General features: G+C 46.6%; 4 protein-coding genes and 1 non-coding gene across 11 annotated transcripts; 3 read left to right on the top strand and 2 right to left on the bottom strand.

Annotated features, from left to right (window-relative positions):
• Positions 1-30,487: 30,487 nt before the first annotated feature.
• Positions 30,488-44,087, top strand: MORN3 (MORN repeat containing 3). Its single transcript, XM_055322975.1, has 5 exons — positions 30,488-30,739; positions 36,028-36,185; positions 37,979-38,138; positions 41,205-41,389; positions 41,655-44,087. The coding sequence occupies exons 1-5, from the start codon at positions 30,595-30,597 to the stop codon at positions 41,730-41,732; spliced, it is 726 nt and encodes a 241-aa protein (XP_055178950.1). The 5' UTR covers positions 30,488-30,594; the 3' UTR covers positions 41,733-44,087.
• A 2,560-nt stretch (positions 44,088-46,647) lies between these two features.
• ORAI1 (ORAI calcium release-activated calcium modulator 1) lies at positions 46,648-62,174 on the bottom strand. The gene is made up of 2 exons (XM_055322973.1): positions 61,570-62,174; positions 46,648-47,688 (listed from the first exon to the last, which is right to left on the bottom strand). Exons 1-2 carry the CDS (start codon positions 62,146-62,148, stop codon positions 47,077-47,079), a joined length of 1,191 nt encoding a protein of 396 aa, XP_055178948.1. The 5' UTR covers positions 62,149-62,174; the 3' UTR covers positions 46,648-47,076.
• A 14,902-nt stretch (positions 62,175-77,076) lies between these two features.
• Positions 77,077-77,180, top strand: LOC129508439 (U6 spliceosomal RNA). Its single transcript, XR_008664177.1, has one exon. It is a non-coding gene; the product is annotated as a U6 spliceosomal RNA (small nuclear RNA).
• A 14,119-nt stretch (positions 77,181-91,299) lies between these two features.
• On the top strand, positions 91,300-211,364 carry KDM2B (lysine demethylase 2B). Of its 5 annotated transcripts, none has more exons than XM_055323416.1 (23): positions 91,301-91,577; positions 92,637-92,781; positions 95,731-95,809; positions 97,091-97,137; positions 116,159-116,337; positions 116,535-116,641; positions 128,806-128,899; positions 129,878-130,031; positions 138,416-138,531; positions 144,209-144,335; positions 146,944-147,431; positions 164,285-164,371; positions 193,434-193,658; positions 199,922-200,065; positions 201,252-201,338; positions 201,511-201,771; positions 201,964-202,077; positions 202,697-202,735; positions 202,865-203,544; positions 204,230-204,393; positions 204,479-204,640; positions 205,317-205,535; positions 210,651-211,364. In XM_055323416.1, the coding sequence occupies exons 1-23, from the start codon at positions 91,545-91,547 to the stop codon at positions 210,830-210,832; spliced, it is 3,933 nt and encodes a 1,310-aa protein (XP_055179391.1). In that variant the 5' UTR covers positions 91,301-91,544; the 3' UTR covers positions 210,833-211,364. The 5 variants fall into 5 exon arrangements, with proteins under 5 accessions (XP_055179394.1, XP_055179391.1, XP_055179393.1 ...); XM_055323418.1 differs by lacking the exon at positions 91,301-91,577 and adding an exon at positions 91,926-91,974; XM_055323419.1 differs by lacking the exon at positions 201,964-202,077 and having other exon boundaries at positions 91,300-91,577.
• Positions 210,925-234,191, bottom strand: RNF34 (ring finger protein 34). Of its 3 annotated transcripts, XM_055323422.1 has the most exons (8): positions 234,069-234,191; positions 222,583-222,801; positions 221,080-221,487; positions 219,492-219,593; positions 218,838-219,039; positions 216,576-216,707; positions 212,417-212,631; positions 210,925-211,107 (listed from the first exon to the last, which is right to left on the bottom strand). In XM_055323422.1, exons 1-8 carry the CDS (start codon positions 234,072-234,074, stop codon positions 210,925-210,927), a joined length of 1,467 nt encoding a protein of 488 aa, XP_055179397.1. In that variant the 5' UTR covers positions 234,075-234,191. The 3 variants fall into 3 exon arrangements, with proteins under 3 accessions (XP_055179397.1, XP_055179398.1, XP_055179399.1); XM_055323423.1 differs by lacking the exon at positions 234,069-234,191 and having other exon boundaries at positions 222,705-222,801; XM_055323424.1 differs by lacking the exons at positions 210,925-211,107; positions 212,417-212,631 and having other exon boundaries at positions 215,562-216,707.
• Positions 234,192-236,457: the final 2,266 nt, after the last annotated feature.

Raw genomic sequence — 236,457 nt, 5'->3', positions numbered from 1 at the left:
GCTGCTGGGGGCAGCTGGCTGGCTCAGTGGATAGAGCATGGAACTTTTGATCTCAGAGTCCTGAGTTCAAGCTCTACATTGGACATGGAGCCTACTTACCAAAAAAGAAAGAGAAAAGAAGTCCTAGGGGGCAGCCCAGGTGGCTCAGCAGTTTAGCACCGCCTTCTGTCCAGGACTTGATCCTGGAGACCCGGGATGGAGTCCCACTCCGGCTTCCTGCATGGAGCCTGCTTCTCCCTCTGCCTGTGTCTCTGCCTCTCTCTCTGTGTGTGTGTATCTCTCATGAATAAATAAATAAAGTCTTCAAAAAAAAAAAAGTTCTGTACTTTTGGGCAGCCTGGGTGGCTCAGCAGTGTAGCAGCATCTTCAATCCAGGGCCTGATCCTGGAGACTGGGATCGAGTCCCACGTCAGGCTCCCTGTATGGAGCCTGCTTCTCCCTCTGCCTGTGTCTCTGCCTCTCTCTCTCTCTTCTGTGTGTGTGTGTGTGTGTGTGTGTGTGTCTCAATAAATAAATAAAATCTTAAAAAAAAAATCCTAGAGCTGCCTTAACCACAAACTGGACTGCTTAAATACCATAAACTGAGTGGTTTAAACAATAGAAATATATTCTTTCACAGTTTTGGAGGCTGGAAGTGTGAAATCAAGGTGTCAGCAAAGACAAGCTCCAAACTGGGTAAAGTCTTTCCTAACTTCTTCCTATCTTGTGGTGGCCCTCAATCTTTAGCATTCCTTGCCTTGCAGCTTCATCCCTCCAGCACTGCCTCTGTTGTTATATGGCTTTCTTCCCTGTGTGCTTGTCTCTGTATCCTCTCCTCTTATAAGGACACCAGTCTTACTGGATTTAAGGGTCCACCACACTTCAGCATGACCTCATCTAAATTTAACTAATTACATCTTCAAAGACCCTGTTTCCTTTTTTTTTTTTTTTAAAGACCCTATTTCCAAATAAGATCGTGTTCTGACATAGTGGGTATTAGACCTTCAACATATCTTTCTGGGGGACACAATTCAAAGTGTAACATCTCTGAAAAAAAAAAAAAAAGACCTTTCCTGAATACCCAGAGCTTCAAGCCTCATCCCAATCACTTATATGTTACCTGTCTTATTTCCTTTGTATAAGTTACCATTATGTGAAAGTACTTGTCTCCATGTTGGTTGTATGAATCCCTCCCTGAGTATATAATCTGCATGAGATCTCAGGGATCTTGTGTCTCTCTCCGGCATCACTGTATCCCCAGAGTGTGGCACATAGTAAGGCCTTAATATCTACTGGAGGAATACACATGAAAGATCATCTACTGCAGAGGTTCTCAACTTTTGGGGTTCACAAACCACTCCAAAAACTGCATAGGGAATATACACATAAGCACACAGAAATATATGGAATTCTTAAATGAGGCCTGAAGAAAAGCATGACTTACTCAAGATTCCCAACAAATTAATGACGAACTTTGAGTTTTGATTCTCATCCCTGGGGGTTGGAGCTTCAGCATATCTTTGGGAGACACAATTCAATTCATAACAATATCTCCCAATAAACGTGAAAAGGCTTTGTTTGCATGCCCGGATGCATGATTGGATGCATTGCTGATTGGATGTCAGGCATTGTGAATTTTACCTTGTTGATTGGTTCCCTTCCTCAACCACTTTTTCTTCTCTTCCTCCCTATCTCTCCCCTCCCCCTCCTTCTTTTGTATTTCAGTTTTCCTAAAAATATTCTTGAGCTTTAAATTAGACGTAGTTACTTGGAAACAATTTTATCCTTTCAAATCTTGCTTTTAACATTTATCTGAGACTAAAACTGCTCAGTCTAGAGCTAATTTTTCCCCACTATGTGAGGTAGGACCAATGAGTCATGAAGTTTTTCAGGGTGGCTAGTGGAACAAGGCACTGTTCCTGGGCCAGTGTGAGTGCTATACATGCTTACTTCTAATTATTTTAGGTGGTTCTTTCCCTGGCTTCAGGTGGTTGTCCTTGCATACATGTTGACCAGTACTCAGCTGACTGCTGGGGGTAGGGGCAGGGTTTGGCAGGCCTCTGGATTCTCTGTGTGCAGCTGTTTCCTCTCTACAATTCTAACCTCCCCAGTCCCCCTGGGCTCTCAGCTCTATCTTGTCAACTCTGGGGATCTGCCAGCCTTCACGTGAGACCCCCCTCTCCCTGCACCAGTGCCTAGAAACTCTCTCAAGACATTAAGTGGGGGGGGGGCAGCCCTGGTGGCTCAGCGGTTTAGTGCCACCTTCAGCCCGGGGTGTGATCCTGGAGTCCCAGGATCAAGTCCCACATCGGGCTCCCGGTGCATGGAGCCTGCTTCTCCCTCTGCCTGTGTCTCTGCCTCTCTCTCTCTCTCTGTCTCTCATGAATGAATAAATAAATAAACAAAATCTTAAAAAAAAAAACATCATTTTGTATATAGCTTCCCCATTTTGTGGTTGTTTCAGATGAAAAGATAAATCTGGTCCATACTACTGTAACTTCACCAGCACCAAAAGATTTGGGATCTCAAATGCATTATGCTGCATTACGCAACTATGCATCAATAGTTCATTTTTTTTCCTCTGCTGAGTATATTTCATCGTATGATCAATTTGCTTTTCCTTTCCATTCACCAGTTGAGGGACCTTTGGATTGTTTCCAGTTTGGGCTGATTATGAATAAAGCCACTATAAGCATTTATGTAATTTTTTTTTATTAAGAAAAGGACAGGGCAGCCCCAGTGGCGCAGCGGTTTGGTGCCGCCTGCAGCCCGGGGTGTGATCCTGGAGATCCCGGATCGAGTCCTACGTCGGGTTCCCTGCGTGGAGCCTGCTTCTCCCTCTGCCTGTGTCTCTGCCTCTCTCTCTCTCTCTCTCTGTGTCTCAATAAATAAAATATTAAAAAAAAGAGAAAAGGACAATTTTATGTTAAAATCCAAGCTTTTTTTAAAAAAAAAAAGATTTTGTTTATTCATGAGAGACACAGAGACAGAGGCATAGGCAGAGGGAGAAGCAGGCTCCCTGTGGGGAGCCTGATGCAGGACTCGATCTCAGGATGCTGGAATCATGACCCGAGCCAAAGGCAGACACTCAACCACTGAGCCACCAGGTGCCCCAAAATCCAAGGGTTTTAACTTAATTTTTTAGAGTGATCTCTACACCCAACTTGGGGCTCAGACTTACAACCCTAAGATCAAAACCTGCCCGCTCTACCAACTGAGCCAACCAAGCACCCCTAAAATCCAAACTCTTACTTTCTTTTGAAAAATGGAAATATCGGGGCACATGCATTATTCATGAACCCTTTTGTAGATGGCAGGGGCTGGCCACCTCAATCAGCATCGCCGCTCAGCGGCCAGAAGTATCAGATCTTCCCTGGCTGCCACCCTGACCCAGTTCCTACCCAAAGTGCTCTCAGATTCACTTGTCAGCTCCCTGGCACTGGATCTGGCTCTGCTAAAGGACTTTGATCATGAGGAGTGGGAAAGTGTATTATCCTCCTCACCCCCTGCCCACACCACCAGAGGGAAATCCCTTTTCAAGGCACTCTATTTAGGAAACCTGTCAGTCTGAGACTTTGTATGACCAGCTGAAAAGAGTCATAAAAGTAGCAAACACATAGCACCCACTATGTGCCTGGTGCTCTTGTATATACTTTATGTATATGCATTAATGCATTAAGCCTTCGCAACAGCCTTGAGGAAGGACCTCTATTCTCCCTGTTTGACAGGTGAATATTAAGGCATAGTTTCCCCAACTTTTAATGTGATCAACTACTTTCTAGGGACGCCTCGGTGGCTCAGTAGTTCAGCATCTGCCTTTGGCTTGGGGTGTGATCCCGCAGTCCCATAATCAAGTCCCCGCATCGGATTCCCTGCATGGAGCCTGCTTCTCCCTCTGCCTCTGTCTCTGTGTTTGTCTCTCATGAATAAACAAATAAAACCTTAAAAAAAAAAAAAAGAACTACCTTCTAAGATCTCATTAACTGATTCAGTAGGTTCTAGAAAGGGCCAAGGATCCTATAATTCTACAAGCTTGCAGACAATAACATTGGTCTGAGGACCGCATTTTAAATAGCCAGAGTCCAAGTTGCAGACAGGTGAAGTGACATATCCAAGATCATTAAGCTACTGGTAGCTGTGTTACACATTACAGGATGCCAAGAGCTAATTCCAAAAAAAAAGAGCATCTGTCCAAGGAGAACTGAAGATTCCAGGGACTTTTCTTTCATCTGCTTCCCACAAATGCCCTTGCTGAAAATAGTCCCCAAAGATTTTAACAAGCAGTTTGTGCAAAGATGTTTATAGCTGCACTTTTTAGATCAACCATGCACTGGAAACATCCCAAATGCCCCACAACAGAGAAACAGTGAAGTAAGCTGTAGTCTATTTCATATAATACTAGATGGCTGTTAAAATGATCACTATGGGAACTAAATGGATGCCTGTAAACAGGTATATTCAATCATGTTAAGTAAAAAAGTAGAGCCCAAAATGACATGCATATACTAATTAAAGATACATGGTCACTCCCACACCCTGAAAAAGATTGCATGAACTTAGTATAACAGAAACAGTTCATCATGTAAATTGATGGAATATTTTTTCCTGAAATGTTCTTCAGATGTGTGTTGTTGTTTTTTTTTTTTTAAGATTTTATTCATTCATTCGTGAGAGACACATAGAGAGAGGCAGAGACATAGGCAGAGGGAGAAGCAGGCTCTGTATGGGGAGCCTGATGTGGGACTCAAACCCAAATGGATTCCCCAATAGGACCCCAGGATCATGACCTGAGCCAAAGGCAGACACTGAACCAATGAGCCACCCAGGCGCCTGTTTTTCAGATGTTTGATAGAAATTTTAAGTCCCTCTCTTTCTGCTCATGGGATTATTATTTTTTAAAGATTTATTTATTTATTTATTTATTTATTTATTTATTTATTTATTCATGAGAGATACAGAGAGAGGCAAAGACACAGGCAGAGAGAGAAGCTCCATGCAGGGAGCCTGATGTGGGACTTGTTCCCAGGGCTCCACGATCACACCCTGGGCCAAAGGCAGGCACTCAACAGCTGAGCCACCCAGGCGTCCCAAAAGCTTTATTTATTTAAATAATTTCTTTTTTCTTTTTTTTTAAATGTTTTTTTTAAAGATTTTATTTATTTATTCCTGAGAGACACACAGAGAGAGAGAGAGAGGCAGAGACACAGGCAGAGGGAGAAGCAGGCTCCATGCAGGGAGCCCGATGTGGGACTCCATCCTAGGTCTCCAGGGATTACACCCTGGGCTGCAGGCGGCGCTAAACCGCTGCGCCACCAGGACTAACCTCTTTTAAAAAAAAAAATAATTTCTACACCCAGCCTGGGGCTCAAACCCATGACCCTAAGATCAGGAGTCACGTGCTCTTCCAACTTAGCCACACACCCGTGTTCACAGGTTTATAATGTAAACAGCAAGCATGGTCATTAAATGTCATTTATTTAATATTTATACTTCGGGCATAAAAATGTCCTTTCTGTCCTTATTTAGTTAATTGCATTACTGAACCTACCTGGGGCTGAAAGTCCTGGCTGGAAAGCATATGATTTATTTGGCCTAGCCAGACAAACCCAAGTTAAAATCCCAGCTCTCCCATTTGTCAGATGCCTGATCCTGAGTCCATAATTCACCTTCTCTATTAAATTGGGAGTTGCGGGCAGCCCAGGTGGCTCAGCGGTTTAGCGCCGCCTTCAGCCCAGGGCGTGATCCTGGAGACCTGGGATCAAGTCCCACATCGGACTCCCTGCATGGAGCCTGTTTCTCCCTCTGCCTGTGTCTCTGCCTTTCTCTCTGTGTGTGTCTCTCATGAATAAATAAATAAAATCTTTAAAAAATAATAATAAATAAGTTGGGAGTTGCTCTCTTAGGATTGTCGCGAGAATTAATGCATTGATATAGATAAAGTGCCCAACACTATGGAAGTACTGGAAAGCACTGACAGTATATTTAGGTTTAAAAAAAAATAAACATTTTATTTTGGGATACTTTTAGATTTACAAAGCTGCAAAGAGAGTACAGAGAGTTCCCACTTACTCTACATTCAGTTTCCCCTCATGCTGACAATTTACATAACCATGACACCTTTATCAAAACCAAGACATTAACATAGGCATATTACTATAAATGAAACTTCAGACTTTATTCAGTTTTTTCCAGTTTTTCCCAGTTTTTCCATTGACGTCCTTTTTCTGTTCCAGAATTCAACCTGACATGGCATTAGGCTTCATGTCTTTAATAGATTCCTCTGGTCTGTGATAGTATCTCAGTGTTTCCTTGGTTTTCATGACCTTGACAGTTTCGAAGGTTACTATATATATTTGTTGTTGCTACTGTTTAGGTAAACTGTATACCCAACATGGGGCTCAAACTTAACACCCTGAGATCAAGAGTCACATGCTGTCTGCCAACTAAGCCAGCCAGGTGCCCCAAATAATAGCTTTATTGAGATATTGTGATGGCCAATTTCACATCAACTAGCCCACACAATGCCGAGATGTCTGGTGAAATGTTACTCTTGGTGTGTCTCTGAGGGTTTTTCTGGAAAAGATCTTTTGAACTGGTAGACTGAGTAAAGCAGATTGTCTTCTCCAATGTTAGGGGGCAGCTTATCCAATCAGTTGAGGGTCTGAAGAGTACCCAAAGGTGGAGAATTCTCTCTCTCTCTGCCTGACCACTTTGGGACATCGGTCTTCTCCTGCCCTCAGATGAGGATTTATAGCATCAACTCTCCAAGTTTCTCAGACGTTTGGACTTGGGCTAGAACTTACAGTGTCACCTTTCCTGTCCTCAGGCCTTCAGATTCAGACTGGAAATATACATTTTGCTTATCCCTTCATTGGTTGATGGCAGTTCAGGTTGTTTCCACTTTTTGACTATTATGAATAATACTGCTATGACATTTGTGTACAAGTTTTTGTGTGGATATGTGTTTTCTTTTCTCTTGGCATTAAACCTACGAGTAGGATTGCTGAGTCAAAAAAAAAGGATTGCTGAGTCAGATAGTAACTGTGCTTAACATATTTTTAAAAATATTTTATTTATCTGCTTGAGAAAGAGAGCATGGGGGCCAGGGGACAGAGAGAGGGGCACAAGCAGACTCCCCACTGAGCTCAGAGCCCCATGTGAGGCTCGATCCCAGGACCCTGAGATCACAATCTAAGCCAAAGTCAGGTGCTTAACTGTGAGCCACCCAGGTACCCCTGTGTTTAACATTTTGAGGCACTGCCAAACTATTTTCCAAAGTGGCTGCACCATTTCACACCCTCACTAGCAACGCATGAAGACTCCAATATCTCCACATCCATGTCAACACTTGTTATTGTCTGTGTTTTTCATTTTAGCCATGCTTGCAGTTTTGCATGGAGTGTATCTCATTGGGCTTTAATTTATGTTTTCCTAATCTCTAAAAATATTGAATGTCTTTTCATGCATTTCTTGACTGTTTGTATATCTTCTTTGGGAAAAAATGTCTATTTTAATCCTTTGCTCATTTTTAAATGGGATTATTTTCCTTTTTATTGTGTGTGTGTGGTTTTTTTTTTTTTAAGACTTTATTTCTTTATTCATGAGAGACACAGGCAGAGGGAGAAGCAGGCTCTATGCAGGGAGCCCAGCGTGGGACTCAATACCGGGTCTCTAGAATCAGGCCCTGGGCTGAGGGCGGCGCTAAACTGCTGAGCTACCTGGGCTGCCCTCCTTTTCATTGTTAAGTTGTAAGGGTTCCTTACATATTCTGGATACAAGTCCTTTATCATATACACAATCACAAATATTTTCCCCTTTTTTAAGATTTTATTTATTTATTCATTCATGAGAGACACACAGAGAGAGAGGCAGAGACACAGGCAGAGGAAGAAGCAGACTCCCCATGGGGTGCCCGATGGCAGGACCCCCAGGATCACGACCCAAGCTGAAGAGCCACCCAGGTGCCCCATTTTCTCCCTTTCTGTGATTTTATTATACATACATATAAAAATTTTTAACTTTTTCAACAATCTCAAACTTAAGGAAAAGCTGCAAGTACAATACAAAGAACTGGCTTTTCAAACCCGTTTGGATGTAGATTGCTGATCTGCTTTGCCCCATCACTCCTGAATACTTTGGTGAGCATTTCCTACAATAAAGAACATTCTCCTAATCAGTCAAAGTGCAACCAATGAAATCGAGAAACTAAGACTGATATATCACTGCCCTCTAAACCTCAGACCCCATTCAAGTTTCCCACTGTGTTTGGCTGCTATGCCTCTGGAAACTCCTCTCACTTTTTTTTTTTAAGATTTTATTTATTTATTCATGAGAGACACACAGAGAGGCAGAGACATAGGCAGAGGGAGAAGCAAGCTCAGTGCGGGGAGCCTGATGCGGGATGCAATCTCAGGACCCCAGGATCAGCATCTGAGCCAAAGGCAGACGCTCAACCACTACGCCACCCAGACGTCCTGGAAACTCCTTTCATATGGGATACTTCCTCAATATTTCTTTGTCTTCCTTATCTTGGTATTTCTGAAGAGGACAGGATGGTTATTTTGTAGACATTTCCTCAGTTAGGTTTGACTAATACATCCGCATGCTTAGACTAAGGTTAGGGTTAGGTATCGTTCTTTTTTTTTTTTTAGGTCCACCTCAGAAGTGATACTATGTTCTCATTACAGTTCATCAGGTAGTTTAGAACCTCAATGTGTTCCACTAGAGATGATGTTCATTTTGCTTGGTTAAGGTAGTGTTTTCCTGGGATACCTGGGTGGCTCAGCAGTTGAGCGTCTGCCTTTGGCTCCGGGTATGATCCCGGAGTTCTGGGATCAGAGTCCCACATCAGGCTCCCTGCAGGGAACCTGCTTCTCCCTCTGCCTATGTCTCTGCCTCTGTGTCTCTCATGAATAAATAAATAAAATCTTAAAAACACCCAAAGGTAGTGTTTTCCCAGCTTCTCCATTGTAAAGTTACTCTCATTCCTTAGCTGACTTTTGTGCCCTCGTAATAGGTCCCCACTTCCTTAGTTTTTTGTTTTTGTTTTTTTTTTTTTTGACACAAAAAGATGTTCCAGGGGCACCTGGCTGGCTCAGTCAGTAGAACATGAAATTCTTGATCTAGGGGTTGTGAGTTCAATTCCCATGTTGGGTGCAGAGATTTCTTAAAAATAAAATCTTAAAAAAAAAAGATATTCCAAACACATCTTATATTTTCCCTGCTCCAACTCTGGAATCAGCCATCTCTCCCATCATTGTTGGTTCCTTTTAGTGGAAAATGAAATCTAAAAACCAAGTTTCAGGTACTGGATGTATGTTCTTCACTATGGGATATCACTACTGCCAGCTCTCTCCAAGGACAGATCTAGGGACCACATGTATGTTTCTACATATATATTTGTACCTATTTGCACCTTTATTTAGAACTCTATTCTTAATATGGAAAATTAACAAGAGAGGGACACCTGGGCCAATTCTACTCCACAGGGTTCATTCTAGCTTTCTCTCTTTTCCATATTCCCAACTCCCTTTCCAAGAGTGAGAAACCTGTCTCCCATTGTCCTTAGTATAGTTACTTATCTGATCATTCCCCCTCATCGTAACCAATCTCCCATTGCCACCACCATCCTCTCCCAGTCCTGATGCCCACCTTGCCCCAAAGAAATATATCTTGATAAAAGAGATGATGAGCATGGTGATTCCTATTTTGGCTTTGTCTCCAGATTAAAAATATATATATCCCTTATTTTATTAATTTTCTTTTTTTTTAAGATTTTATTTATTTATTCACGAGAGACACAGAGAGAAAGAGGCAGAGACACAGGCAGAGGGAGAAGCAGGCTCCATGCAGGGAGCCCGATGTGGGACTCGATCCCAGGACTCTGGGGTCACGCCCTGAGCCGAAGGCAGACCCACAACCACTGAGCCACCCAGGTGTCTCTCTCATTAATTCTCTAGTGAAAAATTTTCCAACCTCCAATGGCTGTTATCAACCAGAGATGAGTGGAAGGTCTTGATAAAGGTTTAGAAACTGCACACTTCCTAATTCACCTCAAAAGCCAAATGCCATCTCAGAATATATGAGGAATGTATTAGTAGACACCTTTGCCATTCTCATTTGTTGCAGACACAAAAGGCCCTATATCACGAGTCCCAGCCATTCCTACTATTTTGAATTCCTGGTGTGAAACAAAAGGGAGAAAACATCGTATGTTTTTCTCTTTGTTCGATGCATTTGAAGAATAAAGTCTGACAGTTCCCCAGTGAAGCCCTATGTACCAGATTCTTTTGTATGATGGAAAATATTGGAGGAAGATTATAAATAATAGGAAATTCACAAAAATGTTTTCCAATGACTAGGCGGACCGCTGGCTGCTTTTTATGTTTTTGTTTTGGTTTGCTTTTTAGGCTACAAGATTAAGTCTTGTTTCATTGCACCACCTGCTGGTGACTTCTCAGAATTTCTGTTTCTTCCAACAAAAGGCAGAAGGTTTGTTCAACAAAGATTTATTAACAAATTTTCTTTTTTCTCTCACCTAAAAAATTGCCATTCACAGAGCTTGGATGGTAGAAATATTTCAATGCTGTTCATCTTTAATAAAACAAAACACTTTATTTCCAAATTTCCAACAATTATAACCTTTTTATTGTGACATATATATAGAAAAGTACATATTGCCAGGACTCCTGGGTGACTCAGCTGTTGAGTGCCTGTCTTCGGCCCAGGGGGTGATCCTGCAGTTCCAGGATCGAGTCCCGCATCAGGCTCCCTGGATGGAGCCTGCTTCTCCCTCTGCCTGTGCCTCTGCCTCTCTCTCTCTCTCTCTCTCTCTGTCTCTCTCTCAATGTGTCTCTCATGAATAAATGAATGGAATCTTTAAAAAAAATAAATAAGTTGAAAGCAAACCAAAACGGAACTAAGTACTAATACATGCTACCACATGGAATAACCTTGAAAGCAATATGCGGGGGATCCCTGAGTGGCTTAGTGGTTTAGAGCCTGCCTTAGACTCAGGGTGTGATCCTGGAGTCTCGGGATCGAGTCCCACATCAGGCTCCCTGCATGGAGCCTGCTTCTCCCTCTGCCTATGTCTCTGCCTCTCTCTCTCTCTATGTCTCTTGTGAATAAATAAATAAAATCTTAAAAAAAGAAAGAGAAAGAAAGAAAGAAAGAAAGAAAGAAAGAAAGAAAGAAAGCAATATGCTAAGTGAAAGGAGTCAGTCACAAAAGACCACATAACTTGTGATTCCATGTATATTAAATGTCCAGAATAGGCCAATCCATAGAGATGGAAAATAGATTAGTGGTTATCAAAGAATGGGAATGAGCGGGAAGAGACATGGAGAGCCTGGGTGGCTCAGTGGTTTAAGCATCCAACTCTTGATTTTGGCTCAAGTCATGATCTCACAATCATGAGATCGAGCCCTGTGTTGGGCTCTGTGCTGTGTGTGGAAACTGCTTACAATTTTCTCTCTCTCTCTCTCTCTCGAAAAAAAAATGAATAAGTCATGGGAATATAACATATGGTATAGGGAATATAGTCAATAAGATTGCAATAACTTTGTAGGGTAACGCATGGTAGTTAGACTTATCATGGGGATCATTTTGTAATGTATAAATATATCAAATCACTATAAGATACACCTAAATAGGATTTTGTATGTCAATTATACTTCAGTTTAAAAAAAAAAAAAGAACATTGCCAGTCCCCATAAGGCTCACCCATGCTGATTCATAATCCCCTTCTTTTCCCCCGATGTAACCACAATTCTAATTCCTTTGCTTTTCCTTGTAGTTTTTACCACTTATCTTTGCATCCCTAGATAATACAGATTTGTTTTTCCTACTTTTGAAATTTTCTAAATGAATTTATACTCCATTTTCTTTTTGTTGTTTATTTTTATGCCTATCTTCTTGTATGTGGTATTATGTTTAAGACTCATCTATGTTGTATGTGACTGTAATCCATTTTCACTGTTATGATAGTCTATTGTATGAATAATACGCAAGTGTTTTACCTCGTTATTGCTGATAAACATTCAAGTCACTTCCTGTTTGGGATTTGCAGAACAATACTAGAGTGGGCTTTGTGTATATTTAGCTTAGGAGTTCATCACCAGAGGCAAGGATACTCTTACCTTTCACTTCACCACATCATACCAAAGTGTCTTCCGAAGTGGTTCACACTCCCTGAGAAAGTTCAAACATTCTGTCTTTTTGAAGTACCTTTGGAAAGTGTATTTCATTTGGTTGACAGCTTATAAAAAATCTAAGTGTTTGCATGAAAGCCGCTATTGGGCTAATTTGAAACAGAGAGATAAGTGCCACCTGCTAGAAAAAGCACTTTAAAGAATTTACCAACTGCTCATCACCTCCCAGCTCTCCACTCTGGTTGACAACAGGGCAAATATCACTGTACATTTTCCACACACCTTCAATGTGAACAATTGTTAACTGTTTACAATGTACTTTCACAAACGTTTCATTTAATCCTCATAACAATCTTGAGAGGTAAATATTATTATTGTGTATTTTAGGGATGAGGAAACAGATTCAGAATGATAGCTGTCCAGATTATCCAGTAAATTACAATGCAGGGGCTTGTACCTCAGATTCTTCTTTTCATCACACCGTAGTTAGGAACCTGACATAGTATCTTGTTGAATAGAAAATTTTGTTGCGGGAGCTCCCAGGGGCTCAGTTGGTTAAGTGTCTACCTTCTGCTCAGGTCATGCTCTCGGGGTCCTGAGATTGAGCCCCACGTTGGGCTCTCTGCTCAGTGGGAAGCTTGCTTCTCCCACTCCCTCTCTGCTTTCTCTCTCTCAAATAAATAAATAAAATCTTAAAAAAAAAAAAAAGGAAATTTTGTTGTGAAAGACTGACTCATTGTAACCAGATCAACAAGGCACTGAATACTCCCTAGGTAGAGTGAACTGTCTGGTTCTTTTAGGATTTGATAGTGTAGCTTGTTTTGTTTAATGTTACCAAAGATCTAAAAAGCACTTGAATAAGTAGATTTGCTCTCTTAGACTCCTGCCATTGCAGTATTCTTTCCTTCCTTCCTTCCTTCCTTCCTTCCTTCCTTCCTTCCTTCCTTCCTTCCTTCTTTCTTTTTCTTTCTTTCTTTCTTTCTTTCTTTCTTTCTTTCTTTCTTTCTTTCTTTCTTTTCTTTCCCTTCCTTTCTTTCTTTCTTTCTTTCTTTCTTTCTTTCTTTCTTTCTTTTTTAGGATTTTGTTTATTTTTTCATGAGAGACATAGAAAGAGAGGCAGAGACTTAGGCAGAGGAAGGAGAAGCAGGCTCCATGCAAGAAGCCCAATGTGGGACTCAATCCCAGGAATCTGGGATCTCACCCTGAGCCAAAAGCAGATGCTCAACCACTGAGCCACCCAGGGATCCTTGTAATTAGGGATCTGAGTTACACATTGATCCCAGGGGGAGGATGAGAGACACTTGGCTGTCTTAACCAAGGCCAGTCTAGATCAGCCACCAAAAATCACAGAAATGTTTATTGCTGTATGCCATTCAGAATAGGTTGCTGTTTGTTTTACTACAAAAGCTAACTGATACAATCTGGGATACAGGGATGGATTTGTGATATAGAACTCTTCTTTGGAATGGTATCAACATCATGAGATATTCTTTTTTTTTTAAGATTTTATTTATTTATTCATGAGAGACACACACAGAGAGAGAGGCAGAGACACAGGCAGAGGGAGAAGCTGGCTCCATGCAGGGAGCCCAATGCGGGATTCGATCCTGGGACTGCGGGATCACGCCCTGGGCCGAAGGCAGATGCTCAATCGCTGAGCCACCCAGTTGTCCCCATCATGAGACTTCTAATTAATGATTTATACTTAGGGCCTGCTATGGTCTAAATGCTTGTGTCCCCCCAAATTCACATGTTGAAACCTCAATGTCTAGTGTGGTGATATTAGGAGGTAGGGCCTTTGGGAGGCAATTAGGCCATGAGAATTAAGCCTTCATAAATGAAGTGTCCTTATAAAAGAGACCCCACAGAACTCCCTGGCCCCTTCCACCATGTGAGGATACAAGAAGTCTACAGCCCCAAGGAAGCCACTTACCTGACCATGCTGACACTCTTATTTGGGATGTTCAGCCTCCAGATCGTGAGAAATAAAATTCTGTTATTTATAAGCCACCCAGCCTGCAGTATTTTGTTACAGCTGCCTGAAGGAACTAAGGCAGAGCCTAACATTTTGAGTCATGAATGAGGTCCATATTATTTGCAACACAATTTCAATTTCATTCATCAACATTTTAGAAGTATACCTATATATTGTTGCCATATATATCCATCCATTTGGCCTTCAAAGTCAAAAGTATTTATTATCTTTTTTTAAAGATGTAATTATTTATTTATTCAGTCATGAGAGACACAGAGAGAGAGAGAGAGAGGCAGAGACACAGGCAGAGGGAGAAGCAGGCTCCATGCAGGGAGACTGACGTGGAACTCGATCCCGGGACTCCAGGATCACACCCTGGGCTGAAGGCGGCGCTAAACCGCTGAGCCACTGGGGCTGCCCAATGTTTATTATCTTTACAGAAGAGACTTGCCCAATGATAATTTGCCCTCTGTCTCCGGGAAGTGGGGATCACTTTCCCTGGACCAAAGGTAAACTCATACATTTATAGATCTGCCATCAAGAAGAAAAGGGCAGGGCAACCCAGGTGGCTCAGTGGTTTACTACGTTTGGCCCAGGGAGTGATCCTGGAGACCTGGGATCCAGTCCCACGTTGGGCTCCCTGCATGAAGCCTGCTTCTCCCTCTGCCTGTGTCTCCGCCTCTCTATTTCTCTGTCTCTAATAAATAAATAAAATCTTCAAAAAAAGAAAGAAAGAAAGAAAGAAAGAAAGAAAGAAAGAAAGAAAGAAAGAAAGAAAGAAAAAGGCATTGAATTTCAGTAGCAACCAAATGTCCATCTCAGCCACCCACCCACTCTACCTGCCCATATTATCATGGCCCGGGACATGTGTGAGACACAAGACAAGGTTAGTATCAAATACAGTGATTATATAATGGGAGAAAATGAAGTAGTTTAGGTAAAGGGACAGTTTTTCAGCCATTCACTATAGTTGTAAGGACTGACAATTGGGGCACCTGGCTGTCTCATAGGACTGTCTCAGTCCATAGGGCATATGATTTTTGATCTCAGGGTCACAAGTTCAAGCCCTATGTTTGGTGTGGAGCCTGCTTTAAAAAAAGAAAAGAGGGGATCCCTGGGTGGCTCAGTGGTTTGGTGCCTGCCTTCAGCCCAGGGTGTGATCCTGGGGGGCCCAGGGTGTGGTCCTGGGGTCCCAGGGTCCAGTCCCATGAAGGGCTCCCTGCAGGGGCCCTGCTTCTTCTTCTGCCTGTGTCTCTGCCTCTCTCTCTCTCTCTCTCTCTCTCTCTCTCTCTATGTCTATCATGAATGAATAAATAAAATCTTTAAAAAAAAAAGAAAGAAAGAAAAGAAAAGAAGGGCCAGTTATTATCTTGTTAGGCCCTTTGTCATCTTTTAAAGAGCCAGAAACAAAACAATTATACTTTATTCATCCATTCATTTATTCATCAAGTATTTATTAAGGACCGATGGGGAACTGTATTCATTTGTGTCTGTCTCTGTCCATATTTCCTCTTTGTATAAGGATACCAGTTAAATCGTATTAGGACCTACCCTAATGATCTCATCTTAACTTGATCATCCTCAAAGACCCTCTTTCCAAGTAAGAACACATTCATAGGAACTGGGGGTTAGGATTTCCATGTCTTTGGAAGGAACACAATTCAATCCATGACAGGAACATGCTTTGAGGCTTACAAGGCCAAAGCATCTTTAATCCTTAAAGGAGTGAGAAGAAGCCAAAGAAGGAAAGTAGGAAGAGGGAAAAACAGGAGAGGGAAGAGAAGAGAAAGAATTACAAAAGAGAGAAAAACAACTACAAAAAAAAAATTAGAGTGAGGCAGGACCAAGTAGATAATTTGTGGGGCCCAGTACAAAATGACAATGTGGGATTCCTTGTCTAAATATTAAGAATTGGGCAGCCCCGGTGGCTCAGCTGTTTAGTGCCACCTTCAGTCCAGGGCATGATCCCGGAGACCTGGGATGGAGTCCCATGTCAGGCTCCCTGCATGGAGGCTGCTTCTCCCTCTGCCTGTGTCTCTGCCTCTCTCTCTCCGTGTCTCTCATGAATAAATAAATAAAATCTTTTTACAAAATTAAAAAATAAATAAAAATAAACATTAAGAATTTCTTGGGATGCCTGGGTGGTTCAGTAGTTGAGCATCTGCCTTTGGCTTAGAATGTGATCCTGGAGCCCCGGGATGGAGTCCCACATCCGGCTCTCCCCATGGAGCCTGCTTCTCCTCTCTCTGCCTGTGTCTCTGCCTCTCTCTCATGGTGTCTCTTGTGAATAAATAAATAAATAAAATCTCTTTTAAATTTTTTAAAAATTAAAATTTGGAATTTCCAAATGGTGACAGCAGAGCCTTAAGCCATGCCAAGGTCCTTAGCGTGAGGCCTTTGTGACTCCTCTATGGGAAAATCGTACTAACAGGTGTATTGTGAGTTCATTTAAAGGTTTCCTTATTTGGTTTTTCACTACTTTTCTGTGTTCCTTGCAAGGCATCTATGAAGTGGTTCATTCTTTCTACAACAGGTACATTCTTGGATTAGGACCCTTCTAAGAGGCAATCTCTCAAGGAGAAAATAGTTTAGGGAGATGGTGGCTATCCAAAAGGGAAAATCTTGGGGCATCTGGTTGTCTCAGTCAGTTGATGCCCAACTCTTGATTTCGGGTCAGGTCATGACCTCAGGGTCCTGTGATGGAGCCTAGCCCTCAGATCCTTGCTCAGTGGTGAGTCTGCTTTAGGTTTCTTTCTCTCTCCCTCTGTTTTGTTTTTTTTTTTTAATATTTTATTTATTCATGAGAGACAGAGAGAGAGAGAGCAAGAGGCAGAGACACAGGCAGAGGGAGAAGCAGGCTCCATGCAGGGAGCCCGATGCGGGACTCGATCCCGGGTCTCCAGGATCAGGCCCTGGGCCAAAGGCAGGCGCTAATTACACTGAGCCACCCAGGGATCCCCTCTCTCCCTCTGTTGTATCCCCTGCCCATCGCCTGGTTGCACCAGCCACACACACACTCTCTCCTTCTTTCTCAAATGAATAAATAAATCTTTAAAACAAACGACAAAACCAAAAGGGGAAATCTTTTCTCCCTTGCCCCGAAGAATGTCTGAGTAACTTCCTCAAAATACCGAAGAATCACTTTTCTGTTCCTTTCAGTTGTTCAGCTACTTGACTAGGATTTATAACTCTTGGCATGGAGGTTTCTCTGTCCATCAGCTTGAAACTTTCAGAGACAGTTTTCCAGCTTGTCTCTGTTTAACCAGGTCACTGTGGTTAAAAAAAAAAAAAAAAAAAAAAAAAAGTCACCTTCTACCTTGTCCCCTGTATCAAAGCAAATTCAAGAAACACACAGTTTCCTGACTACCTGATTTGGCCCCAAAATCCTCAGCATGTCATCTACACTCCTCTCTCCCTGCCTACCCCACTATGTTCATAGGACACCATCTCCCCCACCCTTTTTTAAAGATTTTATTTATTTATTCATGAGAGACACACAGAGAGAGAGAGACACAGGCAGAGGGAGAAGCAGGCTTCCCGTGGGGAGCCCTATGTGGGACTCCATCACAGGACCCCAGGACCACGACCTGAGCCAAAGGCAGACACTGAGTCACTGAGCCACCCAGGCGCCCTCTTTGAGGTCACCCTCCCATTCAGTCTAAACAGTCTCCAGAGACACTTTACACTATCATTCCTAGCCCAAGACCTCACCCAGGATTGTCCTACCCCTGAGCCCCATAGTGTGAACTTTTCAAGAGCAAGCGCTGAATTATATTCATCTTTGAATCTCCAGTATCCAGTAAGGTGAACAAGTATAAAACATAACATGCTTTCCACAAATGTTTATGGAATAAAGTTGATGAACTGACACAAGTGACTTCCAAAGCATTTACAATTTTATTATTTTATTTATTTTTATTATTTTATTTTATTTATTTTATTTATTTTATATTTTATTTTATATTTTATTTTATTTATTATTTTATTTTATTTTTATTTTATTTTTTTATTTTATTTTATTTTTATTTTATTTTTTTATTTTATTTTATTTTATTTTATTTTTATTTTATTTTATTTTATTTATTTTATATTTTATTTTATATTTTATTTTATTTATTTTTTTATTTTATTTTATTTTATTATTATTTTATTTTATTTTATGATAGGCACACAGAGAGAGAGAGAGAGAGAGAGAGAGGCAGAGACATAGGCAGAGGGAGAAGCAGGCTCCACGCAGGGAGCCCCATGCGGGGAGACCCCAAGATCACGCCCTCGGCTGAAGGCAGGCGCTAAACCGCTGAGCCACCCAGGGATCCCCTAAAACCTCCTTTTGAATAGACAAATAAGTTCCCTGTGACTGTTGTGCCCAAGATTGCGAATCCGAGAAACCACCAAGGAGCCGACACGGATGCAAGCACCCGAGGCTCAAGCTTGGGTCCGGGTGTACCCCACACAGCGGAGCAGGCACTTGGACCCGAGGTGGGTTTCAGCTGGGTTGTACCGGCTGGTCTAGGGGATTTCCAGGAAGGGCGGGGGAGTTTCTCAAGCTCTTAGTTCCTCATTCCGATACGGATCTTTCGTTAAGGTCGTGCTCTGCGGTTTTTCTTGGAACTGACTTGGGCTAGAGGCCGCAGTTGTTACCCGTCTGGGGCCAGAGGTGGGGGACATTTTCTGAATTTCTTGGGTCCCCCAGTGACCACATGCGGGTCTTTTCATCTCTAGGATCAGGAGTTCCGCAGCAGGGCACCCGACACAGGCCCCCACTTAGCCTCCCATCCAGCGGCAGGCGCCTTTTCCGCGCTTTCTGCCTCCGCCCTTTAGGCTTTAGAATACGACCCGCCCACTTCCGGCAGGGGCGTCACCAGCGCAGGCGCAACTCCAGGAGCCACGCAAGCCCCGGGTCCAGGCTGATGAAGGCGCATGTGCAAAAAGGGGCGGGCTGGCTAATAGCGCGCGAGAATATAGGCCCGCGGACTCGCGCGACTGTCTCCGCCCACCTGAGTAAGCGGGCGGAGCCGACTCCCCCTTCGGGTTCGGGCAGCTCACGCGGACTTGAGTACAGGAACGAGGCCAGGGAACGAGGGCAAGCTTTTACGCATGCTCATTTAAGTGAGGCGTGAAGCTTTTCACGTCAGCCTCGTCCGCCGCCGTTCCGTCTTAACCCGCCTCTGACTTTTAAAGGGGCAGAGCTCTTTTCCACCTGATCGCTTTGTAAAAAATGAGGCCTTTATGTATAGAGAGCTTTGTAGGTGCCCGGCCCAGCTTACACGTCTCCTGCATGCATTTTCCAGGTTTTCCTTTTGTAATAATTACACTAGTATTTATATTTTTCATACGTGTCTTCCCTTGCCCCAAGAGTAGTATTTTCCCTTGGAGGCAATTCTCTGAAATGAGAGATAATGTGACGTTCTGGTCGGGTCTTCCTAGGTTAAGAGGTCAGAGGTTGAATCCTGGCTATGCCACTTCCTTGGTCTTTTACTCTGGATAGCTTATCTAACTTTTTTTTTTTTTTTAAGATTTTATTTATTTATTCATGCCAGACAGAGAGGCAGAGACCCTGCGGGAAGCCCGGTATGGGACTCAATCCCAGGATCCCGGGATCACACCTGAGCCAAAGGCAGATGCTCCACCACTGAGCCACCCAGGTGCCCCTTACCTAAATTCTGTGAACCTGAGTTTACTGACTTTTTAAAAGGAGTATAAGGATGCCGACCTATCTTACAGGATTGTTGTGAAAAGTATTTTTTTCAAAGACTGTAAAGTACCAAGTACTATGCCTCACACCAGCTACCTGTTAAATAAATAAATAGTAGTTAAGTGGAATTCCTCAGTCAGAAAATAGTTTTAGAGTTTCTGTAACATAGTTCCAGATGGTTTTTCAAGATCTACCTAATTGCCTGGGTGGCTAGCAGCATGTTATGGTGCCTCTTTCCCCACAGTGCTGCCAATATCACAGACCATCATTTGTACACATTTTTCCTAGTCTAGACAGTATGTAATGGTATGTAATGGTATGGCGGGGTTATTCTAGCGTTCATTTCTTTAATTGCTAGTGAGGCCGTGCATTTTTCTCTGGGATGATTTATTAGCTGTGTTTGTTTGCCAAACAACTATTTTCAAACCCTGTAATTTCCACCGGCTTATCCCTGCAGACATTATGTTAGGTTCTGACAGAAAATTTTGCTGATCAATTAAAAGAAGAAAAGAAAAAGGGAAAAATGATTTGATAGAAAGAAATAAAAGGAAATTTTCCAAGGAAGGGATAGTGTCAAGAGATAAGAGCTCATCCCAAAAGCAGCGCTGTCTGGAGAACTTTCTATGGTAAAGGAAATGTTCTCTATTTGCAATGTCCCATGTGGCAACCAGTTGCCACAAGTGCCTACTAAATACTTGGGATATGACTAGTGTGACTAAGGAATTTAATTTTTATTTGTATCAAGTGTAAATTTCCATCTAAAGAACCCCCTCCTGGATAGAGTAACCCTAGAGATTAGGAAAGGAGAGATAGGGAGGAAAAAGGCACCCTACAGAGTGACTCTCAGAAGTGGCCTCATTTATGTGAAGGGACCCAGGATGCTTGGCTAGCTCAGCTGATAAAGCATGTGACTCTTGATCTCAGCTGGAAAGTTCTAGAGGCCGTGTTGGGTATAGAGACAATCAATCAATCAATCTCTTTAAAAAAAAAATATGAAGGGACTCAAATTGGACTTCTGGCTCTGTTCCTGAGAAAGTCCCAGAGACTGCCAGTCTGACAAGAAGGGTGTGTTCAGTGTGCAATAATCTATCAAGCAATTTACACTTTTCTATACATTTCAATAAAACGTTAAATAACATTTGCTGCACTTTGTGTTACCCTCTTTAGGCATTTCTTTGATTTTTAATTTACCAGAATGAAAAATGAAAGACAATGGCAAGTCGCCTGTGATTTACTCTGGACATGTGAGAGCCCCTAGAGGGCGCTCATCCTGCATCAGACACTTAAAAAAAAAAAAAAAAACCCTATTGAGAGAACACTTTACTGAGGGAATCCCAACTAAAGGATATGATTCCATGGTTTTGGAGTTTTGTATTAATTAATTTATTTATTCATAAGAAAGGCAAAGATATAGGCAGAGGGAGAAGCAGGCTCCCTGTGGGGAGCCCAGTGTGGGACTCGATCCCAGCACCCCAGAATCACAACCTGAGTTGAAGGTAGACACTCAACCAGTGAGCTACCCAGGTGCCCTGCATGGTTTTTAGTGCGTTCACAGAGTTGTGCAGCCATCATCACAATCAGTTATAGTATATTTTCATCACCCCTGAAAGAAAGCCCCTACCCTTAACTGTCACCCTCCTAACTCCTCATCTTCCCTCCCAAGTAACTCATCTACTTTCTTTCTCTATAGATTTGCTTATTCTGGATATTTCTGTTCTTATGACTATTTGTGGCTGGCTTCTTTCACTTAGCATAATGTTTTCAACGTTCATCCAGGCCACAGGATGTCTCAGTGCTCCACTCTTTTTTATGGCTGAATAATATTCCATTATATGGCTAGATGACATTTCATTTACCCATTCATCTTTTGATGGACATCTGAGTTGTCTCAAACTTTCGTCTATTATGTGCACTGAAGACATTTGCCGGTCCTGACATGTGGTTCCTTCCTGCCACTTCTGGGAAAATTGAAACCCACAGGTTACTCAACTCCAAAGACCCTGTCTCATTTTATTTAGACGGTGCACTCAAGAGTGGACTGCCATGTGAATGCCCCCTCCCCCAGAGTTGACAATTCAGTCACTGTTGAATGAAATCTGCAAGGATTTCTTGAGAGGGCAGAGCCTCTAGGCTTTTAGTCAAAGCTTTGTGCCCAGGAAAGGGTAAATAGAACCATGCCTCCCCAAGAGGAGTGTTCAAAGGAGTCTCTCTCACTTCAGACCATGCAGGAGAGCTCTCTTCACCCCATGCTTTACAAAAGATCCTTGAGAAGAGCCCAGCTAAGTTCCAGCCATTCAAGTCTGGCAAGTAATTATCAGAAGGGTGTTTAGAACAGGAGCCCTCAAGCTTGATGCTTTTGGCACTTAGGTAATGGGGAGTGGCCAGTCCATAGCACCTACTCAGGAGTTTGAGAATAATGCTATGGGATTCTGACCCCATAGAGAGAATAATCTCATTGATTTGTAACCTGCCCATCCAGCTGGCCTCGGATGCAGATAAATCTTAACCTGCTTCACATTCTTCTCCAGGAAGTTCTAGCTTCCCCGAGCCAGGATCTGATTAGAGGCTGTGAAAGTGCTCCTTGCAGTGGTGGGACTGGGGCTCAGGCTGTTTCTTAGCCTGAACCAGGGAGAGGGGAGATTCTAGACCATGAACTGCCGCTCAGCAGGTAGCAGGGTGGTTCTGGATAAAGCCATAAGCCAAGGGACAGTTTGTGCTAGGATATAGCCTGCTGAGACTGCTGGCCACACATCTGAGCCGGAGAGGAGAATATTGTGAGAAGAACCACAGCATCAGTAGAGTAACTGGCCAGGGGCAGACTCCAAACCATAGCTGGGCCACTCATGAGTTTGGGATTGAAATTCAGAAAGAGCCAGTTAATTTCGGAGTGGTTATATAACCAAGGTGATATAAGGAGCAGCCATTTGCCATCATGAGCAGGAGAAAGCTGAACGAAGGAGACACACAAGGAGATGGAGGGACCAAGAGAGAGGAAAAGGATGGCCTTGCTTTTGACAGTTTTCCAACTATCTTGTATCCTTAATAAATTTCCATTACTAGGTAGTACAAGATGGTGTACTACTTGCAACCAAAAGAACCTTGGATGAGGCAAGAATTTACACAGGCAAGTTCTGTGTCCGTCAGTTACTCTCTGCTAAGAGAGATACATACACCCAACAAATTAACTATAAACGATACAGTGCATGTGGAAAAATCCCATTCCAAAAACAAAACAAAACAAAACAAAAAACAAACAAAAAGTCCCATTCTGATGGGAATGAAGAGCAAAGCAATGAAGGAGAACCCACTGGTGATCAAAGAAAAGCCCACCAAAACATTTTCTTCTGAGATTGCTAAGGAGACTTAAAACAGTAATACTTGGAGCACCTGAGTGGCAAAGTCAGTTAGGAGTCTGACTCTTGGTTTTGGCTCAGATGATGATCTTGGGGATTTGAGATCGAGCCCTGCATCAGGCTCTCTGCTCAGCGTGGAATCTCCTTGGGATTCTCTCTCCCTCTGCTCCTCCAACTCATGCTCTCTCTCTCAAATAAATAAATAAATCTTAAAAAAAAAACCAGTAATACTCAATGTGAGCAAAGGGCAAAAGTGGGAGAAAAAACAGACACTCCTATTCTGTGGATGGAATTAATACAATCATTTTGGAGGGGAATTTGATGTTATATATTAAGAACTGAAAGTGCTCAGGGCACCCGGGGGGCTCAGTATTTGAGCATCTGCCTTTGGCTCAGATCCTGGGATCAAGTTCCACATCGGGTTCCTCAAGGAGAGCCTGCTTCTGCCTCTGCCTAAGTCCTTACCTCTATCTGTGTCTCTCATAAGTAAATAAATAAAATCTTTAAAAAAGAAAGAAAGAAAAAGAACTCAAGGGACGCCTGGGTGGCTCAGTGGTTTAGCGTCTGCCTTTGGCTCGGGGTGTGATCCTGCACTCCTGGGATCGAGTCCCACATCAGGCTCCATGCAGGGAGCCTGCTTCTCCCTCTGCTTGTGTCTCTGCCTCTCTCTGTCTCTCTCATGAATAAATAAATAGAATATTAAAAAAAAAAAAGAAAAGAAAAAGAACTCAAAGTGCTCATATATTTGACCCATAATTCTGCCTCTAGAAATCTGTCCTAAGAAAATAAGCAGCAACATGCTCTCACCTTTATGTGGAAGAACAGTAATCAGATCAACATTTATAATGGAGAACATTGCAATACATTTAATGCCCATCAATAGGAGTTTGGTGAACAAAGTACTATTCAGATGTTAAAATTGTGTTCCTAAATGTGTTTCAACATGGAAAAAATTCTGCCATTCTTTGGGTCAGAGGTGTTTCTTCTGTGGTCACAAGTTGACCCCAGTTTTGTAAAAAGAAAAAAATAATAGTAATATTTAAATGATTTGTTAAGGAAGTGTTCCCAGGAGAAATTGATTAATTTGGATTAATACTTGGGGGAGCTTGGGTAGGGAAGAAGCCAAGTAAATGCAGCCTGATCCCATGAGGAAGTCTAAAGCAAAGATCATTTCAACAAATATTTTATGAATCCATTTCCATGGGGTACCCAGAATAGAAAAATTCATAGAGGCAGAAAATAGAATAGAGGTTATGAGGGGCTGGAGAGGAGGGAGTGGGGAGTTCCCATGTAATGGCCTAGAATTTTAGTTCGGGATGATGAAAAAGTTCTAGAAACAGATAGATGGCTGGTCAATAGGTGGTGGTTGCCCAATATTGTGAATGTACTAATGCCACTGAACTGTACACTTAGAAATGGTTAAATGGTAACTTTTATGTCATGTATGTATTACCACAATAAACACAAAATCATACACACACAAAAAGAAAAAAAATTACACCTACTTTTGTTCAGTCTTGAAGCCAGGGGTCTTCCCACTCCTGTATCCTTATCTACAGGCTACCCTGGATGGGGCATCGATCCCTGGATATTTCCAGTTCTCTGCCCAGCGAAGTGGCTCCAGTAGGTCGAGGACAGTCCTCAGAAGAGCCAGAGCTGGAAGAAGCTGACCATGTAGACCTTAGGGGCTGTGCACACACACCTAGAAAGAGAGCTCTAAAAGGCTCAGAGTATTGTCTCACCAGTACTGTCTGTCAGGTCATCTGCATCAGGTCAGCTGGTCAGCAGGTTACCTATTTTCAGTATTATCGGTCACCTGACTGTAATACTGTATTAATCCATCAGAGTCTAGGTGGAAAACCAAACTCCATGCCAGGTAGTTGGACAAAGGGAATTTGAGGGGAGGGAATTTGTTCCAAAGTTGTTCAATGCAGTAAAAAAGTACTATGGACAAAGGAGACAGTCCCAATACGAGCAGTGGAGGAAAGCCACTACTGTCCCTAAGATGGAAGGGACAAAGGGAGGAGGTGGTGACAGAGCCCAGGCGCTGGACCTGTGTGGACAGGAGATGGAACCAGATGCACTCTCTGCTACAGAGACACCACCTGAGGCAGAGAGAAAAGGGAAGAAATACCCCAACTTCTCCCTCCCTCCTGTTCACCACACAGTCTCCTGCAAGTGTCTACTGTTTGGCTGAAGGCAGCCAGATGTGAACTGACTAGAGGCAGAGAGAAAGATGAAGCTGCCAGGATGTAGCTCTCTGCTAAACAGAGGACAAAACAGTCAATGACCAGCACATCTACCATTCTTTTCTTCAATAAATACATACTAAGTACATGCTATGTGCCAGGACTGCACTAGGTATTGGGGGTAAAGCCTAGAATAAATAGCCCAGAGAGAGAGCACAATTTGGGGCAAGATAGAAGTACTTCTGTACAGCAGGAGGAAGCTTCCACCCCAAGAAGTCTGCCTCTAGCCCATACTGTACCTTTGTGCAAATCAGAAAAATGTGTCCCTTCAGGAGAACACAGCCCCTTGGGCATATAGCTTGGCAAGCAACAAGGGCAAGCTGTGTAGTCCTGGGCAGGATACTATTTCCACAAACAGCCCTAGAGATTCTTCTTTGTCTCTATCTAGCAGGAATTCTTAACCTGAAGACTCCTGAGCAAGAGTCTCTAAAAGTATGTCATTCAATTATTCATTTGACAAATACTTGTTGAGCAACTACTAGGTGCCAGGCATTTCATCTGGGTCCAAGGGAGACAGCAGTGAAAAAACACAAGAATTTCTCTGACTTCAAATATGGCTACATGCCAATAATTGTCAAATCTAGGCAGAGGTTATAACAGGTATTCATTGTACTATTATCATGCTTTCTGTGTGTTTGAAATTTTTCAATTGAAAGTTAGAAGAAAAGGGGCACCTGGGTGATTCAGTGGTTAAATGCCTACCTTTGGCTCGAGTCATGTTGCTGGGGTCCTGGGATTGAGCCCCATGTTGGGCTTCCTGCTCAGCAGCAGGAAGAATGCTTCTCTCTTCCTTCTGTGCTCTCTATATATTTCAAATAAGTAAAATATTTTAAAATTTCTTTTAAAAAAGATTATATATAGGGACACTTGGGTGGCTCAGTGTTTGGGCATCTGCCTTTGGCTCAGGGTGTGATCTTGGAGTCCCAGGATTGAGTCCCATGTCGGGCTCCCTGCATGGAGCCTGCTTCTCTTTGCCTGTGTCTCTGCCTCTCTCCTGTGTCTCTCATGAATGAATAAATAAATAAAATCTTTAAAAAAAGATTATATATATTATATATACATATATATAATATGTGTGTGTGTGTGTGTGTAGCAGTGCTATACCACATGAAACAGGAATAAGGCTGGGAAAACAGGAAACAGGAAAATGGGTTGTAAAGTGTATATGGAGACACGAGTTTTAAACAGGATGGTCCAGAGGCTCCTGGCTGGCTCAACTGGTAAAGCATGTGACTCCTGATAGCAGTGTCCAGTTCAGGCCCCACCGTTGTGTGTAGAGATTACTTAAAAGTGGTGGGAGGGAAAGGTGGTCCAGAAACTCCTCTTACTGAGATGACGTTTGAATAAAACCTTGAAGAGGAAGGGATGATCTAGACTGCTATCTGTAGGAAGAGATGAAGATGTCCTGCCAGCAGGCCCAGAAAAGACAAAGGCCCTGAGGCAGGAACGTGCCCAGCATTTTCCAGGAACAGCGAGGAAGCAGATGGTGGCTGGAGCAGACTGAGACTGGTTGCCACAAGTAGGGGACAGGGTCACAGAGGAACGGGGAGGGGGAGGGTGGCCCGATGAAGGGGAACTTTGAAGGCCACCGCAGGGACGGTAGCTTTTACTCAGAGTGACCAGGGGAGCCGATGTAAAGATGTGACTCTTGAAGAGCGAGGAAAGACCTAGGCTGACTTGTGTCTATGTAAAATACACGCATCCCCAAGGGGTGGCGGGTCTGCGCCGCTTCTCTGATTCTTAAAGGTGTCTAGCACACCCCCCCAAGACTAAGGACTAGTGTGATGCTGGTTTGCCTCTCCGATTTTACCGCTTTGTCTTGAAACATGGCAGAAAAGCCTTTAATCCTGCCCTGTCCGCTAGGGCGCTGTATTGGCCCCGGGGAGCCCCAGATGCGGGGCGCAGCAGCCTCCTCGGGCACACAGGGGCCACGCTCCGCGGAAATCGGCTCTTCGGGCTCGCCCAGCAGCCTTCCGGCCCTGGGCCCATGTGCCAAGCGGCACTGCAGCTCCACGAGCCCTACGACGTCTCCCCGCCTCCGCGGATCAGCGCCCCGCCGGCCGCAAGCGCGCGCTCTCCGCGGGAAGGGGCGGGGCTTCGCCTGGGCCCCGCGTTGCCATAGCGACCCCAGCCGGCCGCGGACGCCGGAGCCCGCGCTGCGCTCTGTTACCGAGGTTGGAGGCTGTGACCCCCTCGCTCCCGCCCGAGGGGCTGCAGATCCAGGCTTCGCCCCACAGGTGAGCGGACGCAGGTGAGCTGGCACAAGTGGTAGTGGTGGGGCTCGGGATGGCCCCCCAGCCCCTGGACCCCGCCCCTCCAACTTCCATTGTGGTTAATTTATTGTTACTTAGAATCAAAACTAATGAAAAAAAAAAAAAACTAATGCCCCCCCCCACACACACACACAAAACTTTCTTTTCCCTTCGGTAGCTCACGTATTAAGACTGCAACCTCCTCTTGAGCAGAATCCCTGTTCCCAAGAAAGAGTGGGACAGAGGATTTTATATGACACTGATGGGGCATTAAGTAACACCTAGCGACATCGTAAAAAAAGTTATTAGGTTCTAGGTTCTCACAGTACTGAGTAAACCAAGGAGAAAGTGTCAGTTTGGGGCTAATATGGCCTTAACATCCTTCTGAATATTTGCTAATCTCAACTGTAAGCCACGATATCTAGCTAGGACTTAAGGTGGTTTCTTTATAGTATTTTTATTTTAACAGTGCCTTCCCCTTAGGGTATTTGATACTGGTTTTCAATTTATAGTAAGACAGGTAGTCTCTTTCTCGGATAAATATATTGATTTTTTAAAAAAGTGAATTAATGTAAACATGAAGATTCATCACTGAAAAAAAAGAAAAATGTTAAGTTTAGGGCCTGAAAGTGTTTCCTCCCTTCCAACTTTTGTCCCTACTGTTTTCTTTGCCAGGAGAAACTTACACTGTTCCTTTTTTTTTTTTTTTAAAGATTTTATTTATTTATTCATGAGAGACAGACAGAGAGAGAGAGAGAGAGGCAGAGACATACACAGAGGGAGAAGCAGATGGAGCCCATTGTGGGATTTGATCCGGGACTCCAGGATCACTCCCTGGGCCTAAGGCAGGTGCCAAACCACTGAGACACCCAGGGATCCCTGCTTACCCTGTTCCTAGGCATGATTGTCAAAATATGGGCCAGCCAGTGTGGTTGGTCAGCTTGGTCAGACTCCTGGAGACCCTGCTATATAGCCCAACAGAAGGAACTCCTTGAGGTTCGGGCCCAGTGCAAAATGAAAAAGGCAGCCCTCATTCATGAAGTATTAAGAATTTAAAAACAGGGACACCTGGGTGGCTCAGCAGTTGAGCGGTGCCTGCAGCTCAGGGCTACCTTCAGCTCCGAGGTGTGATCCTGGGATCAGGGATCAAGTCCTGCATCTACCTCTGTGTGTCTCTTATGAATAAATAAATATATCTTTTGGGGATCCCTGGGTGGCTCAGTAGTTTAGTGCCTGACTTAGGCCCGGGGCACAATCCTGGAACCCTGGATTCCCACATCAGGAGTCCCACATCAGGCTCCAGGCATGGAGCCTGCTTCTCCCTCTGCCTGTGTCTCTGCCTCTCTCTCTCTCTCTCTCTGTGTCTATCATGAATAAATAAATAAAATCTTTTAAAAAAAAAAAGAATTTAGGGACGCCTGGGTGGCTCAGCAGTTAAGCATCTGTCTTCGGCTCAGGACATGATCCTGGAGTCCTGGGATCAAGTCCCACATCGGGCTCCCTGCATGGAGCCTGCTTTTCCCTCTGCCTGTTTCTGCCTCTCTCTCTGTCTCTCATGAATACATAAATAAAAATCCTTTAAAAAATTAAAAATAAAAAAAAAGAATTTAAAAACAGGCACAGCAAAGAAATAAACAAAGCACAGGCCCTTCTAAGGGTGGGCCCTGTTCAACTGTACAAGTTGCACACCCATAATGCTGACCCTGCATGGGTGGATGCCTGGGACACCATGATCTGAAAGTTGCTCAGCCCAGAGGTCATTCTAATAGGTTAGCACCTCTCTTGCTAGTGGTAAAATATTTCACTCCAGCCCCTACTGCTAGCTCTGCTGGCGTGTGTGTGTGTGTGTGTGTGTGCGCGCGCGCGTGTGTGTATTCCCCAAACCAATGGAGCAGGATAGATGATGGTATTTGCTGAGGGGAAACAGATCCCCTTGATATGAAGGAGACCATTTATCACCTTGCACCAGCCCCATGGAGATAGACAGGTAGACATGACCGTTTGCACTGGAGATCTTAGGGACATGAGAGCACAGGTCAGGGGGCTCCCAGAATAAGGAGAGACCCTAGACCACCTAAAGTTTCTCAACAACCCCATCAGGCACGATTAGGAAGAGAGCCCTGGTCTGATGGAAAGATCTAACCATGTAATAAGACAAACAAGTAGAGTATCTGGGCAGAGGTAGAAGGATGATTCTGGTGTGCCTGGGACCCAGTTTTAGCACTAAAGTCTAAGTTCCTAGGAAACCCCTCAGTTCCTAGGCAAATCCAGATAGTTGGTCACCCTAGAAGCAGTGTCTTTAGTTGGTGGGCTCCCCTGACAGCCTCTAAAGCCAGGCCCTGGACATTTCCAGCACCTTCTAACAGATAAGGCAGGACCAAAGGGGCTCCAGTATTGCATACTGGGTGTGGGGAAGGTGTCCCTGCAGGCTGTGCTGTAGCAACTGTCTGCCAGCCCGGAGTGGCCTGGCTATTCCTCACTTCCACAACTCTCCTGGAATGGATTCCAATGCTCACCACTGGGCCTCCAGGCCAAGCTCTAGCCTTAGGACCAGCATCCACTTTGATTGGTCATGCTGGTTATTAAATATGTAACTATCAACCACTAGTTGGGGGCAACCTCTTCCTGATGCCATCACAAATCCCCCTCCTATACTGGTTTCCCTGGGTTCCCAAGCAATTGTGTCATCAGACACACCTCAGGGAGGTCCTAGAAATGCAAAGGAGGTGACAGGCAAGGGTCAGTCCAGCACAGAAGGGTGCCCCACGAAGGGCTGCTCATCTGCCTGGGGACTCAGAACACCTAGGACTCATGTCATTTGGGTCCAAACAAGTGCCTCCCCAGGAAGCCCCAGGATCCTGGCACTACTATGGGCACACTGAGCCCCTGATGTCCCTAACCCTTTGCTAGCACCCGCTGGCCCCACAGAAGCAGCCAACATGCCTATCTCCAAGGGCTTGCAAAAGTCGGAGCCCCCATGGAAGGAGTGGGACAAGAAGGCTCAAAAGAATGGACTGAGGCACCAGGTGTACGCTGTCAATGGTGACTGCTATGTGGGCGAGTGGAAGGACAACATGAAACATGGTGAGTGGGGGACTTCCAGGGGCCCCAGGGAGTGGGGGCAATGCAGAGTGGTGGGTGACTAGGGCCAGCCTGGGGCCATGGAAGCAGCTAGCAGAGCTTGCTGGGGACAGGAGATGTGTCCCCAAGGCTCCCCCTAGGAGTGAAGGCTGCAGACCTGGGCCAGCTAGGGGTCTCCACATGCTGGGGCTCTGGAACCAGATTCACCCTAGACGTCAGGTGAGCCAAGACAAAGGATCGGCAGGGGACAAAATGGTCTTGACATACCAAGCAAAACCATGACCAGGGTTCTAGGGACTCCAGCGTGGTCCCTAAGCTCTGTGACCTGGGCTAAACTTGGGGCTGGCTAGCAGGAAGACAAGGTACCTCCCCAAACCAGCTTGCAGTGGGGACTCAAACAACTCTGACATGGGAGTCTGACCAGCAGTGGGTTAATGAGGATGCACACACACACACAGACACACACACACACACACACACACAACTAGTTGGGGCTTTAACTGCAACTTTAACAAGCAAATGGCATGGGGGTCCTTGTGATATAAACTAAGCCCAAGGGCGACTGGGTGGCTCAGATGGTTAAGTGGCTGCCTTTGGCTCAGGTCCTGATCCCAGGGTCCTAGGATTGAGTCCCACATTGGGCTCCCTGTTCGTTGGAGAGTCTGTTTCTCCCTTTACCTCTGCCTCTCCCCTACTGATGCTCTCTATCGGAAAAAACAAAACAAAACAAAACCAAAAAAACCAGGGATGCCTGGGTGGCTCAGTGGTTGAGCGTCTGCCTTTGGCTCAGGGCTCAGGGCCCAGGATTGAGTCCCACATCAGGCTCCCTGTGGGGAACCTGCTTTTCCTTCTGTCTGTATCTCTTATGAATAAATTAATAAATCTTTTTAAAAATTACATATATTTTTAAATTTAAACTAAGCCCTAAAAAAAATGTTTTTTTTTTTAAGTTTTATTTATTTAGGGGCACCTGACTGGCTCAGTCAATACAATATATGACTCTTGATCTCAGGATTATAAAATCGAGCCCCACATTGAGTGTAGAGATTACTTAATAATAAAATATTTAAATTAATTTATTTATTTCAGAGAGAGAGCACAGCAAGAGGTGCAGAGGGAGAGGGAGAGAGAATCTCAGAGCAGACTTGGAGCTGAGCATGGAGGCTGATCTCACAGTCCTGAGATCAATCTAGAGTTGGCCACTTAAGTAGCTGTCCCAGCCACGCACCCCTTAAAAATAAAATCTGAAAAAAAGTTTTATTTATTTAAGTAATCTCTACACCCAACATGGAGTTCGAACTCATGATCCTGAGATCAAGAGTCACATACTCTTGCAACTGAGCCAGCCAAAAGCCCCAAGAAAAACAAGTTTTTATTCAAAAAAGGTGGTATGGCCTCTCACTCAGGGCTTGCGATTCCAGACTCTCTGCTCTTCACCACTTTTCTCTCTTGCCTTCCTGAGTTAAGTACTTTAGAGTTCATAAACCTGGGTCAGAATCTTAGCTCCACCAACCATGATCTTGAGTGATTAATTACCCCCTCTGAGCCTCAGTGTCCCATTCTGTAAAGTGGGGAAATTCCTATTGGTAAAGATAAGAAATGACATCTTCCATGTATGTAACGCAGGGTCTCTGCAGAAAGGTCTATGAGTGTTCTTTGAGGGCTGAGCATGGCAGGGATCACCACTACTCAGAATTTTCTTCATTCAGAAGCACTCGAAAGCTGACTCTTTCCAGTGTATGACACAGCACTGACTTAAAGGCCAGGCTTTATGCAGCTACTGGGAGCTCTGTGTGTGGTTAAAGATGTCCATGTGTGCTTTAGTCCTCATGGGTAGCAGTAGGGTAGACAGGAACTAGGAATTAGGAATTAGGAATTAGGATCCTGAAGTTCTGAGTCTGCCTCCACCACTGAACAGCTGTGTGACTCTGGATCTCGCTGCCCCACCGGTGATATGAACTTGAGGGTTGACAATGGCCATCTAAGCCCTCCTTCAGTGTGAGTCCTGCCTTCCCTAGGACCTTGGAGGGATAGAGCTGATTGGGCTGGGGCTACAGAAAATGGACCTGTGGGAGAATCCAGACCCAGCCTCCCCTCTCTTTAAGGCACATGCCTTTGACCTAGCCCATGGAGGTTGCTAGGGTATAAGCATCCTGGAAGTAGTTAAGAGAGTCATCATCATGTGGGACAGGGATTGGGTGCCCAGTGGTTCCCTGGACTGCTCATTCATGCACTCTGCTAACCCCTACAGCACTCCTAGTCCATGTCAGGCCCTGAACCGAGCATCTGGCATAATGCCAACCCCCAGGGAGCTCCAGTCTCAGAGAGAACCTGCATAATAAGTAAAATCCCATTTTACAGATGAGGAGACTGGGGCTCAAAGAGAGGAAATGACTTATTGAGGGTCACATGGCTAAAAGTGGGGGCATCAGCCTATGTGATGAATGACCTGAAGGCAGAAGCCAGCCTCCTAGAAAACAAAGCAAACATGTTGTCTCAGACACTTCATTGACTATGTACACTACATGGTGGAGAACCACAGAGGACTATAAAGCTATGGCCCAGAATGAGAAGAATTAGTCAAGATACTCTGAAAGAGATTCAGAATAAGACCAATCTCCTCAGTGTTATTACCAGCAGAGTGGCAAGCCTTCCTTGATTCTTTGCCGAGGAATGAGATGGAGGTTGAGTGACTGGCTTATGCCTCCTTCTGGACCAGAGGAGCTGGAGACAGGGTTTAAGATTTTAGGCAAGGAGGAGCATGTGGCTAGATGTCACACACACACACACACCGCTCTCTAAGGAAAGGAACTGTCTCCCAGAGGTTTCTGAGGACTCTGGGAAAAGCCAGAACCTGCTGTTTTCAGAGTGGGTGGTTTATTTATATATATAGTCTGCACATAATAAAACGAGGCTATTTTACTTCAAAAAATAAAAAGTAAAAATAAAAGGGGTGACACCCGGATATGAAGCGACCAGAGAAGAGACATGTAAGTGGCCATGAGAACACGGACAGATGATGTTTGAGTTGAGTGCACAAAGATAAGAAGGATTAGCCCGGCAGAAGGGCATGTCTTCCAGATAGTGGAATCAGAATGGAAGCATTTTGGGGGGGTATCAAGTCTTGTTCAAGGAACAGACTGAAACACAGTGTGCCCAGAGCAGAGACAGCGAAGGGAGAGTGGCCAGGTCAGGGTGTCTGGCCATACAGAACCTTTTAAGAGATGGTAAATTTGTCTTTATCCCAGAAGCAAGAGGTCTCATTGAACCAACTTGGATCACATGCCCGGCACTGAACCAATCTCAGTGGCCCACGCTGATTGGCTAGACTTGCCAGAGGGAGGAGTCAGACCCGCGCAAACCTTTGGGATGGAGACTCAGGAGGGGCTGGTTCCCCCAAACCAGACGAAGTACAAGTGGAAATAATCGGATAGGGACACCTGGGTGGCTCATCGGTTGAGCATCTGCCTTTGGCTCAGGGCTTTGGTCCCCTGGTCCCAGGATCCAGCCCTGTATCGGGCTACCCACGGGGAGCCTGCTTCTCCCTCTGCCTGTGTCTCTGCCTCTCTCTTTCTCTGTGACTCTCATGAATAAATAAATAATAAATAAAATCTTAAAAAAAAAAAAAAGAAAACGGATGAGGGCTCTATCTCAAGGGCAAAATTGGTAACATCTTTCGTATTTGCAGGCACTGCTCTAAGTGTTTTCCTTATTTTAATGAAGTTAGTGATCAGAGTAACCGCATGAGATATTTTCATCCCCGTTTTACAGGTGAGGAGCCTGAGGCCCAGGGAGTTAAGTTACTTGCCTGAGATTATTAAAAAGCTTACAGGGGCGATGTTGGATTTTTTTCCTGAGCCAGTAAGGACCAAGACATGTATTAGCCCACAAATATTTTATTTGTCCCTTTGTTCAACAAATGTATTTTTTTCATCATGTATTGTTTACCTGCAACTTGCCAGGCACTGAATTTGGTGCTGGGAATATAGCAGTGAATAAAACAGACTGAAGTTTGTGTCCTCGGGGAGTGCACATTCTCGTGGAGAGCTAGACAATAGACGATAATGATAAGTGAATTGTCTGATATTTTAGGAGTTGACAAGTGATATGAAAAGAAAGAGAGGGATGCCTGAGTGGCTCAGCGGTTGAACGCCTGCCTTTGGCTCAGGGTGTGATCCCAGGTTCCCGGGTTTGAGTCCCACATCAGGCTCCTTGCATGGAGCCTGCTTCTCCCTCTGCCTCTGTCTCTGCCTCTCTTTCTCTGTGTCTCTCATGAATAAGTAAATAAAATCTTTAAAAAAGGAAGAAAGAAAGAAAGAAAGAAAGAAAGAAAGAAAGAAAGAAAGAAAGAAAGAAGAAAGAAAAAAGAAAGAAAAGAAAGAAAAGCAGAGCAGGTAAGAGGTAGGATAGGCTTCTAATTTTATTTTATTTTCAAACATTTTTGAAAGAGATTGTATTTATTTATTTATTTATTTGAGAGAGAGAGAGAGTATAAGCAAGAGGAGGGGCAGAGGGAGAAGCAGACTCCCCACTGAGCAGGGAGCTCCATGTAGTGCCTGATGCAGGACTCCATGCTGGGCTCAATCTCAGGACCCTGGGATAAGGACCTGAGCCAAGACAGACCCTTAACCAACTGAGCCACCCAGGCACCCCGAGGCTTGTGATTTTATATGGGATGAGCAGGGCATCCTCACTGAGCAAAAAGATTTGAACAAAGACTTGCAGGAGGTAGGAAGTGACTAAATATTTGGAGAAGAGCATTCCAGGCCAAAGGACAAGCAGGTACAAAGGCCCTGAGGCCGAGGCATATCTGGTGGGTTCCAGGAACAGTATGAAGGCCATAGTGGTTGGAGGGGAGTCTGGAAGTTGGGGGCAGAAGACACAGATGAGGCTGGAGTGGTAGGACATAGGTTCCCATGTGTGTTTCTGAAGAGAAACTGAAGAAATATTCAGGACATTTTCTAGAAACTCTGGCCTTCTGGTGCAACCTTCAGTATTATTAAGAAATGAAGCTCATTATTATTAAGAGAAGAGGCAGGTTTTTTCTTGGGGGTTGCTGTTATCAATCTGGCTTCAGGGAAAAGGGCTGGAGAGCTGCTATTTGTAGAAATGGAACAATCTTGGGGTTTTTGCTGGTGCTGGGGGTCTAGAGATGAGGCATAGACCCTGGCCCAGCCCTGGAGAATCACCAAGTCCTCTAGGGGCCCCTGAGGCCAAGGCAGACGTAGCGCCTGCCCCTCCAGCCCCATGGCTGTCATGTCTGCAGTGTCCACCCCTCTGTGTGTCATCAGGAAAAGGAACACAGATCTGGAAGAAGAAAGGAGCCATGTATGAGGGAGACTGGAAGTTTGGGAAGCGAGATGGCTATGGCACCCTCAGCTTTTCTGACCAAGAGATGGGAAAGCACAGGAAAGTATACTCTGGCTGGTGGAAAGGCGATAAAAAATCGGTGAGTGTTTCCCATCAAGCCCTGGGGTGTGAGCCAGGCTGAAAGCAGACTCTGTTTGTGTGTGCATGGGGGGAGCAGCCAGAGAGACCTGGGAGAAAGGGGAGGAGGGCTGACAAAAGGAGGAAAAGAGTACTGTGTGCGTGGGAGAAGGAAGGGGTGGGAAATCATCAAGGCTTCTCAGAACAAAACCCAGGAAACAGGAAGCAAAAGGAGAGGGCCCAGGGAGGAGCCCATGTAACCTGCAGCTACAAGAAGCCAGCCAAGCTGTGTGGGGGCCAAGTCTCCTCCCCATCTGCCCCACTCATTTCCTGGCTTTCTTTTCCCTGGGCGTTCCTTTCTGAGAACCTGCCTTCTGTTGGACTTGTACAGGAAGGGGGTAGGAAAAGTGGGATCAAGAGAGCAGAGGCCACCCTCTTGGCCACAGGACAAGAGAGGACGGTCCTGGTGGTAGAAGCCAGCCAGAGGCATGTATGTCCTTATCCCCATAAATGCCTGGATCCTAACCATATCCCAGAATGTGGCATATGGTGCTTCAACCAACTCACAAAGTCATCATCATCATCGTCCATCTCATTTTATTGATAAGGAAACAAACTCAGAGGGACACCTGGGTGGCTCAGCGCTTGAGCAGCTGCCTTCCACTCAGGGCATGATCCCTCTGCCTATGTCTATGCCTCCCTCTGTGTGTCTCTTGTGAATAAATAAATAAATCTTAAAAAAAAAAAAAAAAAAAGGAAACAAGCCCAGAGAGGTGAAGTGCCTTGCTTGAGGTCACACACTGTTGGAAGTGGTAGAGCAAAGGATTTCGCGATCTCTGCGCTTAAATCATTTATTGACCAGTGGGGAGAAAGATCCCCAAATAAACAATTCACATACAATATGGTGCTAGGGGGCAGCCCCGGTGGCGCAGCGGTTTAGCGCTGCCTGCAGCCCAGAGTTTGATCCTGGGGACCCTGAATCGAGTCCCACATCGGGCTCCCTGCGTGGAACCTGCTTCTCCCTCTGCCTGTGTCTCTGCCCCCCCTCCCCGTGTCTCTATGAATAAATAAATAAAATCTTAAAAAAATAAAAACAACAATATGGTGTTAGGATAGACGTTTTCACAGGGAGCCCACGGGAATCGAGAGTTCAGGGCAGGCTTCCTGAAGGAGGTAATACCAAAAGGTACAAAGAGTTAACCAGGGAGGAAAAAAAGGAGAAGGGGAAGTAGCAAAGTAGTCAGAAGTAGCAAGGTATATGTCAAACAGCAAGGTTGGTGTGCCCACAGGGATGGGAGGGGCAGATGGGGGCCTTAAAAGTTATGCAGAGAATCAGGATTTTGAGGGGTAGGCTTGGGCTGCATCACCCAACTTCCTTAGGTATGATATACAGGGAGTGCATGATTCTCTGTGGTTGGTCGCTAAGTGTGGCCTTCATTTTTCGGGGGACAAAAGTCTGTAACTTTGGTCTGATTCCCGGAGGCATCTGGGACTTTTAATAGGATCAAATCAGAGCTGAGGAGAAAAGACAACCGAGATCAGATGAGCAATGTAACGATGCATCTTGCTGCTTCATGGAGGATGCGAGTGGAGGGCAGAAATGATGATGGGCGGAGGGAAGGTGGTAGGAGAGGGGTGTAGGGGAAAGGACAGCCTGGGGAGCTTTTTCAATGTGCGACCATCAGCTTGGGATGTAGGGTTGAGGAAGGAAGCAGGGAAGTAGTCCAAGTGTGTGGCTGGGATGCCAGGCAAAATAAGGGTGGCTTTCCTAGTGATGGGGGCGTGCTGTGAACAGGGACACTTTCCTGTTTTCAGGGCTATGGGATGCAGTTTTTTGGACCCAAGGAGTATTACGAGGGTGAGTGGTGTGGCAACCAGCGCAGCGGATGGGGCCGCATGTACTACAGCAACGGTGACCTCTACGAAGGCCAGTGGTTGAAAGACAAGCCGCATGGGGAGGGCATGTTGCGCCAGAGTAAGTGTCCAGCCGCGTCCCAGCCAGCCCCGCCCCAATGACCTGCTGGCCACACTCTCAGGGCAGCCCTCCGGTTGGCCACGCCCCTCTGGTACCCTGCCTCGCCCCAGAAAGCCCCACTCTAGCTTGGTTAAGATGAATGACCAGACCAGATCCCTGCGTTCGGGGAGTTTATATTCTGAAGGGGGAGCCTAACAATGCACATCAACAATTAAGACATTTTTTTAAAATACTTTATTTATTTATTCAGGAGAGACACAGAGAGAGGCAGAAAACATAGGCAGAGGGAGAAGCAAGCTCCCCGTGGGGAGCCTGATATGGGACTCGATCCCAGGACCCTGGGATTACAACCTGAGCAGAAGGCAGCCGCTCAACCCAGGCGTCCCTAAGACATTTTCTCATGGTCATAAATAATCATAGCCTGCATTTACACAGCCCTGAGCTCATTTAATCCACCTTAAAGTTCTGTAAGATGGTACTCTTACCATCCACACTTTGCAAGTGAACTGAGGCAGAGAGGTTAAGTCACTCGCTCAAGGTCAACGTAGTCTGTTGGTTCTGAGGTCAAAAATGCTAAGGAACATCCCTTTAAATTGGGAGGTATATTGGACAATGACAGAGGAGTTGGGGACAGGGGCTGTTTGGACTGATTTAGGGTCAGAGACTATCTCTCTGAAGAGGTGACATTTGGACAGATCTGAAGGAAGAGAAGGAGCCTGATTAGCACTGGGCCAGAGAAAAACATTCCTAGATAGGGACGCCTGGGTGGCTCAGTGGTTGAGTGTCTGCCTTCGGCTCAGGGTGTGATCCTGGAGTCCTGGGATCGAGTCCCGTGTCGGGCTTCCTGCATGGATCCTGCTTCTCCCTCTGCCTGTGTCTCTGCCTCTCTGTGTCTTTCATGAATAAATAAAATCTTAAAAAAAAAATTCCTAGATGGAGGAAAGAGTAATGAGTAAACTGTCTCAGTGTCAGAACTTAGTCCATTCTCTACATAGCAACCAGCATGAGCTTTTTAGAGATTGGACCTTGTCGCTGCCCTGTTTTCAACCTTACCATAGCTCCCTCTTCCCTCTGGACAGAGTTCAGAGCCCTTACTGTCTGTGGTCCACAGGGTCTGCAGGCCTATAGGAGTGCCTCCCACCCCTGTTCCCCTGAGGATCCCTGTTTCAAACTTACTCATTTTCTTTCAGTTCCTCCCACACTTTTCCCTCAGGGTCCTTGTATTGCTGTTCTCTCTTCCTGCAAGAGAAAGAAGATCCTCTGGATCTTTGCACTGTCTCCTCACAGAGGCCTTCCCTGTTCATCCCACTAATACACATTTTCCTCAGCGGCTTCTTCCTTTCCTTTTTAATACTAGATGTGTCATCTTGGGCAAGTTTCCACCTCTCTGGGCCTCAGTGACCTCACCAGTAAAATGGGAATAATAGTAGTACACACATTGTAGGTACTAGGACTGGGGCCTGACACATAGTATGCTATCTATAAAGCTAGTGTCATTGTCTCTCCGGACTGTGAGTTGCATAAGGACCTGGACTGCATATCTGTTTTGTTCCCTTTTCCTCAGTGCCTGGCACATAGTAGGTGCTTAGTGAAACACAAACCAGAGCCCAGTCTCCTGAAAACTCAAGACTCCAACTTCCAATGAGATCTGGCCAAACTGAGACATCAGGGCAGCTGAGGAGGGTTTAAGCCAGCTACTTCTGGCTTCTCAATCCCCCATGCACTCAGCTCTGTGCCTTTCAGTGAGTGCCTACTAGTAATAGCCTGCACTTAGTGAGCACCTGTTGTGGCCACAAATACTGTAAGGGCTCTAAGTGCATCATTTCTAGTGGCCTGGACTCTGGAGCCAGCTTGCCTGGGTTCAAATCCTGGATCAAGTTCTGACTAGTTATGTGACCTTGGCAAATTGCTTAAACTCTCTGTGCTTTGGTTTTCTCATCTGAAAAGGAAGGATAAAAATACAACTTAAGGAGGGTTAGTGAGAAGGTTAAATGAGGTTTGTAAAGTGCTGAGCATGGTGCCTGACACATAATAGTGGGTGCTCAACAATATTATTAGCTCATACTTGTATGTAGCAGGTGTCAGCAAACTACGATCCTTGGACCAAATCTGAATCCAGCTCAACATGTTTTTGTAAGTAAAGTTTTATTGGCACACCAGACTCACTCATTCTTTGACATATTGTCCATGGCTGCTTTCACGCTGCAATGGCAGAGTTGAGTAGCTATGACAGAGACCCTGTGCCCCACAAATACTGTCTGCCCCTTTACAGAAAAAATTTGCTGACCTCTCATCTAGAGTTTATCCATACTCTTCTAAATCCTTTCCGTGTTATCGACTTATTTAATCTCCACAACAATTCTATGAGGTAGGTGCTATGTTATCCCCATTTTACAAAGGAGGAAATAAGACAAAATGGTTAAGTGATTTGCCCAAGATCACATGGTTGTGTCTGAGCTAAGGTGTTAGCTTTATTAGTATTACTTTTACACTACCACCACCATCAGCGGAGCAGAAGAATGAATTTGTGCTTGAAGGCATGGGCTCCTGGGATGAACAGGCCTTGGCTTCAAATCTTGGCTCAGCCACTTCTTAGCTCTGTGACCTTGAGCAAGTCAATCAGACTCCCTGAGCTTTGCAAGCTCCATCTGTAAAAATGGAGTCCGTTATCCTTCATAGAACTGTTTTCGTGAGGAGTGAGGTCAGAAACATAGCAAAGAACCAGGTGCAGAATGAGTGCTGGAAAAACACTGCCTATTCATGTTCTTAGCTTTATTTTTTACAAATAGGAAATGATGTTGTTCATCCAAGTTCAGGTAAGTAGTAGAGGTGAGCGGTGGACAAGGTCTGATTATGGAAGTCACTGACACTCCCCCGGGCTCTGATGTTGATAGGTTAGTCCTTCCAGACCCCAGGCAGCCCAGCCCAGGGTACTCTAGTCGGCTTGGTTTCCTTCCGGCTTTCCCTGTGGGTGCAGTGTCTGGCCTGGGTGTGTGGAGGAGCCATCCTCGTAGTCTGGTCTGGTGAGGTATGCCCAGCACCCATGTGACCCTGTCCTTTCCCCAGAGAACGGGAACCGCTACGAGGGCTACTGGCAGAGAGGCATGAAGAATGGGTCGGGCCGTTTTTTCCACCTGGACCATGGTCAACTGTTTGAAGGCTTCTGGGTGGACGACGTGGCCAAGTGTGGCACAATGATTGACTTTGGTCGCGATGAGGCCCCTGAGCCCACCCAGTTCCCCATTCCTGAGGTGGGCAGCACATACCAGGGCCCTGTGGCCACACCCAGAGAGTCAGGAAACAGCACCCCTCGCAGCCACATTCAGCCTGGTCAGGCCTAGCCCAGCCCAGCCCAGCCAAGGAACAGACAAGGTTTTGTTTTCAGCCAGGGCATTCCCCTAGAGACTGGCAGCAGCCCACAAGGCAGACAGCACCTCCAAAGTGCACAGCACCCCAAAGTCTGGCAGCCCGGGCCTTCCATGTTCCCCAATCCAACTCCTTATTGCTTCCCTCCAGATCAAAATTCTAGACCCTGATGGTGTGCTGGAGGAAGCCTTGGCCATGTTCAAGAAGCCTGAGGAAGAAGAAGATTGATGCCAGGTGAGGGGCGGGCATACTTTCCAGCCTCTGATATGGTCGAGGAAGCTCCTGGGTTCTCTTTTGGCCATGGAACTCAAGCGCAGGACCAGAGGGCAGGTCTCTTGCCTCCCGCAATCCAGCTGGTTCTTTTGGGTTCCTCCCCTTCAAAACTCATTTCCTGCAGACCAGTTCACCCCAAAACACCCATGAGTAGGGTGGTTTGCCCCAGGCCTGCACCTGCACATCTGTCCTAGCCCCTCCTAGTGCAGGTATAGGTGCGGTTTGAGGAGAGGGTGTTGGTATAGCATCTATGAGTCGCTAGCTCCCACCAGCCCCTTGCTCCCACAGGGAGCACACCAGAGCTTCAGGAGAAACTCCAGGCCATCACCCAACTGCTCAAACCGGTGTGGCTTCTGCAAGCAGAGAGGGGTGACTCTGGGCACACCTTTGGCACCCTCGAAGGGCACCTTACTCCTCCCAGCACTGGATTATCCTCTCCCCAGCTGGCTTTGGGGAGCCTCTTGGTACAGCCTTCATTCTAGGTTACAATTCCTGAGGGCAAGAGTATAAAAGAGAACATGGTGGCATCAGCCCAGGGCTTGTGGTGTGTGACTGGGAGGGACAGGGTGCAACTCTGAGAGAGGCTTTAGGTAGAGGGAAGACATCCCCACGGGATGCATGGATTTACCCTGGGGGAGAAAGAGGAGGTGTGTTTAGGTTTCTAACCTCTCCCATACTCCAGGGAGGAGAGCCTATGTCTGGTCACATTGGCCACTGAGATTTGGGGTTGAGACCTGATCTGGCTTCTTAACCCAACACAGAAGCGCTCAACCTCGGTATCCTGTGGTAACTTTAAAAGCTCAGACACCCAGAACTCAAGCCCAGATTTTTCTCTGGGGTGAAGCCTGGGCCTTCAGAAAGTTCCTCAGATGATTCTAATGTGCACCTGGAGCTAGAACCCCTGACTTACTGGCTTTGTGACCCTAAGCAAGTGACCAGAGTGGCCCCTTGTGTAAAATGGCACTTGGGAGATTTCACAGGTTTTTTTTTTTTTGGAGAATTTGCTAACAGATGTAATGATAACAAGTAACATGTATTGAGGTTAATTGTGAAGCAGAGGTCTGGGAAGAGCTTTGCATAATTCTAGACAACATTCCGCAAGATAAAAGGCACTCTTACATAATGGGTAGGAACAGGAGCTCAGCAGACTGCCTGGGTGTGAATCCCAGCAGTGATGTAGAAGCTGTGTTCTCAGATATGGCACCTAACCCCTCTGTTCCCCAGGCTTCCTCCTCTCAAATACAGGACAATAACCTTTCTTGCCACTCAGGTTACTGTGGTTAACATGAAGATGAAATAAGGCGTGTTTCTAATCCAAGAGTGATTTTACCTCCTCTCCCTCCCCGGGAACATTTGGCGACATCTGGAGACGTCTCTGGTTGTCACAACTGGCAGGGGGAAATATTACCAACAACTAGTGGGTAGCAGTTGACGATCTCACTGAACACACTCTAATGTGGACACTCTCCAATAGAATTTTTCAGCCCAGTGTCTGAAGCATAACCCTGTAATACCATGATGTTCACTAAGCCCTCAGCAAGTGCCTGGCACACAGTAAAAGCTCAATAAACACTACTTCCTTTCTGCTCTCTAAATCATAAGTGACGTGGCCTGACCCCAAGGCATGGTTCTGTCTGTACTTCTCACATCAGAAAGCTGAGTCTGGCCCACGTGGGACACAGGACGTTCACTTGGGGCCAGGCCCTGTGCTGACAGCTTCATATGTTCTCTCCCATGTCCCCTCAACAACTGCTGAGGGTGTCCTCTATTATTGGCGCTATTTTAAATTTTTTTATTATTATTTTTTTATTTATGATAGTCACACAGAGAGAGAGAGAGGCAGAGACACAGGCAGAGGGAGAAGCAGGCTCCATGCACCGGGAGCCCGATGCGGGATTCGATCCCGGGTCTCCAGGATCGCGCCCTGGGCCAAAGGCAGACGCCAAACCGCTGCGCCACCAGGGATCCCAATTGGCGCTATTTTAGAGGAGGAAACAGGTTTCAGGGAGGCTCACAAGTCACAGAGCTAGAGAGTAACTGGACTTAAACTAGATCTAACTGCTCTTCAGGCACAGGACAGTGGCAGAGCGTACAGGTTACCTTCCCCTCCTCCCCCAGAAAAAGTAGGAGGTGTTCTTGTTTATGTATGAAATCTCTCTAGATGGCAACACAATACTCTGGCAACAAGGAATACTTCTGGAGCAAACTGGGAACCTGGGAACAGGGGAGGGAGGGTGACTTTTCATTGTTGTATTTGGAACCTGTGAATGTATTGTGTCTGAAATATAAATAAAACTGAAATTAAAGAAAGACTGTCCATTAACTACCAGCTTTTCCCTGAGCTGCCTGGGTTTGAGCACCCAGAGGTGTTCGTTAAAAACAGATTCTTCTTGGAGTGCCTGGGTGGCTCAGTGAAGCATTCCGACTCTTGATTTTGGCTCGTCATGGTCTCAGGATCGTGAGATCAAGCCCCACTTTGGGCTCTGGGCTGGGCGTGGAGTCTACTTACAATTCTCTGCCTCTCCCTCTGCCCCTTCACCCTATCCCAAATAAAGGTTCTAGATCTACCTGGACCAACTTTCCAGGGGAAAGATTTAGATATCTAAATTTTGCAAGCTAATCTGGTGATTGTTGACTTCAGGCAAATTTAGGAAGGAACACTTAAGACTAGAGTCGCAGGCCAGAAATCATTGCAGCCAGCTCCCAGGTCTCTGCAGAAGCAGGGAGGGGTTGGGGTGGGGAACACATGGAAGATGGCTAGGTCTTCTCTGGGGAGAGTGGAGAGTTCCACACAGGGGCTCCTGCTCCCCAATACTCAGTCCCAGTCAGGGAGGCTGTCCTGGGACTTGGGGGTGGAGGTGGGTCCTGGTGCATATGATGCATGACAGAAGCAAAAAGCTACAATAGGAAAAAAGAGGATCCTCTGCCCCACTTAGCCCACAAAGCTATTAGCACATTTGAGTTTGCACAAAACAAGAACTTAAGGCCACACTTCCCTCCCCGCCCCCCCCAACCAACCTCCACTTGGATCAAAGGACTTTGTTTTTATAAAACCATGTTCTGTATTGGGTTTCTGGGACCATGGGGGCCAGGCAAGTAACATAAACGAAGCTGGCCTGGTGTGAGACAAGGGAATGGTGGGGACCGTGGCAATCATATCTGGGAAAGAGGGCGCTGCAACCCTGTTCCTTCTCACTGTTACTCTGTGAGGTGGGACCAGGGACGCGTCTGCCTTTGGTTCAGGTCTGTGATCCTGGGATGTCTCTGCCTCTCTCTCTCTCTCTCTCTGTCTCTCATGAATAAATACATAAAATCTCAAAAAAAAAAGGGGGGGGTGGGTGGGACCAGTGCTGCTGCTGCTGGGGATCTCCCAATTTCTTAAGCAAAGACAGAATCAGTATGTAAGATTTTTGTGACAGCCTAGGGTCTGAGCCAGACTTTCTAGGCTTGAAGTCTAGCCAATTACTTAACCTCTTTGGGCGTCAATTTTTGCCATCTGCAAAAGAGACAAATATTCCTGCCAAGATACACATCTTGATTATAATAATAACGGGAAATTATCGGGGAAATGAGACTGAGGTGGCATTCTACAAAAACCATAGGCCTGGACTCCAGAAATGTCCATGTTAAAAAGACAAAAAAAGCTGCTCCACATTCAAAGCAACTAAAGAGACGTGACAACTGAATGCAATACATGACCCTGAAGGGAAAAATCATGGCCAGAAAGGACATGCTCAGGACTTGTGGAGAACTGAACACAAATGTCCTATTAAATAGTACTGCATCAATGTCAAATTCCCTGAATCCAATCACTTGAATTGAGTTTAGATAGGAGAATGTCCTTGGCTTTAGGAGGAAGTACTTAGGCATGAAGGATGGTATTGGCAACCAATGCATGGGACCTCACAGAGAAAAATATCACTTTTTCTCCTCATTCACAGCTTCAGTTATCTGTGAATCTCCTGCTTGCTGAGGTCAAACAAGCACCATTCTGTCTCAGCCTTCTTAAACAAGTGTCCTTTTCACAGTCGATTTAGGCCACATTTTTCACATTTGGTGCTTTCTGTTGGTTTTGCTATTTTTTATTTTTTAATTTTAATTTTATTTATTTATTTTTTTTTTACGGGAGGCTCCATGCCCAAACATGGGGCTTGAACTCACCACTCTTGAGATCAAGAGTGTCACGCTCCACTGACTGAGCTGGCCAGGTGCCCCGGTGATTTTGCTATTTAAAAAGAAGGCAGTGGAGCGTGCCACTCTTGATCTCAGGGTTGTGAGTTCGAGCCTCACACTGGGTGTAGAGATTACTTTAAAAAAAAAAAGGCAGCCATGATATGTCTTACAAAGAAATACCTTTGGGAAAAGCTTCATTTAGGTACAAGTTATCGTGCTGTGAGCCATGAGTGAGTTCATTGTTCACAAATCAACAATTAAATTAAATAAGGTGTCTTTAAACAGAAACACACATAGGGGCGCCTGGCTGGCTCAGTTGGTGAAACACACCGTTTGATCTTGGTGATTTTTCGTCTGAGTGCTGTGTGTAGAGATTACTTAAAAATAAAAAAACAAAAACAAACACATAACACAAGGTCACCTACTGAACAGCTAACAAAATATGGTGACCAGAGGCTCGTCGGAACCTAACCACACAGGAACAATGGTTCAACATCCACTAATTCATAGGACACAACTGCTGTCGAGTAACAAGAACGGACTATATTTCAGTCACTATTCATGCAACTTCTTTGCAGGTTTGAAATTTTTCAAAAATGTCAAGAATTTTTTTTTCTGCTTAGGGGCTCACCTGATTGGGGCACCAGGAGAAATTAATACCAGGTGGTCCAGACCCAACAAATACAAACACAAGAAGTATCCATTATGAGTATATTTATGTGTGTGTACACACACACACACACACACACACACACACACACACGAGACACTGAATGGGGAAGGTGGCCAAGACAGAAAAGACAAGAAGCATCCAAGTGGCACTGGCACTCACGATGGAGAGAGACAAAGGGAGGCTTAGCCCCCCTCTGGCTCCCACAGTGGCCTCCTAAGGGAGGTGAACCTGAAGCTGGAAGAACAGGAAGTGCTTACTCTCTCAGAAGAAAGTTTCAAAGTGCAGTCCTTTCTCTTAAAAAAAAAAAAAAAAAAAAAAAAAAGCCTCTTCCCTTCACTCTCTGCCCCCTGACAAAAGCCCAGTCCCCTGAGCTGGCTGTCCCTATGGCTGGAGCAGGAGGTTGTGGGGAGCAGCGTAAGGCCAAAGATCTGAAGTGTGCAAGCCCAAAAGGGCTTATGCATAGTGACTGCTGGGCGTCAGGGGGTGATCCCCTCTGTGGTCCAGCTGGTCCTGCAGGCGAGCAAACTCGGCCAGCTCGTTGAGCTCCTGGAACTGCCGGTCCGTTTTATGGCTGACCAGTGAGCGGTAGAAGTGGACGGCAAAGACGATAAAGACCAGGCCGAAGGGGACCATGATGGTGGTGGAGGCAATGGCAGCAGCCTGGCCCGGGGTGATGCCGCCTGTGCTGCTGCCGTTGACGCTGGCAACAGCGCTGCCAGCTGGGGACTTGCTGGTGGGCCGGGGCTGCCCTGGCTGCTTCTTGAGGGGCAAAAACTTGACCCAGCAGAGCAGCACTACCTCAGCCAGAAAGAGGAGTGTGCCAATGACAGTGGAGAAGGCCCAGGCTAGCTCGATGTGGCGGTGCATGCGCTCATGGGGCGACTCTTTGACCGAGTTGAGGTTATGCACGTTGCTCACCGCCTCGATGTTGGGCAGGATGCAGGTGCTGATCATGAGCGCAAACAGGTGTACGGCCACTAACACTGTAGTGCAGGCGCTGAAGGCGATCAGCAGCCCTGGCGGGTAGTCGTGGTCGGCATCCAGCTGTACCTCCACCATCGCCACCTAGGGGGAAGGGAAGAGGCGGGCTGAGTGCCAGGACCCTAACGGCCCACAGAGCCACACTCAAATCCTGGCTTCCCTCCCGCCAAGCTTGTGGACCCTGCACAAGTCACCTGGCCTCTCTGAGCCGCAGTTTCCTTATCTATATAATGGGGATGAATAGGATCCACTCACTTAGGGTTGAGAAAGTACTAGTGAGGATAGTGGGTTTGGATTCCAGGCTGCCTGGATTTGAATCCCCATTCTGCTACCTGCTAGCCACATGGGAAAGTCACTGAACCTCTCTGAGCCTCCACTTCTTTATTTGCAAACCCGAGATATCATAGTTCATAGGATGATTTTAACAAATGATAATCCCTGGTACATGCTAAACATTTCCCAAAGAGTAACCACTGCTCCTACCATCCAGCCAGGTATTAAAAACCAACCACCGCAAACAGTTAAGATGGTTACGTTTGATGTACATTTTACTATGATACAGTTTTATTACAAAAAAAAAAAAAAAGGGCAACCACTAACCACTCTCTCTGTTGGCCCCACATCTGTTCCCAAGCACAGGCTTCTCCCTCAAGTCCTGCTCCAGGGCCAAGGAGAGGGTGGGGTAGAGGGACAAAGGCCCACCCACGTCAGGCCCAGGCCCTTTCTGAGAACATAGCGCACCAACCAACAAGGAATGCAGAAGCTTCCTAGAAGACAGAACCTGGTGCTGCTGCAGTGTGGCTGGCAAGCCCTGGAGCCATCTCCTCCCCCAGCCCCTGCTCCACCAGGCCCCACAGCTGACGCACTAGTTGCTTCCCAGTTCCTGGAGACCCGTGGACCCAGGATCACCAGGGGCATGTTCTGGACCTGCCTGCCACTGGCTGCTTCTCACCTAGGCCTTGCAAATCATCCCCATGTGAAGGAGCTAGCTCATCAGACATGGGCTGGAACAGGGGGCAGTGGGCTCACTGCCAGGGTCTGCCTGCCCAGGCTAGAGGGACAAGGGCAGCAAGCACCAATGGCAATGCCATTAAGGATAGTGATCCTTCCTAAAGTGCTTGCTATGTATGTACCAGGCTCAGAGAGGGGCAGGTCCAATGCTGAGATGTACCCACTAACGCCATATCAGCCTACCCTGGGGAAGGGGTGGGCTCTATTTTCCCACTAGCTCTCCTCCTGTCTGAATGCCTGGCCATGTTTGCCTTCATTTCTTGTACCTCTCTGTACCCTTCCTTTGGCCTGGAAAGGCAGTGTGGAGCAGTGGTTGGGAGCATGGGCTCTAGACCCATGCTGCCTGGCTTTGAACCTTGACTGCTCTGCACTTTATTCAGCTATATGACTCTGGCAAGCTCCTTCAACTTTCTGGGCCTCAGTTTCCTTATCTGTAAAATGGAAATAAAGGTACATGATCAGAGGACAATTATGAGGACTAAGTTGCTTTTCAGATACTTAGATCCATGTAAAATATTTGGTGCCTAGCACAGAGTAAACACTCAATAAAAATGAGCTTTATTATTATTTCTCAGTTCCTCATCCCCAAACCCACTATCTCTATATGTAATTCTTTGGGGTTTTTACTCTCCTGATGGAGAGGTATACTCTGGATGACAGAACAGCAAGGCCAAATTAGGGGGTCTGAGTCCTGATTCCAGAACCACCCCCTGCTTCCTTGTCTGATCTTGGTCAAAACCCTCCCCTCTTGGGATGCCTGGGTGGCTCATCGGTTGAGTGTCTGCCTTTGGCTCAGGGCATGATCCTGGGGTCTTGGGATCGAGACTGAGTCCTGCATCGGGCTCCTTGTGGGGAGCTTGGTTGTCCCTCTGCTGTGTCTCTGCCTCTGTCTCTCATGAATAAATAAATTAAATCTTTATTAAAAAAAAAACCAAACCTCCCCTCTTATCTATAAAAGGAGGGGGCATGATGAGATGAAGGTCACAGGCCAAAGCTGATTTGGGGCCTGTACCTTTGACAATCTGGTGAAAATAACAGATACCCTCCTTAGAAAATCTAGATTTATATATAATTCACTTTTCAGACTTTTCAGACAATTTCAACGAGATTCACATCACAGACTTTTGCCCTACACTTGCCACAACTGATGACCTTATGAACTGTTCAGCCCAGGAGTTTACAAAATTTTTTTTTTTAAGATTTATTTGTTTATGACAGAGAGAGAGAGAGAGAGAGAGAGAGAGAGAGAGAGAGAGAGGCAGAGACACAGGAGGATGGAGAAGCAGGCTCCATGCTGGGAGCCTGACGTGGGACTCGATCCCGGGACTCCAGAATCGCGCCCTGGGCCAAAGGCAGGCACTAAACCGCTGAGCCACCCAGGGATTCCCTACAACATGTTTCAAACTCATATAAATCTGGGGAAGTGCCAGCAGGATTTCAACTTTTTTTAAGATCACTGGTGGCCTAGAGCCAATCCTGAGACTTCCTAATACACATGGGTGAGGGCAGGCCACCAGGGCATAAGGAGTTAAGGGACACATCCCAAGGCCCTCTGGTCTCTGTCACCAGGCCTGCCCACACTGTAAAAGGGGGACACCCTCACCACTGCGGGCCTCCTGCCACCACCTCCCCACCCCCAGCACTTCCTCTTCCTGTTTTGGCTTGCTGCCCCGGAACATGAAACCAGAGAAGGGACGATCAGGAAAGCCTGCTGCCCAGGGCCACTGGCTATTTATTCAGTCACTGGAAATGTCCAGACCCATTAGGTACATCAGGCCTTGGGCAGACTACTGGGGTATGTGCACAGATAACTATGGTCTGCTCTATACAGCCATTAAGAATGAATGGGTTCCTCCACTTACAAAGCTCATGGGTGACCTTGGACAAGTATTTCAACTTCTCTGTGCTACATTTATACAACAGGAGCCCACTCAGGTTGTTATAAGCGTTCAATGAGCTAAGATCAGGACCAGAGATGAAGGCATCAGCTTAGCTGCTTAACTGACTGAGCCCATTATTCTTTTACAAATGAGGAAACAGCCTCAGAGAGTTGAGGTCAGGTGCCCCAGGGGTTAGAAGTACTGCTAAGTGGAAGCTCTGAACTCAAGTCCACTTGGCGCTAAAGCCTGTGTGCAAAGGAGGGAATAGGAGCTCTGTTCTCACATGAGTGCTACTATGTTATGCTCCTTCTAAATTCACCCCCAAAGGTGATGGTGCTAGGAGGTGGGACCTTTGGGAGGTGATTAGGACATGAGGATTAGTGCCTTAAAAAAAAATTTTTTTTTTATTTGAGAGAGCGCGCGTACAAGCAGGGGGAGCAGCAGATGGAGAGGGAGAGAAGCACATTCTCTGCTGAGCAGGGAGCCCGATGCAGAACTCAATCCCAAGATGCTCAGATCATGACCTAAGCCGAAGGCAGATGCTTACTCGACTTAGTCACCCTGGTGCCCCCCTTTATTAGTGCCTTTATTTTTTTTTTAAGATTTTATTTATTTATTTATGAGACACAGAGAGAGGCAGAGACATAAGAAGAGGGAGAGGCAGGCTCCCTGCAAGGAACCTGATGCAGGACTGGATCCCAGGACCCCGGGATCATGACCTGAGCCAAAGGTAGCTGCTCAACCGCTGAGCCACCCAGGTGCCCAGATTAGTGCCTTTAAAAAAGAGAGCCCAGGGATGCCTGAGTGGCTCAGCAGTTAAGCGTCTGCCTTCGGCTCAGGTTGTGATCCTAGAGTCCTGGGATGGAGTCCCACACTGGGCTCCTTGCATGGAGCCTGCTTCTCTCTCTGCCTATGTCTCTGCCTTTCTCTCTGTGTGTCTCTCATGAATAAATAAATAAAATCTTAATAAATAAACAAACAAATAAGAGAGCCCAGAGAATGCCTTGCCCCTCCTGGGATGGGAGGGCACAGTGAGTAGATGGCAGCTGTGAATTAGGAAGCCAGCCCCTCAATCTTGGACTTTTAGCCTCCAGAAATGTGAGGAAATAAACATCTGTTGTTTATAAGTCACACAGTCTGCTATTTTGTTACAGCAGCCCAGATGGACTAAGATGGTCGCTGAGGAAACAAGAGATGAGGTCCTGATATGTAAGCATTTGACACCTGGCCAGACCACAGGAGGTGCTCAAGAAATTTTAGTTAAAAAGGGGATGCCTGGGTGGCTCAGATGATTAAGTGTCTGCCTTCAGCTTAAGTCATGATCCCAGGGTCCTGGGATCAAGCCCCATGTAGGGCTCTCTGCTCAGGGAGAGCCTGGTTCTCTCCCACTCTCCCTGCTAGTGCTCGCTCTCTGTTAAATAAACAAGAGGGAGGGAGGGAGGGAGGGAGGGAGGAGGGAAGGAAGGAAGGAAGGAAGGAAGGAAGGAAGGAAGGAAGGAAGGAAGGAAGGAAGGAAGGAAGGAAGAAGAAAGAAAATTAATTTTAGTTAAAAAAAAAAAAAAAAAAAAAAGCAGGGATGCCCGGGTGGCTCAGCGGTTGAGAGTCTGCCTTCAGCTCAGGGCATGATCCCAGGGTTCCGGGATCCAGTCCCACATCGGGCTCCTTGCATGGAGCCTGCTTCTCCTCCCTCTGCCTATGTCTCTGACTCTGTCTCTCATGAATAAATAAATATTTAAAAAAAGAAAAAGAAAAGCAGGGGGGAACCTGGGCAGCTTGGTCAGTGAAGCATCTACCTTCAGCTCAGGTCATGATCCTGGGATCATGCTCCCTCTCCCTGCTCCCTGCTCAGTGGGGAGTCTACTTCTCCCTCTCCCTTTCTTGCTCATCCATTCTCTCTCTTTCAAATGAATAAATAAAACAGAAAAGAAAGAAAGAAAGAAAGAAAGAAAGAAAGAAAGAAAGAAAGAAAGAAAGAAAGAAAAGAAAAGAAGAAAAGAAAAGAAAAAAGAAGGAAGGAAGGAAGGAAGGAAAAAGAGAAAGAAAGAAAGAAAGAAAGAAAGAAAGAAAGAAAGAAAGAAAGAAAGAAGAAAGAAGAAGAGAGAGAAAGAAAGAAAGAAAGAAAGAAGAAAGAAAGAAAGAAAGAAAGAAAGAAAGAAAGAAAGAAAGAAAGAAAGAAAGAAAGAAGGAAGGAAGGAAAAGCAGGGGTCTTGAAGCAGAAGAGAAATAGCCCAGGGCATCTGCCTGGCTCAGAAAATGTAGCTCTTGGTGTCCTGAGTTTGAGGCTCACACTGTACAAATTGCTTAAATAAGTAAAATATAAAAAAAGAAAAAGAAAAGCTCGGGGACACTGTCAGCTCAGGCTGGAGAGAACAGGCCCCGTGAGCCACGGTTCTGCCCTCTGGGGTAAGTGAGGAAGTCGGATCCCCACTCTGGGCCTCGTCTGCCCCAGCTCCAAACGTAGGCCATAAGGAGAAAGTGTGTTCCAAATCACACTGGGCCAGATGGCTACCTTGGCGGGACAGAGACCACCCTTTCTGTATCATTTGTCACACTCAGAGGATCTAGGACCAGAAATCACAGCTACCAGGACATACCCGGCCTGGAGACACCAGAACTAGCCAGCCTTCCCTGAGGTTTTGAGGTGGGGAGAGGCTGGCCACTCCAAGGAAGAGGAAAGACCCTGCTGCCAAGCTCTGGAAGAAACCCCATCACCCTCACCAGCCCCTACAATTGCTGGGACTTTGACCATACAGGCTGGCGGTATGTACCTTTCCCACACTGGGAACCAAGTTCAGTGCCATGGGGCTGCAGAAAGGTATATTGTGGAAAAGGAATAGATGGCACACATCTTGGATCCTGATGAAAAGCATTCCCAGGAATATGAGCCACTGTTCTTTCCAGAATGCTTCCCTCTTGGGGAAATCTCCCCACAGACTGGGACAATGAATTCAAGGGGGCCTTGCTAAAGCTGGCAGGCGACACCCAGGGCCCCAGCTGAGTCCCAGAGAGATCAGATCATATCAGATTGCAAGCAGCTTCACAAGGTAAATATAGCCAGAGTGCTGGGCCTGTTAACCCAAAATAAACAGCTCCAGCCAGCCAAGGGCCTGCTTGAACCTGGCCACAAAGGGGCCTAGAGGGATAGGAAGGAAGGAAGAATGCCAACTCCACCGCACACTGGTCCATGAATCCCGCACAGGGGCCACTGGGATGCCAAATTTCAAGCATGAGCCAAGAAGAGGACCACATGACTCTGCAAGGAGTGGTGCCTGCCTGGCTTTGCCAGGCATTTGCCTGCTCCGCCCAAATGCCAACCACCTCTCCTCACTCCTGCTGAGCTCCATGGAGACCCCCACCACCTGGCACCTGGACTTCTAGGCCCTTCCAAGGCAGCCCTCCTATGCCTGGCCTGATCCCAGCATCCACAGTTGGGAAATCCAACTGTCCTTTTCCAAGCCTAGGGTTCACTGGTCACTCTTTTAGGCTGCAGCCTGGAACACAAGGGCTGCCAAGCACAGTCACCCAGGGTCAACCAGAGCTGTCTGGGCCTGCCAGTCCTACCTCAACTGCAAACCATCTATTAAGACAGGATCGAGGCCTAGTCTAGCAGTTTACAAACTCTTTTGACCACTATAGTCCAGTACTCCAAATGTTTCTATAAATAGACACACATTTATGGCAGAAACAAAAGTTTCCCCAAACAATACTTCCCCTTAAAGGACGCTGATATATCCTATCCTTACAACAACCAGTGCACACTACTATTTTGTTCCATTCTTATTTCATTAAAAAAAAAAAATGCTGGTTGCAATTCACTAAACTTATGTCATAAGCCAAATAGTCTGAACCTGCAGGTTCCGAGGAGGACAGGCCTAGGCTTTCTGTACATCTAATTCCAACTTCCCCAGGTTTTACCTCCCAAGTCACCCCTGCTCTGTGGCCTCCCAGGTGAGGACGGGATCATTGACCCATTGGCGGAAATATGTATTGAGAGCTTACTATGTGCCTGGAGGATCTTGAGGCTCCGCTGGGGAGAGTGCAGGAAGTAGGACAGCAAAATCCCCACCCCAGGGAGGATGGCAGGCACCAAACATTTAGGGAAATAAGACTGTAATATGTATCCTTCCATACATGCTTCCCCAACATCACTTAACCAAACATGTCCTAAAGTCATAATTACACGACTTGTTTCCTCCACTCTACTCTTACTCCCCACGGTTTCTCCAGCATCCAACACTAGGGTTTATCCCTCTAGTAAAATATTGTTGAAGAAATAAATGAGGGGGAATCCCTGGGTAGCTCAGCGGTTTGGCACCTGCCTTTGGCCCAGGGTGTGATCCTGGAGTCTCGGGATCGAGTCCCACATGGGGCTCCCTGCATGGAGTCTGCTTCTCCCTCTGCCTGTGTCTCTGCACCTCTCTCTCTCTCTCTCTCTCTCTCTCTCTGTGTCTCTCATGAATAAATAAAATCTTAAAAAAAAAAAAAAGAAAAAGAAGAAATAAATGAATGTAAGACCCAATCTTCGGGTATTTCAGCTCCATGTTTCTCTAACATATCTGATGGACAATCCTCAGTGATCCGTCGGGAAGATCATATTAGAACTTCCAATGATATTCATTTATTATTTAGCTCCTCCTTTCAACTTTTTAATTTTGTCTTTTTATGCATTTATAATATACACATTGTATTAAAACAGATCTCATTTATAAGGATACAGACACCTCAGGTAGCACTAACATTTTTTTGAGGGGTAGGTGCTTAATTTTTGTAAATAAAGTTTTATTGGCATACACCCAAATCTATTCATTTCCCCATTCTCTGTGGCTGTTTTTGAGCCTAAATGACAGAATTGAGTAGTTTACCACCAAGACTGTGTACCCTATAAAGCTGAAAATATTCACTATCTGGCCCTTTAAAGAAAAAGCTGGCTGATTTCTGAACAGACCAATGCTCAAAACCCAAAGTGGGCTGGCTGTCAAATCACAGTCCCACAAGATTCTCCTCTGAAGAAAGGAGTCTGTGGTCCTACTAGTCTGTGACATCCCTTCGGGGAGTAATAGTAAAGGCTACCCAAGGGGTGCCTGGCTGGCTCCATCAGTGGAATGTATGACTTTTGATGTTAGGATTGTGGGTTCAAGCCCCAAGTTGGATGTAAAGATTACTTAAAAATAAAATAAAATAAGATTTATGAAAGGCTATCCAGAAGTCCTGTTATAGAGAAACCTGCTGGCTCTTGCTTAAACCTGGATTTTACTTCTCCAAGGGACCCTACCTTAACCCCAAACACTGATTACCATCATGCCACCTTGAGAAATCCTAGAGTTCTCCTTCACCAGCCCTGAACCCAACAACCAGCAGAACTCAACATGGTTCCCAGTGAAAATTCCAGAAATGCATGACAGGCACTTGTGAAATTTCACAAAAGGCTCCTCAGCTAGGCAAAGAGTGCCCTCCCCTTGGGGCATTCGACAAATTTCCATTTATAAACAGCCCAGAGTACAGAACTGCACATCTGGAAGGATTCAAAGGCCCAGCTATCAACCAGCTCACAGCAGCCAAAGAGCAGTTAAGTAGAAATGGATCCAAGTCAGACCAGGCCTTGAATTCTACTAGCTGGATATCTTAATCTCTATGTTCTTATGAGCCTTAGGGTTTTTTTTGTTTTGTTTTGTTTTGTTTTAAAATATTTTATTTACTTGAGAGAGATACAGAGAGAGCACAAGCCAAGGAAGGGGCAGAGGGAGAAGCAGACTTTTGCTGAGCTCAATCCTAGGACCTTGAGATCATGACCTGAGCTGAAGCCCGATGCTTAACCAACAGAGCCACCCAGGCGCCCCAAGCCCTAGTTTATCTATGTATGTACCTTTAAGAGTTGATCTGAGGACTAAATTAGAAGGAAAGAAATGGGTCTAGTCCTCCTACCTGGAAGTTAGTAAATAGTAACATCATGAAGATTACTCTAGAATTCATCATGTAACTCCCTCCAAAACCTTGCATGGCTCCCTATTGCCTACATAAAGAGTTTATACTTCTTAAACAGCTGGCCAAGGTCCTGTAACATCTTCCCTAACTAGATTCACCATTTTTTTAAAAAAGATTTTATTTATTTATTCATGAGAGACACAGGCAGAAGGAGAAGCAGGATCCATGCAGGGAGCCCAATGTGGGACTCCATCCCGGGTCTCTAGGGTCACACCCTGGGCTGAAGGTGGGGCTAAACTGCTCAGCCACCCAGGCATCCCTAAGTTAACCCTTTTATTTTTTTTAAAGATTTTATTTATTTATTCATGAGAATACACAGAGAGGAGAGAGAGAGAGAGAGAGAGAGACAGACAGACAAGCAGAGGGAGAAGCAGGCTCCATGCAGGGAGCCTCACGTGGGACTGGATCCTGGATCTCCAGGATCAGGCCCTGGGCTGTAGGCGGCGCTAACTGCTGAGCCACCCGGGCTGCCCTAAGTTAACCCTTTTAAAGCAGTCCCATGAGAACAAGGGTGAGGGAGATTCCCCAAAACCTGGGCCAGGTACATTCTAAGTGCTATGCAAATACTAATTCAATGAATGCTCACACCAACCCTATGAGGTAGGTACTACTATAGTAGGCCCAGAGACATTAAAAATTTTTTCCAGGATCTCATGGTTGTAAGGGGTGGAGCCAGAACTGGAACCCAAGTTGTCTGGTTCAAGTCCTTGTTCTTACTTTGCTCTGTCATACTGGTGCCTCCCAGCACTGTCCTCCTACCACTCTAAGTCCTCTTCCACAATGGGGCTACACCAGGGTAACAGGGCTTTGCAGCTTACCAGCCAAGTAAACTTGGGCAAGTTATTCACCAGGGACAAGCACTTATCCTTCCAGGTTGTGTGAAGATCCCAAGAGATAGTACGAGTAAAATACTTAGCACAATGTCCAGCCTATCACAAAAGCTCAATCAACAAAAGCAGTAATTACTATTAGTAATTAGCACTGTGAATAATAATAGTAATTTCTCACTCATCTCCATGCCCCCTGAATTCTGAACATATCCCAGAGGCTCAATGTCTTATGATTTCAGCTCTTCCCTCCAACTAATTTTCATAGAAATTCCAAGCAACTTTTGAACCCGCTCTGGAACCTAGGAACAAAAGGGTTCTGGCGGGCAGAGAACTTGAGGAGGCAGATAATCCAAAAATAATTGATCCCAGGTTGTGGAAAGCATTTTGTTTACGGCAGCAGGCTGACATTCCCAATTATCTTCTGCTTAGGCTAACATTACAGCCTGCCCTCCCCAGCAAACCAAGACTGCCAGTCTGCTTACCATAGTCCTGCAGGATGCAAGGTCAGGCTGCCCCTCACAGAGATAAACTGAGGCACAGATGCCCTGAGTCATGGCCCATGAGGGTACCCTCGGCTCAAGCAGCACCTACAGGATGCTGATCATGTGCTACATCCAGGGACCCTGGTTTTGAAGTCTGGATGCTGAGCCCCGCAAAAGCCTATTGTTTCTAGAAATGCTGTCAGGAGTGGGACTCTTGTGTGCAGACTACAGAGGGTCCACCTAAGATGTCTACGATCAGATCCTGAAAATTTCTGGGACACCTGGGTGACTAGTGGTTGAGCACCTCCCTTCGGCGCAAGGTGTAATCCTGGGGTTCCAGGATCGAATCCCACATCGGGCTTCCTGTATGAAGCTTGCTTCTCTCTCTGCCTCTCTCTGTCTCTCATGAATGAATAAATAAAATCTTAAAAAAAAAAAAAAAAAAGGATCCCTGGATGGCTCAACGGTTTAGCGCCTGCCTTTGGCCCAGGGCATGATCCTGGAGTCCCGGGATCGAGTTCCGCATCAGGCTCCCTGCATGGAGCCTGCTTCTCCCTCTGCCTGTGTCTTTGCCTCTCTTTCTGTGTCTCTCATGAATAAATAAATAAAATCTCAAAAAAAAAATTCCTGAAAATTTCTAAACCTTTTGTGGGCTCAATTGGGACTCATAATGAATCCTCACACAATCCATGGCACAGCAGGATATGTATCCCCCCTTGTCCACATGAAAAAACTGGCTCCAGAGAATATAGCTTGTCTGAGATCCCACAGCCTTATCTCTCCACCACACCCGGGCACCTGGCCAGGCCTTTTCACCTATGACGGGGAGTCTCTCAATCCCCTCCAGGCTCTTGGGAGACCCTCCCTCAATCTCATTTGCTGAACAGTGATACTGGCAGCCTTGCCAACTCTCCTACCCTCGGAGATTAGAGGTCACATCAGTGCCTCTGGTTTTCCAGGTCTCTAGGAAGGAAGCCTTCTGGGGGCAGGAAGTTGGTTGTGCTGACTCACAGGCCAAGGGAGAGTAGTCCAGGAAACTTCCTCACTCTGTTTCCATGGTGCTGGGCTGTGTGGCACCCCATCCTCTCAGAGGCTCACTTACAAGGCTGGGAGTCTGTAGCGGGGTTGTGGGGCACAGGCAGACTTGCCTGCCTCTCGGGTCTGTCTGTCCACCCCCACTCCATTTCTCCCACAGATTTATAGACTCACAGCAAACAGTTACCCCTCTTATAACTGCGTCCCCAGAATGGATGCTGTGATGGGGTTCAGCCCCTCCCTGCCAGAACTTTGGGGAGTTCATCTGCAGAGCCAGGAAGCGTTCTTCACCCTGACCAGGGTAAATAAAGGCCCCCAAGATACATTCTGGGTGAGCTGAAGCCCACCCAATGCCACTGGCTGCCCCTGCCTCCTGACTTCCTGCACTGTTTTTAACAGAAAATGTGCCATTTGATTAGGAAGCTATCTTCTCGAGGACAAACAGGATGCCAGAAGGCAAGAAAGCACCACCCAGCAGATCCTCACTTCTCTTGGAGTGGGAAGGAGCCTGAAGAGCTATGCATTTATGACCCCAAGAAAAAGGGGAACAGGTGTGCTACCATCTTAAACACAGATCACAGCTCTAAAAGCTAATGGTGTCATTCCCTGTCCTCCCAACTGTAACATTTTATTTCGCTTAAAAGAAACTTTCCTGAGGAAAAAACAAACAAACAAACAAACAAACAAACTTTCCTGGGGATCCCTGGGTGGCCCAGCGGTTTAGCGCTGCCTTCAGCCCGGGGCGTGACCCTGGGGACCCGGGATCGAGTCCCACGTCGGGCTCCCTGCATGAGCCTGCTTCTCCCTCTGCCTATGTCTCTGCCTCTCTCTCTCTGTGTCTCTCATGAATAAATAAATTAAAAAAAAAAAAAAAAACTTTCCTGCTCTATTTCTCATTTCCTAGGAGACTGGGTCCGAACACCTCACCTGGCTGGACAATGATCAGAACATGGGATCCCTGGGTGGCTCAATGGTTTGGCACCTGCCTTCGGCCCAGGGCATGATCCTGGAGACCCAGGGATCAAATCCTGCATCGGGGGATCCCTGGGTGGCTCAGCGGTTTGGCGCCTGCCTTTGGCCCAGGGTGTGATCCTGGAGACTGGGATCAAGTCCCATGTCAGGCTCCCTGCATGGGGCCTGCTTCTCCCTCTGCCTGTGTCTCTGCCTCTGTGTGTGTGTGTCTCTCATGAGTAAATAAATAAAATCTAAAAAAAAAAAAAAAAAAAAAAAAAGACTCTATACACCACAAAAGGCGTAAGTGCCCAAGACGGTTCTGGATGCCAGAAGACTCAGGATCCCGCTCAGGCAGACTAGCTGTATGGCCAAGGTCCTGTGACATAACCATCTCAAAGGGCAGCTGAGGAGTTAGTGTGGAAGTTTAGGGAGCCTCAACAATGCCTACTACCTAGGTAAATGATAAATGTCGGCTAGTCTTAGAGATTCTTTAGGCAAAGGCAGAGACTAGTCTCTAAGGATTTGGGACAGATTAGAAATCCATCATATGACCTAAACTAAAAACTAGTGTGCCACTCCCTTACACAAACACGCAGATTCTCTCATCCCCTCTCAGAAATCCAAATCCAGAGAGAAAAAAAAAAAAATCCAGAGAGAAATGTGCCTGAGGTCTCACTGGCAGCACGTGGCAGAGCGAGCGGAGCTGTTCCTCACCCTCAATCACCTGGCTTTTTCACTGAGGCCCAGTGTACGCTGGGCCTGCTCAGGGCTTCTAAAAGTTCAGGCTCCATCGGTGGGCCCACTTGTTTGTAGAACACAGGGAGAGTGCCAGACACACTCCCAAGAAAACACAAGGGTGCAGCCACTCCCTCCCTCAAGGCCAGGGCTTAGCTCACTCACTGAGGTGGCAGGAGTGCTTCGGGCTAGAAACCTTGGGAGAGGAGGGCAGACCCCACTCACACAGGCTGATGTCACGCAGTGATAATTGTAAATTGTTCTGCAGGCCCTGATGTGGAAGACTCCGGGCCTGAAGGCGCCCTTAGGACCACTTCTCAGCCCAACCTGCAGCCTCACCTGCCCCACCCCTCACTCCAGCTCAGCTGGGCGGGGGAAGAGGAAACTACTGCCTGACCCTCCACCCAAATCACTTGAAAGCCCATTCAAGGGGAACACGTCCCACCCTCCTCCCCCACATCTAATGACTCAATGGCAAGTTTCTGGGGAAGAAACTGAGGGTGGAGAGTAGTTGTCAAAACCCTAGGCTCGGGCTCTCGGAAAATGCAGTGGGAGAAAGCGTGTCAGGAAATCCCCTCTACTAGTTGAAAGAAGGAGGTGGCTAATATTTTCTGGCCTCAAGTGTGGGGTCACAAGAAAGCTCAGGGGTCCGACTCCTCCCCACTTCCTGACACCTGCTCCCACGGAGCTCAGACCCCTTACGTCCTTCCTTTGCCCCTGAACACATGTGGGATTGTCTCCATACAGATCTACTTCACAGATTCTGCTTTCTCCCCACTTGCTGCATCAAACTCGCCCATCTGGAGGCACCTGAGCCCCCACCCCTGGACATGTGTCCGACATCCAATCTCCCACACCGATGTCACCTGTCGCCCGCCTCTCCTCAGGTCCAGTACCTCTGGACCCTCCAGCATCCAGGACACCTTTCTCCCCGATCTTCCTCGAACCCCCCCGTCCGCCCGGCCAGCCCAGCCGGCCCCCGGTGGGCCCCGTCGGGGCTGCGGGAGTGAGCGGCCAGGACAGGAGCGGGGGCAGGGCAGGGCGGCCCGAGCTCACCATGGCGAAGCCGGAGAGCAGAGCAGAGGTCCGGCTGGAGGCTTTGAGCTTGGCGCGGCTCAAGTAGAGCTTGCGCCAGGACAGCGCCTGCATCGAGTGCTCGTTGAGGCTCATCACCTCGGAGTAAGTCTGGCCGATCCAGTCCGGGTAGGTGACGGCGGCTGGCGGGGGCGGCGACCCCGGGGGCTCCCCGTCCCCGCTGCGGCGGCGGCTCCGGCGGCTGCCGCTGGTGGTGCTGCCTCCGCTGAGGGGAACCTCGGGGCTGTTGCTGTTCGGGGGCGGGGCGGGCTCCGGATGCATGGAGCACGGTGCAAAGGCGCGGGCCGGCTGGGGCTCCTGCGAAGGCAGCGGCCCCTGCCCGCCGCCGCACCCCCGCCTCCGCCTCCGCCTCCGCCTCCGCCTGAGGCGGCAGCCGCCTGCCCCCCGCGCGGGCCGGGCCTGACTCGGCGGGTCGCCGAGGACGAGGAGGCGGTCGAGGAAGCTGTTGCAGCCCCACCTCGCAGGCCCGCCGCGCCGCTTGCAAGAAGCCTGGGGCCGCCCCGACGCGAGCTTGCGCGCAAGCCAGCGTCCGCGATCCATGGCCCGGGCCCTCGGCGCGCGCCGCGATTGGCCGCAGCCTCGGGGTGATTAGCATGCGCCCCGGCCCGTTCCGGAGACCCCGCCCCGAGGAGGTGGGCGGGGCAGGAGCGGGTCATGTGACTCGCGTCCTCCGGCGGCCCCGCCCACCGCCTCCGGCGAGGCTCCGAGCGCTCCGCGGGGCCTCCCACCTCCTCAGCTGCTGCGAGGGCCCTTCGCCCGGAGCTCGGACTCCCGGGTCGGGCCGCCTGAGGTCACCTCTCGCCGCCGCCTAAGGCCCATTCCCCCTTGGAACCACGTGGCTGAAGGTCTGCCGCGTGCCGGGGGGTAAGCAGGCGGGACGCAGGCCGAGGTCTAGAGTCCGCTCAGTCTGCTCTTACTGAGCAACTACTTGGTGCCAACACTGTTCTGAGCGCTGAGGGAGGCGTGGACAGGATGGACACAGTCCCCTGCCTTGGTGGAGCTTACATTCCGGAGGGGAGACGCCTAAACACCAGGGAGGATATTATAATAGTCGACGTGATAAATGTATGGAAAAAACAAAGCAGGGTAAACGCGGTGAATAGTGCAGATCTGCACTAAGACTGCAAATCTTTACAGTTAGTACAACTTATTAGAGCGAGAGCGCAGGCGCGCGCAGGGGGGAGGGGCAGAGGGAGAGCGAGTCCCCAAGTGGACTCTCCATGATGAGCCTGGAGGCGGGCAGGGGCCTCCATCACACGACCCTGAGTTCTCCCTATGGAAACCGAGAGTCAGATGCGAAACCGACTGGGCCACCAAGGCGCCCCGTGGGGGGTTGTAATTTTAATTTTAGAATGCTCTGGGCAGGGATTTTTTTTCATCTGTTTTGTTCAATTTGTTCACATAATGGTTCACCGGTGTCTGCTGTGTAATATGCAGGCTGACACCTGCTAGATATTTTTTATTTTTATTTAAAAATAAATAAAGATTTCTAAAGATTTTATATATGAGAGGCAGAGACGCAGGCAGAGGAAGCAGGCTCCCTATAGGGAGCCTGATGCAGGACTTGATCCCTGGACAGGGGATCATGCCCTGAGCCGAAGGCAGACACTCAACAACTGAGCCATCTAGGTGTCCCAATGAATATTTTTTAAATGAGTGAATGTTCAAACCCACTCAGCAAGCGTTTACTGAGCATTTATTAAGTGTGAAGCTGAGGGATCCGAGAGGAACCTTCATGGACTCTTATATTTTAGTGGGGACAATAGGTAATACGAAAATAAGTTTACAGTTTTGTGATTTGGTCACATTTGAGATGAGACCTGAACCCAGGGATGCAAAGAGCCAAGAGCCTGCTTTCCAAGGAAAGGGCACAGCAAGTGCAGAGATCCTGAAGCAGCAAATCTGGCTAATGGAGCATTAGGATGGGCAGTTTAGCTGGGGAATAGTGGAGGGCAGAGGTGAGGTGGTATTCTAGGCTTAGGACTATCCCTTAGGATGTGAGCTCCAGAAGGGCAGGGACATTTACTGTTGGTTTCACAACTCTACCTGTAGTATCTAGAATAGCACTTGGCGCTTTAGTATCTGTTGAATGAATAAGTGTGGGAGAGAGGAATGAGTGAAACTCATAATTAGCCCAGTCAAATCACAAGCATGAGGCATTCCAGGTCAGTGATGGTGAAATTTAACTCTTGTCACCACTAGAGAGCGTCCTTCCACTCCCCCACATTTTGGGATAAACCTGAAAGCCCCCACTCATTCCTCCCCAGTTTCTGGGATTCCTCAGAGGCCTTTCTTTTCTTTTCTTTTTCTTTCTTTTTTTTTTTTTAAGATTTTATTTATTTATTCATAGAGACAGAGAGAGAGAGAGGCAGAGGCACAGGCAGAGGGAGAAGCAGGTTCCATGCAGGGAGCCTGACATGGGACTCGATCCAGGGTCCCCAGGATCAAACACCGGGCTGCAGGCAGCGCTAAACTGCTGTGCCACCAGGGCTGCCCCTCAGAGGCCTTTCTGAGAGTTTTCATGAATACTAGGAAAGTTGGAATTTGAAGCCTCACTGGGCGTGTTTCTTTGATGGCCTTTCTTTGTTCTTCTACTTACCTACTTACCCTGTGTTCACATACCACCACCAAAGAGAGACCGTCCCTTTCTGTCTAAAGTATCCCCCATTTCACGTTCTATCACCTCACCCTGTTTTATTTTTTATAGTTCTAATTACTATCTGAAATCACCTACTTAATGTGTTGACCTGTTTGTCCATGTGCCCACCCCCAGCCTGATGAGCACCCAGACAGCAGTTTGTGTCATTTTATGTTTTATTTATTTATTTATTTATTTATTTATTTATTTATTTATTTATTTATTTATTTTTAAAGATTTTATTTATTTACTCATGAGGGACAGACAGAGAGAAGCAGAGACACAGGCAGAGAGAGAAGCAGGCTCCATGCAAAGAGCCCAACGTGGGACTCAATCCCGGGTCTCCAGGATCAGGCCCTGGGCTGAAAGCAGGCACTAAACTGCTGAGCCACCCGGACTGCCCAGTTTGTGTCATTTTAAATCACTCCTCTAGCACTCCCCTGGGACTCTCGCAGGGTTAGGCACACCCAAAACTCCCAATAGAAGCATGTTCAATGAATAAGATAATGAAAGGTATTTGGGTCTAAGGAATCCCTGCTCAGACAGAACTGGGTACACACAACATTTGGAGGCTGATGGGGCCTGGGGTAGGCCAGGCCTGAAAGGGGAAGAGGCTGGAAGCTGCTAGGAGAGATTTGCAGATTTAGAAGGAACAATGGGATCTGGGAATGGCAGCTCAGCAGGGGACTTTGGGGCTGGAATGAAGCCAATTTTCCTTTCTCCAACTCCTCCGTCATGCTCCTCCCCCTCTCCTTCTAATTCTCTAGGGTTTGAATCCTACCATATGCACAGAGCAGAAAAAATTAAAATACTGTCCAGACTTGGAGGGGAGGCATCTGGGCATTCCTGCTTCCGGCCCTAGGTCCTAGAGCCCAGAAGGGCCCGTGGTAACTTTTCCATACCCATGGTAGAACCAGCTGGGACCTGAGATGCACCAGCTTCATCCCCCACTAACCAGTGGAGAAGCAGGTTTGGAACCCCAGCTCCAAACACCCATGTACGACTCCCCCTAGTGGCCAGGGAGGTGTGTTCTCAACCTTTGGGGGTTTATGCCCAAAAAGGGCAAACAATTTTTCAGTCAACTTTGTGGATGAGCAGATAGAGATCCAACTGAAAGGGTTGCTGCAAGCTGCCCCATCACTGTGGCTAATGGGTACAGCCTAGGGCTGACCAAAGATGCCCTGAGCTGCCTTTGGAGATTCAAGCTCCACATAACATAGGGTGAAAAAAAGTTAACATTTAAGTCATACTTACCAATGACAGGCACTATGTTAAGCCCTTTGTTATTAAATTATTTATTTATTTATGATAAGTATGTAATATACAAATGTAACATATATAATGTAATATATAATATTAAATATAATTAATATGTTATTAAAATATATAGTCTTTACACATATTTTTAAATTTTTTATTTGTTTTTTAAAAGATTTAGGGATCACTGGGTGGCTCAGCAGTTTAGCGCCTGCCTTCGGCCCAGGGCGTGATCCTGGAGTCCCTGGATCGAGTCCCACGTCGGGCTCCCTGCATGGAGCCTGCTTCTCCCTCTGCCTGTGTCTCTGCCTCTCTCTCTGTGTCTCTTATGAATAAATAAATAAAATCTTAAAAAAAAAGATTTTATTTTTGGGGTGTCTGGGTGGCTTAGTCAGTTAAGTGACCGACTTCTGGTTTGGGCTCAGTTCACTATCTCAGGGCCCTGAGATCCAGCCCCCGTATTGGGCTCCACACTGGGTGCCCCTCCCAGTGCTTTCTCTCTCTCTCAAAGAAAAATTTTTTTATTTTTTAAAGATTTTATTTATTTATTCAGAGAGAGAGAGAGAGACAGGCAGAGGGAGAAGCAGGCTCCATGCAGGGAGCCCGATGTGGGACTTGATTCTGGGTCTCCAGGATCACACCCCAGGCTGCAGGCGGCGCGCTAAACCGCTGCCCGAAAATTTTTTTAAAATTTTCATGTGACCTCTATGTCCAACATGGGGCTCGAACCCATAAACCCTAGATCAAGAGTCACATGTTGGGATCCCTGGGTGGCGCAGCGGTTTGGCGCCTGCCTTTGGCCAGGGCGCGATCCTGGAGACCTGGGATCGAATCCCACGTCGGGCTCCCGGTGCATGGAGCCTGCTTCTCCCTCTGCCTGTATCTCTGCTTCTCTCTCTCTCTCTCTGTGTGACTATCATAAATAAATTAAAAAAAAAAAATCCTGTCTAAAAAAAAAAAAAAGAGTCACACGTTCCACTGACTGAGCCAGCCAGGTAGGTGCCCACATAGTATATATTAAGTTTATTAAGTTATTTCACTCTATTATATTGAATATATTATATTTAACTCTGGAATTTTTTACAACCCATGGTATTAATATCACCATTTTACAGATGGAAACGTGCAGAAAACCAATAAGTAGTACTACAGTACATTAAACCCAGCTGGTGAGTTTCCAGAACCTGGGATTTAACCACCACCAAAGTCACACTGCCCCTGCATCCCTGGAGGTATTTTGTTCAAATGCAAGTTACTAAAACCCATCCAAGCAGTTTAGTTCTAGCAAGTTCTTCAGGCAAATTTTGAGAATCACTGAACTAGATGAGCCTTTGTATTTAAGTACTTTTAATCTTTTACAATTGGTTTACCAATGTTCTCTTGGGCACGCAGTTGGAGTGTGACCTTGGGCAACTTACTTAACCTATCTGAACCCCCAATCCTCTTAGCAAAAATGGAGATATTACGAATATCATACACCCTGAAAATGGACACTTAATCACTTCCTTTTTTTTTTTTTTAAGATTTTATTTATTGGGACGCCTGGATGGCTCAGCGGTTGAGCATCTGCCTTCAGCTCAGCGGGATTCTGGGATGAGTCCCCCATCAGGTTCCTGGGTTCCCCGTGGGGAGCCTGCTTCCCTCTCTGCCTATGTCTCTGCCTCTCTTTCTGTCTCTCATGAATAAATGAATAAAATCTTAAAAAATAAAAAGAGAATACTGTATTGGAGCCCATCATGGTCGCTTGCTTCTGTTTATTTCCTTCTCTCATCTACACCTCCCCCTCTGACTGCTCTAAGGTTTAAGACCCCTAGATTAGGGACATCTGGCTGGCTCAGAAGAGGATGTCTCTCAATCTAGCGTTCATGAGTTTGAGCCCCACAGTGGGTGTAGAAATTACCAAAAATAAAAAAAACCACCCTAAATTGATAATAATAAAAACAGCCACCATTTCTTGAGCTCAAGCTTGTATACCTGATAATGGGAAGCTCACTCTTTGCAGAAACCATGCATTTCTGTACTGGTTATTTTATTTCATTTTATTTATTTTATTTTTAAGATTTATTTACTCATGAGAGACACAGAGAGGCAGAGACATAGGCAGAGGAAGAAGCAGGCTCCATGCAGGGAGCCTGATGTGGGACTCGATCCTGGGACTCAGGGATCACGCCCTGAGCTGAAGGCAGATGCTCAACCGCTCAGCCACCCAGGCATCCCTGTACTGGTTATTTTTAACAGTTCAAAAGTTTTCCTTGTATGGAGTTGGAGCTGGTATAGGCCTGCCTGATTCCCACTATGTTCCACATAGAATTGTGTGAAATCCCTCTACTGCCCAGCCCTGATGCCAACACCACAAGAAAATCTGTTTTTGTTTTTTTTTTTAAGATTTTATTTATTTATTCATGAGAGACACAGAGAGAGGCAGAGACACAGGCGGAGGAAGAAGCAGGCTCCCCAAGAGGAGCCCGATGCGGAACTCGATCCCAGGACCCCAGGATCATGACCTGAGCTGAAGGCAGATACTCAGCCGCTGAGCCACCCAGGCGTCCCTCCACAAGACATCTGGAAGGTATTTTATTTAGTAAGTGATCCAGAAGGCTCTCAGAAACCAAGAACTGGGTGTAGAAAGCTGAAAACAAAGTGCAGTAACTGTCAAGGGACAGGTTGCACAATTCAAAATTAAGATATATGGACTCCAGGGCAGCCCCGGTGGCCCAGTGGTTTGGTGCCGCCTTCAGCCCAGAGTGTGATCCTGGAGACCCGGGATCGCCTCCCACGTCAGGCTTCCTGCATGGAGCTTGCTTCTCCCTCTGCCTGTGTCTCTGCCTCTCTCTCTCTCTCTCTCTCTGTCATGAATAAATAAAATCTTAAAATAAATATATATATATATGGACTCCAGTGTTGATTTTTTTTTTTTTTTTTAATGAGAGACACCGAGAGAGGCAGAGACACGGGCAGAGGGAGAAGCAGGCTCCATGCAGGGAGCCTGATGTGGGACTCGATCCCTGGTCTCCAGGATCACACCCTGGGCTAAAGGCAGCACTAAACTGCAGAGCCACCTGGGCTGCCCTCCAGTGTTGATTTCCAAATAATTCTCTGGGCCTGGAGCTCAGAGACTTTATCAAGGAATCCCTGCTCTGTCTCCCTAGTCCTTCCTGGGCTTGTGGGGCTCACTCTTCCACCTGGTCAGGAGCCATTACTAGGTTCTGTTTATGTTTGTGCCTGTACCTTTTATGGGTGGTGCTTTTTATGTTCTGGCTAGAAATCATTGCCAACCCCAAGGTCATGAAGATATTCACTTATGTTTTAAAACTTTAGGGGATCCCTGGGTGGCCCAGCGGTTTGGCGCCTGCCTTTGGCCCGGGGCGCGATCCTGGAGACCCGGGATCGAATCCCACGTCGGGCTTCCAGTGCATGGAGCCTGCTTCTCCCTCTGCCTGTGTCTCTGCCTCTCTCTCTGTCTCTCTGTGACTATCATAAATAAATAAATAAATAAATAAATAAATAAATAAATAAATAAATAAATAATTAAAAAAAATAAAACTTTAAAACGAAAAAAAAAAAACTTTAAAACGTAACTAAATAATTTTTTTTTTTTTAAGTTTTAAAAAGATTTAGGGATCCCTGGGTGGCGCAGCGGTTTGGCGCCTGCCTTTGGCCCAGGGCACGATCCTGGAGACCCGGGATCGCCTCCCACATCAGGCTCCCGGTGCATGGAGCCTGCTTCTCCCTCTGCCTGTGTCTCTGCCTCTCTCTCTCCCTCTGTGACCATCATAAATAAAAAAAAATTAAAAAAAAAGTTTTAAAAAGATTTAAATTTGGGAACCTGGGTGGCTTAGTGGGTGAGTGTCTGCCTTCGACAGGGAGGGTCCTGGGATGGAGTTCCACATCAGGCTCCCCTCAGGGAGCCTGCTTCTCCCTCTGCCTATGTCTCTACCTCTCTCTTTGTGTGTCTCTCATAAATTAAAAATAAAATAAAATAAAATATTTTAAAAATAATAAAAAATAAATCTTACTTTCTAAAAAAAAAAATTAAACGTTTTCTTGGATGATCTAGCATCCTCTGTTAGCAAAACAAGACCAATCAGGCCACGGTCTAGAGACTGAGCACCTGAGATCAGGGAGGACTATTATGAATTGAATTACATCCCTGCAAAAAGATACGTTGGGGGAAAAAAAAAAAAGATATGCTGCAGTCCTAACTCCCAGTACCACAGAATGTGATCTTATTTGGAGATAGGGTCTTTACAGAGGTAATCAAGTTAAAATGAGGTCCTAATCCAATATGATTGGTGTCCTTATAAAATGGGGAAATTAGGACACACACAGGCATACCCAGGGGGCAGATGATGTGGAGAGATGCAGGGAGAAAAATGGCCATCCATAAGTTGAGGAATGCATGAGGTTACCAGAAGCCAGGAAAGAGGCCTGGAACTGGTCCTTTTATAGAGCAGAGGTAACATGCTATCGACACCTTGATTTCTGGTTTCTGGCCCTCAGAAGTGTGAGACAACACATTTCAGTTATTCTCTGTCATTCAGGATGTAGTACTTTGTTACAGCAGCCCTAAGAACTGAATACAAGTACCCTAGAGTTAACTGAGGTGGGGTCTCTAGTCAACCAAGGGAGAAGAGTTCTGATGGGTTTGTCAGGGGGCTGCAAGTATATTCAACATGTCAACAGAGATTAGGAAAGGACACAGACTTTGGAGCTAGGTAAACCTGGATCTGAATCCCAGCTTTGTAAGTTTATAACTGTGCAATTTGGGGCAAGCAACCCAACCTCTCTAAGTCCCATCTGCCAAATGGGAATAGCAGTGAGACTTAACAGAAAGGGTTGCGCCATGAACAAACATTTGTCAGGTAGTTAGCACAATGCCCAGTAAACTGTGGTTACTATTTTCCCCTCTTGTGGGATCATGCTGTTCTTGATGAAAGGGGATTGTCTCATTGCAAATGTAATGAATTGGCTAATTCGTGAGTATTTATGAAAGGCAGACTATCAGTGAGAATCCAGCTGGAAAACCAGAGTAGGGGAATCTATACATGGAATGGCTTCATAGGCAGTGGAAGAGGCAAACGGGAGGGGCAGGCACCCACAGGCTAGCAACAGTAGGAGCACCTTGATCACCTCTGGCCTTTCTGATATGTGGGAGGGTCTGGAGTCCCCAGAAAGAAGCTGCACCCAGAAAGAAGCTGCCTGGTGGGAGGTGGAGACACAGGAAATGCAGCTGCTGCTGGAGATGTTACCTGAGGCCCTTGGAGAGGGAGAAATACCCTGGCTTCTCCTTTCTTCCCACCCACCTGGCTTCTCTCGCTGCCTCCCACTGGCCAGTCTGTGCAGGAAGCCGGTTGAATTGGCAGCTTGCTGGTGTTGGCAAAGCAGAGAAAGGGCAAGGAATGGAGTTGAGGGCAGACAGGCCCAGGCTCAGCACCAGGGATTGGAATTTACATTTCATCTCTGTGAGCCTGATTCTCCATCTGGAAAGTGAGGATAATAGGAGTATCTATGCAGAAACTAGTTGAGTGCATACAATAAGATAACACGTGTTAACAGTTGAGCCCAGTGCCTGGCACATAGTAGGGAGTACCCTATAAATGTGAATAACAAGCTCATTAGCCATTTTCTGCTAATAGCCTCTGGAAGAGGACAGAGGCCTGGGAGTAAATTCAAGGTACAGGAACAGTCCTGGTGCTGCTGATATTTTTATCTCAGACACGTGCCCATCTGTCCCCTCTCCATTCTAAGCTGGTGACTCTGTCAGTCTCCTTTTAGAAACCCTGAGTCAGGGCTGACCATACAGAGTTCAGGGGAGCTGGGAGTTTGGTCTCCATGCTCCTTCAAAAGGATTTCAAATCCCCTAGACTCTAAGCTGATGTCTCTGCCTCCAACTGCTGCCAACCCTTCCTGGCCTCCCCCAGTCCAGGGCTAAGCCATCTCCAGGATCTCTCTTTGTATAATTAAAAAGAAAAATAGAACAGCCAATGTTGCCAAACATGTATTTAAAGGGACACCGGGGTTCAGGGAGTGAAAAATAAAAATGTTTGAGGTTTAAATTAAAAGTCTCCATGCTCAGAGGTCTCCTGACCCTGGGATTTCTCCTCTGCTGGACTGCCTTTAATCCCCTGTCCTGACTTGTAAAAGCTTTTTAGACTGAAGGCATTTATTTCTCAGAGAAGTGTTCCAGCCTAATCATGTAAAAATGCCCAGCATCCCAGGAACAGCCTGTCGAGTATGATGTGGTTGTGTGGGGCCCCAGGGAGAGTGGGGAAGTTTTTTTTTTGTTTTGGTTTGGTTTTTTTTGTGGGGGGAGAATGAGTCCTTGCTTTCCTTCGCTATGCCCTTCCCCCACCACATCTAATCCATCAGAAAACCCAGTGGACTGTAGCCCTTAACATCTTAAAACCTGAGCACTTCTGTCCAGGGGCATCCCTTTTATGTTACCCAGGCCCCCACCATCACTCGCTCAGAAGTCTGCAGCGACCTGCTCCCTGGTGCCTCTGCTTCTACTCTTGATCCTCCTAAAGCCATTCTGTAACAGCACCTAGAAAAATCTTTCTAAAACAAATCTGATCCTGTCCCTTGCCTGGTTGATTAGTTTCCTATTGCTGCTGCAACAAATTACCACAAATTTCGTGGCTTAAAATGATACAAATTTATTTTCTCACAGTTTAGAAGCTGTGAGATGAATCATGAGGGGTTAAGACTAAGGCACTAGCAGGCTGGTTCCTTCTGGAAGCTCTAAGGACAAATGCATTTCCCTGCCTTTTCCAGCATCTAGTGGCTGCCTGGATTCCTTGGCTTGTGGCCTCTTCCTCCTTCTTCAAAGCACATTTGTCCAATCTCCTCTGTTGCCACATCTCCTTTTCCCTCTGACCCTCCTGTCTGCCTCTGATAAGATCTCCTGTGTTTATATTGGGTCCATCTGGATAATCTGGGATAATCTCCCCATCTCAAAATCTCAGTCTTGATCACATCTGCAAAGCCTCTTCTGCAGTAACTATGCAGTAACATAGTTACAAGTTCCAGGGGTTAGAATGTGGACATCTTTTGAGGTTCCTTATTCAGACTTCCACACTGCTTAAAGCCCTCCAGTAAAACCCAAGCTCCTTACCCTTAATGGGATCACCTTATCTGATCTAGCCCCTTCCTATTTTTCTCAGGCTCTCCCCTAACTAACTTGCTTTTCACTGTTCTTTCCAGAGGTCAACTCCATTCTTGCCAGAAGGCCTCTGCACATGCTGTTCCTTCTGCCTAAATGCTCTTCCCCCAGATCTTCACAGGGCTGGCTACTTCTTCCCTTTCAGATGTCAGCTCCAATGTTGCCCTCTCAGAGAGGTCTTTCCCTGTCTTACCCACTTCTCCCTGCAGTCTCTCAAGTCACCTGCATTTACTTACAACCTGGTGTTTTGTTGTTTTTTTTTTTAGCTTATTAACTGTCTTTCTCCCCCATTAGAAAGTGAGCAAATGAGAGAAGAACCCTTCCTTCCTTGTTCACTGCTACCTCCTCAGTGACTGGTAAGCAGTAGATCCTTGATAAATGCTTGTTCAATGGTTGCATGGATGGATGATGATCTGGACAACCAATCTGGTCTCTGAGCTTCAATGTCCAGGATTCAGGCTCAGGATGGAGGTAGGTCAGACAGGCAGGACGGTGCAACGTTTAATGAGTACTTCCTGTGTGCCAGGCCCTGTGCTAGTCCTTCCTTCACGCGATTCAACATTTATTGAAACACCTGCAGTGTGCCAGGCCTGGTGCAAGTTATTTATTAATGCATTATTTATTCAATTCAAAGAGCATTTACTAAAAACAAAAAACAAAAACAAACAAACAAACAACAAAAACAAAGAGCATTTACTGGGTGTCTACTGAATGCTAGGCCACGTACATTTATCAAACCTCTATTGTATACCAGCTGTCTCAAATCAGTGCCTAGGTACAGAGTAGTTCAATAAATGCCTGAATCAATGAATGTCCTCAAGGAGCGCCTAGTCTTCCTGCTAAAATGGTCTGTGAATAAATTACTCTAACACACAAAGATAAGGCAATAATGTGGGTGTGTTCAGAGGGCAGAGGGGCCCCTTATCACCTTGTACTGGCAGGTACCTTGCTCAGAGTCTTATCTTCTAACCTGGGAACCAGCTCTTTGAAGGTCAGGTAGACTTGCCCCTCACTCACCTGCCTCTCCATACCCTGGGCAACTGGGAAGGACCTGAGCACATGCTCAGTCACTGCCTGTTATCTGATTCCTGCTGCTTCTCCTGCCAATGGTTGTTCCTTCACTCATATGCCAGGCAAGAGGGTAACAGCCAGGTCCCACCCCTGGTGCTGCTGGATGGGAGCTGGAGGCTCTGACAAGCTGCCTACCCTCCATTTGGCCCGACTTCCAGCTTAAATGAAGACTTTGGTCCTATTCCCTTTGTATAACCCTTTGACTGGACTTCTTCTTCTTTTTTTTTTTTTAGATTTTATTAATTTATTCATGAGAGACAGAGGGAGAGAGAGAGAGAGAGAAAGAGAGAGAGAGAGGCAGAGACACAGGCAGAGGGAGAAGCAGGCTCCATGCAGGGAGCCCGACACGGGACTTGATCCCAGGACCCCGGGATCACAACTGGAGCCAAAGGCAGACGCTCACCCACTGAGCCACCTGGGCTGCCCTGTAGTCTATTCTTATAAAAAAATCAGGTGATGTGTAGAAATTCTTAGACTCCAAAGCTCACCACAGTCTGGAGGTTTTGCCTGATCTGATATTTTCCTTCCCTCCTTCCTTCCCTTCTTTTTAAATTGTTTTAAAGTACATACAACATAAAATGACAATTTTAACTATTTTTTAATTGTATTTATCTTTTTTTAAAAAAAAGAGGGTAAGATAGAGAATCCCAAGCAGAATCCATGCCCAGTGCAGAGCTGGACATGGGGCTTGATCTCACAACCCTGAGATCATGACCTGAGCCAAAATCAGAAGCTGGATGGTTAACCCACTGAACCACCCAGGTGTCCCTTTATTATTTTAATTTTTAAGTAGACTACATGTCAAAAGTGGGGATTAAACTGAGGACCCTGAGATCAAGAGTTGCATGCTCTAATGCCTGAGCCAGTGAGGCACTCCACCCCCCATTTTAACTATTTTAAAGTGTATGGTTCAGGCAGCCCGGGTGGCTCAGTGGTTTAGTGCCACCTTCAGCCCAGGGCATGATCCTGGAGACCTGGGATCAAGTCCCATGTCAGGCTCCCTGCATGGAGCCTGCTTCTCCCTCTGCCTGTGTCTCTGAGCCTGTGTGTGTGTATGTCTCTCATGAATAAATTAATAAAATCTTTAAAAAAAAAGTGTACAGTTCTATGGCATTAAGTACATTGAACTGTTATGCAACAACCATCACCACCATCCTTCTCTCTCTCCTTAAGTAATCTTTACCCCAACATGGGACTTGATCTCATGACCCTGAGATGAAGAGTCACATGCTCTATGTACGACTGAGCTAGCCAAGTGCAATCCTTTACTTTTAATTAATAAAAAAATTCACTTCTTAATTATCTTTTATTTAGGTCTGAAAGCAGATGTTCAACCACTGAGCCACCCAGGTGCCCCAGCAATTTTAATAATAAAGATTATTATGCAGTTCTAAGCTTTAAAAATAGGAAATAAACATATGTATATATGTTTAAAAATAATTACATATTATTATCATAATCAACTTAAGAGACAGAAATTCACCACTTTTATAGCAACTTTATTCACAATAGCCAAAAGGTAGAAACAACCCAAATGTCAATCAGCAGAGGAATGGAATACCAAATGTACTATGTACATACTATGAATCATTTTTTTTTTTAAGATTTTGGTTATTTATTCATGAGAGACACAGAGAGAGGCAGAGACATAGGTAGAGGGAGAAGCAGGCTCCATGCGGTGAGCCTGATGCAGGACTCTATCACAACCTGAGCCAAAGGCAGACTCTCAACCACTGAGCCACTCAGATGTCCCCATACTAAGAATTATTTAGCCTTAAAAAGGAAGGAAACTCTGATCCACACTATACTATGAATGAACACTAGAGACATTATGTGAAGTGAGAGAGGCCAGACACAAAAGGACAAATATGATCTATTCCACTTATATGCAGTCCCTAGAGTAGCATATTCATGGAAACAGAAAATAGAAGAATAGAGGCAGGAGGCAGCTGTAGAGGGAATTTGGGGGAACTATTTACTCATTAGGTGTGGAGTTTCTGTCTGGTATTGTCATAGGCTGGATATGGTTTTCCAAAACTCAAACTTCGTAAGTTGAAGCCCTAACCCCCAGCGTAATGGTATTTGGAGGTGGAGCCTCTGGGAGGTGATTAGGTTTATATTGAAGTCAGGAGAGTGAGGCCCTCATGATGGGTTTAGTGCCTTTATAAAACAGACCCTACAGAGCTCCCTTCCCTCATGTGAGGTTACAGTGAGGACATGACCACCTATGAGGAAGAGGGCCCTCACCGGACACCAAATCTGTCATCACCTTGACCTTGAACTTCCTAGCCTCCAGAAGTGTAATAAGCACCTGTTGTTTAAGCCACCCTGTGTACATATTTTGTTACAGTAGCTCGAGCTAACTAAGATCAGGATGATAGAAAGGTTCTGGAGTTGGATAGTAGTCATGGTTGCACAACATGAAAATGAATGCACTTAATGCCACTGCACTGTACCCTTAAAAATGATTTACATTGGGGAGCCTGGGGGCATCTGGGTGGCTCAATGGTTAAGCATCTGCCTTTGGCTCTGGTCATGATCCTGGGGTCCTGGAATTGAGTCCTGCATCAGGCTCCCCACAGGAAGCCTGCTTCTCCTTCTTCCTATGTCGCTGCCTTTCTCTCTGTGTCTCTCATGAATAAATAAATAACATCTTTAAAAAAAAATTGGGAAGCCTGGCTGGCCTGGTTGGTAGAGTGTGAGACTCTTGATCTCAGTGTGGGTTCAAGCCCCATGCTGGGTGTAGAGACTACTTAAAAATAAAATCTTTAGGGACGAATGGGTGGCTCAGTGGTTGAGTTTCTGCCTTTGGCTCAGGTCATGATCTCAGGGTCCTGGGATCGAGTCCCACATCAGGCTCCTCCCAGGGAGCCTGGTTCTCCCTCTGCCTATATCTCTGACTCTCTCTCTGTCTCTCATGAATAAATAAATAAAATCTAAAAATAAATAAAATAAAATAAAAATATGATATAATATAATATAATATAATATAATATAATATAATATAATATAATCTTTAGGGGCTCCTGGGTGGCTTGGTCAGTCAAGTGTCCAATTCTTGATTTCAGCTCAGGTCATGATTTCAGGGTGCTGAGATAGAGCCCTGTGCTGAGCATATAGCCTGCTTAAGATTCTCTCTCTCAGGACGCCTAGGTGGCTCAGTGGTTGAGCATCTGCCTTTGGCTCAGGACATGAACCCAGATTCCTGAGACCAAGTCCCACATCAGGCTCCTTGTGTGGAGCCTGCTTCTCCCTCTGCCTATGTTTCTCCCTCTCTCTCTGTGTCTCTCATGAATAAAAAATAAAATCTTAAAAAAAACCCAAAAAACAAAAAACAACCCTGCTCATTTCAGCAGTACATATACTAAAATTGGGACAATTCAGAGATTAGCATGGTCCCTGCATAAAGATGATATGCAAATTTATGAAGAGTTTCATATTTATTTATTTATTTTAAATAAATAAAAAAGATTTCATTTTTATTTATTTGAGAGAGAGAGAATGAGCATGTGTGCCCACAAGCAGGAGGAGAGGTAGAAGCAGACACCTCTGCTGAGCAGGGAGCCTGACACAGAGCTTGATCCCAGGACCTTGAGATCAGGACCTGAATTGAGGGCAGACACTTAACTGACTGAGCGACCCAGGAGTCCTAAGACTTCCATATTTAAAAAACAACAAAAACACAGTAGCAGTGCAGCCCAGATGGCTCAGTGGTTTAGCGCCGCCTTCAGCCCTGGGGTCCCGGGATCGAGTCCCACATCGGGCTCCCTGCGTGGAGCCTGCTTCTCCCTCTGCCTCTCTCTCTCTGTGTCTCTCATGAATGAATAAATAAAATCTTTAAAAACAAAAACAAAAACACAGTAGCAGCTACAAAGCCCCCAACATTACCAGCATTTTCCTATGGAATTCCCAGTGACCCATTAACAATCTCCTCCTCCTAACTCCCCAGAAGCAACTACCTGCCTCAACTTTCGATTTATTTATTATTATTCCACTGCTTTTTTATATATATTGTTAATCTGGCTTCTTATTTTTTTATTTTTTATTTTAGTTTTTTTATTTTTTAAAGATTTTATTTATTTATTCATGAGAGACACACACAGAGAGAAAGAGAGACAGAGAGACAGAGAGACAGAGAGAGGCAGAGACACAGGCAGAGGGAGAAGCAGGCTCCATGCAAGGAGCCCGATGTGGGACTTGATCCTGGGACTCCAAGATCACGCCCTGGGCCAAAGGCAGGTGCTAAACCACTAAGCCACCCAGGGATCCCCCCCTGAAGAACTATTCCTAAGATGCTATAGGAATATATGGACTTTCCTCGGTATTGTGGTACTGACTCACCCTCTTTCCCTGACTCACTCCCTCTTTTATCATTCTTGCTTCCTTGGGATGCACTCCCCAATAAAGCAGTACTACGCTAACCTTTGATTCAAACTGTTTTCTGAGGAACTCAGGGAAAATATATTCTGCAATTTTTCCATTCTCCTCTTGATGAACAGTTGGATTGTTTCAGGTTTTTTGAGAGTTCATATGAGGCAACTAGGGCTAACATCCTTGTTCATGCTCTCCTGTGCACTGTGGCTGTTTCTCTAGAATGTTTCTAGAACTCGGACTGCTGGATCATAAGGCTGCACAGTCCTTCAGCTTTACCATATATTGCCCAATTAATTTCCAAAGTGCCAACTTAATTTTCTAGTTTATTTCTCCCCTGACCCCTGCCCTCAGCACACTACATTGGGGTCATCCAGGTCTTCTTTCAGTTCCTTTAGCACATGTGCTCTCCCATCATGAGACCTTTGCATCTGCTATTCTTTTCTGCTGAGAACACTTCCCCTACCCTCAGCCTAGCTAAGACCTCTTCTTTCCACCAAGCTCAGCTCTAAGCTGAGAGCCACTCCCTTGACTTCCTCCTCAAGCCCACATCAGGTCAACCCCATCCTCTCCATGCCCACATTATAGGTCTCAGAGCCTCTTATCCCTTTCTGTTATGATACACTTTTTAGGTGCAATGGTCCATCTATCTGTGCAACTGTTGGCACAAAGTCTGTCAACTCTGCTAAGTTTCACTGGCCTCAAACTGGTAGCCACCATGTTTGTGTAAGCTTATTGCCATATCTCCAGCATCCAACTCTATGGCTGGCACATAGTAGGCTACTGGCATTATTTTTCCAGTAGCTATTCTGTGTTCTCACTCATATTTGAGTCCAGCATGTGGGTTTTCCAGTACATCTCAGTATGTCTACTGCAGGCCAAAACCATGACAACATAAACACAATCTCTTTCCCTGAGGAGCTCACAGATGGAAGTCAATAAACATTTATTGAGCCTGCTGGAACTGGTCATATTTAGTGCTTAGCAATGGTTTAATGGACTGAGATGTCACATCTAGTGTGAGTACTCCTATAATGAGTAGTGATGAGCATTGTTTATGGAGCATTTATTATGTGCTAGGCACTCTACAAACGTTTTGCAGTTACCATCTTATCCTATCTTCATGTCCTCCTAGGGAGGCACAATTATCACCTCCATTTTACAGATGAGGAAACAGCCTTAGGAAAGTGAAGTCACTTGTTACACAGCTAGTAAATGGTGCAGACAGAATTTTTCAGCCAGAGTGCCAACATCCTACCATGATGCTAAAGTTCTCCTGCCTCAATTACCTTGCTTTCTGTTAGATACCAGAGACTGAGCACTTAATCATCATAATAAATTGGCAATATCTACTTTTACAGGGCACTTATTGGGCGCTAATCACTTTACATCCATCCATCTTTTTTTTTTAATTTTTTTTTAATTTTTTAAATTTATGATAGTCATACAGAGAGAGAGAGAGAGAGGCAGAGACACAGGCAGAGGGAGAAGCAGGCTCCATGCACCGGGAGCCTGACGTGGGACTCGATCCCGGGTCTCCAGGATCGCGCCCTGGGCCAAAGGCAGGCGCCAAACCGCTGCGCCACCCAGGGATCCCCTACATCCATCCATCTTTATTCAACAAATATTTATTGAGAACCTCATGGGCTGGGGCACCTGGGAGACTTAGTGGTTGAACCTCTGCCTTTGGCTCAGGTTGTGATCCTGGGTCCTGAGCTGGAGTATCATAAGGGGCTCCCCGAAGGGAGCCTGCTTCTCCCTCTGCCTATGTCTCTGCCTCTCTCTGTATCTCTCATGAATAAAATCTTTTTTTAAAAGATTTATGTATTTATTTATTCATGATAGACACACACACACACAGAGAGAGAGAGAGAGAGAGAGAGAGGCAAAGACACAGGAGGAGGGAGAAGCAGGCTCCACGCCGGGAGCCTGACATGGGACTCGATCCCGGGACTCCAGGATTGCGCCCTGGGCCAAAGACAGGTGCCAAACCGCTGAGCCACCCAGGGATCCCGAATAATTAAAATCTTAAAAAAAAAAAAAAAAAAAAAGATCTCATGGGCCCAGCGCTATTTGACATGTGTGTGAAGTGACAGGGGTGGACAAAAATAATTAAAATTGTTGCTTGGTGGGGTTGTCACCCTAGTGGGAGGAGAAGAACAACCAATAAATAAAATATATGATAGATGGTGACCAGTGCCACAGAGAAAGTGAAAGCAGAGGTTACTATGGAGCATGATGACTGGGGTTTCTGTGGTCTCATTTAATCCTTCCAAACATCTATTATTTTCCCATAATGGAAATGATAATGAAATTCAGAAAGGTGAAGTCACTGACCACAGGCACAAGGTCCTCAGGCTTTGAAGTCAGGACTCCGGAAGGGCTGAGGATCCTACCCTTTGCTGTGTGCCTAGGATTGTAGTAAACAAAACGAGCACCAAACTTTCTTTCCTGAGTTTAAGATCAGGCAGGCAGGTAAATTGACCTAGGTGAGTGGAGGACTCACTAAAAGAGGCTGAAGTGTCCTGGCCTTGCCCAGGGCAAACATTAAGTATAATTCCTGGGAGATGTGGATGCAAAGGCTGAAGTCAAGGCTCAGGCTGATGAGTGGATTCCAGAGTTCAGGAGCAGAAGGCTTTTTTTTTTTTTTTTTTTTTGATTTCTTTTTTTTTTTTTTAAGATTTATTTATTCAGAGAGAGAGACAGAGAGGCAGAGAGAGACACAGGCAGAGGGAGAAGCAGGCTCCATGCAGGGAGCCTGACGTGGGACTCGTCATGGGTCTCCAGGATCACACCCTGGGCTGCTGCAGGCGGCACTAAACCGCTGCGCCACCGGGGCTGCCCAGGAGCAGAAGGCTTAGGCAGGCTGGGGCATTCTGGTGCTTCTGTGGACTCAGAGGCCCAACAGTCCCCGCCCTACCCCCACAGCCAGCTCTGGGCCCGGTGCCCTTCCTCCCTGGGTCTCTCCGACTCCAGGCAGTCAAGCTGGGATACCCAGTGGCTAGTGACCAGTGATAAACCCCAGTCTCGCCTGGGGAAGCCAAGCTCACATGCAAATAGCAGCCTCCCAAACAAGGTAGAGGTCTGGGATTGCAGGCCTCAGCTGCGGCAATGACAGCTGGCTCCCTCCCCCAAGATGGCACCCCCACGACTCAATTTCTGTCCAGCAGAGCAGATGCACGGGTGATGCAGTCTGGAAAAGAGCCTGGGCTTTGGAGCCGAAAGGTGTAGAGCACCACCTCCTCCAGACACATCACCTTGTCTGTTGCACTTTTAAGAGGGCCTCATAGATACCTTGCATCTTCTTCGAAGAGGTACACTTTAAAATTTAATCAAGGTACACGTTTTGGAGTTTGAGGAATTCATTCATTCGACAAATGCTTGTTGAGTGTATTTTATGAGCTAGGCCTCTGGGGCTGAGAAAAAGCAGTGAGCAAGACCAAGGTTAGTCTTCTCAGGGACTTTTCCTTTTATTTCTTTAATTAAACAAAATTTTTTAAAAATCTCTAAGCTCAGACAGCCTGCGTGGCTCAGCCGTTTAGCGCCACCTTCAGCCCAGGGCGTGATCCTGGAGACCCCGATCGCGTCCCACATCAGGTTCTCTGCATGGAGCCTGCTTCTCCCTCTGCCTGTGTCTCTGCCCCTCTCTCTCATTCTCTCATGAATAAATAAATAAAATCTTAAAAGAAAAAAAAAATCTCTAAGCCCAAAGTGGGGCTTGAACGCAGGACCTGAGATCGAGTCCCAAGCACTACTGACTGAACCAGCCAGGTGCCCCAAGGACTCTTTTCTTTTTCTTTCTTTCTTTCTTTCTTTCTTTCTTTCTTCTTTCTTTCTTTCTTTCTTTCTTTCTTTCTTTCTTTCTTTCTTCTTTCTTTCTTTCTTTCTTTCTTTTTCTTTCTTTCTTTCTTTCTTTCTTTCTTTCTTTCTTTCTTTCTTTCTTCTTTTTTCTTTCTTCTTCTTCCTTTCATCTTTTTTTTTTTTTTTTTTGGACTTTTCCTTTTAAAGAGAGGACCAGGGGATCCCTGGGTGGCGCAGCGGTTTGGCGCCTGCCTTTGGCCCAGGGCGCGATCCTGGAGACCCGGGATCGAGTCCCACATCGGGCTCCTGGTGCATGGAGCCTGCTTCTCCCTCTGCCTGTGTCTCTGCCTCTCTCTCTCTCTCTGTGTGACTATCATAAATAAATAAAAATTTAAAAAAAGTTTAAAAAAATAAAGAGAGGGCCAGACAATAGACTATTAATACTTGAGTATTTTATTATAATTGTGATTAGTATTCTGAATGAGAAAGAGTTTTGTGCTGGGGCAAAGTGGGCTAACTCACCTGCTCTCAATTTGCAAGGGATGGTGTCAGATTTCTCTCCTTGGGCTCCAGATAGGAGCCAACTGTCTATCCTATTTCAGAATGTTTTATACCTCACCAGGGTTTAAAAGGCCTGCTCTTTGCCATGAATAGATGCTATGGAGTGAAGAGGAGGCTTTCCTTCAAAGGCTGCACCGTGTATGCATCTAGGAGGCACTCAGTAAGTAACTGGTGAGTTAATGAAGGTCATTTCAAGGAGGGTGAAAAAGCCACTGACTCCATCTGCAAAGGATGTTATAATGGCTAGCTAGGAAAAGAGAAAATCTCAGTACTATTACTCCTAGATTTCTGGAAGGGTGAGGAATTTGGGGACTAAGGGAGGCAGAGTAGCGATGTTGGACTTTCATTAGACAGTTCCTTTTTTAAAAAAAGGTAGGCTCCAAACCCAATGTAGGGCTTGAACTCACCACCCTGGGATCAAGAGTGGCATGCTCTACTGACTGAGCCAGCCAGGTACCCTTAGACATAGGTGCTGGCACTGTGCTAGGAAGCAGAGCCATCCATGAGGCAGACAGAGTCCCACCACTCCCGGGGCTTCCGGTCTGCTGAGAGCATAGGCAACAATAATGTGATAAGTATTATGAGGGGGGCAGGAAAGAGAAGATATCAAAGCTAATTCCAAAAGGGTGAGAGCTCCGAGAGGAGCGCCGGCAGGAGAGACTCCTCCCCCTGGAAGGATCAGCATATGCAAAGGTCTGGAGGATAGAAAGCAGGTTTATTCAAAGAACTCAAAAGAGTTGAGTGCGTTCCGATTTTGAAGGCTTGTTGAGCGAGAGAAGCAATTGGAAAGAAAAGTGGGGACATTCCATGCATTAGGCAGCCTTGCCCTTGGAGGAAAACATTTCCCCAATCTAGAACTATTTAGGGTTATGAAATCCAGAAGGTCGACCTCATTTTTTTTAAGATTTTTTTATTCATTGATTAGAGACACACACACACACAGAGAGAGAGAGAGGGAGAGAGGCAGAGACACAGGCAGAGGGAGAAGCAGGCTCCATGCAGGGAGCCCGATGTGGGACTCGATCCCAGGACTCCAGGATCTCACCCTGGGCCCAAGGCAGGCGCTAAACCACTACGCCACCCAGGGATCCCCCCGGTCGACCTCATTTTAAGGAAGACACAGCATTTACCGACTACCTTGATATATAATAGAACACTGGTTCATTCAATCCTCATAGAACTCTGTTGTTTGACATTATGACCCCTATTTTACAGATGGGATAACTGAGGCTCAGTTTGAGCACCTTGTCCAAGGTCCTACAGCTCACCCGGTTTGGGAATTTAGATTGTTCTTTTATGCAGATGCTTTTGTTCTAGCAGTTCTTTTTACCTGAGGTAATGCATGTAAAAGCTTTTTTGTAATAGAGTCTCATCCACATGAGGCATTATTAACTCTGGCAGGGCTTCTGGCTCCATCCAGGTCAGCCTGCAGCACTCAGGGAGCCCAGGAAGGGGCAGTAATGAAAGCCAAAAGGCCCAAAAGCCTCTCTTAAAATTCCGTCTCATCTATTCTGGTTCCCTCTCTGGGGGTACTTCCAGATACTATCTTCTGCTAAATAGAGTTTGATTCTCAGAAGTTGCAAGACGTGGGAGGTTTTTTTTAAAAAAAAAAAAAAAAAATCGGCAGCATCAAGGACAAAAAGCCCTGCAGCAGCCAGAACACAAAGAGTTTGAATTTTGAACAAAGGGCAGGGTGAGACCCGAAAGTAAATGCTGACACATCCTCTCTCCAGCTGTGAACGGGGGTCTGAGGGCTGCTGCAAAGGTCACCGATCTCCACATCTTTGGGGCAGGAAATGCAATTCAATCTTCTCAGTCACTGATCGCTCCGCAAGATTAATGGAATCGTCTCCAACACTGGTCTCTGTTCTGATGGCACAAAAAGTGAATCAAACTTCTCGCCTCCCCGCCCTCCTCTGACTAAGCAAGGTCAGCTGATTCCCCATTTTAAAAGTTCAACACTTTTCTCCAGGAAATTTGTCTCGGGGTGTTCCTTTGTGGGGCGAAACTCTACCTGCTGGGGTGAGACCAAAGGTGACACCTTAAGATGTGAGGACCTTTCTAGGCTTTTCATCTCTTCCTACTTCATCTTTCAAAATAAAATTAAGGGCAGAGTCGTCCCTGAAATGGTTAACTGCCAGCCCTGCTGTCCGGCCCGCAGGGATTGGCGGCCAATGACAATCTAGCGTGATGAAGTAATGCCTGGGCTTTGATTTTCATTGGTTAATGCACTTGTCCATCAATCGAAAGATGGGAGTTTTGAAAGTAGCTTTGAACTTTTATGACTCGCCTCCTGGAGTTAACCCCTTAATTAACTCACCTGTTATTTCCAAGTTCCCTTCGGATCCTAGCACGGGAAGACACAGAACTCTAGACACAAAGTCTTTCCCAAATGTCAAGAGCCAGACACTCAGCTTATATGTAAGCGGCTCTTTCTAACTTCCATCGACACAGGACTGGTGAAAAAAATTAAAAAAAAAAATAAATAAAAGAAGGAGAAGAAAAGAAAAAAGAAGTCTTTGGGAACTCCAAAGACTTAGAAAAAGTATGGTTTGTTGTTCCCCAAAGTACTTTTTAAATTTGCAAACGTAATGCAAAATATGACAAAAATCTAGGATTTGGCAAAGCTAGGAGGTGAATGTACATCTTTAGTATATTTGGTATATTTACTTTTGATGCCCTTTTTATGCTTGAAATATTTGATACAATTTAAAAGGACAAATTGTACATGAGATGATCTTTATATAACCCTCTCAAAATTTTCTCCCTCCTCAGCAGTGATCAAACATAATGGTTTGCGGGTCCACTGAAGCTCTTCTTTCTTCTTTTTTCTTAAACGTAAATGGGATCACAATATATGCGGTATTCTGATTTTTTTTGTTTCTTAACCACTCTTGAACTTTTTGAATCATGGCATTCAGATTTATCTCATCCTTACCTAATATTTTAGAATAATGCAGTTCTACAGATAGTATATGGAGAATCTCCAAGATCATATAAAGTGAAAAAGGAAAGGACAGTGGGTATATTTGTGTGACATAATCATAACAGAAAATATATATGTGTGTAAATGCATAAAGTATTTCTGATATGATACCCAAGAGAGTGTGAACGGGAGAAACTGGGTGGGTGGGGAGAGATGGAGGAGAAAGATCTGAAGCAATTTCTTTTAAAAAATATTTTATTTTTAAGTAATCTCTACCCCTAATGTAGGGCTCGAACTAATAATCCCAAGATCAAGAGTCACATACTCTACCAACCGAGATATCCAGGAGCCCCTAGACCTGAAGTATTTATTTATTTATTTATTTATTTTATTTATTATTATTTATTTATTTATTCCTGAGAGACACAGAGGCAGAGACATAGGTAGAGAGAGAAGTAGGCTCCCTGAGGGGAGCTCCATGTGGGACTTGATCCTGGGACTCCGGGATCTCGACCTGAGCGAGAGTCAGATGCTCAACCATTGAGCCACCCAGGCGTCCCCAGAAGCAATTTTAAAACCATTTTTAAGTTGTAGAATATTTAAAAAATACAACAGAATTTGTAAAGTTTTAAAGTACATTTTAAAGACTTACACGCAGGTGCCCACTATCTAGGTTAAGAAACAGAAAATCACCAGCACCTTTCTCTGTTCACATTTCTTTCTTTCTTTCTTTTTTAAAGATTTTATTTATTTATTTATTCTTGAGAGACACACAGAGAGAGGTAGAGACACAGGCAGAGGGAGAAGCAGGCTCCCTGAGTGGAGCCCGATGTGGGGACTGATCCCAGAACCCCGGGATCATGACCTGAGCTGAAGGCAGAAGCTCAACCCCTGAGCAACTCAGGTGCCCCTCTGTTCGCATTTCTTACCCTAGACTGGAGTCTCTTCCTGCCCTTTGTGTTAATCAATTCTTTGCTTTTTTTAAATGCCTTACAGCTTATGTATCAATACCTAAACAATATTTAGTTGGTTTGGATTTGCCTGATTTTGAACTTTATAGCCTTAAAAAGGATGAATAAAATGAAATTCTTGTTTGAGTAGGGTGATAACAGGTACAGAGTACAAAATTTGAAAGGTACTACACTTTAGAAAGTGAAATTAAATCTATAAGGTCCCAAGTCAGGCAATTCTAATGCATAGTGTGGTAAAAATGTTACACTGTACCAAAGAATACATTTGCCCCCCCCCATTCTTCTTCTTTTTTTTTTAAGATTTTATTTATTTATTCATGAGACACACACACAGAGAGGCAGGGGGAAACCCAATGGGGGACTCAATCCCAGGACCCCAGGATCATGCCCTGAGCTAAAGGCAGATGCTCAACCACTGACCCACCCAGGCATCCCCTTTTCTCAGTTCATTTCCCCCCTTTTGGATTCTATTTCTTTCCAAAGAAAATCCTGTACGTATAAAAGAATAAATGTAGATATAAATGTGTCCCCTTTGGTTGATGTAACTGGTCAGCACAATTTATTTATTTTTTTAAAAGATTTTATTTATTTATTCATGATAGACACACACAGAGAGAGAGAGGGAGGCAGAGACACAGGCAGAGGGAGAAGCGGGCTCCATGCAGGGAGCCCGACGTGGGACTCGATCCAGTGACTCCAGGATCACGCCCTGAGTGCTTAAACCACTGAGCCACCCAGGCTTCCCTGGTCAGCACAATTTAGTATAAATATTCTACACCTTGTTCTGTTTTGTGTTAATTTAAGGATATCATGAAATCATCCTGCTTCATTATTTATACAATTACTATATTCTTCTTGATGATTTAATAACATTTCAATGAGCAAATGGTCCAAAAATTATTTTTAATCAGTTCTCCAACTTTTAGATAGTTTCAGTCTTTTTCTGTTGCAAACAGGGCTACCATGGATTGCATGTTTGTTTTTGTATCTATCAGCAGGATATATATCAGGAAGTGGTTACCCATTTCTAAGGCTTCCTGCCCCTTCACCAATTATCTGTCCTTGAGAAGTGTATTTGTCAGGTCTGGGCAGGTGGGACAATCTTATTTTGGACTGGACGTCCCAACTGGCGTTCCAAGGTGCCTACAGTGCCATGCTATTGGCAGACACTCAGAGTGAGTGGTCTAAGGGCTAATTCCAAATGTTCACATTGTATCAGATGGCCCCTTCTAGGAAACCTTTGCAGCCATCCCTGGTCCCCTTCCCCTGGTTCATCATTCCAATACTTCATTTTCTCAGGTTCCTTCATTCATTTCACAGATATTTCCAGAAGGTTGATTGTAGAGACACAGTGCCAATCAGACTCTGAGTTATATATAGTCTGGTAGGTGAGTTAAGACAAGTTCTGAAAAACAAGGTAAGGTCGCACCATCCAATAACATAGACACTAGCTACTAAATACAGCTATTTAAATTTAATTAAAATTAAATAAAATTTAACATTCACTTCCTTAATCTCACTACCCATATTTCAAGTGCTCGATAGCCACATGTGGCTAGAGGCTGCTGTGTCATACAGTGCAGACGTAAGAATATTCTATGATCATGTCCTGGGGGACAGCTCTGCAGGGAGGCATAGTGAGGGGTAAAGCCTGTGAGCTCTGGATTCCTACAAGCCCTGGGTGCAAATCCTGTCTCTGTAATTTTATAGCTGTATAATTTGGGCAAGTAACTTGAGCTCTTTTGAGTCTCAGCCATAGACGTAGGGAATTACAGACCCACCCTCATTAGGGCTTAGGGGAAGATCCAAGGAAATAAATGTTAAGTGGCTTTGCTTAAACACATAGCACTCAAAAATCAGGAGCTCTTATAATCATGTATGAGAATGGCTTCAGTTTCCAACAGTTTTTAAAATCTTGTGGATTCCTAACTCTCTTGGGAGCCATCTGTCCACTCCCTGTCCAGGCTGGAGTATGTCTACAATCAGAGCTGGTTCTTATATATTCCCTCTGTCTTAAAGCACAGAGCTGCTCAATCACTCTTTGATGAATGAAGAAATGAATGAATGGGGCCAACACAGCCAGGATTTGACTGGGTCTTTTGTAAGAATGAGAAGGAGAGTCTGGGAAGTCATTATTACTAAGTTTCAAAAACAACTGGCCTGGTCTTTTTTTTTTTTTTCTACAAGAAAAAGTACATCTCTTGGAGGAGCACCTTAATTTGCCCTCTCCTCTCACCTACTGCCCACTCCTCTGGGACAATTAGCTAACTCTAGGAGCTCAAGGGTCTTGGCCCTCCCCTCTTTGGCCCAAAATAACCTCCTCCCCCACTTTGAGCAAATGCCTGGAATTCTTTCAACGGGAGGACAAAGCCTTTCATCTGCCAATTACTGATAAAGGGAAAATGCAAATATCGCTGGGGAAGGTGATCCATCAAAGGCCCAACATTTATTGAGTGACCACTTAGGACCAGGCGGTAGGGTAGGCATTCTGGGGGAGTCCAAGGGGAACACACCCCCCCCCTGGCCCATTCTTCTCTCTGGTCTGTAGTTTCCTCATGGTTTGTAAAGAGAAGGGGTTAAATTAGGTGACTACTCCACTCCTTCCCACTCTGACAAGCCAGAAAGTCCCCATTAGGGTGATATATGGACTTAACTGTTTTTGCACTGAGGTGCTGGCCATTGGATCTGAGGCCACATCGGGAGGGAGAGACGGATCTCTGGGAGGAAAGGTGAATTAGGATCAAGCATTCTATTTTGGTTTTGTCTGATTGTACTTAGCTTCCTATTCATGACCCTCCAGCCTGGAAGCCCTCCTTTGCACATGTTCATTTCATTATGTGGGAGCAAAGGAAGGTGGTCAATATCCAAAAAGGCCTGTGATGGCAGAACCAGGCTCCAGTTTGGGCTGGCAACTACACTTACAAGCTTGTGACCCTGGGTGAGTGGCTTTGCCTGAGACCCAGTTTCCTCATTTGTAACATGAGGAATAACAAGACTATTACCCTTCAAGGGGTCTTCTGTGAGAAAGAAGCAAATAAGATGGTCCCTGATTCTTGACAGAGGCTAAGGGCAAAACCCTTCTCAATCCTACTAAGCTAACCTGGGCTATTTCAGTTTGGAAACAAATTTTGACATTTGCCATCTAGTGGACTGGAATTAAGACAAAATTCAAAGAACAGTTTTTAGGGGTGGGTGGAAAAGAATATACAAAGACAGGACAGGAAATTTTAAGGTGAGTATAGGGGAAGCTGTCTCAGGGTGACCAACACAGAGCTGATGGTTCACATCCGATGTCTAATGGGGAAGCCACTTCCTCTCCACACATCTGTCTGAGTGGAGTGTTGACTAGGGATGATATTGGGGCAGAGGAATCACCTTGATTGATCATTTCTCTGAGCCTCAGTTTCTCTATCTGTGAAATGACCCGTTCCAACCAACCCACAGGGTTAATGATAGAACTAAAAATGTGTGTGGGGTTATTTTTATTTTTATTTTTTGCTTGTGGGTTTTTTGTTTGTTTGTTTGTTTGTTTGTTTTGGCAAAGCCTGCTATAAGCATCTATACTGTTCCTTTATTGTAGCCTTGGTGCCCTGTCCTCATGTCCTCCTGATCGTTACCCCAAAGATCAGGCCTAGTTGGTCTGGAGGAATGTTTAGGGCCTGCTTTTCTCATAATCAAAGTTGATTTCACTGTTGTTCATAATAGAATTACAGGATGGCACCTTTAGGATTCCAGTTTTGGGGGTGGACACAGCCAACCAGGTATATTGAGGGAAAGCAAGAGAGAGCCAATACCTCCTGCCAAGAATTTCTACAGGATTCATTAAGGGGCGCCCCAAAGTTTCCCGTACCCCATCCCAGAGCGCCTTGCACCTTTCCACCAACTTTTCTCCAATGAACGGCCAATAAGGGCTTACCCTTCGCCTGCTTGCCAGCTGCGTTAGGAGGCGCCAGATCCGATTCTCTCGGTATTTCACTCCTGAGCATCTATTTCCTTCTCTTGGCGAGCGCAGGGACCTTTAAAAACTGTCCAACTTCTGTTCCAGGGCTTGTCGCCTAGTAAAGGACTCCACAGACGCGGGCAGGATGAATGAATGAAAGGCAACATCTTCCGGTCAGCTTGGGTCCGAAAAGGCTCTAGTCTGGCCGTATTTCCTGTACCTGCGTGTGTGTGTGTGTGTGTGTGTGTGTGTGTGTGTGTGTGTGTGTGTGTGTATCCATATCTTTGAGTCCGGGAGTTTAAAAGTTATGCAGTCCGTACAGGTATGGAACTGCGCTAATTTCTTCCTGAGCCCCCAAATGTCTCCTCCATATGGCAGGTCCGCATATGGGGGTCTGGAGAGGGTCGCCCCCCCCCTAAAAAAAACCCCAAGACATGCAGCAGAAAAGAAAAAAAAAATCAATTATATATACAAAGCGCTTTGAATTTGGGTCGGCCACGTAGGTAATGGGGTGGGGTGGATGAAGGAAGAGGAAGAGGGGTGGCCCGCGGGGGCCGTGGGCAATGGGGGCAGGGATTGAGGTGGGGGGTCGTTTTTGGGGGTGCCAGGCCTTGGGGCTTTCTAGCCAGCAAGCTCGGCTTGCATTTCCGCGCCTCCTGCTGAGGCCAGCCGTGCAAATCTGCACCTCCCTCCCCACCCCCTCCTCCTTCCCTCCCTCCCTGCCCCGCCATCTCCGGGATGCGCCCGCCGCCTGCAACTCAGCCCTCCAAAAGTCAGCTCTGCACACAACTCCCGGGCGGCGGCGGCGCCTGCGTGCAAGGCGCACTCGTGACCCAACAACAAAACAGCGATGCCAGGGCGCTAACGGCGCCCGGTGCCTCCCGGGCGCCCTCCCCGCCCCACATCTCCTCCGGCAGCCGCCCCCGCCCCCCCCATCCCGGGCCGAGTGCCCCCTCCACTAGCCCGGCCGCAGGCTCAGAGCGCGATCGGCAACAATGTTTACGTTCCGGGGATTATGACGTCGACGCCTCCCCCCCCACAACTGCTGAAAATGGTTTCCTAGGACTTTGCAAACGGATCTGCTTAAGTGTTGGTGCAAAACTTTGTAGATCTCGGCTCTGGCTTGCTTTATTTATTTATTTTTTGGTTTGTTTTCTTTGGTCTTCCCTCCTTCCCCCCTCCGCCAAAATGCAGGGGGCAGGAGTGTTGACAATTAATTGGTGAACTCTCCTAAAAAAATGGAGGCAGAGAAAGACTCTGGAAGAAGATTGGTGTGTAGCTTTTTTTTTTTTTTCCCCAAATCTGTATCTGGTAATGATAGATCTATTTTTTTGTTGTTGTTGTTTCTTGCTGCCTTTTCTCTCCTTTTTCTGTATTTTGCAAGAGGACCGGAAAAAATATAATAAATTGCATGCAAAAGGAAGCAAGCAGCTTACTCCTCCAGTCCCTTGTGAGGCTCAGAGTCTCAGACACTTAAGTGGGGAGGTGGTAGCGGGGAAAGGCGTGGAGAGAGGCTGAGCGGGCTCGGGGTTCGCCCGGAATCTGGGGGGCTGCAGGGCCCGGCGCTGGGCGGTCGAGGGAGGAGGCAGGGGATGCGGGGAGTGGTGGGGGAGTCTCCTTAGGAAGTGAGTGTGCGCGCGCGCTTGTGGGGAGATGAGGCAGCTGCTGGTGCGTTTTGGGGTCTCCGATGGGAGCTTTGTGGCGGGCCGTCTGCCTCTCCCCCTCCCAAGCCCCGACCTCCCCCTCCACCTCTTCTTTTAGCATTGGCGGTCGGTCGGCGGGGGCGGCTGGGGTCTCAGCCCTTCCATTTCAGCTTTCCAGCTTCCCGAGTAGCTCGGGGGCGGCTCCAGTCTTAGAAATGCCGCCGGCCCCCGGTTCCGGCTTCCCGGCTCTGCCGCCGCGGCCGCCCGGGCTGCTATTAGCGCCGAGCGGGGCGCTGCGGCGGCTCCTCCCGGGGCCTACAAATACCCCGCCAGCCCGTGCGCCGAGCCCCCTTAGCGGGTTACATAACCGGGCTCCCGGCCGAGTGGGCAAAACTCAACATCTATCGGGGATGGGGGCAAGGGAGAGCCCCCCCATGTCCTTTACGTTGCCTCCAAAGATGCAGGAGGGGAGTGCCCTGCCTAGGGGACAGCCGGCCCCCGGGGGCGCGGGCCCCCCTCGTTATCTTGATTTTCAGCATCTTTGGCATTTGCGCAAAGTTGCTCGGGTCGCAGTGGTGGGGTGCAAGGGGTGCGCAACTCCTGCACCTGCTTGAGCCGGGCCTAGGGTAAGAGGCGACCCCCAGTTCCCCAATAATGCCTCGGGCTCTCTGGTTTGGGTCCCCGCAGCGCCCGATTGACCGCCAGAGATACGACGAGAACGAGGACTTGTCGGACGTGGAGGAGATCGTCAGCGTTCGCGGCTTCAGCCTGGAGGAGAAGCTGCGCAGTCAGCTGTACCAGGGGGACTTCGTGCACGCCATGGAGGGCAAAGGTGAGGCGCCCCCTCTTCGGGCTGCTCTCCGCGCCGCGGGCCGAGCGCACGTGGGGAGGGAGCTGCCGGTGGCTGGGTTCGTATTTCGCGCCCGCGTCCCCCATTCCAGGGGATCCGGTGACGAAACGAGGCCGAGCACTGGGGGGGTGGGGTGGGGTGGCGAAGGAGGAGGGCAGGCGGGAACGGGGGCCGGGCGTGGGCCTAGACCCGGCCCGCGCCCACAGCTGGCCCCAGGGTGGGCAGAGCTAGGGGACCGGCGGTCGGAGGGACCTGGGGACCGACGGGTGGACGGAGGGAAGACATGTGCGCGGCATTCACCCCTCCCAGAGCCAGCCCAGCTCCCTGTGCTGCTTGAGGTGCGGCTGCTTGGCCGGGAGAGGGGCTGGGGTGCCCCTGGGTCATTGGGATGAGGTCCCCCCCCCAGGCCTGAAGCCTCCCAAAACCCCGTCCCGCTTCCGGCCTTGCCAGTTAGGAGCTGGTGCTGAGGATGCTCGGGTCACTGAATGATGCCCTGTCAGCCCCTCGGGTCTATGGAACCCCATAACCTTCTGGTCTCTGCCAGATTGGAGCAAGGGCTGGAACCGGCATGTATACCTGAGGCCTCTGGCCCTTCAGCCTTGACAATTTGAAGTAAGGACTCAAAAGAGAGTTTTACCCCCTCAGCCTTCAGGCTGAGATTCCTGACCCCTGTAGTTTGAAGCGAAAACTTGGGGTACCCCTTTGGGGAACAGTACCTCTTCTCAGCGTGAGACCTTGAGGGCTCTGTCCCTTGTAGGCCCTGCCAGTTTAAGAGGAGAAGTTGAGGAAACCTCTGGGGTTTTGGGGTGCCACCCCAGCCTGATACCTTCAGGGCCTGAGTTTCTCCTTGACCCTAGTATTAGAATGCTGTCTGGTGGTATCCTGCCAACATTGGGGTGATGTTCTGGCTTGGGTCTGAGGCCTCCAGAGGCCCTGAGTGACCTGTGGTTCTGCCTGTGGGGTTGGAGTTTTGGAGATGCCCCTGCCTACCTAGGTATTTCCCTAAGCTCTCTGGGGTTTCTAAGTTCTTTTTTTTTCCTCTCAGATATTCAAGTTTCCTTTATGATACACCATTTCCATTTTGTTGACACCTCCTCCCTCCATCCCCCTTGGAAATCCCTTCCATCCCTCAGTGAGCTGCTAACAGAGGAAGTGCCTTCCCCTCCAGGTTCTGCTTGAGTGGCTGGGACTGGGTTAGCCCCCCGAAGAGACAGTCCTGGCTTTGCATTTTTGAAGTTTGTCTTTTGTCCCCAACTGCTTCCTGGGGTGCTGGGCTTCAGTGGTAGGAGGTAGTGGTTGGGGGAGGGAAGAAGAAATTTCTTCCAGCCAGCCCGGTCTTAAGAACATCGAATATTCAGGCAGACAGTCTAGGGAGAGGGGGGCTAGTCTCAAATACATTTAAATTTCCTTAGCACAAGTGGGCTTTTAATTCCTTTCATTTCTTTCCCATTTTACTGAGTTTGGTGGATCCTATGAGAAAACTACATGCAGACACTTCCTAGTCATTTGTGAGGAATTCTCAGCCCAAGATCTGAGTGTTTTCTCAAGCTCATTTGTGGAAGTTGAAGCTGAGGAGAGTTGGGGGGAGTGGGGTGGTCTGCTTTGGGTGTGGGTGTGTAGGGGGTGAATTCCAGCTAGGGAGAGACCTTAAATCTGCTGTCTGGGCTCTTTTCAAAGGAGAGAGCCCTAGCGTTTTGGTAGTTAATTCAGATCCGGCCCCAAAACTTCAAGGGAGGAGCTGAGAAACAGAAGGATCCCTTAGCCTGGATTCAAAATAGAAGCTTCTTAAACTCTGCCTTTAAATCCTTAGGAATCCCCATTCACTGTGAGCCCCTGGGGATCTGAGCTGCTAAGGTCAGGGCTTTCCCCAGCTCCGGTTTTGTTCTCTTCCTCTGCTCTGAGCTGAGTTGCCTTGGCCTCCTCCCCCACCAAGCTGCCCTGGTGAACTGTTTCCATGGGGCAGGGGCTTCAGGGGCCTGTGATCTCTCCCGTTTCTCCTCTGGCTGACCAGGGAGGGCTTGTGGCCTTGTGGATTGCTTGAGTTCACCTGAGGATTTGAGGCTGTGATGGTTTATCTCTGCTTTCCTCAACTCCATATTTAGGAATGAGGTTGGGTCAGATCCCCTGGTTTTGGAACTCAAGGAACATAGAAATGAAGGCCTCCTTCATTCTCCAGGGCTTTCAATAAGGGATTTGGGGGTCTACGCTAGACAAACCCGAGACAGAGAGCTGCCTGGTGGATTTGCTTTGGGCCTCGCTGTGCCCCCTTCACGCTACCTTCACCTGAGGGGAGCGCCCTGGTCAGTTACCCAGGGGAAGCAAGGATGGCAGTAACCGGAGCAGAATTACACTATTAAGACAACAAAGCTGTGCCCAGTTCTCTAGTTATTTTGGCACCAAATACACAGTTTCCAGGGAAACCAGCTTTCCCCCCCTCCCCTTCACTATGCAGGATATTACAATAAGATCTTCCCTGATGCTCAGCTACAATGAGAACCCTCCTCCCAACCTCCTCTCTGGGGCTTCAGATCCTCCCAGGTGGTATTCTTCAATTTTGCTCTGCCTTTACTTTCTGAACTCAGCTTGGGGTGCATTTCTCTTTCCCTCTTTCTCAGTGATTGCTGGGGCTTTTTCTGTGAGGGGCTCTTTCATGAGTCTCCCTCCTCAACCTCCCTGGCCTTGGGCTGCTCATTGACAAGTTCTGACCCGTGGGGCATGCAGGGAATGACGGAGTAGGCAGAGGAGCGGATAGTTGGCATGGCTTCTCTTGGGCTTTGCCTGCTCCATTTTCCTGTCATTTTACAGGAGAGCTGGTGCCCTAGACTGGTGCTCGCATCTAGTATCACCATGTTCCTTCCTCCGGCCTGCTGATCGTGGTTCATCTCTCTTCTGTGACTTAACTAACCTGTTTTAATTCCGATATCCAAACAGATTTCAACTACGAGTATGTGCAGAGAGAAGCGCTCAGGGTTCCCCTGATATTTCGAGAAAAGGATGGCCTGGGGATTAAGTAAGTTGCTGAAATGAATTGTTTCTTCCCACATCTTTCTCCTTGATGTAGTTTATAGTTCAGGATAGATTTCTTCTATCCTTTTCCCCACCTCTCATCACAGAGAAGGCTCTTTCTTCATTATCTGGGGATAGTATCTCTTTGTTCAAGGCCTGGCAAAGGGGAAAAACCCTCCAAAGATTGGTCTCTTCCAGAGAATTTGGGCAGAGAGGACAGAGGGTACATAAACCGCGTGTTGACGTCTTTCCCTGACCTAGCCCAGTTATGTGTGGTGACTTCCTAAAGAGAATTGTGCCTCTCTCCCAAGTTAGGAAACTGAGGCAGCGCCTGAGCTGTGAAGGGATTGGCCAGTCTCTAAGCCCAGAAGAAAGGGCACCTAGATACATATTTTTCTTCTCAGACTCCCATTATGTGGGAAAGTGGTGCTCTTCTGTGCAGGGCATGTTCTCTAGGATGCTAGGCTCCAAGTCTTCTCTTTTTCTGCCTGCCCCAGCACCTGCCTCCACTGTGTCTTGTTTGGTTTACATTCTCTTAGAGATCTGTCAGAGCTCCAGGTGGGGTTGGGGAGAGATCCAGGAGGAAGGCTGGAAGAACAGGTTTCCGCCCAGGGCGGAGGTGGAAAGGAGGCTGCTGGTGTCATCCCAGCTTGCCTCTTTCTCCAACATCTAGCTACTGCCAGGCTTGCTCAAGAGTCTCGTTCCAAGGGTAGAAATCAAACCTTTGACATCACTGTTAATTAATAGTGAAGGTCACCATAGTCATTATGACCGGTGTTACGGAATCCCTGGAATTGGAATGATGTGTGTCTTTTTTTTTCCCCCTTTCAACTTAAAGAGATCCCTGCAACCCTCCATACAACTCCTTTTATGGAGAGTGTTTGCTAGTGGAAGAGACAGAGAGAGCTGCCCACCCTAAAAGAAAGCAGGTGTTTGAGTGCCCAGCTCAGGACTTACCCTGGACACATGATGATTCAGTCTTCCTCTCAAAAGTGGCATGGATACTGGATTTCCTGTCTTTTCTGTGGCAGTGCTGAGCTCATATTGGGGAGAGTGAGGGGGTTGGTTTGCCTACCGGGGTGAGGAAAGGGCTCAGTGGTTGGAGATTGACCCTTTCTGGGGGGCACTGATTGGTCTATCACTTTCTCTCTAGATGATCTCATTTTGGGTTCCCAAACTGAGACAAGGGAATGCTCTTGGAAACATGGCCTTCCCCTGCCCCCAGAGTTGGGTCTAACTCTTGTTCTTGGCTACCCGGCAAATGACTGTACTTCTCTTTTTCCAGGATGCCCGACCCAGATTTCACAGTCCGAGATGTCAAACTCCTAGTGGGTAAGTTGCCTGCTGTGTGTGCAGCTCAGAGATGCCCAAAGTAGGGAGTACAAGGGGCAGGAGCTCTTTACCACCCACCTATTTAGACCTTTAACTGCCCCTGAAAAGAAAGTCCCTGTGGGAGGAGGCAGGAGCAGGTGTGAGCTGCAACCGTCTGGTTCTGGAGAACAGGTCAGATTGCAAAGTCATAAGAAGCTGTATGAAAGAGTGTTTGCCAGCACACAGTTTTATGAGGCCGATTTGGACCCTAGCCTCCATCAGCAATACAATCTTAGATCTTTCCTTTGCGTTTGTTTGTGGGTTGCTGAGTAAACACTGGGTGCTTTGTGACCCCTGAAAGACTTTCAGACTTTCAGAGGGGAGGGATCATTCTTCCTGCTTCCTCAGGGTTCCAGACAGGTCTAGGGTGGGGTTTAACACCCAGTACCCAGCAAATGCTTGTTAACTCCCTGAGCACCTGCAGAGTGTAGCTGATCACTTAGTGCTTCTGGACACCAGACCAGGTAGCCAGTGGCATTTCAGATATTATGGAAATCCTTTAATAAATCCATTCTTTTCCTAAGTGTTTATCAATTAGCTCCTACATGGTAGCAAGATCAGAGGTATGAACATGACAGACAAGATCCCTTTCCTCTTGGCTGGAGTGACAAGCAACAAATAAGTAAACAGGTTTTAAAAATCTGTATCATTTTGGAAGGTGATAAAGCCTATGAAGAAATAAAGCAGGGTATTGGGATAGAATGTGATGGGAGCTGTATTTTATTTTATTTTTTAGTTTTTATTTATTTACTTTTTTTAGAGAGAGAGTATGTGTACACACACACACCCAATGGTGGGAGAAGGAGAGAGAGAATTTTAAAAAAAATAGATTTTATTTATTCATAAGAGACACAGACAGGGAGAGAGAGGCAGAGACACAGGCAGAGGGAGAAGCAGGCTCCATGCAGGGAGCCCGATGTGGACTCGATCCTGGGACTCCAGGATCATGCCCTGAGCCAAAGGTAGGCGCTAAACCACTGAGCCACCCAGGGATCCCCCAGATAATCTTAAGCAGGTTCCATGCCCAGTGTGGAGCCTTATGCTGGGCTAGATCTCATTACCCTGAGATCATGATGTGAGCCAAAATCAAGAGTCAATGCTTAACAGCATACTGATTGAGGCACCCAGGAAGCTGTATTTTAGATTGGGTGGTCAGAGAGGGCCTGGGGTGTTGTGTACATTTGAACAGAGGCCTGACTGATGAGAAGCCAGCTGTGGGAAAGCACTTGCCAGATTGAGGGACAGGCTAGGAGAGGAGTAGAGTGAGTAAGGGGGAAAGTAGAAGGGAGAGGTCACAGGGCTGGGGCCATGTTGGGCCTTATAGGCCCTGGCAGGGAATTTGGGTTTGACTGCTGGTGTGATGGGAAGCCACTGGATAGTTTTAAAGTAGGGCAACGGTGGTAGCTGTGCTATCTGATCTCTTTCTTTCTTTCTTCTTCTTCTTCTTTTTTTTTTTTTTTTAAGATTTTAATTTTATTTATTCATGAGAGACATGCAGAGAGAGGCAGAGACATAGGCAGAGGGAGAAGCAGGCTCCCTTTAGGGAGCCTGATTCAAGACTCAATCCTAGAACCCTGGGATCATGACCTGAGCCAAAAGGCAGACACTCAACCACTTAGCCACCTAGGCGTCCGTGGTCATTTTCTTTTTTTAATTTATTTTAATTTTAAAATAATTAAAAAAATATTTATTTATTTGAGAGAGAGAGAGAAAGAGAGAGCAGAAGCAGGGAGAGTGGCAGAGGAAGAAGCAGACTCCTTGTTGAGCAAGGGGCCAAACACGAGGCTCGATCCCAGGACCCTGTAATCATGACCTGAGCCGAAGCTGGATGCTTAACCAACTGAACCATCTAGGCGCCCCTATCTGATCATTTTTTTTGGGAGAGGGTTAAAAACATTTTTAAAATAATGTAAAATTCATACACTGTAAAATTCACTAACTATTTCAGAATGTACAGTTCAGCACTTTTGGTACATCCACAGTGTTGTGCAGTTATTTCATAACATAGATCACCTATAAAGTCAACCCTGTACCTTCCAGTTCCTCTCAGCTTCTGACCCCCAACAACCAGTGACAACCATGTGTTTTTTGCCTCTGTGGGTTTGTCTATTCTGGATGTTTCATGTAAGTGGAATCATAGACTAAGTGGCTTTTGTGACTGGCTTCTTTTATTCAGCATCATGTTTTTGAGGTTCATCCATGCTTCATTCTCTTTTATGGGTGAATGAGATTCCATTGGACACATGTGCATAGACCACATCTTGTTGATCTACTTATCAGTTGATGGATGTTTTTGGTTATTTCTATTTCTTGTCTGTTATAAATAATGTTCGTGGGGCAGCCCTGGTGGCTCAGCAGTTTGGCGCCTCCTTCCGCCCGGGGCGTGATCCTGGGGTCCTGGGATCGAGTCCCACGTCGGGCTCCCTGCAGTGGAGCCTGCTTCTCCCTCTGCCTGTGTCTCTGCCTCTCTCTCTCTCTGTCTCTAATAAATAAATAAAATCTTAAAAAAAAATAATGTTCATGGACAAGTTTTTGGGTGAACATACCTTTTCATTTCTCTTGGTCTATACCTAGGTAACTGGGTCATATGGTAACTATGTTTAACTTGAGGAACTGCCAGACTTTTTCAAAGCAGCTGGCCATTTTGTATTCGCATTAGCAACATACGAGTGCTCCAATTTCTTTACATCCTCTCCAAGCTTGTTATTGCCTGTCTTTTTGATGATCACCATCCCAGGGGGCATGAGTGGTGTGATATGATTTGAGTTTCATAAAAGCTGATGTTGGTGGCTGTGTGGATGAAGACAGCTGACCAGTAGTTCTGTCAGATATTCCAGCCAGAATGATTAAGTCCAAAGTGTTTAAACAGATACTCAGAAGGGGGGTTGATTGGTAGAAGAATCTCAGTTAATTGGAGAGGACTTGGCTGAGGAGATACATTTTCTTTCTTTCTTTTCTTTTTTTTTTTTTTTAAGATTTATTTATTTATGATAGACACAGATATAGAGAGAGAGATGTAGAGATCCAGGCAGAGGGAGAAGCAGGCTCCATGCCGGGAGCCTGATGTGGGACTCGATCCCGGGACTCCAGGATCGCGCCCTGGGCCAAAGCCAGGCACCGAACCGCTGAGCCACCCAGGGATCCCCCATTTTCTTTTTTTTTTTTTTAAGATTTTATTTATTTACTCACGAGAGACACACAGAGAGAGGCAGAGTCATAGGCAGAGGGAGAAGCAGGCTCCATGCAGGGAGCCTGATGCAGGACTCGATCCCAGGACCCCAGTATCATGACCTGAGCTGAAGGCAGACGCTCAACCATTGAGCCAACCACACGTTCCTTCCTCTATAAGGATTCTCTAAGAGAATGAATGAAGCCTTAGCATTATGTTGGCTGACGGGTGCTTGGTGAATAGTCCTCAGTATTATTTATTATGATGGCAGGATATGGATCTGTTGAGATTTTCTTTATGAGTAAGGTTGAAAGCCAGATTCTCATGTCTGAGGTTTAGGCAATATCAGAGTCTTCACAGTGTTGCTCTTGGTCCTTTTGAGGAACTTAAAAACCCTTTGCAGTTTTATTATGCTCTAGTCATATGCAGGCTACTCTTTCTTTCTCTGTGCTCCATTCTTCTGGTTGTTGAAGCAAGAGGACTCAGTTAGATGGTCCTGACATCCTTGCCAGCTCTCAAGTCTGGGATGGCAAAGAAAGAGGGAAGGGTAATATTTGTACCCCATCTCTCTTGGCATTTCTGTGATAATCAAATGGATTGATGGGTATTGAAGTGGTTTGTGAAGGTATAGGGTGTTCTTACATTGGGAGGGGTACAGTTAGCGTGGAGCATTATTATGACCATTTTAGTCTCTGAGAGCACACACAGGCTTCTTGAGAGCGCAAAAGGGCACATACTTCGTAGTGACATAAACGGCAAATTAACTCAAGCTGGCCTAAGCAAAACAATTCACTGGCTTACGTAATAAGTTTGGGGTGTGGCCTTTAGATACATCTAGATCTAGGTGTTCCAAGAAGATCTCCAGAGGCTGTTCCAAGAGATCTCTTGTTTTTCCTTTCTGGTTCCCTCTTTTGCTTCCTCTTCCTGTTTCATTCTTGGGCAAGCTTCTCCCCTTGTGGTGGCAAAGATGAGGAGCCAGCAGCTCCTGGCTTTTATCCTTCCCTCTCAGCCCACCAGTATTTCCATCAGATATTTCTGGATTGGCTCTGGCAGGCTTAGCGCAACCCTGGTCAGTTTCAGCAGAAGCAAGTGATCTGGGAGTGGGGAAGGAGTGACGCTCCAGGGTTGCTGGGTGACATAAACATGCCCCTAATGGAAATGGGGGTTCTGCCTTGGAAGGCAGTGTCTGGGGAAGGCTGGGCCAACACTCAGTGTGGGATCTTAGCCTCTGTCTTCCAGACTCTTGCCACCTTCCCAGGCCTCGAATCTTGGGAGGCAGCTGTTTGAGAAGGGATCAGCCATTGAGGCAAGTTGGAGCTACAGATTCTTCTCTAATGCCCCAAAACGGACTTTTCTCTCTTGGCCCTATTTGTATGCCGTCTAGGAATTGAGGCATCTGGTCTCTGTTCTTAGCTCCTCACCTTTAAAAACAAAACAAAACAAAACAAAACAAAACACAAAAAAAGGGCACTTTCCATTTTTAGGACCCTGTACACTTAAAATAAAAGCTTTTTATTGAAGTATAATTTACATATAGAAAAGTCCATGTATGGTAGCCATACAGCTTGATTAAGTTTAACAAATTGAACACACTACATATGGTACCCGGCACCCCAGGTGCCACCCCTTGTGTTTTCACGCAGTCGCTGCCATCCATTGTCACCTGGACTTCTAACAGCATGGATGCATTCTGCCTGTGTTCCTACTTTATGACAATGGAATCAGGCAGGTGTCCTCTTTTTTTTTTTTTTTTCAGGTGTCCTCTTTTGGTTTCTGCTTCTTTTGCTCAACTTGGTGTTTATAAGGCATCCAGATTGTTGTGTGTAGTTGTGGATGGTTTATTTTCATTGTTGTGGTTTTCCATTATGCGACTGTATCACAACATGTTTATTCATTCTATTATTTATTTATTTATTTATTTATTTTTTATTTACGATAGTCATACAGAGAGAGAGAGAGGCAGAGACACAGGCAGAGGGAGAAGCAGACTCCACGCACCGGGAGCCCGACATGGGATTCGATCCCGGGTCCCCAGGATCGCACCCTGGGCCAAAGGCAGGCGCCAAACCGCTGTGCCACCCAGGGATCCCTATTCATTCTATTATTAATGGGTTCCAGGTAGCTGCCGGTTTAAGGCTGTGTCTAGTGCTTCTATGAACCCTCTAATCATGACCTGTGAACAGATGGATGCGTTTTTGTTGGGCATATACCTCAGAGCGGAATTGCTTGGGTCATGGGGGGTGTGTATACATTCGGTTTTAGTAGATATGGTCAAGTAATTGTCCACAGGGGTTGTTGGTCTGGTTCTGATTGCTCCACATCCTCACCAAGAGTTCGTGTTTCATTTTGGTTGCTATGTTGGTGGGAGCGTAGTTTAATCACATGGTGGTGTTAGTTTGCCTCTCTTTCATGACTAATGAAATTGAGCTTCGTTGTTCATATGTTTATTTGCTAGTTGGGTATACTCTTTTGTGAACTGTCTGATCAAGTCTTTTTATCCGTTATTTTGAAGGCTCATCTCCTGTTGGTTGTAAGATGCCTTATTTGCTAGGGCCACCACAACAAAGTACTACAGACTGGATGATGTGAACAACAGAAATTTATTTGTTCACAATTCTGTAGTCAGAAGTCTAAGATCAAAGTGTTGTAGGGTTGGTTTCTCCAAAGGCCTCTTTCCTTGGCTTTGTAGATGGCTGTCTTCTCCCTGTGTCTTCATGTGGCCTTCCTTCTCTGTTTCTGTGACCTAATCTCTTCTTGTAAGGATGTCAGTCTTGTGGGATTAGGGCCTTATTTTATTTTAGATCTTATTTTAACTTAATTAGCTCTTTAAAGACTGTTCTCAAATATAATTACATTTTGAGGTCCTGAGGGTTAGGACCTCAACACATAAATTTTAGGGGACACAATTCAGCCCATAACGTAGTTTCTTGAAATATTCTGGATATGATTATGTATTCCAAAATCACCTCTGACTTTGTGGGTTGGTTGCCTTTTCATACTCCTCTCATACTCCTGTATCTTTGAATGAACAGACATTCTTTATTTTCACATAGACCACTTAGGTCTTTTTGGTCTATTACTTCTTTTGTATCTCGTTCAAGAAACGTTTGCACATGCCAGGGTTGGAAGACTTTCATGTTTTTCTGAAAAAAGCTTTATGGTTCAAACTTTCACACTGAGATCTGTAGTTTTTCTGGAATTGATTTTTGTGTTTGGGACAAGATAGGGGTCGAGATTCCTTTTTCCCTGTATGGATATCCAGTTGATCCCAGTACCATTATTGAAAAAACACCCTCTCCTCAGTAGCACTGACGTATTGTCATTGTCATAAATCAGGTGATTGCATTTGTGTGGGTCTGTTTCTAGATGCTCTATTGTGCATGTCCCCTGAGCAGCTCCCCCATCCCACAACCAATATTCTCAACCCCAGATAGTTCATTTAAGAAGACTGAGATATTTTCACATCTGTGGCCTGGGAGTTGGGGGGATAGGGAGACTGAGAAAGAATTCTAGTTGCCTCTGAAGATGCTTTAAACTTTCCGAGAAAACATATCCATAAAGTGCTGGGTCCCCACTCACTCTCCACAATTATGTCATTGAGGGATGGCTCCCAGCCATGGGGTCCTGCATATTATGTCTTTATTGTCTTTCTCTCTAATGAGGATACCCAAGCTAAGTGATGTTTTCTTTAGCCCCCTTTCTTGAAAAATCTTCATGACAAATCACCTCATTCACTATTCATTTATTTACCCAATTATGGTAATAATCACCTTTATCTTTTACTGTATGTTTATCATATGACCTCATTTTGTCCTCACCAATAATCATATAAATTAAGTGTTACTGTTACCTTTCCCAGTCGGGGATCCCAGGCTTAGAAGGAACAACCCATGTGGCCCATAGATGGGACCATTGAGTTCGGATCTGAACCTAGCTCTGGGCGTTTCCCATGCTTGTGCTTCATGACTTTCTCCTCCTCCGTGTCGTGTTGTGTCCGGTGAAGGGGACTCACCAGACATGCATGTGCCCTTAACAGGCTGTTCTTGGTAAATTCTCACTCCTTAGAAATCAGCGATAGCTGACTTGCTTCCAGACCTTTTTTTTTTTCATTTGGTTTAATCATAGACATTTTACATCGTAAACCCTGGAAGAGTTCTTAGAATCCTTGTAGTCTTGCTTTCCCCTTTTACAAGTGGGAAAAACTGAGGCCTGGAGAGAAGTGACTTGCAAGTTGCCCAGACAGCAGATGGCACATCAGATTCAAACGTGGGTTTGAATTTCAGTGGTTGGGAGACGGTGATGCTTGTAACGCAAACCCTGAGGAAAAGTAGACTTGTGTGGGGGATGTGGATGGGCTTAGTTCTGGCCATGCTGGATGGAGCTCTGGAGGAAAACCCAGGTTGGACAGACGGGACAGGAGGCATCCACCTGGCGGAACAGACAGAAATGCAAGCAGGGGGAGGTGCGTGAAGTCAGGAGGGCTGAGGCCCCTGAGCCCCAAAGGAAGAAGGGTTTCAGAGGGGTTCAGTTATGTTTCCTTTTTTACTCTTTAATAAGATGAACACCTAGCTCACTGGGTTTTTTGTCCTATTTCCCTTTTCCTGGAAAGCTACTGTTCTGAAATCAAATTTTTAAATTTTTTTTAAAATTTATTTATGATAGCTACAGAGAGAGAGAGAGAGAGGCAGAGACACAGGCAGAGGGAGAAGCAGGCTCCATGCACCGGGAGCCCGACGTGGGATTCGATCCCGGGTCTCCAGGATCGTGCCCTGGGCCAAAGGCAGGCACCAAACCGCTGCGCCACCCAGGGATCCCTCAAATTTTTTTTTTTAAGATTTTATTTATTAATTAGAGTGAAAGAGGGAGAAAGCGAGCATAAGTAGGCAGGGCGGCAGGCAGAGGGAGAGGGAAGAGGTAAACTGTCTGCTGAGCAGGGAGTACCATATGGGGCTTGATCTCAGAACCCTGAAATGATGACTTGAGCTGAAGGCAGACGCTTAACTGATTGAGCCACGCAGGTGCCCCTGAAATCAAAATCTTGACTGCATTTGGGCCTTGGGGAACTAAACTTGCTTCTGCCCTCTGTTTACCTAATAGGAATCACTCCCCTGTGGAGTGGCTCCTTAGACTGGAACTACTAGCGTTAACTACTGCTTACTGAGATCTTATCACAGGCCAGGGACCACTCCCATATTATTTTGTCTGATCACGTAAAACTAGGGCAGCCCTGGTGGCACAGCGGTTTAGCACCGCCTGTAGCCCAGGATGTGATCCTGGGGTCCCGGGATCGAGTCCTACGTCGGGCTCCCTGTGTGGGGCCTACTTCTCCCTCTGCCTGTGTCTCTGCCTCTCTTTTCCTCTCTCTCTCTCATGAATAAATAAATAAAATCTTAAAGAAAAAAACTAAATAAAAAACCCAAACTGTATTTACCACTATCCCCATTCCATAGATGTCAAATTGAGGCTCAGAGTGACTTATCCACAGTCAAATAGCTAATGTGTGGAATTGCTGAGATTTATGCCCATATCCATTTGACCAAGGAGCTGTTCTTTTAACTTCTGTGCAGAGCTGTGGCTGGTTCTCAGTGTCCTGTAATCCATAGCTCTTTATTGTTTTTGGCTCAGGTGTCTTTTGAGTTTTCTTGGCTGATTGGGTTTAACTTTGATTTGTTAATCTGGGTTTGTATCTTCTTACGCTCATCTGTCTGGGAGGGTCAGGCAAGGTCTTGAACCCAGGGCACAACAGAGACCCAGAGAGCCTCAGGACTACGTGCCCAAGGCCTCACTGCTAGGAGATAGCTGAGTGAGATTTGAACCAGGGCTGGTGCTTTCTAGAATAAACAGTAGTACCTCTGTGCAATGGATGAGGAGATCCTGTCAAGATGCAGAAACAAAAACCAATCCAGAAAATGGAGGAAGATAGGGTTTCCAGAACGATGATGCAGGACAGTTGTGGGCACTCTGCGAAGAGTGGGCTCAGGAGGAGTGTGGGGTCAGTGCCTGAGTGTGCTTTATATTAGTGTTCAAAGTGACTTTCAGCAGCCTCTTTCCGGCTCTGAGCCCACGGCTCTTGGAGCTGACTGATGGGGCCTTCAAAGCAAGGGCCATGGGGCCACGGATTAATTTCTGCTGCTGGAATTTGTTGGATGTGTGTGTAGCCTGGGAGCCCAGAGAACCAATGAGATGTGGGGAGGAGTGGAGAAGGGGGGTGGGCTGAGTTGCTGGCCTACTTAGGAATGCCAGGCTCTGCTCAATGTGAAAAGTTTCTCCTATAACCCATTGATTTCAGGAGCCTGAGAGTTCCAGGGCTCCGGGTCCCTTGCAGGATCCAAAGGGCAGTCTGTCCCTGTTACTTGCTCCAAGGATGGCTGCTTCCCAAAGCGTGGAGGGCCACATTCCATTCTTAGTGCTGACCTGCCCCTCCTGTCCCCTGGGGGCACATGCCTCCTCCCTTGTGCTCAGCTTCCTGCTCAGACACCTGGCACTTATGCCCAGCTCTCCTTTGCCATCCGTGGCAGACTAGACTGGGAACCTGAGAAGATGGAGAGCTAATTCTTAATCTCCCAGCTCAGACTGAAGAGGACTGGCAGGTCCCAGTGTCCCCAGTGACCCCTGGGGCAAGCCTCTAGGTCTCCTCCCCTACCTACTTCTCCCCAGTTCACATTTAAGGGATCTGTTCTGATCTGAGTATTTGAGAACTAGGCTAAAAATCAGTGTGTTGGTCCTGCTTGAGGACTGATAAAAGACCTAACCCAGCGGTTTTCAAAGGGAGATCCCTGGAATCCAGGTCTGAGTTCTGAGCGCCAAACCCTACCCCCCGCCCCCCTCCTGTTTCAACCGGAGCTACTTGTTTTTATTTACGCCTTTGGCTCTTGTGGAAGCTTCTGTTTGAAGAAGGAGTTCTATGGCGATGAAAACAGAAGTATAAAGGTCAGTTTTTCCTGTCTTTGCACACGAGGCATCTGAGGCTTGGAGCTGGGTCAGTGAGGGTTGCTGGGACTGGAACCCAGTCCAGGGCTCTTGGCACTGTCCCAGGTGCCCCACAGGCTGCCACTGCTCATTGTGTGGCCTCCTGTGGGCCGTTGCTGACCAAGGAATGAACAATCCAGGCACCCATTCCTCCAGCTTGGTTCTTCCAGTGAGAATAAAAGACCCTGTTATGGGGCTGTTTCTTCAGGTTAAACTCGCGGTGCCTGAGAAGTCCGTCTACAGGCAGGAGAAAGAGCTTCCTTACCCTTTCTGCCCAGTTGGGGCACCTCCTTATTTCATATTCAGAGCCTCATGACCCGGATCAGCACAGTGGGCTAGTGGCTAAGTGTGTTGCAGACCCTCCCACGTGCCAGACATTGTGTTGGGCTCTTTTAAGTCTATGGGCCACTTTTACAAATAAACACCTTCCAAGTCTAGAAAGGGTGAATGAGTCTCTGGAAGCCACAGAGGCAGTAGTAGAGCTGGGATTTATAAAAACACTTTTTGCTGGAGAGAATTTTAAAAAGTGATGAGCTGGCAGAAAGTGTAATGAACGTCCATGGATCCATCAGCCAGACTCAACACCTGCCCTTGCCTTACCTCTATCTACTTCCTGTTCTCCTGCAATGTTTCAGGCAGATCTACGCATCATACTATCTCATCCATAAAGTTTTCAGTGTATAGTTCTAAATAAGAAGGGATTTTTAAAACCATAGTCACAGTTGTGATTTCACACCTAATCTCTGATTTTTTAATTTTATTTTTGAAGATTTTTATTTATTCATGAGAGACACAGAGAAAGAGACAGAGACATAGGCAGAAGAAGCAGGTTCCCTGTGGGGAGCCCAATGTGGGACTCAATCCCTGAGTCCCAGGATCATGCCTTGAGCTGAAGGCAGATGCTCAACCACTGAGCCACCCAGGTGTCCCTTTTTTCTAAAATTTTTAAAAAAGCTTTATTTGAGAGAGAGTGAGAGACACCTGAGAGGGTGAACATGAGCAGGGTGAGGGGCAGAGGGAAAAGCAGATTCCCTGCCCAGCAGAAAGTCTGATGCAGGGCTTGATCCCTGAGATCATGACCTGAGCTGAAGGCAGACACTTAACCTACTGAGCCAATCAGGTGCCCCTCTAAGAATATTTTTTTTTAGGTAATCTATACTCAATGTGAGATTGAAACTTAGAACCCCAATATCAAGAGTTGTACACTCTACCGGCTAAGCCAGCCACGCACCCCTCCTAAGACTAGTTTTATTATTTATTTATATTTATTTATTATTTTATTTTTAAAGGATTTTATTTATTTATTCATGAGAGATACATACAGAGAGAGGCAGAGACATAGGCAGAGAGAGAAGTAGGCTCCATGTAGGGAGCCCGATGTGGGACTCAATCCTAGGACTTCAGGATCACACTCAACCACTGAGACACCCAGGTGTCCCTTATTATTTATTTTTAAATACCTTGACATTTTCAGGCTGTTAAGGTACAGTTTTGGAAATTATCGCATCCTAGTAACTAAATGATACTATTGAAATAGATTATTTTAAAGTTGCATTTCTTTTTCACAGAATATGTTTTGTTATTTATTTTTCATTTACTAAATGATAATGAATCTTAGAGCATCTTAGCTGCTCTTTATTTTGTCCTCATTTATTTATTTTTATTTTTTATTTTTTAAAGGTTTTATTTAGGGATCCCTGGGTGGCGCAGCGGTTTAGTGCCGCCTTTGGCCCAGGGCGCGATCCTGGAGACCCGGGATCGAATCCCACGTTGGGCTCCCGGTGCATGGAGCCTGCTTCTCCCTCTGCCTATGTCTCTGCCTCTCTCTCTCTCTCTCTCTCTGTGTGACTATCATAAATAAATAAAAATTAAAAAAAATAAATAAAGGTTTTATTTATTTGAGAGAGTGATTGAGAGAGATAGCATAAGCAGGGGCAGAGGAAGAGGGAAAAGCAGACTTCCCCCTGAGCAGGGAGCCTGGTGCGGGGCTTGATCACAGGACCCTGGAGATCATGACCCGAGCTGAAGGCAGATGTTAACCAACTGAGCCACCCAGGTGCTCCTATTTTGTCCTCATTTAGACTAAGAATAAAGTCATAGTTTACAGATTAATATATGTGTGCTTGTGTGGGAGGGATCTATATATAGGAGTAAACAGGAGTGATGAGTGTTGCATAAAATATTTTACAAAATGCAAGTATCAAGATATATACATATTTGAAAACATATTTGTGCCCAAAGTTTATTCAAAATTACATGTGGGTATATATGTACTGTATGGAAGGTGTTATGTGTTTTAAAAATACCACTAATTTCAAGGGGGGAAGGGAGTAGGAGATATAGTCTTCTATTTATGGAATTAATAAGTCATGGGGATGAAAAGTACAGCATAGGGAGTATAGTCTGTGGTATTGTAAAAGCATTGTATGGTGGTGACAGGTGGTAGCTACACTGTGCTGAGCATAACACTACATATAGACTTGTTGAATCACTGTATTGTACACCTGAAACTAATGTAACATTGTGTGTCCAATATATTTCAATAAAAAAAAAACATTTATCAGCAGTTTGTAAATTGGGATATACTGACTGTGAATAACTGAATATATGACATCTAATATTTAGAGTTTTTCCTAATGTACATATACATGTATTTTATATATCCATATTAATGTTTACACATGTGACATTTATACACACATGCATATTATATGCATTATATGTATATCACACACATATATAATGTATGTTAAAAAATGGAGAAATTTACCCAGTTTAAGGGGATTTTTTTTCAAAGATTTATTTATTTATTTATTTATTATTCATGATAGACCACAGAGAGAGAGAGAGAGAGAGAGAGAGAGAGAGAGAGAGAGGCAGAAACACAGGAGGAGGTAGAAGCAGGCTCCATGCTGGGAGCCCGACGCGGCCCGGGACTCCAGGATCATGCCCTGGGCCAAAGGCAGGCGCCAAACCGCTGAGCCACCAGGGATCCCCAAGGGGATATTTTTAGAACTAGATTTGGGCTGTTATATATATATTTTTTCTTTTCCTTTTTTTTTTTTTTTAATTTACTCATGAGAGAGAGAGAGAGGGAGAGGCAGGCTCCATGCAGGGAGCCTGATGTGGGACTCGATCCCAGGTTTCCAGGATCATGCCCTGGGCTGAAGGCGGCACTAAACGGTTGAGCCACGGGGGCTTCCATATATATATATATATATATATATATATATATATATATATATATATTTGAAATCTTTTTATTATAGTGTTTGATTTGCATTGTATATAGGCTGGCATCATACATAAGACCAACTTTATAGAATAGTATTGATGTGATGACCTATTATTTTTAGGGTCATCAAAACTGTATGTTTATTGTGCATTAGTTTTATTGTGCAAGTTTGGGAATCAGGTTAACGAGTTGGAAGTATTCTGAAAGAGAAGTTCCTGTATACAATCTTGCCTATGTTAGATTGGGAGGGATGGGAAGCTGTGACTTGCGTGTAAATCTCTAACTTCGGGGACGCCTGGGTGGCTCAGCTGTTGAGCATCTGCCTTTGGCCCAGGGTATGATCCTGGAGTCACAGGATTGAGTCCCACGTCGGGCTCTCTGCATGGAGCCTGCTTCTCCCTCTGCCTGTGTCTCTGCCTCTCTCTCTGTCTCTCATGAATAAGTAAATAAAATCTTTAAAAAAAAAATCTCTAACTTCTGTGCCGTGAGATGCCATGGCAGATTTGGTATTCTTAAAAGCCTTTCAGTTGTATCCAGCATTAATTGTCTGAATATTTAAAACCATTTTTTAAATTGAAAGAAATTATTTTTTTCACAACTGGTTTTTGAAGTAGGTGGTCCAAGTGTCCCTTTATTATTTATTAGAGAGAGAGAGAGTGGGGGGGGGGAGGACAGAGGGAAAGAGAATCTCCAGTAGAATCCCCTCTGAGCTCGGAGCCTGACCACAGGGCTTGATCTCACCACCTTGAGATCATGACCTGAGTGAAATGAAGAGTTAGATGCTTAATCAACTGAGCCACCCCATACAGGCACCGCAGAAAAATAATAATTCATTGAGGTGAAATTCATGTAACATAAAATTAATCATTTGGAAGTATATAATCCAGTGGGGTTTAGTGCATTCACAGTGTTGTGCAACCATTACTTCTCTGTGGTTCCAAAACATTTTCATCACCCCAGAAGGAAACTCCTACCCATTAGCACTCCTCATTCCTATCCCCCAGCCCTTGGCACCTACTTCTTACCTAATCTGGACATGGTAAATAAATGGCTTCATGCAACATGTGACCATTGGTGATGGGCTTCTTTCATTCACCATCATGTTTTTGAGGTTCATCTGTATTGTAGCATGGATCAGGTAACTACATTCATTTTTATGGCTGAATAATTTACATTTTAAAAAAGTTTTATCTTAGTTCCAGTTAGTTAACAATACAGTTAACTAACTGCATTGGGTATACAATATAGAAATTCAATATAATTTACATTTCTTAGTATTTATTTAAGTTGATAGGGGGCTTTTTTCTTTTCTTTCTTTCTTTTTTTTTTTTTTTTTGAGTAAACTTTACACCCAAGGTGGGGCTTGAACTCATGACACTGAGATCGAGTCACATTTTCTACTAACTGAGCCAGCCAGGCATCCCCAGTTGATAGGAGACTTTTTTTTTAAGGTTTTATTTATTTATTCATGAGAGACACAGAGAGAGGCAGAGAGACATAGGCAGAGGGAGAAGCAGGCTCCCTGCAGGGATCCCAGTGTGGGACTCTATCCTGGGACTCTGGGATCATGCCCTGAGCCAAATGCATATGCTCAACTGCTGAGCCACACAGGCCTCCCAATAGGAGACTTTCGAAAGAGAGAGTTACATTTAGGAAAACCAACTTTGTTGGTCATTTAGTACCTGATTTTTGTGTTTGTTTCTGTATTTATTTATTAAATGTATATGGGTTTATTAAGCAGAGTTTCTACATTTAATGTTGCAGTGTGAGTGTTACAGGATTTCTTCTCTTTAAGTGCCTGTGGTTCTTGGTCATGCCACTTCAAAGGATGACAAGTAGACCAGGCAGAGTGGTGGACAGCAAAGTGAGGTTTATTGAGTATTGTACAAAGCCCCCAAAGAGGGAGGGGACCCAAGAAGGTTGCCCTGAGTTTTTGTGTTTAATGACATCTTCATCGAGATATAATTCATATACCATGTAATTCAACTGTTTAAAATGTCTGATTCAGTGGTTTTTCATCTGTCCACAGAGTTGTGCAAACATTGCCACAATCAATTTTAGGACATTTTTATTACCCCCCTGCCATAAGACACTCCCCCCCGCCCCCCATTAGCCATCCTTATTATGTTTTAGGATCTGAAGTAGTCAGTCCATTGGACTTGCCGGCAGAGATTTAAGTGGCTCTGACTTTCTATGACTTCACTTTCTCCACCTGTAATTGTAGATGAAATTGGCCAATTCGGTAACATGACCTACCTGCTGGCAATTTATGGAAGTGTTTCATGTGCATGATCTCATTTAAGGCTCAGATCAACCCCATGGGCTAATAACTACCATTTTTGTCTCCATGTCACAGATGGGGAAACTGATACTCAGAGAAACTAAGCAGCCTGAGACCCAGCTGGCATTTGAACCATAAAGTCTTAGCTTAGTTGTGCAGTTGTCAGAGCTGAGTTGCTGAGCTTCTGACGCTGTGATTCCCATCTACCTGCCCAGCAGTCCTTCTGCTGGCAGCTTTGCAGATGTGACCTTGTGCAAGGTTAGGGAGGAGAGGCAGAGGGAGGCGGGAGGCGGGAGGCTGGCCGGAGAGGGGCAAGGGTTTGGGGGCTTGTTCTCTTTGACCTCCCCCTCTCACCTCCCCCATCTCATAGCAGGTTCTCTGCCAATTAGGCTTCCCAGAAAAGCTGAGCAGAGCCCACCTGTTCCAGAAGCCCTGTTTAGGAAGGAGCCAGCACTGTCCAGAGCAGGCCAAAATTTCCAGCAAAGTTCAGGGATGCCCCCTGGTGGATCTGCACTCCTGACTCAAAAACAGCTGTTTTCTGCATCTTCCCAGGATCTAGGCGGTCACTGAAGGAAGAATCCTTTTTCACGTGTGATCTAGATTCAGTATTACATTGGGCAGGGGCAGGAGTGCGAGGATAGGAACCTGGGCTGTGGATTATATTGAAGTGGCTTCAAGTTCTAGTTCTACTACTCATGCACTGGACATTTTAGGTCCAAGCCTCAAGTTTCTCATCCATCAAATGGGTATAAGTGAAGTTCTACCTCACAGAACCACAATTAACTTAAGATAACCTGTGTAGAGAGCTTGCCTGTGCTCTGTAAATGTTAACGATTCTTATTGGTAGAGTATATTCTGGAGGACTTGAGCTGATCTTGTCACCTCTAGGCACTGGATTCTTCATTTATAAGACAGGGACAGTCCTACCTCACTTCTGGGGTGGTTGTAAAGATTAGATAATGAATCTAAAAGATAGTAACGCCCAAGTTCTCCTACGTGCACAAAGGGTTACTTTTATTATTCAGTTCCTGCTACATGAAAGGCACTGTGTATTTATTCAACAAATATTGACCATGGGCCTATAATAGGGCAGGCTTTATGCACAGAGCTGGGTATATAGCACTGAACCAGATGGGAATATTACTCACATCAGCATGTAAGTTCCATGAGGATTTTGTCAGTTTCAAGGGTCGGCAAATTTTTTCCGTAAAGATTAGAGAGTAAGTATTTTGGGCTTTGCCGGCCATTTACTCTCTGCCAGCTACTCAGCTTAGTTGGTGTAGCATGGAAGCAGCCAGAGACCTATGAACCAGAGTGTGGCTGGTGCTAATACAATTTTTATATATGGGTCCAGAAATTTGAGCTTTGTATCATTTTCATATCATTTTTCCCCATCCTCTACCACTTAAAAACATAAAAATCATCTGTAGCTCATGGGCCAGACAAAACCCGGTGGTGGGCCAGATTTGCCCATGGGCCATCATTTGCTGGCCCCTGCTTGCTTAGTTTGCTCTTTGTTCTTGGAGTAGCTTTGAACAAGGTGATCACCTGCTCTGGTTATTTTCTTTCTTTCTTCTGGTTTGTCCATTTCTTTTTCTTTTTTTTTTTTAAAAGTATGCTTCATGCCCAGTATGGAGCCCAACTTGGGGCTTTTACTCACGACCCTGAGATTAAGACCTGAGTTAAGAACAAGAGTTGGATGCTTAACCGACTGAGCCAGCCAGGCGCCCTTGGTTTCCACATTTTTAAGTTTCCATGGACCAAATATTTGTCATTGAACTAATGGGGAATTGAGGTATTTCCTTACCAGATGGCAGGCTTCTCATTCCAGTCATGATGCTTATTTTATGTCCTGACAGACAGGAGGTGCCAGCTTTCATCATAAAGCACCATGAATGTGGCAATCTGCTCTGTGTCTGTCTTCTCCCCTGTCATAGCACTTCCATTGAACCTTGGTTGTTCCTTCTACAGTGTCTGAAGTTCTGGGGCCTTGATTATTCCCATCTTAGGGATGGGGAAGCAGAGTCCCCTTGAAGGGTTGTGAATTCCTTAAAACCTTGTTTGTTTTTTTTGGAGAGAGAGAAAGAGAGTGAGGTGAGAAGGAAGGGGCAAAGGAAGAGGGAGAGAGAGAATCTTAAGCAGGCTCCATGCCCAGCATAGAGTCTGAAGTGGGGCTTGATCTCACGACCCTGAGATCATAATCTGAGCCGAAATCAAGAGTCAGACACCCAACTGACTGAGCCACGCAGGTGCCCCACCCTGAAGCTTTGTTACTTGCTGGTAGTCGCAGGACTAGCACTAAACACTCCTGTCTCCCAGTCTTGAGCTTGTCTCCTTCTCTCTGGGAAGCAGGGGGTGCCAGGCAGCTCACTCCTTTTAGTAAAAAGCGAAAGATTTATGCGATCTGAAGAGAAACCAGAGTATTGCAGCTCACTCCTTTTAGTTCAGTGGTTGTTCATATGAGAAGTCATATGTCACATATTGTACAGGACAGCCAACATTCATCATTTATTTGTTCCATCTATATGTTACTGAGCTCCCACTTTATGCTCAGCTCTGTGTAGATACTTGGGATAAAGTAGTGAACAAGACAGACAGGACTTATGCCCTGGAGACAATTACAGAATAGTAGGGAAGAAAGACTGCAAAAGAGACAAACTTTGTGAATTGTGATTAGTGCCAGGGAGTAATGGGGGATCCATGCATTTAAGCACCAGACGCTGTGCCAAGGAGTTCTTGAGCATCATCTGATTTGATCTGTGACCTTTGTCTGATTTAATCCTCACAACTAGCCTATGAAAGGAGATGGCAGGATGAAGACACAGAGGTTCAGAGAAGCCCAAGTAATTTTCTCTGGCCTCACAGATTAGGGAGGGAGACTACCAAACAGCTAATTTTCTGTGGAAATAAGCACTGTTCTATTACTTCATATAAACAGACAGCCTTGAGTGCCATGCCAAGAGAATTTTTGGTCGGCAGTGGGGAGCATTGAAGGTTTGAAGCAGAGAGAGGAGTGCCCATGGTCAGGTCTCTGTTTTAGAAATCTCATGCTGGCAGCATGGAGGATGTATAGGAGGGGGTAGTCTGGGGATCCCTTAGGAAGTTCTGGAGGTCGTCTTGGAGAGTAGTAAGGCTGGACTGGACCAGCGTAGAGGCTGTGGTGGTGGAGGGGAGCAGATGGAGAGAGATTCAGTAAAGGAAAACCAATGAGACGAGGTAATAGAGCAGATGCGGCATACGGGTGAGGCAGGTTTTGTTTATGGGGATCCCAAGTGGGATCAGGATCCTGGGTCACCAGGAGCCATCAGTGTGTGGATTCTGCCCCTAGGTAGCCGGCGGCTGGTGGATGTGATGGATGTGAATACCCAGAAGGGCACGGAGATGAGCATGTCCCAGTTTGTGCGGTACTACGAGACCCCGGAGGCTCAGCGGGACAAGCTGTACAACGTCATCAGCCTTGAGTTCAGCCACACCAAGCTGGAGCACCTGGTCAAGCGTCCGACTGTGGTAGGCCCCTGGTCTCGGTCTCCTCCCTGATACTTTCTACCTCCTCTCCTCACCCTTCTCCTGCGCCTAGGCTCCAGGCCAGCCTGTGCCAGCCCCAGCAAAGGGCAGGAAGAGTGTGGGGAGAATGAGGGATGGTGAGAGAACCCAATGGAAGGGCACCCCAAGACAGCAAGTGCTGACGATGGGCTGGCTTTCAGGTAGACCTGGTGGACTGGGTGGACAACATGTGGCCACAGCATCTGAAGGAGAAACAGACAGAAGCCACGAATGCCATTGCGGAGATGAAATACCCGAAAGTGAAGAAGTAAGACTGCCTGGCTAGTGGTGGGAGCTGGGTGGGCAGGGGTCGGGGTGGGAGGGTGTCTCACAGCCCTGTGGGGTGCTGCTGGGACTCAAAGGATGGGGGTCCTTGGCATGAGCAGGCTGGCATCTTGCTTTCTTGGATCCCAGGGGCTCTGCTCTGCATTCCCCATCCAGATGGTCCTTTGGCCTCCCTGCCAGCTCTTCCTAGGGGCATGTGATTGAGGAGGGAGGAAGAATAATGGGGACCATCTCTGTGTGCATGTGTGTGCTTGTTATAACTGTATCTACTCCCACCAAGTGACAGAAAGTCCTGGGAGTGAGCATCTTCCGAGAAACTCGCTCATCATGGACGTTTTGCTTTTGCCAAGGGCTGGGGAGGGGTCTGGTGTTCTTTTGCTCCTTGCTGTTGAGACCCGGGACTTTTCCCAAATAAGCCCAAGGGCTGCTTACTCATCAAACACTCCTTAGATGATGTCTCCACGCGGCAGGTTGGCTCTGGGCTGGGAAGGTGGCTGCATCTAATTGCAGGGACTTCACTACACATGGACCAGTAAGTCCTGAGACCGGTTGTTTAATGTGAACAGAGGCACCTATGATCCCCTTCACTTTCTAGAATTTTAATAACGGACCCTGGGGACCCTTGGGGCTACCTTCGGGCTCTCACCATCTCAGGCCGTCTGTGTTTCCATCTACAAAACGGGAAGGAGATGCTGCCTGTCCCAGGCAGGACTGCTGCTCTGGGCTTCCTAGAAGAGTTGGCCCTGGCAGCTCCAAATCCATTAGCATCTCTCCGCTGCTCAGCCCTGCTGCCAGGAGTGCCCCCAGGAGCTTGAAGGCTGTGAGCTTTTCATTCAATCCACCCTTCATTCAGGGCAGAGTGAATGCAGACTCAGTGCCAGGCTTTGTAAGGGAGGCCAGCATGCTGGCCCTGGGTTTCTCAACGCTGTGCTTTCAAGCTCTCTCTTTCTTTAATTATTTCTCAGGCATTTTTCCTCCCCTTGAAGCTGAAGCTCCTTACATCCCTTGGATCAGGGCTACATCAAACACAAGGAATGGGCTCAAAGTGGGGAGGGTGGGAGGGTTTTCAGTTTCTTTCCCATTGGATTGCAACAAAATTTCTGAAGCCCCTGAGTTGGGGAAGGAAAAGATGAACAAGACCAAGAACTTTAACCCTCTGGAAAACGTGTCCTAAAACACTGGGGACAAGGTGTAAGTCTCAGCCTAGGTAGAGGGAAACAGACCCCCAGGAGGGGAACAGGGAGAGGAGGAATCCTTTTTGGCTGGTGGCATTGGGAATTCTTCTTGGAGGGGACACTGGACTTAGGCTTTATTTTATTTTTAAAGATTTTATTTATTTATTCATGAGAGACCCAGAGAGAGAGAGGCAGAGACATAGGCAGAGGGAGAAGCAGGTTCCCACAGGGATACGGGACTTGATCCCAGGTCTCCAGGATCATATCCTGGGCTGAAGGTGGCGCTAAACTGCTGAGCCACCTGGGCTGCCCCTGGACTTAGGCTTTAAAGGATAGAGGAGATGGGAGGGATGAAGGAAGGGATAGGGAAGGATGGGGGAGAGGTGAGGGGAGTGAAGTGCCAAGGGCTTTTAAGGAATCATGAGGGGAGAGCTGGGGAAAAGAGTGTGGGACTCAGACATTAGGGGCAGATCACAGCTTTCATTGATTGATTGGGTGATTGATTGATTGATTCAGCATATGTATTAAACATCTGATTGGTGCTGAGCACTGGACATATAGTGAGGAGGAAACCAGATGAGTTCCCTGCCCTGACGACAGAGCTTTCAGTCTCTCTGGAGACAGACATTCATCCACCAATCAGATAAACAAATGGCAACTTTGCAGCTGTGTTGAAGCAACAGAGCAGATATCCAGGGTGCTACAGGAGCCCGTACCAGGGTACTTAAGGTTGTAGGGTAGGTGTCCCCAAGATGAGGTCTGAAGAGAAAGGGGTTACTTAGGAGAAGAGGCCTGGGAAGAGCTTTCCTGGCTGCGTGCAGAGAGCCAGGTGGCATGGTTCAGAAGGGCGGGGAGAAGGGGATAGATAGACCTAAGGAAGGAATGCAAGTGAGGCTAGAGCAGAGCAGGGGGTGGGCAGTGGATGCAGGGTGGTGGGTGGGCTGGGCTGGGCTGGTCAGGGACCGACATGCCATAGTGAGGGGGCTGTGTTTCTCCTAAGAGCAGTCAGAAACCTCTATGAGATTTATTTATTTTTTAAAGATTTTATTCATGTATTCATGACACACACACACACACACACACACACACACAGGCGCAGAGACACAGGCAGAGGGCTCCATGCAGGGACCCTGACGTGGGACTCGATCCTGGGTCTCCAGGATCGGACCCTGACGTGGGACTCCATCCTGGGTCTCCAGGATCAGACCCTGGGCTGAAAGCGACACTAAACCGCTGAGCCACCCGGGCTGCCCTATGAGATTTTTTTTTTTTAAAGCTTTATTTATTTCAGAGAGAGAGAATGTGATGGGAGGAAGGGCAGAAGGAGAAAGAGGAAGAGAATCTCTAGCAGACTTCCTGCTGAGTACGGAGCTTGACACAGGACTCAATCCCGGGACCCTGAGATCACACGATCAGAGCTGAAATCAAGAGTCGGTTGCTCAAGTGACTGAGCCACCCAGGCCTCCCTCTCTGAGAGATTTTAAGCAGAGAGGGATGTGTTCAGATTTGCTTTCTGCAAGTTCTGCTGCTGTGTGGATTGAAGGAGCTGGGAGTAGAGTGATGGGAGAAACCAGTGGATAATCTCTATGAGAGCAAATGATGGAGCAGGAGGGAGCAGAGGACAAATGGTACATGCATCTAGGAACGTAAAATAGATCACACTGGGGGACACAGATTTCAATTACTTTGCCTCCTTTAGATATATTTGGTATATTCTTCACTTTATTTTTTATTTTTAAAGATTTTATTTATTTATTCATGAGAGACACAGACACACAGACACACACACACACACACACACACACACACACACACACACACACAGAGGCGCAGAGACACAGGCAGAGGGAGAAGCAGGCTCCATGCAGGGAGCCTGACGTGGGACTCGATCCCGGATCTCCAGGATCAGACCCTGGGCTGAAAGCGACACTAAACCGCTGAGCCACCCGGGCTGCCCTATTCTTCACTTTATTGAAAGTTACAAAAAAAAAAAAAAAAAAAGAAAAGAAAGAAAGAAAGAAAGAAAGAAAGAAAGAAAGGTATTCCTCTAAATAGTTTAATTCTATTAATACATCAAGAATCCTATCTAATTACCAAAAAAAAGGCTTACATACAATTTTCTACAATGACATGTCTTCAAAACATTAGTTGGATTGTATGGCAGATATATTTACAAACCCTGTCAGTGGCTGTGGGAACTTGTTATAGGATTTGAACCTTGTTAGGAAGGAAGTTGTCACCTTGGAAGTAGTCCGTTGGTTTGGCTGAAAAGAATGCCAGTTAATCAGCAAGGTAAAAATCCTGCAATGATGAAGTCCTCTGGGACCATAGAATGGTTCTGTGGAATTTAATTAAAATGACACTGTTTCTAGAAGTCAGAGCTTCCACGCTGACAGGCCACCTGCATTCAGGTTTGCAGGAAGAGAGGAGTGTTACAGGCCCATTACTGCCTTTGCCCTGGCTCCAGGATTTGTGTAGTTTGATCATGTCGAGGGAGTTCGGAATTTTAGTGGGTTTTGGCTGAGATACTTAAGGTGAAGAGTGCTAGCATTTGTCAGTGAGTAGATGTAACTTTGTAGGAGAGAAAAGGTATAAAGGTTGTATTAGTGTATTCATTATCTGTTGCTGCCTTTACTGAGTGCCCACAAATGTAAGACCCTATTCTAAGTAGTTGGTAGGCTACAATGAATAAAGCGAACTCCCCATGTTCAGAGGGCTTATGTTCACGTGGGGAAAAATGGGCAAGCAAACACGTGAATCATATAATTATGGAGATGATAAGTGTCAAGGAGGAAATATAAAGCAAGATAAAGAGGGGCGCTGGCTGACTCAGTTGGTGGAACGTGTGACAAACAGTGACAGCTATTTAGGAGTACCCCTGTACTCATTGTTTATTGACACATAACATTACCCTAAAACTTTGTAGCTTAAAAAAGAAATCTTAGCAGCTTAAAGCGTCAAACAGTTTCTGTAGGTCAGGAATCTGGAAGTGGGTTACCTGGCTCAGAGTTGCTCATGAGCTTGTCTCAAGACTTAAGCCTCGGCTGTAGTCACCCGGAGGCTTAACTGGGGCTGGAGGGCCCACTTCCAAGTTGGTGCGCTCACATGGCTGTTGGCAAGAGGGCTTAGTTCTTCACCATTTGGGCCTCTCCATAGGGCTGCTTGAATGTCCTTGTGACATGGCAGCCGGTATTCCCATCTCTTTCTAACCCCACAAATGGAGAGCAAAGAAGAAGCCACAGTGCCTATTATGACCCATATTTGAAAGTCGCATGCTGTTTGCTTCTGCCATAGTCTTTTTTTTTTTTTAAAGATTTCATTTACTTATTCATGAGAGAGGGGAGAGAGAGGGAGAGAGAGAGAGAGAGAGAGAGAGAGAGAGAGAGGCAGAGGGAGAAGCAGGCTCTATGCAGGGAGCCCGACGTGGGACTCAATCCCAGGACTCTAGGATCAGGCCCTGGGACAAAGGCAGGCGCTAAACCGCTGAGCCACCGGGGCTGCCCAACCATATTCTTTTAATTAAAAGTGAGGTCCTATGTGTAGCCCACACTCAAGGGGAGGGGAATTTGGCTCTATTTCTGAAAGGGGGGAGTTTCAAAGACTTTGGACATTTTTTTTTTAAGACGGTGGCGCAGCGGTTTGGCGCCTGCCTTTGGCCCGGGGCGCGATCCTGGAGACCCAGGATCGAATCCCACATCGGGCTTCTGGTGCATGGAGCCTGCTTCTCCCTCTGCCTGTGTCTCTGCCTCTCTCTCTCTCTGTGACTATCATAAATAAATAAAAATTTAAAAAAAAAAGATTTTATTTATTCATGAGAGACAGAGAGAGAGAGAGAGGCAGAAACACAGGCAGAGGGGAAAAGCAGGTTCCATGCAAGGAGCCCGACATGGGACTCAATCCCGGGTCTCCAGGATCACGCTCTGGGCTGAAGATGGTGCTAAACTGCTGAGCCACCCGGGCTGCTCTGAACATGTTTTAAAGCCTTCATAATCTCCTAGGTCTGTGACAGGGGCATACCTCTCTCACTTAGGTGTTATAATGCATTCCAGAAGGAAATTAGCAAGTCTTTTCTGTCCTTAACATGCTGCTAAGGAAGGGTACCCCGTATATACCATACCTTTGGCCCCAAAATAATTGGGAATCAACTGCATTTTTCTCCCTGTACTTTCTGAGGGTGGCAGGAAGAACTGAGAAAAAATTGGAGGGTGTGAAGTGAGGCTGAAACCCAGACAGGATGAAAATAGGTGCTGGGATGAGCAAGTTTCAAGGCTGCCCCAGGCAGCCTCTGGTGGCCATGGGAAATCTTTCATCTCAAGGACTCAGTTTCCCCTTCTACAAAGTGGGGATCCTGTCATCCTTGCCTCACCTCCCAACCACGCTGTAGGGAAATGGAGCCTATAGTGATGTGAGATGTGGGTAGGACAAGATGTTTGTCTGTGTGGTCTCGTGTAGACACAAGGTCTCCAACTATCATCAGAATCCTTGGCTTTTCAATCTATTTTCCCTCATATTTGCATTGGGCTTTTTTTTTTTTTAAGATTTTTATTTTTATTTTTTTTTGAGAAAGTGAGAGGGAGCAAGCATGAGCAGGAGGGGGGGAGGCAAAGGGAGAGGGAGAAGCAGGCTCCCTGCTGAGCAAGGACGCCCCCTCACCCACGTGGAGCTCAATCCCAGGACCCTGAGATCATGACTTGAGCTGAAGGCAGACACTTAACTGACTGCCTCCCGGGTGCTCCTGCATTGGGCTTTTATCTCGACAACCCTCATTTACTTTCAACTCTCCTCAACCATGTTTGCTGGTACTAGAGATGATCATCCCTGTGTAATATCACACTTGGACACAGACCTAGAGAGGCTGTGGCAGTCACACAGGGATGGAGCTGTGGGCCAGGCATCACACCCCAGGCCTCTGGATTCCTGGCTTTTCCTCTCTACCTCTCTAGCTTTACAAGAGGAACAAAGAAATCCAGCCTTTTCTGTGCTGCCATGTATAGACACAGACACTGTGTTAGACACTTAGCGCGTATATCTCAACGGTACTGGAAGTGGGTGTTAACTACCTTCATCTTATAGACACGAAACTGAAGTTCATGCAGTAGTGCTTCAATGCAGGGAACAGGTGTAGCCATTGAGTATAAGATGGGGGCTGGTATGGCTGTGGATAACTTAAAAAATTCTTCTTTTGGGGAAAAAAAAAAATCCAGTGCTGGCCAAACCATGCACATTTAGGGTCTAGTTTGACCCATGAGGGCCACCAGTTTGAGGCCCCTGACTAACTCAACAAATGGGGATGCTGAGTTCGAGGAGAGGGAAAGATTTAGTCTAATGTCAAACAGTTGATCAGAATAAATATAGGGCTGTATTGCTGGGTGCTATACCTAACACAGATTAATCTGATGTGATCCCTGCTGGGGCTTGAGCTGAGGCACTTGTGTCCAAAAAAGTAATAATTTTCCCATGGGGATGACTCAGTCCAGCTGTCAGGGCCTTCTCTTAGCTCATTTAACTCTGACTATGTTTTGTGTCAAATACTTTGCTCAAGGAGCTCCTAGATGGCTCAGTGGGTTAAGCACTCGACTCTTCATTTTGGCTTAGGTTGTAAGATGGAGCCAGGGTTTAGGCTCTATGCTGAGCGTGGAACCTGCTTAAGATTCTCTTTTTCCCCTCTTCCTCTCCTCTTCTCCTCCTTTCTTAAGAAAAAAAAAAAAAAAAGCTTTGAAAAGCTTGCTTAAGGGATCCCTGGGTGGCGCAGCGGTTTGGCGCCTGCCTTTGGCCCAGGGCGCGATCCTGGAGACCCGGGATCGAATCCCACGTCGGGCTCCCGGTGCATGGAGCCTGCTTCTCCCTCTGCCTGTGTCTCTGCTTCTCTCTCTCTCTCTCTGTGTGTGACTATCATAAATAAATAAAAAAAGAGTCTATCTTTAAAAAAAAAATATTAAAAAAAAAAAAAAAAAAAGAAAAGCTTGCTTAAGAACACCCATCGAATGGCTGGTGCTCGAATCCAAGATGGGAGATGTTTCTTGTAATTACACTTTTTTTCTTGTAAATAGGGAGAATATACTATGGTGAAAAAAATCAACCAGTTCCAAAAAGTTCACAGTGCAATCTCATAGCAGGCCATTGGCCATCCTGTAATGACCCTGGAAAGCAGCGCCCTGGCCCAGGGCATTGACCACCTTGAAATGACATCAACGTTCACTTCCCTAAAATGGGGATTATAGGGTTGTTTTAAAGGTGAAACTAGATATTATGCATTTAATGGCTTTTATTATTAGCACTTGATAATCCGAGCCCATTAGTTAATATTCGTGGATAGCCCCAGTGGATGGGTTTTGGTAAAGAATGAAGAAGCTGGATTTCAGAGTCTATACCACTGTCTTCTGCTCCCTTGGGGCTTAGGGGAATGGTGTGGGGACAGAATGGGAGGAGGGCTATGGCCCTGGGGAGCCCGCCCTGGAGGGTGGGACTACTGATTTGAGCTGAACCATCTCCTGCAGCGGGAAGTCAGTGGTTGAGTTTGACTGCAACCTGCAGAACTTGCTTCTCTAAAAGAGTCTTGGGATCTGCCTGGTAGACCTGGCAGAAGGGCTGATAACCTCTGGGCCAGGCTGCTTGGGTAAGCACCATCACTAAGGTAGTGACCTTGGTGAGTCATGACCTCCGAGCCTCTGCTTTCTCATCTGTAAAACGCGGACAATCCTGGGAGTGAACTGAGGGGGTCGAGAAAATTGTCTTAAATAATTGCAGTATCACAGTGCCAGGTACTGTGTTAATACGTGTGTATCTCAGTGAATTCCCACAGTAACTCTATGACGTAGGGCTACACAGCTGCTGGAGGGCCAGGCAGGGGAAGGGGCCGCAAAGGAGCATCTTAGAACGCAGAGTTGAACTTAAGTCACCTCCCTGCCATTAGGATGAGAAAACCCGCTCAGGGACGGGAAGTAAGTTGCCCAAGGTCACACAGATGATCGTCTTTTTAGGGCTGGAGCAGCGTCCCTGGTCTCTGGACTGCCATACCTCGGATCTGACACTCCCTTCAGACCCTAGCCTTGCCCCGATGGACACATCAAGGTGGCTTTTTGCTGGGTCGTCCTCTCCAATGGCAGGACGGCGCCCACACTCTCTGAAAACGGGGGCGCCGGTGTTCCGGAGCGCCTGCGGGCAGAGCTGCCCCGGGCCCCCACCCAGCCCGGGCGAGGGGGCGGCCGTGGGCGGCGGCGGCGTCCCCTGGCGCTGGCCGGCGAGCTTCCCTGTCGCCGCCGCGGCCTCCCTCCTCCTTCCTGGCGGCCGCCGCGCCGCGCGGGTGTTCAGTTTCAGCGCGGGGATGAGCGCAGGCTGCGCCCTGCTCCCCGAGGAAGGAAGGAAGAGAGAGAGGACTGCACGGTCCTCGGCCGGCCGGGGCCTGGCAGCGCCGTGGAGGGGGATCGGCCCCGGTCGCCTGCGCTGGGCGCGCGTCGGTCCTGCGCTGCCGAAGGGGACGCCCGGGGGCCGCGCTGCCGCCGCCGCCGCCGCCGCCGAGGGTAACCGCGGGCGCGCCGGGCGGGGCCGGGCGGGCGTCCCTGCGCTGCGCCCCGCGGGGCCCGGGCTGCCCGGGAGCCCCCGCTCCTCCGGGGCGCGCCGGGGCGGGGTGTGGGTCACCTCCCGCCCGCGGGCTGCGCAGCCCGCGTCGCGGAGCGGCTCTTTGTGTCCTCCCGGGGCTGCGTGTGAGTGTGTAGTGTGCGCGCGCGCCTTCAGCCCCGTCACCCGGTGCCAGCTTGCCCCAGGTCCCCCCACCCCCCGCCAAGACCTTTGCCCCAGGGGATGCTGCCTGAGGCGCGGGGGGAGTTCTCGCTAAGTTGGAGGGAAAAGGGCGAGGTGGGGTCGCCCCGCTTCCCGGGATCCCAGGCAGCGCCCCAAAGTTGGTGCTGCAGGTGCAGCGCCCCCTCCTACCCCGCTCCTCCCCAGCCGGCGCGGGCCTCGGGAGGCAGGAACCCCCCCAGAGGCTTAGTTCGGGGGCGCCTGGTTCTCATCCCCCAACTTGGAGGGTGCACTTCTGCACGGAAGCCGCCGGGGCGGTGGGTGGGGGGTTGTGGAGGGGCGCGGCTTTCCGGGCAAGGGGCGGCCAGGCGGAAGCCAGGCTGGCTGGCCGGTGGGGCGAGCTTAGCGGCCGTGGCACGGAGCCACGGAGCCGGGGCGCCCATGTGACTGCGGTGTGCTTTGGAAGAGGAAGCTGTAGAGGTCAGTGCAAAGGCGTCACGCCAGAGCGAGCGGGAGCAGGAGTGAGGGGGGAGACCCGGAATGAGCGCGGGGCGGGTGGCGGCTGCAGGGGCCCCGGACAAAGCCGCCCTGTCACAGCCACCCTGGCCGCGGACGCCTGCATTGGCCCCGCGGGAGGGGCGGCGGAGCCCGGCGGCCAGGAAGTGAGGGACACGGGGGAGGGGCCTCCCTAGGAGGGGCGGGGCTGGAAGCGGCACCCCCACGCTCCGGAGGGCCTCGCAGGATGCTGGAGGGCGACTTGGGAGGGCAGATCAGAAGCAAACACAACTTGGAGAACTTTCCTTGCACATAGCTGCCGCCGCTCCTAGTGATTACGTCCATGCGTGTGTGTGTGTGGGGGGGGGGGGGCGGGAATTGGGGCTGGGGGCAGGAGGTTGGGGGTTGGTGAATACGTGGGGCCGGGTCGCCCTTGGGCCCAAGAGCCACGCTCCGCTCCCCGCCTCTCCGCTGCGGGCGCCGGGGTGGTTATCCAGCTGCAGACTGAGGGAGGCACATCTCGCTCCACCCCACAAACACTTAAATTGTTTTCCCTAGGTTGTTTTCTGCTGAGGCCTGAAGGGGGTGGAAACCAAGGTTAGATTAAAAAAAGAAAAGAAAAAAGAATCCAGACGAAGAGGTGGTTTTAGGAAAAATGAGGACTAATATTTTGAAGTGGTGCTTGGAGAGGAGGCCGGTTGGTCCGTGGGGGTGGGGTGGGTTAGGGTTTCACCCCCTACTCCCCACTCCCAGTTCCTTGGAGAGAAGAGGGTCATTCTGGTCTTCAGAGTAGGGACCCGCGCGCGCGTGGAGGCGCGCGGTGGAGGCGGGAGGGTGCAGAGCGGGAGCCCAAGCTGGGACTCTAACAACCCCAGCGCCAGCCCCGCAGCCCCGCAGCCCGCGCCTGTCTTCGTGACAGGGCTGCGTCCTGTGCTGTCAACTACACCCCTCCGATGGGGTTGCTAGGCAGCGGGGCTCTGATGTGGGGGAAGGCCTTCTGATTTGTCAGCCTCCTGCAGACACATGGTTAAGGCTCCTTCCAGCCTATCCGGAGGAGGGACGCTGGGCACGCTGCCTGCATACTGCCGAGCCCCGGGTCCACCTGAATGTGAGGTGCAAAAGGCAGCTAAGAGGGAGGGGGCACCTGGAGCCCACCAGCCTCCTAACCAGCTCAGCCCCACCACCCCCATTATCTCCACTGGGGCTTGCTGCTGGCTCCTCCCTGTCTGTCCCTGCCCCGTTCTGTTCCTCCCCTCTTCCCCAAACCATGGAAAAGCAAAGTGCAGCGGGGAAAAGAGGTCAGTGGGGTAAGCATGTGTGTGTGGGCCTCCGGAGGTGCGAAGGTGCATGAGCATGAGCCGTGGGGTTGCTGCCCCCTCCGTGCTGCTGGTGGCTCTTGTGGGAAGGGGTGGGAGGGAAAGAGGGGGCCCCCCCGGCATTGCTGGCTGCCGGGCCTGGACTTGGAAGCCTGCCCTCTCCACCCCCACTGCCCCACCTCCCCTTAAGCTCTGCCCACCCCTAGGAGGGCAGAATGTCAGGGGAGGGGGGACCAGACTGGTGAGTTCCTGTAAGGAGGGGTGGGTTATCTGGCTGTTGCTAGAGCTCAGAAGGGGGGCTGCTGGCAGGTTCTGTCTCCTGAATTCACCTCCTCCACCCAAGCCTCTGAGGGTTGGGTTCTCCCCTCTGCCTGTCCACCACCCACCCCCAAGTGTCTCCTCTTAATCCCTTCACTTTTTTCTTAGCAGCTATATGGAGATAGAATTCCCATACCGTTCATTCATTTAAAGTGTACAATTCAGTGGTTCAGTGTGTTCATAGAGTTGTGCATTCACAGTCAAATTCAGAACATTTTTATCTCCCCAAAATGAAACCCTGTACCCACTAGCAGTCATTCCCCATCCTCACCCTCCACCCCCAGCCTCAGGCTTTGGCCACCTTGAATCTACCTTCTGTCTCTGTAGGTTTGCTTACTCTGGACAATTCATATCCAGGGAATTGTATACTATGATCTTTTGTGGCTGGTACCCCTGTCCTTTTGAGCTGCACTGCTCACTTCTCAGGCAGTTGCAGTTTGTCTTGCCGATTAACTTTTCCTGTGCGGTGCTCTATTAAGAATGTCCCATCCTCAAGGGCAGGGGTCTGATGCATTCTTAGGCATTTCTCTAGGTGCCGTACCTAGCTCTGGGCTGGACCATTGGTTGGCTCTCAGTAAATACTTATTGAATGAATGAAGAGATGGATGAGGACTGGTGATTGGAAAGCTATGCAGGTGGTTTACAGTGGAATTCCAGGGGCCCAGCTGCTGCACAGGGACGGGGGGGAGGGTGGCATCTTGGGAAAAATGGCAGGTACAGGAGCTGGGAAGGAGCAGAAAGGAAGCCTCTCTGGCTGGGGTGGGAGTGGGGGTGGGGGAAGAGTAGAAGCTGCCTGTGAGGGATAAACCCAGTGGCCTGTGGGTTGCCAGCTCTCTCCTGGGAACCTGAAAACCAAAATGCCTCCCCCAGCCTTGGGGGCAGGTGGCCAGTGCTTGAGATTCGTCATCTGATCACAGGGGCTTCCCCTGAGGGGAACTCCGATTAGAATTGGGTTTAAAAAGAAAAGAAAAGGAAAGGAAATTCCCCAGTGTTAGCATTTATAAAAAGGCAGCTGGTCAAGCATCTCTGAAGCTTTTGGCTCACCTCCTGTGATTCAGGCACTGAATTGTTTTTTTTTTTTCTGCTCCCCTGCTTCTGTGCCACAGGTACTGTCTGATGAGCGTGAAAGGCTGTTTCACTGACTTCCACATCGACTTTGGAGGCACTTCTGTTTGGTACCATGTTTTCCGGGGTGGGAAGGTGAGTTGAGCTGAGTCTCTTAGACTTTTGTCCAACCCTGGCTATTTCTTCATGGAGGGGCTCGCTCCATGCCCCTCTTTTCCCTGCCCCACGCCCAACCAGCTCCTACCCTGTGAGCAGTTTCAGGGCTACCTCCTCACTCTCTGTCTTCTGGAGAGAAGGATCAAGGTCAACTCCTTTGCATCACATCCAGTTACCCTTCACACATCTGCTTAGCCAGTCTAGTGTTCTAAGCACCTTAGGCCAGATTACAACTCTAGTTCTGGTTCCCAAGAACTCCCAGTATTCATTTTGCCTGCCCAGAGTCTCAGCCCAGAGACTGCTTAACTGAAAAGTCTAGTTGCTGGCACTACCTGCCTCCAGGAACATTTTATATGAGGCACAGACGTCTCCTGGAGAGAGGAGGTGGTGTGTGCATCCAGGATGCTCCTGCTGTGTTTGCTTCTGCGTGCACTCCATACGGCTGTTGGGATGCTCCTTGAGTATACGCTTGCCTCCTTCCTTGCCTGGGTCTATGTGTATGTTTGTTTTAACCAAACGTGTTGGAAGAAATTCTGGGTAGGAAGTCATTCTGCTTGGTTCCAGATGTTTTTCCTCCTTCTCCAGAGTGAGCACAGTCTGGGTTTATTTATTGGACCATTTTATCATATAATTTAGGAAATTCCCTTCTTTTCCTTCCCTTACCTCTCCAACAAGCCTGTGGCTCAGGAGAAAGAATGTTCCACACAGTCCAGGAACTCTACCCACCCTGGTGTTTCAGCGGGAATGGAGATTCCTTAAAGGCAGGCAGGTGTGACCCAGAAGGGCGGCACCCCCTCCTCACCATCCCAGAGACCCGTTGGGCCCAGTCCTGGAGGTGGTCCCCTATCCTCCCTGCTCCTAGGCTTGTGGGGCTGTCTCCTTGGGTTGTGCACAGCCTGAAAGAAATCCAGGACTTTGACCCAGATCTTCAGCTCATTGCCTCCTTTTCCTCCCAAGATCTTTTGGCTGATTCCTCCAACCCTGCACAATTTGGCACTGTACGAGGAGTGGGTGCTGTCAGGCAAACAGAGTGACATCTTCCTGGGAGACCGTGTGGAGCGATGCCAAAGAATTGAGCTGAAACAGGGCTACACGTTTTTCATCCCTTCCGGTAGGTTTCAGCAAGACTCGTGCTGGGCTCTCCCTCGGCCCTTGGCTCTCCCAGACACCAGGTGAAGGCTCCTGCATCCCTGTGGCCTCAGCCACGGTGTTGGGCCAAGTGATGGGGTTCTGTGGGCCTGGTGGCCATTGGCAGTCCCTGAGAGGAGACGGCCTCTGTCCCTTTCACATCTCACCTGTGTCTCCCTGCCTGTTGGCTAGAATTCACTCCTGGGAAAAAGCCCAGGGCCTCCCTCAGGGAAGCATGAATGGCTTTCCCAGGACTTCCTGTGGAGATTTCTGTGTGAGGGGATGACAGTGGTACTGTGGGGAGGGGTCTGGGTTCACCCCCTTGAAGGAGGAATTGGGTTGTTTTACCCAAGGAAGCGCAGTGTATGGTAATGGCAGTCCCAGGCAGGTTCTGGGGGGGAAGGGTAGATAGACCCCAGGGTGGGGGGTTTTACAGGCGTGCCTGAAAGCCTAGGAAATGGGCAGAAGGGAATATACCTTTTGGAAAGGGCCCAACATGGCAGCCTCCCTTCTGCGGATCAAGGTGAAATGTAGTTGGAGGTCAATGTCAGCTCTTACATTTGGACTCCCTCCTTCCCCTACCCCCAAAAAAATTAAGAAGAAAAGGGAAAAAGAAATCAAGGCTACAAGTATAGTAGAGGGCAGTTATTAAGAGCGCCAGCCCTGGAGCCAGACTACATGGCCTTAGTTTGAATTTTAGCTCTGGTGCTTACAAGCTGTGACTTCCTAGAAATGACTTTACCTCTCTGTGCCTCAGTTTTCATGTCTGTAAAATGGGAGTGAGACTTCCCAGGGTGGTAGTGAGGACTGAGTGAATGAAGAACTACATGCCTACAGCTATTTGGTGATGGACTGAGGACTTCTGGGCAATTGCAAGCTAAGGCACCAGTGAGCATGACATGCCCTAGGGGTTAGGGAGTGCAGTCCTTGGCTATATTAACAGTAACATTTTCCCCAAGATGAGGAAGGTGACAGTCCCACTGTTGAGAGGAAGGGGGTCAGGTCACATAGAGCAGGTTGTGTTCCTTTTGGTTACTATACTTTGGAGAGTAAGTTGACCTGGAGATAGGAGTCTGGATGTCACATCAGGTGAGATGAATTTGAAGGAGGAATTGAGTGGATTTTACCCAGAGAAGCAAAGCAGGTGTATGAGAACAGCAGTCAGCTAGTTGAAAGGTTGTCTCTTAGAAGAAGAGGTCCAGCCACGCGGTGTTGGAATGACTCTGGTCTGCTAGGTAGTGAGCTCCCTGTCACTGGGTATATATAAGTAGAGGCTATATATAAGGCTGTGCCAAGGAGCCTGCAGGGAATTTGCCACTGAGTGTGGGCTTGAACCTTACGAGTATCCTTTGAAGCAACTAAGATCTATTGGATGGAGAAGCTGGTCACACTTAGGTTTCTGAGAGTTGAGTTGGAAGCTGGCCTTGGGTCTGGACATGAAGCACTATGGTAGCATCTTCCACTGAGGGGATGAGGCCTGCACACTTGTACTCTTCTAGAAAGTTGGGCAGAAAGTAGAGATTTCAATATTAGGGAAATTGGGGATTTGGAAGTGGCAGGGTGTAGTGGGGGTGACTTTGTTGGCATGGCTCCAGGTCCATCCTCAGACTTGAGGAGAGGAAGGACTCCTATGTAGGACAGAATGGGTTGTAGTTGGTGGGCAGCATTTATGGTACGTACCCTGGCAGATGTGGCACAGAAGCTCGGGAAGGTAGTGGTACCCTTCTCGAGTGTGTTCAAGCCACTCATTAGGTGTTGGAAGATTGGCCATGGTAGATGCAAGGGAACTCGATAATGCTCTTGGCTTTGCTGCTGATGCTCATTGTGACCTTGGGCTGGTCTCTTCCCCTGTCTGTGCCTCAACTATCCTATCTCTACAATGAGTGGGGTGGGGCTGAACTGTGGAACCCTTAGAACCCTCCCAACCTGGCCCCCCTGAGTGCAGGCCTCCTAACCTCCCTGGGAGGACAGACCTCCTTTTTTCAGGGCCTTTTTGCAGAGCGGGGAGGTGGCTCATTGCTTTCCTTTAGTCTGGGATGGGAGGGGTGTTCATTTTGGTGACTTAGCAAGTTGGAAAGGGTCTTGCGAAGCGACATTGGAGCTCCAGCAGGGGTGTGACTATCTGCTGAAGGCAAGAGGAGGATTTGAACTGCAGCTACTGGGCTGAGTGAGACCCCAGCAAAGACTCCTGGCCCCGAGGGTTGTGAGTGAGATGCCAGCCTGTTCAGGAAGTGGAAAAGTGGACAGTTAAAATTTGTCACCTTCTCAGGGGGAGGGGGTACGTATGGTACCCAGGCATTGATTTCTGCAGGGACCAATGAAATTAAAAAAAAGAAAAATGGGAGCTTGTAGTTATAAACTTGTAGTTTTGCTAAAGACGGGTGTTAATTAAAAACAAAGCAAAACAAAAACACCCTGGCATCTACTATTGCTGATTTTCACAAATGGAAGATGACGCTAAAAAAGTTGGAAGTACATGATTTCAGAATAAAGGACAGTTCTTTAAATCTGACAGTTTTGAGTCTATGAAAAATCTGTGCCATCTTCATTTTTCCCATTTTGTTGCCAACCAGTGAAAACTGAGGGGCCGGAGTTATGTAGTCACAGAAGTCATTGGGCACCTGGGGATTCTTTCCAGCCCCAGCGCCCCCTGCGCTGTGGACAGACACATATCTGGGGGTTGGGAGAGTTGGAGTGTGGCTTTGGGTGAACAGTGGAGAGCTAACCTTGGAGAAGCCGGCGTCTCTCCATGTGGGTTCTTTTTTTTTTTTTTTAATAGTTTATTTATTTATTTATTCATTCATGAGAGACACAGAGAAAGAGAGAGGCAGAGACACAGGCAGAGGGAGAAGCAGGCTCCATGCAAGGAGCCCGATGTGGGACTTGATCCCGGGTCTCCAGGATCACGCCCTGGGCTGCAGGCGGCGCTAAACCACTGCGCCACCAGGGCTGCCCCATGTGGGTTCTTCTGTATCAGGAGTAGAGAAGCTAATTCTGGCATTTCTCACCTCTGACCTCCCACCATGGGTCTTTGTCACTACAATGCAACCTTGGACCTGTGTCCTCGTACCTCATGCTGGCCTCACATCTCCCTGTGGGTCATTTAGCAGGTCTTCAAAGCTCTAAGTTAACCAGGAAGTTGCTAGGTTGGGATGGTTTTAAATGTTACAGTGTCTTTATGAGATGTGGTTTAACTCTTTTTTCTTGTGTGTGGCCTGGGTACTGGCTGTGCTGCAGGGGTGACAGTTCTCAGGCCCCATTCCTGGGTGGTCTGGAAAAGCTGCCTGGAAGAGGAAGACTTGAAGGTGGCTGGGGAATGTTATCTGGAGAAAGAGGTGCGGGTTTGTCCTGTTGATGAGGCAGAGGCAGTGGGAATACAGAGGCCTCACCAGGGTGCACACAGCCAGGGGCAGGAGTGGCTGGCAAATTACCCAGACTTAGCCTGATCATTAGGTGGAAGGAAAACTTGAGGTGGAAATCATCCCCAAGAAGTGGGAAGTCAGATGGACCCAGTGACATCTTTTTCCTTCATGTGATGTGACCTGTGGCCAATGCCCTGACCATGCTGATGCGCTCAGCCTCCCCCTCTGGCTGCACCAGCTTCAGTGAACTATGGCTAATGGTAATAATAACTCATATTACTGAGCGACAAATATTTTACATACGTTACTTACTTTCTTCATAAGCAATGGGAAGAAACTTATTTCTTTATTTTTATTTATTTTATTGTTTTTTAAAGATTTTATTCATTTATTCAAGAGAGACACAGAGAGAGAGAGGCGGAGACACAGGTGCAGAGGGAGAAGCAGGTTCCTCACAGGGAGCCTGATGTGGATTCCATCCCAGACCGGGATCACGCCCTGAGCTGAAGGTAGATGCTCAACTACTGAGCCACCCAGGCATCCTGAAACTTATTTCTTTAAACAAAGAAGATTCATGGGGGTGCCTGGCTCAGCGGTGGTAGAGCAGGCAACTCTTAATCTCGGGGTTGTGAGTTTGAGCCCCACATTGAGTGTAGAGATTAGTTAAAAAAAAATCTTTTTTTAAAAAAGTTTTTATTTATTTATTCATTCATGAGAGACACAGAGAGAGAGGGAGAGAGAGGCAGAGACACAGGCAGAGGGAGGAGCAGGCTCCATGCAGGGAGCCCGATGTGGGACTTGATCCCAGGTCTCCAGGATCATGCCCTGGACTGAAGGTGGCACTAAATCACTGAGCCACTGGGGCTGCCCTAAAAAAATCTTTTTAAAAAATCTTTTTTTAAAAAAATATTTTATTTATTTATTCATGAAAGACACAAAGAGAGAGAGGCGGAGACACAGGCAGAGGGAGAAGCAGGCTCCCCACAAGGAGCCCAACACGGGACTCGATCCCAGATCTCGGGATCAAGCCCTGAGCCAAAGGCAGATGCCCAACCACTGAGCCAGGCGTCCCTTAAAAAATCTTAAATAAGTTTCCTGAGGCCCAGAGAGGTGAATGAACTAGTCCAAGGTCACACAGTTAATAAGCAACAGAGCAGGGCAAGAGCCCAGATGTGCCTAGTTTCAGAGTTGACCTGGTTCTCGTTCTCCATTAGCCTGGGAGTCAGCAGACTTATGATCTGGTCTCCCTTCTCAGCTATGTGACTTTGGGAGAATTTTTTGCTCATTTAACAAACTTCCTTAAGGGCCCACTTGGCAGTGTGGAAAGTGATAGGGGGGGACTATAAGACAGATTCTCTCTGTTTTGAATTCATGTCCAGCCAGGGAGCAGCCAGGATGGTGGAGGCCAGTATGGGGACCTGGGAAGGACCCTGAGGTCAGTGGCTTGATCTGGCCTGAAAGTGTTTCCCATCTTTGCCTTGTATTAAGAATCACCCATGACCTAGGGGCGCCTGGGTGGCTCGGTTGAGCATATGACTCTTGATTTTGGCTCAGGTCATGATATCTAAGTGATGGGATCAAACCCCACATTGAGCCTATGTTGGGCTCCAGGCTTGGTGAAGAGTCTGCTTAGAATTGTTTTCTCTCTCCCTCATCTTTTCCCTCTGCTCCCCCTGTATTCTCTCTCTCTCTCCCTCTAAAATAAATAAATAAATAAATAAATAAATAAATAAATAAATAAATAAATAAATAAATAAATATTAAAAAAAGAAAGAAAGAAAGAAAGAATCGCTCATGACCCCAAATTCAGGGGTAGCCCTAGGTGTTTTTCGTAGTCTTGGGACATTCTGAGAAAAAGTAACCTGAAGCTACTCAATAGGGTAATGTGGCTTGGGCCTCAGATGATCTGCCTGTAAAATGGGTAGAGAGTAGAGAGATGGTAGCAGTGAAGCAGGCTAGATGTGAAGCGGAGGAGTTGGGGCTCCAGGAAACCAAATGTTTGCTGCTCATCTCTAGCCAGTTAAAGTTGGATGAAAATGGCCTAGTGGGCCCACCTTCCTGTTTTTCTAGAGAAGGAAATAATTTAGATTATCTTGTGAAATTTCCCCATTTTTGTAACACAGGTGAATCAAACTAAACATACTCCTGAGTCTACCGCAGTCTGTGACCTGCCAGTTTGGATCATTGGTACCAGCTGTGAGGTCCTAGAGAGGAGAGGCTGCACCTTGGCAGCTGGCCTGCCCAGCCTGGGGCCTGGCCCAGCTCAGGGAGTCCATGAAGGAAGCAGGTCTTGGCCCTTTGTGAGGTGCATGACTTTTGGGTTTACCCTTACAGCAGCCACAAAGACAGACAAAGGTGGATGGGGGCGGAGGGGGCTTTGGTATCTGAATCCTGAGTGTCTGGGTTGTGGGTGAGAGAGGCTCCCTGTGCTCCACTGGCCCTCAGGTCCCAGAGAACACCTGTCAGTAGGTTTTGTGGGTCGCCTGCTTTCCTTCCACGATTGGATCTGTACCCTGTCTCTTGGCCTGAATTGCCTCTGTTATTGCCTTCGTATTGCTGGTGACTCTGGCCTGAAAGCATGCACAAGGCAGATACCAGCCCCCCCAGCCCAGTCACCAGCATGGGACACCTGCTCTCTCATGCTTACTGGGTGCAGCTAAGGAGACATCACCAGGAGGGTGGGGATGGATGGAGTCTATGAACGCTGTTGTTTCCCCTCCCTGGTTCTTCTGGAGGGGAATGTTTAAGTCATGGAGCAATCTGAGGAAGGCTCGGGGGAGGAACTTGGCAGTGACTGATCCATTTGAGGCTGCCTGACCCACCTGTGAGGTCCTGGCTTGGGGGATAGAGGGGAGTGGGTAGAAGTTTCTAGAACCCCTTGAAATGCCTGGGGGCATAGATTTCCTGTCACTCCACTTGAAACAGAATCTCTCTTCTATTTCCTGCTTTGCTCACACAGCAGGGTAACAGGTTGGGTGTGTCTGCATTTTCTACCTGACAGGACAGAAGGGAGAGTCCAGGGCTGATAAATGCAGATTTACGTGGGTATCACTCTTTGCAAACCTTCAGGGAGGAATGAGATGACCACAAATATCAGTGGCAGTTGCTTACATGGACTGAGTTCTTGCTCACCAGGTCCCCCACAGGGGAGGCAATGATCTCCCTCATTTCACGTGGGCAGATGGAGGCCAGGAGAGGGGATAGTCTAGTGCCCCCTATTGCATAGTGAGTCAGCCATGGAACACTTTTCCCCGGAGGTCTGGGGAGCTTGGGCTTTCTCTAGGGCTCTGCGTCAGCATGTGAGGAGCATAGGAACAGGACCCAGGAATCTTTGCCCCATTCAGGCTTTACCCCACCATATGCATCTGCTTGACCTCGGCGGTCCTAGGTCTCAGTTTAGGAAATGTTGCTTAAGTAACATTGATGGTGGTAACAAGAACAGTAATAGTGTAGCTCTGCTCAGCAAAAATATTAAAAAAAATGTACAGCTGAGAAAATCAGGTGCTCCACAGCTGAGGTGGAGAGGCAGAAGCAGATGTGGAAGCCAAGTCGGCAGCCGTACTTGTCCTGCACAGAGGTGCGAAGGTATCGGGAAGGTGCCCAGGTGTTGGCAGGAGCGCACCTGCCCAGTGGAGCCAGCAGTCTGGGGAGCTGACAGCAGAACCAGGTTACACAGAGTCTTAGTTCTTGTGCTCTGGGCTGGTGGTTCCCCTGGCCTCCCCCATGACTGCCTGCTCATCCCACTCCCTGATGGCTCAGCACCCTGAGTGTCCCACAGATGGTGTCCATGGCCACCTGTGGCTGCCTGTGACCCGGGGTTGGCATCTTTTCGGTGGAGGTATAGGGGCTCTGCAATTGTCCTTCAAGCAAACAAATGATTCACATGAGTTGGAGAAGAGGGGCCAGGAAAGAGAAGACGTGGGTGCCAGGGCTCAGGATCCTGGGGCTTGGGTTGTCCTGTCTGTCACCTTTGTCCTGTGCTGACCCTGTCTTTCACCATGAGTCTCTCCGCCTCTGTCTATCCTTGTCTCAGCTCTATCTCTCTTGTTTCTCTCTGTGTGTCTCTTTGCCTCCCTGGCATGTTTGCAGTCCCTTTTCCTGGGACCTGTAGGCCTGGTGCACTAACCAGTGCAGAACGGGTTAGGCCTGGTGCACTAACCCGTGTAGAACACCAGTACAGCATAGCCATCAAAAACGGAGGCACTGTGTGCTCGCTTCGGCAGCACATATACTAAAAACGGAGGCGCTGTCACTTAGTAGTTGTGGCTTCATTCAGCAAGTCACTAACCTTCTCCTAGCCTTCGTTTCGGCATCTGTAAATGGGAGTGGATTATAATCCTGCCTGTCCCCTAGCTCTGCACTATTACTATAGGCGGGGGTGCATGTGGGTCTGTTGAGCTCTTGAAACATTCCTTTGCCAAAGGAATCAGGTGGCTTGATTTGTCTGGCCTTCACAGACCGAACAAGGCGACACCCTGGGTTCCAATCATTATAACTTCACTTTTCGGTGTGTCGGGCAGGCATGTGTCTGGATCTTGTAGTTCTGGCAAGATGTCACTCCTGAGTTGTGGCCTCAAGCAATCCTTCGTGACTCCTCCTGAGACTGGTGGTCTCTGGGATTCTGAGGGGCGGGTGAGCACCCTGAATGAGAGGGGTCCAGCTCCCTGGCCAACAAGGGAGGGAGACAGGGCCTGCCTCTGTTGGCTGCTGCGGCCAGGCCTGCAACAATATGAGGAAGCCTTATCAAGGCCATCCAGCCGCCTACCACCGTCTTGAGCCAGCTAAGGGTCCGTGCCTGCAGCGGTCCATCAAGGCTGTGTGTCTGAGACCTGTCAGCCAGCCAGGAACCCTGCCTTCTGCATCAGGCAGCCCGAGTATCCTCAGTTCTGGCCCTGGTTGCTCACTGAACCTCCTGTGCCCTTCTGCATGCTCCATAGGTGACCCTCCCACCCCAGTGGTCCAGGAACCAGTGGCTGATCCTCTCTCTATGCCCTCCCCACCCCAGGTTGGATTCATGCAGTCTACACTCCCGTAGACTCTCTGGTATTTGGTGGAAACATCCTGCACAGCTTTAACGTGCCCATGCAGCTGCGGATCTATGAGATCGAGGACAGAACACGGGTAAGGCCGCTTCCTTCTCTCCTCGTGGGGTTGCCCGGCCCCTGAGCTCTGTCTGGCGCTCAGGGTATGTGGGACAAGTGGTTCCAGAGTCCTCCTTGGTCCCCCCTCCCTCCTGTTCCCTGCCTCAAGCAGGGTCTTGGTCCTTGCAGGGGCTGTTGGCAGGAGTCCCACCCAGAGCCCCTGGAGTTTCTGTTCAGCTCCAGGCTAGTGGCGGCCAAAACCCCCTTCTCAAAGAGGAAGTATCTTTTGAGAAAGCACTGTGAAATATCAGGAACCCTGCCTCTTTCTTCTCCTGTGTTGGGAGGGATGCAAAGGAGTTGGGCAGGGGATTTTGTGGTTATTACTGCTGTGGTTCAGAGGGGGGCCTTGGAAAGGTCAGCTCTTGGGCGTGTGTCCCCTCCATCCAGGGACCCCAAATGTGAAGTAGTGCCCTGAGGAAGGCAGTACCTGTGAGTCCCTCAGGATTGGCTCTGAGCTCTGTCTCAGTGTCTTGCTTGCAGGGTGGGGTGGGGTGGGGGTGTGGAGGCTTTTCCTCTTGACGGTGACAGTAACATGTAGGGTCTCCCTGACCTCCACCACCCAGGACTGGGCGGGGGGATGCTGAGGCTTAGACACCTGACCCGGTGCTCCTCTCCACTCCGCTCCATGAGCTTCCTCTGGAAAGTACTGGCTGCTTGCATCTGCACCCTCTTCCCATTGTGGAGTTTGGCCAAGTGTCCCTAGACATTTGAGACAGATTTGAGGGAGGGAACGGGCCAAGACAGTGCCCATTCTTTCTTCTTTTTTCTTATAGTTATTCAAATATTCATTTCTTTTTTTTATTGAGATAGAAACCGCATATCATAAAATTGACAGTTACAATGCCCAGGTCAGTGGCATTTGGCGTATATTCACATAGTTGTGTAACCACCACTCTAATGCAAGGATATCTTCATGCCCCAGAAAGAAACCTTCTACTCATCAGCAGTTACCTTCTGTACCACACCTCCCTCCCCACCGACCTCCCAAGCCTTTGGCAACCAACACTCTGCTTTCTGACTCTACGGATTTGCCTCTTACTGGACGTTCTATAAACCGAATCATATATTGTGTTCTTTTGTGATTAGTTGCTTTTACTTCTCATGATGTTTTTAGGGTTCATCCATGTTGTACCATGGATCAGTGCTTTGTTCCTTTCTGTGGCTGAATCAGAGTCCATTGTATGGATAGACCATACCACGTCTTCTTGGATTTTGCCCCAGATGACTTTTTTTTACCCTGGGGAGGTACTGTCATGCCTGGACTCTGAAGAAGCATCTCATTGAGGCAGATGCCTTGGGCCCAGGGTCCCCACCTTTCTTGGTCTTGTTTATAGGCCCTGATCTGCACAAAATCACATACATGAACCAAAATCTTAGCTGCTGTGTATCTGACTTCTCTAACAGTCTCGACGTTGAGGGACCTTGTCTGAGGGTTTCCTGGGAACAACCTTGAGCTGTATTCAGTGGTCAGGTGTGCTGACAAGGGCAACTGCACATCTTCAGATTGATGGGTTTGCTGCTGGGATGCCTGGATCTGCAGAGACAGTCTTGTTTTGTGGATTTTCTCTGTTGCCTGCCTACCATCCCTTTTCCGGTCTGGGGGAGGCCAGCCGCAGCCAGCCCTGGTCTGGTGGATGCTTCTCTGTGGCTTTCTGGGTGTGAGTGGTCATCTCAGTCTGGGTCAAGTGCTGTCTGGGGCTTCAGCCAACTGTTCTTTGGCCAGCCCTGAAGAATGGGCCAGTTTGCGTGTGAGCAGACTTGGGGGGGGGGGGGTGTATGGGATAGAAAAGAAGAAATCTAGAAGAAGTGAGGCCCACGACTTTCTAGCCAATTCCTGAAAGCCAGAATCAGACTGGGATTTCTAAAGGCTTTGGCAACTTGCTTGACAGCTGTCCCCCTCCCCTGGGGAATCCGAATTGTATATCTCCGTGGATTTGGGCCCCATGATTCCATCAGGAGCCCAGCTCCCCTCCCCTGCTTGGTGGGAGGTGGAAGGGAGGGTAACAGTGTGGAACCCCCAGCATCACACTGAGTGCCTGTAGGATATCATGCCCATGTTGAGATAAGCACGGCAGGGTTCCCCCCCCCCCAACCAAGGCCCACCGTCCCTGTTGTCTGAGTAGGCGCCCCACCTGGTTTCCCTGAGGCACGTTGATGGGTGGGGGGCTGGTGGGCAGGCTGGCGGGCAGGCTGGGTTGGAAGCAGCGGCAGGCTGTTTAATCTGCTTTGATTTCTGGTCTTTGGAGAGGGCTTGGCTACAAGGCCCAATTGTTTATGTCTTAGGAGCCAAGGCAGACAAAAGATGCTGGGGAGAGAGCACTGGAAGCCAGATAAAATGCCAGGGCTCCTTGTCAGCTTGCTACAGCTTAATTCCTTACATCCCTGCGAGCTTTCTTAAGAAGGTTATGGCCATTTAAAAATAGTTTTTCAAGAGTCCCTAAAACAGGGCTTTGCTTGGAAACCAAAGGCAGGGGCTGGGACACAAAACTGTCAATCTTTAAGCCTCATGGTGTGGATTTGTCTTAGAAAAAGAATTTGCCTTTGCGGCCCAAAGTGAGGACCCTTTCCATCCAGACCAGGGGAAACCCAGCAGTCTCCTATGTTTAGGAAGCCATGTCTTAAGCATAAGGATTTTAATATTGGGGGGGGGGGGTTGGATGATAGATGACTTCACCCTGCTGCCCCTGTGGCTCTGTCCTGCCAGGGCCTGGTGGTTTCTCTGTGAAGAAACCCACATGCGTACTGCCCTGTGCAGATTAAATCCTCTCATTGTAAAGACACAGGGGGCAGAAGGAACGACACCAAGGAATGGATGTGTTGCATGTTTATTATTTGAAGATAACGTCTCAACAACTATCACGACATATTTTTTAACTCCAGTTAGCTTGATGAGGAACAGGGATGGTCCAGTCGATCATTCATTAAACTGCCGTCTCTCTTATGTTTATCTTTTTTTTTTTTTTCCTAATGGCTCTAGTGAAAGCAGCTTTCTCAGGAAAGGTAACGCCGCACGCTCCATTCCCCCTCAGCCAGTGAATATCTATTTGGAAATCGCAAATAATTTTCCCTTCCTTTCCTCTTTTCCTCTACCATTGGATTTTTTTTTCCATTGACTTTTTTTTTTTTCCAGGAGAAAAACAAATTTTAAGACTCTTCCACCCACCCTCATATTTTAGTTTTTCAAGTCCCTTGAGACCTAGGAGATTTAGATGCACCAAAATACCTTTGGTTCTGATCTCCTAAAGTCACTCAGCTGTTAGAGGAGGGGCTAAGGCCAAGTGCTACTCTCAAGGGCCTTTGGGAACTCACAGCTACTCCTTGAGATCTGCAGATATAGACTGATTCCCCCCGACCCCCCAGGCTGGGAGCGCTGCATGCTTTCTGAATGCCTTGCCTTTCGGTGAACAGCTCAATTTGGTGAGGCTCCGAATTTGTCAACAAATAATGTTGAGCAATCGTGTGTTTAATGTTCCCAGGCATGTGGCTGAAACCTTTTGGAGGCGAAGGGTGGAAGGCGACAACCCGTTTGTAAGTCAATTCTTTGCAAATTTTTGTTTCCTGCGGTGCTCTCTTGGAAAAAAAAAAAATAAATAAAATGAAAAATTTTGAATTCCTTCATCAGCATTTGTTTTCACTCAGCTGGTTTCCCTTGGGTTCAGCAACAAGGAGGGGAGACTTCTCTTCCTCCTCTCCTGACGTAGAGCCAAAAAAAAAATATTTTTTTTTCCTGATCTAGAAAGATTCTTGGGCGCTGGTTGTGCCCATCAGTGCAGAGCGGCTTGCATGGTTTCCCAAAATTTGAAAGGACAAAAGCAACTTCAGAGATTTGCCAATCGAATCTGAAGTCAGGAGATGTGAATGAGGGTGGGAGAAGAGGTGGGCCTGCCCGCCCTCATCCTGCTCTGTTGGTATTGGCAATTGGTTTCAAAATCGTCGCTTGGTCCTTGCTCTGGAGCGGGGGTAGGGCTGAGGCTCCCAGACCCTTCTTCACAGGAGGTCAGGCTCTGTCTCAGTCTGAAGTGCCCCTCTCCTTATAAACTCAGAAGGGCATTGATCCAGTGACGGTGAAAAAGGATGAATGCTATCTCAACATTAAAGCCAGGGTTCTCAGGAATGTAGCTGGAGCCAAGGAAACCGCTAGATGTTCCCAACTCCATGCATTCCCCCGGAGGAGCTCAAAAGCATGCGGCGGCCAGGATCTCATTCCAGCACACCCCATCCACCAGAGGTGGGGAGGTCAAATGGATCCAATAAGCAGATGGGAGAAGCAAGACCCCCAACGTGGGCAACCGTGGGCCTCACGGTTGAAAACTAAGTCAGTGGGGCCTGGGGTGGCTGGGGGGACTGAGCTGGGACTCTCAGGGCAGAGTTGGGGATTTTTCCAGGTGGTCATTGTGAGAGGGTCAGGAAAATGCTATTTTAGGGCACATGGAGGTCTTAGGTCTGCTTGTCTTTGCCTTTATCCCACATGTAGAAAGTTGCCTGTAGGCTGTCGCAGGGAAAGGTAGGAGGGTGTCTTGGCTTGACATCCAACTCCCTGGGTTTCTGGAAGTTAGGAGAGGTGAAGAGGGGTCTCTTGCACAAGCAGAAGTTCCTGGAGGCAGACACACCCTTGGCGAGAGGGCAAGAGAGCGGGCCCGGAGTGCATGTGGATGTGCAAGATCTATGGGTTCAGGATGAAGTTTCCAGAATGTTCATCAGTGCAAGGCCATCAGTGGAATTGCTTCTTTGCCATCTTTCTTTGTCATCTTGTCCATTTAGACCCCGTGCTTCCACCCATCAGAATCCTCCTGGAGCCCAGGGCTTTTCATAGTTCTGATACACAAAGCTATCTGCACCTACACTTCCTCCCCTCAAAGAAATGGCCCAAAGGGGAGCTCCCTCTGGGCTCCTGCTCCAGACCCAAGCGTGTGTCTCCTGGTGTTAGAGCCGTCTGGGTCACCCTGGGGACCTGTGTCCAAGGGAATCTTCTGGGAGTACAGGTGGGGCAGTGCCAGGTGGTTGTCCGGGTGGAGCAGGGGTGGGACCGTCTGAAGCCCCTCCCCCTGGGGTAGGAGAGGCCACATCCCCTCCCTCCTCATTGGCCGCCCCCTGTGCCTCCCTACCCAGAGTGCAGGAGATGCTTGGTAGCCGGTTTGCAAATGGGTAAGGTTTGGGGGTGTGTGTGTCAATTTCTGTCTTTCAAGGGGCAGGGAGCATAGCAGAGTCTGTGCAAGAATTTTTGAGAACGAGGAGGAGCCTGTGTTTGTTGTAGCTGGAATCAGGCTCAGATCTGCAGGTACCCGCACCCTCTGTCAGCAGGTCAGGGAACAATTCTTGTTTCTCTGCATCTCACAGAAGCACAAAGTGGACCCCAGTCCGCCTTCCCCTGGTGCCCTGTAGCTCAGGGGGCTTTGAAATGATGCTCTCACCTAGGCCTCTTTTTCCCCTCTTCCTCTTCATTTATGCATGCTACTGGTATCTTGCCCCTTTCAGCGCCTCTCTCCTGCCTTCCAGCTCCCACCTCCCCCATTTTTCCTCCTCACACCATTTGTGCTCTTGTTAAGATGGTGAAAATAACTCCTACCCGCAGAACCCCGCCCCCACCTCCCCATTTTCTCCCTTGGTTCTCCTTTGCCTTACAGAAGTTGACTTCCAACCTGGGTCTTTGCTTTCAGGTGCAGTCCAAATTTCGTTACCCCTTCTACTATGAGATGTGCTGGTATGTCTTGGAAAGATACGTGTACTGTGTGACCCAGCGGTCCTACCTCACTCAGGAATACCAGAGAGAATCCATGCTTATTGGTGAGTGCAATGTGGGCCCAGCCGCTTCCACTGCTCAGCTGGGCAGGAAGAATTTTTTCAGTGTGGCCCTTGAGAGTCTCTGGGTTCTTGGAATTCTTTTGAACCAAAGTGTTGGGCAGATTCGTAGAGACCCCTTAGGAGGGGAAGCCATCTTTGTCACTGTCCCATTTGGAATACAGAGTCCAAGAAATTGAAAGTGTGATCCTAACAGAGTCACCTTGGTGGCCTCCAGGTCATGCTGAGGAGTCATTCCCAGGCATGGTTGCTGAAACAGGATCCCTACAGAGCAAAGAATCCTGGTTGTTTTATTCCTCCGTGGCCACCAGCTGATCCCCTATTCTCAGCCCTCCGCTGCACCTAGGGGTTGGATTTTTGTCTATATAGGAACAGGCCCATGGGATGCAGCCAATCCCCCAAAATCTGAGGCCAGCTTGGAACCAGCGGGGAGGGGTGACCAGAGCTGGAGACACAAGCATGGCAGAGCTTTGGGTGGTTCTGACAGAGGCAGGGGAATAGCCTTTAGAGCCATGGCTGCTGCAGGGAGCCCTGCCTTAATGCCTTTACTTAAAGGGACATCACCCCCCAAATGGCTTGATCCTGGAATCTAGACTTCTAGATGCCTGCCTGAACTTGCCTGTAACTGTGCCAGTGAGCCCTGAGGAGCAATCTGGAAGAACATGGGTCTTCCCCCGCTGCCTCTGAGCTGAGGGGTTTTCTGGATCCAGAGTTGCTGAGACTCATTTACTGCTTCTTTCTCTTTTTTTTTTATTTTTTTAAATATTTTTTAAATTTTTATTTATTTATGATAGTCACAGAGAGAGAGAGAGGCAGAGACACAGGCAGAGGGAGAAGCAGGCTCCATGCGCCGGGAGCCCGACGTGGGATTCGATCCCGAGTATCCAGGATCGTGCCCTGGGCCAAAGGCAGGCGCCAAACCGCTGCGCCACCCAGGGATCCCTACTGCTTCTTTCTCATCACAGGATAGAAAAATAGGATCGATCTGTCTCCTGTAGGGTCTACACAGTTTCTCCTGCAATCTCCATGATTTTTAGATTCCTTATTATTTTTTTTTTTCTCATTGTAGAAAGCCTCTACCCTCCTTCCCTTGACTCTCATCCTTAGTGACTTTTTTTAGAGCTTTCAGATTGGGCATATGATGGAGAACAAATAGTTCTCTCCTGAACTATTTGTAATAGAACTCAGCAAAATAGTTCTGCTGAGGTCTGTATCGGGAAGTGGTTATTTACTTCCTAGAAATTCAGTTTTGCCTGGGGAGTCTCTTATGGGTCTCGTACATGTCAGATGATGCAATATTCAGGTGTTGAAAAGTCCTGAAACCCCACAACCTGCTCTTTGGAAGCTCCCAGCCTGGTAGGAAATGGGAAGTTAGTCTGAAATAATGAGGGTGACCCCTGTGGTTGTAGTAGCTTACACATTCCTGTGAGGACCAGAAGTTTGATTTTTGTGGCAGTCCTCAGGACCAGGAAACGGAGGGTCACTTCTCTCATTTGGATATTTTAGAGCTGTAGAACATTCCCAATTCCATTCATAGGCACCAGAGGAAAGCTTGAGGCAGCTTTTGCATTGTTGATGCCTGCTTTTTTCTTGAAATTTCTTGCCTCTGATTCCTCTGAAGCCTCACTGCTTCTCCTACCAAAGTAAAGGGGAGACATCAGGGAGATGCCTCATTTATCAAATGCTGGTTGTGTGCTAGGACCCGATCTCAGCAAAGCCTTATTGGATCCTCACCTCGAGCGTTCAGAGAAGCATTTTTTTGTCTTGTATTTTTATTTATTTATTTATTTATTTATTTTTAATTTTTTTTTAAAATTTTTATTTATTTATGATAGTCACAGAGAGAGAGAGAGAGAGGCAGAGACACAGGCAGAGGGAGAAGCAGGCTTCCAAGCACCGGGAGCCTGACGTGGGATTTGATCCCGGGTCTCCAGGATCGCGCCCTGGGCCAAAGGCAGGCGCCAAACCGCTGCGCCACCCAGGGATCCCCTGTCTTGTATTTTTTAAAAAAGCATTATTGGGATATAGTCCCCATACAATTAATATACAATTTAATGTGTACAACTCAGTGGTTGTTTTTCATATATTCCCAGAGCTGTGCAACTATCACCAGGCAATTTGGGGTTGTTTTCTTTACCCCAGAAACATGTACCCTTGTGTTATCTCCTTATCTCCCCCACCCCCAGTTTAGGTACCCATTAATCTACTTTTTCTGTCTCTATAGATTTCCCCTTGTTCCGGACATTTCATAAAAATGGAGTTGTTATAGAATATATGCATTTTTGGCCTTATACTATATACTCACCTATACTCACCTGATGTTGACAAATAAAATGCCAGGTGCATTCAGAGAGGTGAAACAACCTGTCTGGGTATACATAGCTGGAAAGAAACAGAGCTGGAATTTGATCCTATATCTGATTGACCACAACCTTTCTAGAGGCTAAGGCACAGACAATGTATTAGAATTGTCAAAAGGAGCTTGATGTCCAGAGTAAAAGGGAGGCATAGTGAGTGGAGTTTCCAGGGACTTCCAGTAGGGAGTTTAGGGCATTAATCTCAGTGTTTCTTGTGACCCTCCTGCTTCTTGTAGATGCCCCAAGAAAGCCCAGCATAGACGGCTTCTCATCTGATTCCTGGTTGGAGATGGAGGAAGAGTCTTGTGAGCAGCACCCTCAAGAGGAGGAGAAGGAGGAGGAAGAAGAGGAGGAGGAGGAGGAGGAGGGTGCAGATAAGGTGCCCAAGCCTCCCGCCGATGGCCCTCCGTCACCCACCAGCACCCCTTCAGAGGACCAGGAGGCCCCTGGGAAGAAGCTCAAAGCACCTGCCATGCGGTTCCTCCAAAGGACTTTGTCTAACGAGTCAGAAGAAAGTGTGAAGTCCACGACGGTGCCCACAGACTACCCTAAGACACCCACTGGCTCTCCTGCCACGGGGGTCTCCGCCAAGTGGACCCACCTCACTGAGTTTGAGCTGAAGGGCCTGAAAGCGCTGGTGGAGAAACTGGAATCCCTCCCAGAGAACAAGAAGTGTGTCCCTGAGGGCATCGAGGACCCCCAGGCACTCCTGGAGGGTGTGAAGGTGGGCAGGGGTTCCATCTGGGCCTGGGCAGCTGAGAAGGGCTGGGTAGGCTCCCAGGGGCAGCTCACTGCAAACTGTCGTGAAGTCTCTCTGTGTGGAAGAGGGACTTCTGGTCCAAGCAAGCCTGTCTAGGGCTTCTGAGCTGAAGCCATCATTGAGAGCTAAAGGGGAAGCTGCCTCTGTAGTTGACAAGGACTTCTTTCTTAGCACTTGTTGAAAATCTGAGGCTTTACTGGCAGTAGGCATTATAGCTATACCCATAGTGAGTGCTCTTATTAGGTCTGGGGACAGACCCTTCCACCCGGGGCTGGAAGACTTGCTGTTCTGGGCTGGCTTCCCCTGGAGCATGAGTCTGTGACCAGGTTGCATATGAGCATGTTGCACATCTGGGCAGTCCTCCAGGTGCCCAGCTAAGGTGGGCCATGTAACCACCTGGGGTTCAGGGGTCTCTAAGTAGAGCCTAATTATTGAGCGTATGTTCATTGAGCACCATCTGGGCTGGCCACTGAGAGAACAGAAAGCAGAAGGCATAGTCACTGCCCTCAGGTAGCTCACCAATTAGCAGGAAAGCAAGTAGGAGAAGAAGCCAGGAGATAGGGAAAATTAAGAAGCACGTAGCATGCTGTGTGTACCCAGGGCATGGAAGTAGGGTGAAGGATACTCATCAGCCACACCAGGTGCCAAGGGCTCTGGAACAGTTACGCAGAGGGCATTTGGCTTGGCCTTTAGAGGCTGCATAGGCGTTCTCCAGATGGGGAAGGCTGTTACAGGCAGAGTGCAGATATGCAGGGTGTGCATATCCCAGGAAATAGACTGAGAGGTCTTCTGGAGTAATCATCATCATAACGTATTTGTTGAAAACTCCCTACCTGTCTGGGACCAGTGCTAGGCAAGGTACTTGAGTTGTCTGTACTTATCTGACATGGAAGTAGGTTCAGAGAGGGTAAAGGATATGCCTGAGGTGACAGAGCAAGTATTTGCCCAGGGCCCCCCATCAGGCAGTCTAACAGGGACCACCAAAAGAGGGAGCCAGCATACAAAATCATCAGTCCAGATCTATTTCACTTTATGTAGAAGGTGTTCCCTTTCAGGTGCTGGGAAAGGAAAATCTTATAACTGGGGGAAATTGCCAGCTAAAAGAACTCTGTGGTGATCGTCCCTGTAAGGCAAATCTTTACTTGCTTTGGGTCTTTTTCATTGACTCTTGACTTTTTTGGAGGTTGTTGACCTCTGTTGAGGGTTTTATGAAAATTATGAAACGGGCAAAATTTTGCATGCTGTGTCAAGGGGCCTTGGACTCCTGAGCCTGTTCCTGGACCCCAGGTTAAGAATCCCTAATCTCGTGGCATGGAGTTTTATATGTTATGTTTCCTAAAGGAGACCTTAGAATTCTGTTATGAGGCTCCTTTTTCCTTCTGAGGTCCTTTAAAGTAAAAACAAGGAATTTTCATCAATAATAAAACCATAAACAGCATTGGGGCCCCCACAATGTTGTAAATGAGTTACAAACACATTCATCTTCTGAGGAAGTATTGTTCTGTGCTTGTGGAAAGCTCTTTTTTTTTCCTTTAGAAGTATCTTTGTGTCTGTGATCTGTTTGTGTGCAGTGTTTCTGATTGGTCGGATTTCTTTCTAGATTTGGGACTTGGCCCCTCCTGTCTCTCACCTATACTCACCTGATGTGATGAGACTGGAGTCAGCTGTTGATGGTGTGGAGGAGGCCTGGGATAGGGGTTTAGATGCATTTTCAAGGAGCCCGGCCTCCTCCCTCCTCCTGTCCTCACCATGGGGTGAGTTCACTGGCAGGTTGTGATAATACTTTTCAGTGGCCATGTGCTGTTACAGGTGTTTTCCATATATAAACCTCCAGCAACCCTTGATAGTGCTTTTATTATCCTCATGTTGCAGATGAGAAAATCAAGGCACAGTTAGGTTAAGTGATTTGCCTAAGGCCACACATGCTCAGTTGGGGAGTCCTTGCACTCACTCCCTACACTGCACTGCTTTGTTTGGCTGCTGTAGAGAAATTTTTTTCCCTTCTCAGAAGCCATCCTACACTTAGGGAGAAGGTAGTAAGGGGATTGCTTTGGTGTCTTTTACAGAACAAGCAATGGTTCTGGCCATGGAACAGAGTTTGTAAATTGGCAGTCCCTGGCCAAATCAAGCCTCTAGGCATTGTTTTTGGCCTGCACAGTTTTAAACATATTTTTATAATTACTTGCCAACATTAAAATATCAGAAGAGTCATAAAAAATATCCTAGCTATCCTGGCCCATGTTCTTGACTGGCTGCAAACCACAGGAAGTGAGTAGCAGCTGACCTCATATACCCCAGTCCCCACCACTCCCTACTGCTTCCTTGAGCATGTATTTATTATTAGGTTCACACATCATATAATATAGCCACTTAGTTCATTTATTGAATTTATCTATATTTTTTAAAGACTTTATTCATTTGAGAGAGAGAGCACACGAGAGACAGCACAAGTGGGAGGGAGGAGCAAGCTCCCCACTGATCACGGAGCCTGATGTGGGGCTAGATCCCAGCCAGGACCCTGGGATCATGACCTGAGCTGAAGACAGATGCTTAACTGACTGAGCCACCCAGGCTTGAACTTACCTGTCTTTCTTTTCTTTTTATTTTTCTTTTCTTTTTCTTTTTCTTTTCTTTTCTTTTTCTTTTTCTTTTTCTTTCTTTTTCCCTAAGACACCAGAAGAGATGATTTCTCATGTACATGTTAAATTCAGCCACAAAAGAAAACAGAATTAGTCTCAAAAGTCACAGGTCCAGGGCAAAGGGCCAAAAGGGACTATTTTTTGGTATGAACAAGGTGGTTCTCTCAGAGGTGGTAGTCGTAATCAGATGGCGGTGGGTGTTGTAGATCCATTAAATCAAGTTCTAGAAAGTAGGCATGCAGTCCAACAATTTGTACCAGCGTCACTGGCCTCTGGCTTTCCTTATTTCTTCTTCCGTGGCTTTTGTCGGTACATAGGCTAATGCTTTACTTGGACCTCTGCCTCATCTTTTTTGCTTCAGTGTGCACATTGGCTTCTTCCTCCACTTGGCTGTCATGGTGCGGAGGTTTCCAGAAGATGGCGCTAAGGCCAAGAGAGCTGCAACTTGCCTTATTTTTAGAGATAAATTTATGTTCTTGAGTTTTGTCTGGGGAGGCCTTTTGCAGCTTAAAGAGCTTGTAAATTGGGTAGACAGGTCTCTTTAGAGCCCCAAGAGAACTGGAGCATCTGCTTGTGTCTCTAAATGCTGTGTGGCCAGGAGTCTGTATGGGGGAAGTGGGCCAAACATCTCTTCTGGAACAGGAGGGTTCTTGGCTGTCCAGCCTGGCCATCGGCCTTCTCAATCCCTGGATGCCCAGAAAAGAGGTGGAACCTCAGACTGACCTTCAGAGTGAGAGTGTTGTCACAGAGGATGAGCAGCTTCTTGGCTGTACTTGATGCCTTGGTTTTCTCTCTCCTCAGGTTTTGGGGTTATGTTTGCACTGGCTGAGAAATAAAACACAGGAAATGTGCAGAAATCTTAGCTAGTGCCTACTGCTGTCATTACTGTTGAGTGATTTGTGTGTCTGGCAAGTGGAGGTTCCCCTTTGGTAACTGACCAGTTTTGATCTTTGGTCCACTGCTTAATGGGATGGTTCATGGTAATGGGAACCCCTGAGACTGGAGACAGTCCCCTAAACAACTCAGTCTCCGGAGAGGTAGGTTTGGGCTTTTATCAGAAACCCATTTTTGGGGCACCTGGGTGGCTCAATTGGTTAAGTATCTGCCTTTGGCTCAGGTCATGATCCTGAGGTCCTTGGATTGAGTTCCACATCGGGCTCCCTACTCAGCAGGGAGCTTGCTGCTCCCTCTCTCTCTGCCTGCTGCTCCCCCTGCTTGTGCTCTCTCGCTCTCTGACAAATAAATAAACTCCATTAAAAAATACACTAGGGATGCCTGGGTGGCTCAGTCGGTTGGACATCTGCCTTTGGCTAGGTCATGATCCAGGGGTCCTGGGATCGAGCCCCACATTGGGCTCCCTGCTCTGTGGGGAGCTGGCTTCTCCCTTCCCTCTGCTGCTGCTCCCCCTGCATTTGTGCTCTCTCTCTCTCTCAAATAAATAAATAAAATGAAAAAAATATACTAGAATTAAAAAAACAAACCATTTTTTCTTCCATTTGTAATATATTTTTAAAAATTGTGCTAAAATGCACATAACACCATTTTGTCTTAAATTTTTTTTTGTAATATTTATTTATTTATTCATGAGAGACACACACACACACAGAGAGAGAGAGAGAGAGAGAGAGAGAGAGAGGCAGAGACAGAGGCAGAGAGAGAAGCAGGCTCCATGCAGGGAGCCCGATGTGGGACTCAATCCCAGGTCTCCAGATTCACGCCCTGGGCCGAAGGCAGGCACCCAACCACTGAGCCACCCGGGCGTCCCCCCAAAATTCTTTTTTTAAATTTACTAGATCACCACTTTAGAATCTTCAAGAGTCTTCAAGAATGTGCCATCTCAACCATTTTATTTAATTAAAAAATGTTTTTTTAAAGGGTTTTTCTTTTTTTTTTTTAATTTTTATTTATTTATGTATGATAGTCACAGAGAGAGAGAGAGGCAGAGACACAGGCAGAGGGAGAAGCAGGCTGCATGCACCGGGAGCCCGATGTGGGATTCGATCCCGGGTCTCCAGGATTGCGCCCTGGGCCAAAGGCAGGCGCCAAACCCCTGCGCAACCCAGGGATCCCTAAAAAATGTTTTTAACATTTTTTTTTATTTTTAGGTAATCTCTACATCCAGTATGGGGCTCAAATTCACAACCCTGAGATCAAGAGTCATGCACTTTCCTGACTGAGCCAGCCAGGCACCCCAACCTTAAAGTACCCAGTTTAGTGACTTAAGTACATTCACGATATTGTACAGCCCCCACCTCTGTGTGGTTCAGAACATTTTCATCACCCTGGACAGAACCCTGTCTCCACTAGTGGTCACCCCCCATTCCCGTCCTCCTTACCTCCCTCCTCCCACCCCCGTCTGCTTTCTATCTTTTTTTTTTAAGATTTTATTTATTCATGAGAGACGCAGAGAGAGAAAGAGAGAGAGAGAGAGAGAGAGAGGGAGGCAGAGATACAGGCAGAGGGAGAAGCAGGCTCCATGCAGGGAGCCGATGTGGGACTTGATCCCTGGTCTCCAGGATCATGCTCTGGGCTGAAGGCGGCGCTAAACTGCTGAGCCACCCGGGCTGCCCTGCTTTCTATCTTTATAGGTTTACTCACTCTGGATATTTCTTTTCTGTAAAAGTTTCAAGTATTACAGTGTTACATGATCTATGTAAGCAAAATTAAGCGTTAGAGGCTAGAGGCTAGAAAATGTCCCCCTCCCCACTTTCCCAGCCCTGGAGGTAACCCTGTTACTCATCTGCTGAACATACTTTTGGAGCTTTCCTCTCATCCCCAGGTATACATAATTTGTTAAAAATTAGAGCATACTGTTTTACAACTTGCTTCTGTCCCTTCAAGCTTTCTTTTTTGTGTCTTCCTGTAAGTCTAGCCTCCTCTTTTTGTGGGCAGAACTTTTGAAAGTTGAGTTTGTCCTTCCTATGACCCTGTGGTTTTGGCAGGTCTGAGAGAGCTCATTTGTACCTTGAGAACTTGCCTTGAGGGGTCTGGTCTTAGATTCAAACTAAAATGACCACCCTACTTAATTTATTTTGTAAAGAGAAACAAGATTCCAGGATCTTGTAAAAATCTAAGAAAATTATTTCTGGGGCACCTGGGTGGCTCAGTCAGTTAGGTGTCTGACTCTGGATTTTTGGCTCAGCTTATGATCTCAGGGTCGAGAGGTGGAGGCCCACATCCAGCTCCATGCTCAGCATGGAGTCTGCTTCGGATTCTCTCTCTCTCTCTCTCTCTGTCCCTCCCCCCTCAAATAAATAAATAAAATCTTTAAAGATAAAGATTTTATTTACTTTATCGGCGGGGGGGAGGGAGAGATCACGAACAGGGGGAGGGCAGAGGGAGATTCAGACTTCCTGCTGAGCAGGGAGTCCAATTCAGGGCTTGATCTCAGGATCCTGGGATCATGAGCCGAGCCAAGGGAGGATGCATAACTGACTGAGCCACCCAGGCTTCCAGAAATAAAATCTTTAAAAAAAGAAAGCCATTTCCTTTCCCTGCCTTTATGAAACCCTGTGGGATTTGGCACTGAGATACCTCCAGTGACTTCCTTCTTTCGAGACACCTGTGTTAGAGATGCAGGATATTGGCCTATACCTAATGGGAAGAATAAGAAATCAGGACATGAGACCCTTGAGTTTAATTTCAGCTTCTGTTCTTTGCTGCTTGCTGTGTACTCAAGCACTCCACCTTTCTGTTTATCTGCAGGTAAAACAAGGGTATTGGACTGGCTGTGCTTTATCTTTCTGGGGACCAGATTCGACAGTCCCTTGGCCATTCTGAAGTGATTAACCAATCGACACCTGAGTGTCTTCACTGTAAAATGGGGAAAATAATGGGGATCTGTGTCGTCAGATTATTTTGAGGGGCAGTGAGGTAATGAACACCTAGCACTCCTGGTAAACTCTTGGAGAAAAGTTAGGTATTCTTAGGTACACAGTCAAAGGAGAGCCAGACTGGCTTCGGCCACTCCCCCATACCTCTTACAGGTTAATGATCACCATCCATATAAGTTTCTCAGGGCTACCATAATAGAGCCACAGACTGGCCTAAAACATCAGAAAATTATTTTCTCACGGTTCTGGAGACAGGGAGTCTGAAATCAAGGCTATGCTTGCTTTGAAGGCTCTAGGGGAGGAAGGATCCTTTCTTGTCTTTTCCAGCTTCTCATTGTTGCCAGCAGTCTTTGGCATTTCTTGGCTTGTAGCTACATCAATTCCATCTCTGAGTTCATGCAAGTGTTCATCTTTGCTGTGTGTCTTCTCTTACAAGGACACTATCATTGCATTAGGGCCCACCCTAATCAACTATGACCTGTTCTTAACATGATTATATCTGCAAAGACCCCATTTCCCAAAAAGGTCATATGAGGTTTTGCAGATGGATTTTAACAAAGGGGCACCCTGTTCAACCCAATGCATCATCGTCTTTTTTCTCTTCCATCTTGGGTTGGCAACAGTAAGATGGGAGTTGCTCTGCATACTATTCCTTCTAGAAGAATCTGTACTTTCTACTAGAACTCAGGGAGAGAGCTGTGATTTCCCAATGGAAGAAAAGGAAGGTGTGCGGCTATTGGGGAGCAGATCTACCCCTCAAATCGATTGTAGATGACTTAAAATGCATGGCATGGTTGTGAGGGTTTGGGTCTAAGTGGGTAGTCACCACTAAGGTTGGCTGTAGAAGAGTGTTTGTCAGATACCTGCAAGGTGATTCTGTAGGGGTCATTGTTAATCAAAATAATGCCAGGCTCTCTTCCCACAATGCCTTGCCCCACTAGCTGCCAGAGTGTAAGCTTGGTATGAAAATGTCAGCTTGCTGCAGATAGCCACCTTTTTTATTACATGGAATTGTGGGACTCTCTGGAATTAGGGGGTGGAAGAGCCAGTGAGGGGCCATTGTTTTCAGGTGTTTTATATATATATATATTTGATATTTAAGAAAGAAACCAGTTGTATTGTTCTTTCATCAAAACACAAATGTAAGAGGAAAGAAAATAATCCTAAATGAAGGGTACATTATCCAAACAGGTATTATCTCTTAAGACCAAAGTTTCTGGAGTCAGGCTAAATCCCATGTGCCATCCGTTAGCCAGCCAAATGCTCTTGGAAAACATGATAAAATAGAGAAAGAACATGTGCCTCATCAAATTCAGCGAGGCAACATGCATAAAACCTTGTTTAGCACAAGGACTTTAATAGAGCTTATTATTAATATTATTTCAGACAGCTTGGAATGAAAACAGGCCCATTTAGGGTTAAGTGTGAGAGTCTGTGAAACCCATGACCATGGAAAGTGTGTACAGCTTTACTGTCTTGGGGACATCAGTCTTGATCCTGGAATACACCTGCTTGTTTGAGCAGCCCCACCTTGCTGTTTTGCAAAATAGTAAGTGTAGGGCTCAGACTCCTGGCACTGCTGGTTTTTTAATTTATCACCATCATCCCCTACCCCACCCCCACTCTCATAACTGCTTCAGGGGAGCCAAGAAGCAGGAAGCCAGTGAGGGGTCTGCAGCCTCAGGGGCTTGCTCCCACCCAAAAGATGACCCAGAGCAGAGAATGGCAGATCAGTTTCAGCCAGGCTGGGTTGCTCAGGCTCTCCTGCTGGGGCCTGGGTGTAATACTGAGCCCTGTGTTTGGTATTTTTGTTGGGCAGTGTGGGGATGGAGGGTTGATACAATGATGAATGAGACAGGTCTCTCACCTAAGGAGCTCCCACTGTGATGACAAAACAAACCACGCATACTCCTACTTCTCTGCCTGTACCACCTCAGGGAACGAAGGAGAACAGCAAGAGCAAGATATCTGAGTTCCAGACATCTAGGGCAAACCCTAGATCTGAAAAATGGGTAGGTTTATCTGTGTCACTTGGGACTTTATTTTTGCCTACAATTAACTGGTGGGCTCCTGGATCACATTATTATCCTTTCTCCTTATGTAGCTAAATCAGCTTTTTATTTTTTATTTATTTTTAAAGATTTTATTTATTTATTCATGAGACACACACACACACACACACACACAGAGGCAGAGACACAGGCAGAGGGAGGAGAAGCAGGCTCTATGCAAGGAGCCCAATGCAGGACTCGGTTCTGGGAAGCCAGGATCAGGCCCTGAGCCAAAGGCAGACACTCAACCGCTGAGCCACCCAGGAGTCCGTAAGTCAGCTTTAAATTTTTTTTTTTTTTTTATTTGAGAGAGAGCACAAGCAGGGAGAGCAGCAGGGTGAGAGGGAGAAGCAGACTCTCTGGCTGAGCAGGGAGCCCGATGTGGGGCTTGATCCCAGAACCCAGACATCATCACCTGAGCCGAAGGCAGATGCTTAACCGACTGAGCCATCCAGGCACCTGCTAAATCAGCTTTTAGATCGCCCTTCCAACTAAATAAACTTTTAAATTTCTCTGTGCTTAGAACTTCTTAAGTGGTTAAATTCTGCAGAGGACAGGGCAGTGTGTATTCCAGTAGGAAAAATGACATAAGCCAAAAGAGATGAGCCAACAGTTGTTGAGCATTTACCATGTACCAAGTGCCTTCCACGCATTTTTTTTTTCCTTCCATGCATTATGATCCTCAGTACAACCTGGCAAGGTGGGGACTGTTATCATCCCATTTCTCAGATGGAGAAACTGAGACTCAGGTGTTATCACTTGCCAAGTTATGTAGCTAATAGGCTTGTAACCACAGTGCACTATGACAAGGGCAGTGTGTTAACTGCCTGTGGCCACTGTGACAAATGACTACAAACTTGGGAGCTTGAAACAACAGAAATTTACTCTCTTACAGTCTAGTCTACACCCTGGGAAGGCTTCTAGGGGAAATTCTTCCTTGTTCTTCCAGCTTCTGGTGATTCCTGGTGTTTCTTGGCTTGTGGCTATGTCACTAGTCTGTCTCTGTCTTCTCATGCCTTCTTCCTTACTGCCTCTGTTCAAATCCCCCTCTTCTTTCTCTTACAAAGACACCCGTCATGGGGCGTCTGGGTGGCATATTCAGTTAAGCATCAGCCTCTTGGTTTTGGCTCAGGTCATGATCTCAGGGTCATGAGACTGAACCCTGCCTTGGACTTCATGCTGAGTTTGGAATCTGCTTGGGACTCCCTTCCTCCCCCTCCTCCCCTGTGCCCCCTCTCCTGTGCAAGCGTGCGTGTGCTTTCTCTGTCCAAAAGATAAATATATCTTAAAAAAAAAAGATACCAGTCATTTTGTACCCTAAATCCAGTATAATTTCATCTGATATTCTCCACTAATTACATCTGCAAAGAACCTTTTTCTTTTTTTCTTTCTTTCTTCTTTTTTTTTTTTTTTTTGCAAAGAACCTTTTTCCAAGTAAGGTCCTATTCATAGGCACCAGGAATTAGGATTTGAACATACCCACTTGAGAGATCTAGTCCAACCCCATACAGATAAGTGTTTACAGGCAGGCATGGGATGGTTGGCTGGGGCGGAGGCAAGGATCTTGGGCGTTCCAGAGTGCATGACGCCCAGTTACCTGTGGTATGGGGAGGACCCCTCAGTCTACTGGGCTCCCCAGAAGAGCAGCATGAGCTGTTCCGTGCCTTGTTACTCTTCCTTTATCTGTTGGTTTGGTTGGTGGTTAGTGATTCTTTCCTGATGCCTGCCTCTTCTTTATTATTATTAACTATTATTAACACCCCATCCTAAGGAGCAGTGGGGCCTGAATCCATTTAGCTGATTAAGTCCACAGAGAGAGTTGACATAAGAGGGAGCAGAGGCCCAGCACATCCATTGTCTGCGGTTATCTTGTTGGGTCAAAAGCAAGGCAGTTTTCAACAGAAAGGGCCTGGTAGCCTCAATCTTTCTCTTTTAGAAAGCCTGCCCTGGGCTCTCCTACGCAAGAGGTTTATAGGATGTAATGCAGAGGGCCCTGGGCTGGTCCTGGCACCTGGTTTCCTAGTCTCTGCTTCCAGGAGTCCCAGGGAGTGTATGAATTCTGGTGGAGCCTAGGGATGCCAGTGACTTGATTCTCTTCAGCACAATTTATTTCTCAGAGAGACAATCTCCAATTAGAATAATCTCTTCTTGTAGCAGGTCAAAAAATGCAAATACTTTCCTGTGCGACAGAACCGTAAGCGCCTCCTGGTGGCCACCACGGGCCATTGAGGGGATTTGCTTCCTGCAGGGATTGTGTGTGTGAGATGCCCACTCCAGAGTACTTGGGGAGGTATTTATTAATTATTATTATTTTTATTTATTTATTTAATGACTTTTTTTAAGTGAAAAGGAAGCTGGGCATGGAGCCCAATGCGGGGCTTAAACTCATGACCTGATCAAGAAGAACTGAGCTGAGATCAAGAGTTGGACTCTTAGCCAACTGAGTCACCCAAGCACCCCTCTATTAATTTTTAATTATTATTTATCATTAATAATATATTTATTATTCATAACACTTACACCTTCAGAAATAGCTTTTTGTAACCACATTCCTCCACAGAGACCTCACCTTGCTTGTGAGTTATGGACTCCAGCTCTGATATTGAAATGACAGGAAATCTTGAGACAGTTCAGAAACTCCAGGAAGACCAAGGCGAGTGGACATTATTTTCAATCTTACACAGAGAAGCGCTTGTATACTGGTAGCCTGTAACCCAGACTGGCCCACAGATACTGTTTGTTTGGCTCACATTTTTTCATTTTCATTTTGTTTTTTGTTTGTTTGGTTGGTTTGGTTTTGGTTTTGGCTTTTAAATTTTTTCAACCAGTTGCCAATATTTAAGCAATTTAAAGTAAAACTCTGGATCTTTGATTTCTTCTGAAAAATCAGAGATTAGGTGGAGCTTTCATTCCCACAAAAGGTTAGTAGGTTGGAAGGCAGCATTTGCTACCTTTATTTATTTGTTTTCTAAGAGATTTTCTTTCTTTCTTTGACAGACGCCATGAGAGTACAAGCAGAGGGAGCAGCAGAAGGAGAGGGAGAAGCAGGCTCCCCACTGAGCAGGGAGCCTGAAGCAGGGCTTGATCCCAGGACCCCAAGATCATGACCTGAGCCAAAGGCAGACACTTAACTGACTGAGCTGCCCAGGTGTCCTGCATTTGCCCTTTTTAAACTAGGCCTGCATGTCTGGGTGGCTCAGGGGTTGAGAGTCTGCCTTCAGTCCAGGGCATGATCCTGGAGACCTGGGATCGAGTCCCGCATGGGGCTCCCTGCATGGAGCCTGCTTCTCCCTCTGCCTGTGTCTCTGCCTCTCTCTCTGTGTGTCTCTCGTGATTAGATGAATAGAATCTTTTTCTTTTTTAATTTTATTTATTTATTCATGAGAGACACACAGAGAGAGAGGCAGAGACACAGGCAGAGGGAGAAGCAGGCTCCATGCAGGGAGCCCCATGCGGGACTCGATCCCAGGTCTCCAGGATCATGCCCTGGACTGAAGGCAGACTCTCAACCCCTGAGCCACCCAGGCGTCCCTAGAATCTTTAAAACAACAACAACAACAACACCCACACCCTGATGTATTGTAGAAGAGGGTGTGAAATTCATGTGGATTATTAAGAACCATGAAATGTCAACAAAATTTTATGCTTATTCAAGCCCACATTGGGCACATGTGGGTCTTCCCTTTTGTGATTGGGGCAAACTTTGAAAAATACTCTGTAGAGTTAGTGGCTGAATTAGTTCTCTGTCTTGTGAGGAACAGGCGAGGATGACTCACTTCTGTATTTGTTAATTGGATGGTGAATGTGAGCCCAGATTGTCTCCTAGGTGTTGTATTTTTTTAATAATGGAGTATAGATCAGCTCCAGAGGTTGCTGGAATAGTATACTGAGGCTTTATCACCCCGTGTTACTAACTGGGCTTATAGTTAGATGAATCTGATCAGTGTCAGGATCTATCACCTCTCAGACCCAGTTGTGTGACCTTGGGCAAATCAAATAACCCCTCTGCACTTCAGTTTCTGCTTTTGTGAAAGGGAGAGAATCAGCTCTATCCCACAGAGGGAATTAGTTCAGAGCAAGCACCCAGTAAATGCTCCAAAGAATGGTAGTAAAATCACATCTCACTTCATGGAGTAAAGTCAAGGTTAGTGATATCACTGTTCTAAGCTGTGGCTTCCTCAAGGTCATACAGTCTGCAAGTTGTAAAACCTGAGCCCAGGTCTTCAGACTCTAGAATCAGTGTTGTCAAAGGCATAACAGTACTGGCTTAACTAGTGAGACGTTAGGTCTCCTGTGGGTAATTTTTAGAATTTCTGAGTCCATTCCTTAGAAAGAGACTGCTTTGCTCCATTCTCTCCTCCCTTTTAAAAAATTGTGGTAAGGGCAGGGCACCTGGCTGGCTCAGTTGGAAGAGCCTGTGACTCTTGATTTCAGGGTCATGAGTTATAGTCCCATGTTGGGTGTAGAGATTACTTAAATAAAAATAAAACACACACAAAATTTTCAAAAATTGTAGCCAATTATACATAACATATAATTTATTATTTTAACCATTTTGAAGTGTCTAGTTCAGTGGCATTTTTTTTTAAAGATTTTATTTTATTTATTCATGAGAGACACACAGAGAGGAGAGAGAGAGAGAGAGGCAGAGACACAGGCAGAGGGAGAAGCAGGCTCCATGCAGGGAGCCTGATGTGGGACTCGATCCCGGGTCTCCAGGATCAGGCCCTGGACTGAAGGCGGCGCTAAACCGCTGAGCCACCGGGGCTGCCCAAGTTCAGTGGCATTAAGTATATTCACCCTGTTGTGCAGCCATCACCACCATGCATTAAACAACTCCCTGCTTCTCCTTCCCTCAGCCACTGGCAGCCACTACTCTGTTTTATGCTTGTATGACTCTGACTACATTAGGCACCTCATATAAGTGGAGTCATGCACTATTTGGCCTTTTGTGTCTGGCTTATTTCACTCAACAGAATGTCCTCCAGTCCACATTACAGTATGTGTCATGATTTCCTTCCTTTTTCGGGCAGAGTAATATTCTCTTGTGTGGATAGACCACATATTATTTATCCATCCATCCACACTGATGGACGCTTAGGTTGTTTTCAAGTGTCATTTGGCTGTTGTGAGTCATGTTGCTAGGAACGTGGCCCCCTCTCTTCTTGAAGGTTAAGGTTGAGTAACACCATAGTTAGAGCACAGGTTGTGAAATGGCGGGGTCTCCACCCTCTACCGGCTGAGTGGTCTTGGACTGTTCTCGCACGCCCCAGGCCCCAGTATTCTCATCTGGAAATGATGGTGGTCCATCTCACAGTGTGGTCAAGGGGGTTGGATGAGATAGTAGATACGGCGTTTCTATCATGGTGCCCAGCACAGAGCAAGCACTCACTACATCCTACTTTTATATATTCATTTGACAACATATGTGGTGTCTGCCTCCTGATGGTTCCATTTAACTTCTCACCTAGCCAGTCCCACCTACCTTGTGTGGTGGACCAAGTGGGAATGGCTCACTTGGGTGCATGTACTAATGGAGCATGCTGTCTATTTAATTCAAAACCAAAACTGATAAATTCATCTGCTTTTTATCCTCATTGGGAATTAGCAATTCTAAACAATGTCAGTGATGAAACACTCCTCCCCCCAGGCATGGATCCTTCCCACTGCCCCAAACATTCGATAGCATCTTTCATGCCCCATGTGAGGTCCACACTGGAGCTGAATCATGCTTATGTTCTTGGTTCCCTTATATTGTATTTCTTGTTAAATACGCTACATCCATGTTAGAAAAATTGGCAGCCTAATAATCCCATTGTCCTTTATGATAGCTGTTAGTACTGTCTGACATTTTAGGGGGCACCTGAGTGGCTCAGTCGGTTGAATGTCCGACTCTTGATCTCCACTCAGGTCTTGATCTTGGGGTCGTGAGTTCAAGTCCCACGTTGGGTTCCATGCTCGAGCCTACTTAAAAAAAAATTGGTTCTTATGATAGGACTTTACGTTTCAGAATGGTGTTAGATGGACAGGAAAATTCAGATACTACAGAGAGTTTCCACTTATCCACCCCACACCCTGCCCCAGTTTACTCTAGGATTAACATGGTATATTAGTGGAGTAGATTGGTTACAATTAATCTAACATTGATACATTATTACTACTAACTAAAGTTTAGAGTTTATTCACATTTCCTGAGTTTTTACCAAGTGTTGTATATCTATTTCAGGGTCCCACCCACAATAGCTCTGTGTATTTGTCATGTCTCCTTAGTGCTCCTCTTGGCTGTGATGGTTTCTCAGACCTTTTTTGGTTGTTGTTTTTTTACTTTAACAGATTTGAGGAATACTGGTTAAGGATTTTGTAGAAAATCCCTCTTTGGGGATTTGTGGTTTTATTATTATTTTTTTAAGTTATTTACTTGAGGCTTAGTGTAGGTTAGTCATTGTGCAAGATGAGGGATATAGCAGTGAACCGAGATGTTTATAAACAGCATTTATAAATCAGTGACATTGATACTGGACTTGAAGAGAGCTATATGGACTGAGAATTGAACCCAGACAGCCCCGAGTTTGACTCTTGATCACTGTCGTATTTGCTACCTCCCATGGGCAGAGGAAAGTTCTGCAGGTGGATTTGGCGTAGTAGGCACATTTTGAAAAATGTGGCAACCACAGGATGATGAGAAAACTAAGACAATAGAATAAATAAGAAGTAAGTTGGATTCATTTCCGGTGAATAGATTAGGGAAAGTGAGTTAAAATAATCTTTTTTTTTTAATTTTTATTTTTATTTATTTATGATAGTCACAGAGAGAGAGAGAGAGAGGCAGAGACACAGGCAGAGGGAGAAGCAGGCTCCATGCACCGGGAGCCCGATGTGGGACTCGATCCCGGGTCTCCAGGATCGCGCCCTGGGCCAAAGGCAGGCGCCAAACCGCTGCGCCACCCAGGGATCCCTAATCTCTTTTTTTAAGTTAAAATAATCTTTACCGGGGATCCCTGGGTGGCGCAGCGGTTTGGCGCCTGCCTTTGGCCCAGGGCGCGATCCTGGAGACCCGGGATCGAGTCCCACATCGGGCTCCCGGTGCATGGAGCCTGCTTCTCCCTCTGCCTGTGTCTCTGCCTCTCTCTCTCTGTGTGACTATCATAAATAAATAAAAAAATTTAAAAAAAAAATAATAATCTTTACCTACATTTCTCTTTTGAACTCTTCTGCTCTTCCTATTAAGTTCTACTGTGCAACTTTTTCTGTTTTTAGATGGTCCTGCAGGAATGTTTTTGTGCAATCCAAAAATTAATGGTCAAAGTCAGGATAGCCCAGTGGCAGATCTGTCTATCCCTTAATGCTTTTTCATGGCACACTGTGGATGCAATAAAAAAAAAAAACCCTGTGTGAAGTGGTCATGGGGTGGGAAGTCTGGTGCCAGAGAGTGGGGTTCATGGGCTCTATCCTCCTGGTCTGGGCCAGGATCCAAGTCCTTTGAGTCTTTCTGAGCCTTGATTGCCTCACCTCTAAAGGATAACTCAGTGGAGTAGCAACACCTGGATGAAGTTCTAAAATGAGCCACCACATTAGGACAAAATCTGGTAGAGTCAGAATTACCCTTGAAAAGTCTTCAAACTACCCACAAAGATGTGAACACAGTGTGCCATGTGGAAGACCCTCACACAATCTGGGAATATGTCTCACAGCCCACTTTTCTGCCAGCATTTGGTCAGATGACTCCATCCTTGGTTAAATCAGATGAAGGATCTACTTGTATTTATGGCCCATGTTGTAATAAACAATGACATGTCTTTACATGCCAAGATTAGAAGAAACATGGCTTGCTGGCCGATGGAAGAAAAGCGATCTCACAGGTGTCAAGACCTTGTGTTTGGTTTTGGTTTTTGTTTCTCTGCATACATAGTTGAGTTTATGTACCTTAGGGCATTGTAGTGCACCACCCAGCGCACTCCCAGTGTACTTGGTAAGGATTGAATGAGATTGTATGCATGAGAGTCCATGGTGCTCTAGACAAATGTTTGGTTATCATAAATATGATCAGTGAGCAATATATTCATGGTAGTCATAAGGAGGTGTGTGATATGCTTTTTTAAAAAAATTTTGGAAAGGAGGATATTGCATGTCTTGTGGCTTCTGAGGAACCCCGGTGACTTGATTTCTACTGAGTCTGTGTTTGGTGATTGACTCTATAGAGGGCTCTGTCTTTTATTGGGTTAGGTTTGGTCTTAGCCTCCTTCAGGGACCTCCCCTCTACTGTGGGCTAATATGGCTCCTTTGTTTGGCCACAGAATGTCCTGAAGGAGCACGCGGATGACGACCCCAGTCTGGCCATCACTGGGGTCCCTGTAGTCACTTGGCCAAAGAAGACTCCAAAGGTAAGAAACAGATCGCCCGCAGCTGGGATACCAATCCCACTGCCTTTCACATCTTCTGTAAGATGAATGTTGGCAGCTTTGCAGTGAAGACTCCTGGCAGAAGGCACCCTAATTAAGATGAATGGTTTTGGTGATTTGTCCATTCCAAGTTTTTGTTTTTTCAAAGGCATCGATTTCCCTAGCTGTGGAAGCTGCAGGCAGTGCCCTCTGGTGGTCACTCAGAAAACTGTGGGGCAAGTGATGCCTCCCTTTTCCCTATCCTTAGGTGACTTCTATCCCTTCTTCCCTCTCTCCTTTCTTTTCTTCTTTCCTTCTCTTTTTCCTCCAGGTGCGTCAAGGGCTGTTCCCTTTCTTTTGAAAGTTAACTTTTTTTCTCTTTTAAAACTGATTGATGCTCACCATGAAGATGTCTAATCAAGTAGGAAAGTACAAAGACCCTGGGGAGAATGATAATAACATCACTGAGGACTTACCAGGAGCAGGTGGCTTTACCTCGTTGTCTGCATCCCTCATCTTTCTTAGACTCCAATAACCCTGTGAGGCAGACACTTGCGATTCTCATTTTACAGATAAGGAAACTGAGGCTGGCAAAGGTCAAATCAATTGTGAGGGCTCTTGGTAGAGCCGAGGGCAAGATGACTAGTTTATGTGACAGCAGAGACTAAACTGTTAACCAGTATCCATCTCGAGTCCACTATCCAGAGAAAACCAGTCTTCTTCCACAGTCTATGCTAGGGTGGGACATGTATGTATCAATCCATTTGTCCACACTTAGCCTCACCGCTTTCTTAGGCAAGTTATAGAAACTCCCTGAACCTTACTTTCCTTGTCTGTAAAATAGGGTTATAGTAGCACCTACTTCAAATGTTGCGACTGGATGAGACACTAGATGAGACACTAGATGAGACAAAGCATTGTTGAATTTGTTTCTGGTTAACTATAAAAAGAAAAAAATAGAACAATGCGTGCAAAGTTCTTAGGACAAGGACTGACCAGTAGTGAGTGCTCTTTAAATGTTAGTTTTAACTAAGCAGCCTCTTCACTGATGGATGTTTTTCTGATTTTTTTTTCTGTCATGGGAAACATTTAGAGGAACATTCTAAATCTGTGCTGTCCAAAATGGTAGCTGCTAGCTCTATGGCTTTTGAGTACTTGAAATATGGCAAGCCCAAATTGAGATGTGCCAGAAGTATAAAATACGCAGCAGGTTTCAAAGCCTTACTGCAAAGAACACTGTAAAATTTTACTTAATTCTTTTTTTTTTTTTTTAAGATTTTATTTATTTACTCATGAGAGATACACACACACACACAGAGGCAGAGACACAGGCAGAGGGAGAAGCAGGCTCCATGCGGGGAGCCTGACGTGGGACTCGATCTCTGGTCTTCAGGATCACACCCTGGACTGAAGGCGGTGCTAAACCGCTGAGCCCCCCAGGCTGCCCGTTAATTATTCTTTTTGAAAAATTTTGTTTATTTATTCATGAGAGACACAAAGAAAGAGGCAGAGACACAGACAAAGGAGGAAGGAGGCACCATGCAGGGAGCCTGATGCAGGACTCTATCCTAGGACCCCAGGATCACGCCCTGGGCCAAAGGCAGACACTCAACCACTGAGCCACCCATGCATCCCGCTCATTAATTAATTTTTTGTATTGATTGCAGTTGAAATTAGGGTTGTCGGATTTTAAAAAGGATGCCTATTTAAATTTGATTTTCAGGTAAACAAGTAAAACTTTTAAGTATAAGTACAGCCCACATATCACATGGGATACACTTACACTGTAAAAGATTATTCATTGTTCATCTGAAATTTAACTGGGTATACTGTATTTTTTTTAAATAAATTAATTTTTATTGGTGTTCAATTTACCAACATACAGAATAACACCCAGTGCTCATCCCAAGTGTCCCCCTCAGTGCCCGTCACCCATTCACCCCCACCCCCCGCCCTCCTCCCCCTCCACCACCTCTAGTTCATTTCCCAGAGTTAGGAGTCTTTATGTTCTGTCTCCCTTTCTGATATTTCCCACACATTTCCTCTCCCTTCCCTTATATTCCCTTTCACTATTATTCATATTCCCCAAATGAATGAGAACATACACTGTTTGTTCTTCTCCGATTGACTTACTTCACTCAGCATAATACCCTCCAGGTCCATCCACGTTGAAGCAAATGGTGGGTATTTGTCGTTTCTAATGGCTGAGTAATATTCCATTGGTATACTGTATTTTTATTTGCTACATCTGGCAACTCTAGTTGAAATGATAGTATTTTGGATATATTGGTTAGACAAAATGGATTATGAATATTAATTTCAGCTTTTTCTTTTTGCCTTTTTAAATGTGGCTACAAAAAATGTAAATGTACATGTGTGGCTCACTTTATATTTCTGTTGGACATTGATGTTCTGGGTTATTCCTTCCACCTTTGTTTGATTATCTTCTCAGGATATATTCCTAAGTGTGGAATTGCTGGGGAGAAGGAATCCCTATTACTTCTGATTCTCTTTGAAGCTTAGTGGGAATTTAGGTGATGATAGAAACAAAAAAAGGATTTGCCTTCATAGCTCCTGCCTTTTGTATCTCGATCTGTAGGAGCATATGGGGTTTTAATGTTTGCTTTCCCCTACATGGGCAATAAATACAACTGCCATTTCTGAGACCACAAACTGTACTTGCAAACATAGCACCTTGCAGCAACCCAGCCAGGCCCCATGACTACTCTGAACCTGAAGAGGAAACCGTGGCTTTGCCTCACTGCCTGCTTCCCTCTCAGGGGAAGATGATCCGGGGGAGAGATCAGGGTTTGCAGAACACAGGCTTTTAAAAAACAAACTTGCCACTACCCACTGTAATCTCAGAATTCATGGAGGAGTCCAAGTGTGCTTCTCTGGAGGAAATCTACTACCAATGTGTCCTGTGCTCTGTGCCTGAGACCATCTAGTTTATACTGGAGAGGCCTATAGGCATTATTATTATTTTTTAAGATTTTATTTATCTATTCATGAGAGACACAGAGAGAGAGGCAGAGACATAGGCAGCGAAAGAAGCAGGCTCCCTGCGGGGAGCTTGATGTAGAACTTGATCCCAGGGCCCTAGGATCATGCTCTGAGCTGAAGGCAGATCCTCAACCACTGAGCCACTGAGGTACCCCGAGGCTTATAGTCATTAAAAAACAAAACAAACCAAAAATCATCAAGCCTCTGCCTCCTTCCTTCAAAGGGCTGGAAATTGGAAGCAGGCTCCTGGGGGGAGTAACCCTTATCTAAGATTTTCCTGGAGGATTGGTGTACAAGCACTGGTCTGTACACAAGGTCGTATGGCTGGTATCATCAAATCTGGAGAAGGGGATAGACTGGAGCCTTAGGCTGGTGAAGGGTGAAAGGAGAGCATTCACTATGTCACAATACTTTGGGGATACTAGTGTGGGTTTTGTTTTTTTTTTGACATCTTATAATAAAACAAATATAATTTGCTTACCATAAAGTTCTCTCACTTAACGTGTACAACTCACTTTTTAGTATATTCAGTATATTCAAAGAGTTATGCAACTATTCCACAATCTAATTTTAGAACATTTTCATACCCTCTGAAAGAAATCCCATCAGGTGTCAGTTCCCCCCCGCCCAACCCCTAAATCTTCCCCTTCTGCCAGTCCCCAGCAACCACTAATCTCTCTATCTCCATGGATTTGCCTGTTCTGGACATTTCACATAAATGGAATTATCCAATACCTGACCTTTTGTGCCTGGCTTCTTTCACTTAGTATAATATTTTTAAGCTTCATCCACATTGTAGCATCTGTCAGTACTTCATTCCTTTTTATTTTTATTTTTTTAATTTTTTAATTTTAATTTTTAAAAAATATTTTATTTATTTATTCATGAGAGACACAGAGAGAAAGAGGCAGAGACACAGGCAGAAGGAGAAGCAGGCCCCATGCAGGGAGCCCGATGTGGGACTTGATCCCGGGTCTCCAGGATCATGCCCTGAGCTGAAGGCGGCACTAAACCACTGAGCCACCGGGCTGCCCTTCATTCCTTTTTGTGACCAAATAATATTCTACTGTGTGTATATACCATACTTCATTTATCCATTCACTAGCTGATGGACATTTGGGCTGTTCCTACCTTTTGGCTGTTATGAATAATGATGCTGTGACATTTGTGCACAAGCATGTATATGAACACGTGTTTTCATTTCTTGGGTTGGCACATAAGAAGTGGAATTGACCAATCATGTGGTAACCCTGTGTTTAGTTTTTTGAGGAATGGCCTGACTTTTCCAGGGTGGCCGCATCCTTTTACATTCCTACCAGCAATGTATGAGAGTTTCAGTTTATACCTACATCTTTGCCAGTGCTTACTATCTGTCTTTTTTATGAGAGCCATTGTAGCACCGTCTTTTTCTTTTCAACTTGCTTTAGGATTTCTCAAACTCATTTAAGTTTATCCTGATTTTGCAAGGGCTGCCATCACAAAGTACCACAAACTGTGTGTGTGGCTTCCAGGACAGATGTTCATTTTCTCATAGTTCTGGAGGCCAGAGGTCTGAGAACAAGATGTCAGTTGGCATGATCTATTTCTTCTGGGGACTGTCTTCTGGGCTTGTTGATAGCCATTGTCTCTGTGTATCATCACATGGTTTGTCCTCTGTGTGTCTGTGTTCTAATCTCCTCTTAGAAGACACCAGTCATGCTGAATCAGGACCCACCCTAATGACCCCATTTTAACTTCATTACTTCTTCTTTTCTTTTAAGATTTTATTTATTTATTCATGAGAGATACAGAGAGAGGCAGAGACATAGGCAGAAAGAGAAGCAGGCTCCCTGCAGGGAGTCTGATGTGGGACTCGATCCCAGGACCCCGGTATCATGACCTGAGCCAAAGGCAGACACTCAACCACTGAACCACCCAGGCATCCCTAACTTCGTTACTTCTTGAAAGACTTTATCCCCAGCTACTCACATTCTGAGGTGTGTGGGGGTTAGGGCTTTCATGTAAGAATTTGGTATGTGTGGGGAGGTAGGGGATAGTATTCAACTCATAGCGTTTACCGTACATTATTTTAGAGCCATAAAAAGATGTAAATAATGTAATAATGTATACCGTGGCCCCCTACTCAGCTCTAGAAATAAATTATTGCCGGTACAGCCAAAACCCCCTGAGTACTCCTCCTCAGTGTAGGCATCAATCTTTAGATGTCTTTTTAATCTCTTATTTGATCCTTACAACAATGCTGGGAAGTGTGGATAGTGTTATCTCTGTGGGTGCAGTTGAGACTGGGAACTCAGAGAGGGACACAGGTATGCCTTGGGCCACACAGCTTGTGAATAATGAGGCTTTAATCCCTAGATCTGAGGAACTCAGTGAAATGTGGTGGTGGGGTGGGGGGGATGAGGCATGCCGTTATATGTAAGCATTTCCTGGCTGGTGGGGTTAAAAAGTTAACAGGAAAAGGAGAAGTTAAGTGAACGACTGACTGCCTGGGCCGCCCAGGGTCTCTCTGTTCCCAGGTTTGCAGTCGGCTTGCTCCCAATTTCATGTGGGTTGGGTTGAAAGATCAAGGGTGCTCCTTGAGGCTGTCAGGATGCGAGGTAGGGAGCGGTACTGGGTCTGGGTCAGGTTACTTAACAAGTAATTAATGCTAAATGATGATGAGCAAGAAATGCTTTGATCTCCTACCTTGCCTCCTGGAGAACAAAGTCCTTTTCTGGAACTGATTAGGTGTCGTGAGGTCATTTCTGATGCCGCGTCTTTCAAATCAAAGATGCTACTGAACCACCATTCGTCATCATTCACCCGATTGGCTCTTTCCACCAGTGGTGATAGATTTGTTTTGATCTGTCTACACTCTGGCTGCTTTCTTTTATGACCAGGTGGCAGGATTTGGGGGGCCTGTCTGTGACCTTAGAACCAAGCCAAGGGAACTGAGCTTATTTGAGGCCCGACCTCTGACCTCAGCCTTATTAGCAAGTTGACCTTCTGCTCACCAGCCAGAAGGCTAGCTTGCTGGTTCTTTCACAAAGAGGGAAATTGAGGAAACCAGGGGGGAGGGAGGCGGGAGACTGAGCCACAGCTGCCTCTGGAAAAGTGAGCCTGTCGATGCATCCTGTTCTTATTCTTAATCCATTATCGCTAGGGGCCAAACCGGGCTGCCACTTGAATTTCAATTATTGGCAGTTTTTCTGGAGAATAGGAGCAGAGGCTGACCTATGTATGAATAAGTGCCCTGATGGGGGACATGGGACAGCCCTTCTCAGTTAATGGATCAGCTTCCTTTCAGGGACATTATGGGGCACACAGGAACCACAGCAGGAAGTGACACACAAACACACACACACACACACGCACCCCTGATGTGTGTGTTACCCTTCGTTCTACTTACTCTGTCTCTCTTCCCCTTCCTCTGCAGTTGCTCATTTAGTTCTGGAAGGCCTGAAAAGTGTGGGGTCCCTTTGGAGTGACACACAGCCTTTACCTGAAGGAGAGGCACATAATTCACTAAAAAGAGGCCCCATGTACTTCCTGTTCTTTCTCTGCTCTGGTCTCAATTCCTGTCACCCCTGGAGTAATTAGGTTGAGGAACAGGAGGAGGAGGATGACGATAATGAAGACCTTTTATTGTTGCCTTCTTGGGCCCAGGTAGCTTCCCAGAAAGGCATCGTGGTCTGATGAGAGCCGGTCCTCAGGCCAGCGGCATTAGCTTTACCTGGGGAACTTGTCTAAAAAATAAAATACAGCTTCCTGAGCCTGGTCTGGGACACTGAGATTTAGTAGGTTTGGTGTGGGGCCCAGGAGTCTACACTTTCTTGACATTTGTTGGGTAATTCTCATGCATGACTAGGGTGGGCTCTGGGGTCAGACGCACCTGGGGATTGAACCCTGGCTTTGCCACAAACTAGCTGTGTGGCTGTGGGCACATCCGAGCCTCAGTTTACTCTTCTGTAAAAAGGGCTCATAATGCCTCTCCTGCAGAGTTGCTGTGAGATGCTGTCTCTAAAAGACCTCAATAGTAGGCCATTAGTCAGTGACAGCTATTGTAATTTTTTATAATTGTGGCTTACAAGTAAAGGACGACCCTGAATCTGCCCTCTCAGAAGGCGATGCTCTCTAAGAAATAGAGGATGCAGAAGGAAGGGACTGGAGCAGGGGAGGGGGGTGAATAGTTGAGAGACATTTCCCATCCTTCAGTTATTGTTGGCTGGTGCAAAAACTTAATCTCAAGCAAAGACCCTCATGGCTTCACCTCCCCAAAGTAGTCATGGCTGAATGGAAATGACTGGTTCAAGAAAGTGCTTCTCCTCCTGCATCTCTTCCTCTCTCCCCCAAATGGAGTCCTAGTTGTTGTGGTGACCGTTGCCTTAGACTGTGCCCCTGAGGATTTGAAGCTGCTGAGGCCACAGGCTTTGCTCCTGGGCCAGGGTAGGAGTTGGAGGTATCTAGTCCTTCCAGCTTCCTGAGAGCAGGTAAAGTCCAGAGGAGAGCAGCCTCTGAGAGTGGGCATGTGTAATGCCCACAGGCAGGCAGTGGGAGCGCTGGCACTAGCAGTGCGAAGAAAGACAAGAGAAGCAAGTGGATGGTGGGGAGGATACAGTGAGGGAAACCAAGGGAAAAACAATCTGGGGCCCTCGCTTGGAATCTCGACGGTTTTCCTCAGTGACAGCTGAGTCATTAGTAACGTCCAACAGGTTCCCAGGACCGCAGCAACAAAACCTGTGATCAAAGAATACCCACAGATGTGGCCTGCTTATTCTGAAAAGTGCTGTATACGACATCAGTAAACAGCAAGATCCAACTCAAAGAAAACCATCAACAGTGAAGCTGGGACCCAGGTCTCTGGACGAGCTTTTATGAGCTCCATTTCCAAATTTGTTAGTGGCTGAACCTATATGATGTGGTACCTTCTGGTGAGCCAACTGACAAGGATCCATCAGAGCCCTCTGATGGTGGAGTGGAATGGAGGGCTTTTTGGTGGAGTGAACCCAAACAGACGGTAGAAGTTTCTAGACTCATACCACACATGAGACCTAGAAAGGACAGAACTATGACTTTACCTGCTGGCTTTTTGCAGGTAAGAGTTCTGACTTCTCCCCATGTCTTCACATTCTTTCTCGGCTCTGTACATGCCCAGGTCTAAATTGCCTTTCTATAAGGACACCAGTCATTACTGAATTAGGGCCCTAATAGCCCCATTTTAATCAAATCACTTTGGTAAAGACCCTGTATCACATTCTGAGGTCCCAGGGTAAGGGGTGGATAGTACCTCACTATATGAATTTTGGGGCAGATACAATTCAGACTGTAAACTTGAGTTGAGCCTTCACTAGATCTCCATCTTCTTTGAATCGTGTCCCAGATCCTTGACCTGGCCTGGAGTGCTCAAGTCTTCAGCTGTGGTTCTACCTTAAAATCTTTAAGATTTTCTCTCATCTGCTCAACATTGCAGGGGAACTGAATGACTCCATATTTTCCAATTACTTGGTCTTTGCTCTTGCTACTCCCCTCTAGAAATGCCCTTCTTATTTCCCCCGTGCATAAAATTTCCACCTCTAAGCCCAACCAAGCCCCCTTTATCACCAGGAAGCTTCCCGGGCTGGATGTTCAGCCAGATAGTTGTATCTCCAGAGCCCCCCACTTCAGCCTTCTCTGGCCTGTTGGCCTAGTCTGTGGGCTGCACCAAAGGGCTTTCTTGTCTCTCTGGCTTCTAATTTGGCTCAGCCAAAGAGAAGTGACCAGCAGGAGATGAGAATGTGGGAGGAGAAAGAGGTTGGGGTATTTGGGATACCTCGTGGGATCATGGCAGGTTGTCTGTTTCTTTCTTTTGAAGGCCACGATTCCTATTTTGTGGCCTTCTCTAGTTTTCTTTTGGCATTTCCAGTAACTGGTCCATCCTGTAGCCCATCAGCCAAAGGGAGGTAATGGCTTGTGGCTGTCACCAGACTCAGGGTGTAATACTGAGCCTTGTAGGTTTCCCTAACCCTACTTACGCTCTGTAAATTGAGTCTCTGTTAAACTCTCCTCCATGACCTGGTGTGAGGCTGCCAGGGTGCCATCCATTGCCTGCCAAGATCCTGACGGCTATACTTCCCCCGTCTTTCTTTCCATTGGACATCTACATTCTACTCTGCATTTTGTGGCTTCCACTGGCTTCTTGAAACTGTAGCTCATCTTATTAATATTTCCTTCCCCATTTTTGTATCCTATTATGCACGATTGCTCCTAGATTGCAAGGGCCCAGGAAATGTTTGTTGAATGAATGAACTCAATCACAAGGTTTTCCCAGCTTTTCTAAAGGATAAAATTGGACTCAATCCATTTCAGGCTCTTGGCTGGCTTTCTTTTACCTGTGTCTCTTTGGTGAGAATGTGGATCTCTCCTTAATGTAACTGCTATGTCCCAGTCCCAGCTAACTGTCGAAAGAATGCTAAATGGAATGTTCAGGGCTCCTGGGTGCTCTTGGACCCTTTTGTCCTTCAGATTTAAGCATCCTTCTTTATCCCACCAGACTTAGAAATCACCTGGAATTTCTCAGCCAACATCTATGTCATTTTAGATTCGCTTTATTGGAACTTTTAAGTCAGCGTTCAGCTGAAATAACCTGTAATTAAAGTCTGCACCAAGGATTTCTTTCTTAGTCTGATAACCTGCTCAGCTGTCTGTGTTAATAATGCCAAAGACAAATTCTTGGAAAGCAACTGAAATATTGCGGGCTCCTGCCTTCGGTGGGGTAATTAGAAAGCCAGGCAGGCACTGTAAGTGATTGCCTGCCATTATCATGGTTTTATTTCGGGAACAATGGCCTATCCTTCAGACTTTTTTTTTTGTCAAATGTCATCATATATTTCCCATTTTAAAGGAGGATACTTGATCATTGACATGAAGAATAAATTGTCATGCTCTTTTATTCTCTCCCCACCCCGACTCTGTAATTTGGCTTTGTTAGAAGGATGGATGTGTATGCTACCAAATAATGTTGTCAGGTAATACGTTCTCCAAATTTGGGTGATCTAGAGGGGGGAAAAAGAGCACAAGTAGGTGAATACAGTTTAAATATGTGCATTGTTTACCTTTGCTTTTTGTTATAAAGGTGACAAGAGCAAGTGCATTTGTTGGGATGAGGGCAACTGTGTGTAATTATACAGGAGGAAGGTAGGCAAGAAGTGAATGCTGTAGTAAAACTTGCTCTAAACCACTGACCTTCTCTACCAATGCATGTAAATAACTAAACAGCAAAAACACTTTGAAGGAGTTGAGATCATATAGATTCATTTCTGTCTTGGTTAGTGTTTATGGGACAGGATGCTACCATGGAGTGGATCATTGGTTTGAGTGTTCCATATTGATTGACCTGGGCTTCTGGGAGAGGGTGTTTTTTATTTCTTTTTCTTTGATTTTTATCATACTTTAAAAATAATTTAAATCCTCTATTCATGAGAGACAGAGAGAGGCAGAGACATAGGCAGAGGGAGAAGCAGGCTCCTCGTGGGGAACCCGATGCAGGAATCCATCCCAGGGCACCAGGATCACAACAAAGGAGATGCTCAACCACTGAGCCACCCAGGTGCCCTCATCCTTTTTTTAATTGTGGGAAAACATATATAACATTAAATTGACCGTTTTAACCTTTTTTGGGTATACAGCTCAGTGGCATTAAGTATATCCACATTGTTATGCAACCCTCAGCCCTGTCCATTGCCAGTGCTTTTTTTTGTCATCTGCAAGTAAAACTCTAGAGCCCTTAAAACAAAAAGTCTCTGTTCCTCCTCCCCTTACCCCTGGCAACTACCCTTCTACTTACCGTTTCTATGAATTCTAGGTACCTCATGTTAGTGGAATCAGATAGCATTTGCCCTTTTGTGACTGGTTTATTTCACTCAGCATAATGTCCTCAAGGTTCATCCATATTGTAGCAGTTATTAGAGTATCCCTCCTCTTTCACGCTGAACAGTATTTTATTTATTCATCCACCCATGGACACTTGTGTTGCTTCCACTTTTGATTACTGTGAATAATGCTGCTATGAACATGGATGTGTAAACATCTTTTTGAGTCCTTACTTCAGTTCTTTTAGATGTACACCCAGAACTGGAATTGCTGGGTCATATGGTAATTGTATGTTTAATTTTTGCAGAACTGCCATACCATTTTCCATAGCAGCTGCATCAATTTATATTCTTACCAAGGCTACACAAAGGGTTCCCGTGTCTCCACATCCTTGTGGAGTTGACAGTTGTAGCTTTCTGGTTTTGATAATAGCTGTCCAATGGGTGTGAAGTGATGGGTGTTATTTCTTTTTAGCTCACTTTATTTTTATGGTGAAATATTCTATAGAAAGTTATGGGCATCATGACATTCTGCCCCTAAATACTTAATACTTAATTGCATCTTTGAAAAAGAATAATGTTTTTCTACACAGCTGAAATCATGTGATTACATGTACCCAAATTTACAATTTCTTAATACCACCTAATGCCTGGTCATATTGAGATTTCCCAAATTATCCTTTGCAGATGCTTTATCCAAACCAGGCTCCCATCCAGAACTGTACATTAAATCTGTTTTTAATTCTCTTTCAATCGAGACCTTTCTCAGGACATTGATTTGTAGAGAAGACAGAACCATGTGTCTTGCAGAATATCCCACTATAAGCATTTGTCTGATTGCTTCCTTGTGGTATCATGTAGCTTTTCTCCCTATCTTTTGTAATTTCTGTACACTGGAAATTAGATCTAAAGGCTTGGTTAAAATTCAATATCATGGGTTGTGGATTAAGATGACGGTTGTTTGATACCCCATTATTCAGTTAGGTTTGTCCTTCTTTCCTCCAGAGAATAATCTGGAAGGGGAAACATTGACCTCTGCTTTGCTGCTTTCCTCCATCATTCACTGATGGTTTCAGTACCAGCTAGTCATTCTTTCCTGTATCAATAATTCTATCAGGAGATGAAAATAAAACTTTAAAGTTTATCATCCCTCCCTTGTGAATTAGCTGGCATTCCCCACCCCACCCCCCAGTATTATTGAGAAATAATTGGCTGACATCATTAAGTTTTGTTTTGTTTTTGTTTTTGTTTTTGTTTTTGCAGAGCTTTCCCTCATCAGTTGGGGCTACCGTTAAACACAGTTCCTCCTGAAAATACACTATGCGTGCTCAATTCTTTTCCTTTTAAATACCAATTTTCAAAGTAAGAAGTTGGTTTAACGGCCACTTCAAATGGTGACAGATAAGCTTGTCAGGCTTTTTCTATGTTGAGTGTCGTGATACACATGGATTTTCATAGATCCGGGGTGCTTTTTGAGGCAAATTGGCCTGCTGGAGATGAGCCATTCTTTCAAGGAAAGCAAGAATGGTAAATGAAGAGAGGCCTATGGCTCTAGTCAAAGTGTGTGTGTGTGTGTGTGTGTGTGTGTGTGTGTGTGAGAGAGAGAGAGAGAGAGAGATCTCCTATCCCTACTTCCAGCCACACCAGCCATTATGTATTTGTATTCTCTAAACAAAAGGCATTAAAGTACCTAGTACCTACCACAAGAGCCAATCAGACCACCACCACCACCACCACCACCACCACCACCACGCCTGTTAGCCGCTCATTTAAGAGGTGATTCAACTCTCTGGTTTGGTTAGTTTCAACATGCCCCGCGGTTTAGGACTTATACATTTCCTAACCAGGTTACCTTTCGGGAATAGAAACTGAAGATCACTCTTAAGTGGTGGCAGGATAAAAAATATATATGAATGTATCCCACTGTATGGATATGCCACATTTTGGTCACCTGTTCATCAGTGGATGGAATTTGGGTTGTTTCCACAGTTTGGTTGTTGTGAACAGAGCTGTTCATCAACAATGAACATAGTTTTACTCCTGTTTAGTCTCTTGTCTCTCTACTTTTTCATCCTGTCTTGAGCAATCTTTGGATTTAGTCTTTTCCTTTGAAAACTTTGAAAACACAGAACTTTTTATCCTGATTCTCTAAGGTGCTTCTCTGGAGGGTGGTGAGGCAGATAATGGGACAGGTGCCTGGTTGGGAAGGAAACAAAGTGGGGAGAGTTGGTTTTGTTAAGAAAAATATTTTTAAGTTAGAGAAATCTTGGTGGTAGGCCAGAATTATGCTCACATTTTATGTATTTTTAGCCCCTCCTATTCCACCCTCTCACCCCCTTCACTCCTCCACCCCCACCCCCCCACCCCACCCCCACCTCCAAAGCCCCAGGGGAGAGGGGTTTGTAAAGGAAACTCATTTATTTTGTCCAAATTGAGTGTTCAGCCTTAGCCTGGATTTTTGTAGGGCAATGAATAGAGAAGGGAAGTAACTTCCTAAGGTCAGCGAATGAACTGGAAATGGGGTGGATGGCAGGAAAACATTTCTCAGATCAATGCCAATCACCTGTTAAATTAGTTAATCTTTAAAAAAAAAAATCCTGTACCTGGTCACAAATCTTCCAGTGAATGTAAATATTTGTTGGTTGATTTTTGGTAATGTAGAGAGACATTATTAGGAGAGGGACAATATTTAACAGAAAGCCCAATCTGTTTAAAGGACCCATATGACAAATATGCTTGGGTTTTTTTGTTTTTGTTTGTATTCATGAGAGACACAGAGAGAGGCAGAGACATAGGCAGAGGGAGAAGCAGGCTCCCTGTGGAGAGCCTGTTGCAGGACTCGATCTCAGGACCCTGGGATCACGACCTGAGCCAAAGGCAGATGCTCAACCACTGAGCCACCCAGGCACCCCATATGCCTGTTTTTTTTTTTTTTAAAGATTTATCTATTTATTTATTCATGAGATACACACAGAGAGAGGGAGGCAGAGACACAGGCAGAGGGAGAAGCAGGTTCCATGCAAGGAGCCCAATGTGGGACTCGATCCTGGGTCTCCAGGATCACACCCTGGGCTGCAGGCGGCGCTAAACCGCTGTGCCACCGGGGCTGCCCTATGCCTGGTTTTTAAATGCTTGTGTAATCACTCTCCAGGGGGAAAATAGAAAGCAATTTAATAACATTAGTAATTTCCTCAACAGAAATCACAGTAGCCCTTGGTCGGTCACATGGACACTCCCTGAACTGTAGTTTTATCCAGGCAACCCTAGAATCAGCCCTAAGTTGCTATGTGACACAATGTAAAAATTCCTCTTATTTACATTTTATTACAAAAACTAGTCTCCAAGAGACCTCCTTTCTCCACTAAGGGGGGAAAACTCTATTGAGAGACAGAGACAAATGATAAAATATAGTAAAAGAACTCAAACATGCATACTCTCTTGCTTAAAAAGTATAAATGATTACTTGCACTAGGAAGCTACTCTTCACATGCCTGTTCCATCATTTCTATTCCTTCCTTAGGGGCACGTTTACAAATGGGTTCCATTGGTTTAGGAGATTGCTGGCCAGTTACTGGTCTGGATTCAGAGACTCCATTCTCTTTCCCTGCCCTGATCCTCTGGGGGAATAACGTTCCCAAACTTTAGCCATGCCCTTTCTGACATGGGCACAAGGGAAGGGGCCACATGCAGGACCGACCCTTATCCCCGGAAATGGGGATGGAGAGGACGGTTTCCTTCCTTTGACCTAAGCTCACTGCCTGTCTGGGCACTGGAGACAGTGTGCTATGCCCGTAGGTGGCTAATTCTGGGTACAATCTCTCAGCAAATCAGAGGTCATTCTTGATGTCTCATGATCTGATAGGCAGACCAGAAAATTAAATGACACTCAGAGAGAAAACAGGGAAGTGGATGCCCACTGTGACTGAGGCTGATTGAGCTCCCATCTGTTTCTTTATTTTCTCACCAAAGTTCTGGATCCTCCTGGCTCAGGGTGGCATCAGCTTTGGGAAGTTCTTTCTAAGAACATAAGCCTTGGCTAAGTGGAGCCAGGAGTGTGTTCAGCTCTTGGGGTCACTCAAAGATGAGGTCAAGAGGGAGAAAGGACAAACCTAAAGCCCAAGTGTAAACTAAATTTTTGGGTGGCAATTTTATGGGGCCAGGGCCAGCATAATGTATTTTATATACAGTCCAGCATGCTATTAACACAAAACAAAGGTTGGATAATTGTGTGTGCCATTTAGCTAAAGGAAACTTGATCAAGGGAAGTAGAGGAGTAAGAAGTTCTTTGCAAGTGTCAGAAGAGGAATTTTTAAGAGGTGTTAGGATAGTGGCTGGCAGTTGCCTTCTTAATGTTTGGAGAGAACCGACTGCATTATCATGTCTTAACCCTGGTTTCCTACTTGCACAGTTGGCCCCTGACAGATGATCAGATAGCAGTTTGACTACCAAAGGTTACCAAAATCATACCTATCTGCCTTCAAAATTGAACTTGAACGGAGAATACAGAATTTGCAAAATTTAATAAGAGACATTAATTTAATTCTACATAAGTCTGAGTTTTTCACTTGGATTCTTATATCGGTCTTTTTTGGCATCACCCTCTTCTTTTGTCTCCGGCATGAGGCATTGGAGTGGTGTGATTAGCAGCCTAAGCTCCAGGCTCCAGCTGCCTGCAGGTTCAGATCCAGGTCCTTTCATTTCCTAGCAGCAATATACCTCAGTTTCCTCTTCTATAAAATGGGTGAACAATGGTACATACCTGATGGGACTGTTTAAATGGATAAAAGAGATAATGTCTACAGAACACTTGGCACTGGCTCTCGCCTTTCAACCATGCTTAGTAAATATTAGCTGCTATTATTGCCTGGACCCCTGGCAGCGGGGGGGGGGGGGGGGGGGGGGAGAGGAGGGTGTCTCTGGGTGGTATTATTATATAAGGGACCCTGGGCTTGAGAGCTACTTCCTAATTTCCTTTGGATCTCTGTTTCCTCACTCGTGAAGTGAAGGGGTCTGGCTGAGGCCCCTTCTCATTCAGAAATGATGTGGTGGAAGGAAGTTTTGTGTTAGCTATATAGCTTGTTTATCAACATTTTTCCTTTCTCTTCTTTGCGCCATGATTAATGAGAACCGAGTCTTTTTACTTCCTTAAATACAGAAAGGAGCTTTTGAGAGTTCAAAAGAAATCGGCCCAAAGACAAGTTTAAGTAATCTAGCACTCCTGATAAGCAATGGGAGAGATTTTCAAGAAAAAGTCCCGCTTTCTTACCCTCTCTCTTGATGCATTATGGTATTTGGGTGTCTTTGTACCTTTGCAGTTCTGGCCACAGTGAATGACAATGAAGTGAAAGCATGATTAGCATTTTATCAGCCCCTCCCCCTTATTTTAAAGGACTTCCTACAGGGTAGAATGGCCCCTAAGAGGTCATCAGATAGATATAGACTTAAATCCATCAGGATAGCTTTTTAAAAGCTGAGATCTTTGGGGATGTAGTGAGGTGGAGGATGGGGATATTCTTTTGCTTTTTGTTTTTGTTAACCTTGAGTGGATTGTGAAAACTATAAGAAGGGAGGAGGAAACTCAGAATAGATATGTTTTAGTAAAGATCAAGTCTGCTGGGATTTCTTCCCATACTGTTCAGTGGGTGTATAAATTTTCATACAGCCTTCAAAATCTACTCAGTAAAGTTGACATCCCTGTTTACTCACTCCTGCCGACCCCTTGCTAGAAACCACCTGAACTTTATTTACAAGGTCTCTGCCACACACATTCTGCCTTCCTTGAAAGCACAAGCGATGACCTGCCTGTGGGTCCCTTGTGTTCTCACAGTGGATTTTGTGGTCAGTGGCCTGGGCATGAATAACAGTTGGACAACACTGCAGAGTTGATCACTGGGTTTCACAGCTAACGAGCTTTTTCATGGGAAAGCGTTTGATCTCCTTGCAGAACGTTGCTCATCTTTCCATTGGGTAAACTTTCCTATTTTACAGATGAGATTGAGCAGGTGTACAGGTATGCGTGTTTAGTGTCATATTGGACATTCCTAGTTAGTTGGTAAGAAGAGTGCCAGCTGCTCAATAAGTCATTCTGCTCCTTGTCTTGGTTGTGGTTTTGATGCTTATAAGAGCATTCATCAGTCCAGCTAATGGTCAGAACTCCTCCTTCAGAATAAGGGCTGTGGGCATAAGTACCGCATAGACTTTTTTTTGTTGCTGTTGTTAATGAATCTCAACCCAGATTTCCAGTAACAATTTTATGCAAGAGTGGGCTGCTTTTGGATTAAGCATTAAGAGGAGCCTTTACAGTTTAAGAATTCAGGAGCCCACACCTTCTGGGCCAGTGTCGGGGTCTCTGCCAATCTCCTAAGAGAACTAGGTTCAGGCCTGTAGCTCTCTGCCCCCTCTGAGATCACCTCCAGGGCACATCGCTTCCAGGAGACCACCAGAAGGACGGTTCCTGTCCAAGAGGGTGGGGCGCCCACCTCGGGGGCAGAGTGCATTCTCTCTCGGGACCTCCAAATCAGCAAGCAGCTCTATGGGAACTCCCGTCAGCACTACTGCACGTTTCATGCTGCCTCCTTCTCCATCTGTTAAGGCAAACCTGAGGGCAGAGAGGGCAGCATCAGGGGACCAGCCCAATGTAACTGCCCGCTTCCGGGGAACCGCCCGCCCCCGCCCCCCCCCCCCCCCCGGGTTCGCGGGCATCAGGTCCCGGACCCAGAGCATGTGCAAACCCGGGAGCTCGTGTGCCCGCCGCCGGGTGCACAGGGACTCTGGCCTGGCGTCGCGTGCAGAGCCCCCCCCCCCCACCCGTGGCCTGTGCGCCCCGGGGCTCCCGCGAGACGCCCCGCAGGACCACACAAAAGACCCCACCCCAGGTCGGGCGTGCATTTCCTGTTGGAGCGGCGGCGGCGTGCAGCCACCCATGTGCATCCCGGGGCGCGCGGGCCGTGGGGCACGCCCCCACGCAGTCCCAGTCCCCGCGCGCCGGCAGCGAGGGGCCGCCCTCGGCGGGCCCGCCCCCATGTCACCGCAGGCCGCGCTCCCTTTGTGTGCGGCCCCTGCGCCGCGGCCGCGCTATTGGCCCGCCGGCCCGGGGGGCCAGCCCCTTCCTGGCTCGCCTCATGCATATGCATGAGCGCCCCGGCCCTCCCCTCGTCGGCCCCTCCCCGCCCCCTCCCGCGCGGGCGTGCGAGGCGCGCGGCGCGGCTCCCTCTTCGCGGCAGCAGGCGCCCGAGCCCGAGCCCGAGCCCGAGCCCGAGCCCGAGCCCGAGCCAGGGCGAGCCGAGCCTGCTCCGGGCGGCGGCGGCGGCGGCGGCGGCGGCGCCGCTCCAGCCATGTCAGCGCGCGCGAGCCTGGGCCCACCATGAGCCATGGCCATGTCCGTGAGCGCCGAGGACGACGACTATGAATCGGAGCCGGACCAGGTCGGCGGCCCGGGGTGGGGCTGAGGGAGGGATCCGCCCGCCCGCCCGCCCGCCGACCTCCGGCCGACCGACCGACCGACGCGCCCGGGGCGGCTGCGACGCCGCCGCCGCCGCGCCGCCGCCGCCGCCGCCGCCGCCGCCGCCGCGCCGCGATGAGGAGAAAGTTTTGCAGCCGCCGCCGGCGGGGCCGCCAGGGCCGGGCCGAGCGGGGCGCGGAGGAGCGCGGCAGGCCGGCGGCCGGCCCGGGCAGGGGGCGTGTGCGAGCGGCGGGGCGCGAGCGTGGCCGGCCGTGCGGCGGGGACAATGTGGGCCTCGCCGTCGGGCGGGCCCTGCGGGCGCGGGCCGTGGCCCGGGAGCAAGTTGCGGGCGCGGGCGCTGGCGCCCAGGGCGCGCCTCGCCGTCCCCTCGCGCCCCCTCCGCGGCCCACGCGCGTGCCGGCCGCCCCGGGCGCACCCGGACCTGCGGCCGCCGGCGCCTCCCTCCTTTCTCTTTGCAAAGTTGCACCGGGACCCTCGGCCTCTGGGCTGGAGGACGCCGCGGCCCGGGGCCCGGGGCCCGTGGGCCCGTGGGCCCGACGGCCCGAGCTTTTGTCTGGGCGCCGCGCGCCCGCCGCCCGCCGCCCGCCGCCCGCCGCGGGCAGACGGAGACAGGAAGGGCTGCGAGCCTCGAGCCTCGGGCCGGCGCGGGGAATCCGGAACCGGCGAGTGCGCTCCGCCGCGGCGGGGCGGGAGGAAGCCGTGACCCCAGATGGCAGTGCGTGGCCTCAGTTGGATTTAGAAGAGAAAGCAACCTCTCCTGGGACCTGGGGGCAGAAATCTGTGTATAAAACAAAGCCCGGGTGTGTTTACGGCGTGAATTTGCTCCGGGAAGATCAGTGTTTGGCAGCGGGGGAAGAAAGTTGAGGATTGACCGCGTATAATCTGCACAATATCTGCAGCAGGACACAGGCTAGGCAGACTTGTCCGAGGAATTAAGCGTGGGGTGGGTTGAGTTATCATGTGGGCACGGGACCAGGTGAATAAGGTGCTTATTTATAATCCTGGGTGCATTTCCTCGGTGGAATAAAGATGTTTTGGAATGTTCAGGCCGAGATGTAGGAACGTTTTTCTCCTCCATTAGGGGTGATCGAAGAAGCGCTGTATGTGCTGCACTTAAATTGTATGGCACATGTCATTAGCTGTTTTAATCTAACAGGCCAAGTTAAATTTTATTGTTTAGTTGCATTTTGTTGTTTTCCGAGTTTTGCTGGATGTCTTTCAGGTGCATGCCCCTTATGGTGTTCCTGAACCTCGCTGGTCTCGTAGATGGGATTAACCCAGAGCCAACTCAAGAGGTTTTGTCTTGGAACTTTTATCAAGTCAGTAGCACAGTGTGTGAATGGTTCTCAGTTCCTGCTTCTTGGTTCACACCAAATCTTGGTTTGAAACTTTTTCAGTTCAGTTTGATTCTACCTAATTAATCCCTGCCAGCAGTTTACCCTTCCTGCATCGGCTCATTCATAAGACACTTGTACTCAACATTGACTCTGCTTTGGTGTTTCAGGATTGAGGTTCCTGTTACCTGCTTTGTTTTGTTTTTTAAGTTGGCCACACCCTGTGGCTTAGGGTAGATACAATCTTTGACAGAGTATGAGACAAGACTTCATGTGTCTCTGGGCTAAAAAACACGTTTTCAGGTCTGCCACTCCTGTGAGAGAGTTCCATCAGGAGAAGACCTGTACTCCCTGTAGCCACATTACATTCCTCCTCCCCTCAGCAGTCAGCACTGTGTGGCACTTCTGGAGCTGTCAGTCAAGTTCTTGAGGTTCACCTTAAGATGATGAGTTCCACTCAGGTGTATTGAGATGACTCCTAAGGCAGGTTCAACAGGCAGCAGGTTTTTCCCATATTCCCAATAGAGAAGTGGTTGTTAGCAAAGGACCCTGCATTTGCGGAAGCTCCAGGCTATGGCTCAGGGCCCCTTGCCTCCTCCTTCCCTTCCTCACTAGTTTCCCCAGCCTCAGGATTTCTTGGGCCTGATAACAGTGGCTTCCTCTAAGGATCTCAGAAGCATCTGTGATGTCCACGGGAGAGTGAGTCTCTGGGCTCTAGACCCCACTCTTCCGTGAAGTATCCTTCACGGAAGGGGTGCCAGTCTTGGAGTGTGAGTATGCAGGTGTGCTTACCATCTGCTGTTAAGTGACCAGTGGAGGCCCTATTGGAAAGTAACTATTGCCCAGTTACCCCCAGCAACTGCACCTAGCCCCTTACCACCACCCCTCATCAGAATTTTACCTGTTCTACTCTAAAATTCTGTGCATGTCTCTTGTCTTTACCTGGGCAGCACTTCCTTAGGCCTGTCTGCCCCCCTCCTTCTCACTGCAGCCTAGGTTTTCTCTGCTCCCAGTGTGGGATGGGAGCCAGTGGGTGGCGGCGGCGGTAGCGGGGAGGAGACCCCTTGCATGCTCTTTGCCAGTGCTCACTCCTGGGTAGGCTGTCTCCTGTGGACTTCCATTTGCTTCTCCAGTGCAGGATGTGTCAGAAAATTGTTTAGCTGTTTTCAGTTTGAGGAGATACCCCTTAAAGAAGGGCTGTTCATGACAATTCTTGTTGCATTTTGTTTTTCATTGTTTTTTAAACCTTGAAATGAAAATAGCTTTGTTCCTTTATTTTTTTTTTTTTTCCAACTAAAAGTGATTGTTGAGGCATCTGGGGGGGCTCAGTGGGTTTAGCATCTGACTCTTGATATCAACTCAGGTTTTTGTTTTTTGTTTTTAATTTTTATTTATTTATGATAGTCACACAGAGCGAGAGGCAGACGGAGAAGCAGGCTCCATGCACCGGGAGCCCGACGTGGGATTCGATCCCGGGTCTCCAGGATTACGCCCCAGGCCAAAGGCAGGCGCTAAACCACTGCGCCACCCGGGGTTCCCTCAACTCAGTCTTGATCTCAGGGTCATGAGTTCAGGCCCTGCCTTGGGCTTCATGCCAGGTGTGGAGCCTACTTAAAAAATAATAATGAAGGGATCCCTGGGTGGCGCAGCGGTTTGGCGCCTACCTTTGGCCCAGGGCGCGATCCTGGAGACCTGGGATCGAGTCCCGCGTCGGGCTCCCGGTGCATGGAGCCTGCTTCTCCCTCTGCCTGTGTCTCTGCCTCTCTCTCTCTCTCTGTGACTATCATAAATAAATAAATAATTAAAAAAAATAAAAAAAAAATAATAATGAAATAAAAGTGATTATTGTCTGTTTAAAACTAATAAAAACAATTAGAAAACAATGAAAAGGAAAATATCTCAGGAGTTTATGCAGCTGGGGTGCCTGGGTGGCTTAGTCGTTTGGGTGTCTGCCTTCAGCCCAGGTCGTGATCTCAGGGTCCTGGGATCAAGTCCCCATCATGGGGCAGGGGGTGGGGCGAAGTCTGCTTCTCCCTTTTCCTTTGTCCCTCCATCCCATTTGTGTATATGCTCTTTTTCTCAAATAAAATCTAAAAAAAAAAAAAAAAAAAAAAAAAAAAAAAAAAAAAAAAGTTTATGTACCCATAACTAATGTGTTACTCATTATAGCTTCTTATTGAAATTTAAGACTGAGATCCGTAAAACTTCCTGAAATTTTATGTAAAGGTTTGTGACTGTGTGCATTTTTCTGGGAAAAGGTCCTTAGCTTTCCTCAAGTTCTCCAAAGGTCATCCCAAACCCTGGGTTTCTGGTAGCTCTTGTGTTTTTATTCTCTTGCTCCTTACCCTTAGTATATGAACAAATCAAAGCCATCACTGGAGTCTACAGGTGTGTATTAAGGGACCCCACATTGCTGCTAAAATCCAGCTTTTCCTGGAGTGTCCATTATGCCTAAAGATTTGGGAGAAGATGAATGTTGAGATAAATCTGTGTTATGCAGTAGAATATAACATTAGCATGACAAAAGAATTCCATACTGTTTGGGGGGGTGATGGCTACCCCTTGTGGGGCTAAGTATCAGTGTGCTGCTGTTGGGAGTAGCTTCTTGGGAACTGCAGCCATGTTTCACTGTTTTTCTCACTCCTCTTGACAGTCGTCCCTTCTTGAAACTCTTCCCTGGTTCAGGGAAATGACACAACCTCCTGCTGCTCTGCCTGCCTTTCTGGCCATTCCTCCACAGGTTGGTCTTTCACACTAGTCTTTGAATATTTGTAGTCTTGAATGTAGTAGTGTCTAGGACCCCCTTTTCACTCTGCCTTTTCCGCCTGGACAACCTCATGGACTTTACTAGTTTGATGGTATGGGATGCTGACTCCTGATTGTGGCCGGCCGTGGTCCCTCCTGGCCACCTTCCTTGAATGTCCCATTGGCCCCTCAGATTTTGTGTGTCCACAATGGAGTCTTTGATCTCTCTCTCCTCCCTCTCCTAAGCCCCTTGTTCTTCTGTTGCTGAAACCAGAAACCTCAGAGCTTTTCAGGACTTCCCGCCTGTGTACCCCATGTTCAGGGAGCCTCTTGGGTCTGCTTCTGAAACATCTCCTGAATCATCCCCTCCTTGTCAACCCATGTGTGTGTGCCTTCATCATCTTAACCTGGGCTACTGTAGTATACTCATCTCATCTCCTTTCCCTGCCTTTCATCTTGCTTATTACCCCCCCAAATTTTTTTTTAATTTTTTTTTAATTTATTTATGATAGAGAGAGAGAGAGAGGCAGAGACATAGGCAGAGGGAGAAGCAGGCTCCATGCACCGGGAGCCCGACGTGGGATTCGATCCCGGGTCTCCAGGATCGCGCCCTGGGCCAAAGGCAGGCGCCACACCGCTGCGCCACCAGGGATGCGCCACCCAGGGATCCCCTACCCCCCAAAATTTTTACACACTTGCCAGAATGTGATAATGTTGCTCCTGGAAGTAAAGTCCTTTACCTCCCCTTTACAGGGGACACCACTTCTGTGCCCTATGAGGCCCTGGAGGATAAGGCTCCTGCCATCTCAAAGACTCTCTTCCAGTAGCCATATCAGGCATGTGTTACGTAGTTTCACATCTCTATCTTATTATTCTTCCTTCTGCCTAGAATATCTCCTCCCTACCCCACCCCTATTCCTGGCCTGCATAGGCCTATTCTCCCTTAAGACCCTTAGTCACCACCTCCTGTGTCTGTGACCCTCTTCCCAACCTCACCTCCCAGTGAGATGAGGCATTTCTTCTGGGTCGCACGCCAGGATTCAGGCTTTAGAGCCCCTGTCTAGGCTTGTATCATGGCTTCTTGTTCCCTGGCCATATGACATTAGACAGATGACTTGACTCTGCTCTGCTTGTTTCCTCACTTCTGAATGGAGAGAATTTGTTTTAGAGATTACTGATATAAATATTGAAAAGAGTCAATAAGTGTTACTTTTAATATCATTATCATCATCACTGTCACCTTGCATTTCATTTACATGGTTGTCTGTCATTCTCCCCCTGGACTATAATGCCTTTGAGAGTATGGAACACATCTTACTCGTCTCTGTAGTCCCAGCACCTAGCATTGAATCTGACACATAGTTCTCAGCCAGAAAACACTTGGGTAGGCAGGTGGGTGAATGTGTGACTCATTAATGAATGAGTCTCCAGTGCAGATTACATGCTCTGTTGGCTAGTGATGTTGAGCATCTTTTCATGTGCTTATTCCCCATTTGTATACATGGGGTTTTGTGGTTTTGTTTTGTTTTGTTTTGGAAGGTGGGGGGCAGAGGGAGGGGAAGAAAGAGAATCTTAAGCAGCCTCCATACCTAGCATAGAGCCTGCCATGAGGCTCAGTCTCACAACCCTCAGATGGAGACCTGAGCTGAAATCAAGAGTTGGAGGCTTAACCAACTAAGCCACTCAGGTGCCCCTGTATATATGTTTTTGAAGAAATTCCTTTTTAAATCCTTTGTCCATTTTCAAATTGGAATATTTGTCTTTTCCTTGTTTAGTTCTTAGAGTTCTTTATATATTCTAAGTACTAGTCCCTTACCAGATATATTATTTGCAATATGTTCTCCCATTCTCTGGGATTTTTCACCTGATTGTGCCCGTTTTAAGCTAAAAACAGAAGATTTTAGTTTTGAAGTCTAGTTTATCTGTTCTGTTGCCTGTGCTTTTGGTGTCATGTCCAAGAAATCATTGCCTAATTCAAGGTTATGAAGGTTTACCCTTATGTTCTAAGAGGGTAGAATTTTAGCTCTTACATTTAGGTCTTTGATCCATGTTTGAGATAATTTTTGCATACAGTGTGAGGTAAGGGTTCAACGAAATTCTTTTTTTTTTTTTTCCAACTTCATTCTTTTTGCATGTCCCTGCACCATTTGTTGGAAAAACTATTCTTTCCCACTACTAAGTTGTCTTAACACACTTGTTGAAAATCACTTGGTCATTGAAAATTGGCCATAAATATTATAAGGGTTTATTTCTGGATTCTCAGTTCCATTGATCAGTATGTCCTTATGTCAGTACCACATGGTCTTGTTTATTGTAGCTTTGTTGTAAGCTTTGAGATCAGAAAGTACTAAGCCTCCAACTTGTTCTTCATTTTCAAGATCTTTGTGGCCTTTTCCAGGTCTCTGTCATTTCCACATGAATTTCGGGATTGGCTTGTTGATTTCTACAGAAAACCAGCTGGGACTTTGATAGGGATTGCATTGAATTTATCGGTCAGTTTGGGGAGTATTGCCATCCTGACAATTTTTTTTTCAGTCCATGAACATGGGATGTCTTTTCATTGATTTAGGTTACTGCAAGTAATTTTAATCCTAGTGTTTTAGAGATCCTTCATCAAAGAGGTTCTGCCCATGAATATTCAGGAGAAGAGTATCTGATGGATAGGAAGCACTCCGTAAATATTTGTGGAATGAATGAAAGAACTGCAGTAATAGTGTTCCCTTAAAGGAAGATACTTAGGAGTAGCTGGTGGAGAAGAGATACTGGTTTCGGGGTTGGGCGGGGGAGCACATGTGGACTGTAGATTTCCTGAACAGGTGGAGCTGGGCTGATCTAATCAACAAGTAGCCTTGGGATTGAAAAGGCTGGTTTGTAAGTGAAAGTCAGTGGATGTCATCATTCCCTTTTGCTGAGAAGAATAGTTAGTGCTGAAATTAACAAAGACTCATTCTGGGTTACTTGAACAAATAGAGGCGAAGATAGGATAGAGTGGAATTTAGAATTGGGTTTTGAGGGGATCCCTGGGTGGCTCAGCGGTTTGGCGCCTGCCTTCAGCTCAGGGCGTGATCATGGAGACCTGGGATCGAGTCCCACGTTGGGCTCCTTGCATGGAGCCTGCTTCTCCCTCTGCCTGTGTCTCTGCCTCTCTCTCTCTGCGTGTCTCTCATGAATAAATAAATAAAAAATCTTAAAAAAAAAAAGAATTGGGTTTTGAACCTTTAGATATCATGCAGAAGAGATTAGGACAGAAGCTTCATGCCAGAATGATAGGGCTTTGGCTTGTTTACCTTAATAGAGACCCTCCAGTGTCTTTCTCACCTGTTGATTTTTCTGGGTGATCTGTCTTAGGATCCTGCATTTCCAGTGTTGCTCAGTTGACTTCTGACAAGCCTGCTGGTGCCCACTTCCCACAAAAGCTGGCCATGAGGCTGCAGGCAGCAGTGGCTTCTCTAGCTTGACTTGGCAGCCAGCTAGAGAGGGCCTGAATCAAGGTCTTCAGAAACAGGGCTTTCTCACACCTCTTCCAGGATGTTGTCTGTCATTTGCTCTGTCATATTCCAGGATGTCTAAGCTGCCATTGGGATCCAGGAGGGAAAAGTGCTTCTCTGGGTGGGAATATGCTTTAGAAAGCACTGGAAGGTAGGCTTGTTTCATAGTTGCACATGTGCTCTGGGACATTGCCTGGATCGCCCCAGTGTTTTACTTCAGAGAGACAGTGTCCTCGTGGCCAGTAACAACAGAGGTACCCAGTGGCTATTTATACCTGACGTTCCTGAGTGGGAGGAGAGTCGTGTTTAGACTCTAGGAATTTTTTGCAGTCCTTCACCAAAGCAGCTAGTCCTTAGACTCTCCTGCTCTGGGAGTGGGGGTGTGGGTCAGAGTTTGAGCCCCTCATCCGTGGCTTGTCCTTGGAGGCTGGACTGCACTGCCCTCTCTGTACCAGACTTAAGGCTTAGAATCCTCCAGGTCTTTGCCAGTTTGAGGGATTGGAGGAGTGAGTTGCTTCTAGGACCTGTGCTCTCTACAGGGGTGGAATTGGATTCGTGAGCTGTGAAAAGAGGGAAAAGCCTTCTTGGTTTCCATTTCGCTGAAAGTGAATGTGCTTCTCTGTGCCTCTTTCCGGCACCTGTCCAGCTATGGGCACGAACCGTGGACGCACTCCAGGGGTGTGTGCTCCCGTCCTGTGGACTCCCACCCTGCTGCGCTTGCTCATCTGCTCTGGGTTATGGTGTTCAAGACACTTTTTGGGTGTGTGCTCATCCTCTGCTGGCTCTGTTATCTAGGGCAAGTCACTTAACGTCCAGTCTCTTCATCTGAGAAATGATGGCTCTCACAGGGTTAATGTTGGGAAAATAAGGTCCTATTATATATGGAATGGTCATAGTTGTAGGCAGTCAGTGAATATCCACCGTCGTTGCTGTCAGCCTCCTCATCGGCTGCTTCCACCTGGCACATTTGCTGCACTTCGGTCAGCTGCTTAGTGTTCAGGCCCGTGGCCCCTACGTACCATTCTCAACTCCAAAGGCTCTGAAAACTACTTTTTTTTTTTTTTTACGCTACTCATCTGGCAGCAGTACCTGACATGAATGGATGCATGTAATTTATCCCACTTCCGATGTTAAGGACTGCTAAGCTCCTCCTATGTGTGACAAGAGGTGCCCCAGATCTCACTGGGGGGCAGCATAAGGACTGGTGGGAGGAGCTGTGAGACCTTCACTGCTGGAAGAGAGTGGCTTGCGTGGGAGCTATCCCTTTGCCGACGCAGCTGGTGCTGTACAGACCAACCTATGGGCCTCCCTGGGAACAAGGCCACTGGCCAGGCCACCCTACAGCTGAGGATGGCCCTGAGTGTGGAGTGGCTCTGTGGGAGAAGTGGGATCGGGGTAGGGTCTTGAGGACCGACAGGCCACTGGAGCCAGGTCTCCTGTCTCCCTTTCCTCTGGAATTCAGAGCTAGTTGAATGGGATAAAGGTCCAGGGTAGCAGTGCTTCCTGAGGTGAGCACTTCAGATGCTTTGCAGTTCCTTTGAGTGTTGGCAGGCTGCTAGGAAAATAAATTGAGGGAAGGATCCACCTAGGTGTCAATACCAAAGGGGGGTGGTGGTATGGAGTGTGAGATTTTCAGCTCTCTGCAGGGACCACTGCACTGCAGAAGAAATGGTTAATGGCGAGGCTTTATTCACAGGTGGGCTATGTTTCTTCCTGGTGTGGTTCTGTGATCTCGATAACCCCTGTGATGTTGGGGGGAGGGGTCTCTGGAGGGAGGACCCTTTGCACTGTTGTGATACATAGTCCCCACACTTCTGGGCCCTCGAGCTGAGAAGAGGAGGGGATTTTGTTAGGGATCCAAGTGTGGGAAGCAAGTAAAAGGCTGGGACTGGACTTGAGATTAATTGGCTGCAAAGGGTCTATAAGCATTAGATGCCAATTTGATCAGATAGTTTTGGGGTAAGGAGTGTGTCTCCCTCATCAATGAACCATTTTTCAGCAAACTCCTGTTACTTGGAAAGATGCTTCAGGCAGCACACTACCACCCTGGTCCCTCCCACTGCTGGTCCCTATACACTGGAGACCTCAGCAGACAGTGTCCTCCAGCAACTGGCCTGGGAGCTCCCCCACAGATCCTGGTTTGCAAGGGGCTCTGAGGCTGCTGGCCCAGAGAGCAGGACCTGTGGCTGGCTGGTTTGGTTTTGTGTTTTGCACTGCCCTTGCGTTCATCTTCCTTTTCTCTGCTTTCTTCTGAGTCACAGGGAGAGAAGCATTTGGAGCCCATTTAGAGAACTCAGAAGTCAAGCCTCCTTAGGGTGACTGTCTCATTCTGCCAGGGTTTGTTTGGTTTATTGAGCACATCCTATGTGCCAGGTCATCCTGTTAGAGGACAGCGGTGACAAGATAGTCTTGATATCTGCCTTCCTGAGCTCTCGGTCTCAAAGTGAAGGCTCCTGAGAAATACTGCCCGTGGGAGGTGCCCCACCAAACACAGGCCAGGGAGGGCTGTCAGAAGACTGGGGCCTGCAAATTGAATAGGTCTTAGCCAACTGGAGTAGGAAAGGAGTTTGTGTTCCTGGCAGAGGGGACAGAGTCTTCCATGTGGCAGTGTATGGCCTCTCCAGGGAAATAGAACCTGGCTGGAGGCAGGCAGGGGCCTGTGCTGAGACGTGGTGGCCGTGGAAGGGTCTTGAACCAGGACGTGCTCTCAGAAGCAGGGTGTCCTCTGTTCACTTGCTGGGGCTGCCATGATGAAGTACCCAAAACTGGGGCGCTTAAAACAACAGAAACTTATTCTCTCACAGTTCTGAAGGCCAGAAGTCTGAAATCAAGGTGCTGACAGGATTGTGCTCTCTCTGAAGACTCTAGGGGAGGATCATGCCTTGTCTCTTCCAGCCTCTGGTGACTACCAGCTTCCTTGGCTTAAGGACACTCCAGTCACATGGCCATCTCCTTCCTGTACCTCCACACTTACTCTCTCTGTGCCTGTGTCCAAATTTCCCCTTTCGTGAGGACACCAGTCCTATTGGATTAGGGCCCACCCTAATGACTTTAATTGGATCACCTCTGTAAAAGCCCTGTTTTTAAATAAAGTCGCCGTCTGAGGTCCTGGGGTTGGGACCTGAACAGATCAGCTCTGGACACCCCACATTGGGGGTCTGGCCAGGCCTGTGGCCCATCTCACCCGTCCTGTGTGCTCTCCTGCAGAACCGGGCGGTAGGTCGGCCCAAGGGGAAGCTGGGCCCAGCCTCTGCCGTGAAGTTGGCCGCCAACCGGACAACGGCGGGAGCTCGCCGGCGCCGGACGCGATGCCGCAAGTGCGAGGCCTGCCTGCGGACCGAGTGTGGAGAGTGCCACTTCTGCAAGGACATGAAGAAGTTCGGGGGCCCCGGGCGGATGAAGCAGAGCTGCATCATGCGACAGTGCATCGCGGTGAGTGTGGTGGGCATGAACTCTCCAGAGATGCCTCTGGGGGCAGAGTAGGGGCGGCCACACTGCCTTCCTCTGGGAGCACCCTGGCCCTCTCTGAAGCCAGACCCCACCTCCCTGGCTTGTCTTTCTGCTTGTTAGTCTGTCTAGTCTCTCCCTTAAAGAGAATGTTCCAGATGCAGAATCCCTTAAGTGATGCTCTCTTGTGGAGAGAAAGGGTACTGTGACCAGTGCTGTTTCAGATTTCACATAGCAGGATGTGGGGGCATACTTACTGCACCAGGCTCCTTTTTCTTCATAGGCTGTTGGGGTTACAACTCCTTCCCTCCCTGGATGACTGAGTACTTTGAAGTCTCTGCCATTAAAGATGTCAGCCTGTCCTGTCTGTGACCCCATTGCCAGCATTTACGGTCCAGTTCATGATGGTTCTAGGCCCTCCCTTCCTTCCTGTCCTGCTTTCAAAGTCAGAGGTCCTGGTGGAAGGTCAGTGCCCCTCCTGAGGGGGCTGCCCCAGATGAAGAGGATTGATTTATGGTGCTTAGGAGCTAGGCTACTAGAGAGCTCGGCCAGCCCCTTGGCTATCTCACTGCCCCAGCCCCGCTCCAAGACAGGGCCAGTGCACACAGGCTCTGGCAACTGGGCACAGCCCCAGGTTCAGTCCGTGCGTCTGTCCAACACACACATTGCCTTTCTGCAGGGTGCTGCTCCCAGGCCCCGAGGTCCTCCCTGTGGGAACAGTGATCTCTGCTCCTGTGGGAAAGCAGGCTGGGCAGGAGGGACAGGATTCCTGGGTGAGCTCCTCCGAAGGCTCAGCCTGGCACGGGGCACATCTTTCTCTTTGGGTGCTTTTGCTCCTCTGAGCCCAGGGTCACTTTCCCCTTCTTCCTCTGCACGTACTATGTGAGTTTTTGTTTTAGTTTAGTGGTTTTTGGTTTTTGATTTTTTTATTATGGTCAAAAACACAACAGAATTTTAACCATTTTCAAATGTCCAGTGCAGAGTGCAGTCATATTACATATACCCCCATTGTTGTGCAAGCTGATCTCTGGAGCCTTTTCATCTTGCCAAATGGAAACCCTATCTCCATCGAACAACCCCGTTTTCTCTCCCTCAGCCCCTGGCAACCACCTTTCTACTTTCTGGGGTGGCTGCTTTAGATACCTCATAGAAGTGGTGTTTCTCCTGTGACTGGCTTATTTCACTGAGCATAACCTTCTCAAGGTTCATCTGTATTGTAGCAGGGATCAGGATTTCCTTTTTTTTTTTTTTTTTAATTAGTAAACTCTGTGCCCAACATGGGGCTTAAACTCATGATCCCAAGATAAGGAGTTGCATACTCTACCAACTGACCCAGCCAGGATTTCCTTCTTTTGAAGACTGATAAGGGGCACCTGGCTCAGCGGGTTAAGCGCCTGTTTTCAGCTCAGGTCATGATCTCAGGGTCTTGGGATGGAGCCGTGCATTGGGGGCAGGCTCAGCAGGTGGCCTGTTTCTCCATCTGCCCTTCACACCCTGCTCATATGCTTGCTCCAGTCTTTCTCAAATAAATAAAATCTTTTTTTTTTAAGATTTTATTTATTTATTCATGAGAGACACAGAGAGAGGCAGAGACACAGGCAGAGACAGAAGCAGGGTCCATGCAGGGAGCCCAATGTGGGACTTGATCCCAGGATCACAACCCTCGCTAGCTGAAGGCAGATGCTCAACCATTGAGCCACCCAGGCATCCTTCAAATAAATAAAATCTTAAAAAAAAAAAATGAATGAATAATATTCCACCGTTTGCATGTGGTACATTTTCTTTACCTGTTCCTCTTTTGATGGACATTAGTTGCTTCCACCTCTTGGCTTTATGAATAATGATGCTGTGAACATGGGGCGGGGGGTGGTGGTGATGCCCAGCATCTCTTTGAGATCCTGTTTTGAATTATTTTGGATATATACCCAGAAGTAGAATTGCTGGATCATACGGTACCTCTACCTTTTAAAAGATTTTATTTATTTGTTTGAGAGGGATAGAGATCATATGTGTATATGCGCACATGAGTATGGGAAGAGGAGAGAATCTCAAGCAGGCTCTGTGGCAAACTTGGAACCCATTGTCTAGGGGCTTGACCTTATGACTCTGAGATCATGACCTGAGCTGAAATCAAGAGTCAGGTGCTTACCTAACCCTAACCCAACTGAGCCACCCTGGTGCCCCAGTAGCTCTATTTTTAATTGTTTTGGGGATCGCCATACTGTTTTCCATAGAGGTTGCTCCACCTTAAATTCCCACCAGCAGTACACAAGGGTTCCATTTTCTCTACATCCCGCCAATACTTGTGATTTACTGGTTTTTTTTGATGGTGGTTACCCGAAAGGATGTGAGGTGTTACTTTGATGTGGTTTTCATCTGCACTTGCCTGATGATTGCTGATGGTGAGCATCATTCAAATGTTTGCTGGCCATGGCTTCTTTGGAGAAATATCTGTTTAAGTCCTTTGCCCATTTTTAATTTGGGTTGTTTGTGTTTTTGTTGAGTTGGAGTTCTTCATGTGTTCCACATATTAGACCCTCATCACATACACAGTTTCTAAATATTTGCTTCCATTCCATAGGCTGTCTTTTCACTCTGTGGATTGCTTCCTCTGCTGTACAGTTTTTGTTTCATTGCTTGTGTTTTTGTTACTTGTATCCAGGTCATTTCAGTGAGTTTCAGGAAATTTGGGAGTCCTCTTGAAATGTTGTCTCTAAACATGCCTCTATCTATCTATCTATCTATATCTATATCTATATATATATATATATATTTTTTTTTTTTCCTGGAGTGAGGGTCCACGTGACCCACTGCATTCTGTCAGGATTTGAGAGGTTGTCTATAGGGACTGTTGGTCTTGAGAACAGTGTCACCTAAAAGCTGGCATAGGGCCGTGACCCAGCGCTGTCTCTTGCTCTTCAGCCTTGCTCTGCCCCTGCCCATGTTCTAGGCCCAGCTGTGGGACCTGTCTCTGCTATCACCTGTGCTTTGCAGCTCTGGTGCCTAGTTCAATGCCTGCCACAGTGTGACTGTTGATTGAAGAAAACCTCACTTTTGCGTGTCTTTTTCCAACCTGATGGGGTTTCTGGAACTTATAGTCAGTGTAGACTTGGCCTGACCCTCAGCATCCTTCTTAACTCTTCTAACCCTTCCACTTTGTTGTGGCTCTTCCTGCCATGGTTTACCCACCTCTGGCACATGCAAGCCACCTCTCTTCCCTTTCCAGGCCCTTCTGTCTTGATGTCCCACAGTCGATCTCTCCCCATGATCAGCCTTCCCTTTGCTCCTCTTTGAAAAGCTCCATCCCTTCACACTGTCCAGCTCTGTCTCCCTGCTGGCTTGGGCCTGGGTTCCCCTCCTGAGTCTATGCAGTGGCTTTGCCTGTGGTTCTGCCTGCCGATTTCAGAGTCCGTCCCCTACCCTGGCCCACTCCATCATAGATCATCTTCTGGCCACCAGGTGTTCCCCACCCAGTACCCCCAGCTCTGGGCTTCCTGTGCTTCTCTGCCCCAGGTGCTCCCCATTGCTGAATTCCTCTGGCTCTTGCTTCTGTGTCCCTTTCCACTTGGGTTGAGATCCTTTTTCCTTTTCCTGCTCCCTACTTCTCTCTGCCTGTAGAAGCCCAAATACCCTCTCCTGGGAGTCCTCCAGAAATCAGCGACTTGCTGTTTCCCATGGCACTTGGCACATGACTTTTCCATGTCTTCCTAGGATGTCAGCATGTTCTGCCTCCAAAACAGCTCGAGGGAGCAGCTGCCTTCCTCGTTACTGTTGCCCCCCTTTGGTTGCTTGCTTCAGGCTTTAGCCGATGTTTATTAAGTATTTGTTGAACAAATGATGGCTCTTTTGCCTTGAGTATTCTATTTATTTGAACTCAAATATTTGAGCCATTTTATAGACTTTTCACTTATTAGTGGAGCATATATCTTATTTGAAGCTCTTCTAATTCAGTGTAAAAAAAAAAAAAAGTATGTTTCTCTGGATTCCAGGTACTGAGGTGTGTATAAGGGGAAGAGTGTCCACAAGGTGTTTATAGTCTAATTCATCAGTTCTCAAACATGGTCCTGAGAACTCCTGAAAATTATGAGTACCCGGAAGAGCTTTGTTTATATGGGTTATTTATTTTTATTACTGTATTCAAAATTAAAATGGGGAAGTTTAAAAAATACTTTGAATTCATTTGAAAAAATAAACCCACTACATGTTAACAAAAATAACATTTTTATGAGAAATAACTACATCTTCCAAAATAAAAATGATTAGGAAGAATGCATTGTTTTATATTTTTGTGAATCTCTTCTTTTATGTGGGTTCATTAGACAAGACCTGCGTTTTCATTTATGTGTGTGTCTGCATTCTGTCGCAATACCTTGTTTTGGAAGAACTATGTGAGGAAACTGGCTTCACACAGATCTGTAGTTGGAAAAGGGAGAGAGGATTTTCATAGTCTTTTCAGGTAGTGGTGGATATCTCTGATACTCTGCTGGTACTCAACAGGTGACAGTTTCTTAAAGGTTAGTTGCAATGTGGAATCTGAAACTGTATCAATGAACTTTTCATAGTGTTACATTAAAATTCATTAGTCTTTCTTGCCCCAGGAAAAGTTTATTTGCTCATGCATGATGTTACAACATCACGCATTGGTTATTTGAAAAATACTGGCTCACTGAGTTATACAGATTTTCCAAATATGGGCACACAGTGTTATACAATGTAAAAAAAAAAGGGGGGGGGTTAATAACCACATTTGTTAACACTACTACCACCAGTCTCCTGAGAGCTAAGTCTTTAAGGAAGCTGTCCAGTTCATGGTGGCTAATATAAGTTTTCCAAAATTCTAATTTCTGTTTTAAATTTTGAAATTTATCATTTATAACAAATGCTTTACATTCGTTTTTCTGGAAGTGACTGGCTCATTTCATTTCGATCTTTGAGAAATCTACCAATACTCTTTTTTTTTTTCTTTTTAATCAGTTATTCTGTCAAGTAGAATGATGTTCTATGGAGAAAATAACCAAGTCAGATCACAGCTTAGTCACGAGTGCCTTTCCTTTAGATAACCATCGTCCTTTGGTATGCAGCAATAGTGCTTTATGTGTACTTCCTATTTTGTCATACAGAACATTCAAAGGATACGTACTAAATAAAAAAATTTTAAAATTAAAAGGTTATATACTCTAAGGCCAAAGTTTTAATAAAATTAGTTTTTTTCTGCTTTGCCAAAGACCTTCCTTGGTGTAACCTGGTGATCTTTGTCACAAATGTGTGGCAGTGACAAACTCTGTGCTGCCCTGACCAGTGCCAGCAGTTGTACTCACCAGAGCAAATGTCAACATAGTTGGAAAAGGCAGATAACATCTTAGTGTTCCTCTGACTGTGCTTTTGACCCCGCAGACCTCCCTATAAAGGTGGTAGGGCCTGTGCTGTGATAGCGCTGGTGACGCGCAGCCTTGTTTCCCCACCCCCACCCCATGGGTCTTTGCTCCTGTGTGATGCTGCCTGTGGCCTCCATGGTTCCAGGGCATTGCCTGGCATCGCTCACTCCTGGGCCTCCTGGCTGTATTTTTCTCCATATCCCCTGTCACAACATACACCGTTGTTCATTTGTCTGCCTCCCTCCACTAAACTGTAAGCTCAGGATGGCAGAGACTTTTTTTTTCTTTTTTAAAGATTTTATTTATTCATGAGAGACACACACAGAGAAAGGCAGAGATACAGGCCGAGGGAGAAACAGACTCCATGCAGGGAGCCTGACGTGGGACTTGATCCTAGGTCTCTAGGATCACACCCTGGACTGAAGCCAGTGCTAAACCGCTGAGCTACCCGGGCTGCCTGACTTTTTTTTTTTTTTTTTTTTTTAGATTTTATTTATTCATGAGAGACACACACACACAGAGAGAGAGACAGAGACAGAGACATAGGCAGAGGGAGAAGCAGGCTCCCTGTGGGGAGCTTCATGTAGGACTCGATCCCAGGACCCCAGGATCATGACCTGAGCTAAAGGCAGATGCTCAACCACTGAGCCACCCAGGTGCCCCAGAACGGTAGAGACTTCTTTGTCTCGTTCGGTGCTGTTCCCAGCACTTAGTATCTGGCATGGAGGTGGTAGCCAGATCACTATTTGAATGAATGAGTAGATGAACGATGGGCGGGGCTTGGGCTGGCTGGCTGCTGACTCCTGGCCTGTGACCTGCTCCCCACGGGGCCTGCCCCCTGCTGACTTGGTTGTGCTCTGTCCGGCTCTTCAGCCAGTGCTGCCCCATACCGCCGTATGCCTGGTGTGTGGCGAGGCAGGGAAGGAAGACACAGTGGAAGAGGAAGAAGGAAAGTTTAACCTCATGCTCATGGAGTGCTCCATCTGCAATGAAATCATCCACCCTGGATGCCTTAAGGTGAGCAGTCCCGGGGGGGTGGGGGGGGGGGCTCTGGCCATGTTGCTCAGCTCCCCCACTGAGGGCCTCTGGTGGTGCTGATGTCAGGGGGCTGTGAACTCCCTTCCCCAGAGGACCTCTGAGTCTGTAGGGTGCTGAGGACAAGAAGGGTCTGGAGCAGCTCAGCCCTCCCCTACCCATGTCTTGAAGGGAAAGAACACGTACCCACCAACTTCCCAGCACCTCAGCCACAGACTGGAGGGAGAGACCAGTTGGTTGTGTTGCTTGCCGGCATCCTGGGTTGGGGCTTTTGGGAGAACAAGGCCTGGCCAGAGGAGGACAGGTCCTGTAACAACAGGTTGTTGCGTTAGTGTTGCCGGGTGCCAAGAACCTGCTCCTTTGGTGTGCCCAGGGCAGGGCTGGCTTCTTGTGTGGACTGCCGTGCTGTTCCTGCCTGTCTTAGGCAACAGGTTCTACCTCTGAAAGGAAGAGACTGCTCTGGGCTGTCCCCAGAGAGTGTCCTCATACCTGGCACCTCCCCATCAGCGCAGGTGTCAGCCTGTGTGTATCTGTGTTTAAGCAAGATCAAAGTTGGCCTGCCCCAGATGTTACCTCCACCCTGAAATGACTCTATTCCTCGGTGGCGGTAGTGGGGGGTTTGTCCTGAGGCTCATCGTCCTGTACACACCTCCCACTCTGAAGGGAGCACTATGATTTTTTTTCCCCTGCCTTTGGAAGTCAAACCTTCATGTTTTAGTTGCCTGGTTATTTCGTCTCCCGGATCAGAAGCTTTGTGAGGGCAGGGACAGCCCCTCGGAATTGCTCCCACTTAGCACCCAGTATGGTGCTACTAATGATTGAACAAAGGATGGGGTCCTTTCTGCCCTGAGCCAGCTGCTTTACCCAGGTTATCTCACTGAATTGTTGCAGAATGGTGGTGAGACAGGTATGTTGCACTTCACGATCTAGGGCACTGGCCCATGGAGATGGGGTGATTTGCCTGTGATCCCTGTGCAAAGGTGGATTTGGGACAAAGTTAGGATGTGACCCCTGGCCAGAATCCACAGCCCATCCATCTTGACCATCTCTTGTTTCCTCTTGGTCAACAATGGGACAAATGACATTTGGGAGGGGGTGTTGATGTTCCTGGCAGATGTGGCATCCTCTGCCCCCTCCCCACTTGCTGACTGGCGTGTGTCCTTTGCAGATTAAGGAGTCAGAGGGCGTGGTCAATGATGAGCTTCCAAACTGCTGGGAGTGTCCAAAGTGTAACCACGCAGGCAAGACCGGGAAAGTGAGTGCCGGGCTCCAAGTCCCAGGGGTCAGCCTGGGAGGGGTGGACCTTGGCCTTGCCAGATGCAGCCTGTCCCTGCCCTGTCGAACGGTGGGGTGTTGCGGGTTCCCGGAGTGGGGCACGTTCAAAGATATACAGTTCGTTTGTTCCTTCTCTCTTTTTGGCCTACAAGCAAAAGCGTGGCCCTGGCTTTAAGTATGCCTCCAACCTGCCCGGCTCCCTGCTCAAGGAACAGAAGATGAACCGGGACAATAAGGAAGGACAGGAGCCCGCCAAGCGGCGGAGTGAGTGTGAGGAGGCGCCTCGGCGCAGGTCCGACGAGCACCCCAAGAAGGTGCCCCCCGATGGCATCCTGCGCCGAAAGTCGGACGACGTGCACTTGAGGAGGAAGCGGAAATACGAGAAGCCCCAAGAGCTGAGCGGGCGCAAGCGAGTACGGACTTGGGGGAGCGGGCAGTGTGGGTGGCCTTGGCTGGTCCTGGGGGCGGGAGCACGGGCAGAGGCGGGCACGGGCAGCGAGGACCACTCAGGGTCCTGGCCACTGGCTGCCCTGGGCAGGTCACATAAGTCCTGAGAGCCCAGCCCAAGAGAGCCCAGCGAGTCACTCCTCTTCCCACTCCTTTAGGCCTCGACGCTTCAAACGTCCCCCGGTTCCTCCTCTCACCTCTCGCCGAGGCCCCCTCTAGGCAGCAGCCTCAGTCCCTGGTGGAGATCCAGTCTCACTTACTTCCAGCAGCAGGTGCTCCCACGTTGCCCCGCCCTTCTGAGGCCCTGGGGACTTGCGAGTCCCGGGCTGCCCCCGCCTCCCCACCCCTCCCCGGCCCTCCAGCCCGTTGCCGCAGCCATTCCAAGGCATCTGTGCGCTGCAGCTCCCCAGACCCCAGTCCCAGATCACCGGCTCGTGGTTCTGGCGTGGAGCCTGGGAAGCTGAAGCTGCCACGGGGAAGGCCTGTGGATCTGGGAACCTCGGAGGATCCTGGCCGCTCCGCTCCGCCCACCGGCCCTTCTGGCTTCTGCCACGAGGTGGCGCCTGGTGGTCTCCGCTGGGAACCCGCAGGCCCTGCTTCCAGGACTGGCTCCCAGAGCCCAGTCGGACCCCAGGGCTCAGGGTCTGCCCGAGGGTGGGAGGTCAGTTGGGTGGGAACAGTTCGACCACACTCTTTTCCTTCCAACTTCTCTCTTAAAAGCCGCAGTCAGAGCCCACCGTCTTCTAGTACGGGGGAGATGGGATTCATGGGAAAGGTGATCCTCCATCCCCTACTCTAGAGACTGTGGATTCGTGGTGGGGTTGAGGATAGAGGGGACCAAATCCTGTGAACCCTGGGAACAAGCTCTGCATGCTTTTTTTCCTGTGACAGCTAAAACCTGGCAAAGAAGATAAGCTTTTCAGGAAAAAGGTACCATCTTCCATTCTCCTGTCTGCCCCTCCCCCCATGCCTGTTCCTGGGTTCCAGGGTGGAGGGGCATGGGTGGGTGCAGCCCTGAGCCTAGGGGCTTAGCTGCCCTCACTTCCCCTTCTCCCTCAGCGGCGGTCCTGGAAGAATACCGAGGACCGGATGGCTCTGGCCAATAAGCCTCTCCGGCGCTTCAAGCAGGAGCCGGAGGATGACCTGCCCGAGGCACCCCCCAAGGCCCGGGAGAGCGACCACTCGCGCTCCAGCTCCCCTACAGCTGGGCCCAGCACAGAGGGGGCAGAGGGCCCCGAGGAGAAGAAAAAGGTAAAGATACGTAGGAAAAGGCGGCTTCCCACCAAGGAGCTGAGCAAGGAGCTGAGCAAGGAGCTGAACCAAGAGATCCAGAAGACGGAGAACAGCCTGGCCAACGAGAACCACCAGCCCATCAAGTCAGAGCCCGAGAGTGAGAGCGAAGAGCCCAAGCGGCCCCTGGGCCTCTGTGAGCGCCCCCACCGCTTCAGCAAGGGGCTCACCGGCACCCCCCGGGAGCTGCGGCACCAGCTGGGGCCTGGCTTGCGCAGCCCACCCCGTGTCATCTCCCGGCCCCCTCCCTCCGTGTCCCCACCCAAGTGCATCCAGATGGAGCGACACGTGATTCGGCCACCCCCCATCAGCCCCCCGCCTGACTCGCTGCCCCTGGATGATGGGGCGGCCCACGTCATGCACAGGGAGGTGTGGATGGCCGTCTTCAGCTACCTCAGCCACCAAGACTTGTGTGTCTGCATGCGGGTCTGCAGGACCTGGAACCGCTGGTGAGGGGCACTGGCTCAGCTTGGATGGGGGAGGCAGCGAGGGACTGGCCTGGTGTCGGGCTCCAGGCTAAGGCTTAGACTAGGCCAGGAATGGCACGTGTGTGGTATGTGTCCCCACTTCAGTCACTCATGATGACCTTTCTTTCCTTTGAAGCTCAGTCCCGCTTAACACTTCTTCTCATAGAGTTCCAGGTGGCTACAGCAATCTGGTCACACTGGTCTTGTCAGAAGAAGTGAACCCTGTTTGATGGCCTGATTCGGCCCTTGGAAGATGAGCTCTAAGGACCAGGTGGATTCCTTGTCCTTACAGAAGTGGCCAGGTTTTAAAAGCAAGGGTTCTGGCTACTGAGCTTACCTTCAGCTGTGATATTTCCTAGCTTTCTGGCTTCTGCCAGGTTATTGCCTCTATAAAAGGGCAAGACATGATGTCTGCCTGGGGCGTCGTTGTGAGAAGTGGCGTGTAGGGGGTGTAGTAAAGCCCCCGTAAATACTTAATGGAGAGCAGGTACTGGCATCTTCCGTGGGCGCCTGCAGCAGAGCAAAGGTGCCCAGGTGTGGGCAGGATAAGAGTTGAGCGGAGAAGGATCGAGGGTGGAGTCGGGGAGGAGTTGCCACAGCCATGCAGGGGGCTCCCTGCATGAGACCCACATCTGATGACGCCCCTTGTGTTGGGCCTGGCCCGCAGGTGCTGCGATAAGCGGTTATGGACCTGCATCGATCTGAACCACTGCAAGTCCATCACACCCTTGATGCTGAGCGGCATCATCCGGCGGCAGCCAGTCTCCCTGGACCTCAGCTGGACCAATATCTCCAAGAAACAGCTGAGCTGGCTCATCAACCGGTTGCCTGGTGAGCACTAGGCCAGGGACCCCGGAGGTGCAGTGGTGGGAGCCAGGAAGCATCTCCTGACCTGCCACCCTCCCCCGTCCCCCAGGGCTTCGAGACTTGGTGCTGTCGGGCTGCTCGTGGATTGCGGTCTCAGCTCTCTGTAGCTCTAGCTGTCCGTTACTCCGGACCCTGGATGTCCAGTGGGTAGAAGGACTAAAGGACGCCCAGATGCGGGATCTCCTGTCCCCACCCACAGATAACAGGCCAGGTGAGTGGCCAGGCCCAGGGCGTGCCCCAGGGGGGTCAACATAGAGCTGTGTGACTGGGCCATGCCATTGGACCTGGTTTTCACCACAGGCCCTATCTGGTGCATGTGGTCGCGAGCCTTCTCTGGTCTTAGCCCTTTTCCAGAGGATGTGGAGACTATCTCAGCTGATGTGTTCTTGGTCACCTCCAGGCTTAGAAGGGATGCATGAAAGCAGAGGCTTCTTTGTATACCCAGCAGTCTTCTGTGGGGTCTTTGCATGTGCCTGTTGCTTCTCTGTTCATTTGTTCTTCATTGGCTTCAAGCCTCCACAAACATGGAGAGCAGGCAGTTGTAGCTGGGCATGGGTTCACAAGAGGGAGCCTTCCTTCCGATGGTTGTGGGGGTGCTTGCTCACTGCCTGTAGCTTACATGGTGATCCAGAGGTGCTGTGCTGTCTCTGTTCCAACTGGCTGAGTACTGCTGGATAGAATGTGGGCTGTGTTTCTAAATGTTCAGATTTTTCCAGAATCCAGAAGTGTGAGATTTGATGTGAAATCTTTGGATGTTTAAATGTATGAACTTATTTGGGGGAAACACTCAGTGGTCAAATGAAACTCATGTGTGATATGTGTAGCTGGTGTGACCAGATCTCTCCGGTCAGGCCAACATGCCACCTCTCTTCTTCCTGTCCCCTTAGGTCAGATGGACAATCGGAGCAAGCTCCGGAACATTGTGGAGCTTCGTCTAGCAGGCCTGGACATCACGGACGCCTCCCTGCGGCTCATCATACGCCACATGCCCCTGCTCTCCAAGCTCCACCTTAGTTACTGTAATCATGTTACTGACCAGTCCATCAACCTGCTCACCGCTGTGGGCACCACCACCCGAGACTCCTTAACCGAAATCAACCTATCAGGTCAGTCAGGGGCACCCACCCGGGGTGTACCCAGCAGAGTCTGCCAGGGACCCCAGGGGACATTTGTGGGAAAATGATCTGTGTGCCTGCTATTGGGGCAGATGTGCACCCATAAACAAGACAGACACCCGGCCTAGGCTAAAGGAGAAACAGTAAACACAGCAGTTGCTGGATCGGCAAGAATAGCTGTCCCCAAATGGTGTTGGTAGCAGCAAGAGCACAGAGACATGGTTCCTGACCCAAAACCCAGGCTTGAGGAACTTCTCCCAGGTGGTGCAGACATGCTGGCTGGTACAGAGGAGACGGGAGCAGGGCAGCGGGCACTGAGGCCAGGCAGGCTGGCACTGATGAGATAGCTTGGTTTCTTCTGCTGGTGTGCACCCTGATATCGGGGTCTGGTGGAGGAGAGAAAAGCCTCCAGCTGGTGCCACTGAGGGTCTGCGCCTGCAGGATCCTCACTCTGCTTGCAGATGGTGCTGGAGTTGGTTTGCAGGGCCCCAGGGTGTGACTTGTGGCGAGGTGGGCCGAGAGCGCGGCCCGGCTCAGCCAGTCCTGGTCTCACTGCTTAGGACATCAGATGGGGTCCATCAGGTTTACATGGGACCTGAAAATAACCACTTTTTTCCTCTAGAAATTAGCAAGTAATAAAGGACCCCTTCACTTCACGCTTGGTAGATAAACACCTTCCAGTCAGCTGTGCCACATTTGGGGAGGAATGGGGGGTTTGGGGGGTTGAGAGAATTCTCTACTCAAGCCATTCCTCTTTCTGGGGGAGTTTTGGTGGCAGGGGTCATCCCACCAGGGGAGGCAGAGGAAAGCGAGCCATCCTGGGCCAAGGGTCCCAGCTCAAGCCTCCCCTCGTGGGCTTGTCTGACGCTGGAGTTGCCCTGTGAGGGGCCCAGATGGGCCTGAGTGTTGTGGTGACTGTTCCCTGCAAGCAACCCTGTATGTGCTGCAGCAGTCCTGGCACATCCTCCTCCTGCAGTGCCGTCCACGACATGCTTCCCCGGGTGGAAACTGCTTTTGCATCTGCTTTTCCATGGTCATCCTTTCGTCTTCGTACGTAGAAATCTCTGCAGTCCTGTTAAGACCTCTGCCGTACAGGAAGGCAAACCTCTATAACCCAGTCTCTTTTATTCATCTCTTTTTTAAAAGTTTTCCCTTGCCATCAGTATAACTAGTTAATGTAAAAATAAGTCTGTGGCACAAAATAGGCGACAGTTGACATGCTTCAGGATCCATGAACTTGAAGGATCTGGTCTAGTGACAAAATGAAGTCACAATTGTCTAGCTCTTGTTATTCAGGCTGAATTTTACCATAGAACATTTATTTGGTGCTCAAGGCACCCTTCTCTTCCCCCAATTCTCACCAACACCCCCCACACAACCACCTTAAAATCTTCTGGTGTCGCCTCTGTACTTCCACACAGCAAGCCTCTGTTGCTATTTCTTGATTTTCTTTTTCCCCTTGGGCATTCTGTATTTATTAGCTTGCTGTGGACTAGAGGATTACTACTCTTACGTCTTCTCCCCCTAGTTGTTTTTTTGTTTTGTTTTTAAGATTTTATTTACTTGACAGCACAAGCAGGGGCTGTGGCATGCAGAGGGAGAAGCTGAGCAGGGAGCCCAATGCAGACAGAGCTCAATCCCAGGACCCTGAGATCATGACATAAAGGCAGACAACCAACTGAGCCCCCCAGGCACCCCTCCCCCCTTATCTTTTCAATTCATAGTCAAGTCTACTGTCCACTGTTGAGCTAAATAGTGTATTATATTTCCCTTATTGCACACCTTTTTTTTTTCCTGGAATTAATAATAATTGCCTCTTTTTTGTTTAGTCTCTAAGGAGATTCTGCAACAGACTTGAATACTGTTCTATCCCCACACAAACCCCTCTGGCCCGACAAGTTTTTGTAGGAGCCCTCCATTTTGGCCAGCCTTCCTCCCAGACAGCAGTTTCCACTACCATCCAAGAAATCTTCTTGGTGTGTGTCTTGTGTAGGGTCCCCACTGTCCTTGATCTCACATTCTTTTCTTGCCTCTCTGATTTCACAGAGGACATTTAGACTTTGTCCAAAAACTTTTCCTTCGCATTTAATTGAGAGCTTAACTGGCTCTGGGAACCATGTTGTTTCAGAAAGTGGGAGGTGTTGCTCCTTTTTCTTTGCCTTCTAGTCCAATCGGAACCATTTGATTCTTCATCTTTCAGTGAATATTTTCTCTAATCGGAAGTTTGTTAGGACATTTTCTTTGTTTCTAGTTTTCTCTAATTTTTGATGAGCCTTGGTTTGAATCTTTTTTTTCCACCCACATTCATATGAGCCCTTTCAGTCTAGAAACAAATGTCCTGGGGGATCCTTGGGTGGCTCAGCAGTTTGGCACCTGCCTTCGGCCTGGGGTGTGGTTCTGGGGTCCCAGGACTGAGTCCCACATTGGCTCCCTGCGTGGGGCCTGCTTCTCCCTCTGTCTGTGTTTCTGCCTCTTGCTCTGAGTCTCTCATGAATAAATAAAAATAAAATCTTGAAAAAGAAACAAATGTCCTTTAGCTCTGGGAAATTTCCTTGAATTATTTCTTAATTTCCTTTTTTTCTGTTTTGTATTTACTAGTGCTCCTTTTTTTTTTTCTTTTTTCCTCCTGTTTTCCACCTTTGTGTCATCTTTTGTCTCACTTTTCTGGGAGTTTTCTTCCACCTTGCCACACAATTCATACAGTGGTATTGTTTTGTTTTGTTTAGATTCATCTAGAGCAAGTAGGGGGAGCAGCAGAGGGAGAGGGACAAGCAGACTCCTCCCCACTGAGCATTTAAATTAAATCCTGGAATGTTCAAAGATTTTTGACAAGGTGCCACAACCATGTAGTGGGTAAAACATATTAACTCAAAATTATTTAGACCTAAACATCGGAGCTAAAACTATAAAACTCTTAGAAGGAAATGGGAAAGTCTTTATGACTTTGAATTTGTGTTTTTTTTTTTTTTTAATTTTTAAGATTTTATTTATTAGACACAGAGAAGCGAGAGAACACAAGCAGGGGAAGCAGAAGGCAGAGGGAGAGGGAAAGGTAGACTCCTGTGCAGGAGTCTGATGTGGGGCTTGATCCAGGACCCTGGGACCATGACCTGAGCCAAAGATAGATGCTCACCCAACTCAGAAGCACCCCCCCCTTTTTTAAAAGATTTATTCATGAGAGAGAGAGAGAGGCGAGACACAGGCAGAGGGAGAAGCAGGCTCCATTCAGGGAGCCCAACATCGGGCTCGATCTCAGGACCCTGGGATCATAACTGGAACTGAAGGCAGATACTTAACTGAGCGACACAAGGCGGCCCTGAATTTGTCAATGGTTTCTTAAATACAACACCAAAAGAAAACAACAAAAAGACTGAACTAAATCAAAGTTAAAAAGATTTGGCCAGGACACCTGGGTGGCTCAGTGGTTGAGTGTCTGCCTTCAGCTCAGGGTGTGATCCTGGGGTCCCACGATCAGGATGGAGTCCCACACTGGGCTCCCCACAGGAACCCTGCTTCTTCTCCTGCCTATGTCTCTGTCTCTGTCTCTCTTGAATAAGTAAAATCTTAAAAAAAAAAAAAAAAAAGAAACAAAAAACACATTTGTGCCAAAGACATTAATAAAGGGAGTAGAAACACAAAACACATTTGCTATCAATTGTAGTCTCTTGGTCTATATGACCTTAATGCCAGTAATACATGCCGTGGCTTTGTAGTGAGTTTTGAAGTCCTAAGTGTGAGTCCTCCGATTTTGTTTTCTAGACCTAGCTTTGGCAATTCAGGATCTCTTACACTTCTACATGAATCTTAGGATGGATATTTCTATTTCTGCCCAAAAGAAAAAAAAAAAAGCTATTGGTATTTTATAGCAACCATGTTGAATCTGTAGATTGCTTTTTGAGTAGTCAATGACATTTTAACACTATTAAGTCTTCCCTGAACGTGGGATAGCTCTCTATTCCGTATCTTTAAATTCTCGCAGCACTTTTTTTTAGTTTTCAGTGTACAAGATCATGTCACTTTGTTGATTAAACTTATTCCTAAGTATTTTATTATTTCTGATGCTACTGCAGGTGGAATTTTCTGATTGTTCTTTGCTAGTATATAAAAATGCAACTGATTTTTGTGTTTGTTTTCTATTCTGACCTTATTTACTTTATGCCACCTCCAAACCTGGGACTAGGGTAAAACAGGCCTAGTGTCAACCTCATGAGTCTTACAGTTTGCCTGCACTGTTTTCATTCCCACTCACCTGAGTGAAAAAAAAAGTGCAGATACTAGTGATGACAAACAGAGGCCTCAGGCTGAATGCCACTGAGATGAGGGAATTTGGCCTAGAGGAGGGAACGCTGAGCCTCAGTTGGATGCTAACTGGCCTTGAAGCCAGTCAACTATGGATTTAGTTCCAAAACCGGGTATGGCAAAGTACATGTTGAGTATGTGGTAAAAGAGGTCTGTAAGTGAGAGCATGATGGATTCTGAATTCTGGCTTCACTTGCTGTAGCCAGAATCTTGCCAGCCTCTTGTAGCACCTTGGTCTTCTGCGTGGATTTCCAGCAAACATTTAATAAGGGGACGCACAAGCATGCTGTGCCTCGCTTGAAAGCACTGGTGCCCACATGAGGGAAAAGGATCCCGAGATAACCATACAGATGTTCTCACCCTCACCGTTTGCTTCCCACTGATCTGAAGAGAGTAAGCAGATAAGTGCACAATAAGTTGATCTGGAGGTATTTATCAACAATAAACTAGGTGGGAAAAGCAAGCTATTTAATATATTGTGTGATCCTATCTTTGTTAACATAGACAGGAGACCTATTTATGTGAGTATATAAACATACAAAGAGGCAAGGGTAAGCTTCTAAGTGATTTCACTTGGAAGTCTGAAGGCTTTTCAGGCATACATTAACATTTATAACTGGTAGATGGAAGCATTCCCAATTTAAAGAGAGCCTTCCAGCAGGTACTGTTTTCCCTAGTGCACCAGGGGCTGGAATATGCCCCAGGGGCCTGGCGTGTTCTTCCTTGCTCTGAGCTGGGGTTTTGGGGGAGAGGGGGCTTTCAGCCTCTACAGTTCCTGCACCTCACATGGTCTCCTCCTCCCTGCAGACTGCAATAAGGTTACTGACCAGTGCCTGTCCTTCTTCAAACGCTGTGGAAATATCTGTCATATTGACCTGAGGTACTGCAAGCAAGTTACCAAGGAAGGCTGTGAGCAGTTCATAGCTGAAATGTCTGTGAGCGTCCAGTTTGGGCAAGTGGAAGAAAAACTCCTGCAGAAGCTGAGTTAGTCCAAGGACAAGTATGTAAATAAGGGGTGGGTGGGGGAGGGGGGCGTGGCTGGGGAGGGGAAACAACTTTACAAAAATTAGGGCTTTTATTTTCAAATTGGAACTTGAAGCGACAGACCACACGATTCCATTTTGCAAGACTTGCAGAGGGAGAAACCATTCTCCCACATGTTCGGGGGATGAGTGAACCGGACACTTCCCTTTGGTCTCTGAATTAGAACTGCACTGCTTTCTGGACCATTTCTAAGGCGGCCTTTACCAAGAAGACATTCCTGCTGGAGAGAAAGATGGACTTTGAAGAAATTCTCTTACTGAAGCATGAGCTTAGAAGTTTTTGTTGGTGGTGGTGTTTTTGTTTTGGACACCTCATTCCTTGCAACTCCAGGGGTTGGTGTCAACATACAGTGGACCACACACCACATCTGCTGCCGTCGTGATATTTTTTGTTTGTTTGGTTTTGTTACATCTTACATTATGCAGAAATATTTTTGTACAAATTGTTTAAAAGTTATTTATGCAAGGTTTGAATGCATACCTGTGTTTTTATTGTTTTGAGATTGCCAACTTCCCTGGTTTCCTTAAGGTAGGAGAGAACTTAACCTGTATTTCATCGACACAAATAATCCATCTACACATGTGCCCAGATATGGCAAAGCAGGTGAAGACCTTCCAATTAAAAGCATGTTTAACTGGAAGCTGAGAGCCTGCTTTGTCCATCAAGAATTACATAAGCATGTGGATATATGTTATAGTCGAAGTAAGACACTCTGCCAAGTTTCCTCTGTATAGAATTTACCCATTTCTCAAAATTTAAAAATCCAGACTTCAGCCTTTGCACTCAGGAGGGTTTTGCGCCAGCATGAGCTCTTATACTCTACACAGATCTAATTTATACAGTGGGTCAAGAAGTAGAATAAATGATCCAACATAGCCTTTCTTTTCCTTTTTTCTCTCCTTTGAAGTGAGTTGAGTTCTCGTTCAAGGTTTATAACATGGCTATTTCCTAGTTGTAAAGTTATGCCTTCATAAGTGCCATTGTTTGTAAGGTGGTGTTTTCCTAGACTTTCCCTGACACGGTTTTACCTTTGTTGAATTTGTATAAACAATTGTACAAAAAAAAAGCACTCTTGGCCTTGGAGAGTTTTTGTTCTAGGAGTGGATTAGAAATTTGAGAAGTCCAGGGATTCCTGGGTGGCGCAGTGGTTTACCGCCTGCCTTTAGCCCAGGGCGCGATCCTGGAGACTCGGGATCGAATCCCACGTCAGGCTCCCAGTGCATGGAGCCTGCTTCTCTCTTTGCCTATGTCTCTGCCTCTCTCTCCTCTCTCTCTCTCTGAGACTATCATAACTAAAAAAATAAAAAATAAAATAAATTTGAGAAGTCCAGAAGCCGTAGTCTCAACATTGGTATAAAGAACTTCTCTTACTCATCAGAGCAATGCAGCGGCCTCATGGTACACGGCGTCCCATCTTCACAGAGCACGGTTACTTAAGGCAGAAGTAGTTAGTGGGAGAGAGTGGTGCCACCCCTCTGGCCATGAGTGGGGATTTGGTACAAACCGCCTCAAGGGGCGAGGCAGCTTACCTGAGTGGGTGCCTCTGACCACAGCTGTATGAAATACCTTCCGTGGTCACTTGGTGTTGCCACTGCCACAGGGGAGCGGGCAGGGGATGTCTGTTTCCTCAACCTCTCCCTGGAGGCGGCTCCTGGAGGCTGCATGCTGCACACGGGAGTCTTGGGCCGGGGCAGCTGGAGGCAGTTGGTTGTGAGGTGATGTCTCCAGCTGGTAGACACAGAAACTGGGGAGAAGTCATTTTAGATCACAGAATTTTAACAATAGGGTACTGCAACCTTATACTCCCATATAGAAAGGACTGCTTTAGTGAAGCTGAAAATGGGAGAAGATAATCCACCTTCCTTTTTTTTTTGCCATGAAATGGTTTTAGATCCTGCCCAGCCAGTCTCATGCATCCTATTAGTTTAAACCCAGAGATCCTTTGACTCAAATTGGAGACATATGCAGCTGTTGTACTCCAGAATTTAACTCAGGAGATACACTTTACAAAGGTAAGATTAGTTTAAAAAAAGAACCCATAAAGATTTTATTAGAGAGCAAGAGCATGAGCCAAAAGGGGGGATCGCAGAGAGGGAGAAGCAGACCTCTCATTGAGCAGGAAGCCTGTTGCAGGGCTCGATCCCAAGACCCCGAGATCACAACCTGAGCTGAAGGCAGATACTTAACTGAATGAGCCATCCAGGGGCCCCAACAACTATGGTTTATTTATAAAAATGCGGCTTACCTTTGTAAGCCTGTTCATCGTGGAGCACCCCCCAGACACCAGCCTGAGCTCTTTGAACTTTCAAATAAGCCTTACCCTGGAGACGCCTGGGTGGCTTAGTGGTTGAGCACCTACCCCTGGCTCAGGGTGTGATCCACGGTCTCGGGATCGAGTCCCACATCGGGCTCCCCGCCTGGAGTGTGCTTCTCCCTCTGCCTACATCTCTGCCTTTCTCTCTTTCATGAATGAATGGATAGAATCTTAAAAAAAAAAAAAAAAAAAAAGCCTTACCCTGATGTCCACTAAAGGCCTCCTCTTCTTTAGGAATTGCTTTAAGGATAACAATGCTCTCCAGGTGAACTCCTGGAGTCAGAGGGCCTTGTTACTCCTGTAACGTTTCCAGGAGTACACAGGTCTGCCAAGAGGAGGCGGAGAGGGCTTCGAGGACCAGGGAGCCAAAGCTACTATAGGGACATGCCTCATATGCAATCCTATGCGACCACTGCAGGACAGTGGCCTGCCTCAAACCTGGAGTGTGGTTGCATAGGAGTTCCCCGTGTGTACTGAACAAACCAGTCAAGGTTATACACCAGTACAGTTTATACACCGACCTGTCATTTTTAAAAATGAGGTGTAGATGAGGCCATCCTGAGCTAAATGCTTGCAGGTAGTTGCTCTGAGTCCATAGACCATAACTGATGAAGCAAAAAAAAGGACCATAAACCAGAGGCTGTCCTTTTTCGATTAGATCACAGCTTCCTAACCCAGAAAAGCTCCATCCAGGCTTCCTCTAGGGAACGGAGGCTTCCAAAGGATAAACACCATGGCACATCCAAAGCATCAGATGCCATCCTTCCATATTGTGAGGATATGAGGATAGGGGTGAGGAACAGCATTGTATTCTACTGTACACCTTCAGAGTCTTACCCATATATTACCTATTCAAAAAATCAAAAGCAGCAGAGCATGCCACTAGAAAATGCACATTGCAGGGGAAATGTCTGCCCTCTTCCAAACCAGTTAGTACCTTTGGTTATTTGGTTATTTTAGTCATCAAGCCTCTCAGGCTAAAAATTTCTTTTGGCTACTCACTAAACCTGGATTAATTCAAAACACTATCTTAAAAAAAAAAAATACACCTTTGAGTTTTTGTTCTCTTGCTAAAAACAAGTATCTGAAACCACTTCTTTAAATCCAAGAAGAAACACCAAACAAGCTGATTGAAGCTGAGACAATGTACAAATAAATCTCAATTTTCTAACTTAAGACAAACCAGCACCTGCTACTCAGCTTCTATTTCAGTGTGTTCACTATCACTTGCTGGCCTGGATTTGAAGACTTCTTGCCACCAAATTAGCAATTTGTGGACAAGATTGCAGTTTTGGAGTTTATAGTCTCACAAGAGGTACAGACAGGGTAAGTGCTCCTAAAGCTTCAGCAGGGATTCGGTTTTATTGCTTCTGCAACAACGACCTGCTCAGGCTGCTTACTGTGAACTGTGGCCAACACCCCTCCCGGGCGCTGTAGGCAAACAGGAGAGGTTACTTGAAATATCCACGAGGCCTGGGTTTGTAGGTTTTGACCCTTAAAACCAGAAGAGGTGGGAAGGCATGCTTTTCTCCACAAGGCAAACTTTCTCTCCTAGTCCAGGGGTGGACTGTCTGCCTCCCTTGCTATAATCATCAGATGTGTGACCAACTTATGGATCCTGAGCACTTAAAAGGCATGTGTGCTACCCACTGTGGAATAAAAAAATAAACTGAACAGGACTCAGTTCAGAAGTTAGGCATTTCTTAAAAACATACCTAACACAGCCTACCGGTGGGAATGAGTCCACAGTTGGGTTTCAACCAAACACCACCCTGGCTGGAATTAGATGTGAAAGAAAAGCAATTTCAGATCATTCATGTCCCAGGAACCATTCTGCATGAGCCCATGTCAGGTTTCTCATTTGCTGGGTGGTAGCAGAAGAGTTAAGAAAACATCAGCGTCAGAGCCAGGTTCACATTCTGACGTTTGCCACTAACTTTTTAAAGTATCAGGTATTATCACTTTTTTTGGTAACAGCTGTATTAAGAAATAGTCACATATGAAATAATCCACCCACTTTGTAAGTAATCTCTACCCCCCAACTTGGGCTCGAACTCAACAACCCTGAGATCAGAATAATATGCTCTTCTGAGACAGCCAAGGGTCTCAGCCACTTTCTAAGACTTCAGACAAGTTCTTTAATTTCCCAGAGGTTCCCCATCTGTGAAGCAAGGCAACAGCAATTTCAGAATGCTGGAGAACTAGCCCTCAGCAAAATACTTGGTCACAATAAACAGCAAATCAATAGTTAAGCTAGTGGTACACATCAGCAGCCAGGAAGGGTGCTGGATCAGATGCAGATACCCATTCATGCTGTACCCAGGTAAATTAGGAACTAAGTAGGACAATGTAAGCAAAAGCATTTTTTAAAATCTAATTTTATTCCTAAAGTTAAATTAGCTAGCGGTAGCACTGAAAATACACTTTCACTATACAAAACAGTGTAAACTTGTTCAACATTAAGAATTTAACACACACACTTCTCTAATGAAAGCAGCTAGATGCAGCCTTTGCTCTAAAAAGCTGTACCTGAACAGAAATGGACATGTTAAGTCTAAGGCCCTGGCAGTTGACTACAGAATGTCAGTTGTTCCCAGTTATGTTTAAACGCAGAAATAGCAACAATGTGGAAACTTACATTCATCAAATAGTAGCATTTAAAATATACATGACTAATAAAGTGAACATTCAGAGGGGCCACTGCTCAGTGTGTACCATGTTGGCCACTTGTGGACAGTGATCTCACCCAAGAGAACAGAAGTTTCAAACATCTGAGTAGTTTAAGTTAAAAATAGGATGAAGGAGAAATAGAGAACAGGATAAATGTTCTCCGGAGAGAGCAGTAGCTGATGCTGTGAGCAGTCTGCCTTCATCAGCAATCAGTGATCACAGATGTGGGATGAAGCCCTGCAGAACCTGGGAAATGGCGTGTCCCCAAGCTGGCAAGCACATGGCACATACCAACATTGCCACAACTTAGGATGAATCTTTCTGTCCCCAGTTAGTAGTGAAAATAATTTTTAAAAATAGTTTCAGGGGATCCCTGGGTGGCTCAGCGGTTTAGTGCCTGCCTTTGGCCCAGGGTGCGATCCTAGAGTCCCGGGATCGAGTCCCACGTCGGGCTCCTGGCATGGAGCCTGCTTCTCCCTCCTCCTGTGTCTCTGCCTCTCTCTCTATCATAAATAAATGAATAAATAAATCTTTAAAAAAAAAAAAGTTTCAGCCTTTGAACAGGAAGTTTCCAGGCACTCCTGTATATTGAAATGTCTGGGATCGAGCTTGGGGGCGAGTGTCCTGTCGGGAAGAACCTGGGCTTCAGGACTTGAACACGTGCACGGCGCGCACCACATACTGCCGGCAGATGGGACACTCACTCATGCGCTTGCCACACTTGGTGCAGGTGACCATGTGCCCGCACTCAAGCAGGACACAGTCAATGACAGCATCCATGCAGATACGGCACAAGCGATCATCTTCCTCATCCTGCAGCTGCAGTCGCTCGCCATCTGAAAGGCAACAGAGAGCTGGGGCTGTGGACACAGTGCTGCCTGATCGCGGGGGGGTGGGGGGGGTGCCCAGCAGTCATCTGGAGAGACCATGGCAGGCCCCAGATAAACCCGGTATCGTGAAAGAAATAATCCAGCTTCTCTGCACTTCCATTCCCTCCACTAGCAATGGCAGTAGTAATAATGCCTATACCTTGTAGAGTTTTGTGAATACATGAGAAATGCTTAGCTTAGGGCCAGGTATGAAGTGCCCACAAATATTAGCTACTTAGTTCTATTTTATAGCTGTAATTCAAAGTTCTTGTGAGAAGAACAGATTACTACTTTAAGTGAAAATAAAGAGACCTAAGGTTGTCTCTATACACGGGCCTCATAGAATATGACTGGAATTTCCCACCCAACTGTGTGGCCTTGGGAAAAGTCAGTCTCCAGAGCTTCATCTCAGTAGGAAGAACTTTATTTCCACACTGATAGAAAAGTTCTGAAGAGTCATACATCAAGTAGCCTGTACTTGGGGGAAAAACAGTTGAAATCTAACTGCAAACAGACCGGCTATCCTGGCTCTGAGACCCACCCAGATTTAGGTTCTGAGAAAATCTAAGCTCTGAATAAGAAAGGTGGTGAATGAGTTTAAAAGTTCACCTCAGCCTGAGATTTGGCCCCAGAGCTAAAGATACTGAGGCTTCCTTTTCTTTAGGGGGATCTACAGGGGATCGATGGGAATATATCACGATTATAGTTAGAAAGAACAGGAATTCACTATTGAAGGGCCAGTAGTCTCTGGATTTAAGAGAATAATGCCATTTCAAAAGATTCTTGTAAACCAGGGGAAGAAAGGATTCATGGGATAAGACAATTGATGAGCCAGTGGAGAAGACCCTAGAGGGCTCTTGAGTAAATCAGAGTCTAGGCTTTGATCCCCTCCCCTGCATGGAAGTTTCCTTCCAACAGTCACAAGTTCTGAGCATAAAGCAGAGGAGCCAGGGTTTATCAAGGCTATTAGGTAAGGCTATAGAGGTGAATATCTCAATCTAAGTGACTGAAGACAATCAAAGTAGGGAAGATTCCAACTGTACTCATTTTGAGTATTCCACAAGTCTGGAGGTTGAACCAGGGAGAGAGTAAGCAGTGAGGTAACTGAAAAAGGCACTTTGGTAAATGTGTATGTCATGGCCTCCTCTACCATAAACTCCCGGAGGGTGGGAATGGCTATGCATGACCAGCGCGCACTGTACACGCTTGGCATTTACACTTATTAAATAAATGGATTTCTCCCCTCACTACCAGAACGCCATTTCCCAGCCACAGCCTGGGACCTCTGAAGGCTCTGAGGCTTAAGATTCTTGTATCTACCCTTGTGGCCTCATCTTAGGAAATAGGTATGCCAAAATACTTCCCGCATATTCAGGCATAAAGCTGTTTACCAATAATTGCTGCATTATAACCAGATTGAAGGGGAAAAAAAAACAAACCTCACGATGATAAAAGTTAGTGGGAAGATTGTTTAGATAGGAACATATTTGTCAGTCTAAACACCACTGAAATTTTCTTTCTTGCCTATAAATGCTCTATGGCTTGGCCCTGTTACCAACTAAGGATTTCTGCTCCATGCCTCATCAATAAATAGTTTCGGAATTCTTAACTTCAGCTTTTCCCAACTTCTAGAGAAACCTAATACTCGATGCTAAGAACTACTTAACATCTTGGCTCTAGGTAATTTTTTTTTTTTTTTTTTTTTTTTTTGTAGTTAGGATTTAAAAGCTACAATTGAGATAACCAAAGTATTGGCCTGCCAGGTTAGTGAGAAAACATGCATTTTTATAGAGACAAGGGAGTGCATTAGAGTTCTAACAAATTATGGCAAAGAAAACCAGACTCAACAAATGACCTAACTCACTTGCAATGGTGGTCTCAGAGCCAACATCACATAATAAACTTACTAATTAACAAGTTCATACCTCTAATTCACTCAATAAAAGGATACATAGTTTTGTGAAAAATTTTGACCTCATTGTGATAGAAACAACCCAATTTTTATTTATTTATTTTTTTTTATTTTTTTTTTAACAACCCAATTTTTAAAAGACTAAAGACGGATAGTATGGGGGAAGAAAGAAAAAGGAAACCTACATGACTTTTGGTTTTCTTCATTCTCTTTGTATAACCGGTTTACTTTCTCTACCAGCTCCCATTTTTCACAACAGCCAGAATAGTTGACAAAATTCCGAGCCAGGATTTCCTTCAGCTGGCGCACGCTCATTCCTTCCACATCTTCTAGGCTTGATAGGTCAGATAGTGAAGCTCTTACTCGCTTCTCAGAGAGGCCAGGAGTCTGCAATCACAGAGGGCTTCCATTAGGTCTGTTCGTGCAAAGGCAGACCTCTCAGAGCAAGGGAAACTGCATGTTCCCCTCGTCCTCTAGTCACTATGAGCCTTGGATATTCTTCCCAGACTTCTAATCATTTTTTTTTAAGATTTTATTTATTTATTCACGGAGAGACACAGAGAGAAAGGCAGAGACACAGGCAGAGGGAGAAGCAGGCTCCCCAAGGGGAGCCTGATGCAGGACTTGATCCCAGAAACCTGGGATCACGCCCTGAGCTAAAGGCAGGCACTCAGCCACTGAGCCGCCCAGGCATCTTTCATCAGTTCTTGAAGTGTTTTCTATATTATGCTACATTCAAACCAGGAGAAACATCCAGCACTAATCTAGTGAAAGTCCACATAGGCACTCTCCCTGCCTGCCAGGTTGACATGTTAAGGGAATTTTATAGGAGCACTCACCTGTTCCTCCAAGTTTTCTTCATCATCATCATCCTCATCATCTTCGTCATCATCTTCATCATCCTCCTCTTCTGTGTTGGCTGAAGCTATTTCACTTTGTACCTACACACATAATTGATCTGATTAGGTCAGGAATCATATTTTCCTAACAGTATCAACTCTGTCAATATTGAACCCTGGAGAAAACCCTTCCATAGATCTTCCCCAAGAATGTCCCTAGTACCTGGCATACTCCACAATGAATTTGGATCTGGAGTGCTGCCGCCCCTCTCAAAGAGCTGGGCCCCCCATGATTTCATAAACTTACCTTTCCTAAAGTTATCTCAAAAGCCAAATTCCTATGTGTGGGTGAATTTATAACATCTAACCAGAGTATTAACTCCCTGAGAAGGTCCCATCATGAAATGTCAAAGCCACAGCTGTCAATGCATGCAACTACCCTGCCTCATCATCAAAGGACCTGTGTAAGGCTGGTCTAACTGGAGCCTCTAAGATACAGATAGAAGCTAAAAGCTCTAAGTTCAGTCCAAGCGTCACAGGCAATTGATTTGAAAGACACCAATCCTACTACATCATACTTAGACATTCTGATTCTCAAGAACGCTTTCTAGACTTCTTCATTGACGGCTAATGCTAGCTCTAGTTTTTAGAAACTCAACAATCAGAGTTACTCTTTAGGAAGAACAGAAAGACCTTTGAAGATCTTCGACTTGGGTTATGTACCTTCTTTCACGTCTTTCTCTTCAGACTCTACTTTGACCATAGCTCTCTATAAGAGTCTAGGTCAGTTCCCAATTTCAAATATTCCACCCCACTGGTTCACAAGCAACACACTGCAGTATCCAAAGACCCACATGTTCCAAGAGGGGTCATATACCCAAAAGTGGCACAAAAGGCAGATGTATCTTGTGTTTGCATCATTGTTATATCAGCTTTCATTTGGGAAAAGAGTAACTCCTAGGTTGGACTTCTTTAATTTATGACTAGAAGGCAACTAGACCAGATTTCCCTCTGCTTTTAACTGCTTCAGTGAAGAGAATTAAATGTGGAGAGAACTCCTCAAAACAATCTATTCAGCATTTCAGAATCATTCACCTATACAAACTGATTTATTACAAGCTTTTGAATGTTATTCAATCAGGATGCCCAAGGACCACTGAGACAATATTGTGCCCCGGCATTTCTTTAAAATTAGTAATCATATTCTTTGATTAATTCAGATGGCTTTTTCCCATTTTATTGTAGCAAGGCAATTGGACATTAGGGTAACTTACACTATTGTGCCCATGGTCACTGACAAATAATCTTGCAAATATTTACACACTACTTTTTACAGTCATTAATTCAATAGTATTTACCTTAAAGGAAACTGAAGTAACTAGAGTCAAGAGACTAATGGGCTTCAGACAGTTGACTTTGTGGCTACCCTGCACCCAGGCTCAGAGACTCACAGCAAGAGAGCCTACATGCACAGAATTCAGCAGCGTTTGGAACCTCTACTCCCATTGGGGGTCATGAAGCCCTAAAGGCCCCATGATATATGGCCAACAAGAGGTGCCAGGCCCTTGGTGTAATTATACCCTCATACCTGTGCCAGAACTCCAGATCCCAAGATCTGGTCTCCACCCATAAAGTCTCCCTGAAATGAAGACACGGTAGCAGAAGGGGCTGTATGGTTTGAAAAAAATGAATGTGCAAAAAAGCTAGAACTCTGGGATCGTGAGGAATTCAGGCTGCTTGTGTCCAGGTCATCCTCAGAGCCCAGCCCATGGTGGCAGAGTACTAAATCTACCAAGTCTTCTTTCTCTCGACAGGTATCAATTGGGATGTTTCGAAGAATGAGATATTGCCGGAGATCCTTGACTTTTAGTCGCATTAACTGAGGGCGCTGAAAGGCCGTCTCTTGTAATAAGTGACATGTGGAACATCTACGGAGATTTTCTTGTAAGACTGAACAAACGGAGCAAAAATCCTTCTTGCAGTCGCAACATACATGCTAAAGAAACAGCAAGAAAAGAAGCAGTTAATGATAGCCAGATATAAGCATGCGTTTTCTTTCTACCTTGTATTAAAATTCAATTTTAGTTCTTATGAAGTCTCCCATGGCACCCAACTACCTCACGGCCATGCTTGTGTTTCAAAAGCCATGAAAATCAAAACACTCACTACTGAGGCAGTTTGGATTCACAGAAGTTCAATATAGCCCTTTAAGAAAAACATACACTCTTGTGTTAATGAATTAAAACCTTTCCACCCCTTGATACAAACATGTAATTAGAACAGAGATGAGTTGAACCACATGGAGCAGAAAGCACAACCACAAACTCTTCCTACTCTTTCCCTACGTGAACAATTTCCCCATTTAAAGAGAAGTTGGGGGGAGTGGGCTGGGGAGAACACAGAGAAAGAGGTAATTCACCTCTCAAGGTCATTCAAATTGAATAGAAGATCTCTCTCTTGTGGTAATCTGTACCTTACCGAGCCTTAATCACACTCAAAGCCACTGCACTAGCAAAGCTTAAAGTAGACATGAAGATGTGGTCCTTTCTGCTTGCTGCATTGTTCTCACAAGCTAACACCTTGCTCCTGACATATTTCAGATGACTAAACTGATGATGATCAAAGACTGTGAGATGGCCTTACAATATGATGGCACTCAGAAAAAATGACTTTGTCTTCGAGAAAATAACAGCCAAAATGTTTTATGCTGAATCTCTACACAGTTATCTTATACTAATTTTTTCAATTAAGAATGTGGGTAGGGATGATACATTTTTTGAAACTTGAGATCAGTTATAGTAAATTATCTCTGATCAAAACTGTAGACTAATTAAATCTCTTACCTCTACAACATAAGCATAATGAGGTAGAATCAAAGTATACAGAGCTCAGAAGGCAAGATCCCTGAGCAATATGAGAACAACAACTTGTCAGAAAACTTGAGCAGTAATACGGTCCCTTCAACTGAGTACTTTTCTAAATGGGAAATGGTTAATAAGAATTGTGGGTAATTTTAATAAAAAATGATTCATTAGCATTAACATATAATCAAGAAATGTGTCCTTTGTATATAACATTTCATCCAACTCACCTTCTTTCTAAAGACTGAAAAGGAAAGTCCACAGGCTTTGCAAACTATATTAGGCCCTTCCATTGGTACTGATGGGTAAGTGGAAAAATCAGAATTTGGTGCAAATCTGAATGGACCGGTACCTCCTGCAAATCCTGACTGCTGGCCCCTGACAGCTCCAGTTCCCATGACTTCATTCAGCAGCCCACAGCATGAAGCCCACATAGACGTGGCACCCGCCTGGAAAGAACACAGGTAAAGACCATAGTTTAAAGCTGAGTGGAGGGGATCCCTGAGTGGCTCAGCGGGTTTAGTGCCTGTCTTCAGCCTGGGGCGCGGTCCTGGAGTCCCAGGATCGATTCCCACGTCAGGCTCCCTGCATGGAGTCTGCTTCTCCCTCTGCCTGTGTCTCTGCCTCTCTCGCTGTGTCTCTCATGATTAAATAAATAAAATCTTAAATAAATAAATAAACAAACAAACAAACAATAAAATAAAGCTGAGTGGAACCTGTGCTCTCTGGGAATCTCAAGGAACACCATTCTGTAGATATACATTTGCCCTAAATAACTTTGAGATTATTCCTTTAACTGAGGTATAATTAATGTAGAATGAATTTTAGGTGTACAATTCAATATATTCTATTCAATATATTCAATATATACTACCAAGATATCACAAGTCTAGCTACCATCCATCATTCAACTGAGCCCCTCCACCCATTTCACCTACCCTCTTAGTAACCAGCAAGCTGTTCTAAGAGTTTATTCATTTTTAAATTCCACATATAAGTAACATCATATAGTATTATCTGTCTTTCTTTGCCTGATTTCTTTCACTTAGCATAATTCTCTCACAATCCATCTGTGTTGTTACAAATGGCAAATCTTCCTTCTTTTTGATGGCTGGGTAGTAGTCCATTGTATGGACCTATCACCTCTTTATCCATTCATCTACTAATGGACACTTAGATTATTTTCAGATCTTCATTATTATGAATAATGCTGCAGTGAACAGGGGAGGGAGGCATAGAACTTTTTTTTTTTTGTGGGTTTTTTTTTTTTTTTGGCATAGAACTTTTTGAATTAGTGTTTTCATATTCTTCAAATACCTAGAAGTAGAATAGCTGAATTATGGTAGTTCTATTTTTTATTTTTCAAGAACTCTCCATATTGTTTTCCACAGTGGCTGCACTAATTGACATTCCCACCAATGGTTCTCTTTGCTCTTTGCTTGCTAACACGTATTGTCTTTTTTATGATAGCCATTCTAATAGATATGGGAGGTTATCTCACTGTGGTTTTGAGAGATTATTCTTTGAAGCATCAAAATTTTAAGCTCTGGAAAGATAAATTTTTGATATTTTCAAAGAATATTTGGCAATGGGGAAACCATGACATCGTTAAACAAAAGTAAACGATACAGTTATGAACCCAATTTTGTTTAAAAAAAAAAAATCCACAAGGCAGCCCAGGTGGCTCAGTGATTTAGTGCCACCTTCGGCCCAGGTTGTGATCCTGGAGACCCAGGATCGAGTCCCACGTTGGGCTGCCCAAGCTATAGGTTTTTAATGTATCTTATATAAATTTGAGTTTTTCTCTACTTTCCAAGCTCTTCAGAAACAAATACATTACTGTGACATTAAAAAAATATATTTTTAAAAGGCAGTGATTGTGATCCTGTCTTTTCAAACTGAAAATACTAAACAGAGGCACCTGGGTGGCTTAGTGGTTGAGCATAAGCCTTTGGCTCAGGTTATGATCCCGGGGTCCCAGGATCGAGTCCCACATCAAGCTCCCCGTAGGGAGCCTGCTTCTCCCTCTGCCTAGGTCTCTGCCTCTCTGTCTCTCTCATGAATAAAATCTTAAAACAAAAAGGACTTAAAAAAACACTAAACTATTTCTGATGACTGGATAACCACCACAATCTTCTAGGGCATAAGGGCTATTTGTCACTCCACTAAATGGCCTGAAATTAATGTACTGCCTTTTGTTTTTTTTTTCCTCTGGTCTCTTCCCTGTGAGGCACCACTGCTCACATTATACTCACCTCCAACAACCTCCTTCTTACTGCAGACACAGAAACCTGATAACCAAGCTTGTCAGACTTGTATGTGAAAATATATTTTCAATGAGGACTCGGTACTTTCCCATGCAAAAATATAAAAGCTATAGCACTTGGAATCAAAAACTTTTACCCCTTGTCCTAATTCTTAAGCACATTCTAGACTGTAGATAATTTAATAGGTAATAAGAGTCCAGGTAGGTGAGATGTGATTAGTTAAAATGGCAACATAGTTCCATATTTTATTATCTAACTCTAGCAAACACTATTTGTCCAATAAGCTCTTTAAAAAAAGTTTTAAAAAAATAAAATAAAAAAGTTTTTTTAAAACAACTTTAAAAGGCTATTTAGAATACTATAGAATAATCATGCTATTCTTGCTACTTCCCACACATAATATGCTATTTAAATACAGGGAAAGGAGAAGGTAAAAGCAATAAGAAACCACAATACACAGTTCAAACAGTCTCAAGTATCAGGATCATTGACTTGAGTATTAAATAGCTGCACACCCTATAATTCTAGAGAAACAGTGATGCCTTTAAAAGTCAAGTTAAATTGTAATTAATAGTTCATATCTTTAAATAAATATATACCTCAGAACTCTGGAGCCATGATATGTTTAAACATAAAAGCATGAAAATCTAGATGAAGTTAATTTAAAGTGAGTGTTCTTTTTTGTGGTGAGCACAGCATAATATATAGATGTGTCAAGTCATTATGTTGTACATCTGAAGCTAAGGTAACATTGTATGTTAACTACAATAAATTTTTTTAATAAATTTTTTAAAAAGGATTCTTTTAGCAAAAGATTCATCCTCAGTGCTTTAAACAATGACCTAGGGATCCCTGGGTGGCACAGCGGTTTAGCGCCTGCCTTTGGCCCAGGGCGCGATCCTGGAGACCCAGGATCGAATCCCACATCGGGCTCCTGGTGCATGGAGCCTGCTTCTCCCTCTGCTTGTGTCTCTGCCTCTCTCTCTCTCTGTGTGACTATCATAAATAAAAATTAAAAAAAATAAAATAAATTTATAAAAAAAAATAAAATAAAATAAACAATGACCTATTGGGGGGCCAGACTCAGTCAGTGGAACACATGACTCTGGATCTCAGGGTCATAAATTCGAGCCCCACATTAGGCTAGAGATTACTTTAAAACAAAGAGACACTTGAGTGGCTCAGTGGTTGAGTATCTGCCTTCGGCTCAGGGCATGATCCTGGAGTCTTGGGATCGAGTCTGAAGCATCAGAATTTTTTTTAAGATTTTGTATTTTTTTAAAGTAATCTCTACCCCTAACAAGGGGCTCGAACTCATGACCCAGAGTCCAAGAGTTACATGCTCCACCAATTGAGCCAGGCAGGTGCCCCCAGAATTTTTTTAAAGTTCCTCCACGTGGGGATCCCTGGGTGGCTCTGTGGTTTGGTGCCTGCCTTCGGCCCAGGGCATAATCCTGGAGTCCCAGGATCCAGTCCCATATCAGGCTCCCCACATGGAGCCTGCTTCTCCCTCTGCCTGTGTCTCTGCCTCTCTCTCTCTCTCTCTCTCTGTGACTATCATAAATAAAAATTAAAAAAAAAAATCTTAAAAAAAAAAGTTCCCCCACGTGATCTGAATTACAGTGGAGGATAAAAGGTTAACAATTCCTCAGTTTAGGTGCTCTCTTCTTCCTGCCTACACAGTTTTAGCTGGAAAACCACTCTCAGCAGAGCGCTGATGAGAAGAGGCTGTGGTTACTTCTAAAGCTTGTGCCTCTTGAGTTCCAGGACCAAGACTTCAGCCAAACACTCCTCACAACCTGTCGACAATTTTTCCCCAAAGGAGTAGGACATGTATCTAGTGTTTCCTCTCCCTCTGTGGTCTGCCCTAATCCCTCCAGAAAGGCTCAGCTGAGTTTTTTAACAATCTCGTCTGAATCTTAAATTAGTTCCTTTCCACATACCGGCCTGGAACTTTTGCTGAAATTGGTACCTGCCTTCATTTTTACTTTGTTCCCTCATTTTATTTACTCTTTGCTTTCTGGCCCCGACTTTTTATTTAAGTTATTCCTCTGTATGTCTTGTGTGAAATCTCCAATACTAGGAGGAAGACAGTGATTTCTGGGTTAAAGACAGTCATTGTTCAAACTAATTTTGTCCTTCTTCACCTCCAAGTTGAAGAATCACTCAGAAGATGAATCTCAGGATGCCTGGGTGGCTCGGCAATTGAGCGTCTGCCTTTGGCTCAGGGCATGATCCCGGAGTTCCAGGATTGAGTCCCACATCAGGCTCCCTGCATGAAGCCTGCTTCTCCCTCTGCCTATGTTTCTGCTTCTGTCTCTCATGAATAAGTAAATAAATAAATCTTAAAAAAAAAAAAGGATAATTCTCCCAGGCCTGATTAGACTCCCATTTCCTTGCCTCCCCTTTTGTATGTTTCATCTTCCAGCACTTTCCCATTAAGTCCACATTTCCTAAATTTTTTTCTGCATGTCCCCTCAGGGCACAGGCATCCCTACCTCAAACCATCACCTTTACATTCACCTAATAATGCCTGAAGTGTCCTATACCAATCTTTCCCCTCTCAACTGTCCACATTTTGTTGCTACTTGATATAACAGTCCCAATTTTCAAGTGGTAGAATCTATAAAAGCAATTAGGGAACTGTTTCAGAAAGCACTGTCCCAACAGTTTACTGAATGTGGGCTGTTGAAGGGGAGAGTCCTTGGAGAACAAGCATGCCAACCAATCCTCTGAGCTTTTGACTCTGCCTCTATTTCCTTGAAGTCTAGTTACCGTATCTCATAAGGTAATAGCCAAAAAGTCTTTCCCCTTTGCATTCTTTCCTTTAAAAGCTTTAAATTTAGGGATCCCTGGGTGGCTTGGCAGTTAAGCGCCTGCCTTCGGCCCGGGGCATGATTCTGGAGTCCTGGGATCGAGTCCCACGTCGCGATCCCTGCATGGAGCCTGCTTCTCCCTCTGCCTGTGTCTCTGCCCCCCTCTCTCTGTGTCTCTCATGAATAAATAAATAAAATCTTTAAAAAGAAAAAGCTATAAATTTAGAGACCCAGGTTCATGTTCTGTCTTCCCCACCCTTTAAGATCTTCCACTAGTTTAAGCAGCCTGCATTCCCTTACCTTTTATTCACTCACTGTTCGTTCACCTTTTGGTAGTAAGACTGAAGCATATTTTCCAAACTAATTCATTGCCTCCTAGATTTTCTGAGCAAACCTAACTCCTAGACAGTACACAAGGTACAGCCCTTTGGCTTTTAAATTTGTAGTAAATTGAGTTGTTGCTCTGTCCCGATATCATAAAGGTGTGCTCTTTATGCAAGGGTCACCATCTTGTGTTAAAAAAACAAAAACAAAAACAAAAAACTATCCTTCCATGAAGGAGGCCAAAGTCTGAATCTTTGAAAACTATAGCTATGATCTGGGTTTACGTGACTAACAATTCTAAAGGCTACTTGGGATCATGACTGAGAGCAGGACTCTACAGGCTAAACCACATGAATCCAAGAGGTTGGAAGGAACAATCTGTAAAGATGGCTACATTTCCTAACTTGACCATAAATGTAGTTAAATAATGGAGAGTAACTAAATAAGGCAACTATCTACCCATGCATGGCACAAAACTAACTTAGGGAATTCAGGTGTGATTGCAGTTTATTTTTTACCCACCAATGACTAGTGAAAATAAATGATTTTCATAATGATCTAATCTCTTTCCTATGTGCCTCCTGAGGCCAAAATTGCTCCTGAATAGTCATGTGACATCACCTGCCCGGCTTATACTAGCTAAGGTATCACATTAAAAACATACATGGCCTGTGGTAAAAAATAAAATTCTAAAGCCTCCTGTCTGGACTAGCTCAGACATCTAGATCTCCTTATGTTATTCTGGTATCCAATGCCAGTTCTTAGGTTTTTTCCAAAGCCAGTGCACCAAGACTTTAGGGGAACAGTAACTATCTTTTTTCCACTCCCAGTTTAGAATTAAGAAATAATACAAACAGTAAATGTTTGCTTTTTTACTTATACCAGTCGGAAAGCATGCCTTTAGCTCTATAGCCCATTGGTCTTAATAACAGACCATTAGCAAAGACGACCTATAGCGGCTTACCACCTAGTTGACCAAAATGCTATCACCCATAGGAAGACAGATCTGGAAAGGTCCCAGAAAGTACTGTTTTGGCTCCTGTGCTAAAACTCACCAACATAAAAGCTCTTCTTTCTATGGTAGCATGAAGACTGAAAGTATTTGTCCTATATTGTTCCCTACTAGAGGATGATTTAGAAAGTCTCTCCCCTCTGTAGGAATATAAAGGAGGGAAGGGGAGTGTATTCACAAACCTGAACAATTTGCATGCGAGTGGGACTGAGTTTCCACTGCTGTGACATTTATTTCCATGATACACCAGCAATTTTACAAGCACTCTCTCAGATTCCTCAGTCAGATTCATACAATATAAGTCCATTCTGAATCACCGTTTCAGTCAACAAAAGCAAGAAAAAATATGTTGTTTCTTTGTGAGCAATAGCAGTGTTCATTCTGGCACAGAGCCAGGGTTTATTTTCCTTTTTTACAGATTTTATTATTTTTTTATTCATGAGAGACAGAGAGAGAAAGGCAGAGACATAGCGACATAGGCAGAGGGAGAAGCAGGCTACTCACAAGAAGCCCGTTGCCAGGACTGAACCCCGGATCCAGGGTTGGGGGGGTGTTTAACATTCTTTTAGATTCCCTGGGGAGCAAACAATTCCAAAGTGCTCAATTAAAAAGTTTGCTACAAACTTTGAATCCTATTCTAAACCACATCAAGATGTGATCACTTTTAATGATCCCACAAAATATTATAGTAACCAGGCAAACTAGAATGAGTAATAAGAAAAGCCATGCTGGTTTCCACAAAAATTAAATGACAGTCAATGAGAAAGTTGATGGATTCGCAAACAGCAGGGAATAACCATATTCTAAATCATTTGTTTTGTTTGTTTTTAAGTAAGTTCCACACCCAACATGGGGTCTGAACTCAAGACTCTGAGGTAAGAGTTGCATGCTCTACCAACTGAGTCAGGTAGGTGCCCCTATACAATTTCCTTTGATTAAAATAGGAAAAAAAGAGGGATCCCTGGGTGGCGCAGCGGTTTAGCGCCTGCCTTTGGCCCAGGGCGTGATCCTGGAGACCCGGGATCGAGTCCCACGTCGGGCTCCCGGTGCATGGAGCCTGCTTCTCCCTCTGCCTATGTCTCTGCCCCTCTCTCTCTCTCTCTCTCTCTCTCTCTCTGTGTGTGTGTGTGACTATCATAAATAAATAAAAATTAAAAAAAAAATAAAATAGGTAAAGAGCAATAATAAATAATGCCACCTCATAAGAGTTGCCTGCCGTAACTCTAAATTAAATATAATACTTTAAATTTGGATAAACCTCCAAATTTCAAATTCCAGAATATTAATTTTCTTGGATGTTGTATGAAGCTAAGACCAGGCAGGAATTCATTTCTTTCACTAATGAAAGTTTCCTTGGAGTATTCACTCACCACAGGTGTTATTTTCAACTCCAAACAACTTTGTTTGCTAAAACTCAATGTCCTTGTGTTAAACAACATGAAAAGGTGTTTCAAAACTTAGCACCACTGATAAAAGAATGAGTTTATAGTTTATTTATAGTTTTTTTTAAAGATTTTATTTATTTATTCATTCATAGAGATGCAGAGAGAGAGAGAGTAGCAGAGACACAGGCAGAGGGAGAAGCAGGCTCCCTCCATGCAGAGAGCCCAACGTGGGACTCGAGCCAGGGTCCCCAGGATCACGCCCTGGGCTGCAGGCGGCGCTAAACCGCTGCGCCACCGGGGCTGTCCGAGTTTATAGTTTAAATTTCAATTAGGTTGAACTTTCCTACAAAATTTAGGACTAGCACAAGAAACAAAGCAAAGCAGAAGAAACAGTTGAGATGATTATCAAAAATCTTTAACCTATTTAAAGCCACTTGAGGAGCATGTGCTCCTTAAAATGTGAAAGCATTTCTTATTCAAACTGCTGCTTCAACTGAAATAAAATTTCCGAGAAACTCTACCTTTTAAATTACCAAATAATCAGACTGTATACCACAAAGGAGGAAATTCTACATCCTAAATTCTTTCTCTCATACTATTTGGACACTAAGCAGACTGCAAAAACAGATGATCTTAAAAATATTTATTTTTAGGCAAGAAATTTCACCAAATTGATAGATATTTACAGTAAGGTGTTCTGGAGATCATAGATATTACCTTACTCATATTTGGATTTTGTTTTTTTTTTTTAATAGTATACTTGATCCTTAGCATCACTCCTCCATTCTTCAGAGAAGGGAAAAAACAAAAAGGTGGGGCGCCTCGGTGGCTCAGCAGATTAAGCAGATAAGGGTTAAGCAACTGCCTTCCAGCTCAGGTCAGGATCCCAAGGTCCTGAAATAGAGCCCTGCAAAGGGGCTTCCTGCTCAGTGGGGAGCCTGCTTCTCCCTTTCCCTCTGCCATTCCTCCTGCTTGAACTCTGATGAGCGCTCTCTGGCAAATAAAAAAATAAAATCTTAAAAAAATGAAAAGGAAATTATATCCAACAGATTACTTTCTCCTTAATTTCTCATTTTGAGCTTGAAAAAATGAGCATGATTTGTACAACCAGGGGTGAGATCAACATAAAATGGAAAAACAGTAAGGAGGATTAAATAAAATTAATACAGGACACCAAATTGGATTTTTAAATCCCTTAGAGGGAATTATTTAGGTGCTACTCTAAGGTTAAACAGTTACCTGAATCTTTGAGAGGAAACACTTCAAAACATCAGCTTCTAAACAAACAAGTTAAAGGAAGAAAGTAAATACCCGGGACACCTGGGTGGCTCAGCGGTTGAGCGCCTGCCTTTGGCTCAGGGCGTGATCCTGGAGCTCCAGGATCAAAGTCCCCACATCAGGTTCCCTGCATGGGACCTGCTTCTCCCTCTGCCTATGTCTCTCATGAATAATTTTTTAAAAATTTTTAAAAAGAAAGTAAATACCCATTCCCTACATACTAAAATCAGCTACTCCTGGGTTTGAGCAAAGATGTAATTTTCCGATTGTTAACTCTCAAAAGTTATTTTAATCCCATGGAAGGAAGTACTTGGTTCAATGAATATTCACATTAGAATTCCATGGCATCAAGAATCACTGACTCTGGGCAGCATGGATGGCTCAGCGAATTGAGCGTCTGCCTTTGGCTCAGGGCGTGATCCTGGAGTTCCAAGACCAGAGTCCCACGTCAGGCTCCCTGCATGAAGCCTGATTCTCCCTCTGCCTGTGTCTGCCTCTCTCTGTCTCTCATAAATAAATAAAATCTTAAAACAAAAAATCACTGACCCTGCCCAGAAATCTACAGGTGAGCATAATCCAAAATTAATTTCAATTTTAAAGTTAAATAATAAATAGCCCAAATCCTGTATTTCATGAATCTACTTTCCACAAAAACATAAATGAAAAGCAGCTATCAAAAAAAAAAAAAAAGAAGAAAGAAAGAAAAAGAAAAAGAAAAAAGAAAAAGAAAAAGCAGCTATCTTCCTAACACAGTCCTCTTGTACAGACTGATGTCCATTTAGGTCCATCTGTTTGCTTCATAAAATATGTATCTTTTCTACATCTTCAACTACCATTAAACTTTCTAAAATGTCTACTCAGGGCCCCTGGGTGGCTCAGCTGGTTAAGCGCTGCCTTTGGCTCAGGTCAAGATCCCATGGTCCTGAGATGGAGCCATGAGTTGTTGGGCTCCCTGCTCAGAGAAGCCTGCTTTGCCCTCTGCCCCTCCCTGTCCCACTTGTGCTCTCTCTCAAATAACTACTTAAAAAAGAAAGTCAACTCAGAAACCAGTTTCTTCCACTTAAATTGATTTTAAAGAACTTAAAAATTTCAATCCTGGACCCATCCCTACTTCTCTCCTACATCTAGTTCACTGATGGGTCACAAATTTAATACTACTCAAGATACCGACTTTCTTTGAGGCCATATATATGTATATATACATACATATATATACGTATGTCTACGTGTGTATATGTGTATATACATATATATGTGTATATATATGCTTTATTTCTGAATCTTAACATAGCAAGATGATGTTTTCAGGAAAGCTAGTTTTAGATATTTTAATATTTAATATCTTCATACTTTAACACACAGTTCAAAAAGTTACCTATTTCCAAAACTCTTGTTTCCGGAGGCCAGAAATACCCTTCTTTCCTCCTGAGCGATTTGTTTTTGATACCTTACGTTACATTCTGCTTTGTAATGTGGTTACCTGAGAATATTTTTTCTTTTGATTGGTAAACTCCTAAAAGGTAGAATTGCAATTTCAATTACTCCAACTCAGCAAGTCTCCCTCTTTACTAACCCATAGGAGACGTTCAAGAAAATAACTGTGGAGTTTCTCTAGCCACTTGACACTATCAATTTTCCACGGCAAATTTTTGGGAGCTTTGTGAAGGTATAGATTTAAGCTAACAGTTCACTTTTACTTCCCTTAGCCACAACAAGCACGCTTCTCCATAGGGATTGATGAAATCGTCTAGGTCTGAAAGAGTAACAATCACCTTATGACTCACCCCACTTGGTCTGAATTCAGCATATGAATCAACACATGAACTGACTGTTGTACACAGAGCTCTTTAGAACTCTCAGACATCAAGTTGAGAAAACCAGCCCCAAAAGTAGGCCAGAATCAACCCTCCCCCCTTTTCTTAAACTTCTCAGTCACTGATGCTCCCACGCTCTCGCACCCACCTTGAAGAATTCAAGCTGTCAAATTACTTGCTGCGTACCTAGTGGCGACGGAGACACATCTAGTTTGCTAGCGCTCTAGGTCACGGCCCCAATGATAAGCTTAGGAAGAAATCCTTCAGAAGGGTGGGATCCCCGCCCCGAGGCATTTCCTAACCTGTTAGCCTAGCCCCAGCCTCACGACTTCCCGCACTACTCCTTTTCCCTCCGTTCTGCAGTCTCTGTCCTGCGACAGTCCCAGAGTGTTCCCGACATCTGGGTTAGTTCAAGGACTCGGGGCGGGAGGGGTCACGCTGTGGGCAAAAGGCACCGAGGGCTGAAGCGGGAGCTAGGGGGTCCGCCTCAGGCCCCCGAGGAAGCGGACAGGGCTAGGAGCAAAGACGGGCCCACCACGCTTAAAGGCGGTGCGTGTGTGTGTGTGGGGGGCGCCCGGCTTCTCCCCCCCGCCTTCCCCCAAGCTCGCTGAAGGGTGGGCTGTGGGAGATGGAGAGGTCCCCGATCCCAGGATCTCCGCTCTGGGCCGGTTAGGGCCCGGACGCCGGCCCGGGACGTCCCTCAGCGGAGCTTTCCGAGGTGCCGGCGGGGTGAACCGCTGAGGCCAAAGGAAGGCACTTCAGGCGCCCCGGCCAGTTAGGAGAAGCGAAGAGGAACTGCCCGGCCCCACTGGCCCCTCACCTTCATGGCCGCGACCGCCGCGTCTCGGTCGGCTCTGCCGGGGAACTAAGCACCATACCAGCCCTCCGTACAGCCGCCCTCCTGCCTTCTAGGCGGCGACTACGGCGCCTCTTGTGGTGACCGAGCGTCCCGACGTAAGAGGCGTAGTCACGCCCGCCTCGCGCCCCCAGGAAGAGCGCCGAGCGGCGGCCGAGTCGGCCAATCCGGAGCCAACGCTCTGGGGGTTGGTCACCAGAGCCAATGAGGAGGCGGGGATGGGGCGGGGCTTCTGGCCTGCCGGGTAGGCGGAGGAAGACTCCGTTCCGGCCGGCGCGGAGATGGGCGGGTCTGGGCGTGGCGGGAGGGTCCGCTGGCGCTGATTTCTTGGTGGTTCGTTGAAATAGGAGTCCGCGTTTTCTGAGGAACCTGTGCGGTAGATTTAGCTTTGTAGCTATATGGTCAAGTGTCCAGGACAGGAAAGGCAGGAAGAGACGTGGTAAATTTGAAAACGCCGGTTGGTTTGAAGTCCCCCCCCGCCTTTTATTTTTTTAATAATAGCCGTCAGAGCAGGGCCTCGAATTTCCTCCCGAGGTGTTGAAGCCTCCTCACACTCGGTGGTGACCTTAGGTCTCCTCTCTGGAGGGTCGGCGAGCTGAGGCAAGCTGCTCACTCAGACACCTGACTTTCCTAACAAGGTGTTATTGCGAACAGTTAAACCAACGGTTCTCAAATCTCAGCTGCTCTTTCCGAGCGACGTTCAAAATAACCAAATCTTAATCCTAACACAATGAGGGAATTCGGATGAAAAATGGAGTTCGAAAAATAAAGTATGGATGTCTTCAACCCGGCTGAATGACCCAGGGTTGGTTTACCTATACTTTCTTTCCCCTGTAACTCCACCAGTATTTAAAGAAGGAGACATTTAGATGTCAATTCACTCGCCTCTCATAGGATCTGTTTTTCTTTTCTTTTAAGATTTTATTTATTCACGAGAGACACACAGAGGTAGAGAAGCAGGCTGCCCGCCCAGAGCCGGATGCAGACTCCATCCCAGGACACCAGGATCACCACCTGAGCCAAAGGCAAATGCTCAACCACTGAGCCACCCAGGTGCTCCTGTTCTATTTCTTTTAAGTAGACTTGTTTATATGCACTACGTCAGATTGAATAAAACACAAAGGCACACCACTTCCTTACGCTGCAAGAATACTTATTTTTTAAAGTTATATTTTACCGTGCTTAATGCTGTTTAACTTCTTACCCTATATAGTCCTGAATTTTCTTCTTTGGCAATAAAAATACAAAGAAAGCCTTTCACCATGTTGGGGCAAGCAGCTGAGCTTCACTGGAAAAGAAAGTATTAATTTATTCTTCTAATGATCTAAGCACAAAGAAACTCAATAAAAACTTGCTGGTAGTACAAAGCCATAATTCTCCCTCCTAAGAAAGGAAGCTGGCAGGCCTACCTCAAAGTTAACGAATAAACACATCAAAAGATACTCAACATCATTAGCCATTAGGGAAATGCAAATCAAAACCACAAAAAGATACCACTTCACACCCACTGGGATGGCTAAAATCAAAGAGATATTAGTGTTGTGAGAATGGAGAAATTGGAACCTTAGTATATTGCTGGTGGAACTGCAAAATGGTGCAGCTGCTTAGGAAAACAATCTGGCAGTACCTCAAAATGTTAAACATAGAGTTACCATATGACCCAGCAATCCCTGGGTGGCTCAGCAGTTAAGTGCCTGCCTTGGGCCCAGGGTGTGATCCTGGAATCCCGGGATCGGGTCCCACGTCGGGCTCCCTGCATGGAGCCTGCTTCTCCCTCTGCCTGTGTCTCTGCCCCTCTCTCTGTGTGACTCTCATGAATAAATAGATCTTTTTAAAAAAATCTGAATTCCTTCGGCTCAGGAATATTTAGCCAAAATAGGAATGAAGTACTGACACATGCTACAACATTGGATGTATCTTGAAAATGTTGATGCTAAGTGAAAGAAGTCAGTCACAAAAGGTCACATATTGTATGATTCCACTTGTAAGAAATGTCCAGAATAGGCAAATACATAGAGACAGGAAGTAGAGTAGTATTTGCCAGAGGTTGAGGGAAGGGGTTAGGGAGAAATGAAGTGCCTGCTAGTGGGCAGTTTCTTTTTGGGGTGATGAAAATTTTTTTAAAGTAACTGTAGTGGGGGCACCTGACTGGCTCACTCAGTGGATCATGCAACTCTTGATCTCTGGATTGTGAGTTCAAGCCTCACACTGGACATAGAGTTTAAGTTACAAAAACAAAACAAAACACCCCAAAACAAACTAACAAAAATTTAATAAAATTAGCCATGAGGTGATATTTGCACAGCTCTGTAAATATACTAAAAACTATTAAATTGTACTATTTTTTAAAAAA

Source organism: Nyctereutes procyonoides, unplaced genomic scaffold (assembly GCF_905146905.1).
Source record: "Nyctereutes procyonoides isolate TBG_1078 unplaced genomic scaffold, NYPRO_anot_genome, whole genome shotgun sequence".
Lineage (NCBI taxonomy): Eukaryota > Metazoa > Chordata > Mammalia > Carnivora > Canidae > Nyctereutes > Nyctereutes procyonoides.
Note: the sequence above shows the minus strand (reverse complement) of the source record. Positions and strands in the feature narration are given on the sequence as shown.

Bases quoted from the DNA above. Each gene is read 5' to 3' on its own strand.
- MORN3 (XM_055322975.1), top strand. From the start codon at position 30,595: ATGCCTATCTCCAAGGGCTTGCAAAAGTCGGAGCCCCCATGGAAGGAG. The intron at 30,740-36,027 runs GTGAGTGGGGGA...GTGTGTCATCAG, and splicing joins GAAGGACAACATGAAACATG to GAAAAGGAACACAGATCTGG. The intron at 38,139-41,204 runs GTAAGTGTCCAG...TCCTTTCCCCAG, and splicing joins GGAGGGCATGTTGCGCCAGA to AGAACGGGAACCGCTACGAG.
- ORAI1 (XM_055322973.1), bottom strand. From the start codon at position 62,148: ATGGATCGCGGACGCTGGCTTGCGCGCAAGCTCGCGTCGGGGCGGCCC. The intron at 47,689-61,569 runs GTGAGCTCGGGC...CCTTCCCCCTAG, and splicing joins TGCTCTCCGGCTTCGCCATG to GTGGCGATGGTGGAGGTACA.
- KDM2B (XM_055323416.1), top strand. From the start codon at position 91,545: ATGGAGGCAGAGAAAGACTCTGGAAGAAGATTG. The intron at 138,532-144,208 runs GTAAGGCCGCTT...CTTTGCTTTCAG, and splicing joins AGATCGAGGACAGAACACGG to GTGCAGTCCAAATTTCGTTA. The intron at 201,339-201,510 runs GTGAGTGCCGGG...TTGGCCTACAAG, and splicing joins ACGCAGGCAAGACCGGGAAA to CAAAAGCGTGGCCCTGGCTT.
- RNF34 (XM_055323422.1), bottom strand. The intron at 221,488-222,582 runs GTGAGTTGGATG...CTGTTTCTTTAG, and splicing joins TTTCAGTCTTTAGAAAGAAG to CATGTATGTTGCGACTGCAA. The intron at 216,708-218,837 runs GTAGGTTTCCTT...GTTGCCTTTCAG, and splicing joins TGAAGAAAACCAAAAGTCAT to ATGGCGAGCGACTGCAGCTG.